Source organism: Lynx canadensis, chromosome A1 (genome assembly GCF_007474595.2).
Source record: "Lynx canadensis isolate LIC74 chromosome A1, mLynCan4.pri.v2, whole genome shotgun sequence".
Lineage (NCBI taxonomy): Eukaryota > Metazoa > Chordata > Mammalia > Carnivora > Felidae > Lynx > Lynx canadensis.
In genome coordinates this window covers 104,796,729-105,068,519 of record NC_044303.2, presented here as the reverse complement: position 1 = coordinate 105,068,519, position 271,791 = coordinate 104,796,729, and the positions used below count along the sequence as shown (strand labels likewise).

The following is a 271,791-nucleotide window of genomic DNA, read 5'->3' as shown; positions in this document are numbered from 1 at the left end:
GTAGACATATCTTTTGGGGAGGCCACTATTCAGCTCACTACATGGGCCATGACAGACAGGAATCAACCGAGTAAGATTATGACCTTGAATTGCATTTAAAACATTTTATGTTTTACTTTCTGCTTTCCAATGAAACTTCAAAAGAATGTGTGGCAGGTAAGACTACTGTTCTAATATTAGAAGACTTTGAAAATTGTGTGTAGAACTGGAATTGAAACCCAGAATTCTTTACCCCAACTGCAGGCCTGCTTTTGGGTGGTAATAAAATGTGTTCCTAGATAGAGGGCAATGAGGGGCATTGACAGAAAATTGCTGCCTAATGACAGAGCAAAGATCTGCTTAGTTTGTTTAGTTATTACTAACAGATCTCACCAAGTTTTTTCCTTCTGGGAAGTCTCTCATAAATAAAGTCCAGAGGCACCTGGGTGGCTCAGTAGGTTAAGCGTCGGACTTCAGCTCAGGTCATGATCTCACTGTTGGTGGGTTCCAGTCCCATGTCAAGCTCTGCACTGACAGCTCAGAGCCTGGAGCCTGCTTCGGATTCTGTGTCTCCCTCTCTCTCTGCCACTCCCCAACTCACACTCTGTCTCTGTCTCTTGAAAATAAATAAATGTTAAAAAAAAATTTTTTTTAAATAAGAGAGTTCATTTTTCAGCCATAATGAGAGATACCATGTTAGAGTGGAAATTTGATTTTATCACCCCCAGGCAAACAGAACTATTTCCCACACAAGTTGAAGTTTTTTAGCTCACTTCAGAGTCTACGCTTAAATATTCTTAAAACAGTCTATAAAATGTATATAATATTCATATGGGTATTAAAGCATGTAGTTTGGTTTTTTTTATCATTTATTATTTTTGAGAGACAGAGTGCAAGCAGGGGAGGGGCAGACAGAGAGAGGGAGAGAAAGTCAATGCAGGCTCCAGGCTCTGAGCTGTCAGCACAGAGCCTGACATGGGGCTCAAACCCACGAACTGTGAGATCATGACCTGAGCCAAAGTCTGATGCTTACCTGACTGAGCCACCCAGGTGCCTCTAAAGCCTGTATTTTGAGGTAGGAAGGAGAAGAGGCTGGAACTCTGGGCATCTGCAGCATGACCAGGAATAAAGGCAGAACTGAACCTGGTCAGAGATACCATGGGCTGGGCTGAGAAAATGCTCCACGAGGTCCACATACACAAAAGACACATTAGCAGATACATCAAGGCTACCAGCCAACACATAGGGACCAGGGGCCCACAGCCAGGCAAACAGGATCTAGAAGTTTCCTAGGAAGGAGAAGTATTGATCCAAACATTGCATGGGAAATGCTTGTACTGAACGATTATGCATGGTTGCTCTGGAATTCAAGTTTAGGAGTTAAGCAAGGTATGACTTAGAGTCCGCAAGGCAATGTGGTATAGATTGAGACACAGTTCTTGGTATAGACAACCTGGATGTGAATCCTTGCTCCAGAACCTGCTATGCCAACAACTAGCCCTGGGCATGTCACTTAAGCCCTGCCTGGATTTCTTCACCCATGAAATGAGAATATATTAATACCTACCTCATAGTTTTTTGCTTGAAGAAAAAACGTGTCGAGTCCTGGTGTGAACAGCACCTGGCATAACATTGTCTAGGTAAGTGTTACCTCTTACTCTTGAACTTTGAAATTGTCTAAATAGTCCTCTGATGATGACTTTTAAATCAAAAAGAAGTTTACTTAGATGAGCCTGAGTTGTAATTTCCAATTTTTTTTTGCTTGCTTGCCATCAATGAAAAATTTCCTTTAGTTATAAATAGGGTGGCCCTGCCTCTCAATTTGCCCAGGACTCTCCCAATTTAGGACTACTGTCCTGGTATAATTATGAAAAGTTCCCACCTTTTATTCTCAAAAATGTTCCAGTTTGGACAATATGTCTTATACTCATTCTAGCTACAGAGATATTAAGAAGTTACTCTTCTTTCAAAAAAAAAAGTTATTCTTCTTACACGAGTTATAGTGTGAAAATTTCAATACCTGCCTCTCAACCACACACATGTAAGAATCCATTTCCATTTGCTACAAAGAAGAAATTATCTTTTATAAATATATATATATTATGAAACATTCTTGGGCACCTGGGTGGTTCAGTCAGTTAAGGGTCTGACTTGTGATTTTGGCTCAGGTCATAGTATCACAGTTGGTGAGATCCAGCCTGGGTCAGGCTTTGTTCTGGCAGCATGGAGCCTGCTTGGGATTCTCTCTCTCCCTCTCTCTCTGCCCCTCTCCAACTCGTGTCCATCCCCTCTCTCCCTCCCTCCCTCCTTCTCTCTCTCTCTCTCTCTCTCAAAATAAGTAAATAAACTTAAAAAATCTATGATTCTCCACTGCCTGAATGATAAAATCTTAAAAATTAAATTTACCCTCACTTTCTAGATCCTTTCCTCTTCCCGAATCTTCCTTCATAATCCCTAGCCATCAGCTGCATAGATCAGCCCCCTCTAGAAACCATCTGCCTTTGCTTCTATCAGTCCCTCTACCTGAAATGCTTTTTTTCTCTTTCCATCTTCTGCTAATAGGTATGCCTCATTTTTTAAGGATGTGATCAAAGTTTACTTCCATCATAAAACATCTCACATTGCATCTTTGTTGGTTGTACATGTCTACAGTCCCTGTTTGCTTATGAGCTGCTTGACAGTAATAACTTTGCTTTTAGAATCTCAATACATTCAAATTTTCACTCTATGAACATTTTATTGAATTGATTTGAATTTCTGATGAAGACAGAGGTGTAATATACACATTGCAAGAAGTCCTCATAATCCTTTTACTCCCCTAGATATGATTTCACTAAAAATAATCTTGTAGGAAATAGAACAAATATGCCTTTCTGGCAACTTTGAAATTTTACTTTGAAAAAGAAACCATGCAACCCGAGTGAGTTCTCTGGCCAAAGAAAAACTGTTAAGATGCAATAACATATTACAAAGTATTTACATTTTTTTTCTAGAATTTCATGTTTTTGCAAAGTCAAAAGTTTGCATAACTTCAACCAGCAGCTCCCAGTGCAAAGTAACTCCTAAATATTCATATCTTGTAGTAGTGCTTCTCAAAGTCTTTGAATTCAGTTTTTGCCTCTAGGCGTTTGTATCACAGTTTAGGAAAAGAGTAGGAAACATAACACAAATGTTCTTACAAGCATCTTCATTTTCAAGGAACGTTTAAAACTCACAAGTTGCATCCATTGTGTTGGCAATTCAGCATGTCTCTAAGGCTTAGAAGTGAAATTTGAGGAAGAGAGCCTAGGAGATGAATAGATCCAAACCATATAATTCACGTATAAACCCAACTGCATGTGAACAGCCACTCAGTGTCCTCCCCGCTGTGGTCTCATAGAACCGCTTCTGAGCGGGTCATCTAGGTAAGATGGAACACACAATGGATACGGAATCTAGTGCAACACCAAGTAGCAATGCACCTCTGGGGTTATCGCTTCTGAGCTTTAATTTCCTCCCCTGACAAATGAAGGCTAGCTAAGGGATTTCTGCAGTGATGTTAATTATGGTTGGCTTCCTAATGAGACAAGAAAAGGAAATGCTAACACATTTTTACATACCAGCACAGATGGAAAATCCTAGATGAAATCTTAGAGCATGGAATTGAGGACTGAGTGGGCATGAGGATGATAATACATTATGATTAAGAGGGTATTTTTTGCCCCAGGAATAGATGGGTTGTTCCGTTTCAGAAAAATGTTTCATCTGATAGAGGGCATCTACAGAATAACATGGCAAATATCATACTTAACGACAAGATATTAGAAGCATTTCACTTAGTAGCAATGTAAAAGGAGACACAACTTTGTAACATAAAACGAAGAAAATAAAAACTACTCTTATTTGAAGTAAAAATTCATGTTGAAATGATCCAGCACTCAGTCCTTGGGTCTCTTTTCTCAAACTTTTGTGGACTCCCCCAGGCCATTGGTTTCTACATTTATATTCTAATGATTCCCACATTTATATAGCTAACCATAACATCACTTGTAAACTCTACACCTCTTCAATAGCATTACTGTGATGTCTAGTCAGGAGACTAATTAAAATTCTTAATGTTTAAAAAACAAAACAAAACAGGGGCACCTGGGTGGCTCAGTAGGTTGGGCATCTGACTTCAGCTCAGGTCATGATTTCATGGTTCGTGAGCTCAAGTCCTATGTCGGGCTCTGTGCTGACAGCTCAGAGCCTGGAGTCTGCTTCGGATTCTGTGTCTCCCTCTCTCTCTGCCCCTCCCTCGCTGATGCTCTGTCTCTCTGTCTCTCTCTCTCTCTCTCAAAAATAAACATTAAAAAAATTAAACAAAACAAAACCCTGTTCCATTTGTGTTTCCCTGGTTAACAAATGGAATCTCTGGTTTTCCAATTGCTCTGGTAAAAACAAACAAACAAAAACAACGAAAAAGCAAAAAACAAAAACAAAACAAAAAACTACCTTGGATCACAGTCAATATCCACAGTGATAAGTCACGTTGATAGACTCTGCCCTTCACAGGCTGTGAGGAAAAAGGCACTTTCCTCCCCCCAACCCCCAACCATAATCCTGGTTTAGTCCTGGGAACAAAGATGAATTCTACATATCTAACTAGTATTCCTCCAAACTGGCAATGTCATCCCAAGTAAGGAAAGTCTGAAAAACTGTTGCATCCAAGAAGAGCCTAAGGAGACGAGACTACCAAACACAATGTGGTGTGAACGCAAACACCACCCAGTAAGAGCAAGAAAAGGTTCTTTATTCAGACTTTATCTGACTTTCTCTGGCTGGTCCTAAATTGGAAGCTGTCAATTATTAATCGAACCCTGGCCACGTGGGGCTGAATGCTACAAGGTTTGCTGTCTGGCTTCCTCGACAGCTAGCTGAGGGGTCAGAAGTCTATTCTTATATATGGTCTGGCCATTCAATCTCTGTACGTTCAATCTCTCAGTGGTATCCTGGTTAAGATCCTCGACCTGAAAGGAACACGAGGTAAAAACTAAGGAAATCCGGATGCGAGTATGGGCTTTAGTTACTAATAGAGCAACAGTGGTTCATTCATCGTAACAAAGGTACCATACTAACGTAAGGTGTTAATAATAGAGGAAACAAGGTATGGGGTGTAAGGGAACTCTCTGTACTATCTTCTCAATCTTTCTGTGACTCTAGGCGTGCTTGAGTGGCTCAGTCGGTTAAGCATCCAGCTCCTGATTTCTGCTCAGGTCATGATCTCATGATTTGGGAGTTCAAGCCCGCATGGGGCACGCTCTGACAGCAAGGAGCCTGCTTGGGATCCCTCCCCCCCCCCCCCCCCTATCCTTTAAATAAATAAACTTTAAAAAAAATATTAAAAAATCTTTCTGTGGCGGCGCCTGGGTGGCTGAGTTGGTTATATGTCTAACTTCGGCTCAGGTCATGATCTCACAGTTTGTGGGTTCAGGCAGTGAGTCGGGCTCTGTGTTAGCAGCTCAGAGCCTGGAGCCTGCTTCGGATTCTGTCTCTCTCTCTTTGCTCCTCCCCTGCTCTCTCTGATTCTCTCTCTCTCAAAAATTAAAAAAAAATTAAAAATTAAAAAAAAATCTGTGAATCTAAAATTGTTGGGAAGTATAAAGTATATTTTTAAAAACACCACCACGTTAGAAAAATCCTGGACCCCTTGCTATCTTTCACCCTCCACATCCAGTCGTCTAACACGTCCTTAGACAGGACTTGACCACAGCTCGTCCACTCTGCTGCTGTCACGTTGGCCCCGACTTCATCATCTCACACTTGGAAGTCTTCACCAGCACCCTGAGGGCCCCCCTGCTCCTGCTCCTGCCTCTACAGAACTTTTCCACAGACCTCTGTGTCAGACCTGCAGGATACAGCCCCCGACACCTGTCTGCCTCGCTGTTTCCACAGGGACCTCGGTGCTGTTTCTCGAGTGCATCCACCCACTCACACCTTGGGCTGTTTGCATCTGCTGCCTCTTCCTGAACACTGGTTGACTTCCTCATGTCATTTGAGACCCAGAGAGGCCTTTGCTCAACCCTCGCTTTCTTTTTCTTCCTAACACTTAGCACGTTCTGACATTACCATATAAACGGTGATATTTCTTTGCTTCCAGTAATGTCCTGCATTATAAATGTAAATATCGGGGCACCTGGGTGGCTCAGTCAGTTAAGCATCAGACCTTAGCTCAGGTCAGGATCTCACAGTGCGTGGGTTCAAGGCCCATGTTGGGCTCTGTGCTGACAGCTCAGAGCCTGGAGCCTGCTTTGGATTCTGTGTCTCCCTCTTTCTCTGCCCCTCCCTTGCTTGTGCTCTAAATAAATACATAAATAAATAAATAAACTTAAAAAAAATTTTAAATATATATATATATATATCTATGAACTCAAGAACAACTTTCTGTTTTGTTCACTGCTGTCTCCTCAGTGCTACTCTCAAACATCTGTGAAATGAATGAATAAATAAGCGAAATGTACTAAGGGCCAGGAAGCTAATGCTGCAGAATGCTCTCATCATTCTTTTCTAAAATCTCATGATTTTGATTCCATCAAATTAAGAAAACAATTTTAATTACTTTTTTCTTTTTTTTTTTTTTGATGTTTATTTATTTTTAAGAGAGAGCAGGGTAGGGGCAGAGAGAGAGGGAGAGAGAGAATCCCAAGCAGACTCCATGCCCTCAGCACAGAGCCCAAGGCAGGGCTCAAACTCACGAAGTGTGAGATCATGACCTGAGACCCGGCTGCCTCACTGACTGAGCCACCCAGGCTCCCCAAATTAGAAATATTTTTGCAGAGATCAAGTTCTTTGTTTGCTTCATACACATAAAATACATTTTGTTTAGTGTGGGTCCATTCAATGTGGCCTCAGAAATGTGATCCGTGAAGGCAGTTCAGTAAGATTCCTGACATAATCTGTAAGCGTAGGCCTGTGACATCGCCCACAGCTTAACTTTGTAGATGTCACAATTTCTGGAAACATTTCCAAGTATTCACTCAAGCAATGTTTACTGACTGAAACACTACGCTGGAAGCCACGAGCCAGAAATAACATGAACTAATTCCTGCCGTACAAGAGATCCCGGTCAGTAGGAAAGATATGCGCCCCAAACACAAAAACACAAGGAGGAAGACTGAGGGTCTTCTAACAACTACACGCACAATGCCAGGGAGAACATAAACTTTGGGACAATAACTTCACAGCGCTGTGGAAAACACCTTACCTTGTTCATACAGCTTTTGCAGCTGGCAACGAGGAGATAGACCTTGGTGGTTTTGTTCCACAGACTTTCACACACCATTACTTTTATGGAATAGGCCATTCCTTTTTGAGACACGCTCTTCCCTTGGATCTATGATGCTGCACTAATTGTTTCCCCTACTCCCTCTGACTACTTCTGTCTTACTAAATTTATTATTTTCTTTCAGTCCTGCTGTCTTCTCATTTGAGAAATACCTATTTCACATGGAGATCCTGCACTGGAGTCATTGGACAAAGGTTTAAACTCCAGCTCAGTCACATTTTGTTCCTGCTGTCACCAGACACACACTCATGAGAGCCAAGAGAGGAACGTGTCTCACACTCCTTCTGTTGAGACGGGCAGGAAGCAACACACAGTTGACAAATCTTCACTCTCCAGCTCAAAAGAGTCACTGCGTACCACCCCCCCCCCAGGGCCCTCATTCCCTCATCTTCCTCTCCAGACGCTCCCCCATCAAAGCATCTCACTTTTCAAGACTGCCAGGCCCGTGTGTACATTCCCTACTTATAGACAAGGCGAAGAATCTACTCTGAGAGCTTTAACAGAAACCCTCAGTTCCGCATGTCTGTCTCTAATTCGTCTCTACAACGTCGAACCACCTAGAAAGCTCACCACCTTCTCACGCTCAACCAGGTAAGAGAGAAACTCGTCAGCTTATCCATGTAACTACTTAAAAATTGTGCCTTTTCAATTTCATTGAAACTGAATTGAATGATATCACTATTATCTAGTACTTAGAAATGAGGTCGCTCTCCCTCCTCCACCAACCATATTCATCAAGCCCCAGACGTGTTAAAGCTTTTTATTGCCTCATAGACCATGGTGAAGCTCTGTGGGTCCATAGGAATGTAGGGAGATTTCCAAGTGAGCCATGATGATGCTGGGGCTAAGACAGTAATAGGGGGCATGGCGAGCATGTGCTCAAATACTGACCCTGCCTAAGTCTGCAGTTTGCTCTTTCGGGACACTGGATCCCGCAAGCACAGGTCTTGCTTGTTTGGTAAGCACAAATCCAGATTTCTGTTTTACATGCTAAGCACTTTTTAAAAGTTTTATTTGATTTGGTATTTTTTTTTCAGAGACAACATATGGACACAGTGCAAAAATAAAAGATACAGAAAGGTGTGTCATGACAAGTTGCTCTCAGAAGCCTGTTGTCCAACCCCATAGTCCCACTGCTCTGTATCTCAGAGGCACATATATATGCATATGCTTTCTCTTGTATTTTTTACACAACTGGAAATATGCCAGATATACTACATTATACCTTAGTGCTCAGGGTGTGTGTGTGTATAAAATACCACTCTATGTACACACACATACACTCGCACACACATGCATATATCTTGGAGCTCAATCTCTATCACTGTATTTACAGCTACTTCATTTAAAAGAGCTACAGATGCTTCCATTAAATGGATTACATTGTCAGTAATTTCTTTAACTTGCACCAATTCCTGAACATAGTTGATTCTAATATTTTGCTGATACCAGCAAATCTGTATTGATTCTACTTAGATGCATGTCATTTTACACACATCCAAGCATAACTGTTGAATGAATTCTCATAAGTAGAATTACTTGATCAAATGACATTTCTATGTGGAATTTTGATAAATACTTCCAAATTGCTCTGCATTGAGACTGTGTTAGTTTCTACTCCCACCAGTTAAGTAGGAGCTAGCTTTTCTCCTTCTTCTCCAAATATAGTTTTTTATCAAATGTTTGCTGATTTACAAGTGGAAAATATATCCCTTTGCATTTATCTTATGAAGACTGAGGCTGAACATTGTATGTAATTAAGAGTCCTTTGTATTTCTTTTGAAGCGGTCTCTATCTTCTATTATATTGTTGATTTTTAAAAATAGTTTATAGGAGGTTTTTATGCAATAAAAAATTGTCCTATTTATGCAATACCTATTGCAAATGTTTTGCCTTCTTCGTAGTTTGGATTTTGACTTTGTGGGGTGTCTGTGTGTGTGTGTGTGTGTTGCCATATAGAAAGGACTGTAGAAAGAGTCAAAGTTATTAACTTTTAACAACCAATTCATCTATGTTAAAATAGAACTCAGATGACATTTTCATTGGAAGCCTATTACATAAATAGAGTTAGAGAAAATTGACATTTTTATAGTGCTTTGTCTTTCTATCCATCAGTCTTTTATATGTCCCAGCAGTGTTTGTTTTTTTTTTTTTTTTACAAAATACAGAACTTTAGTATTTCTTAACCTTTTATTGGGTATTTTATCATTTTTCTTGCCGTTGTCAATACGGTCTTTTCTTCTATTGCATTTTCTAATTGATTATTACTTCTGTATAGGAAGGCTATTTATTTAATAACATCAATTTTGTAACGATTCACTTTACAGAACTGGCTTACTTCCAATAGCCAATGAAGTGATTTGCTTTTATTTACTCACCCTTTATTATATTTGCACTTATTTATTTCTATCATCTAATTTTCTTAAGTGGACCAAGATTTTGCTTGTGTCCTACAAGATGGTCCATTAACTCCAATATTTTATGGGTGCGTGAAAATAATGTGAAGGCATGAAAACTTCATTCCATGCAAAGCAATTATACCTATGACTTTCATTATGTATATGTTCCACCCGACAAACATTTTTTCTTCACCAGCTATGTCATGAACTGAGATGCGGGAATTGAAATCTCCTATTTCCTCTTAGGTTTCCTGTAATTTTTGCTTTAATTATGCTGCCACAAGTTTATTTGATTCATAGGTATCCATAACAGTGAGATCATCAAAGTGGATATACCCTTTATTATCTTCTTCACATTTGCCTGACAGGCCTTCACTCATAATCCTTTGCTTTTCAGTTTTTAGGAGCTATTTTATTTTAGGTATATCTCTTGAATTGGGAAATAAAATTACATTTTGCTTTATGATTAAAACTTTTATTTCTGTCTTTCAATGAGGAGTTACTCAACCTACTTTTATTTATACGACACGTATGTTTAGTTTTTGTCTGACATGTTTTTTGTTACATTTTTTCTTTTTTATAGTATTTTGTTATGTTTTCTATAACGTACATGTGTGTGTATTGTCTGATCATTTAGAAAGTTCATGTTTTTGTTCTAATGTTTATCTTTGTAATTACTACTTTATGCAATAGATTTGACCCCCTCTAAAGTATCTATGGAAGATGAAACCAGGAAATGCCCATGGCCTTTCCTTACTGCTACCCACCCACTTTAGCTGATTACCTATTTTTGGTAGTATCTACCCTTATGTTTTTAAATCAAACACCTGTGTTACTGGATTTACTGGTTTAATACAATTCCCAAGAGTCTTCTTCATCTACCAGGCCGTATCTCCAACCTTAACCCTTACCTCATCTGAGGGGCAAAACCAGAGACTAGGACAAGCCAGAAACCCAGTCCCTGCAGCTGAAAATCTGACAGGGCATATACAAACATCAGTAGCTATTGGCAATTCTGAGATCTTACAGTTTCAGAAATCTGGAGAAAGAGGAGCAAGGAGACATTAAGGAAAGCAATACTTTCAGTTAGGTTTGGAGAAGCAAATAAAAGGAACTTTGCTTTTGAGACAATTCATGAAAGCCAAGTACTTTAGAACGTTTGTAAAGTTGGAGTCTGTGAAGGGGGTCAGTGCAGTCAAGTTCATGTTCTGTACATGGGGTTTTGGCTGCTACCATCAACAGAAGAGAGGACACCTCTTGGTATAAAGCCTAATAGTGCCCCTGAAGATTAACAGGTAAAATGGGTTTTGCTTCTTTGTAATGGCAAAGGGTGATCTTGCTAGATCAACTCCTACAACGACAACTAAACTTTTGATGGTGCATTTCTCCTGGCAAGTTCTTGCCCCATCCTGTCCTCTAACATGTACTATCAAGTTCTAATACACACAAAGAAAAGGAAGGCTAGTGGGGGCACCTGAGTGGCTCAGTTGGTTACGCTGACTTCGGCTCAGGTGATGATCTCACAGTTTGTGGGTTTGAGCCCTGCATGGGGCTGTGAGCTGAAAGAGAAGGGCCTGCTTTGGATCCTCTGTCTCACTCTCTCTCTTTGCACCGTCCCCACTCTCTCTCTCTCTCTCTCAAAAATAAATAAACATTTTTAAAAAGAAGAAGAAAAAAAGAAAAGGAAAGCTAGAAAAGTTACTAAATGTGGAGTGCCTGGGGCACCTGTGTGGCTCAGTCAGCAAGGCACAGTCGGACTTTGGCTCAGGTCATGATCTCACGATTTGTGGATTCAAGCCCTGCATCTGGCTCTGTGCTGACAGCTCAGAGCCTGGAGCTTGCTTCAGACTCTGTGTCTGCCTCTCTCTGCCCCACCTGTGCTTGTGCACGCTCTCATTCTCTCTCTCTCTCTCTCAAAAATAAAGAAACCTTAAAAAAAAAACTTTTCTAATAAAAAATAAATAAATAAATAAATGTGGAGTGCCAATGGTGTACCAGGCTTTCTCTGGAGCTTTTCCTGTGTTAGCTCAATCAAACCCCAAATAATTCTACAACGTAATGATATGATGTTCATATTCTCATGAGAAAATTTAAAAGCCGAAGCCCACACAAATGCCAAATGGGAGGATTAAAATCTGTGTCAGATTTCGAAACTCTCTCTCTTTTCCTTTTTAATTAATACTCCATATTTTAGAGCAGTTTTAAGTTTACAGTAAAATTGAGTGAAAAGTACAGTTCCCATATACTGCTCCCTAACCAAAGTTTCTCACATATTAACTAACATCCTGCATTAATGTAGTATATCCATTACAGTGATGAACCAATATTGAAGATACAGTTTCACTGCTCTGAAGTTTCCCAATATTCCACCCGTTCACCCATCACCCTGAACCCCTGGCACCACTCGTCTTTTTTTTTTTTTTAAGTTTTTAATGTTTATTTTTGAGAGAGACAGAGAGACAGAGCACGAGCAGGGGACAGACAGAGAGAGAAAGACAAAGAATCCGAAGAAGGCTCCAGGCTCTGAGCTGTCAGCACAGAGCCTGATGTGGGGCTTGAACTCTCGAACTGTGAGGTCATGACCTGAGCCAAAGTCAGACATTTAACCGACTGACCCACCCAGGCGTGCCACTACTCGTCTTTTTAATGTCTCCATAGTTTTGCCTTTTCCAAAATTTCATATAGTCATGCAGTATTTAGCCTTTTCAGATTGGTTTCTTTTACTTAGTAGTGTGCATTTCAATTCTTCCTTGTCTTTTTCTGGCTCAATGGCTCATTTCTTTTTATCACTGAACAATATCCCATTGTATGAATGTACCACAGTTTGCTTATATATTCACCTATTTTTTTTTAAGTTTATTTACGTTTATTGACAGAGAGACAGACAGAGCGAGCAAGGGAGGGGCAGAGAAAGAGAGACAGAGAGAATCCCAAGCAGGCTTCTTGCTGATAGCATGGCTTGAACTCACAAACTGTGAGATCATGACCTGAACCAAATGAACCACCCAGGCACCTCCAATTTATATTGTTTTCATTTTCATTTAGTTCAAAATATTTTAAGTATCTCTTAAGATTTCTTTGATCCTTGTGTTAGCTAGAAGTGTGCTGCTTAATCTCAAGCACTGTGAGATTTTACAGCTTTCTTTCTGTTATTGATTTCTAGTTTAATTTCACTGTGGGCCAAGAGCATACATTTTATGATTTCTAATCTTTTAAATTTGCTAAGGTGAGTTTTGTGGCCCAGAATGTGGTCAGTCTTGGTAAATGTTCCATGTAAACTTGAGAAAAATGTGTATTCCACTGTTGAAGCAGTCTATCAGTGTTAATTAAATTCAGTTGATTGATGGTGTTGTTTAATTCAGCTAGGTTCTTACTGATTTCCTGCCTACTAGATATGTGAATTACTGATAGGGAGATGTTGAAGTCACTCATTTTAATAGTGTATTCATTTATTCCTCCTTGCAGTTTTATCAGTTTTTGCCTTATGTATTTTCATGCTCACTTGTTAGTTGCATACACAGTAAAATGGTTACATCTTCTTGAAGTGACCTTTTTATCACAACAACTTCTTTATCCCTGATAACTTTTCTTGCTCTGAAATCTGCTGTCTCTGAAATTAATGTAGTTACTCCCACTTATTTTTTATTTGTATTAGCATAGCCTATTTTTTCCATCAATTTGCTTTTAATCTATATGTGCCTTTATATCTAAAGTGGGTTTCTTGTAGACAACACATAGTTGGGTCTTGTATTTTATGCACTCTGACAGTCTGCATCCTTTAAGTGGTACATGTAGACCTTTGATATTTAAAGTGATTAATGACATAGTTAAATATCTACCATATGTTTTCCACAAAATTTCTATTTATTGTCTTTTTTTTCCTTCCACTCTTTTTCTGCCTTCTGTGATTTTAACTGACCATTTTGTGATTACATTTTTCTCTTCTCCTATACTTACATTCTTTTGGTAATGACTGTCCTAAAGTTAGCAATCAACGTTTACAACTAATCCAAGTTCATGTTCGAATAACACTCTACCACTTCACAAGTGACACAAGTTCCTTTTGATGGAGGATTCTCAAATCCCCTCTCCCATCCTTTATGACGTTGTTTTTCTCATTTCATTGATTCGTAAGCTATAGTCACTGAATATGTTGTTGCTATTATTATTTTGAACAACCTATTAACTGTTAGGTCAATTAAGAATAAGAAAAATATTTTATTTTACCTTCATATATTCCTTCTGTAATGTTCTTCCCTTCTCTATGTAGCTCATGGTTTCTTGCTTTTAAAGTTTTTTTATTTTGAGAGAGAGAGAGAAAGAGAGAGGGTGAGAAACCTATGCAGGCTCCACATTCAGCGTGGAGCCCGACGTAAGGCTGGATATCACAACTGTGTAGCTCACTGTTTCTAACCTGTATCATTTTCTTTCTTTTGAAGAATTTCTTGTAACATTTCCTGCTATGCAAGCATACAGTTAACAAATTCCCTCAATTTTTGATCTTTGAAAAAACTGTTATTTCTCTTTCACTTCTGAAGGTAATACATAAATCTGTAGATACAGAAATCTACATTGTGCCATTCTCTTTCAAAGGTTTAACTATTTCATGTCAATTTCTTTTTATACATGAAATGCATGTCACTTTGAATATGTACAGCTCATATTTTTCTGTCCTGATTCCAGTCAATAGATTTTGTGTATGAACATGATCTCATGAGCACTTTGTGTGTGTGTGTGTGTATATATATATGTGTGTATATATATAAATGTTGTATATATATAAGTGTTGGTAAATGTTCCATGTGAACTTGAGAAAAATGTGTATTCCACTGTTGAAGTAGTCTATCAGTGTTAATTAAATTCAGTTGATTGATATATATATCAGTTGTATATATATAAATATACATATTTATATACATATATATACACATATATATACATTTTATATATATACACATATACATATACATATATATATACATATACATATACATATACATATATATATACACACATACAGAGACAGAGTGAGCGAGGGGGGGATAGAGAGAGGGAGAGAGAGGGAACCCCAAGCAGGCTCTGCACTCACAGCACAGACCCCAACATGGGGCTCAAACCCATGAACTGAGAGATCATGACCTAAGCCGAAGCCAAGAATTAGCAGCTTAATGGACTCAGTCACCCAGGTACCCCTCATGAGCACTGTGCTTCATAATTTGATTATAGCTACAATGTACCTTTATTTGTTTTATACTTACTCTTTCCTAGTTGCTGATCCAAGCATTTTACCAAGACTACATTCTTGTCATAATAATTCTCTGAAGTAGATATTATTATTTTCATATCTATTTTACAGCAGGGGTAACTGAGGCAGATAGAGACTAGGTTCTCCAGCACAATAAGCATGTACAGCCAGCACCCAGGCTTCACCCAAGCTCTCTGGATCCAGAGTGTGCTCTCATAATCTCTTGGTATGATCAAGTTATTGATACAGGAAGCACAGCTGATCAAAGAAACATTCACTATAAAATAGCATTTTTCATCATCCTCTCAACTTTCATGTGTTTTTTAAAAAAACAATCTCTCTCTCTACTAAACTATAAACTCCATAGGAACAGGAACTTTGCTTTATTTTTGCAACTCAGAGGTCCAGGTACTCAATAAATAGCTGATGATTTGAACTGAATGAGATCATGACGGTTTATCTATAATGACGCACCTTTTAAGAAAATTAAAAGAAAAAATTAACTCATTTATTCATGAAATGTGTGCAAATTATTAAAAAAAAAGGAACCTAGAAGAATTGAGAAACACATAAAGTGTTTAACAATAAATATTCATCAGCATATACACAAAGAGAAGATACTCTCTTCCTGTTTTAAGTTTGTTACATTTCCTCAACCACAAAATGACAGACTGGACTAAATAGTATTGAGAGCTCCATCCAGTGCTTTTTAAATCCTATGATTTAATCTCAGTTTGAAAACATTTTTGTGTCATTTTTATAAATATCCACCAGGGGGCGAGATAATGTGTCTCTCCTAAGTAACATAGGCGAAAAGTATAGGCTATTTCCACAGCACCAACAGGTGCACATCAATTCATTGCCACCACAGACGCTTCATTTGCAGTGAAGCAGCCAACCGAATTCTTAAAATTTTAAATACATCTTTATGTGAGATTGATTACTTAATTTGTCTTACTGTTTCTGGGAATATTCTCCCTGGGCCACAAGAGGGAGCTCAAAGCTTGTTTGTTTTTTTCCTCCTGCTCTTTGAGCACTTGATTACCTAGACTCCTCATCTTTAAGACCCTGAATTTTCCTAGACTGTTTACAAGATAAAATGAAGTGCAGGAAATCTGCCTTCATATAATCATATGGTTGATCACTTGGATAAAGACATTAAGTTGCTGATAAGGAATTACTTATGTAACTATACAAAAATATTATCTCAGTATACAGTAGTTAAAGAATTAATTTACTTGTTGTCATTTTAACCATGCAAAAAATAAAAAATAACTTCAGGGGCACCCGGGTGGTTCAGTCACTGGAACATGTGACTCTGGATCTCGGGGTTATGAATCCAAGCCCCACATTAGGTGGAGATTACTTAAAAATGAAAAATTAAATCTTAAAAAAAGGGAAATAACTTCAGAGAACCTCAAATATTAAAATGAAAAAATAAGACTGAATCATTTTTTTAAAAAAGCCCAGAGTGTATCTATGATCTAATATAATGAAATCTGTAAGCAACATCCTACTGGCCATTTAGTAAAGGTTAAAATTTTTATACAGGTAAATTTTTTACTAAATATTTATATATAGGAGACATATGTGTGTGTGTGTGTGTGTGTATACATACACATTTTTCTTTAGATTTTAATGCACAAATTTTGATACAGTGATTTTCTTCATAATTCTAATTATTCTGATATTCTTCTTTCACAATGACTCATTTAGAATCGTGTTTTGTATTTCTCTATACGTGAGGATTTTATTCATCTTTTTATTTATCTACCTCTAATTTTATTGTATTGAGACACAAGAACATGGACTATAGCATGACAGTCCTTTGACATTGAGTGTTGAGACTTGCATTGTGTGTGTGAGTGTTTTTTTAAGGGCTTATATTGTGGGTGCAGAGTGGTTTGTGTGAAACAAGATATGACTTTCTTTTAAGTTTTATTTATTTTTGAGCAAGAGAGAGAACAGAGGAGGGGCAGAGAGAAAGAGGGAGAGAGAGAAGCCCAAGCAGGCTCCTCACTGTCAGCGCAGAGCCCAAGGCAGGGCTTGAACTCACAAACTGTGAGATCATGATCTGAGCCAAAATCAAGATTAAGACACAACCAACTGAGCCACCCAGCCACCCCAAAGTGTGACTTCTTTTGTTGTCTCGGTGTTTCAGCAGAAGTCAGGAAGCCCGTCCCTGTACCTCCTTGTTAGGCATTCTAAGAGAAGAGGAAACTAGTTTCACTACCTATAGGTCATCACTCACTTATAGGTGGTATAGAGAGTAAACTAGGGGATTGGTTATGTGATGATGAAGGGTCAGAAAGGACCTATTTCTTTGGAGAGAGTAGGAGAGCCTCAATCTTTCTCCTCTCCATCCAGATGTGGTGCTAATGTCACTCTTCTTTTAATCAAGGTACACATTTCAAAGAACCGATCAGGCAGCTAGATAGGTGCTCCCTAGAAATTTGGGGACAGAGTAATTGGTACCTGACCCATGAATCAATATTCAAAAGGTGAGGGCCTGGCTAAAGCAGTCTGTCTGAAGATATGATGTACTTTCACAGTCTGTTAAGGTAGAAGCAGATGCATGATTCCTTCAAGATTTTATGGATGTCTGAGAGGGAGACACCCCCAAGAGCACAACTTGCAGGGGGTGAGGTGACTACAACAGAAGGGTAAACTGTTAGAAGTTAATCGCCATGCAGGGGATTTAGAAACTGCCATTAATAAGGGTGACTCAAGGGGCACCTGGGTGGCTCAGTCAGTTGAGGTCTGACTCTTGACTTCGGCTTGGGTCATGATCCCAGGGTCGTGAGATAGAGCTTCATATCAGGATCTGTGCTGGGCTTGCAGCTTGCTTGGGATTCTCATTCATTCTGTCTCTCTCCCCCTCTCCCTTGCTCATGCACTCTCTCTCTCTCTCTCTATATATATATATAAAATAAAATAAATAAGGTTGTCTTTAAAAAAAAAAATCTCATAGAAGTACCTAAAAGAAAGAGCCAGAAATTTGAGTGTGGCAGACAGGGCAAACTTCAAACCAGACTGATTCTGTTGAGCCTCCCAAGGTTGTTCTTTCCTTAATCCCATTTTTATGCACTTCCTTCTCTACCCCATTGGCAAAACAAAACAAAACAAAACAAAAAACACATCTAGGAAGCAAAGAAGGGCACGTACAAAGGAAGGAGGAGAGAAGCCAACAACCACATCCTACTTCCCCATGTAGGCTGTTGAACCCATGACTGCTAAGCTAAGGAGAATCATCTACAATTGGGTAAGACTGTGAAATTGGTAATATTGGACTAGACTAGATATTTTTTAAGGGACTGGAGGAGCTGAACTCGTCAAGATTACATCTAGAAGAAAGTCCTTAGAGGTGGAAAGATTAGCTGGTTTCTCCTTGCACATTACAACCAATTCGACAATTCAATACCTGATATATAAAGACACACACAAATATATCTGTATCTTTATCCATATCTATATTTATATCTACATAAACAATCTACACACACACACACACATGCTCATTTATGTTCACCAAAGTTTGTTAAATATGCTTTCAAAACATGTTCTACTTTTCCCAACTTTGACATTTTTCACTTTTCCTTGAAATTCTTTCAATTTTTTCTTTGTCAATTTCAGGCTCCTAGTTAGGCTCACAAGGATTCAGAATTACGGTTTCTAGCTACATTATTTTATCTGTATCTAAAACTTAGTGTCCCTAATAAATCTTTCACCTTACAGTCTATGTGATTTGACATTAATCTAATGAGGAACTTTTCTATGACATTTGTTTGCTGTATCTTTTTCCATCTTTGCAAGGTCTACTTTCCTGCATCATTATGCTCTAAGGATGTCTTTTAAATACCATAGAGCTGGATTTTATTATCTCATGTAAGACCCTTTGACTTACATGAGATATCTGACAAGTTCAATCTATTTTATTATTTTTATTTATATTTTAGATTTACCTCTATAATTTTACTTTGTACTTTTATTTTTATGATTTTTAGAGATTTTTCTTTTTTCAATTGGATTAATAAAGATTTCCATAACTTTTTTCCACTTCACTGACTGCCCCCGCCCACTGACTTTATTTCTATACTTTGTAGATACACTTAATTCAAAAAGTTAAATTTCTTAATACAAGAAACTTAATACAAAGTTTAAGGCTTATTATATAAAGGAGTAGGCTCAGCCTTCCTATTCTTAAATCCCATTCCCCAGAAGCAACCCCTTTGAATACTTTTAACTCTATTCTAACCATAGTTCTATCTCTCAATAACATTTTTCTGCTACTTTTAAATTTTAGACACTATCTATTGAGTTACTGCTATGGCTATTTTCCTAGAATTATCTCTTTACAATTATCCTGGTTTTAAATGTTTTAAATTTATTTTTACTTTTTCAGAGAGAGAGAGTGCATATGTGGGCATGCAAGCAGGGGAGGGGCAGAAAGAGAAGGAGAAAAAGAACCTTAAGCAGGTTTCATGCTGTTAGTGCAGAGCCAAAGGCAGGGCTTGAACTCATGAACCCCATGAGATCATGACCTGAGCAGAAACCAAGAGTTGGACGCTTATCCAACTGAGACACCCAGGCATCCCTCTATCCTTATATCTTTGCATTCTCTTTCCTGCCCCTAGACCCCATGATTTATTTCTTAGTTTACGCACTTGTTTTGAAAGACTACATCTTTCTGTAGATTACTTACAAAGGAGTTGCCCAGGAGGCAAATTTTTCTCTGAACCTGCATGTCTAAAATATATATATATTTTATCCCACTGTGATATTTGATTATTTGGCCAGGTATGCAGGTATGAAATTCTAAATTGAATATCACTATCCCTTGGAATCTTAAGGGCATTTTCTCATTGCATTTTATCTTCCAATATTTCTGTTGGGAAATGCAATGTCATTCTCTCTGATTCTGTGATTTCTCCTGGAAACCTTTGTCTCTTTATATAGTGTTCTGATATTTCACAGTAATGTGCTTTAATAAGAAACTATTTTTTCTGGGGTACCGGGGTGGCTCAGTCAGTGAAGCATCTGACTCTTGGTTTAGCTCCTGTCATGATCTCATGATTCGTGGGTTCGAGCCCCTCATGGGCTCTGTACTGGCAGTGTGGAGCCTACCTGGGATTCTCTCTCTCTCTCTCTCCCTTTCTCTACCCCTCCCCCACTGGCACTCTGTCTCTCTCAAATAATAAACTTTTTAAAAAAATCTTAAAAAAAAAAAATCCTTTTCCCCCCATTCATTCTACTGTGCCCTCACTGGGATGTTTCCAGTCTGGAGTCCCATGATCTTTCGTTCTCAAAGTTTCCTGTATCATGTCTTTGATGTTTTCCTTTTCTGGGTTTTCTGTTCTCTCTTTCTAAACCCCCTGTTATTTGGATATTAGAGTTCTTGAACTGTCCTTTAATTTTCTTATCCTTTCTCTCCTATTTCCAGTCTATGCTTTTTGTTCTACTTTCTGGAATATATTTTTTAATTTTGTTTTCCAACTCTTGTATTAAAATTTTTGTTTTTGTATTCCTGTTTCTCCTTTCCCAAAGTTTTTATACTCTCTAATTTTTCACTGAAAGAATGTAGTAACTTTTGTCTTTCATAGAATATTAATCAGGGTTACATTGACTTATGTTCCAAGTTCCTCTTTTTCTCTTTATTCCATTATTTTTATTTCTCCCTTTTTGTGAGGGAGAACCCTCCCTTTTGGAGGGTTCCCTTTCATGCGCAGCAATCATGAGCTGTCTATTCATATTTAAGGACAAGGCCCTTAAAAGCTGACCAGAGTTTCTGTCACTCTGTTGACCTCCCCACATGATAGAGGAGGCAGAGTTTTGTTTTGTTTTGTTTTGTTTTGTTCTTTTAGGGTTGGTTAGTTCCATCAAAGAGGAGTCTTTGTATCTTGTATCTGACAGTGTCAGCCTGAGGTACAGCATTCTGAGTGCCCAGAGGGAAGCTTACAGAACTTTACTCAACTACCTCTCATTATTTAGCACCTCACCTCTGTGCTCAGATATACCCAGCACCCACAACTCTAGAACTTGTCTAGGCCAGCTTCTTCAGAGAAAAAAACTATAGTTTCTGTTGCAGTGAGGGAAGGATAGTCCCCTTGTTTGCAGCACAGAAACGGTTTGAGGTTCAGACTCTTTTCATGCTGCTTTTCTTTTTTCTTTTTTTTTTTTTTTAATTTTTTTTTTCAACGTTTATTTATTTTTGGTTTTTTTTTTTTTTTTTTTTTTAACGTTTATTTATTTTTGGGACAGAGAGAGACAGAGCATGAACGGGGGAGGGGCAGAGAGAGAGGGAGACACAGAATCGGAAACAGGCTCCAGGCTCTGAGCCATCAGCACAGAGCCCGACGCGGGGCTCGAACTCACGGACCGCGAGATCGTGACCTGAGCCGAAGTCGGCCACTTAACCGACTGAGCCACCCAGGCGCCCCTATTTATTTTTGGGACAGAGAGAGACAGAGCATGAACGGGGGTGGGGCAGAGAGAGAGGGAGACACAGAATCGGAAACAGGCTCCAGGCTCCGAGCCATCAGCCCAGAGCCTGACGCGGGGCTCAAACTCCCCGACCGCGAGATCGTGACCTGGCTGAAGTCGGACGCTTAACCGACTGCGCCACCCAGGCGCCCCTTTTTTTCTTTTTTTTAAGGTTTATTTTGAGAGAGACAGAGCGTGAGCCAGGGAGGAGCAGAGAGAGAAGGAGACACAGAATCCGAAGCAGGCTCCAGGCTCTGAGCTGTCAGCACAGAGCCCAACGTGGGGCTTGAACTCACGAACTGCGAGATCATGACCTGAGCTGAAGTTGGACACTTAACAACTGAGCCACCCAGGAGCCCCTCGTGCTGTTTTCCAATCAGTCCTCCTAGTTTGCCCATCCTCCAACCCCAACTTCAGCAAAACCCATTGCCTCCACTGCTGTGGCCTTTCCTGATGCTGGGGCATGAGTCAGATTGTTTCTTACGCGCTTCAGAATTTTCATTTTCCCTGCTCTAATCCATTCTTCTACTTCGTAAACTTTGTCACCATTTTTCCCTCTTAAACACGGCCTATGTGTTGTCATCCCCTCTGTTTGCTTTTTTTCTTGTGGGCTTATTTCCTTCTTACTCATTTATTGCCATTTTGATGGGATTTGGGGAATAAATGGTGCTTAACACATATATACAAACTGGCATGTTTGTAAGAAAGCCTACCTTTACTTTTATAGGCCTACTTGACTTAGAAAGGATAAATTGATTCAAATAGATCTACTGTCCTCCTGAATAATAAAAGGTCCATAAAATGATTAACTGTACTTATTTGTCCATCTCCCAAGCTATTAGGATCTAGTTGTTTTTTTAAAAATCTCACTAATTATATCATTTTGTGGCTGTGTTTATATTTAATTCTACATATTAAAATATCCCCATTTTGAGGCCTCCCTGGGTGGCTCAGTCGGTTGAGCGTCTGACTTCAGCTCAGGTCATGATCTCATGGCTTGTGAGTTCAAGCCCCATATTGGGCTCTGTGCTGACAGCTCAGGGCCTGGAGCCTGCTTCAGATTCTGTGTCTCCCTCTGTCTTTGCCCACCCCCTCCACTCACACTCTGTCTCTCTCTCTCAAATATAAACAAACATTTTTAAAAATCCACATTTTATCACTATTGATTGATTCTAGGGCCCTTTGCATCCTTCTAGGTTCCTTATTTTTTATTTCTGAACTACATTAGCAAGGGCCTATGAGTAAAAGATCTTGCCCTCAGTTTCAGATGATAGTTTATATCATAGTTTTGCATTCTAGATGATTATTCTCCAATTTATATTTCAGATCTTGTTCTGCATTCGCTTGGGTCCCCTGAGAAGCAGCCATCATGATGGGATTAGAGTAGAAGACATTTACTGAAAGCCATGATGACGAAGAAAAAAGGGAGGAGCTGGAGGAGGATGTGAGCTGACTGTGGTGCAGGTATAACCCCTGGGAAGGAGGGAGGGAAGGGGACAGTGTTAGGTAAGCAGGGTCTTAAACGGCCTAAGAAAGTTTCAGTCAGACCACTGGGAAGCTTTGGCATAAATCACTTATTCATGGGAGTCTTGAGAATCTCAGGATGAGGTCTGCCTCAGTTTCCCTAGTACACTCAGGCCCTGGGTACAACCAGGCTTTTGGAAGCATGTCCTCAGCATGAACAAACATGGTGGCAGATTCAGGGCACAATAACTGGGCCACCCATGGATTATGCGCCCACCCCCCAACCAGATCTGGGTGACACAACATTATGGCTGCCACAGATTCCTTGGTCACCTGTGTATGATCAACACTTTAACCCTGACAATGTCAAGGACACTATGCTTCATTTCTAGAAATTTCATTTCAGTCTTTGTGAAATCTGCTCGTTCTTTGGTCTTGATGCCTTGGCTTTCTGTATGGATTCCATTCCTTTGTTTATCCCTCTCTTTAATAAAAGCACAATTTCTTTGCTCTCTCAGATTGCTTTATTATCTCAGATTCTTGGAGGTGTTACTCTTCTGTTTACTGTGTTTATTGATTTTCACTCAGGACGTATCATTTCCTTATGTTTTCAAATACTGATTGTGAGTTCATCTTTAGTAGGAGTTACTTTACCTTTGATAATCCTAAGGGACCTGGTTTATAGAAATGACACCCCCAAATCGTATTAATTTGTACAATATCTGATACTATAGGGTCATCACTGGGCTCCGAATGATTTAATATCAAATTTTCATCTTGATGATTGTTTTACCAGGTGAATTGTTTCCTGGAGATTTTTTTCCCGTATGGATTGCTCAGGACATTCTTTACCATCCCGAAGATGTAGGTTTTTTTTTTAGCTTCCTTTGATGGCAGGAGTGGCCCTTCCTATCTTCATGGAGAGTTCCAGCTCTTGTCTTCACGGGAGACCAACGCTTTGACTTTGGTTTCTGTGTGGACATTAAGTCTCGAGTTTCAAGGCAACTAAAACCTAACTTTGGGTCTGATATCCAACCTCATGACCACAGCAGGAACAGTTTCTACCGCTGCTTTGCCTTTCAAATTATTCTTTTGTTCTGACACGGGAGGACTGCCCTATCCCCCCTCCATTTTTTTTTTTTTTTTTTTTTTTTTTTTTTTTTGCCTTTTGCAACATCAACAATATATTTACATTAAAACAAACAAACCCTTTCCCCCAGAATCTTCAGGTGTTTGCGGCAGAAGAGATTCCACATGAGCTGAGTCTATCCTGTTTGGGAAACTAGAGAAGTCCTTCTTTGTTTATTCCTTCTACCTGGAATGATCTTTTGCATTTTTTTTTTTTAAGTCCTTGTTCTAGTCACTCTTGGGTCTGGCTTCCCAAACCCTACTCCTTCAGCCAGAAATAATCACTCTCCTCTCTGCACAACCATACTACATTATTTAATATCTGCCTTATGGCATAGCCATGCCCCATTTAATAATAGCTATTGGAACGCCTTGAATTTTGACGAAAAGGACATGTATCCACAGTCAAACCTGTAACATAGTATTATCTATAAGCACAGTGTAGTGGGGGAAAAAAGGCAACATTGAGGGCTACTTACCTAAGTGCCTTAACTTCTTTTTACTTATCTATAATATGAATTAGCACACCCACTCTACTTACTTTGCAGAATTACAGGGGAGAACATAAAAACTGTTTATATAAAAGGGCCTTCTTAATTTTAGTGAATTAGATACATCTAAAATATGTTTTATTCCACACGGCATCAGTGTTTGTTCAATCAAGAGACAGCATCTCAAAGGGTATATTTTATGATTTCATGGAAATGCAGTGAAGAACATTTGGAGAGGACGTGACGTGCATGTTCATTAAAATGAATCTTTCATTCAAAGAGAAATAAACTTAATGATGAAAATAGCAAACCTACATTGCATTTGATGTTCTGGGGGAATTATAAACTGCAAGCATGTCACATACATACAGAAGAAACATTTCCTTGGTATTTGAAGGAGCATAAAATAACTTAGAAGGTGTGTGAAAATACAGTCTCGCTGCCCCATCTGTTGAGTTACCAGATTTCACTGTTAATGCAAGTTTCCTTATCCCCTCTCCAGCATTTTGGTTCTGGAATCTGTGAAAGGACTCAACGAAATTAGGTCTGTGAAATTATTATTGCTTGAGTTATGCATAGTTTAGTGGTTAAGAACACAGGATCTGGGGGCAACCCAGTGGCTATGTCAGTTGAGCATCTGACTCTTGATTGCAGCTTGGGTCACTATCTTGAGGTTTGTGAGTTTGAGCCCCACAGTGGGTTCTGTGCTGACAGTGCAGAGCCTGCTTGGGATTCTCTCTCTCTCTGCCTCTCTCTCTGCCCCTTCCCAACTTGTGTTGTCTCTCTCTCTCTCTCTTTCTCAAGATAAATTTAAAAAAAACTTAAAAAAAAGAAAAAAAGAACACAAGATCTGGAGCCAGACTACCTGGGTATAGTTTTCTAATTCTATGACCTTGGACCATGATTTAAACTCTCGGCTGTGTTATCTGTAAAACGGAAATAATGTTTCTTACCATTAATACTCCTCGTTGTGAGTATTAAATGAGTTATTACAAGTAGGGTTTGGAACAACACCTGTCATATATGTAGCAGCTACAAGGACAAGACATGTACTACTGGCCAGGCAATGGGTTAAGTACTCGGAATATGAAGCTGAACAGGGTGCTTCCAACAAAAAGGTAGGAAACTCATCTTGAGCTAAACGTTTGTCGGAGAGCACAGATTAATGGTTGGATAGCAAGAGAAACCAAAGAAACTCGGCAACAATCTTGATGTAAACCATCAAATTACCTTTGAAGCATTGAAGGGAAGGTACATTTAGCTCTCGTTACCTGGAGTGATAGAAAGAAGCAGTGGTACCAATCATCGCAAATAAAAGATGTTCTGAAATCCATTTCCATTTGGCTTTAAAGAGCATAATGTCATCAGGAGCGGCCAGTTTGTCTTAGGCTATCTTACTGAAGTCAGCATTAAAATGATCTTTCGTTTTATGAAGACACCAGTCCATCATGGAAAAAATCAGTACATAGCTTGACAAAGGAAATCCAGTCTGTATCATTATGTGGTCATAGATAATTCACCGAATATATAATACAGATAGAGGAAAATCAGCATCAGGAAATGTTCTCACATGAAACAGGAATTCGACATCAGCGTAAAATCATTTTTTTTCTAGACAGAGGGGTTAAAAATCTCGGAATCTGTTCTATTATTGCATTAAACTAAATCCTTTTTTTTTTTAACCTTTATTCATTTTTGAGAGAAGACAGAGACACAGTGTGAGTAGGGGAGGGGAAGAGAGAGAAAGACACAGAATCCGAAGCAGGCTCCAGTCTCCAAGCTGTCAGCACAGAGCCCGACGCAGGGCTCGAACTCACTGACGTGAGATCATGACCTGAGCTCCAGGTGGACGCTTAACCAACTGAGCCACCCAGCACCCCTAAACTAAATTCTTACTGTAAATGAAGTTACCATTTTTCTTTAACAATTACATTCTTTGTACTGTTCGAGTATACCTTCTCAGAAACTTCTGGTTGTTAGAATAACTTCCTCTGTGGTGGGGTACAGAAGGAGCTATGGTTTCTCGTGGAAATAGAAGCTTCCTAATATTAGAAAAAAAAAATCAGTGACAAAACTAAATTGTGGAATAATGAATAATTCTCAGTTGTGTTTGTCATTTTTACAACCTTCATTTTAAGTGACCTTTCTTTTTGGAAATGTGGAATGTAAAGCTGGTAAAATTCTGATCTTCATTCAGAATATTTGTAAATCCTTGTTTACTTTGTTTCCCTTTCTCCTTGGGCTTCTGTTGCAAACTGGTGGTCAAATCATAATGAAACATTATGAATTGCCTGTTATATGTTTTTTCCACTTTTCCCAACCATAAGCCTAAAGGGGTCATGGGAAAATTCATTTAAAAGAAAATTATTCATTTTTACTATTCTATTCATTTTTATTAGATTCATTCATCAAATTATTTTTCTTAGTAACAACTGAGGTAAGCTGTAATATAGAAACTATATTCATTTTGAAACAGTTCTAAGAATGCAGGAAAGAAACAAAGACACATGCAGAGACAAAAACTAATTGAGCATCTTTTTGTGACGATGCAGAAGTGCAATGACTTTGGAGTTGCAAGCGCATTCAGAAATAAAGACCTCAAAGTTTAACATGACATTTCTAAAACTTTTGAGGAAAATCTATCCAATGGGGGCATACAAACACAGTACTTCAACCCTTATCATAAGCTACTATGTTTCATACATTTAAATATTCCTTTTTTTTTCTGCCACGAGCACGGAATTCTGAACTCCAGCAGACAATGAACAGAAGCCCAAAGATCAACGTGTTTGTAAAGGATTATATTGCCGCCATCGCTTCCCAGACTATTGGTTTATTGTGAGAAACTTAACTCTTTCAGACTTTTTAGTAATTCACTCCTTTTGTCTATGTCAAGATGAAGTGGTCCCTTGTTTCTAACAATGGGCCACATCATCAAAGCCCCTGGAAATGCACAAAGCAAGGGGGAATGTCACACTGTGCAAATGGCCTTCAACTTGACTGCCATGGTAGTGTCACCATTGTGTCACAAGCCGGCAAAGCCACTGCCACAGAGGATAGAGAGCCATTGGGCTGGGCCATTTCCCTGGACGGAAGAATACACTTACAATACAAATACACTCCATGACCGGACTCTTGGGACAGACTTTACTTATTGATAGCAGCAAATCATGATTCTCAACCCTGTCTGCAAGATGCCTAGAAATAAAAGCAAAGAATGGGGAATGATAATCAGAGAAGACGGTGTTGAAAAACAATCCTTCCCCATGGTGAGAATGGCATATTCTATTTAGAAATAATTCCTCTTGGGTTTTGTTTGTGTGTGCTTCCTCTGTTCATGACAATCTGGCCATCCTGGCACAACAGAATCTCATGTTTCAGACTGGCAAATGAGGACTATTTTCCACAGATGTTGGATGCAAACAATATAGGAAGAAAAATAAGGGGGGGGTTACTATTAAGCAATACTTTCTCCTACTGTTTTAAAGAAAATAACTACTGCAGTTAGGTTCTTCCTTCCATCTGCACAAACCTATTTTATCACCATTCACACTACGTTGTGATTTTATTTTTTTATTATTTTTTTTAACGTTTATTTATTTTTGGGACAGAGAGAGACAGAGCATGAATAGGGGAGGGGCAGAGAGAGAGGGAGACACAGAATCGGAAACAGGCTGCAGGCTCTGAGCCATCAGCCCAGAGCCCGACGCGGGGCTCGAACTCACGGACCGTGAGATCATGACCTGGCTGAAGTCGGACGCTTAACCGACTGCGCCACCCAGGAGCCCCTACGTTGTGATTTTAAAGCCAATGTCTCTTTCCTTCATGAGCCTATGCCCTCCTCGTGGGCACGATGATATCCCTCTTATTTTTCTACTGTTTTTAAATTTTGCAAACCTGCTATTTGGATATGGTTTAAAAAAATCAGTATAGGGGCGCCTGGGTGTCTCAGTCGGTTAAGCATCCGACTTCGGCTCAGGTCATGATTTCGCGGTCCGTGAGTTCGAGCCCCGCGTCGGACTCCGTGCTGACAGCTCAGAGCCTGGAGCCTGTTTCAGATTCTGTGTCTCCCTCTCTCTGACCCTCCCCCGTTCATGCTCTGTCTCTCTCTGTCTCAAAAATAAATAAACATTAAAAAAAATTTTTAAAATATCAGTATAGAAATACATACAATGGATAGGAACTTTCCCACCCATGATTGGTTTTCTTGCGCACGTCCTTCAAGAGATTTTCCTTGCGTGCACACGTCTGTAACAAAACAGCACTGTTATAAAACCTATTCTGAGCATTATTTATTTCTTTTTAACAGTATTTTTCACAAAGCTTTCCACATGACCCTATGATTAACTTCTTCCTTCTGAATAGCAGCAAGACATTCCTTTTTCTGGATATCACGTATTTATTTAACAGATTTCTTATGAACAGACATTTGCATCGTTTGTTTTTGTGATAAACAAAACCTCAATGAACATCCCCCTTTGTTCCTTTGAGCACCTATCTGAGAATACCTGTACATTAAATTTGTAAAATCCAAAAGCGTATGATAGTCTCTTTGCCCACATTTTAGTGCCATGTACTACTAAACATGATGACCTTTTCCAATTTGATAAATAAAACATGGCATCTTGTCTAAATAAGTGTTTTTGAAAATTATGGGTTAATTTGAACACTTAAAACTATGTCGTCTTAATTAGCCTGGGGTGCTAGAATACAAATAGCATAGACTGGGTGGCTTAGACAACTTAAATCTACTCCTCATAGTTCTGTAGGCTGAGATGTCAAAGATCAAGGTGCTGTTTGGTAGCTGGGGAGAGTCACTTTCCTGGTTTGCCTCATCAGCTGCTTGGTGTATCCTTACACAGTGGAGAGAGAAGCCACCTCTCCTGTGTCTCGCCTTAGAAGGGCGCTCATCCCATTCATGCGGGCTCCACTCTCATGACTTGGCCTCAAAGGCCCCACCTCCAAATACTATCGTTTTGGGCATTAGGGCTTCAACATACAAGTTTTGGTGGGACACGAACTTTCAGACCACAGAATATGTATATATTCCATTTATATTTTATAAGATATTTGGGAGCATAATAGTAAATAGTTTTGTAAAGTATTGCAGGAGCAGATTTTAAGGTGTGTTCTCTCCTTTTAGAGTATAGAGTTCAATGTATCAAGTTCAATATATTTTCTTATTTATTAAGTTCTTTTCTATCCTTACCTATCTGTCTGTTTGGTCTGTCACAGACCGACTTGAAGAGTAAAGTCTCCAACTACTATTGTGTTTCTCCCTTTTGCTTCTTTTATTTCTTATCATTTTGACTTATGACTTCTGATTGTGCATATGCATATAGTTTATTAAAGCACTTGTTGCTATAAATTATCTTTCTTTTTTAAGTTTATTTATTTGGAGAGACAGAGAGAGAGAGTGCACACATGTACAAGTGGGGGAGGGGCAGATATATATATATATATATATATATATATATATATATATATATATCTGCAGATACATACACACACACACACACACACACACACACACACAGAAAGAGTGACAGAGAGAATATGAATCTCAGGCAGGCTCCACGCTGTCAGTGCAGATCCCGAAGTGGGGCTCGAAATCATGAACCATGAGGTCATGACCTGAGCTGAAGTTGGATGCTTCACTGACTGAGCCACCCAAGCACCCCAATAAATTATCTTTCTTATCTCATTTAATGCTTACTATCCTAAGTTCAGCATTTTCTGATATTAACATCAAAATTCCTGATTTTTAATGTTTTTAATGTTTTTTTATTTATTTTTGAGACAGAGAGAGACAGAGCATGAGCAGGGCAGGGGCAGAGAGAGAGGGAGACACAGAATCGGAAGCAGACCCCAGGCTCTGAGCTGTCAGCAGAGAGCCCAATGCGGGGCTCGAACTCATGGACCACAAGATCATGACCTGAGCCAAAGTCGGATGCTTAACCAACTGAGCCACCCAGGTGCCCCTAAAATTCCTGATTTTTTAATTTTTCTTGGTATATTTTGCTCATCCTTTTACTTGTAACATTTTGGAGTTATTGGAGTTATTTTGGAGTCATGCCATTTTGTTTTACATGCCCTATTTTTAATAATTCTTTAGATGTTCATCTTCTGTTGCATAGAATGTGTTTTGTTTTGTGTCTTTGTTTATCTTCTAGTAATTGGGAATTTGCTTCTCCCCCCCCCACCCCCATTGAAATGTAATCTTTATAATTGGATATAATTTACTTAAATCTGTATTCCTTGATTAGTCCCTTTCAGGCAGCATCTATTAGCTGCCCACTATGAAAATGAAAAACTGACATACTACCTTTCATCCTTCACTGAGATGAGGCATTCCCCAAACTGCACCATCTAATTTTTCCTCATTATATTATTTTTAGTTCTCCTAAGTTATATCTCTAACATGTTAAAATATTCTTTTCTTGACCTATTGTCTAGAGACAGTATCTTTTAACACACACCCCGCTGTGAAAGATGTGTCAATCAACATACTTATATTTGTTATCTTTTATCTTTTCCTTCTCATGCCACCAATTTGTGTCTGTTAGTCATATCACTACTTCTATATTTTTGTGGTTTATAACATTTATATTCTATTCAGAGATGTGAATTCCAAGTATCACAAGGCCAGACATCTGAGAAACTCTTCAGACTCAACAATCTACAGACTCCATGCAATCCCTATCAAAATTCCAATGGCATTTTTTGCAGAAATACAACAATCCAAAAATTCATATGCAACTCCCAAAGACTCTGAATAGCCAAAGCAATCTTGATAAAGAAGAACAAAGCTAGAAGCAATACATGTGCTGATTTCAAATTATACTACAAAGCTATAGTCATCAAAACAATATGGTATGGGCATAAAAACAGACACAGATTAATTCAACAGAATAGAGAGGCCAGAAATAAACCACACATGTGCGGTCAATTAATTTACAACAAAGGAGACAATAATATACAACAGGGAAAAGACAGCCTCTTTAACAAATGGTGTCAGGAAAACTGGACAGGCACATGCAAAAGAATGAAACTTGACCACTTTGTTACACCATATACAAAAATTAACTCAAAATGGATTGAAGACATGAGTCTTAGACCTGATGCCATAAAACTCCTAGAAGAAAACAGTCAATAAGCTTCTCCTGACATGGGTCTTGGCAATAATTTTTTGTATTTGGTACCAAATGCCAAGGCAACAAAACCAAAAATAAACAAATGGAAGTCCATCAGACATTAGACAATACACTTCCATAAAATACAAACACCATAACAAAATGAAAAGGCAACTTACCAGAGTAAAATATTTTCAAATCATGTATTTGACAAGATGTTAATGCCCAAAATATATCAAGAACTCATATAACTCAAATGCAAAAAACAAACAAATTTGTTTAAAGAAATGGACAGAGGACCTCAATAGACATTTTCCCAAAGATGACATTTAAATGGGCAACAGGCACATGAAAACATGGTCAACATCACGAATCATCAAGAAAATGCACACCAAATCCACAATGAGATATCATCTCCCATCTGCCAGAATGGCTATTATCAATAAAGGTAAGAAATAAGTGTTGGTGAAGATATGGAGAAAAAGTAGTCCTTGTGCACTGTTAGTAGGAACAAAAATTGGTGTAGCCATTATTTTCATTCTTATGTGGATCCTGAGAAACTTAATAGAGGATCGGGGGGAATGGAAGGGGGGAAAAAAAGTTACAAAGAGGGAAGGAGGCAAACCATAAGAGACTCTTGAATACTGAGAACAAACTGAGGGTTGATGGCGGGGTGGGGGAGAGCGGAAAGTGGGTGACGGGCATTGAGGAGGGCACCTGTTGGGATGAGCACTGGGTGTTGTATGGAAACCAATTTAACAATAAATTAAATATATTAAAAAAAAAGAATATGGAACTTGCTCAAAAAATTTAAAAAAAAAGTATGTGCCCCATGTTCAATGCAGCATTACTTACCATAGCCAAAACCTGGAAACAATCTAAGTGTCAATTGATGAATAAATGGATAAAAAAAATGTGGTATATATTCAGAATGGATTGTTACTCAGCCATAAAAAAAAAGCATTCTTGTCATTGTAGAGAAGTCTCATTATACTAAGTGAAATAAGTCAGAAAGAAGAAAACAAAAACTATATGATCTCACTTATATGTAGAATCTACCCTCTCCCCCCACCAACGTTGGTAAAAAAAAAAAAACAAGCTCATAAATACAGATATCAGATTGGTGGTTGCCAGAAGTGGGTAAAAAGGTACAAACTTTATCAAGAGAGGAGATCTTAAAACTTACTGGAAAACATGTGATGGACGTCAACGAGATTTGCAGTGATCATTTCAAAACATACACAAACACTGGGTCATTATGTTGCACACCTGAAACTAATACAATGTTATATGTCAATTATACCTCAATTAAAAGAATGTGGAAGAAAAAGATTTTATCAGCATATCCATATTATTTCTTCATAGCTAAACCTGTAACATATAAAAGCCATCAAAGGTGTATCTGTGTATCCCTGATGAAACATAATGAAATTGGAAATTAGTCCCTATGTATTGTACACACAAAAAATAATGCATTATTGATTATATTAGCACTTGGGACTCTGAGAGAATAAAATATTCTTACTGACATTTTAAGTTAAAAAAAAATTGGGAACATAACAAAGCCAGACATCTAAGAAACTCTTCAGATCCAAGCATCTCTTTATAATTCATTCCAGTTCAGACGTACGTGCTTGTAGCTAAGCCAGAAATGACCTGAGCTGAGGCCCAAGGCCAAATGCTGTTTACCTGTCTCACACGTTTCTGACATGGACATCCACACACGTGAATGTTTGCTGGGTTAGAGAACACTCTTTAGATGTTCACGGGGTGCCTTTTTAAATTGGGTTGCTTATTCACGTGGAGTTTTGCCTCTGATTGAATATAAATCTATGGCAGGGGGCTTAGATGCCTCATTCCAAACTTGGAAGAATTCCTACTCCTTTCTGAACATGTACTGAGGCCAAATTCCACTTCTTGTGGAACTCATTTGGTTTCTGATGGAAGCTTTCATCTAGGAGAACTCCAAGCCCTCTATGAAAAATGTCAAGCTATCATGAACTTAGACGTGCTGCATTTTGGCTGTTGCACAGAAACTTTATGAAGAAAAAAAAAATAGCAAAGCCATGGGGTGTTATCTGTGCAGACTTGATAATGTGTCACACTCCAGTGTAAGCTCTGAGCTATGGACTGCTTGTTTTAAAGCCTAGCCCCACCTCACTGATGTGTTGAAGGACTGTGAAAAAATCCTTAGCTTTCAAAAGTGATAAATGACCATACTCCACTTCCATTTAAGCCCTGGAAATACTTAAAAAAAAAAAACAAACTTAAGATGGATCACATATGATGAGGAATCTGGGCAAAACATTCTCTGATAGCAGGAGCAGAGATGATAGCAAGTATTGAAAAGTCATGAGACCAGTGAACAAGGTATCTGAAAATAGTTGCAAAGAAATAAAAGGTTACCAGCAGTATCCAACCTCTATTTCTTTCGAGTTTGTCTTAACAATTTATGCAACTATTTGGGTGCCTTGATCAGAGATAAATGAAATCACTTGCCGCTTAAAAAAGAACGTGATTTATTGCCCAGCAATGTGTCGACAGGAAAGGATTCGGCCATTCATCCATACATGTTTGGGTGAGAAAAACAGAAGGAAAAAAAAAGAAAAAGAAAAAGCATAGAATTGAGCTGTTCAAATGAACTTTAGATTCTTTCAAGGGAAGAAGCACCAGACCCAAGCAGTGAAGAAATGCCTGCCTACATTTACTTTAATGACTATTTTTATTCTGAAGATGCATCATTGCATTTTGACATTTGAGAACTTTATGGATTCTAAGACTAGCAAGTACCAACAAAAGATATTCATACTTTTCCTCGCGGCTTTGCCATCACGTACAAAAACAGTTAAGAGTTCAGTTTGGACTGGAAGTTCTCCAAGGGCAAGGGTAATTTTTTTTTTTTTTTTACTCTACAATATTCTACACTGCACCATATATGGGAAAAAACATGATATAAAGAAAAAATTGAACTTTCAAAATGCACATGTCTTCTATTAAAGGAAATCAGCTGAGGGGTGCCTGGGTGGCTCAGTCAATTAAGCCTCTGACTTTAGCTCAGGTCATGATCTCATGGTTTGGGAGTTCAAGCCCCACATCAAGCTCTGTGTTGACAGATCAGAGCCTAGAGGCTGCTTCTGAATTCTGGGTCTCTGCCTCTCTGCCCCTCCCCCGTTCGTGCTCTGTCTCTGTCTCTGTCTCTCTCTCTCAAAAATAAATAAAAATTAAAAAAAAATTTAGAAAAAAAGAAAGAAATCAGCTGAAATGCTAATCATTGAATATTCCAGTAATATAAAGTAGGCCCTTCTGAGTGTGTATTTCTTAATTTATTTTTAAAATTTATTTATTTAAATTCAAGTTAACATACAGTGTAGTATTGGTTTCACAAGTAGAACCTATTGGTTCAAGACTTACATACAACACCCAGTGCTCATCCCAACAAGCGCCGTTCTTCATGCCCATCACCATTTTAGCCCACCCATCTCCCCTCCAGCAACCCTCAGTTTGTTCTCCGTATTTAAGAGTCTCCTATGGTTTGCCTCCCTCTGTTTTTATCCTATTTTTTCCTTCCCTTCCCCTATGTTCATCTGTTGTGTTTCTTAAATGTCACATATAAGTGAAATCCTGTAGTATTTGTCTTTCTCTGACTTGCCTTGCTTAGCATAAGACACTCCAGTTCTGCCACATTTTTGCAAACGGCATTATTTCATTCTTTTTTGATCGCCCAGTAGTATTTCATTGTATATACCTACCACCTTTTTTTTTTTTTATCTATTTATCAGTTTTGAACCAAGGAGTAAAGGTCTTTTGCTTAATGGAGAAGAAAGAATCTGATGTTTATTCTGCAATGCAGTTTCTCACTCCTAATTTTCAGAAGTCATCATCTCTTTGACATAAAAATGATAGTTCAGACCTCCAGTTTTGAGTCCAACAGGTAAGGAGCTTTGAAATCACTGCTCCACCCTAATAACCACTGGAAAGAGGAATACACTGAGAAGTCAACTCTTCTTAGATCTGTCAGAGAAGTGAGGTCACAGGGCAAACCACTGTTCCCCAAGCTGACAATACAGGTGGATAAAGAGAACCACAACTTACCAGAGCAGAAACCCTTGCAGGAACTTGTGTGGACCTGAACAGCAATGAGCAAATTGCTGGAGGCTCAGTGTCGACCAGCCTGAGGGTTAAAAACTCCAGGAGGACCCAATCATACACAGTTCCCAAGCTGTTGTGAGTTTCACCTCCAGGAGCTCCAACCCGTTTTTGTCAGGGAGCCTCAGAGAAAACCCCCTAGTACTGAGGGCAAATGAGAGCGAGTGGAACCATGTTGGAATGCACCAGAGCACTTTACTCTTAACAAGGCCAGACCCCAGAGGAAACTCGTTAACCAAAGCCTAACCTGCTGGGCTTTCTTCGGAGGCGACCTGACTTGGGAGGAGGGACATACCCACCTCTACTCCCTCTAGCCATCCTATCCTGCCTGAAAGGAGGGGCAAAAAAAAAACCCAAGAAGCACCTGTGGAGATCACAGCCCAAGGACACGTGCTCCTGAAAAGCTGAGACCAATCACTGGACCACAGAACGCTTCCCTCCCCCACACTCACCACTACATTACCCTGGTTCTTTTTTACCTAATACATCACATCCCCCTTTCAACAAAAATTTATAAGGCATAGTAGAAAGCAAAAACAAAGCTTGAAAAGATGGAGAAAGCATCAGAACTAGAGTCAGATGTGGCACAAATGTTGGAATTACCAGACCAGAACTTTAAAAAAAACCCTGTAATTAACATGCTAAGGGATTTAATGGAACAGTAGACAACATGTAAGAACAGGTGGATAATGTTAAGCAGAGAGATGGAAATTCTGAGAATAAAAAAGAAGTGGCAAAAATCACGATCACTATGCCTGGTGGGCTCATACATTGGACACAGCAAAGGAAAGAATCTCTGAGACTGAGGACAGGACGATAGAAACTCCTAAAACTGAAAAGAAAAGAGAAAAAAGACAGAAGAAAAACCACAACAAAGTATCCAAGAACCGTGGGAGAACTATAAAAGATGTAAACACATGGAATAGGAAGAGCAGAAGGAAAGGAAACAAGAAAAAGGAACAGAAACAGTTGTTAAACAATAATGACTGAGAATTTCCCCCAATTAATGTCACACATTAAACCACAGATTAAAGAGAGAAAGTTGGTGAAATAGACAAAGAAATTAATTGGAACAGAATAAAGAGCCAGAAAGACCCACATAGATGTAGTCAACTGACCTTTGAGGAAGGAACAAAGGCAATATAATGGAGCAAAGAGTCTTTTCAACAAATCTGGAAAAAACTGGACAGCCATGTAAAAAAAAATACAGACCGTGTGACCTTCTCCAAAATTAATTCAAAATGGATCATAGACCCAAACATAAAATGCAAGACTATAAAACCCCTAGAAGATAGTATAGAAAAAACCTCCACGTGACCGTGCGTATAATGAAAACTTTTTAGATACATCATCTGTGAAAGAGATCACTGATGAGAGACCCATCTGGCAAAGGACTGTCATTCAAAACATGCAAAGAACTCTTTAACCAGGAAGAAAATAAATGATTAAGAAATGGACCGAAGACCCTTAACAGATACCTCACCAAAGAAGATACTCAGATATGAAAAGATGTTCGACATCCTATGTCATTGGGGAATTGCAGATAACACCCCTACGAGAGTAGCCTAAATCTGGAACACTGACAACACCCAATACTGGTGAGAACGTGGAATAGCAGTGACTGTCATGCATTGCTGGTGACAATTCGAAATGATACAGGCACTTTCAAAGATAGGTTGTTGGTTTCTTACAGACCCAAACATACTCGCCATACGATCCAGCGATTACACTCCTTGGCATTTAGCCAAATAAATCGGAAACTTATTTCCACACAACAACCTGCTCCACAGATGTTTATTCATAACTGACAAACCTTGGAAACACCCAAGATGTTCTTCAGCAGGTGGATGGATCCACAGTGGTACACCCAGGCAATGGCATATTCTTCAGTGCTGAAAGCAAACGGCCTATCAAGCCATGAAAAGAAAACTCAAATTCATATTACTAAGTGAAAGAAGCCAATCTGAAAAAGCTACACGCTGTATGATTTCAGCTATATGATATCGTAGAAAAGGCAAAACTACGGAGACAATAAAAGGATCTGTGGTTTCCAGGGGTTAGTGGGGAGGGAAGAATGAGATAGAGCACAGGGGGTTTGGGGGCCAGCAAAACTAGTCTATATAATAATACAATCATGGATACGTGTCATTAAACATTAGCCAAACCCAGAGAATGTACATCATCAAGAGTGGACCCTAATATACACTATTGACTTTGAGTCATAATGAGGTGTGAGTGTACGTTTGTCAGTTGTGACAAATGTACCACTTTGGTGCAGGATGTCAATATTGGGGTCGTGTATGTGGAAGGGCAGGAAGTATATGGGAACTCTGTACTTTCTCCTCAATTTTGCTGTCAACCTAAAATTGCTCTAAAAAATAAAGCTCATTAATTTATTTAAAAAGGAGTATTTGACTTACAGGAGATGATGCCTATATTAAAAAAATTACTTGCCATTTTTATAGCAACATTATTCCAAAAAGGTTAGGGCTTTTCCAGAAATTATCACGTGGACATTTTTTTTCCCCTGTCATTATTTCTCTGATGTGGTCATCTGCTGGAAACCCCAGATGTTACTCATATGGGAGAAGGTAAAGGGATTTAAATAGCCCAGAAGGTTCATCAGCTGAGCAGTTTAAATCAGGATTTGAAATACTGATTTTTCCTCTTCATGGTTACATCCATGACGCCATCCTGTAAGAATCTATGGAATGACCAGTCAGCCCAGCGATGTGCTTTATGTCATTCTACTAATTGTGGAAAATCGCATCTATAGATCTCTTCCTTCTTAATCCTTCTACAATGATAATTTTGGTAAATTTGAGTTTCCACCAACTATTTCAGTAACTTTTTTTTTTTAATTTTTTTTTCAACGTTTATTTATTTTTGGGACAGAGAGAGACAGAGCATGAACGGGCGAGGGGCAGAGAGAGAAGGAGACACAGAATGGGAAACAGGCTCCAGGCTCCGAGCCATCAGCCCAGAGCCTGACGCGGGGCTCGAACTCCCGGACCGCGAGATCGTGACCTGGCTGAAGTCGGACGCTTAACCGACTGCGCCACCCAGGCGCCCCTTTCAGTAACTCTTAAAGCTATTTTTACGTTATTTTCCAATATTTGGAGTTTTCAAATATTACACATCACATGTTCTGCCAATTCTATGAGGAAGAACAGTAGCAGTATGTTCTCTTTTGGTGTGAATAAACCAGAGTCAAGTGAAACGAATTACCTTGACCATGATCACACAAGGCATCAAACCTGGAAATTTGTCACCCATCCTGCCAACTCCATATTCCCTCTTGTTTCTATCATTCTCACATGATATTGACTTAGAGTATGTATGTTCCTCTTGATCCTAGACAGAATTTGTAGTCATAAGAATAATCACTTCCACAGCACTGCCAAAATAAACAATGAAGGTAGTATGGTATGGGGCGCCTGGGTGGCTCATCGGTTACGTGTCTGACTTCAGTTCAGGTCATGATGTTGTGGTTCATGGGTTCAAGGCCCGCGGCGGGCTCTGTGCTGACAGCTCAGAGTCTGGAGCCTGCTTTGGATTCTGTGTCTTGCTCTCTGCCCCCTCCCCCCACTCATGCTCTGTGTTTCTCCATCTCTCAAAAATGAATAAACATTTTTAAAAAATTAAAAAAAAATCTTAAGATAGCATGGTATAAAGAGAGAAGGTAAACTATGCAAGTCTGGAGACAAATAATAACTGGGACTAACCATAAAACTGAGATCAGAATTCCTTAAAAATAATAGCAAAGTCTTCCTTGCATCATAGAGCTATATTACTCAGAAGACATGGTGTGGTCTGTAGGGGGAGTGATGTGGGCAAAGTGGGGGCCTTTAAGGAAGGGTGAGGTGACCCCGCAGACCAGCAGACAGACAAAAATCAAATCAACACCTTCACGTTGTATTTAGGAAAGTGACAGGCCTTCTTCCTGATCAACAAAGCAAGGGCTGTGCACAAGCAAACCTCTCCACTTCCGCGTGCTTTAAGTAACAAGATGCCGTGAACAGCTGTGAGTCAAAATATCAAGAAGAAATCCACCACGACCAGAGGATTTGGGTGCGGGTTGATCACACCCGTAAGAGCTGAAGTCACCAGCCAGTTCTGTCATTGGATAAAGGGCTGTGCCCTCACCACCTCTCGAGGCCATTGCTGGTTTCTCCAGATTCCTCCAAGGTTTTCCTGGAGAACTTGTTTTCTCTTAGCCTCTGAGCCCAATTCTAACAATCTAAGAGCTCTGACTACAAAGTGGTGAGTCTAGTTTTGAGGAAAAAAATGAATAATTCGGGATGTAAACACCCAAGCCAACGTTTTCCTTGAAGTAATCAAGATTATTTGAAAACTAGCTGCCTTGGGTTAAGTCAGACTGTCTATAGAGCTAGTAGCAGTCAAAAAGGAATCGTATTGTAGTATGTATTGTCTTGTGTCATGTAATGTGTAAAGCGACATGACAATGTTTTAGTACATTGTGCTGAGGCATTGAGTTTTTGTTTAATAGCACCGTGACTTTGTATTATGTGTGATATTTAAGACTGACTTTTGCTTTAAAAGTGTCTAAAGCCTTTAATGAAGTACATAACGCTCTTATGTTTGTTCATTCAGTCAAAATCATTTACTGGAAACCATTTTATACATGTTAGGTGCTGAGCTCATCAAAGAATCAGATGCCTTACTAAGGGAAAGGGCACTCTTTTAATAACCAAAAAGGCATTTTCTAGTAATTAATTTGGCCACATGGTTCCTCAATGCAGGCTTAACGGTATTCACTGCCAATCACCTTCTACTTTTCTCTATGAGGGAAAATAGCAATATTTTGAGCCTCTGCATCTTTTTTTCCAAGGCTTCCCCCCTTTTTTTCTCCACTCTTTAAATAATACATTCTCCTGGAGCTCAACATCTCAGGCAAGCACAAAAAAACCCTGCCTTTCATCCTGCTGTTTTAAAATCATCTTTGTCAAGCGACTCAACTCTGGTTTGTTTTCTGCCAGAAATAAAATCTACCTGCAGTACACATAAAATATTCGGGACATTTTAAAAATTTAATTTGCAGCCACAATTCAAGCATAAAGGCCACTGCTATGTATCAGTGCCTAGAGATTTAGTGAGAATTATTAAAGTGAATCTTTTGAAAACGAGTGCAATGTGAAGAAAAGAGTCAATCCAGTTCTATAACATGGTCATCCATTTCTCCTGACCTCTGTTAGTTGGCTGTGAGTCCAAAAGTGTCATGTGGGTTCCACTACCCATCTACAGGGGTAAAGAAGTCTGTCTGTGTACGGGTATAAACAATGGTGATGAATAGCTTTGTACCTCAGTGCCTTTTCCCAAAGTGGCAATTCATAAATAGATCTCATGCTAGGAGTTCGTATGTTATATGGAGCCTAGGACTCTCGAGTAAGGTCACCTTCCAATTCAGTGCTTCCCAGAAAACCTAAGATGGGGACTCCTTCACGGCTGAATAATTAGTCTAAAAATCTCCCAAGAAAGAGAGAATCCAGTTCCTATTTTTTTTTTTCTGATAAAATGAACACTGAACAGAAATATGTGCATTCGAAGAAGTCTGGCTTATGGCATTTTCAGTAAACAGTGCTTATTGAATGTACAAACTTTCTGGACTTCAGTTTTTCCAGATGTGAAATGAAAATGGGTCAGAATAATGTGCTCTGAGCTCCTCCCTTCCAGCCCATTCATTGTATGCACTAGCGTCAGGGTTTTGGCTTGGGTTTGTGGACTCCTTACTTGGACAATGGGAAATGAGGGTTGTGGTAATGATGTGCTGAAGCGGTTTGTACAGGCATGTGAGAGCCAGTTATTAAATTTTCAGGAATTCTGTGAGCCAGCTGTTAAACCCAGCCATTATTAAAACTGAAGTATATAAACCTACAATTCAATACTTTATATTTTTACAGGTAACAATACTCAAAACTCAGCAATTTTCATTATTTTACTACCTTCTACTATGAGGAATGATCTTGAGGTCATTTACATCTATCATGCTTGTATTGTGGAAATACTATGCAATTGTATGATAATGAGCATGTCTTCCTAACTCCACATCCTGTGACACCATATTGGTACTTTCAAATTGGCCATGGTGGGAGTGTTTATACCATGGAAATGGAAAAGTGCTACAAATCAATGCCTTTTAATTTTCTCAGAGAGCTGGTTTCAGAGAGCATACTGCTGGGGTCACCAGGCTGAGACCAAAGAGAGAAGGGAGCCATGAATTTTAAATAAGAGTATCAGAGTACTCCCATAAAGCAGACCATACAGATGTTTCCACAGAGCAAATTTCACAAGGCAAATTTTTATGTGGAAACCCCTGGGTCATATATTCTCTTTAGCCTGAGTCAAGTCTGGTCCTGTGAAGGAGAGAGTGAAGGAATAGTCTACAATGCAAGCAGAATTCTAAGAAAGTTTAAGTCTGGCCGGTGGGGATTCTTTGAGCCAAAACGGACTGTCAAAGGAATCCCTCATTTCACAGGCAGAAAAAGCTTTCTTTGGGTTGCCCTCCTGCACTCAGTCCCTGTGAGAGAGCAGCCTGTCAGAACCATGGCCTTAGGGAAGATGTTGTGGAGGTAGGGACGGGAACAGAGAGATAGAACACAGGAAAGTGCAGGGAAGAAGATGGTGGGACCTGGAGAGGACACCAGAGACCAGCCAACAGTATAACACGGCTGTAAAACAGGGCTCAATAGAAGCAAAATGTGGGAGATGTCAATCATCACATGTTTAGTTAAAATCCACTCTCCTGTAACATCTATTCATAAACACAACAGAAATGCTCTCAGCATCCAAAATCACTGTAGCTGGTACTCTAAGCTTTGTGGGTAAAAATATCCAAGACCTGACTTGAGCTTTGAAATAAAGTAAGAAAATATTTTGCTAGATAGTCACGGTCTTGTCCTACATCCCTTCAGATTACCAGCTTCCTGAACTTGCAGCTGTCATCGTGAACGACTGCAATCGTAGGATGGGACGACAGGAGCAACATCTCCAAGCCACCTGAGAAGAATGACAAGGAAGAGCAAAGCCAAACCCGCAGTGTCAAAGTAAGCAGGAGCCATTATTCATTCATTCCATCCATCGATCTCTATTGTACCCACATCATGAGTCAGACATTAGTGTTCTTGTAACACAGCAGTGAACCATTCAGAAAAGACCTTGCCCTCATGCAGCATACATTCTAGCTGAAAAGTCAGACAATGAAAGAATAAACAAAGAGATCAAATAGTATTTAACTTCAGAGACCAAGCCTCCATGAAGGCAATTAGCCAGGGTAATAGGATACAGGGTGATGGTTTTTTTCCCCACACAAGTGGCTAAGAAACACCTTTCTCAAGAAGTAATGATTGAGCAACAGCCAACATTAGAGCTTTCCCCGTTCCTGATGAAGACTATAAATTCGATTCCAACTATTCTAGCTCCCTCTGGCTAAGAATAATTGCATATCAACTAACACAACCTCCGTTTGATATTGACCTCATTTTCTACCACCTGCTCAAGAGTTAACAGATATTATAGATAAATACATTGAAGCAGAATAGTCTATGCTAGCTTCTTTATTCCAAGAGCAATTGTTATAAAAATTGCTGCAATGTTTTGGGGGATAATAGTAAATTATTAAAGATAATAATAACTAGAATCCCATGAATATGTAAGCAAGCCACAGGGATTTTTAAAAAGCTTTACTTTTTTTCTTTAAAAAGTTATTCTTTTAATTTTTTTCTCAAGCTATCAAAAGGGTGCAAAATAAAAAGTTCTTACACATGTAGATGTGTACAACTTAACATCATTGTCTTAAATTATTAAATTCCATCCAATTTGGGATAATAAGGATGATAAAGTAGTTCATATACAAAATATGAGGGGCCCAGAAAGAACTAAAACCCTCTTCTTGCATGTTACACACAGGATTTAGATATTTAATCTGAAGCAAAATAATTCAGCATTTTGGCTTTGATGTTTCGACTAACTTATTGTATCATATAAAAATATTATATTAACTGCCAAGCCAGGCTTACCAGTCATCTATATGAAGTAGGTAATAAGAAAGAGGATCTCTTTCCCATTAACTATAAAATCAATTTTACAGCATGACTCCAATCATCGGAACGTGATGGCAAATACTCTCTGTGCTTTCTTCATATCCTCCGTGGTGGGTCATGCTTGATAGAACTCAGGCATGAAGCCTCCAAACCCGCCTGTGATATGTAATGACTACTGTGTCAATATGCTTTGGCTTTTGCCTACAATCACTAAATTCTTTACCTTCATTTCAGTATGGCATCTAAAGCTCTATTCTAAACACTTGGGAAGCTATGTCTCGAGTCCCTGATCATGGCTGGCACTTCAGAGAAGACACTGTTCCTACCTGTTCTCCTTACTGTCCCGATGTCCAAGATGGATCTGAAATAAAAAGGCTCAAATGTTGAGCGATCTATTCTCTGTTTTGTGTTGTATTTAGTAGAGGTTACAAGAAATCTGCTCTTAGGTATTTCAAGATGGCTTGTTCCATAAGTGTCTTAATCCTATGCTAATAATCAAAAATACCATGGCAGCCTGGCCACTTTGTGGCATATGTGGATTTTTCTATTGCTTTATCGTCATTGAAGAAATCCAGGCCAACAACGTAGGAGGAAGAACAGCCCTCCATAAGCCAACAGCCATGCAAGACTTCCAATTTTCTTCCTGAACACACTTCTGATGATTCCTTGATAGTAAATTCAGTGAAGGATGATAAACTGGTGCTTTGATATGTCTAGTATATCTTGTGCCAGTCCATCACACAAGCTCCTTTTCCTCTTCCTGTTGCCCTGTCTCTTGTGGTCCATGCTAGTCGGGTCAGAGGTCTCGAGCAGAATGGAAAGTGGGCTATTTAACAATCTGCTGGGCAGTAGCCACACTGTCCTTGGGAAGATGGGCAGCTGATGCCGCGGTGGGAGAACAGCGGGCAGCTATATAACCCTTTCCCTGCCCTTTCCCACCTTGGCCTCCTCCCCATTCCTGCTCCCACCAGACACTTGATCTATCCAGCCTTATTATCTTGCCCTTATGAGCCATCTGCTATTTCTGCTTGTGCCATTATGAGTTTGTTCTTCTAGCCTCAGAGTCCGGGAATGTCACCAGGATTTCTCTCCACCCCATATATACGTATTTTTCATTAATTCTGTTTCATCAGCCCGGTAGGTCCTTTCACAACTGAAAGAAAGATCTAAAGGTCTGAAAGATTCACATTATGAACGGATATAGGTTATGGAAGTTTTCTTTGATTGTCTCTTTGATTACTATTTCTCCAGGGCGCCTCTGTTCCCCATCTGTATTAGCAACTGTTTCAATATTGGGTCTCCTGCTTGAGTTTTCCTGTTTTGCTTACCCATGATTACCATTTCTGGAATTTTCACTTGGTTGCATTTCATTCTCTGAAACACGAATTCAGCTTTAGCAGTTACTGACCTCTTTTTTTTTTTTTTTTTTTAATTGCTCTATTGAAGTTTTAAATTGGGACATCACTGTTTTCAGTTCCAGGAAACTCTCTCTGGTCCTCTAATTATATCCCTTGTAAGAGTTTAACTCCTATTTATCCAGGTTTTCCTCCATGTTTCACATTAGCTCCACCTCCATAACAGAGGTTTACTGTGGTTTTCCACGTCAGCCTCTTCCCATCAGTCTGAGCTGCAATGTTCCCATCACGTGGTTGCCTTGTTTCTCTGTCTCTTCATGTGAGAGCGTGTTGGCTTTCAACACCTCTGCATCTCTCTGGTTCTTGTTTGTGTACTGACAGCCAGGGTAGGGATTTTTCCTTCAGTGGGCTGCCAGTGATGCCCTTTGTGAAGGCATCTCAGGTCACAAGTCCAAGTAGGGATAGGCTGACCTTAGCCCAACATGCAAACCTTGCCTCCAGAGATGCCATCAGGGAAGGGACAGTTAGCCTTTCTCACGGCTGCGTCACACAAACAGCAGAGAATGTCTTTCCTTCCCCCAGGTCAGCTGGCCCTCCTCTCACACCCCCTCCTCTACAGTCCACTCCCATCACTTCCAGCAACTCCCATTTACATGTTGCCTCCCACGCCCCCTGCCCTGCCATTTGCACCTTCTTTCAAGAACTTGGTATCTCACTGTGTGGAACCTCTTCAGGTTGCCAAAATCAGTCCCTGACTTTTTCTTAATGGCTGGATTCTCCAGGATAGAAATGTGAAGCCAGGCTACCATCTTTCCAGAAACCCACATCCACACATTTTCAAAGCCTCCTCTATTTTTAGGTGCTGGCAGATGAAATCATATGATTCTTGCTCTCCTAAATTACCACTCTAGTAATAAAATACATATGGAATTTTGTGATAGTACAAAAATAGATCAGGGTAAGGTCACACAAATATGTAGCTTTTATAATATTCATTAAATGCTCACTCCTGATTTACCAGCCTCATCATTCATGTGGTTATTGCAAAATGGCTCAGGTTATTAGCTAATTTTTCATATAGTAATGATAGCTAACATTTACCAGCTGCCTACTATATGTCAGGCACTGAAGTGTTGTGTACGCACAAAGTTATTAACTTCTCACAAAACCCCTATGAAATAGGTACTTTGATTTCCAACATATTATAATATAGGAACCAAGGCCCTGAGAAGTTAAGTAACTTACCAAAGTCACGCACCTAGTAAGATGATTCATTTGCCTGATTAAATAATGAGCTACTTTAAAATAGCTCATGTATCATTGTTTTCTGCATCCCCAACTGTGCTTGGCACTCAGGACCTCAGTAAATAAACAGCAAGTGAGAGAAGGAGCAATGTTTTATTCATATTTGATCCCTAGAACACAGTGCTATAAAGCGGATACTCCAAAAATGTTTTAATTATAAAAGAAGGAATTAACAAGCTCCTGAGATTTAAGAAACAACTTCACATAAGATAACCTAAAGCTATTTACAGATAGCTGACTTTCAGCCACTAACCTGGGTTCTGGGAATCCAAATATGTACAGAATGGTGCCTCTGCCCTTAAAGAACGAGTAATCTGAAGGGGAAGCAGATACATGAGCAGTTAAATATAATGAAGTGCAATTGTTTTTACATGTCTCTATCAAGGGCTATGGTGTCACACGTGAAAAAAAAATTAATTTTTCCAGTAAGATCATAGGTTCTTTTATTCTCATTAATTAACAATAGAATCAGACATAGAAATAAACACTAAAGTTTTTTTTTTAATTAGAAAGTTTATTGCATTAATCTATAAACTCATTTGGTGATATAAATGACAACGGAAGCGAATACTGACCAAAGTTAACCATCTTTGGAAAATAGAGATATTTTCACACTGAAAGCATTTTTTTGTTTGCTACAATCAAGAAAATTCTTATGTATTTGGATTTTTTTCCTTAAAAATATATGTTGCGATTTGTTCATCTCAAAAGGAAGACTGGACTAAATACGGAATGAAAACAAGCAGACCCAATGTTAGGTCACCACTAGTAGGAAGACCCTAAAAGGGCAGTTTGCTGTACATCTTTAGTCAAGAAATAAGCACTCATCCACACCACGGGACTCACACTTGCACATCTATATACACTTCCGTGACATAAAGCCTTTAAGACCAAAGTATCTGTTAAATACTTGGTTCAAATAACAAAGACATTACCCAAAGATAGAAAATTTGTTATTTGAAAGAAAACGTAACCTTAAAATGTAATTTTTTTAGGACTTTATCTTATTTTAAGTGGTAACCGGACTTCTAATAATGACACGAATTCTAAAGAGTAGGGTAATCCTTTTGTACAACTTTTTCAATATACGTGGATTAAAAATCCCCAATAATTGTCAAGTACTGCTGTGGCTCTTTGGATGTCCACATTTTCCTAAAGTTGTTTGCGTTTCTCTCAAAACACGTTGGTTGTGCTAATGGAATTGGCTGGGAGGTTATAACTATCTTATAAAATTCCATATTGTTTTTCCTAAACTTGGTGAATGTAATTTACCATAGAGAAAATGCTAAACACATTAAGTTCTTTCTTAGCATAACTACTATAGCATGTGAGAGGAATTTATATCAAGTATTGTAAATAATTATGAAATATTCCTTATCATATAATTACCTATAAATAACATATTCTCCATATTGATGCAAGTACGTAAGCTATTAATCGGGCCAATTTTGATGTATTTATACAAAATACAAATAGTTTATAAATTTTCTGTTACATCAACCTCTAGGGAAAGAATAGTTTGGCTGACATTCCCATGTGAACGGCTTTTCCTTTGTATTGCCAAACTCATGCCCTGCTCTGACCACTGTAGGATGTAGAGAAGAAATTAATTTTATGGTCCCAAATGAATGAATTCAAAGGTCATGAGAACAGATTCACTGCGTGTGATGAATGACATCACATTAACTTACATTTGATATCTCTGGAAGAGTCCAAAGGTGGTCATTTCAGGGAAAATAAAAACGTGTTGGGTCCTTTTGTCTTTTAAATTTCATTCTGACAGAAGTATTTCTCTCTTTACCCAAATCAATATAAAATATTGAGGAAGTTTTGACTTCTTAACCAGACCTCTCAAATACAACATGTCGTTTTACCATTTCCAAAACGCTGTATGTGTTCTGTTATTTGAAATATCTGGAGTGAACCCTGGTGAGTAAGACTCACCTCTGATGCAAATGCAGTGTCAGGACAGCAGCAACCCTGAGCAACTGAGTTGCCAGAAAGAACACACAGGGACGGACGGCAGAGCCCCGTTGGAGTCGGCATCTGCTGCCCAGGCTTTCTGCTGGAGATGCTGTTGCCTTTGTACGCGAAGATTTCAGGGTTGTCTTTTTTGTTTTTGTTTTTTTGTTTTTGTTTTTTTTATGTAGTGGAATGAGAAAAAGAAAGTTGTTTTTGTTCGACTATCTCTAAGGAATAACGGGGAAACTCAATGTATCGCGGAGCACTGAAGAGATGATGCTTTAAAAAGAAGGGGGAAAAGGTTCTTTTCTTTACCAAAAAAGGCCACAAGTGTCTCAATTTGACGCCTACTCCCTACAGTCCAAGGGTCAGCCTAAGGCTAACTGTTGGAAAAAATCAATTGTTTCGAAGGTGTGCTCCAGGTAATTCTGTGTTTCCTTGAGTTAACTTTGGGGTTCTCTGTAAGAAGCAGCCAAGCCATCAAAGGAGTGAACGCTGCAGGTGTGTGTTCTGTCACCTCCCTGACCAAGTCGCCATCACAGGTGCTGGTGTGTCACGTGAAATCCCTGCAGATAAGTGGCAACTCAATAACTGGCAGGGACAGTGCCTCACGTATGCTACTGGCAGAATGGACACACAATACACATAGGTTAAGTGACTCACCGAGACAGGATACCACAGAGGGTTTCATGCCTTTAAAGATTCACAACCAATCGTTCTTTCTCATGAAGTCGCTTCCTCATGCAGCTTTTTAGCCCTTCCGCTTGCTCAGGTAGGTCAAAGAGAAACCAGCTTTCTTCCATTCTATTGGCATTCTCTTGAGACAACTCCTTTGAAGCGAAAAATATTATTGCCTGATAGGTATGCACAGGATGAGCGTCCATTCTGGGTTACCTGGGACGGTCCAGATTTAGGCCCATTGCAGGTTAATTATTAATAACGCCCTCATTTACACTCAAAAGTGTCCCAGTTTGGATGATCAATTATGTGATCACCCTAATGAAGGGCTTCGTAAGAACAGCCTGTAGTACACGCTCAATAACCAATGGTTCCTCGCTCCCCTTCTCCCTGCTTTAACCAAGACTCAGAACACACAAATCAAAAGGAGCTCCATTTTGAAATAGTAACAAGTTTCTCTATTTCAAGCATGAGCCATTCGCCTATGGTTACTTTACTATTTTAGTAATGACCAATTTTAATAGATTTGATTTTATATATTCTCATCTCCTCCCTCCAAAAGGAAAGAAAGAACAATGCATTTTTGTCAGGCAAAAAGATAAGTGGCAATAATACAAGAAACAGAGAACATATAACATAATTTTTTTCATTAACAATCCAAGCACTACAAAACGTAGACTATACAACTTAAAAATGGAAATACAAATTAATGAAAAACGGGGTACATGTCATATTAGCAATGCAAAAGACCAGCTTAAGCATAGTTTCTCTAAATCGACAATTAATAAAAGGAAAGTGCCCTTTTCTCAAATATGCACAAAAATATTTCGGTCACGTCTAGGGAAAAATTAATCAAAACTTTCTGCTAATTCTATATTACAGCATGTATCGCTAATGGTTTACAAAACCAAAACGTCTTCTTACACTTAAAATTTACACCCTTTCCCAATCATTATACACTCGTTCAATCCCGTCTGTCAAAAATAAAACAATCTATTTTCTGTATTTATGAAATAATTATTGATATGTCATGGACCTTACATGGTGAATGTGTATGATGGGGACAGGGATCAGAATGATGTCACAGATCTAAAGTGGGCCAAGGGTCAAAGAAGATTAACCTCTGCCTGCCACATCTGGACAGTGATTTCTGAAATAATGCTACTATGGCTAAAATAATTCTAATTTTTTATTTCTTCATCCTAAAAAAGTCTAAAGTTTTCATATTTAAATTTGCTAACCAGTTCTAGAGTTTATTCAAAGTCTATCCAGTATGCCACTCGACAGAACTTTTCTTCCTGGGTTCATATTATCCCTATAATTCTAAATCCAGGTGCAAAAAAAAAAAAAAAATGTAAGGACTCAATAATACTCCCCTTTTCTTCTACATGTTTAGTGATTCACACCAGATTTTATGATACACTGCACAATCCTAGGTACAGGTCTGCAATGCAAATGAGAAAGAAAATACTTAGATTTTAACGGTTTGACCAAACACCAATGTCACTGCAGCCCACAACTCCCTCCCAAGGACTTCTACAAGTTCATGCTTTTAGCCAAGATCTTATAGGAAGTCATGCTTCATGAGCGCAGTTCTAAAACTAAGAAGAATAGGAAGTCACACTGATATCTCCTTCCAGGCCACCAGTACAAGAAGGACCTACGATCAGCCAGCCTCAGCTTTGAGCTTTCTGGTTCACGTCCAACAGTTGCCTACCAGGGAGATGAACATTCCCATAAGGTGGCAAACTCGAGGATAGAGGAGAACCAACTGCAGTTCTGGAAACTTCCAGTGGCTACCAGGCGGATCTTTGGTGTCATTCGCTGCTGCTGCTGCTGCTGCTGCCGCCATCCTCTTGCTTGGGGGAGGAGGAACTGTCTCGGACGGGCAGCAGGTCGTAGTGGCAAGGGATGTGACTGTTCTTTGGGAGGTCATATGGATCCTGGGTGAGATGCCCATTGTTGCTGAATATTCCTTGGACAACACTCACTGTAGGTTCTGTGACAACCAGGGACACGTGAATTCATCAGCAGTGGAAAATTTAGACAGAAAAGAGTATGGCATTTCTTGCAAATCTCAAACATACAAGAGGGGCATTTATAAAAAGATAAATATTATTTTATGAAACAAATGATGCTTTTATAATCACTTAGGGGTGGCTACTCTGGGCTGTGAGACCAGCTGATGCACACAATGGTGTTCTGCATGCCACTGGTTTGCATGGAGACATCAAGGAATACACAGAAATCCTGGATATGAATCATTGTCTGAAAAACACCTTGGAGATGATCTAGTCCAAACCCCTGACTCCACAGGTCAGAAGATTAAGGTCCTTCTAGGCTAACTCAGTTCATGGAAATACTTAACAAGTTCATTTTATGACTCAGGACCCACGCTCTCGGTTCAGCTCTGTGTTAAAGTGGTGGGTTTACAGGACGGTCCAAAGCGGAATAGTAACTGACTTTTCAACGATAAATCTAGGTCACTACAACTTCCACTGTAAAAAATCTGCCTTAATTCTTTATGAATAGTTATTTATCTTCTCAGTGACATGTCGATGGCCTAAGTTGCTAGTGACTAGAGTTAAATCGGCCACTTCATTTACAAGTAGTAGAGAATTTTCTAAAGTTTAAATCATAAACGCTGAGAACGAGAGAGAAAAATTAAAATACATGGCCCTACTCTACCTACTCAATGATACTTCTGATTTGTTTCAACTTTCCCTGAACGGTATTTGTAAGGGGCAATCAAAACAATTCTAATTTTAAATTGAATTCTTATTAAGTTCCATCAGATTCACATCTGAGAATATTAGCAATGTATTAGACACATTTAAAAGTAAAATGTTCAATCCTGCTAAGAGCATGAATGTAATGGATGCAATCAGGAAATGGAACCACCTGCTTCATCCACCTGAACCGCTTGTTTTGGTTAATGCGACATAATAGCTGAGGTGACACATGCGCTATTCCACATGGGGGCTCAAATATTCACTATGGTTACAAGGCAAGAGATGGGTGACCAGGTGAGAGATAGGAAAATTTACTTTAAATTTTCTAGCTGGTATCTTCCCTTAAAAATTTAGGTGACAGGGGCGCCTGGGTGGCGCAGTCGGTTAAGCGTCTGACTTCAGCCAGGTCACGATCTCGCGGTCCGGGAGTTCGAGCCCCGCGTCAGGCTCTGGGCTGATGGCTCAGAGCCTGGAGCCTGTTTCCGATTCTGTGTCTCCCTCTCTCTCTGCCCCTCCCCCGTTCATGCTCTGTCTCTCTCTGTCCCAAAAATAAATAAACGTTGAAAAAAAAAATTTAGGTGACACCAATTAATATGATCACTGTAAACACAGCTTTGCACTTAAAATATGACCACTGTTTTGAATAATGTTTATATGAACTGTTATTGTACTCTCAAAGACTCCTAAAGACTTTAAAATCGTTTCAAAAAAATTCTTAGGTGAGGCTCTTCCTTTGGTTAGGGGAACTCACCAACTTCATAGACATTCTTGTTGGCTGACGTTGAGTTATTGATCTCTGCATATGGGGAATCTCTCCGTGCTGGTGACTTCATCTCCACATAGCCACACTCTGAGTTTTTGGGGATGAGTACAGGTGGGTCTTTAATAGTGGCATATGGGTTTTCAGAACTGCTTAGGGAGCAGTTACTTGAATTATATTCAGAATTCTTTCCCAAATCTGTGAAGAGAGATGGGGGAGGAAAGCATGGACAACATTGTTTTTTCTCCTGGGATGACTTACTTGGACAGATTACTTCTTTTCCTTTGTAGCTAGTTTTCTCTAATTGTATACACCAACAACAAAACCATACATTCGTCACTTACTTTGGAGAGACTCTGCTATAAAATGACTCAGCCACAGAGTAATTTCAGCTCCTCTCTAAGGTGAGTATCCACGTAAACATTGTGGATTTGATTTAATTTTGATTTTCACACTCCAAATTAATTCCATTTTAATTTACTAATTCCCAAAGGCTTCAATCAAGAAACCACCTGCTGATGGCCCCGGGAGCACAAGAAGGTTCTATCATCACGGCGAGGGAGGCATTTGTGACATGAAGATTCCTGGTAAAACCCCAGGACTGGGCACATGAAGTTATTCATGTAACCATGTGGAGCTCTTCTTATTTTCCCTGCTGTTTCCATTTTTGCATTTCTCGTTCCCCATAAGTCATATATCTTTTCAAGGAAATATGAGTGTTTCCCCAGCAAACTGAAAACCTTTGTTCCCCCAAACTTATGCCCTAACATGATCCACCTGTGGTCGTGCTTTTGATCTCAGTGAACATTTTTTGTGTTGTTTCATGGAGTAATCAACCACACTAACAACTCTACATTTTCTCTAAACTGCCACTCTTGCTTGTTTAGCAAATTATTTCAGTCTCTGAGATAAATTTAAAAAAAAATTATGATTCGGATAAATGTACTTCTTCCTTAAACTTAGACCATACCTTTCAAGGATTTTCCCATATAACTTCTGTCAAGTCCAAAAGCTCCTGTGATAAAGAAGAAAAAAAATGCCCAGTGAGATCTGGAAATGAGAAAAACCCATTTAATATTCCAAGGTCATGGAGGAAGCTCGTTTGAGCACCTACTACTTCCCTACTGCAGGAAATAACCGAGCTGCTGCTTTCCAAACCTTTGTACCCAGATCACTCATACCTGGTGTCTTCAGTGCTTAGAATTTAAAATACATATATATGTATCATTCTGATCATTCTGCTCATTTACAGTGAGTTGTGAAAGGTTAATCAGTAAAGGTAGAGAACGAGGCATGGATGGATCGGTACACTTGATTCAAGGTTGTACTATGGAAAGGACAAAGCCAGGACTAGAACTGAGACAAAGGACTTTCATTTCATCACTTGCCCACCACGTGACTTAGACAAGAGGTTCAGCTCTCTCGGTGTCAAATTTTTGGCTCTCAAATGAGGAAAACAAAACCTGCCTTGCAAACTTTACAGGGTGGGTGTGATCATCAAGTGAATTGGAGCATATGCAAAGCCTCATAAATTCTGAGGCACCGTATAAATGAGTGGTGTTTCAATGACCGTAATGTTGAATGTGTCCTGTGACCCCCAACTTCAGTCTACATGCAAGCATTTCAAGGGCTCCTCAATGATCTTTTAAAGAAATGTTATAGACTTGGATTAGAAACAGAGAATCAAGTAATGACTTGTGATGAATAAGTCACATAAGAAGGAGAATGGTAAGGAGAAGGCCCCCGGCCACTGTGCATATATTCCTTGTATGTCCTGTGGGACACACTTTTGTGGAGAAGAAGGGAGGATCCCCTAAAGGGAGAGGATGTGTGTAATATCAATCATCATGGGACGGGAAATGGGAATGTCTTCCTCTCTCAGAGACTGTTTTCCTTCCTCTTGGGTCCAGATTGTGAAGCCAAGTTCCCAGGTGGTGGGAAAGGTGCCCAGTTACACAGGGAGGCAGGACAAGGATGAAGAGTGAATTAACCTAACCAAAGTGAGCCTCTGGCTTTCACCCTAAGAACTACCTTAGAAGGTGATCTCTATACCCTTGGGATATCCCACCCAGTAAACGTGTTTTTTGTTTATCTGGGGCCTAGGGCTACACTGGATCGTCTAACGAAGTGATTTATGGAAGGGGGCTTGGCACTTGGTGTCACTTTAATCTCCAGATGGTCTGGATGAAAGGTTAACCACATGGGTGGTCAACTGTGTTGACCTGATCGAACTCTAATAAAAACTCTAGACGCCAAGGCTGAAGTAAGCTTCCCTGGCTGGGAATACTTCATGCATATAGTCATACACTGTAGCCAGGAAAAGTTAGCACTTTCCATGATTCTACTGGGAAAGGACAAGTGGAAGTTTCTGACTTTGAACTTTCCTTGATGCTGCCCACTGTGTCTCTTCCCTTGGTTGATTTTAATCTGTATCCTTTGGCTGTGATAAACTGTAACAACCATGAGTATAACAGCTTGCAGGGAGTTCTGTGAGTCTGTCTGCCAAATCGTTGATCCTGAGGGTGGTCTTGGGGATTCCCAAACTTTATAAAGGGACCGCATGAAGACGGGCAGGACCTGTGGCCTCTGAGAGCTCCCTATCAAGGAACCATGTCCTTGCTACTCTGCCAGATTCATTTAGCTGTCTCCGAATTGTAGCAAAGTCTCATGAGATGTCCATCTCGGTCTTCGCTATGCAATGGCTAGAGTCCCGCAAGGGGCTCAGGAGAGAATCAGCATGAGGCGGATAGTAAATTAGGGAACACGAGTGGCACTGTTAGACCAGCGCCCCTGCCAAGTTCTCTCTGGGTGCTGTTTTAGCAAGGGAGCAGGCGGGTGTTCTCATAAACTCCCTCATGTCTCAATTCCTGGATAGATGCTTTCAAAAGCCTACCTTAATCTAATTCATTCAAGGAGCCACAACAGGATCACTATCCCTAAGTCACAGTGAAGAGATCAGCTGCAGTGGAGTGATTAGCCCAGCGCCCTATCACAGAAGTAGGAATCAATCTCAGGGCTTTCGTGTCAAGTTCAGGCCTCTTTCACACAACATCACAACAACTCTTCCATCATTCAAATCACCTACTCAGTTTATCATCCATAGTGTGCCTTATCCTGTTCTTGGTAAGGGCAGACTTTTTCTGTGCAACAACTGTAAAGGACATAGACGGGAACACATGAAAGAGATCCAGAATTTCCAATGAAGATTTTATACTTTTAACAATCAGTTCCGTGGGCAGAGAAGTTTATCTGTGACCACTGTAGTGACTGTGTTCTAGAGTCAGGACTAGCAGGTGTAGTCATGGGTAGCAGGTGTAGGTGGAATAAGAGAACTTTTCTCTCATTAGTGCCAGGTAGTGCTTTACTAATACCAATTCATGTATTTCTTTGAGCTACATCACTCATGTAATTTAGACTTAAAAAAAAATCTCGGGGTGCCTGGGTGGCTCGTTGGTTAAATGTCTGACTTCAGCTCATGTCATGATTCACGGCTTGTGAGTTGGAGCCCCAAGTCAGGCTCTGTGCTGACAGTTCAGAACCTGAAGCCTGCTTCGGATTCTATGTCTCCCTCTCTCTCTGCCCTCCCCCACTCTCTCTCTCTCTCTCTCTCTCTCTCTCTAACATAAACATTACGAAAAATTTATAAAACAAAATCTCTCTGATGTTAAATGATTCAACCAATACATATAGTGTGAATCTGGTATATAAATAATTCAACTATGTTCACAAATACACAGCTACTTGATAATGTTCATGTAGAATATAAATAAAAGTAAAGAATTTGTACTCATTTTCCTACTTTAACATTTGCATTTCAATAGTAATAAGGGATTCCAGAGCCCTTAAAGATTGGTTCCTACATCCAGCTCAGGTGATTTGACATATAAGGGCTTCACAGAAAGAACAGTGGAGGAGTAGTTGGAAGACCAACTTTGAGACCTGGCTTTACCCCATTCCTCTATGAAATCTTGGATGATAAGAGAGTTAACCTCTCTTTGATGACCAGTGTATTGCTCTATAAAACAAGATTCATAGAAAGGACCGCCCAGGAGTGTTGTCAGATGCAGCAAATAAAAACACAGGAAGGACAGTTACATGTGAATTTCAGAGAAACAACAAATTATTTTTAGGGGAAGTATGTCTCTTACAACATTTGGGATATACTTATACCAAAAATATTTGTTGCTGCTCTGAAATTCAAATTTAACTGGGTTTTCTGGAAGCCCCACCATCAAATAAATACAAAAGAAAGGGTTCACTACCCATAAGGCAATGCACACATCCATTATGGTATCATCAAGCACCTCCTTGAAAATGAGGTGCAGGGGCGCCTGGGTGGCTCAGTCGGTTGGGCGTCCGACTTCGGCTCAGGTCATGATCTCGTGGTCCGTGAGTTCGAGCCCTGTGTCGGGCTCTGTGCTGACAGCTCAGAGCCTGGAGCCTGTTTCAGATTCTGTGTCTCCCTCTCTCTCTGACCTTCCCCCATTCATGCTCTGTCTCTCTCTCTGTCTCAAAAATGAATAAACGTTAAAAAAAAATTTTTTTAAAAAAGAAAATGAGGTGCAACAGCTTGGCAATGGCACTATTCTTTCATTGGGGAATCACAGCAGCTCTTTAAGGGTGGTCTAGGAAGCCCTACCCCCTTTTCAGCAGGGCCACGAGATCAAAACTATTCTCATAATAGCACAACGACATTATTTTCCTGTTTCTCTCTCATTCTCTCTCAAATGCATAGTGGTTTTTCAAGAGCTGCACCAAGTGTGAGATCACCGCTGACTGAATGCGGAAGCAGATACGAGAATCTATCCTCTACTGAGCCAGATGTTAAAGAGATTTATAAAAAAAAGGTAGAGCAGTGCCACTCTTCTCACTAACTTGTTTTTGTTTTAGAAAATGTAGTGATTTTTTCATAAAAATGTTTTATGTTATCATGAAATGAGGTGACATCTATTACAAGCAAATAAATAACTACTTTAAATGGTCTCAGTTTTAATTGGTAATATCAAATGTGGTGAATATGAAAAGATATAACCTATACTGACAGCAGCTCTTTGGGGTTCTTGATAACTTTTAGGAGTGTGAAGGGGTCCTATTTCAAAATGTTTGAGAAGCAATGGCTTACTGTACTCCTGTTGATAGTTTCATTTCTTCACCTAAAGGGAAGGGGTTCTCAAGTGTGGGTGGCCCATGGTAAAAGAGAGCGAAGAGGAACACATATCCTGGGACCACCCTGACAGGATTAAAATCCCAGCGCCACCATTTAATAGGCTTTGAGACTTTTCTCAAGTTACTTAACCTCTTCGTGACTCAGTTTCTCAACCGTCGCACGGACACAATGGTGACGGTAATAGAACGTACTTACCAACAGTACATACTTGTCAGAATGACGTAAGTTAACATATGTGGAGTTAGAATGGGAGCTACACGCAGCCAGGGATTCTTGTCTCTTTGTATCAATCCCCAGCACATAGCAGGACCTTAATAAATGTTTGTTGGATGAATAAAGCACCTAGGACAGCAATAAGCCCCCATACAGGCATTCGGTATAATTCTATCATTCTGCTTCTTTAGGCATGTTTCCAATAAATCGCTTTGGCAGATCATCAACCTGTGACTATCTGAGGTGACTAAAAGGTGAAGGAGCCTGCTGAGGACAGACACGGGGAGAACTTGCCAAGCTCGTTGAGGTAGCCGCCGTGTTTCCAGTCTGCCGGCAGCGTCCCCGTGCAGTCCGCCACAGGGCCCCTCTTCCCGGGATTCACATTTTTCAGATTCACAAACAGCTGGTTGTTCTTTGACTGTTAAAAACATAAACCGTAAACGGCATCAAAAGAGAATGCAGCGTGGCACAGCACCGTGTTGCCGATCTGGGGAAAGCATGTCCGGGGCAGGAATCGAGGTCTGCTTTTCCAGTGAGGACGCACAGAGGGGCAGAGGTGACCACCGGGCAGGCCGCAGAGGGCAGCAGGAGTATGTGTCTTCTTTGGCCCAACTAAACCCCCTATGGCCTCAAGTTCTTCATTTCACTTAGTCGCCCTGTTCCCATTAGACTTTACTTGGGTTAACATGCAAAGAACTTTGAAGTGAAAACACCAAACTCTGGGTTTGAGCTCTCCCGCCAAACACTGCATGATTTTGTATGAGTCACCGGTGACCCTGAGCAGTTTTCTTAGCTTAAGTACGAGGATGAGATGAGGTACTTTGCCTCCTTCTCTGAAAATGTAGGCGAACAGACGGCAAGATGCACATGGAAGTCTCCCGGGAAGGTGAAGTACTACCTACCTATCAGGCACTGTAGTTAAAAGCCAGCTGCGTTAATTTAATTGCAACTGGATTAATTTCACTACCTTGGTTTTTCTTCCAGCAGAGAGCTGGAATCAGACGATCGGGATTGGAGGAGCACCTGGGTGGCTCAGTTGGTTAAGCGTCCAGCTCTTGATTCAGGCTTGGGTCATCATCTCATGGTTCCTGAGATTGAGCCCTGCATCAGGCTCTGCAGCGTGGAGCCTGCTTGGGATTCTCTTCTTCTCTCTCTCTCTCTGCCCCTCCCTTGTTCTCTCTCTCTCTCTCAATAGATAGATAGATAGATAGATAAATAAATAAATAAATAAATAAATAAATAAATATTTTTTAAAAAAGACAATGGAGACAGGAAATATAATTTGGGGCGCTCAGAAGGAAGCAATGTTTGGGATTTCGGAGCAATCTAGAAGAGACTGGGGTGAGGTGAGTGACACAAGAGGAGAAGCCTGGGTATCCAACCTCTCTGGGCATCTATATAAAATGAGGATAAAAATCACTCTTGATTCATAGAGTTGGTATGAAGATTAAATGAATTTATATTTGTAAAATGATTAGAAATGCTTGGCACATAGTTTGTTGCTATTTGATCATTTGTGACCTACAAAAAAGAAATCTCATGTGGTTGAACCCAAATAAATGCATGTGGTTGTTGTTTTTGTTAGGAAAGTGCAGGGGGCCCCCAAAGGGCATTAGAAGAGATGTGGTCAGAAAAGACAAAAGCGAAGGCCCAGGATAGAGTCTGCTTAGGCCTGCTCTGAGACATCCTTGGAAACCTCATGCAGTATGAGAAACGTTTTTCCAAAGAGGTGCAACGGAAACAGCGCAAGTTGGAGACAAGGAGACCGGGGACCATGACTCATCCTGCAGCTGCCTCCCTCAGCAACTAGGAAGCTGTGTTTTGCAGGGACTTAAAATCCCCAAGGCTTGTGTTTTTTACCCGTAAACTTGGGATTCTAATACGCACCCGCAAGACTGTTGGGAGGAACCAACGAGATAAGAGATATCAAGCTCCTAGAACCCCATCTGGGAAACGGCAGCTCTCCCCGATATGCCCGTTCCTTTCCTCGCCCCCCTACCCACGTTCGGCGACCTGGAGCCATTTCCTCTCACCTTTGCGATGGTCATCCTGTCTCTGTTGTTGACGTGCGGAGATGTGGCGCACTGGGTAAGCGTGTGGTAGCTGGGGTTGGTGAAGTAATGACTGTTAGCATTTCCGCTGTTGCTGTGGGGAAGGGTTTCTGTAAGAAGAGAAGGAAACGGTTAAGGTGACAGGCTCTTCTAAATCCGTGCAGGTAAAAAGAAGGCAAAATAACAAGTATGAATATTGGTACCACTTCCAAATCACAGGCTGGGCAGAATCCCCTCCTGCCTAGCATACTCAGCAAAGCTTCTAGAAGCAGCAGGTGTCTGCCCTCCTACCTGCCTCCCAAAAAAGTGTGCATGGGTCCTCAGACAAGTCCTCTTTGCTTTGAGGCTTATACACCTGGAAAGCCATTGCTTTGAAATGAATCCTGTTGTAACTTTCCTCTTTTTTTTTTTTTAAGACACTTAAGCTCTTGCCATAATATTCTTTGCTAGAAATACACTATTAAGTAAATCAGCTGCTTTGTGTATTCCCCCTAGAATCAGTGTATTTATAGACATGTGACCCACCTGAAATCCTGCAATAATTGCCCAAAATAATAAATATTTAAGTGTTCAAGTTTATGTGGTTACTTCTGATGAATGAGCAGGTCACTTAAAAATCTACCTTTATGGGGACGTGTGACAGAGAGATTCTAAGGAGTTTTCTTAATGAACGGCTTTGGTTCTTGCTAATCCCACAAAACTATTTCTTATATAACTTGGTTGCTATGCAGTTAATGATGTGTATGGGCCCAGGGACAGGTTAGAAGGCACTGTGTTAAGAACCCAAGGCCAGAGACAAAAGACCTGCTCCATGACTTTGCCAAAATTATGGACACCTCCTTCTCTCCACTTCCTATCCCTGACATATGGCAAAAGCTTAGATGCCCAGGAAAGCTGCCACCAGGTTGAAATTCCCTAAGTCTAAAGCAACCTCAGGGATGCCTCGGTGGCTCAGTTGGTTAAGCAGCGGGCTTCGGCTCAGGTCATGATCTCGCGGTTTGTGAGTTCAATCCTCATACCAGGCTCTGTGCTGACAGCTTCGAATTCTGTGTCTCCCTCTCTCTCTGCCGCTCCCCTACTTGCTCTCTCTCTCTCTCTCTCTCTCTCTCTCTCTCTCTCTCTCAAAAATAAGCAAATATTAAAAAACTTTAAAGCAATCTCATAATGAATTCAATTTCAAAACCCTCCTAGAAGACAACGGTGGTCATTCTGCTCCTGTCAACATATAAAACACATCTGTAACAAGGGATGTTTTTCCAAAATACACCTTCCTCCAGGCTGATGGACAGCACAGCCAAACACCCAGTTTCAGAGAACCAGGATGAAACCTTACTTTTCAAGGAATAGGATGGCTCTAGGGACCAGTCTTACCTGAAATGGCATAGTCTGCATTCATGACCCTGAGAGCAGGGGTGTAGGTAACTGCTGGCATGCTCGATTCCTTTCCCTTCTGCTTCTGTCTATAAATAACGAACAGTGCGAGGAGGAAGAGAACAACCAGCACCAGGATGATGATGCCGACGATGGCCCCGATCTGATAGGAATCGGCAGGGAGAGCCGTGCTGGTCCTGCTCAAGCTGTTCAGATTTCCAACGATTATGACACCAGCTGGCCAAAGGAAAAAAAGAGATCTGAGCAAGGACGACAACCTGCCGGATGAATGTTTGCACTCTATTCGCAAAATTGTCTCACTGTGCCAATGACTGGGTATGTTCAGTCAGTGAAATGTTAATTCGGAAACCTTTGGAAACAGCAGGAAGGAAAAACAAACATTCTTCATTTGCAGATGCTCTTGGTTTGTCTGTGCCCAGAACAAGGCTGCTCTAAGCCTCAAAAATGAGACCAGATTTCCTGAACCCAAAGACTCCACACTAGGGTTTGGGAGCTTCCCACACACTGCAGATTAAATGCTTAGACCAGAGGCGGAATTCATTGGTGGTAACGATTTATCTAGTTTTTACCATGCTTTATTTATTATGCAGTAGTAAGCTTATGAAGGGCTAACTCCTATATGTCTCAACTGCCTAACCTTAATTTTAGGTCTATGTCTATCCTCAGCATTTTTTTTTAATGTTTATTCAGTTTTGAGAGAGAGAGAGACAGAGAAAAAGAGAGGGAGGGGCAGAGAGAGAGGGAGACACAGAATCCGATGAAGGCTCCAGGCTCTGAGCTGTTAGCATAGAGCCCAACACAGGGCTCGAACCATGAGATCATGACGTGAGCTGAAGTCACTTAATCAACTAAGCCACCCAGGAGTCCAAGCATTTCTCTTTTTTAAATTCTTTTTGAGAGCGTGTGCACAGGTGCACCCCCTGCCTCCCCCCCCTCCGCCCCACAAGAGCGTGTGCAAGCAGGGAAGAGGGGCAAAAGGAAAGGGAAAGAGAGAATCTTAAGCGGGATCCATACCCAGCATGGAGCCCAATGTGGGGCTCAATCTCATGACTGTGAGATCATGACTGGAACCAAAATCAGGAGTCAGACACTTCACCAACTGAGCCATATAGGCGCCCCTATCCTCAACATTTCTAGGAATAATTTTCCTTCCAAGGATAACTCCATCAAAAATCTAGTTCAAGATGAGGGTCTGCCTTATCCTAATTTCAATGGACTCTTTCCCCCAAGTTGTATTGTTCCATATAGTGATATTTTTTTTTTTTGTGACAGAAAGGTCTGTTCCAATAATAGCTGATGACATCACCTTAAAACCTTACTCGTTAATATTTAAACTTTAGCTTTATATAATTTCTCCTCGCGTTCCATCCAATGGGGACAGGAAAGCTCTGAAGTGGGAGTCAAGAAACCGGGCATCTAAAAAACTGATCCAGATATCCTGAACTTTCCTTTAGGCACTGAAGTCTACAGTTTCACCATCTACAAACAAGGCACCTGGCCGCCCAGAAGGTGCTTCCAGCTCAAACGTCCCTGTGACCTCATAATTCTAAGCATTAGACCTCCTTATTAGACAGCGTGCCCTGAAACATACAGCAGTGTGCATTATGAACACAATGCATGTGTCCTGATGATGTGACTGTGGAACAGAACATCTTGTTGTTACGACAGACAAATACAATTCATGAACATGCAAAAGTTACTTAATGAAAGACAATGAAACAGGAATACATACAGAATGCATGTTTTAAGATGGCTGCCCCACAACGCTGTATGAATTTTCCAAAGCCCCCTAGAGCCCATGTGGTTGTTACCCTCTGAAGCAGAGTCACACCTTTCAGGAGCTCTCTGGTGGCCACGCTTTAGAACCATCAGAAGAACTTTCTCTTTTTTTCATTTTCATTTTCATTTTTTTTTTTTGATAGAAAGAGAGAGAGAGAGAGAGAGAGAATGCATGAGCAGAGGAGGGGCAGAAGGAGAGGGAGAGAGAGAATCTTTAGCAGGCTCCACTCTTAGTGCACAGCCTGATACAGAGCTCAATCCCACGATGCTGAGATCATGACCTGAGCTGAAATCAAGAGTCGGACACTTAACTGACTGAGCCACCCAGGTACCCCAAGAACTGTCTCAAAGGCCCCATCCGTTCCAGAATCAGAATTGCCCAAGTAGGACTACATATCTGACCATTCTCAGGTTACTGTGATACACCCTTGTTAAAAACCATAGGCACAAGCTTCTTAAAAAGGTAAACATATGCCTGTCATATGTCATATGAGCCGATCATTCTACACCTATAAGTTTATCCAAGAGAAATGGAAGTATGTATCCATACAAAGGCTTGACACATTATTGTTCATAATAGCTTTATCTATAATAGCAAAAACTGGAAACAATCCAAATGTCCATCTACGGGTGGATCAGTAAACAAATGATGATACATCCATGCAGAGGAATACTGCTCGGCAATAAAAAGAACAGAAGTATGGATTCACACAGCAATGTGGTTCAACCTCAGAATAATTTTGCAGAGCAAACAAAAGCAGACAAGAAAGAGTACAGTGTGATTCTACTTACATGAAATTCTAAACAATACAATCCCATCTGTAGTTACATCAGTGGTTGCCTGGGGCCCCGGGAGCAGTGGTGGCAGAGAAGGGCATGAGGTAACATTTGGAGGGGGCTGGGGGGCAGGGGAGGGATGTATTCATGATCTTTATTGTGGTTGTGGTCTCATGGGTATATCTGTTTGTCAGATTGTATCAGGTTATATATATACTGCATGTTGTACATATATACATTGTGTATGTATGTATATATGTGTGTATATACATATATATTTATATTTATATATATATATATACATATATACACATAATATAATGGTATACATGCATTGCTTTTTATGGGTTAGTTATATCTCAATAAAGGTGAAAACATTCGTAGGCACAGCGGGAAGTTTCTGAGCTTTGGAATCAGACAAACACGGCATCTAAGCCCTGACGTACATATAGCTATGTATTCGATATTAGCTACGTCACGTTGGGCAAATGACTCAACCTCTCTGAGCCTTACCTTCCTCACCCATAGGACAGCAGCAGTGAGGCATCCATCTGGCAACTAAACAACCAGCTACACCTTGCAGTGGAGGTGCAAATACTTCATGTTGCCTGGTACATGGTGGTTACACAGTTTGAGGCAGTAGGACCCTTTACTAGTATCCTTACCTTGATCACATCGCGCCCCCTTCCAGCCTGGGCTGCAGTAACAGGTCCCAGTGATATGGTCGCAGGTGGAGTTGTTCAGGCAGTCACATATCTGGCGACAGCCATAGCCATATGTTCCTGCAGGGCACTCTGAGAAGGAGATGAAAATCCAACGTAAGCTGTCCAGCCTTGGGGATGTGGGGCAAGGCTGTCTCTTACTATATGATCCTCTGTGTCTCAAGGGCAGCCCTTCCGGGGGATCCTTACGCAGGCAGACCCACCCTGGAAGTCCTAGAGCTGGCCAGGATTCCCTGCCACATGGGATTCGGGGCCATGTGACACAAGGCCAGACACTGAGCTCCTTGCCACAGCTCCTGACTCCTGCAGCTTCTATGTACCCACTTCCCTGATGGGTAAGTTGAGAGTCTGCAGAACCCAACAGAACTGATGAAGATCGTGAGCAAGGGCAACCTGAGATGACCCTGCCGGGCAAAACTGTGAGATAAAACACTGAAGAGTATGGACAAGAGATGGCATCCTTGAGAACGTGAGCACGTTCCTGACGACTCGGGGATCTTCCAAGTGGCGCATCCCGACTCGGATTAGCTGGGAACAGGGACAAGGGAAGGGCAAGTCTTGTTAATTTTCTAGGTAAGAACTTCATTTGCCATAGAATGGCTCAAAATTTGGATGTGCAAGTTGAAGCCTGAGAGACGAAAATACTGATGTTTTTATGATGCACTCTTCATAAGAGTTGGGTGTGAATTTCAAAGAAGAGTCAAATCTAAAAATCATCACCAAATACTGATGTTTTCTGTAAAGTGAGCAGCAGGGGGCAATGTTCTATTATTATTGGAATTCTCTGTCACAGTGTTTCTGTTTACAAAAGAGCATCAGGAGAGTTCTCCAAAAATAGGGATATTTTAATTTGATGTTCAAAGTAATCACGGAAGCACTTAAGCAGCTTTTATTTAATAAGAACCATAACCGGTCTGGCATTCAAGGGAAAGTCAGTTTAGAGTCTGTTCTGATTCTAGGTATGTGCACATATGTTTAGACATTTATGCACACATACACACACACACGCACACATACACACACACACACAATATTTACATACACGAGGGGTATGCAGGAAACCGTGTGACTCAGTACGTGTTTCAGGGTGAAATGAATAGCAGTAAAAAACTAAAACTGGGACATCCGTTTCCAGGCTGATTCCTGGAGGTCACTCCTGTTATATTTACTATACAGGAAGATATGCAAAAATAACTCAAGGGTTTAGTACACAAGACTGAGACAACCTGGATATTCCAGGGGCGCTGTGAGGTGCTGCTGGGGTAGAGGGAAGGCGATGGTTTATTGCCAAAGCCCCGTCCTGCTGATCTGCCTTTCCGGCCATAATGCTCCCACAGCCCTGTAATCTTTGCTGCGTCCTTGCCAAGAGCGCCCTCTCTGGTAAGCAAGAACGCTCCTGTCCCTTTCTTGTCATCTATGATAAAAGACTGAGCCCCATTACAGCTCTAAGACCCTATTTATTCATTCTGAATATTGAATGAAAGTCACAGAGGAAAGTAACAAGAGACTACTTTGAAATACTCAATCTAAACCTAATTTTCTTATACCCTGCAGACGCATAGCTGTAGCGGCAGAAATGGCAAAAAAAGGCTGCGTAATTCCAACAGAGCATATTCTTCTGGAGTGGGATTTTTACAGCAAGAAATTTTAAGGCAATATATTGTCTTGAACGTCGTAAAGACCGAGATGCACAGTTGCTAGGGGAAACAGTAGAAAAATACTATCTAGCAAAGGTTGTCGGAAGGGGGGCAACGTTTGCATGGACCTCATTCCACACCCACTGAGGGGCTGGGAGCCCCTGCCTGCCTTTTGTGCACTCAGCCTGGCCCCAGAGAATGCATTCTCCTCCAGTGTGGAACCGGGCTCTGACTCTGACTGGCTCGTAACGCCCTTGAGCAGCCACGTTCCAAAAATAAGCAGGAGAGTTAGAGAGAGCCAGGGTGAACAGATGGAAAACCTGAATTCTGTCTTCCTCCTTGGAGCCACACCCCCTCCACCCAGAGCACTGATTACTTACCCAGAAGAAGTTTAGGGGGAAAGACAGCCAGCAAGGACCCCGAGGTGGCCAGCTCTCTGGGAGGGTTGACCATAACGGTCAACAGTGCTGTTAAGTGACCAGCCATCCATTCAAACAACTTGACAGATGCAGGTCCTGCCTTCATATTGTTCAGGCATGTAGGAAAACGGATTCTAGGGGAAAATACCAACCAGACGGGTCACCCTCCCGTACTTACTCTGTTCACAGCGCTTCCCCATGAACCCGGTCCGGCATGTACACTGTCCAGAGATGTGGTCACAGTCAGCTCCATTTTGACACTGGCATATCAACGCACAGTCCTTTCCATAAAACCCCAGAGGACATCCTGTGCAGGACGGAAGGACAGCAGAGTCAGAGGCTGCTGAGGAAAAACACAGCTCTTGCTTCCCACTGTTTGTTTTAAACCTGAAAGGTTCTTAGCCATTGGAGAGTGAATAAAGACAGTAATGCAGATCTCAGCTTGTCACAAAGGCTTCTTTGAAGTCCCAAGATGGGGCGCGTGCAAGGAGGTCATAATTCATGAGCGGGAGGCAGAATGGTTCCATACCTGGTGCTCCTGGAGACAAGACTAGTCTCTTCTGACAAAGCACGCCATCAACCCCGCAGAAGTATGGGGGCAATTCCTTGCATTCTTTCCCTGAACTACTCGACTCCTGGACTCAAATGCCATAGACTGAAATGGGTATTATATATTAAAATTACCCATATGCTTTTACTTACAGCACAGAACGTCTCTCAGTCTGCGGCTAGCCCTGTCCACCGTATCCGTCACTGACTCAGATAACATCTCCTTCACCAAAGATGTAGAGTAGAATGTTAAACTCAAAACAAAACAAAACAAAACAAAACAAACAGCACTTCATAGGTGCTTTGTAAAAAAAAAAAAAAAAATCCATAAACCTAACACTGCTGTATGATTTTCCAGACCCAGACCTCTTGGCTGAGGACACACATAAGCCCCACGGGCTGTCCTGGGCCAGCAGCTGCCCGGCAAGGGTGTGGGCTCTCTGGCATAACAAAAAGTTCAATACAGGCTGCTTGTATGGCTACTTCTAAGTATCCCATGTGGATTTTTATTTTCTCTTTTTCTAATGGAGGTTTTAACCAAAGTTCAACTTCCAAGAAACAGGCAGAGCACAGATGCCAGCATGCAATGACAACTGCCATTGCCATATATTTATTTAGCACCTAATCGATGCCAGATGCTTTGCATGCATCCTCTCACTGAATCTTCACCGCAGTGCAGACACACAGGGATGGGTATTCCTACCTATAGCAGGGAGCTCAGCCCTACATGCCCTAAGTCACACAGCCAGCAAACTCAGACAAGTCTGGCTCCAGACCCCATGTCCTTCCCACTTTCTTGTGCTATGTCCATTTAAAAAGGTCCTCTGATTAAAGTCACCAAACTCCACACCCGAAAAACAAATAACCCAGTGAAGAAATGGGCAGAAAACATGAATAGACACTTCTCTAAAGAAGACATCCAGATGGCCAACAGGCACATGAAAAGATGTTCAGCGTCGCTCCTTATCAGGGAAATACAAATCAAAACCACACTCAGGTATCACCTCACGCCAGTCAGAGTGGCCAAAATGAACAAATCAGGAGACTATAGATGCTGGAGAGGATGTGGAGAAACGGGAACCCTCTTGCACTGTTGGTGGGAATGCAAATTGGTGCAGCCGCTCTGGAAAGCAGTGTGGAGGTTCCTCAGAAAATTAAAAATAGACCTACCCTATGACCCAGCAATAGCACTGCTAGGAATCTACCCAAGGGATACAGGAGTACTGATGCATAGGGGCACTTGTACCCCAATGTTCATAGCAGCACTCTCAACAATAGCCAAATTATGGAAAGAGCCTAAATGTCCATCAACTGATGAATGGATAAAGAAATTGTGGTTTATATACACAATGGAATACTACGTGGCAATGAGAAAAAATGAAATATGGCCTTTTGTAGCAACGTGGATGGAACTGGAGAGTGTGATGCTAAGTGAAATAAGCCATACAGAGAAAGACAGATACCATATGGTTTCACTCTTATGTGGATCCTGAGAAACTTAACAGGAACCCATGGGGGAGGGGAAGGAAAAAAAAAAAAAAAAAAAAAAAAAAGGACGTTAGAGTGGGAGAGAGCCAAAGCATAAGAGACTGTTAAAAACTGAGAACAAACTGAGGGTTGATGGGGGGTGGGAGGGAGGGGCGGGTGGGTGATGGGTATTGAGGAGGGCACCTTTTGGGATGAGCACTGGGTGTTGTATGGAAACCAATTAGTCAATAAACTTCATATATAAAAAAAAAAAAAATAAAATAAAAAAAAAAAAAAATAAAAATAAGACCGGAAAAAAAAAAAAAAATAAAAAAAAAAAAAAAAAAAAAAAATAAAGTAGACCCTAATATTGGAATGATAAATAGTAATGTGTAAGTAATTTTCTCTAAGTAGCTGAAAAACTTTCTATATATACAATCTTGGCAGAATATGCCTGAGACAAGATCTCTACTTGCCAATGCTTCCTTTTGAACAATGGCTCAAGGTTTACACCCACTTCCAGGAAGTTTCAAAACACTTGCCCAGCCTATTCTCCAGTTTTCTAATTAGTGTTAAACAAGCGATGCCCAATTATTCCATTAAAATTTTTAATGTTTATTTATTGTTGAGAGAGAGAGAGATGAGCAGGGAAGGGGCAGAGAGAGAGGAAGACACAGAATCCAAAGTAGCCTCCAGGCTCTGAGTTGTCAGCACAGAGCCCGATGCAGGGCTCAAACTCAAGAACCACAAGATCATGACCTGAGCCAAAGTCGGCTGCTTAACTGACTGAGTCACTGAGTGCCCACCTAATTTTTTTTTAAAGATTTTATTTTTGAGTGACCTTTACACCCAACATTGGGCTTGAATTTAAGACTCTGAAATCAAGAGTCACATGCTTTAATGACTGAGCCAGACAGGCACCCCAAGAATTGCCTAATTTCTGACCTATTTTTCTTTCTCATCTCATTTCTGGGATTTCTGGGTGCTCATCGATTGGGAGAATAAATATTGTTGAAATTTCAGTACTACCCAAAGCAATCTGCACATTCAATGCCATCCCAATCAAAATTGCACCAGCCTTCTTCTCGAAACTAGAACAAGCAATCCTAAAATTTGTATGGAACCACAAAAGACCTCGAATAGCCAAAGTAATATTGAAAAAGAGCGAGGCATCACAATCCCAGACTTTAGCCTCTACTACAAAGCTGTAATCATCAAGACAGCATGGTATTGGCACAAAAGCAGACACACAGACCAATGGAATAGAATAGAGACTCCAGAACTGGACGCACAAATGTATGACCAACTGATCTCTGACAAAGCAGGAAAGAGTATCCAATGGAAAAAAGACAGTCTCTTTAACAAATGGTGCTGGGAGAACTGGACAGCAACATGCAGAAGGATGAAACTAGACCACTTTCTTATACCATTCACAAAAATAAACTCAAAATGGATAAAGGACCTGAATGTGAGACAGGAAACCATCAAAACCCTAGAGGAGAAAGCAGGAAAAGACCTCTCTGATCTCAGCTGCAGCAATTTCTTACTTGACACATCCCCAAAGGCAAGGGAATTAAAAGCAAAAATGAACTATTGGGACCTCATGAAGATAAAAAGTTTCTGCACAGCAAAGGAAACAATCAACAAAACTAAAAGGCAACCAACAGAATGGGAAAAGATATTTGCAAATGACATATGGGACAAAGGGCTAGTATCCAAAATCTATAAAGAACTCACCAAACTCCACACCTGAAAAACAAATAATCCAGTGAAGAAATGGGCAGAAGACATGAATAGACACTTCTCTAAAGAAGACATCCAGATGGCCAACAGGCACATGAAAAGATGCTCAACGTCGCTCCTCATCAGGGAAATACAAATCAAAACCACACTCAGATACCACGTCATGCCAGTTAGAGTGGCTAAAATGAACAAATCAGGAGACTATAGATGCTGGAGAGGATGTGGAGAAACGGGAACCCTCTTGCACTGTTGGTGGGAATGCAAACTGGTACAGCCGCTCTGGAAAACAGTGTGGAGGTTCCTCAAAAAATTAAAAATAGGTCTACCTTACGACCCAGCAATAGCACTGCTAGGAATTTACCCAAGGGATACAGGAGTGCAGATGCATAGGGGAACTTGTACCCCAATGTTTATAGCAGCACTCTTACAATAGCCAAATTATGGAAAGAGCCTAAATGTCCATCAACTGACAAATGGATAAAGAAGTTGTGGTTTATATATACAATGGAATACTACTTGTCAATGAGAAAGAATGAAATATGGCCCTTTGTAGCAACGTGGATGGAACTGGAAAGTGTTATGCTAAGTGAAATAAGTTATACAGAGAAAGACAGATACCTTATGTTTTCACTCTTATGTGGATTCTGAGAAACTTAACAGAAGACCATGGGGGAGGGGAAGGAAAAAAAAAGTCAGAGAGTGAGGGAAGCAAACCATAAGAGACTCTTAAACACTGAGAATAGAGTTGATGGGGGTAGGAGGGAAGGGAAAGTAGGTCATGGGCATTGAGGAGGGCACCTGTTGGGATGAGCATTGGGTGTTGTATGGAAACCAATTTGACAATAAATTTCATATTAAAAAAAAAAGACTCTGGGGGCGCCTGGGTGGCGCAGTCGGTTAAGCGTCCGACTTCAGCCAGGTCACGATCTCGCGGTCCGTGAGTTCGAGCCCCGCATCGGGCTCTGGGCTGATAGCTCAGAGCCTGGAGCCTGTTCCCAATTCTGTGTCTCCCTCTCTCTCTGCCCCTCCCCCGTTCATGCTCTGTCTCTCTCTGTCCCAAAAATAAATAAACGTTGAAAAAAAAAAAAAAGACTCTGAGATCAAGAGTCACATGCTTTAATGACTGAGCCATCCAGGCACCCCAAGAATTGCCTAATTTCTGACCTATTTTTCCTTCTCAGCTCCTTTCTGGGATTTAAAATTTCATATTATGATTAAAAAAAGAATAAAATGATATATTATTGGGGCACATGGTGGGCTCAATCAGTCAAGCATCTGACTCTCGATTTCCGCTCAGGTCATGATCTCATTCGTGGGATCGAGCCTTGTGTCAGGCTCAGCACGGAGCATGGAGCTGCTTGGGATTCTCTCTCTCCCTCTCTCTCTCTGCACTTTCCCTGCTTGTGCTCTCTTACTTTCTCAAAATAAATAAATAAACTGAAACCAAATGTATACTATTATTGGTAACCATCATGCGTGCTTTCCCGTGCTGTCTCCTTTATTCATTTGAAGGCAAGAAGATAGAGAATAGTCTTTTTTCTCCCTGACAGTGCTGAGCTGTGGACTACTTTGCACATTATATCCTATGATGGTAAAAACCTCACAGAAGAAGAAACGGTTGGGGCACTATGTGATATAAAATGGAAAAAAGAATGAGTGGTTCTTGAAGCATGATCCCAGACTGGCATCACCATGTGGAAAGTTGTCAGCAATGTGAATTCTCAGGTCCCACCCCAGACCCAGTGAATCAGACACTCTGGGAGTGGGGCCAGCAGTCTGTGTTTGTCATGCCACCTGGGTGACTCTGGCGCTCACTTAAGTTTGAGAACCACGGAACAGACTCTTCTCCAAGAGCACACGTTACGTCGGGGAGCAAGGCTTGTGATCTTCACTGCCTTTCTAGCCACAGTCACTTATCCCAACCTTTGTGCTGTTGGAATAAATGACAGGGTGGACATCCATGTAACCACCACCCCAGTTTGAACCATTATATAGAACATTTTCATCACCCTTCATGCACCTTCCCAGTAGATAATCCTAACAGATCAATTTGTTTGTTCTTGATCTTCATATAAAAGGAATCACAGGGATGTCTGGGTGGCTCAAGCGGTGGAGGTCTGACTTCGGCTCAGGTCATGATCTCACAGATTGTGGGTTCGAGCCCTGCATGGGGGCTCTAGGCTGTCAGCACGGAGCCGGCTTTGGATCCTCTGTCCCCCCTCTCCCTCTCTGCCCCACCCCCTTTCACACTCTCTCTAAAAATAAATAAAAACATTAAAAAAAATAAAAGGAATCACATACTACAAAAATGTGTACATATGTCTGTACAAAGATACATGTAGTGATAAATGATAGGGAGTTTGGTGCATATACATAGGTTCTGGTCAAAGGAGAGTGAGGAAAGAAACTGCACACCATCACATACAGCACTGCTCCACTTCGGTGTCCTGCAATGACATACAGACAGAAAACGTGGAACGTGACAGCTCATAACCACACAGAGGCAGTTAGACGTCTAGTGGTCACGGGGGAGATGAAACAACACTCCAACGCCAGGAACCCTGGGTGAGCTCAGCTCGTGCATGCAAAGGGCGAGGCTTGGTCCCGTCCCCCTTGGGTGTGGCTCCCTTGGTGAGTCTTGGAAGGCTTGTCACTTACTCTGAGTGCAGTACAGCCCCGTCCAGCCGGGAGTGCATTTACATTCCCCATCATAGGCGCTGCAGAAGGCCCCGTTGTGACAGTTGCACGTGTGGATGCAGTTCGGGCCCCAGTGGGCAGGCGGACAAGCTGAAACCACAGCACGCATGGAGAGTTCGGTTAGAGCCCGGAGACCAGCACCCAGCAGAGGGAACTCCGTCCTGCTGCCCATCTCCTTGCATATGGGAGGTTAGCGGTGTGCATCAGGACTAAGAAAGCACGGTGCTCCCAGACTGACTAATACCCAGATGGCAACATTGACTGCAACGGCAACCATCATTACTGCCACTGTATTCATGGACAGACTGCGGAGTGAGGCAGGCAGAACAAAAAGTATCTACAGTTCATAGATTTACTTGCCTAACAAATGCACGCTGAGCTCCTATGTGCCCAGCACTGTTCTAGACACAGAAGAGATAGCAGAGGACCAGGCAAGGTCCAGACCGCCCTTTGAAACCTTATACAGTAAAACCTTGTTTTGCAAGCATAATTCATTCCAGAAACATGCTTATAATCCAAGGCACCTGTATATCAAAGCGCATTTCAAGAACCATTGGCTCAGTTGTGATCATGTGACGTTGGGCATCATGTGCTCCTTGTATTGCAAGACATCGCTCACCAGAGCCACTCCCTCAGGGAAGGCTTCCCCAAGGAGAGAACATTTAAGCAGAGATAAAATGGACAAAATGATAGGACTAAGGAAAACTAAGGGATCTGGTGTCACGTAAGTCACACAGCAGTCGCTCTGCTCCAGAGTTGTCACTAGAGATTTGTTTAAAGTTTAAGGTGTAAATTATATGTAAGAATTGGTTTACTCATGAAAATTCTTAACTGCATGAAGCAGAAAATAATAAAAGGAAATCATTGGAGGGTCACTGTCCATTTAAGAGCAAAAAGAGCTTCAGATAAAGTATCTGTGAAATAATATCATATTATGGGGTAAAACGATTTGATTTACCAAAAACAAACAAAAAACACACAGAAAACCTTTTCATTTATACTAATGCTTTGAGAATAAACCTGCCTTGGGGCACCTGGGAGGCTCAGTCGGTTAAGCGTCCAACTTCGTCTCAGGTCATGATCCCAGGGTTGATGGGTTCGAGCCCCGCATCGGGCTCTGTGCTGACAGCTCGGAGCCTGAAGCCTGCTTTGGATTCTATGTCTCTCTCTCTCTTTCTTTTTTTTTTTTTTTTTTTTAATTTTTTTTCAACGTTTATTTATTTTTGGGACAGAGAGAGACAGAGCATGAACGGGGGAGGAGCAGAGAGAGAGGGAGACACAGAATCGGAAACAGGCTCCAGGCTCTGAGCCATCAGCCCAGAGCCCGACGCAGGGCTCGAACTCACGGACCGCGAGATCGTGACCTGGCTGAAGTCGGACGCTTAACCGACTGCGCCACCCAGGCGCCCCTCTCTCTCTCTTTCTGACCCTCCCCCGCTCACACTCTGTCTCTCTCTCTCTCTCTCAAAAATAAATAAACATTTTAAAAAAACTTTAAGGAATAAACCTGCTTAAAATGAGGACAACCATTGTATCTACGTGAGAAGATGGGTCTTAGCAGAACCAGCTGATCATTTCAAAACAAAAAGAGATCAAACCATCATGCTGCTTACCTTTAGAGTATACAGTGATGTATGTTAATTATTTCTCAATAAAATTGGAGGAAAACAAAGCAGGACCATCTATAATTTTTATTTGGTTACCCAGTAGGGAATATGGCCCAATGAAGATAGTAAGTCTGGAGTAAGTAAAAAATAGAAAAAAAATTCTCCTGAAATTGTGTGCACCATAATTTGCCCAAGAACAAGGGAAAAATGATAGGTGACGTTCAAGGTCTGAAATTAAACCTAGAATGGATTTTCTGAGTCCAATACCCTCATTTTACAGATTAAGAGTCACTGAAAAGTGAATAAGCATGCTACCCATTTAGGCTCTTTGCAAGACCTTATTTGGATTTAACATAGGAACACTGCACAGAGCTCTTAGTGGGGGAATCAGCCATTTAAAAATTAAAGTAATGTATATCATAATTATTCATATATTATTTCTTGATTATATAAACACTCTTACTTTAGTCCTAAAGAATTTGAAAACCAATGAAGATCAGTGGTTGTTCCTAAATAAGACTTACGTTGAGAGCAGTCACTGCCAATCCAACCCGGGTAACACTGACAAGATCTGTCAATGGGGTTACAGGTTCCATTGTTGGTACAGGTACAAACCCCTGCACAGTTTTTCCCAAATCTGCCGCTGGGACACACTGTGAATAAGTTTTAGGTCAGTAACGCACAATTACATCTCATCGCATGGAACTCGAGAGTCTTGGGACAGAAAACAACTTTGAAAGCCATCAGCCCAGCTGCCCATTTACTAGCTGCCTCCACTCAACAGCACCCCGTCATCTGGAATGGGCTCATTTTTAGAAACACATGAAGCCCAACATTCTCATTAAGGCATCACAAACCAGGAGACATCATCACGTTTCTGGAAATCTGACTTCATGGCTTCTTGCTCAGGGAGTCCAAACCCTCCCTGATATTGATTTTTCATGGGATGCTGTTTCCAATTAAAACCGAAGAGCAGCACAGCTCAGAGAGTAGAGAGATTCTGCCGGGGCGGCAAGCCAGCTTTTCCAAAGTCATTTCTGCAGAAGCTGCAGAAAGGGCATCCCAGAAGGCCTTGATAGCTGGTGGCTGAAAACATCCTCGGGGAAGCCCGAGAGGAAGCCTGAGGACAGATTGCACGGGGCTTGCCCGGCACCACTCACCTCCTCCCAGACACTGTGCGCCTTACTTACCTTCATTGCAGAGAGCACCTGTGAAGCCAGGCAAGCAGTCGCACAGGCCCGTGATGTGGTGACAGGGCCCACTGCTGTGCACACACTGTGGACACGTCTGGCTGCAGCGATGCCCATAAAAACCGGGGGAGCAGACTGAAAATAGAATGGAAATCAACAGTTATCTTTCCTGAGACGTATTCCTCTCAAATTCTACATCAGGATCTAGTTGAAGTTTGGGGCAAAAAAAATTTTTTTGTTTAATGATACTGAGAGTTTTCCAAGTCTAAAACAAGCACCAAAGGAAGAAGGGTAGTCCTTAATAATGAAAAGAAACCATTAAACTGAATTGCTGGAGGGCAGGCAAATGTCTCTGTCCTCTTTATTTTCTCATTTATGGTCCCAATTAACCTGGGGCCTGGCACACAACAGGGGCTTGAAGAATTTTTGTTGAACAAATAAATGAAAGGAAATAAAATTCTAAAATCTAATAAGGCCACATAAATACTCTCAAGCCATGTCTTGATCCTTTTTTCTTTAAGAGTCATTACTGGCAATAAACAGATCTATAGTCTGAATTAAAAGATTGTTCCTCCTCAACGTGGTCCAGATTAATGACTGTGATTGAGAAGTGAGCAAGCAAAATGCTACATAATTAGGTTCTCCTCAAGACATTACTTGGATTTAAACGCAAGACAAATGCATAGAGCTTTCACTGAAAAAAGAAAAAAGTCATCTAAAAATAAGGATAATGTGTCTTAGAGCCATATATTCTTTTCTTGATTACATTTACTAAAAGATTTCGTAAAATCTTATGGATCCCCTCCTCTCTTAAAAATCCCATTAACCAATGTCAACGGCCTCCATTTTTAACTCTGCAATTCTATTTCCCCCACAGCACTGGCTATGAGACTACTAGCAAGATGTATGATTCGCCGCAAGGTTTGGCTGATGTTGACTTCTGGTAATTGAGGTAAGGCCAATGCCAAAATTGCTGAATCAAATATTTACAGGTCAATGGATTTCTGGAACACCATTTGCAAGATTTAAGGCAGGATCAAGAAACGTATCCTGACGACGATGCCAATGAGGCATTGAAATCATTACTGAGAAGGAAAGGCCAAAGCCCCATCTGTTAGGCTCGTCCTGGAGGTTGGAACGAATAAAGCTCTTCAGGCAGTGCTATCAAGGACAGCTCCACAAGGGACAGAGACCTATTACAGTCTCCTCCCCACTCCACTGCAACAGAACAGCGCCACGAACTGAGGTGTGGGACAGAGATAATAATTCTGCACACAGTACCTGAGAAGGGAAGGCAGACCTTTCCACGTAATGAGACACTTACTTCTCTGACACGTGGTGCCTCGGAACCCTGGCGCGCACTCACAGATGCCATCATCTGGGGAGCACGAAGCCCCATTTTTGCAGTAGCAGGGCAGAGAGCAGTTGGGGCCCCAGCGTCCCTCAGCACACACGCTGTCACAGTGGACACCTGAAACAATGCACACGGGCAAGGCTAAGAGGCAGTGGGGGCTGGTGCCTCTGGGACACAAAGTCCCAGACGAGGAGGAGGAGGAGGACGGTCATGGTATCCAAGCTGGGTTATCTCTGCAACGATGAGCGGGATGGCATAAGGTTTAAAATTCACTTATATACGTCAGTACATCATCATACACTGTGTCATCATGTATCGTATCATCATAGCATTAAAATAATCCCAGGGTGATTTTCTACCAAGTCATAAAAGAGCAGGAATAAAACACCTTTGTTATACTGATTTTTTTATTTTTTACATATACATAATTTATTGTCACGTTAGTGATGTTTCTTTTTTAGAAGGATGAAGCAAATGGGAAGCCCAAGGGCTCTGTCTATTAAAGGCAAAATTTATCAAAAATATTTTTATCAGTGAGCCCTCAGCAACTTCCTTCTTCCCCCATCCTTTATCTTTACAGAAAAACCAAGTGTAAAAAAGATAAAAAGAAGTAAAAAGTGGTTAAATTGTCTTACATAAAGAAAACTCTCCCCCTGGAGCACACACCATCTTAAAACATTTTGGCGATAGGGGCACCTGGGTGGCTCAGTCAGGTGAGCGTCCAACTTCGGCTCAGGTCACGATATCTTGGTTCATGGGTTCAAGCCCTGCACCAGGCTCTATGCTGACAGCTTGGAGCCTGCTTTGGACGTTGTGTCTCCCTCTCTCTCTGCCCCTCCCCAGCTCATGCTCTGTCTGTCTGTCTCTCTCTCAAAAATAAATAAGCATTAAAAAATTTAAAAAATAATGAAAATTAAAGAAAAAAACACTTTGATGCTACATTGTACAGGATGGAAAGATATACTAATCTGTGCCACTAAATTCCTCTTTAAGAATTGAATCTGGGGGCGCCTGGGTGGCGCAGTCGGTTAAGCGTCCGACTTCAGCCAGGTCACGATCTCACGGTCCGTGAGTTCGAGCCCCGCGTCAGGCTCTGGGCTGATGGCTCGGAGCCTGGAGCCTGTTTCCGATTCTGTGTCTCCTTCTCTCGCTGCCCCTCCCCCGTTCATGCTCTGTCTCTCTCTGTCCCAAAAATAAACGTTGAAAAAAAAAAAAAAAAAGAATTGAATCTGGCACTGGGCAGATAAAGGCAGAATATCACAACTGATCTTATTTGCAGCTGTTGTCCAAGTTATTGATTATTAGGATACTACTCTATGTAGGTGTTTAACTCTTACCCGGAAACAGAAATTCTAGAGTTGGTCATGAATGAACAAATGCCTAAGGAAAATGCAAGGGAAAAAGCAAAGTTGCAAAAATAAAAATAAAACCAGGTTTTACGTGAGGTAAAGAGAAGTCTCTTTGGGAAGTTTGTGTTTGAAATACAACAGGGGCCTCTTTCTTGTAAGTCAGAATTCTCCCCAACTCAAAGACACGCTCTTTGCATTGAGAAGCAGTGAGTTATAATTAGTGGTGAACTGGCAACTGCTGGCTTCAGACCAAGTGCAAACACAGTAAGAACAAGCACGCACACACTTAGGGATCCAGAATGCTGTCACCACCCAGCACCAAGGAAGCTGAGAAAGCCATGTTTTGTATTACAGTTTTTGCTTCGAAATTGATTAGGAGAAAAGTTACCGTGGCCCAAACCTTACAACAGAAGCAGCCCCAAACCATAATGTGAACGTTGCTAATTGGCACAGTCATTTCTGCTGAGCCATAACTCCACTTTTGACTGTTCCTGTTTCCTCCTTCTGAAAATCTCCCACATGGTAAAGGCTGTTAAGTAGGCATGAAAGCTCACAGACCTCATTGTGTCTAGCTTGAGCCAACAAAAGACTATTATTTTAGCTCGCGCTGCTGGCTGAAGTAGGGGATCAGACCTGTTAGGAGCTGACTGGGGTTCAAGGATTCCCTGTAGAATAAAATATGGAATTTTGGCCTCCTGTGATTTTTTTTTTTCTTGAGTTCACAAACATACGATCTTTTCTTTTTCTTTTCAAATCTCTTTTGAAAAGCTGAGGTGGAATCCCAAAATGCTATGCTCACCAAATGTGATTCAGCAGCTATAGAGTTGTATCTGGTGTTTGGGCTCACACCTACACGAGGCAGGGCATTTATTAAGGAGCAAACCACTTCAAAAAGAGGCTGCAAATGGAAAAATTTTGTTTTATGAACTTAAAGGAAGTACCAACAAGGGTAATCTTGTGAAGGGTCACAGGCTTCACTCTCTTTTCAAATTCAGGTTCTGAGCGCTGACCATGAGCTAGGGCCCTATTTAATGGCACCTAAGACGGGGACTCCTGCTTGACAGATATTCGGACAACTCTGGCCATCTTGGTTTGCAGCCATCCATGCAAATCCCAGTAAGGACTTTGGAGAAGTAGAAGTTGAAAATCACCCTGAAAATTAGTCCTCATTTCTGGCACATTGTTGTGGGGTGGGAGCTTGAGGAAAGGGGAAGGGGCGGGATTTAACGATTTATGGTGATATGGTTCATCAGCTACTTGCCAAATCTCTCCACCACATTAAATAAATGCAGCTAAATCAGAATGGAATACACTTGAGGTCAAAATTATCTGCTGCTTTTTTTGCATTATAGATTATCATAATTTATATGTGACTTAGCACATTCTCAATCAGAGCATGTTAAGAAAACTGACCCCAGCACAGATTGGTAAATCTGAATAAATTGATCCTTTATTTCATATCTGATTCCTCTTCCCTAATAGGTTTGTCCAGCTGGATAGCACAGCCATCTGTCATAATCAACTTTATCGAGGTAATTTTCATAGAGTAACAAGGCCCACGATATAGCAAAGAGATCCATTACAATGATACGCTTGTTTCACATGATTTACCCATGATTTCATTTCCAGAGAATCACGGGGAATTTTAGAGATCATCTATCAAATCTTCTGTCTCCAATCATAAAAGAATATTTCAGCAGAACCAAGCCTACTTTTAAATATCTTTTATTTCAGGATTGCAAATAAGTCTCCCCTTTGAAAGTAAGTTATAGTAATTCTATGACCAACTTCCTCTAAAAATTCAACCTCTTTTCTTTTTCTCTACCATCAGTAAAATGAGTCATCACTTTTCAGATATTAATGCCTAATCTATTTGTAGACAAACATAAAGTATGCCTCAGGGGGCAATTCTAGAAAAAAGCATGAAGCTGCATTTTTTCCCCTTGCTGTCCTATTTTCTCCTACTGATACTCCTCCCCCTCAGAGCTCTGTGCCCTCCTATTATCTTTCCTTTCATCTTATAGTCAGGAAAAGGTAAGGTAAATTGATTACTGTTGAGTTGTTACCTTCTCTAGGGAATACTAATATTTTAAGAGAATACACATGTGAGGAGCCTAAGAAATAAATCTCTAATTGTGAAATATCAGACACTGAGGCTCACAGAGGGGGTCCCTGGGTAAGTGTTTCTCTAGGCCACACTAGGTATACGGCTACTGATGTGACCTCCCTGTAAGACTAACCCTTCAGTAAAACTTTTTTCAGGATAGACAATTATAAGTTTGCTTTAACCTGTGTGTGTGTGTGTGTGTGTGTGTGTGTGTGATTCCTGAATTATTTCCATTCATCTCATCCCAATCTTTGCAAACTTGCTGGAGTCCTACAAGACATTTTTATGTTTCCTTTTTTATCAAAGACAGAAAAGAGAATTCAACTTAATGAATATTCAAGGAGTCCAGTGGCTATTGGCTTCCTGGTGATAGGTTCTCTAAGAAAGAACTTCAACTCTAGAATGATAATGGCCCCAGAATAGGCACACCTAACCCTGTCTTGGGATCTCAGTCAGAAAAGGAGAGAGCCTGGGAAGGTGGAGAAGGGCTCCAAGCTAATGGAATGGTGGGTGCAAGGCCCAGAAGCCCAAAGAAGCATATGGAAATGGAGGACAGCTGAAACTGGGGTGGGGAAGAACAGGAGAGGTGTTTGGGCAGCCAGGCAGTGGTCACATACCCAAAGCCAGAATGCCATGCTGTGAAGTGTGAGCTTCCCCCTTGGGGTTGACAGGGACCAAATGGACAATGAAGCAGGAGAAGCACATAACTGAATTTGTGGTTTGTAGGAGGGCAGAAGACAGTTTGAGGATGATGGGTCTGGGAGCAAGAAGACCTGTGTCAGGGGGCTGTTTGGGGTTATTCAGGTAAAGGAAAAAAAAGACAGACATGACAAGGTCTTAAACTAAGTCAAGGGCAGTTGGGATGCAGGTGGGGAGGGATAAATTCCTCAGAAATGCACGAGACAATGGAGGTGAAAGATCTGTACTTGCACTGGCTCCTCCCACCCCCATATTCTGCACAGGGAAATGAATGAAGTTTGGAGCTCCGTCAAAGAGAGATGGTGTTTCTGTTCACCACAGTGCCCAGCACACGGAGGGTGTTAAAGATTTGTTGAGTGAATCAAGAAGCACCGTCTCTCTTTCCAACTTGATATTCAGAACTATTTCCAACTGGATGGGAGCAACCATATAATTCTTTCTTTCCCTAAAGAAGTGATGAGAGGCCCATGCAGACCAGATAACCCAGCATATGTATATTTTATATGCCTCAAATGGTGACCTTTCCGATATAAGGGGGTAGAAATGTCTGCCTTGCTGATTTTTGAGAAGATATACCTTCATGAGCTCAGGTCTGTGTTTTTTAATGCTAGCCCAGATTACAAAGCAACCGAAGAATTAGGGAGGCATCTTGAACAAATTGTTTTGGAATGTTTACCGAAGAAGAGATAAAGGCTCTAATGGGAGTTACTTCAGAAAACAATGCCCTAATGCGTTTGAAAGAGGGGACAAAATGGGAAGGGGGTATCTTTAAATTTGCAAGGATCTCTGGTTCAGTGGAAGCATTTTTTCCTGATCAACGTTCTAACGCTGATAAGGCGATCTGTGAGGGACTGTTTTTGCCAGGACTGAGGACAAAGAGCTCTTTGATAGCCTTCCCAAGTTGCTAGGCAATGGCTGAATGATCGTGATAAACTTCAGCTAAGCAGCTCTAAAGAAATGTTCGTGCATTTCATGCCTGATGCATTATGCCAGCGGCCTCAATGAGAAACCAGCATTCACTAGGCATTTGTGATTGCATGAATGCGGTAAAATAAATCATCTCGGGTGTCATTACTTCTCCCTCTCAGAGATAGAACCCAAACTCCTCGTCTTGCTAATTGTTCGTATTCCTAATGCCCGTACTGCACCCTTTGGGGGCATTAGTGAACGAAGGACATGATTTTGATTCGATGTCTGGTTCCTGAGCAACAAGCTATTAAACATCTATTAGAAGGAAGAGAGGGATTTGTTACTAATAATTGGGCTTGATGAGTATAGAAGAGAAGAGCCAGAGTAAGCGTCATAATACTTTTGCTGCTTTTCTAATCCTCTCGCTAACAAAGCAGAGGCTTACTGTTGGCGTAGAGACGTTCTTCACTGGTGTAACCACCCGTGCCCACGCTGTGTCCGCCCTGAGAGGACGTGAATTTCTGCAGGCCAGGAGCTGGCCTCGCTTCACCCTCGTGCTCCCAGCATCCAGCACTGTGGCTGCACACAATTTGGAGGCACTCAACATGTGGTTGTTAAATCAAATCTTTCTATTTGGACACTACGAATTGTAAAGATGGATTAAAAAAGGATCTGCTTTACAGAGATGACCAAGTTGGAAAGGACATGCTGATAAATCATATAAATCATCGATGTGTGCATTTGTAGCTGCAAGACAAAAACACCAGAGGGCATGACCTGCCTCAGTCTGGACCTGGATAAAAGTAAACAGAACAGACTGCTAAGCAGATGGGGGGCCCTGGGAGCTCTGGCTTTTTCTGCAGCCATTCTTTTGGGAAGGCAAGCCCCTTCCTCCACTCTCACCTCAGGGACTCCACCTTTTGCTTTTACAGGACTCCCTCCCCCACAAAACTGCATAGAGAGACATAAATGCTGCATAAATGTTGTCCACTCTTCAATACCCTGCTTGATTGGATGCATGCATGTTAATTAAAGCTCACTTCCACTTGCACTTTGATGTCACTCCATGAAGAATTAGGTTCCCCCTTATTATAACAACTCAGGCATCACTAACACCACAGGAGAGATCACTTTGGCACAGATCAGTAGCTAAAGCAGTAGTTCACTTACTCACCTGGTGAAACTTGGAGAATTTGGGGAAACACACACATTTCCTCTTTGTAATGCCCCCTGCCTCCTGGCTGGGCTCCAATAAGCACCCCACCTCTCTCCCTATTCTCTGTGCCCCTCCTTACCCTCCTACATAGTTGCCAGTCCCTCTCTCTTTCCCAAGACTTCGAGAGGTTGATTTGGTGCCTTCATCTCTTTCCTCTTAGTTTAGCATTTAACTTTTTTTTTCTGCCATGAATGCATCCCTAAGCCTTTTGCCACTGGTTATGAGGATTCTGCCACAGAAATGCTCCCTGCAACCCCCACCTCTTCAATAGTGAGAGTAAACGTGCATGACAGAGGCCAGTCTACAGACGGGTAATTGTCACTGCATGAGCCACTGGTGCAACCTTTTTTAAGCAGGATTCACACCTAAGAGCCCAACATGGGGCTTGAACTCACAACCCTGAGATCAAGACCTGAGGTGAGATCAAGAGTCAGATGCATAACCGACTGGGCCACCCAAGTGCCGATGTATAACTTGTGAAATGACAAATGAGGCCACCAAGTAAGGTTGTGCAGGCTGTACACTACACAAGAGCCTCTGGCCACAGGGCTAAGTGAGGGCAGAAATCCACCTTGCCCTCCACCTGCCAAGCAGTACAACCTGAAAGATTTCTAAACCTTCTCCAAATTTGTGCAAAAGGTGCTTTATGGGCAGGCAATAGTTCTGCCCTCTTCATGCACCCCCCAGCTCATCATTCACCAGGTGTGAGGTGGGGACAGGGAATACACAAGTTAAAAAAGTTCCCAGGTGACAGTGATCTTAGCCAGAATTTGGAACCAGGCTGAGGACGGCATATGTTCCCCCACAGCCAGAATGAAATCTTGATTAGCTATAATACTCAGTGAAGAGGTGTTTTGGCTGACTGAAGTCAGAGCAAAAAGGAAGGAAAAAGTCAGCATGTGTCTACTGTTTTTGGAAAATACTTTATAAAGCATATTACTTTACTACTGTGGAAATACACAAACATACACAAACACAACTAATTACATTTCTTTGACATCTGGGACTTCAAAATAATCATTTGAAAAGCCAATCTCACTTTACAGCAGTGTGCGTGTGTGTGTGTGTGTGTGTGTGTGTGTGTGTGTGTAGAGGTGTGGGAGAAGGAGCCCAGGACACAGCCTATATTTTGGATAGTGTTTCATTTTCCCCCATTTTTTTTTTGCTACAATCTGCCTCTTTTGGTAAAGTAATCAATGGGCTAAAAAATCCATATATTAAGGTTTTAAATAACTACATATAGTAAAAGTCCTTTTTTTTATTTTTTTTAACGTTTTTTATTTATTTTTGAGACAGAGAGAGAGACAGAGCATGAACAGGGGAGGGGCAGAGAGAGAGGGAGACACAGAATTGGAAGCAGGCTCCAGGCTCTGAGCCATCATCCCAAAGCCCGACGTGGGGCTCGAACTCACAGACCGCGAGATCGTGACCTGAACTGAAGTCGGATGCTTAACCGACTGAGCCACCCAGGTGCCCCTGTCCTTGTCTTTTTTTAATGGTACATTTCTTTCGGAAGTAGTATTTGGGATGTTAGATGTACCTTTTGCTTTGAGTAATCTGTACGGCCGTACATTTTGAAAACTTGTTTTAGAACCAGGTAAAATGGAAATATCAATGATAGAAATAGAGTCTCAGTTCCTTTAAAAGAAAAAGCCAATCAAACATTAAAATGATGGTAAAGTCATGAGGAGTGGTGGATGAACTCAACCATGAAAAAGCAAGCTGATTCTCTTAGGTTGGCATATGATTTCCTCAATTTAGACGTGTCAATTTCTTCGTAAAAAGGGATAAAGCTCTCCCTTATCTCTGGCTTTAAACCCAGAGGACTGATGAGCAACTCCCCACAGCGTGCTCAGTGACCCAGCACTGTGGGTGACTCTGTGCCTTCTTACTGATTTGGTCAGGGGAAGAACCCAGTCCCCGTGTCAGCTGCATTGAAGCCCCACTATTAATCTACACATGGCTACCTTGTCCGGTGATACTTAACATCTCAGCTAAAGCAATCTCGGCAACAGGGAGAAGAGGAGTCTGAATCATTTACTTCCCTAGGTTCATGTTATTTATCTGGCCCTGCACCTGGTATCCAAATGAAAAGCAAGGCTTTCTCTATGTTGAGAAACATTCTTACGAGGCACTTACTCAAAAGCAAGTTTGTTGATAAAAATTTCTGGGTCTCCCAGGGCTGACAATGAAACGGTATTCTATGTAAATAACACAGAGTCTACTCTTCCTTCCTTTTGGGAAAATAAACAATTCTTTGTGCAATTGGAGGGTGCTTTCTGGAGCTCCAGTAGCCTTCTTTTCCTCTATCTACATTTGCTTATACCAAGTGTGTTCTGTGAATGTGGTGGATGACTTCTCTTTAAAAAAAAAAGTCTCAGAGCAATCTTAGATCCTCACAGATCAACAGCTTACACAGAAGACCCAGAGAAATGAGACACTGGGGCCATGAAGCAAAGAGACAGTGGGGCAACCAGTCACAGATGGACAGAGCATTACGAGATTATGCTGTGTGACAAAATTGCTGCATTCCCGCAGGAGCTCCATAGGTCTAAGGCCAGATGGGATAATTTGTCTTACCCCATGACCCAGACTGTGGAATGTAACAAACACATTTTCTGGCTGGCTTCAGGCCAAATCATATCTCCTGCTTTTTTCATGTAGACTAGAGTATGCCTTTCACAGTCTGGCTCTAAATCATCAAAGCAGGTAGATACTTGAGCAGTGACTCGTGTGTTCGAGAACACCTCACACTTCCTCTAAAGTCATAAAACAAAAGTGGATTTGGTGGAGCATGGTCCCAAACGGATGACAGGTCCTCTCTGTTAGAAAAGTTCTGAACTTGCCAGGGGGTTCAACTATTTAACCCATTGCTATTTAACTTCATTGTGGTCACAGAGAACTTGGTACCAGTCATTCGATTTGAGAACTTCAAGAACCCTAGGGAAGTCACAAAACCTGGTCTATTCCCTAGAGCAATGTAGTTGTAGCACTGAGTGACAGCCCCGTAGAAACATGGGGAGGTGGAATTTCACAATGTGAAGTCAGAATTATCTAAGCTTTTGCAAGCCAAGGAGAAACTAGAGGGTGAGGGAGTCCTTGTGTTTGTGGATAACTCCTATTGACAGAAAAAGTCCATGACCCCAGCCTTGGTCTCTTTCCCAAGGTAGCTCTCAGACACTAGAAATCAAGCACATGACAGCTCATCTCAGTTTACTCCTGTCAGAAGCCAAAGCAGCTCTCAACAAATTCCAAAGGACAGAGAGACACCGCTGAAGAGGTCACTGATGACATTTCCCGTTCAAGGATGTGAAGACGTGTATTGTCAGGTTGGTAATACTCCCCACATTGATCTATAAACTCAATCCTCATTAAATCCACAGTGTTTCTTCACAGGAATTGGCCTGTTGGCCCTCAAATTCATAGAGAAGTTCAAAGGACCCAGGATAGCCCAGGCAATCTTGAAAAAGAAGACAGAAGTTGGAGGACTCACACTTCCCACATTTTAAAACTTTCTACATTGGGGTGTCTGGGTGGCGCAGTCGGTTAAGCGTCCGACTTCAGCCAGGTCACGATCTCGCGGTCCGGGAGTTCGAGCCCCGCGTCAGGCTCTGGGCTGATGGCTCAGAGCCTGGGGCCTGTTTCCGATTCTGTGTCTCCCTCTCTCTCTGCCCCTCCCCCGTTCATGCTCTGTCTCTCTCTGTCCCAAAAATAAATAAACGTTGAAAAAAAAAATAAAATAAAACTTTCTACAGAATTATAATAATCCAAACAGCATGGTGCTGACATGAGGATAGACACACATATCAATGTAATAGAAGTGAGAGTCCAGACATAAATACTCTCACATTTATGGCCACTGCTTTTTGGCAAGGGTATCAAGATGGTGAGGGTGGGGCAGGGGAAGAATGATCTTCTCAACACATGATGCTGGACCAACTGGATATCAGCATGCAAAAGAACAAAGTTGGACCCTCACCTCACACCATATATAAAAACAAACTCAAAATGGATCAAAGACCTAAATGTAAAGCTAAAACTCTGAAATGCTTAGAAGAATACACAGGCACGAATCTTTGTGACCTTGGATTAGACAATGGTTTTTTAGACTTGACACCAAAAGCACGAGGAACAAAAGAAAAAAACACAGACAAGCTGAACTTCATCACAATAAAAACTTTTCTATGGAAACAGACAGCATGAAGAAAGTGAAAAAGTAACACACAGAATGGGTATATTTGCAAATCTGATAAGGAATATCTGAAAAGGAATATATAGATAGAATATGTAAAGAAATATTACAACTTGGGGTGCCTGGGTGGCTCAGTCAGTTGAGCATCTGACTTCCAGCTCAGGTCATGATCTTGCGGTTTGTGGGTTCGAGCCCTGCGTCAGGCTCTGTGTGACAGCTCAGAGCCTGGAGCCTGCTGCAGATTCTGCGTCTCCTTCTCTCTCTGCCCCTCCCCCAATCGTTCTCTCTCTCTCTCTCTGTCTCTCTCTCTCTCTCTGTCTCTCAAAAATGAATAAATGTTAAAAAAAAATTTTAAAGAAATATTATGACTCAACTATAAAAAGACAAATGACCCAATGAAAAAATGAGCAAAGTATGTGAATAGACATTTTTACAAAGAAAATATACAGATGGCCGAAATGAAATCCAAAGATGCTTAACATCATCACCTATTAGGGAAATGCAAATCAAAAATTCAATGAAATAACATTTCACACCACTAGGATGGCTTTAATCAAAAAGACAGATAATAAAAAGTTTTGGTGAGTATACAGGAACCTCACATAACTGGTGGGAATGTAAAACAGAGCAGCTGCTTTGAAAAACAGTGTAGCAATTCCTCAAAAAGTTAAACTTAGAGTTATCACACAACCCAGCAATTCCACCCCCGAATACATACCAACTATACACACATCCAGACAAAAACTTGTACTATGTTCATAACAGCATTATCCAAAATAGCCAGAAAGTGGAAACAACCCAAATGTCCATCACAGATGAATGTGCAAATAAAATGTGGTCTGCCCATACCATGGAATATTAGCCAGCACCCAAAAGGAATGAAAGAATGATATATGCTCCAAAACGAATGAACCTTGAAAACAAGCCAAGAGAAGGAAGCTAGTCACCAAAGACCACATATTCCATGAATCCATACAGTATCGGAAGAGGCAAATCTATGGAGACAGAAAGTAGATTAGTGGTTGCCTAGGGTATGGAGAAGGGAGATAAGGTTGCCTAGTGGTGAGTTGGGGGTAAATGGAAAATGACTTTTAGTGAGTATTAATGGGGTTTCTTTATGAATTGATGAAAATCTTCTAAAAATGATAGTGATGATGGTCGTACAATTCTTTGAACATATGAAAAGCCAATGAATTATACAATTTAAATAGGTGAATTCTATGGTATATCTTTCTGTCTCTGCCTCTCTCTCTCTCTCCATATACATATATATACATGTAAACACACACACACACACAAACACACACACGAAGAGGTTGTTGCTTATCAGCACTTATCACCAGGTCCTGTCATATAATTCTCAGAAGTCCTCATCCATGCTCAGAATTAATCTCCACCTAACTGCCTCTTCCCCAGCACTTTCTGGAAGAAGTTGTGCATGGCAGAGGGTACAGTAATTAAGAGAGCTGGAGATGCAGTGGAAAAGCAATGGTGCAAATCCTGTCTCTCACATTTACTGACCCTGCAGCCTTGATCAAGCCACTCAACTCGGTGCCTCAGTTTCTTTGTCTGTAAAAAAGACAGAAAAAGGGGCGCCTGGGTGGCGCAGTCGGTTAAGCGTCCGACTTCAGCCAGGTCACGATCTCGCGGTCCGTGAGTTCGAGCCCCGCGTCGGGCTCTGTGCTGACGGCTCAGAGCCTGGAGCCTGTTTCCGATTCTGTGTCTCCCTCTCTCTCTGCCCCTCCCCCGTTCATGCTCTGTCTCTCTCTGTCCCAAAAATAAATAAACGTTGAAAAAAAAAATTTAAAAAAAAAAAAAAGACAGAAAAATATTTTCTACCTCACAGAGCTGCTGCGAGCCTGCAGTAAGCATTCAAAAAACATTACTTATTATTTCTTCGTTCTTCCTTTTATGCATTTTTGCTAAAAGGTAAGACCACCCTGACTCCATAATTTCCTAAATGTCACATCTCTGGTATGGATGCAAAAGACTCTCCTCTGAAAGGTCCACGTTCTCAAAATATGAACCATCACTAAAGGGGGCACTGGCTTGTTACTACCAATTTCTCTTTTAGAGGACAAGTTAAGAAACCATGTTGGAAGGTACTGAAGAATCACCAATACGGAGATAGTTCTGCCCCACAAGTCTCCCTCTCTTCTCTAAATATAGATACAAATATATTTAGATACAAACACAACATATACAAACATACACACACACACACACACACACACACACACACACACACACACACGACTTCGAATGAGAATTCTGAAAAGAGAGTTTTGGTTCATCTAACTACCTCTGGTCCCTAGTTTCCCAGCACTTCACTCTCAAATGGCACATTAGCAATCAACATTTTATTTTACTTTCAGAAGAAATGCTCACAAATACACCCAGTTCATTCATCCCAATGTTCAATAATTTTCTTGGTGCACTCCCATTTGTAATTTTCCTAAATAAGCTTTTAAAATTCTGCTCAAACTTTAGGATTTTGTTTTCATTTTTGTGTTTTTTTTTTAATTTTTTAACGTTTATTTATTTTTGAGACAGAGAGAGACAGAGCACGAACAGGGGAGGGGCAGAGAGAGGGAGACACACAATCTGAAACAGGCTCCAGGCTCTGAGCTGTCAGCACAGAGCCCGACGCGGGGCTCGAACTCACGGACCGTGAGATCATGATCTGAGCCGAAGTCGGACGCTTAACCGACCAACCCACCCAGGCGCCCCTCATTTTTGTTTTTAAAAATAGGCTTGACTTGATGTAAGAAACAGAAAAGCAAGATCTCTCTTTGCTTGGGCATTTAGTTCCCTCTCCCGAGTCTGTTGATCACGAGCAAAAACGTCGTTCTTTTTCCAAGTCCACTGTTAGTTTGGTAAACTTCCTGTCTGGAACCATGAAGCCATATTAAAAAGGAGAAACTTCCGCCTTTTGGTCACAAAACTGACACTCAATCTTATTAGGAAATTTATGACTTAAGAATTATTATAAGAAAAAGGAAGTTTTAAAGCTTTCGTGTCTAGCAATGAATATTTTAATACTTGCATGTTAACCATATTAATATTAATACTTAACATTCTTGCCTCACCAAGGTGAACTTAGTTATATTCTTGTGGTTTATTTCAATCGTCCTTTCCTCAAAGTTCAAAAATACCACAGAAGCCTTGATAAACCCTTCACAGCAAAAACATTTTCCCCTCTTGCTGCCCTGAATTCTAACAGTTGGATCTTCAAATGAGATTCAAGAAAATTGCCCCTATATGTTTCCACAAGAAGTCATTTGGGGTGCCTGGGTGGCTCAATCGGTTAAGTGGCCGAGTTCAGCTTAGGTCATGATCTCGTGGTTTGGGAGTTTGAGCCCCGTGTCAGGCTCTCTGCTTTCAGCACAGAGCCTGGAGCCTTCTTCAGATTGTGTCTCCCTCTCTCTCTGCCCCTCCCAGGTTCACACTCTATCTCTCTTTCTCTCTCAAAAATAAAACAAAACAAAAAAAAAAAGAAATCATTCTCAGATTACAGATTAATTTGGTCTTCTTGGGTAAAACTGTGGCAGTTGACTGGAGACTTTACCCTTTTTCCTTCTCTGAAAAGCTGACCCGTGTGCATTTCTGGAAAGTAGCAAGGGAGAGCACCAGGTGTAACTGGCATGTTTCCCGATTCAAGTAGCGGTCCTCGGCTCACCTGACCATCCAGGGAGGCAGCGGCAGTGGCCCGTGGTGGAGTGGCAGCCGTCCGCATGGCTACAGTCACAGCGCTCTGCACAGTTCAGCCCATAAGTGCCGTCCTGCGTGGGAGACAGCAATGAGGTCATGGAAATCCACAGGGAGAGACGACAGGGACCTCACTCAGCGACTTCAGATCCAGGATCTCCTTTCCTAAACACCTCTCAGCAACATGCATTATAATCACCTCTTCCCGTGTCTTCTCAGCCCCCCAAATGGAGGAGGCAGTGTTTTAAAGTCACTCAAACTGTAGTTTTTGTCCAACAAAATCATGATCGGTCTTATGAATGATGAAACCAACTATGCCACTAGGCTGATGGGCACATATGCAAATACATGTAAACATGCTAATTAATTAACAGAATCTTTTTATCTTATCCTTTTTTTTTTTTTTTAATTTTTTTTTTCAACGTTTATTTATTTTTGGGACAGAGAGAGACAGAGCATGAACGGGGGAGGGGCAGAGAGAGAGGGAGACACAGAATCGGAAACAGGCTCCAGGCTCTGAGCCATCAGCCCAGAGCCCGACGCGGGGCTCGAACTCCCGGACCGCGAGATCGTGACCTGGCTGAAGTCGGACGCTTAACCGACTGCGCCACCCAGGCGCCCCTCTTTTTATCTTATCCTAAGCCACCACCCATAAAAATATTTTCTTTTGGGGCACCTGGGTGGCTCAGTCAGCTAAATGCCTGACTTTGGCTCAGGTCATGATCTCAAGGTTCGTGGGTTTGAGCCCCGCATTGGGCTCTGTGCTGACAGCTCAGAGCCTGGAGCCTGCTTTGGCTTCTACGTCTCCCTCTCTCTCTGCCCCTCTCCCACTCATGTTCTGTCTCTCTCTCAAAAATAAAAAAAAAAATTTTTTTAATTAAAAAAATTTTTTAAATTTTTTTCTTTTGCTCCTAGAGATTTTTATACAGTAGTTCAGTGTTCCCTATAAGGCATGCTACTTGATGGTGGAAAGGGAGGACACTGACTCACATAAAGAAGCTCTAAACTTAAAAGGAAATTGGGACTCCTGGGGGGCTTAGTCAGTTAGGCATCCAACTCTTGGTCATGATCTCTTGGTCATGACTCTTGGTCATGGAGGTCATGATCTCACAGTTCATGAGTTTGAGCCCCCCATCAGGTTCTACGCTGGCTCCACAGAGCCTGCTTGGGATTCACTCTCTCCCTCTCTCCATGCCTCCCTCTCTGCCCTTCCCCTGCTTGTATGTGCACACACACCCCCTCAAAATAAATAAATGAGCATTTAAAAATAAAGAAATAAAATTAAAAGAAAATCATAGTGCTAGTTGAATTAAGTTCATTTCCATAAACTGCCAAGGTGATACCAAGAACCGTAAGGAGAAGTGAAAATCTTCTGTTACTTTTCCTAATTAATGTCCTCTTCTCTGTGAAGAAGTCTAAACAACCCGTGTATTCTGATTCCATCTAATAGAAGGCTGGAGTACTTGTTGGCAAATATTCCTCCCTGTTCTATTCCCAGGCCTTATAGTTTTCACACGCGCATCAGTTTGGGTCCAACAGAGACAAAACTCTTTGTGGACGTGACCAGTTAGCCCATGGGAGGAAAATGGACAGCTTTGCCTATACAAGCCCCGCCCTTTCAGGCCAGATCCTGATAAACGGAGGAAGGATACCATAAACCTTCAGGGGGTTCACCATTACCAAGGGCGAGGAACCTGAGAACCAGCATAAAACAGGCTGTGGGTGTCTGAACGCATAATCATTTGTCTAGGGTTTACTAAAATAAAAATTAGGCCCCACTAATGTTTGCTGGGGCTCCACGGCATTTAGATTTGCCACCATATGGGCCACTTAAACCACCATCAGCTTCCACTGAATTTTCTAATGCATCTAATATATTAAAAAAAAAAAAAAAGGACAAGATTATGCCGGGGGCTTTGCTCTCTTTGTCTATAATCAGACTGGGAACAAAAGGTACTCTCAAGCCCATCTCAGAGCACCGATAATTTGTTCACTGGTGGATGAGAGGCAGCAAAGCTAACTTCACTTTGTCCTAGGGGGTTGGAGGGCAAGGAATAGCCCAGGGTGGGATGCTCTCTAGTTGGGAAATGGGTTGTACTTGATGAGGGGGGAGCCCAGGGGGAAAGCAGCTCCCAGCGCGAGGGGCCCACTTCAGGGGTGGGGCATGGTATCATCTCGCCATCTCTCCCGGAGGCAGAGAACACACATCACTGAGAAAATGCTTAATGGCTCAGGAGGAAAAAAAAATGAGGAAGAAAGAGTAATGAAAAAGAGGGCAAAGAAACGGGCCAAGGGCTTCAGAGGAAGAAAGAGAAATCGGCCTGTTACTGCGGAACGTGTGTCCTGTTCACAGCCTCTGCCTGCCTGCGGTAGACAGAGTGCGGGATTTCTAACTATGAGTACCTCTAAAGTAGGTCAAGGGAGCAGAGTCAGCATCGAACAAGGCAAATCTTTGGAGCTGTTAGTGACTCTGGACACACTTATGTTAGCAGACGGTTGTCTCTAAACCTTTCACCATCTTGAGGAGCATTTCTGTAACGCTGGTCACCACCCCCTTTCAATCCCCTGCCGCTTTCCACCCCAGAGGCGGGAGGATTTCCATGATAATGGAAACACAATATTGGGGGAGTTGACAGGTATACGCTGGGTGTTTGACAAATGCTGTTGACTGGCTGCCACAAAAAAATGGGTAGATGAGAATGGAGAAAACCAGAAAGGGCAGTGGGGGTGGGGGTGGGAACCAGGGCAGAGATGAAGGAAAAGGAGGGAGTGATTCTCGCAGAGCCACCTAACTGATTTCCACGTCTGCCCCTTTTCCAACCGTATGGCCCATGTGAGTTCAAAGACCTCAATTCTTCTAATAGTTTCATTGGGTTCACACTCGCACATGGGAAATCAGGAAAACTGCAACCACGAGCCAACACTCTGCAGGCCTCCGAGCTGGGGCGCTGGTTCAGTCGTACCTGGCAGGGAAGTTCACATTTTTCCCCGCGCCATCCAGGTGCACACGTGCACGTCCCGTCCAGGGTGTTGCAGGCCCCGCCGTTGAGGCACTGGCAGGTTAAGTTACAGCTGAAGCCCCACGTACCGCTGGGACAGCTGATGGAGCAGTCCACCCCGTGCCAGCCTGCCACGACAAGAACGCCAGAGCATGGAGCAAACACAAGCAGCAGGGAGTGTGGACGAGCCTCTGCAAGCCACGTTTCCCTTTAGACATGTTGGAGGTGCACAGCAGGGTCCCCAGCACAGAGAGCCATGGCCCTGCCATGTACAGCCTCCTTTGGCAATGACCGTGGTACCCAGAATCCACCTTTGCTGTATGATGGGTCAAGGATGCCAACACCAAGAAGCGCCATGGGGCTACTGGGAGAAGATACGGAGTGGGGGAGCCTGTAAAGTGCAGTGATGCATAATGCACAATGCTGAGTGTTTTTCCAGTTGAGAAAGCGAAATATTTACATGGGAGGGTAAAGGAAGGTTAGCGTTTGAAAGAGCAACCTCATCTTTAAAGCAAACGCCAGTAACCAATGAACAGTGAACATCCAGGACCCTGGCTGTTGCAGCAACTACAGTTAGACACGGTTTGGCCCTCGCATAACATTGGAGCTTGGCTGCATTTCTTGTTGTGACTCTGGGCCCGTCAATTTAGGGGTGTGGATACATGTCTACTTGCTTATTTTTACCCAAAGCACAGAGACTCCCAGACTTCTGGAGCTGGCGGCAACCTCAGAGATATTATGTGAACCCCTTCTCTTGGCCCAGAGAATTAAGAGAGCCCACCCTGGACAAGGGGCTGGCTCAGTTCAGAGGCTGAATGTTGGCACAGCTGAAGCCAGAACCCGAGTCAAGGTTTCTCCCCCATGACTTTCAGAGGTACCAGGATAAGGATCAGCTAAAAGACTCATTCACCCACTTACCTGCCTTGCAAGCGCAAGACCCGTCCACAGGTGAGCAGACAGCATCATTTTTACAACCACAGGGAGAGGAACAGTTGATCCCATAGGTTCCCAGCGGGCATGGGATAGAGCAGTCAATTCCCTAGACAGGCACGGATAGGAAAATGCAATTATACTGAATGAAATATGGCCAACACAAATAAACAAAAATACCTCTTGACAATGCTAATTATAATCCCTCTCTAATTTTACCACTTGTATTTTTTAAAATTGCTAAATGCCACCAGTATGCAAATTTTAAAGCTTCAAGGGCAATGCCAGCTTGCCTGTTTAGGATACAGTTATTAAATAGGGGCTGTTATTAAATAGAAAAAAGCCTGCTGCCTTCATTAGCTTCCCTTCCTAGCAAATACAAACCCCTTTGTCCTGGCTCAGACGGGCAGATATAGCACAATAAACTACAAATTACAGTCAATAAATAAATACGCATAAATATAAATTATACACTAAATGGCATAGTGCCCTACACTTCTTTGTATAACGTGCAATATGATTAGCGGGTGAAGCAAAGCATCAGAACATACCCTCCGCCTACAGCATGATTCAATTTATTATATGACAATAAGCCTGAAACACAGAAGTGGGCTATCAAGGATGACCAGAGGTCATCTCCTCTCAAAACAGAAGAGACTTAACGCAAGGCTAATTCAGGGCTCCAGCAAAGAATACTGACATAGGTTAGAAAACCTGTAAAGATCCTCTCAACTCTGAGGCTTTATCACTTGCTCACTCCACATTATATGCTCTAGAATAATCACCAATGTCTTCATTGGTTAATACTGTCCTCTTTCAAATGGGAGAAAATACGCAAGGCCATTTTCCTTTAAAACAAAGATTCCTAACGCATAGCTAAGAAATCCTAGAAACTAGGCAAAATTCTGCTCTATTAGCACACAGGCATATGTGCAAGGTCTAGACTCTCAAAGGCACTGAAAAACTTACAAAGTGCCAACCATCACATGCAAATACACAATAAATACTAACTCGATACATTCTGTGCCTTCAAATTGCACGAGGTTAAGACAAAAGCCATTAATAATAGTATATACTCTACTTGGAAAAGTCATTTCTTTGTTGCCTATCTAACGTAGTAAAAGAATAGTGTAAGGAAACAAATAATTATGTAAGAAATAATTAAAATACAGCCTATTCCATGACATATATTAAGGAAATCATTAATATCAATGCAACATTTATAGCTTTACCTGCTCTCCCATCACTATTCTAAGGGAATGACTTATGTTTCTTATCAGTACTTCTCTCTTTACTCTTTCTTGCTAATGATGTGACCGATTTTAGCACCTTTGTTTGTACGTCAGAAAAGGTCACATACGGTATATGGTATCAGTATGCTTCACGTCGTACCCCTCGGCTCCTCCCTCCAGAGCCACTCACTTTGAATCCCGGGGCACAGGTGCACTTTCCAGTCACACTGTCACAGTCAGCCCCATTTTGGCAGCTGCAGATCTGTTGGCAAGCTTCCCCGAAGAATCCAGGGGAACATGTTTCATTACAGTAGAGTCCCGACCAGCCCGGCTTGCAGGCACACTCTCCAGACATGGGGTGACAGCTGAGAGACACGGATGAAAGGAGAAAGTCACTCCCGGGTAAACATGACACCCAAGGCCCATGCAAATGTCGCCTTAGCCATGAGCAATTCAGGGGTGGGTGATTCCATGCACAGTAATTTAAATTTCATTCCCAGGCTTGCTATGATTGAATTAATTGGCTGAAACCCAATTGGTACCGCAGAAATGTTGCGTGAAATCGGCATCACGCTCTAACAGGAAGACGATCACAACCACATCCTTTTGTCTGGAACTCACTGTGATTTTCATAAACTGAAAGCGCTAATTCGGCGAGAGGTCAACTAGATGAGAAGGCTTCAAGAATCACTCCGTCCAATGAACAATACCAAATCAGTGAGGCAGGGTGATGGCCGAGGGACTCCAAAAGCAGTGACCTGGTCGGCCTGTTTCCTCTCTCGTTTCCCTGTACCTGGTGGTGGCGCAGCTGTCCCTACCTGAAGCAGCAGCTGCTTTGACAGGCCAGGCGGCCAGCTGTCACTCCAGAGCAAATGGACACATCAGCTGCGCCGAGAGGCAGGCGTTGGTGAGGCTGACACAATAGGGCGCTCTGTGGCATGCAAAACACATGTGCTTCTCACCACAGGAGAATCTCAACCATCAAACAGGCTCCACTCACAATTGAAACACTGTTTGTTAAAGATGGTCTTCCTCCCCCCGGTGGAGATAAATCCCCTCCCATTAATGAGAGCCAACAACAGAACCCACTGTCTCATCCAGACATTTGGTAAGTGACTCTCATCTGAAGACAACCCATAGATTTTCCACTCTTAGAAAGAATGATCTGCTGGGAGAGGGGAAGGCTGAGATATAACCCCAGCTCTCCCACCACCTGGGCACCTTAGTGAAAGCACACAACCTCTCTGGCCTGACGTCCCAGTCTGTCCAGCGAGGGCCTCCACCGCACCCCTGTGGGTGGGATGCTTGCTCTTCTGCTGCAACTAAGTGTCCACAAGCAAAGGCCTAGGCATCTGTCAGAATCATGACTCAGGGAACACGCTACAAAGAAATACCCAAGGACCACTCTACATTGAACACGGGTTCTTGGGTATAGAAGGTTTGGACTTAAAAGGCAAAGGTTAGTTGGGCATCTGGGCGGCTCAGTTGGTTAAGCGTCCGACTTCGGCTCAGGTCATGATCTCACATTTTGTTGAGCTCGAGCCCCGCATTGGGCTCTGTGCTGACAGCTCAGAGCCTGGAGCCTGCTTCAGATTCTGTGCTTCCCTCTCTCTCTGACCCTCCCCTGCTCATGCTCTGTCTCTCTCAAAATAAATAAACATTAAAAAAAATTTTTTTTTTAAAAGAAAGGTTTGAGTGTCAAGTCTACTTACTTAGACCTACTCAGATCTACTTATCTGCTCCTTATCCTTGAGCAAACACTGGGCACCATCATCTCAAACTTAGCATGTCAAATAGCGAGTCTGTTCTTCCCTCTCTTCATTCCCCAGGGTTTACTCTCAATCACGTCACCGGAACAACGGCACCACCAGCCAGTCAGTTGTTTAAAACAGAAACCTCAGAGTTATTCCTGGTAACCCCTCCCTCATTCCACTTATCTACTTCATCACTAGAACCCAATACCCTGCCTCCACCATCATCTCTCCCTCCTCCCCGTCACCATGCTACCCGAAGCCACGGCCGTCTAGCTTTGAAAATCGGGACAGCCTTATGCCTTCTAACACGAGCATTCACTCATGCCTTGTCACCCAAAAAAAGTCGATGCTATCCTATCATTCTTGTTAAAACTCTTCAAAAACTCCCACTACACTTAGAATAAAATCTATGCTAACATGGCTCAAGTGACTGTGTCATTTATTGTCTAAACCAGGACATTTTCAAGAGTGAAGAGGGAATTCTTCATAATTACATTAAGAGAACAGGCCCTAATGCAAACAGTCCCTGTGACCCTAGAAATAAGATCACCCTAAATACAGCCCACAGGTCATTGTTATCTGGCCACTGCCTACTTCCCCAACCTCTTCTTTAGTCATTATTCTCTCTTTATTACTACACTTAACCGCAATGGATTTCTTTTTACTGATAAAAGCATTGAGCATCAGGGTGCCTGGGTGGCTCAGTTAGTTGAATGTCTGACTTGAGCTCAGGTCAGGATCTCATGGTTCGTGGGTTCAAGCCCCGTGTCAGGCTCTGTGCTGACAGCTCGGAGCCTGGAGCCTGCTTCAGATTCTGTGCCTAAATCCCTCTCTGCCCCTCCCTTGCTTGTTCTCTCTCTCTCTTTCAAAAATAAACACTAAAAAAATCATTAAAAAAAAAAAAAGAAAGCACTGAGCGTTGCCAATGTAAAGCTATCACATGGGCTGTTTATTCCATATGACTAGAGTACCATTTCCCCTTTCTCTGCCTGGCCCTCTCCATTCGACCCATGTCTTCCTTCCCCTCTAGACTGGGGGTTCCCTGAGGGCAAGAATCAAGCATGTTTTATTACCTGTCCCCAGCCCACAGTGGGTGCACAGCAAATACTGATTAAGGGAGTGAAAATGGCTTGGCTGAGGGGTAGTGGGATTTGACTGTGAATTCTTGCTTTCCCACATGGATCTACTTCCCCCATATCTCCAAGTCATCCAGCAGGACTGAATGATAATCTGCACACCTGCACTGAAAGGCAAGATTCACCCTAGAATTAGTTTTTAAAACATCAACGTTGTGGCTGAAAGGGAACCACCATGAATTTCAGGGAATACTCACTTACATGACATTTATGATGACACTGTAAATCAATGCATAGGCCAGCAGCTAGCATTTACCGAGCCCTGGATAGGAGTTAACATCATGCTCCACAATCCATGTGCATTATTTCGTTTAATACCTAAAGTTAATAAAACTACTCTACGTGTTGGGTAGGCACCCACTTTGTAAATAAGGCAACAAGGACCTGGAAAGAGTAATTTGTTCAAAGCCCAGCACGGGTAGAGCAGAATCAAAACCGAACCCAGTTTTATTCGTTTTTACATCAAAGAAAAAGTTGGGTAGCAACCTGCTAGGTGGGCTACTTATGGGGAAAAAAATGGCTAAAATTTAGGATTTAGCACAGATCAATAGGACAGCAGGAGCAATAAAAGCCTGTATTGTGCAAAAGCAGGGACAAATTTAAATTAAAACTTCAGAAAGTTCTGACAATTGAGAAAAGGAAAAGAAATATTTCAAGCCATGGATTGGTTGAAGTCGTTGACGTTATTTCCACATACTGTTACAAGGACATCTTTTTGTAGAAACTATTACTTTACATTGAAAAGTAGAAAGTCATATTCATGGTATAGACATAAATGTTAAATGAAATAGATTATCTGGGGACAGGGAATTGAACTAAGCTACAGGCAGACACAGAAATTGATATTCAATGCCCCCTAGTGAGTATTAGTTCAGCACACTGGTTCTCAGATTGATTGACACCGAAATTAGTATTCTGTAATTTGTAATTAGATGTAGGAAGCCAGAGCACTTTGGAGGCATTTGATGGGTTCTCAGGCAGGCAGCTTAATTGGTAATGAGATTTACGTGTTGATGTTAGTGCAGCAGACTGGAGGCTGAAGGATAATACGCTACTATCCGTTTTCTTTCTAAAGAACAGATTGCTTTGTGTATCTGAAAATAGGATTATACATGTATAGGAATACCTATCCTTTCATCACATATGTAACTAGATACAAACGCTCTGGTAAAACTTTCAGTTTCACAGCAAATTATTACAAGGGTCCAATACAATATTGGCTAAAATAGAATGAGTCCTTGAACTTCCTTTTATTCATTTCCTTAGATGTTATTAATGCTCAAATGTAATGACAATTATGTGGCATTTGCAAATAGGCACATCCTGATTGCCCACAGCTATTAAAAGTCCTTATTAATAAGACCTAATATACATATCCCGTGGGGAATCTTAATAAATTTCAAATTTTATTTTCCTGTTCAAAATCATTTCCACCATAAAAGCTAGTTTTCAGCTGAAAAGTCCAGGCCACAGCGAATGTCTTAAGGCTCTATAATAGGGCTATACCTGAAAACAGAAATGTCACTTATAAATAGATTTAAATTAGTTTCAACCCTATGATAGACTGCAAAAACAACAATGGCCACACATTCTTCGCAACTCCTCCTATCAGTTGAAACTGTAGTTGGTGTAGACCTGTTTTGACTAGAGGGACGTTAGCAAATATGAGATAACCAAAGGTTTGAAAAGTGTTTGCACGTTGGGGCCTTTTCCACCTCTTTTTGCTTTTGGAAGCCAGGCATTATGAAAGAAAGCCAAGGTTAAGGTGCTAGCTGCTGAAGACATGTGGTTCAGGCACCCATCAACCAGCCAAATGGTAGACAAGTGAGGGGGGAATTCTAGAACCAATCGACCTCTACTTGATCTGCCGGCTGAATACCAGGAGAAAAGCAGAAGGACCACCGAGATGTGCCCAGCTCAAATAGTCAAGCAAAAAATCAACTGCTGGGATGCCTGGGTGGCTCCGTCGGTTAAGCGCCCGAGTCTTGATTTCAGCTCAGGACATCATCCCAGAGTTGTGGAATCCAGCCCCACATCAGGCTCTGCACTGACAGCATGGAGCCTGCTTGGGATTCTCCCTCCCTTCCTCTGCCCCTCTCCCCCACTAGCTTGCTCTCTCTCTGTCTCTCTCTCTCTCCCTCTCTCTGTCTCTCTGTCTCTCTCTCTCTCTCTCTCTCTCTCCCTCTCTCTCTCTCTCTCTCTCTCACACACACACACACACACATTTAAATGGTAAAATGAACAAGCTAGATTTTCAATTAATACAAAGATCTATACCTCTTGGTTCAAAGGAACCTTGTGTTTCCAGGAAACACGTTTTCACTCACTAAGTGTTTACTTAACCTTGTCACGTCAAGAGTGGCAACATTTTCCAATGAAGAAAACCAAAGTTGATTAAAGCAGCTTGCAAAGTTGCTTGAGATACATTAGGAATGCACTTCTTTGATATGTCCCACTAAAATGTATTCCAAATATTCTCTCTCTCTCCCTCGTTTGCTCGCTTATAGTACAAAGTCTGCTTTTTCGTTCCTGACAATGGTTTAAAGAAGAGACCAACCGCACACTTCTATTTACATTTACCTTTTCTGCATTTGAGATTTGACGTGGCCACAAGTTACTTTTCTGGAGCATAAACGAAGTAACAGCTGTGCGAAATTCAAATAAGTAATTCTTGTAACATTTGAACTGCTATATAATGCACTACATTTTTGTCAGACCGAGCTTTTCCGGCAGTCTGCAAAGGAGACCCAGAATCTAAGTGATAAGTATGTGGTCCTTGGGGGAGGGAGAGGAAGAAATGGGGTAGAAAGATGTTTTCAGGGGTAGGCAAGGAACACTACGGTGGGTGGGATCATGGTTTCCTGTTCTTAAATTCTTCGAGAAAGTTTTGAGCTAAAAGGCCCCTGTGAGTCCTATGTCAGAGTAATCAATTCTGAAAACATATTTCACATGTGACAGCCACATGCGAAACACTTTTACGAAACTTCCACCGGTACCCTTCTTTTCTACACAGATGTGCTGTCATGTCAAAGATGCTGCAGTGAGAACCATTTTTGGGATACTCTTACGTACTACACTGGGCTTAACTCATGTCTTTCATTGCATCTTTGCTTCTAAGGGAATGTCACAGAATCCCCCTCTTAGGGAAACATTCTACGAACCTCAGCAAATTTAATTTTTGGCAATGGCCATCAATGGAGAATAGAATTTGATATCCACCCAAGAGCCTCTACCAGTTTGAGCACTTCCGGCCTGGACTGTCACCCACTAAGTAAAGAATTCTTCCACTCACTTAGCAGCTCCTCCCCAGAATGATGCAGAGGCAGGAAGGGTCTCAGGGTGGGCATCCCCCTGTCAATCTCTCCTTCCAAAGAGTGGTCACTGCAGTTCAAACTGTAATAGGACACATCCTTCCAGGGGCAGCTAACCCTCACCTATGAGTGTTATCCAGGTGGCAGGGACACCGCTTGTCACACTTGATGCCATACAGCCCTTCTGGACACAGACGCGCCTCGCAACGCTCGCCAGCAAAGCCTGCTTCGCAGAGGCACGAACCGCTCACGTGATAACATTTCCCTCCATTGACACATTGGCAGGTCTCCGCACAGCCAACTCCGTAGGTGCCAACGGGACACTCGTCCTGGCACCTGTCAAGCAGGAGGCGAGAGCAGAAGACAGATTAGTCAGTGCCGTGTAAAAATACACAGTCCATTCTGATAGGCTTTGTGATGTATAAACTGAACCTGCTTTTCGCGTTTGATACATTGTTTTCGCGACAGTCCCGTTACAGGTATAAAAGCAGTAAGCTGAATCACTCTGGCTACAGATAGTATTAACAGCAGTATGAGTCTGTTCAAAGGAATAACAAAAACGAAACCAAAATAAAATTATGAACTTGCCACAGGAAGAACGTTTTTTACCTCGTGCTTGCTAAAGATCTATAGATATAGACACAGATACAGATATATCACTTGAGGAGATACCGAAAACGGGAGAAGAGTAATTGCCCAAATTAGGAAATTAAAATATTGAAATAGATGCTTTCCCCATTTTAACGATAAAACTTTGTGGCATATTTCAAACAATGTTAATTCTCTTGGCTTTCACGGTGGCATCAATATTTAATCTCAGCCATGTGTCTGCTCTTTTCAAAGCTGAATGACAATAATTGCCCCTCATTTAGAAAGTTATGCATTTAATAAACGCAGTTGTCTTTAGATCTGGGGAAGTCAGAGCTATAGCTATCAGGTTTCCTTGATTCCACCTGGGGAACTCTTGCCAGGAGATTTAGAGACGCGGGGAGTTTCCTAGCACAAACTTTTTGGAAAGTGGGGTATCGTCCTCCGTAAGAAGGTTGACCAATAGCAAGGAAAAAATATCCGGTCCCCAAAACTGACTTTATCTTTTAAAAAATAACATTAGAGTCTGCTCCTAAAGGAAGGACAGGGTCTGGATAAGTTGGATCAGGTGGGAAGCTAAGTGGCCGCAAGGAAGTATGATGGAGAAGAGAAAATTCTCATCACGCCATAGAATGCATGACCAGTTGTCCAGCCAGCCAAGTTTCTTTGTGACCTGGCAAGGTGACTTCACGGAGCCTCCCGCAACAGAAGGAGCACTTCCTGCCAAGGGAGAGTGAGATGGGGTCTTGTCTAGCCAAGTGCCGGCCATAAGTAGGGTACACTTTGTGGATATCAGCAGACACTTCCCATGTGGCTCTCATGTCATGCCAGAACCACGGTCAAAAAGGTAGGTCAGCACTGCATTTTTTTAGACCAGTATAATGCCAACAGCAAGTTCAAAATAATGAATTCAAGGATACCTAAAGGCACTGGCAAAGGGGCTGAAAAGCAAACATTTTCCACAAGGTTTGCTTATGTTTTATGGGGCGTGATTAGTAACAATACCAAGACTGACTGGGATTCTATTTAAGAGTAGAAGATAAATCTCCAGATCCCTTTGACACTTTTCTGGTCAGGCCTGGCTCTAGCACGTATTTCATGAGACAGAGAAAAGGAAAGGAGCCTCTGGTAAACTTGGTTTCACCTGACTCTTAAGACCATCTTTAGGTATGTTTGTCAAGAGGCAAAATCTTCAGATCAACTGCTCAACAGATCATTAGCAAAGTTCTGTAGTAACTATCATTTAGCATAAAATCAGATGTGTGTCTTAAGGTTACCCAGGAGTATACCTATTTTTAGACCAGAGTATTTTTAAAGGGTACTCTATTTTTAACTTGTAAGAAGCTTTACTAAGCCAAGTCACTTAGTTTATTCCTTAAAGATGTAAACTTTAGAGAAAGAAATGCTGAAGTACAGTAATTTGGCCTCGTCATGGCTCGGCTAAAGGATGGTAAGACAACTATGCAACCTGTTCATCCAGATCTTCCTGCAATTCAGTCCCAAAAAGATAAAGATAAACAAGGTGAAATAACATTGCTTCCTCTCTCTTATATGGATTTGAAAACTAACCAAAATGTGAAGCTTTGGGATCCATGATTTTAACTTAGTAAAAAGCTTAGCTCTAAAAGTGGGTGAACTGAGTATAGATCGGAAGCCTGGAAAAAACGTCTGTCCACGGACAAATGACAGGGAAACAGTGTGTATATTTCATCCTATCTTGGCAGAGACTTCCTTTTCTTTGGGAAAACAAAATCCATAATAACTGGTCCTGGACCATATTTACCTTTCTAAGCTATAATAAAACATAGTACTAGTTTGTATTAAAAATGGCAAAAAGCCATTTGAATTTTACTTACTGAAGTAGCCATTATGTAAAGCTCACTTCATAGTCTCCTTTCTTTTTCATCAATGTTGCACTTGTAAGAGAATCCTGTGAATAACAGTTATGTCTATTTCCATCTACTAAACCAAGGTGGTAGGGTATCTTCCTAGAAGTAGACATTTTCCATCTTTGGAAATAAAAGCAATCACGAGGTAGCTTATACCTTTCAGGTTAGCAGAGTTAAAAGTCTTTGTCAACCAGACTTATCTCCCTTTTTGGCCCCTTTATCTAAAAGAAGCATCATTCTCAATGAATTTCATGCCCTTAATGTTGTTTTTGTGGTCCCAGGCAGAACAATGGGGGAAAAAAATCTATCTTAAGAATTAGTAAAAGAGGTAATAGATGTTCTTAGGAGAGACAGCAGAGAGGCTGATAAAGATATAGCAATAAATAGTGGCCACAGCAGAAATATAGAAATTTGGAGTTTATACATTCTTTCATTTTTTTAAATATTTTTTAACGTTTATTTATTTTTGAGACAGAGAGAGACAGAGGATAAATGGGGAGGGTCAGAAAGAGAGACAGACACAGAATCCAGGGCAGGCTCCATCCAGGCTCTGAGCTGTCAGCACAGAGCCCGACGCGGGGCTCGAACTCACAGACCATGAGATCATGACCTGAGCCGAAGTCGGTTGCTCAACTGACTGAGCCACCCAAGTGCCCCTTTAATTTTTTTTTAATGTTTATTTATTTTTTGACAGAGAGAGAGAGACAGAGCAGAGACAGAGGGAGATACAGAATCCAAAGCAGGCTCTAGGCTCTGAGCTGTAAACACAGAGCCTGACATGGGGCTCGAACTCACAAACCACGAGATCATGACCTGAGCCGAAGTCGGACACTTAACCGACTGAGCCATCCAGGCGCCCCTCATTTTTGTTTTTGAATAATGCTCTGGGATTGGAAAAAAATGGATAAGCTTTAAGAAGAGATAATAAAATACAACCCCAAGTCCCAAACCAATGAAGGTCACAGGCTTATTTTAATACCATTTTGATTATTATATTGCATCTTGTTACAAATGGATGGAAAAGGAAGTGAGTTAGCATATAAGGGGTGGCAGCTCCTTTCTGCCTGGTCCTTTTGAGCACGTTCCCTCCCTAGAGGGCTTGGAATAATTGGGCCAAACCATGATTTCGTGGGAAAGAATCGCATTCCTCATTAAATCTGGGATCGATGGATCAGCTGCCTGCCTTTCAAGCATCTGGAACTACTGCTCTGGGGGAAATATAAAAAGTGCTGGAAAACAGCCAAATTTTCCACAATCCTAGATACCAGAAAGTTCCCCCATTGGAGACCAAAGCCGCATCCCCCTCCCCCCCAGCCCAATTCCTGTCTGTAATTTCTGACTTTACCTCCTCTGACCCACATTCCTTCTTCACTTGCAGGTTAATAGGGAACACAGGCATGGCCAGACAATCTTGGCTTCACCTTAACAGACAGCCAAACTGAGGCACAGATCTCTCCGTGCAGCTCACTCTTAATGGAGCACCAGTTACAGGAAAGGACCCCAAAGGTCTGAGCGATTCCATGGTGGCCCACTAGCACGAAGAACACTATTTTAACCCCTTCAAAAGAATCTGCATGAGAATCTGGAAACCACCAGATGGTAGGATATCTTTCTAGAAGTAGACATGTTCTACTGGAAAATAAAAGCAATCATGACGTAGCTTATACTTTTCAGGTTAGCGGAGTTAAAAGTCTTTGTCAAACAGACTTAGCTCCATTTGGGGGATATAAGGGATATATAGATAGATAGATATAGATGATATAGATGATATAGATATAGATATAGATATAGATATAGATATAGATATAGATATAGATATAGATATACATATACATATAGATATACATATAGATATACATATAGATATACATATAGATATACATATAGATATAGATAGATATCTTCCCTCTTGCCTGGCTGTGCCACATTACAGTTCCTCACCACAATGTCCTCCTAAACTGTCCACAAGCCCCAGGGACTATTATTTGGGCATCCCATGAACCTCTCTGCCTGCCTACAAGGTGTCTGTTTTGTTTTTTCTGCTTCTACTCTGGCTGGGAGTGCGTCCCCACATCCTGGAAACACTCTGCTGACAGCTACCAGTGGTGATACCTGCTCCCCCAGGCAGCAGCCCTCTGGTCTAACCTCGGTGATCAAGTTACGCTGACTTCTTAAAACAGGGAAATGCCAAGACCCCAGGCCCTCAAAGCTGCTGTCACCACAAACTGCCCCATAGCTGCTCATTTTCCCCAATCGTGGTGACAAAAGTGCATGCTGTGTGTGTGTGTGTGTGTGTGTGTGTGTGTGTGTCTAGAACCCAGATGGGCATGGTATAATTAAAAACAGAAATCAGGGGCGCCTGCGTGGCTCAGTCGGTTAAACGGCCGACTTCGGCCCAGGTCATGATCTCGAGGTCCGTGAGTTCGAGTAGCACGTCGAGTAGCTCAGAGCCTGGAGCCTGTTTCAGATTCTGTGTCTCCCTCTCTCTGACCCTCTGCCATTCATGCTCTGTCTCTCTCTGTCTCAAAAATAAATAAACGTTAAAAAAAAATTAAAAAAAAAAAAAAAACAGAAATCATGTTGTCAAGTCACCAGAAAAACAATAGTTAGTGGAACAACAACTCAAGAAGATGTTCCCTCTTCAACTTCCTTTTCTTCCTTTGGCTCGTTGCCTTCCTTGCCTTAATCTAAAATTCACCTGGAAATTAGCTGTTATCCACCCCTCCCCTGCATTCTAAATAAGATGAGGCTAAGTCTGCAGTATACGTTCGCCTTACAAGTGTGCCTTATATGTTTGTTGTCTTTGTGTTGCCTCAGATTTGAGACTTAAACCAGTAGAGGACAAGAAAAACGATTATACAGCTGATCCTCAAATAACATGGGTTTAGAACACACAAGTCACTTATATGCTGATTTTTTTTTTATAAATACAGTCTGCTACTGTAAATATATTCTCTCTTACTTATGATTTTCTTAACATTTTCTTTTCTCTAGCTCACTTTATTCTAAGAGTATAGCAATACATATAACATAGAAAATATGTGCCAACGGACTGTTTATATTATCAGGAAGGCTCCCTAAACAGTAGGCTATTAGGTTAGGTTTTGAGGGAGTCAAAAGTTACATGCAATTTTTCGACTGAATAGGGGGTCAGTGCCCCAAACCCCTGAGTTTTTCAAGGGTCTGTATTTAATTTCTTAGTGCCCTAAAATATTAGACAAAGCTATTATCTTCATCTTTCCAAAATATAACAATAAGCCAGGATGTAGGTCACATAAACTTTTTGAGAAGCTCAGTTACATGTTACAAAAACCATGCTCTGAAAGGTGTCAGTAATTTGCAACATCAAAAAATAAAGGTAAAATACATAATTACATTAACAAAAGATGAAAAGCCTTTAATGAAGCCTTTCATTAACTTTAAAGAAGTTAAATAGATAATACTCACAAAAGTTCCTAATAAAAACAGGGATTAAAAAAAAAACACCCAAGCATGAAAAATTTTACTAAAAACCAGTAATGAGCATGAAACTACACTGAAGCCATTTTCAATGAAATTAGGAAGAAGACAGGAATTCCCAGTTTTACCTGTTTGTCAACACTGATGTAAAGGTTTCAATTAATGAAATTATTTCAAGAAAATGAAACAACCCTTATAATTATAAATAAATGAAACAACCCTTATAAATATTATAGAGACAAATATCTTTTTTTTTCTTTGGTAGGTGATAAAATAACTTTAGTGTTTGCTAAGTAACATTTGAATTAATTAAAAATTTTGGTAGAGAGGGGCGCCGGGGTGGCGCAGTCGGTTAAGCGTCCGACTTCAGCCAGGTCACGATCTTTCGGTCCGTGAGTTCGAGCCCCGCGTCAGGCTCTGGGCTGATGGCTCAGAGCCTGGAGCCTGTTTCCGATTCTGTGTCTCCCTCTCTCTCTGCCCCTCCCCCATTCATGCTCTGTCTCTCTCTGTCCCAAAAATAAATAAAAAACGTTGAAAAAAAAATTAAAAAAAAAAAAAATTTTGGTAGAGAGACTAAATAAAAACACTCAAAATCAAGCCTGCCTTTATCCTGAAATAGCCAATTAGAAACTGAAATGGGATTTTCCCAAAAATACAAAATACTTAGAAATAAATTTAATACGAAAGTGCAAATTCTAAGTTGGGAGGGGGAAGTGAGGGACCACACTATACAGCATCATATTTTTTTCTTTTTTTTTCTTCTTCAAAGTTTGTTTATTTTTATTTTTTTACTTTAAATTATACTTATTATTATATATTCATAAAAATAAAATTATAATAAAAACACATATTGATTATATAAAGTTAGAGAAATTACATAGCAAGAAAACAAATTTTCCAGTATTCCCACAATCTAGAAATAACTGTCATTTACATTTTACTGGATTTCCATTAGTGCTATAGTATCTTATTAAAAGTCAAAAACAGATCAGCCTTTTGGAAAAAAAAAAATAATGAGGGAAGAAAGTTGAAGAAATTCTTAGGTCACAGATATCATCAAAAATAATGATAGTTAATTTTTATTTGGTCCCCAGACATCACTCAAATTGACAATCACTAGTATTTGTACAGTTCAGAGAAATCACTCAACTATAATAACAGCTAATATTTGTAAGCTTCCACACTGTTCTAACCACTTTAATGTACTTATTGAATCCTGAGAGCAACCCCAAAGGAAAGTAAAATTATTTTAGCGATAAGGATGTATCTAAGGACACAGGTTCCAAAAAATCTTTGTTGTGAGCCATTATAATCTCCTACCTCTCAAGTCTTTTTTCTCTAATTGTATGCACACATCCCAAAAGCTTGGTTATCTGGTCTTTTAGGATGTAAGAGAGGAAAGAGAAAATTAGAAGGAGTAAGGTGTGCAAAGCCGTCTAGGGTAACCCTTCACTGATACAAAAAATGACAGTGGATGGAAGGGCCGGGTGAACACAGCCATTCATTTGCTCTTATAATCTTCAAAGTCCAATTGGATCTCACTTGGTCGCTACTCCACAGGGAAATGACTGGTATTCTTAATGGAATACTGAATCATAAGAAGGTAACTTTATGCCCAGCATACTTTTTAAAGCTAACCAAATACACATCCAATTTTGAAATAAATCTATCAAAAACCATTTAAAATGTAAAAAGTGGCTGTCCAGCCATTCAACTGTTGAGCACGAAACATTTATCACGGGTTCTGAATAGCTGGGATTTTATTTCTTTATTTTAATGCTGTCTGTCTTCAATTCACCATCACTGTCGATGGTTCCATTTCTACACAATGAGTTGGGAAAAAAATCTGTCGAACACATTGATACCTTATAGACGCCTCTGGATATTACAGAACAGTCACAGACACGTAGTAGCAAAGGTATTCCCTGGGCTCTGCAGCCTTTCCTTTCACACCATTATGAACAGTCAGAGAAAGATAAGACTATCCCTTACCGTTCCCCTGTGTATCCTGGGCTGCAATGACACTGGCCTGTGGCAACGTCACACGTCCCTCCATTATGGCACTGACATTCTTGTGAACAGTTCTTTCCAAAGCGACCCTGAGGGCAAGGCTGACCACACACTGTGCCCTGCATTCAAAGAGATTTGGAAAATTACATGGGCCTCCAGCCAGGGAAGGGCTAAAGGAGGAGGGAAAGAAGAGAGGAAACAAAAGGAGGAGGAGATAAGGCAACAGGGCTGCAAGATAATTAGATGAAGGGGATTTTAGAACACTCTGTTCATCATCTGAAAAATGTTAGGAAATTTAAGTGGACTTATTTACTTGGTAAGCCTAGATCTCAAGATACGTTCAAAGATGCAGAACAGGGGCACCTGGGTGGCTCAGTCAGTTAAGCGTCCAACTCTTGATTTCAGCTCAAGTCATGAGCTCATGGTTCGTGGGTTCGAGCCTCGCATGGGGCTCCATACTGACAGCAGGGAGCTTGCTTGGGGTTCTCTCTCTACCTCTTTCTGCTCCTCCCCTGCTCACGCACTCTCTCTCTCAAAATAAATAAATATTTTTTTAAGAAAAGATGGCAGAATAATCTTAATAAATATCCATATTAAAAAACTGAAGTTTAAGATAAAGTTACACAAAATTATTATGGTAACCTAAGGAATTTATAAATCCTCCTAAGCGTTCTTCCTTGTGTCATACATGTACAATAAGTCAACAATACTTACTGAACATCCATTACATGAATGGCAACATCTGGTGCAAATACAATATCCAAATGCTTTACCATATGTTCTAAGGAAAACACACATTATCATTGGCTTTATTTCTTACAAGGTATAATGTAGCATAAGACGGAAATTTTGTGTACCTGGATTAACAGTAACATTGCCTAAGAAGTAGTTCTACAAGAATGAACCTAGACATTTTATTATGAGAGAAAAACACTTTTATTTTCAGCAGGTTGAACAAACATTGGTGGGCCAAGATCAATAGGAAAGCTTATTTCCTGGGAAGAAAAATCAAGAGAGGAACTTGGACATGTTTCCTCACCCTAGAGGCTGTCCATCTTGTCAGGCACTGTCACTATATTTAACCCAATCCTCTGCTTTATATGAATAAGTACCAATAAGTCAGTGAAATACCTTCCCGTTTTCTGCTTCACTTGGCCATATAACTTGGGCTTGTAGCTTATCATCTGTTTATTGGAGTTATTGTTAGAGCAAACAACATTTCCCAAATAACAGGGATTTTTAAACTGTTTTTTTTTAACTGTTGCAAGCTGTTGCTTTGTCCTCCTTCTCTCTAAAAAAAGGCAGACTGTGGGCACTCTGAAATTGGAGGCTAGCAAACACCAGATGGTTTTGTAAATGTTTATTCTGGATAGCATAAGAAAATACATTTCCTCTAACTCCTGGCTACCCACAAAGGCAGTTGGTGTGCTAATTAAGTCTCCTCTGGTGGTTTCTAGCTATCTACAAACAGGGAAAGTTCTTCCACAGACTCTTGGAACTGAAAAAGCCTTTGAGAGATGATTCAAATCAATGCCTCACTGAGAATCATCTATGCATCAGGCATAGAGTTAAGCTCTGAGAATCAAAGTGATAAGGTCACAACCTTTAATTAGTTCACAATGTGATGAGGGGGACAGATGAAAAAATAGCTCTAATCCCTCCATTCTAGCACACCATAACAACACGACTGAAAAAACAATGTGCCAAGGGTCAATCTGCGGTAAGCAGAAATTCTGGTGAAAATTCTCATTCTCCCAGGGACTGATCCTACCCACATTTTGTAATGGTCCCCCATCAGCTTTAGAGATGTTGTTGAAATATTGTTTGTGAGTAAAGATTAACGTGAGCAAATAGCTTTAAGTAAGGCATTCTTAGGAGTTGAAATGCATGTGTGTGTACATGTAAAAGGTATATATTTCATCTTTGAAAAGCACCTAGAGTAATAGCACAAATAAAATATTGTAGAGAGAAGTATACCTTAGAAGCTCAGCTCTCAATTCACAGATTGAGAAATGACCCGAAGCATTCAGTAAGAAACTTCTACCAAGGTAGCAGCCTCAGAGTACAGACACACTGGAGAATGGGAAGATCCATCTACCCAGTAAATTGGGATTCATGGTCCAAGCCTGTGGCTGTCAGTACACCATAACCATAACCATCCCAACCAGAAGAAAGCTTCAACCTCAAGATGAGGCAACTATACAGACAACATCTATACAATAGTCCTAGAGTAGAATGCCTATAACTCTTCATCCAAAGAACACGGAGCTTTCCGGATACTCTGCTGCCCCAACAAAATCCTTCCCTTGCCAAGAACCAAGCAATGTCCAACAATGGCAAAAGACTGCTTATAAGAAATGAAGAAGAGAAGGAGTCAAAGGTAATTCAGTATTTCTACCTTGGACAATAAGAAAGAAATGCTGGTTTTAACGAAGATTTTTAAAAAGCAGAAAAGGAGTAGCCTGAAGAAAGACTTGGGTTCATGACAAGTTTTGTCTCATTAGCAATGATTTTGATGTGGCTCGAGCCAGTTCAGTACTTCTCAATAGCTCCCTTGTTCACCCCATCATCAGCCACTCAGTAAAAGGCCCCTCACTCTGACTCCACTGATTTAAGGGGTTTCTTTGGGCTCTGCCTCTAGATCCAGACCTTGTCTTGTCTGCTTACCTTTGTAACGCTCACCTTGGGTCTAATATTTCTTTCCCCCTTGTCTACATGGTCCTCACATCTTGAACTCTCCCTTACTTCCCATGATTCTCACTGGGATGTGAACTCCAGTTCTCCTTTGCTTCAGGACTACAACAAGGGTATTCGCAGACCAATTCCACTCCATGTCTGGGTCTTAAGGCTCCAGCTTGGGTGGAGCCCAAGTAGATGGTGGTTTCATGTCTACAGGTCATCTGGGTTGGGGTGTTTAATAGGACAGTGACAAATATATGTCTGGACTCCGAAGGAAGGTCAAGATTTGGGAAAAATCAGTAGATGACTGTTAAAGCCGTGGATCTGGGTGAGATTTTCAGAGATTTATAGTAGGAAAAGAGAAGAAGGATAAGACTGAAACCTAGGAAATACTGTAACAAAGAGGTGTGAAGAAGAAAGAGGTTAGGAAAAGAGATCTTCAGTAAGAGAAGTAGGAGAGGGGGTTATCAAATAAATGGAGAAAAAGATTATGAAAGGGAGGCGAATGAGCAACAGGGTTGGAAGCTTTGGTGAAGTCAAGCAGAATGAGCACAGAAAGGTCAGCACTGGATCTGATAATCAAGAAGTCTCTTATGACCCTACAAACATAGTTTTACTACAGCTGCTGGTGATAGAAGGGGATAGTGAAGTGAACCGTTCTCTTAATTTTTGTTTGTTACTGAAGGAAACAGACCTTGGTCGTTCACTCTTGTGCCTTCAAGCAGATGTACGCACAAACCAATGCCGGTAATGGCCATATCACACCCAGGTTTCAGAGAAAGCTAGTTAGCAAATCAGCTTTGATATTGAGTGTGTTGCAATGTTGCAAAACACTAAGCCCGTGAGACACGACATGAAGAAAGTGTAACATGGTCAAAGTTTGGGAAGTGGGGTGAGTGACAGCTTCCCCTTGGATTTGCATACAAAAGGCTTTGAGAAACTCTGCCATACCTGGTAATAAACCTGGTTCACCTCAATGTGCCTCCACAAATATATGACCAGATCAGTTGTTCACATAACCCTCACTCTGTTGAGAATAATGGTCTCAAAGAACAATAGTGATCCATGGAACTTAATTATAAAAACAATTACAGACATATTTCATTTACTGTGTTTTGCTTTATTGTGTTTCACAGACACATTATGTGTTTTGTTTTTTCTTTTCTTTTCTTTTCTTTTCTTTTCTTTTCTTTTCTTTTCTTTTCTTTTCTTTTTTTTTAAACATTTATCCACTTTTTGAGACACAGAGACACAGTGTGAGCAGGGCAGGAGCAGAGAGAGAGGGAGACACAGAATCCGAAACAGGCTCCAGGCTCTGAGCTGCATAGAGCCCGATGTGGGGCTCGAACTCATGAACCGTGAAATCATGACCTGAGCTGAAGTCAGACGCTTAACTGACTGAGCCACCCAGGCACCCCGCGTGTTTTGTTTTTTAAACAAAATGAAGGTTTGTGACAATCGTGCATTCAGCATGTTCAGTGATACCATTTTTCTTTTTCTTTTTCTTTTCTTTTTTTTTTTTTTTTAAGTAGGCTCTATGCCCAACGTGGGGCTTGAACTCACAACCCTGAGATCAAGAGTCGCACGCTCTACTAAGCCAGCCAGGGGCTCATTTTTTCCCCCGTGTTGGCGCCATTTTTTTCTTTTTTGTTTTTTTAATGCTTATTTATATTTGAGAGAGAGCATGTGAGAGAGAGGGGAGAAGGGCAGAGAGAAGTGGGGACAGAGGATCTGAAGCAGGCTCTGTGCTGATAGCAGAGAGCCTGATGCAGGGCTGGAACTCACAAACCATGAGATCATGACCTGAGCCGAAGTAACTGACTGAGCCACCCAGGCACCCTGACACCATTTTTCTAACAACATTTATTCCTTTCACATATCTCAGTCATATGTTAGTAATTCTAACATTGTTTCAAATTGTTTTCATTACTTTTATGTTTGTTATGGTGATCTGTGATCAGCGATCTCTGATGTTACTAATGTAATTGCTTTGTTACGTACATTGGTTTTTTAGACATAATGCCATTGCACTCTTAATAGACTACAGTATAGTATAAAATAACTTTCAAAAGCTGTAGGAAACCAAAAAAATTCATTTGACTCACTTTATTGTGGTATTCACTTTATTGCTGTGGTCTAGAACCAAACCCGAAGTATCTCCGAGGTAGGTTTATATTTAGATTCTTCCGGTGTTTAAATATTCTTCTGGTGTTTAACGGCATTGTCTGTCATACACGAGATGAAATATTTCCCTCTTTTTTTATCCTGAGGGAAAGTGCAGGACAGGTGGCCACTATGTTTTCCAATGAGGACCCTAAGTGCACTTCAAGATTTAATCACCTTCTGCCTGAAAATGGACGGAAGGCTTCCAGCTTTAAAAATGCTCAGGTCTTTCCAGTTTTGCCACCTTTAACCATCGGTGCAACTTTCCTTTGTGCTAGAGTCTCCTATGTGCCCTTTGGGGTGGGGAAGGGGAGGAAGGGAGCTTACCAGCCAGCCAGAAGGGCAAGAGCATTCTCCGGTGACGTGATGACATATTCCTCCATTTTGGCAGGGGCATCTCTGCTCACACTGTGGGCCGTGCTTGCCGGGGGGACAAAGATCCTCACAGCTGAGGAATTGAGGTGTGACAAAAGATACTATTACTGACCCAACCACACGACCCTCGGATTCAGACACAACAGCACCCAGGACCCTAAAACAGATAGCTTTCTCCGTTCGGAATTCTTCATTTCGTTAACATCAAGATATTAACCACATTGGCTGGAAAGGTCGTTGAGGGGTCACCTAGACCTTTCCTTTCTTTGGGGCTATTTTGTAATGAAACTGTTTTATCTGCTTTTGTTTGTGTGTCTGTTCAAACCTCAAAGGAGACTGAAACACTGGCACAGCCCCCGCTTTGTGTACATATTCCTCATAATTAATCTCCAACAATCTCTTCTTGAAACTGATCGTTTTCCATGACTTTAACCCCCACCCTTTTTCTATGAATGAACTTTCCTCGCTAAGGCTTTGTCTTGTCCGCTCTCCTGTAAAATTGGTCCAAGTTTTCCAAAGCCCATTGTGGCCTTGATAAAAACCCGTAAGAGCAATATTAACAATTAAGTCGTTTGAGATGATCATTCTCCCAAAAACCAGGGCTTTCTAGGCTAATGCAGTTTTTCCTTTAGCTCTACTTTATAGCTGTTAATACTGTTGGCAGGAAGTATTTACCTAATCAGCCGCATTTTTTCAAGTTTTAGCTCTGTGATTTACAAGTGTAATTTTCCCAGTAAGAGAATGATATTTTTCTATATCCTACTTTTTTTTTTTTTTTTTGGCAAATTCTGCCTCTTATTCTCTTTGCTTATACAAGCCACTGAAGAATGTCCTTCATACCAAATAAAGAAAGTAGTGGAGGTTAAGAAGATGCTCCAATTTGATCCAGAAAGAATGAAACTATCTGCACCCACATACCCTACACAGATGTGATACATTTCTTTCATGTTCACAAGGCAACATATGTATCCACAGGCATTAAATAACCCAGTTAAGCTTTTATCATGGACTATTTCCAACATCTTCCCCTTTTTCTCTTTTCTAGGGCACTAAACCCACCCCAGCTTTCTCCAGCTAATTAGTTACCACACAAAGCAGAACAGCATGGATCATTACCTATGAGCAGTGTAAAATAAATGCACTTGTCGGGGAATCGAAGCAGATCCTCAAATCTGCCCCAGCAACCCCCAAATGTTTCCACTCAATGCAACATCCCAGTCCTCTCTGTCTCTGCCCTTCCAGAAGGGCAGCGTGGAAGCCGGCCCTCCGACTTTGGCTGGGGTCTGATGTTCAAGAGTTAAACAGCAGGAACATCTAGTGGCTGTCACTGCTGATCTCCCCATCTGTGTCTGGAGCCCCGACCTCTCTGTGACTTCAGGCAGCAAGAGAAACAGAAGCACGGGAAGGCGATGGTGGCAGCAGCATGAACGGAGAAGGTGAGAGGCCTCCGCCACCTTGCCCTGTGTCACTTACAAGGCTCCAGTGTATCCCGGCGGGCAGCGGCATTCCCCCGTGACGTGGTCACAGGTGGCTCCATTCTGACACTGGCATCGCTGGCGACAGTCATTACCGTAGGTGCCCTGCTCGCAGCGGTCCTCGCAGCGCCAGCCCCGGAAACCTGCAGCACAGTGGCAAGCCCCCGTGATGGGGTTGCACAGAGCCCCGTTTTTGCACTGGCACCGGCTGCTGCAGTGGGGCCCCCAGTGATCACCATCACAGGCTGAAGAGGGGGAAAAACAATGGAGGGTGTCAGAGTATGGATGCGGGTAAGAGCAAGCTCTTCAGAACCCGCTTTCCTCTCCCCTTGACGAGACGGCTTCATGACCCCTTCGCTGCTACATCGAGGCTCTGACACCAGCCAGGCAATGCTTCATAAATGTGACCAGCACTAAGTAGGCCACTTCCAATCACTCCATTGCTCAAGCAGAGCTACGTTTTCCAGCTTCATGACTTTGCTTGGCCTGTTTCTTGCACCCAGAGTGTTGAGTTTGATGTGGCTAGAGTCAAGGGCTAGGGGAGATGTAAGTAATGGGGGGGTTGGGGGGAGAGGAGGCCGGCTACCCAGATGGGAAGGTTCAGCTCATACAAGGGCTTAAATGCACACTAAGGAACTGGATTGCATCTTGAGAATACGGTATTGGCCGTAAAGGATTTTGAACAATGAGAGACAATGCAGATTTGTGTCCTAGAAAGGTCATCTAGCTACATTCTGAGGAAGGGGCAGGAAGGAGCTCACAAGAGGCAGGGAGATGGGGCAAGAAGAATGGCAGTAGATCAGGAAGTAAGTGAGGTTCAGGGGCCTGCCTCAGGCAGTGATCCTGGAGACCAAGAGGGGTCCTGCAGGCAGAGCTACTGTGGAGTGGACCCACCCTGCTATAGGTCTAGGCTGGAATAATCCAAAAGAAAACTGATCTGCTTTCAAGGTGTCAAAGAATGTGTGGATTGGGAGGTAATCAGAAAAGAGAGAAAACTATTGATACAAATACTTAAATTCACTGGCTTACTGGGGCGCCTGGGTGGCTCAGTCAGTTGAGCATCTGACTTCAGCTCAGGTCATGATCTCCTGGTTCGTGGGTTTGAGCCCCACATCAGGCTCTATGCTGACAGTTCAGAGCCTGGAGCCTTCTGTGGATTCTGTCTCCCTCTATCTGGCCCTCCCCTGCTCATGCGCGCTCGCTCTCTCTCTCTCTCTCTCTCTCTCTCTCTCAAAAATAAATAACTGTTAAAAAAAAGTAAACTGGGGCGCCTGGGTGGCTCAGTCGGTTGGGCATCCGACTTCGCCTCAGGTCATGATCTCACCAATCCTGAGTTCGAGCCCCTCATCAGGCTCTGTGCCAACAGCTCAGGGCCTGGAGCCTACTTCAGATTCTGTGTCTCCTCCTCTCTGTGCCCCTCCCATGCTCATGCTCTGTCTCTCTGTCTCTTAATAATAGGCGTTTAAAAAATAAATAAATAAACTCAGTAAGTTTATTTAAACAGTAAGACAAACATGAAACTGAAAATGGACAGCAAAGGAAAAGACAACAGGCACACAAAACCAGGTAAGACAGTAACAGAAAAGAACATTTGAGAAATAGATTTAAAAGCATAATTCCAAAGGAAAGGAAGAATGACTGCAATTCAAGTCGATGAGCAGGAATAGGGGAGCAGGAAAGGAAAAATTTTCAATCCCGAACGTTCTACAAATTGTAAAGGGGGATGATAAGCAAAACTAACTCAATATGCATTGCCTACCCAGCTGTGCATTTATTTACTAATTAGATGCTATAAAAATCACTAGGGAAGAAGCACCCTGCCTGGAGCTCTTAGGATAAACTGCTTTTATGACTTAAGACACAGTTTCACTTCGTAAAAATTCTCTAACTTTAACAGATCTAGAATCAACCATTGGAAAACAAAACAAACTAGGCACACAGCAAATAACTTAGAGGAGATGTACAGGATTCACCTTCCAATATTAGAATCAACCTTTCATTTTATAACATCAAAAGGTTTAAATGAATAATTTTGTTTTTAATCACCATGGCTTCGTTCTCATTACCACCTTAATAAACATACTTTAACGCAATTAAAAACAATAAGAAGATTATTGAATCTAAAGCAGATCAAGAAAGCAATTACCTAAGAATTCACAATCATCTTTCACAAAGAAAGATTAGGTAGTAGTTCTGAGATTTAAGCCTCATTGTTATTCATACGGTTGTTTCCTTTATTGCCTATGGATATGGACAAAGAATTTTTTGTTCAATTATAACTCTTTCAATCTAGGACCTATACTTTAAAAAAAAATACACAGTATGTTTCTTTAAACCCCCTCGGGTATCCAAGTAGAAAAGAACATACCCTGTTTTTAAGGTAAGTTACACAGTCCTTTGTAACTTGTTCCCTGGTTCATCAATCCTAAGAGTAAGGAACAGCTTCATTCCACATAAGCCAAATCCCTTATCCTATAATCTGAACCAGTCGATTTGGTGATTTGGTTCATCACCGTTCTCTGTATTATAAATGATCTTATTCCCGAAATGTGAAGGTATCCTTGATCCCACTTCTTGCAAGATTAAATACAACCCTCAATACTTTTACTTATTTTTTAAAAGCTATTCAGTTTCACTCACTTTCTCTGCTCAACCATCTCCAAAGTTTCCATATCCCTCTCAACTTGTGGGAGCCTCATATGCTAAGTTAAATATTCATTGTTTCTTAGTGTATCCTGGGGTATTAAGTGAGCAACACAAAACACAATTTTAGTTAATAATACTACCTTGATAAGGACAACCTGACTGTGTCAGAAGCACTTAGAAAGAAAAAACCATGATGGGTTAGAGTTCTTTCTTCCCACGGTGGCAGTGGGATAAGGGTGTGCTGGCACGCATACATTTTATGGAATATGTTTTACAACATCAGGAGAGAAGTGGGAAGAAAGAAGTCAAGGTACTGAGGGGACAGAACACGTCTCTCTTCTCTCTTGTGATTCACTTCCACATCCCATCCAACAATTTCTCTCCCAGAAGAGCAGTCAGGGAGAGACCAGTCCTATTTCCTTGGGGTTAGATAAATGCAAAAAACCCCCAAAAAAACAAAACACACACACACACACACACACACACACACACACACAAAACAAAAACCCTTAAGACACCTCCTCATGATAGAAACAAGTTCATAGCAGAAATTGATAACTATCAGCATCAAAGAAAGGGTTTCAGGCTTTAAAGGAAATATTATCATGCCGACATGGTTAATTTCCTGTCTATATCTAAGCACTGTGGTATGCTTTGAAGTGACAGCTTCTCCCTTTGGGGCTGTGTTTCCCTAACAGGCCATTGATACATGGACCTCACCATGTGAATACTGGGCGCCAACATAAGCGATGCTGGGGGTGGGGGGGCATCCACATACAGAAGTATACAGACAAATAAGCAGGAAACAGAACAAGTGGGACACAGAAGCCTGGCTTGAATTTACGCATCACTGTGACTTCCTTTCCTCTCTTCATTTGTCATATTCAACTACTGCAACACTTCCATTTTTGCAGCTTATCACACAAAAGCCAGCTTTCTTACCCGATTGCTACAAATACAAGGGTACGTTGACTGTCTAGACAAGAGGCAGAACTTGCTCCTTATGAGCGTCAAGCTTGACCGGTTATCCTGAATTCAAGTACTGTGTTTGGAAAGGCAGTTTGGAGACTCTGAACTGAAATCACTTCAAGTCTTTTACTTAACACCTCACTCTAATCTCACGGGGCAAGCATTTCATGCCTAAAGAAAAAGTGACTAGGTTGGTTATTGCCACTGAAAACCTTAAAAAAAAATTGGTTACATTAAGACGGCAATAGCTAGAATATTCTAATAGGAAAAGGTAGATGAACCAACTTCTGTTTCAAATTATACTGAGAAGAACCCTGATGCTTCGAAAGGAGTGAGGACTCCTTTTCAGCTTCTGGTTTCATCTCTCTCTCTCTCTCTTTTTAATGTTTATTTATTTTTGAGAGAGAGACAGAGACAGAAACAGCACAAGCAGGGGAGGGGCAGAGAGAGAGGGAGACACAGAATCTGAAGCAGGTTCCAGGCTCTGAGCTGTCACCACAGAGCCCGACACGGGGCTCAAACTCACCAGCGGGGAGATCATGACCCGAGTCAGAGGCTTAACCGACTGAGCCACCCAGGTGCTCCTAGTTTCATCTCTTGCTGTGCTGGCCGCTAGAAATGGGCTCTAGATGCTATGTCCCCCGGTTCGTGCAGCTGTTTCGGGGAAAGCTTAATGAGGGTCTCAGGCAGCATGGACAGCATGCTCTAATAAGCTCTCACAATAAGGTGAAAATAAAAGGAAGTTTAAACTACTGTGTAATATCAGAAGTATACCGTCCATGCTACAACCCTTAATGACAGCTAGCGGAGCACGGGATCCTCGCAAGACAATGGGCTCGCCCCGGAGCCCTTATGGCGATAACTTCCAGGGCTACCAGTAACCACAGGTTACATCCATGGGCTGGGTACTGAAATTCACTCAATTTACACCTCTCAAGTACCTGCCATGTGCCAGCCATAGGGCTAGGCTTAGAATTCAAAGGAGAATGGTAGAGCGCATGCTTCTGGAAGCTTACAGGTTATCAGCAGACGCATTAAGTTATTAGACACTAAAATACCCCGCGATAAGCAGTAGGGGGAGGTACAAGGTACAACAGAAAACAGAGGAATGACCCCAAAACGGTGTGGTTGAGCTGGGAAAATAATGTCTAAGTTGAGACCTAAAGGCAGAGTGTGCCCTGTTTAGGTAAAGCGTGGAGGGTTTGTACAGAGAAAGACGGGGGACTGGAAAGGGAGGGAAGCTGTAGGAGATATTACATGTGGAGAGAATAAGGCATGCAAAAGTCACAAGGCTTTTAAATCGCCAACGTCCATGAATGCCCCCTTCTATGGCATCATGGCCGCGATCATCTTCCTGTGCCGACAAAAGAAGTAGGTATGGAAACACGTAGATGTGGAGAGGTGTTAGATACGTCCTCTCCCTCCATCAGTCCTTCCCAGGTTTCCAAGCTCAGCCTGGAAATCTCTGTCCTACAGATACATTTTTTCAGACCCAATCTGAGATGCTCTCTGAAGAAGACACCCATATATATATCTGCCATGACGCTCATCTTGCACTCAGATCACAATTTTTACATATGTTTGCCTTGTTCCCTATCAAATAAGACTTAATTAATTTCACAGGTGTTAAGACACACCGACAGCTTTTCTTGATCTCAGTAGTTGTCAACAGAAGGTCCCACACTGGCATGTCACAGCAGTTATCCGGGTGACTCTGATGGTTGGAAGCATTCTGACTTCAGGGATATTAAGCCATGAAAAACCGTGTGCACCCTCAGTCACGAGGTGGGGTCACAACAATGATGAATCTGATACGTACAGTGATGGAGATAACCTCCCCCTTTACATGAAAACAGCGCTTTTACACACTTCTGTGGGAGAGCGGATTACCACGCCTATTTTAGAAATTAATCTTGAATCGGGTACTGAGAGCTCTTCAGTCATAAATTCCTCCTTTGAGATATTTTTCCAAAAGAAATAAACATATGTGTATAATGACAGGAACAATTCACAGTAGTTGATCCATTAGTAATATTTACAGTGTGCCCATAGACACTCTCCTCGGCACTAGAGACAGATGAACTATCACAATGGCCCTATGAAGTAGGTCCTATTTGGAAGTTGTGCCCATTTTGTGGAAGAAGAAACTGAGATCCAGGTGACATGTTATAGGTACACAGGCAGGAAGCAGGGAAGTACAGACCTCTGCCTTTTGTTGGCATTCCTTTTTTTTTTTTTTTAATGTTTATTATTTTTGAGAGAGAGACAGAGAGAGAGAGAGAGAGACAGAGTATGAACAAGGGAGGGGCAGAGAGAGAGGGAGACACAGAATCAGAAGCAGGGTCCAGGCTCCAAGCTGTCAACACAGAGCCCGGCTGCAGGGCTCGAACTCACAAACCCCGAGATCATGACCTGAGCCAAAGTTGGATGCTTAACCAACTGAGCCACCCAGGCGCCCCCTTTAGTCTGCATTCTAAACCATGATACTTACTCCCTCCAAAGCTGTCATGTTTATCCTAGCACTGTTTATAGCAACAAAAAATTGAAAACAATCTAATTTTCTAGTAATGGGGGATTGGTGAAAAGAGATGGGTATAATCACATAATGGAACATTACATATCATCTAAAAGTGATATTATAGAAGAATATTTAATGAACTTGAAAAACATTAGCAATGTCTTCTTTGTAAAAAAGCAGATTAAAATGGTACCACATGATCCAATTTTAGCAATATATTCGAATGAACTAGATGAAAGTGTTGTTAATTTAGGTCACAAAAGGCCAAATATCAGCAACTATATATGGCTGAACCTAATATTGGGGGAGTCAGGGAGAAGAAAGAACATGACAAAGGCAGAAAGACAGACAGACAGACTTAGATAGATAAATAGATAGATAGACAGATAGATAGATAGATAGATAGACAGATATTGAGAGGCTCTATGATCAAATGGCACCACTGGGGATCTCTGGGTCTTAAGAATATGCTTGATATTCCCTTTGTTCATTTAGATTAACCACCTTTTCTAAACTCTCTGCAATCATTGTACATCCTTTTGGCAGTATGAGAAAAGCAAGCAAAAAATGATTTTTAAAGGGTTCGATCTGCTGAGCCTTTGTATCGTGCCAGATTCTGTGCTCCCTGCTTCAGACACCACTTTCTGGTCCTCAGAGCAATCACAACAAGGTGGGTCATCATTATCATCTTCAGCACACGGAGGATATTTAGGATGAGACTCTTTAGGTAAAGTGTCCCAAAACACCAGGCTGGTGGGGGGGGGGGCATCCGTATTCAAAGGCCAAGCATTTTTCATGAAGCCATCCTGCTCCTGAAGGAGTGAAATTATATATTTTGCTTAAACATAATATCCCACAATTTCACCAGATATGACCCATGAAGGCAGGGCAGCAAATGATAAAACCTGTCACTGAGCCAGCCCATGGGGTCAGCCAATGACTCACTATTTAGGGTCACTGGAACTAGGAAATTACCTCAGTCGTGAGAACATAGTGAAAATACGATTGAGGAGATGTCATATCTGAAGAGCTTCTGTAAGTTGATAATGATTCTATGCAAACAAAAAAACCAAAAAGCTCACTGTGAAAATGGTATTGATGTCAACTAGCTTTCGGAGCACACCAAACTGAAAACTAGGCCCACGTGGCAGATGGCCAGCGTTCGTGGTCTGTTTGGTAGAGGAATGGAATCGATCGTGAATGTAGATCCACATTCCACAAGGAGACCAACGGGTAAAACTATCTCAACACCTCTGGGAACATTCTCCTCTCCCGACCCACTTAAAAAATTTTAATGTTTATTTTCTGAGAGAGAGAGAGAGAGAGAGAGAACAAACCAGAGAGGGGCAGACAGAGAGAGGAGAGACCGAGAATCCCAAGCAGGCTGTGGGCTATCAGCGCAGAGCCCAACTCAGGGCTCGAACTCACCAACTGTGAGATCATGACCTGAGCCGAAACTAAGAGTCAGACGTTGAACCGACTGAGCCACCAAGGCGTCCTTCTCGTGACCCACGTTAAACCCTCAGTCCAATCTCCCCTTCAAAGGATGGGACGAGAAAGAAGGGGTTGTAAGATACATCGAGTTTCAAACATGCGGCAGCCTTATGCAGCTATTTTCTTCAAATATCACAATAACTCAATGCCACAGGTATAATTATTCCAACATATCATGTGCCAAATTAACTCAGATGATAATTTTCTCAGTCACTTAGCATTCACGTGGCAGTGGCAAGGACTCAGCCGAACCTGTCAATGCCTCAAAGCTGTGATCTTGCCGTACCCCATCAGGCCATCCCAGGCAACTAATGCCCCACGGTGACAAAATCTGCCATCAGCACACATTCACGGCTTCTCCCTGATTTTCAAAGGGGAACGTTCTAAGACAAAAACATCTCACAGATGTTTGAAAAATATTTTTTTGGCCTAAAAATGATATTTTCCCGGCTTTAAAGTGTTAACAGCAGTGTCATCAGAATGGTTTTGATGCAGAATATCTCAACATGTCCACAGACACCCATGTATCGGCAAAAACGTGGCATTAAGAACATTCTTCGAACAAACAGCAGATAGTTTAGTAAATCTCACGTCTTTGTGTAGAGAAAGAATGAAAGAAAGGAGCACAATGAGAGATACGCAGAAATGCCAAGTTGAGAGACGCTTTGGAGCAAAGAACAAGGGCACATTAATACAATGCCTCAGCCACAACATTCCTCAACAATGACAACAGAAAAAAGGAAAGGATGAAATCATTTTTCCCTTAGATTAAGGAGTAATGTTTACCATCAAGTTCACCTTGTTACAGACCTTCATCAATCACGAGCTGGCTCAAGGAAGGGTATAATCATTCAGCATCAGACAGACCTGGACCCTAGCTACTGTCACTTCATAACCATGGAACCTTGAGCAAGTTCCCAAACTTTGTTCTACTTAATTCTCTCTCTGTCACATGGGAATGGTGGGACATACTAATCACACAAAACGTACCTTTGGTATGTGTGACACAGCATGGATCTAGTGTAGCAGAAATTTTATTCCATGGTCAGCACATTGGAATATCCCACCCCAGGAAAAACAAAACAAACAAACAAAAAAAACCACCCTAGAGAAACATCCTCCAGCTGTACATAAAGCTAGAATAACAGGCCTGTCGTTGGTTTGTACTGTCTTTCTTGCATGAATCATTCATGACAAAGGCACAATTTGGTTCTCCCAATGTGAATTTCAAAAACAAATTGCCCACAAACTCCGCAAAGTAAAAGACGAGGTGGGGTGTCATCCCTTTTGACCATTTTCATAAAGCCAAATGGAAAAAGCTCAGGCCTGCAGTGAAACCCAGTGCTAGGTGACATCCTATTTTTACTTGCCAGATAGAAACTGGATTTAGAAACTTCCCGCTTGCGGGTGACCAATGTGCCCAGAGGGGTAGGCGGGTACCTGGAGGCCAGAAAAGTAAAAGGAGGAACCAGGAAACAACGCATGAACTCCTGAGTAATCCTCCCCTTCACATAAAGAAATAGGTGGCCATAAATAAAACCTACAGAATCTTGCCGTATTACTAGGCACCAAAACCACTGACTTGATCTTGCCTCAGCCTCTCTATGCCCACTAAGACAAGAGAAGCAGCCTTGAAACCCACACTGAACTTCAAGATGCTTTTCTAAAGCGACTGGCTCTAAATTACAGAGAACAACAGAAGTGGCCAATTCTGTGCACTTGTGTTAGGTCTAAACCAATCCCAGATGAAATGATGAGTGGTCTGCATTTTGTTGTTGTTTTATTTTGTTTTTATTTGTCTTGGATTTGACCTCTAGTATAGAAGAAGTCAAATCGTAGAACCACATGGGGTTTGAGAAGCTTGTGGATACATCTGTCCCAGACACTTCCAGCAGGATAATATATGGAATCTGGGAACTAGGCTTTATCATCGGGGAAGTGATGTCAGCTTATAATATATAACTACCTTCACCAGGGTTGCTGATTGAAGAAACTAAGACTAAGTGCCCTTAACATTTAAATGTCAAGTATCTTTTAGGATACATTAGTCAGCCATACTGACTTGAAAATGTATTTTTGTATGGTATTTTGCTGTAATGTTCACCATTGACTTTAAACACAGGGCAATCTGTGACTAGGAGAGAAATTAACAGGGAAGACGTTCAGCCCTTCACATTCTAATACATATAGACAAAGCACAAGTAAGTCACTTTCAGGAAAATCGCTCTACGGAGTTTCAGGAGCGACCAAAATAAACTTCCACTGTCTCAAAGGATAGCAAAACATGGTTCTTCTTGAAATATACACCCTTTCTTCCTAAGCTCTGGTTCCCTCAAGTTCTTTTATCTCCGTGTGATTTCATTCCCTTCCCTTCAGGCTAACAAGGCTACGGTATGTCATTCCCTTTGTTAATGCAGAAGAAAAGACCCTCATTCAAAACATCAAGTGCTTTAAAAATAAAACAACTTTGTAAAGCTTCTCCATCCATGAAGAAGAACAATAAAAATGTATTTTCCAGATCCTCTGAAAGCACTAAAACCTCACGTCCTTCACATGTCAAAAAAGCCACTGGAGAGCTGACAGAGAGCCAACGATCACTGTGGACAACCACCCAGTGCTGTTGATATTAATATTATTCAGTGGCTGAGAGAAAAACCTTTATTCTTCTTTTTTTAAAAAAAATGTTTGTTAAATGAATTTTCAAAGCATGAAATATCATTTTAGAACTGCAGCGAATGCTTATCTCAAATTATGAAGCAGAAAAAAAGGGCGTGAAATGTTTATTCTTTAATGTGTCTAAATATAAACGTTGATGTCTCTCAATGAAAGCATATTGATGACCCTGTTCACGGTGCAGGAAAATCTCAAGGCTATAAATGGTAGGCTCGGCTTAAGTGAAGGATTTGGGGGGATTACATTGATCCACTGAAGTCAAAAGAATAATAAAAACCTCAGGAACCATTACAGGGTGTCTTGCTTTACAAAGTCCTGCCGTATTTTTGTTCTTTTGCTCATGTATTTTTTTTTTTTCATGAAACATGTATTAAGTATCTTCTAAGGCCACGACGTTCTGTTTGTTGAGGAACACACACTACCTGATCCTGCCTGACATGTTCCACAGCAGGATTTCTTGATCTGCTGGAAGAGACTGGTCCCCAGTGAGACTTACCGCAAAGCAGGCGTGCTAGGTGTTACAGTTCACAGGATGCTCGAGGGACACAGAGGATCTATGTTATGTGTGTACTGAACCTTCGGGCAGAGGAAAGGAGGGATGGGGAGAAGGTTTCCAGGCGAGGTGAGGCTTCAGGGGAGCACCGGAGAGTAAGCACTCGTCACCACCACTGGGCAAGTACTAAAGCTCTCCATTCCGGACGTGAGAGTCAAAGGGCGGAAGCCTTAAATGTTTGCTTAAAATCCCACGGTGAGGAAACTAGACCCCAAGCCCTCACTGTTCCCTGGATGGTCTGGAAAATATAATACAGTTTTCTTGGGGAAAAAAAAAAAACAACACACACTTTTTTTTTTTTTTTTTTTTTTTTTTAGCTATGGGAGACTACAAGTAATACTGTAACAAAGGCCCGTGCACACACAACCTAGAATTAACAGTTGGGAATGCTACGTCCCCTTTGCTTCATCATTTGATGCGAGAAATAAAATATGAGAGATGAAGTCCCCTTTGTCTTCTCTGTGCCTGGTTCCCAGGTCTCTCCCTGCCCCTTCCTCAGAGGTAACCGCATGATTTTAACCTGCATCCTGCTAGTCTGTGTGTGTCCAGAAATAATAAACTGTATCATTTCATGTAGTTATTAGTTTTACATGAAATGTGTACATCACTGTGCATCTTGCTTTTTCTACCTTGTCTGATGGTATTGAGATCAATTAATATCACACATCTGCTAGCACAGAATACTGTATATCAATTTATAGGAATGAATGGCTACACAGCATTCCTCCATATTAACAGCCTCTAACAAACTTCTATTTTCCCTTATTCATGGCCATTATCTGTTGTTGCCAAATTTTCACTGTTACAAAGATGGAAAGAATAGATCCCCCAGTTTAAGCAAAGCAAAGGTTTCTGCAAGGTCTGTAGACAAATGACAAAGGAGTAGGAGTAAAATTCCTGGATCCTATGGTGCACACAAATTAGAATTTTACTCTGGAGACAGGAAAATTGCTCTCTAAAGTTACTCTGCCAATTTACCCTCATGGGAGCGGTATATGGAATCTTCCTTTCACATCCTTGCCAACATGCGGTGCTGACAGACTTCTTAACTTTTGCCAATCTGATGGCAAAAAATGACATCTTGTTCATTTACTATGCACTTCGCTGATTATGACAAAGAGAAGCATATTCTCATAAACTTATTAGCCGATCAGGTTTCCTGGTCTCTAAATTATCTTACTGTGCTGCCCATTCTAAAGTTGAGGGGTTTTTCTTACTGACTTGTGGGAATTCTTCATGAATTCCATATACTAATCATTTGCTTTATACATTGCAAAAATCTTTTCCCATCCCTGCTTCTATTTAACTTTGCTTAAGACATTTTCTGTCTTGAAGAAGTTTTTCACTTTGATGTGGTCTAATTATTCTGAGAACTAATGGATAACATGGATAAATCTGATTTATGTATTACTAATTTTACAACATAAGGTTTTTTTTTAAGGGGCTGCTTTTCTTCAATGTATGAACAAAACTTCACAGTTTAGATACCAATATCCAGTGCAAGCAGTTCCATTAAAATTTAAACTTTCTTTGGAAGTTACTTTCACTAGTTTTGTGGAATAATGGTGAGTAGTAAAACATTAGGCTTTCACAGAGGTTTAAGATGATCCTATCATTTATGATTCAAGAGCTAGGCTTCTCTTGCAACCTCTTCTATTTTATTCTGTTGGAATAGTCTTTATCACTTATTACTTTCTATACTTTTAAAAGAATATTTCAGGGAGAGAGTGTGGGGAAGAGGGACAGATTGAGAGAGAGAGAGAGAGAGAGAGAGAGAGAGAGAGAGAGAATCTTAAGCAGGCTCTACGCTCAGCGTGATCTCATATTCCTGGGATCATGATCTGAGATGAAATCAAGAGTCAGACACTCAAGTGACTAAGCCACCCAGGTGCCCCTACTTTCTTCGCTTTTTTAGTTTAAACATGGCAAATGTGATTAATTTCTCTAGTATACAGGTACAAATGTTCAAACTTTTAAAAATCAATGAAGTTGTCGATGAATTAAAAAGATGATTTTGACAAAAGAAAGAAAAACACAGTGACAGGCCCCTTTTCTTGTTTGCCTTGAAGAAACTTTCATGTGTTTTAAAAAAATTCTCTCATACAATCGCAAACAATAAGAAATCATGTATAATTGGTGAAAGATACCGGACTACGTAATACACCACAGCACTTAAATATTTTATCCAATTAACAACATAACTCCGTAAGATGAAATGTATGCAGTCCTACTAAACTCAAGTGTCAGCGCACCCATTTTACAGGTATGGTGACAAATAAGGCTCCGGGACCGCCTAATATATATCATTATTTCACTCTCAGCAGAACAGCCAGGAAACACATTTGTGCTGTCAGAAACTGGCTGCTGTGTGATTGCAGACAATTTGTAGTCTGAATTTCTTTGCCTAATTTCTTACTGCTCCTACTCCATTGTGGTACACATTTCACTAAGTTCCACATTGGCATACAAAATCCCCACCTTGAGACATAATACGCGGAAGTTTAGATGGCAGAACCATTCGGCGTTACCCGCTGAAATGAGGGCGGACTTTCAAACACCTTTCTTAGTCTTGAGGCCGCTGTGTCAGAAGCCTCACCAGTCTACAAGTAGTAACCTTGATGTTGGTACTATAGCTTTCCCTCTCCTGAGGCCAAGGAGCTCCCACATCCCCACTGCCTAATAGTTCATGGAAACCACATCGAGTACATGTCACCTGGCTTCTATGATTTCACTGCAGGTGACTGTTTATGGACAAGGAATCTTCTGCTAAGTCACCAAGGAAGAATGGGCCCCCTCTACACACAGCCAAGAGCCACAGGAACCCAAACTATCTTAAGGCCACTGAAGGGAAGAACCCATCATAGGGTCATACCCTTTCTCTAGAAGACTTATGATTACTTCCTTCTTAACTTCTCTGGATATTTTGCTTATATATTTGGGCACATACTTCCAATCCCTGTTAAACTGAAAGCTCCTTGAACAAAGAGTCGGAGTCTTATTCATCTCTCATGTCTCGCTTTTATATCCGTTACTATTCCTGGAACATTTATGCCTTTATTCCTTCCTCTCACAAATATATATTGAGCAGTACTGTGTGCCCAGTACTGTGCTGGACATTAAGTGAGTAAATTAGCTACAGAGCAGTGAAAACAACAGACAAAATTTTAGGGGCCCTACGTCCCAGAAGGAAAGACAGTCCCAAAACAAAAGAAAACAAAACAAAATATTTTCAGTGCCATAAAAAAAATTAAAAAGGAGATGTGATCAAGAATCATGGGGAATACTCTTTATATATAAAGGTTGGGGAAAGCTGAGACCTGATTGGCCTCAAGAAGCCAGCCACATAAAGGTCTAGGGAGAAGAGTATTCCAGGTTGAAGGAAGATCGAGGGCAAAGGGAGAAATGAAACCAGTGTGGGGACGCCTGGGTGGCTCAGTTGGTTAAGCGTCTGACTTTAACTCAGGTCACGATCTTGCAGTCTGTGGACTCAAGCCCCACGTCGGGCTCTGTGCTGACAGCTCAGCGCCTGGAGCCTGTTTTGGATTCGGTGTCTCCCTCTCTCTCTCTGCCCCTCCTCTGCTCGCACTCTCAAAAATAAATAAACGTTAAAAAAATTTTTTTTTTGAAACCAGTGTGTCCCATGAGAGGAAGGGAGAGGGCTGGGTAGTACGATACCCAGAGAGAAAGTGTGATGACAAGGGATAGATGGCATAGGGGTGGGACAGGTCAAAAAGAGCTTTGGCGATGATTCCATCTTGGGAAATACTGGGGAGTTCTGTTTTATAGAACAGTTTTGCAAGGTCACTCTGGGGTCACTACAGAGAACTGACCCCAGTTGGGCCCAATTAGGTGTAGCATCAAAGAGGCTATTGTGTGAGCACCGATTAAAAGAGGGCAGTGACGGGGCGCCTGGGTGGCGCAGTCGGTTAAGCGTCCGACTTCAGCCAGGTCACGATCTCGCGGTCCGGGAGTTCGAGCCCCGCGTCGGGCTCTGGGCTGATGGCTCAGAGCCTGGAGCCTGTTTCCGATTCTGTGTCTCCCTCTCTCTCTGCCCCTCCCCCGTTCATGCGCTGTCTCTCTCTGTCCCAAAAATAAATAAACGTTAAAAAAAAAAAAAAATTAAAAAAAAAAAATAAAAAAAAATAAAAAAAAAAAAGAGGGCAGTGACATGGATTGGAGAGGTAGCAGTCAGGTCATGATCTCACAGTCTGTGAGTTCGAACCCTGTGTCAGGCTCTGAGCTGTCAGCACAGAGCCTGGAGCCTGCTTCGGATTCTGTGGTTCCCTCTCGCTCTGCCCCTCCCCCACTTGCGCTCTGTGTCTGTCTCTCTCTCTCAAAAATAAATAAACGTTAAATTTTTTTTTAAATAAAAGCTTAGATTTTGTTATATTTTGAGGTTGAACCGAGATTTTCTGATAAGCAGATGTAGAGGGATATTGAAGAAAGCCAAAAGAGAAAAAAAAAAAAAGGAAAGAAAAGAAAAAGGAAACACATGAATACATGATACTGAATGGAGTTTAGTAACATGACAGGCAAGCCTGGTCTTTAACAGCCACCGCGTGTGGACTAGTGCAAGGAACGTAAACATCTACAGTGTTCTCAGTAAGCCAGAATGTAAACCAGACATGAATCCATCTGGTAAGGACATCCACGTTCGGAGGTTGAGAATAATGCAGGAAACTGCACTAGGGCTCTGTCTGGGGGACCTCGTGCCCAGCAACTGTGGACAGAGAGAGGCTTCTGCTAAGCAAGGGGGTGGCCCCCGGGACTAAACAAGATGTCCACAACGAGCGTCTGCATCCACTGTTCCACCCACACACTGAAGTCTAGTGGAAGCCACATCTGTCACACAAAGAACTGCAAGTAAGTACCAGGTACAATGCCGAGCAGGGAACAGCTACGGGGTCATCTAATCCTCACGGTTAGGTCGTCTCATCCTTATTTCAGCACGAGGAACGTGAGGCCCAGAAACAGCACCGAAATGACAGCAGCCAGGACTCCTGCAATTCAGCTCCAACACGGGGTTTAGAGGGAGCAGGGGGAGGAGGTTCCCTGACCCTCCAGAGAGAACCAAGAACAGCCCAGTTTTCAGCGTCCTTCGGAAAGGCCAAGTCCGCATTTTGTGCTCATGACCTCTATCGAAAGATGTGGGCAGTCCATCAGCGAAACTGCCTTCAGGCGGGTCTGATGAACCCTTCCCAGCTCCGTCCTTCCCACCTGTCATCAATGCCCTGCCCCCACGCCAGTGAGCCCAAAAGATCTCTTAGTCCTGCTGCTTCATCAACCCGATTTCTAAAGTAATTCTGACAGCGCGATTGGGCATGTTAACGACTCACTGTGAGGACTGGGTTCTGAGCGCCTTCTCTTCCCAGACACCATCGATCCGACTATTGTGTCCAGTCGATAGAGCTTTGCAGCAGACCTTGCTGGGGAATAAGCCAGCTTTTTGTGTCTCACGATTTCTGGCTTGCGCTATCCTTCAAATGGATTCCCCGATCGGAATATCCCGCAGGCAAAGTCTTATTACGTACTCCCTGCTGCACAGCACGCCTGCTTTATATAAAAGGTTATCAGTGTTCCTAATGTTGTACCTGAAAATGTTTGAGCTAGTCTTGCCTCCCAGGCATATTTTTACTGCTTCCAAGTACATTTAACCAGAAACGCTATCGGTGGCTAAATAAGCCCCAGTTTCGAATTTCTAAACCGAAATTAATTTCCATGTTTGCCTCTACTTGGTACTCATTTCGAAGCCTGCGGAACAAGCTTTGAAAGCTATTTGCAGGCTACTGGTTGATTTAGGGCTCTCCCTTGCATCCTGGAAGTGCCCCATAGCCAGAGGAGAAACACATTTCTCTACAGACGTTTAGAAAAATCATAAACAGGATTATATAGATTGAGAGAACAAATGTGTTACTGCTACTCATGCAAAAGCTTTAAAGGGTTTCCAAAACAAAGAAAGGTCTCAGGGATTGCATATATGTAAGTATTAGAGAAAACCACACATAAAATCACAGGTTGGAAAGGGATCGTAAGTATAATCTGCCCAACATTCTTAATATTATAAGTGAGGAAATTAAAAATTACAAAATGAGACCATCCAAAGGGGTGTCATTTAAAATTCATCATCTCTGAGAGTGTGCCTTTGACATCTCTCAGAGTGCTTTTCTTTTCTTTTTTTTTAAAACTATTTTTGTTTATTTTTGAGAGAAAAAAGACAGAGAGACAGAGCATGAGCAGGGGAGGGGCAGAAAGAGAGAGGAAGACCCAGAATCTGAAGCAGGCTCCAGTCTCTGAGCTGTCAGCACAGAGCCCGACGCGGGGCTCAAATCACAAACCACAAGATGATGACCCGAGCCGAAATTGAAGCTTAACCGACTGAGCCACCCAGGTGCCCCTCAGGATGCTTCTTTTCACATTTGTCTGGTGCTGTCAGCCCCTGCCTCCTGCTCTCATTCCTCTCAGGGCCACGGACCCTTGACACTTTAACCAAACCTCCTTTCCAATTTCACGAGGCACTGTACCCTTGTGGTTAAAAAGACTGGCCATAAAGGGGATGTGACTATGCCTCCACCATTTAGTAGGTGTTTAAACTGAGACAAGTCATTTAATTGTTCAGCACGTCTGCTTCTTCATCAGTAAAATAGGAACAAGAATTGTACCCATGTCACGTCTGCCACGAGTATTAAACGTGACTCCTATAAAGCCCTTGCGGTGATGCGGTGCACATGCCAAGGACGCAAGGACTATTACCGTCATCATCATCATCAATACGACCCAACTCCTGCACCCTTTCACGTCGGCAGATTGTCTCTGTTGCCAGTTTACCCAAAGAAAGGTCATCAGATACGAACCCCCTCAAGCTCTCCCCACCTTTGCCCACTAGCTCCCTGATTCCACACACCTCTTGATATCTCTGCCAGCCCTTCTTTCCTCTTCATGCCATATCCAGTTCTCACTCCAGCCACCCAGTGCCATTTTTGGCTTTCTCCAGCCACCTCTGTTCTGTGTACCTGCCTCGAAGCCGTGAGCTCTGTGAGGCCAGCGAAAGCTCCACATGCGTTTCCTTATCCCCAGCATCCAATACAGTTCCTTGCACACAGCAATCACTCAATGAAAGTTCACACCATGAACACGCGGATGACCTTCATGGAATCATACAGCTCATTCAATCTAATTAAATAGAACAACCATTCACTCTGCTCCAACCACATGCCAGGCACAATGGAGGCTAACGAGATTAATAACACACAGCGCCTGCCTTCTAGGAGTTGTTTTTCAGGGCCTGAAAGAGGAAGAGGGATAGAAGACTGATGAAGGGATGGAGAGATGGATGTTGGGGGGAGGAAAAGGGAGAGGGGGAAGAGGAGGGAAGGGAGAGATGGAGGTAGGTTAGATTGATGTCATATAGGCTAGGGTATGCATTAGAATGCCAATAAAAGTAAAATATGAGTGAGGTTTTTTTTTTTTAAATCATTTAATCAAATTTTAAAAGAAGCAATATGTCTGAGTTCAGTCAAATAAATCATGATTTTACTCCAGGGGAAGAAACTTTGTGCAGTCTTCTGACACACTTGTTGTTGCTGTTTTTTTTATACAGAGAATACATTGAGATCTGGGAAGACTGTCTGTACGTCACAGACAGGAATCCATCCGTCCATGGACAAAGTAAACAGTCAGATTAAATCTCCAAGGGAAGCCTTTGTAAACCTGCACCTGTGAAAGTACCTGCTCCTTATTCTACCACGTACATTAGTAAAGAAAAAACACACACACCCAGAGATAGCTGTGTGTGAAAGGTATTGATTTACTGCCATCTGATTATCTGGAGTGAATGATCCTGATTATCAGGCAGAAATTGGGTTGCACAGTAGGATAAAGGAGAACCACGTCTGGAAGCCAAGAGATTCTGTGGGTTCCTAAGAAGTATTTCCACGCCCAGAAGTAAAGGTCAACAGAGAAATCAACCAAAAAAAGGGGGGGGCAGGACGACTGGAGATTCAGATCCTTCAAGGGGGATAAAGGTTGAGGTCGCTCCACCAGGTAAAGAACCCCAAGCAGTTGAGGTGTGAGGGAGGAGGGGGAAAATACAGAATGAGGGGTGGAAAGAGGAAGCCGTATGTACAGTTATAGCCTTGTGACAAATGACAGCAAGGAGGCCTGCAGCAGTTTTTAATATCTTCCATTTGTTCTATGTATGTGTTTGTTTGTAGATGCTATTTTCTTTTTTCCCCTCTCTTTCCACTTTATTTTATATACAAGCGGTTCTAAGTCAATTTTAGTCCAGCAAACACAATATTCAGTGGAACCGTGACAGAATTTGAGGAAAAATTCATGTCATCCATAATGGCTATGTAACTGTTGGGTCTTGTATCTCCTCACTTTGGAAAGAGAGTGAGAATGTTTTTACTTGTAAGACGGAGAGCTGCATCTTGCTGGGTGGAAATGGAGGGTTGTTTCCTTGACGTACAAGAATTCGCATGTGTGTACACATGGGCAGAGGAGCTCAGCAACCAAAGGACTGGGTGTAACAGTAGTTATCACTTTATTGGCTCTCGGTGCTAAATTTATCCATTAACCTGTGCTCTACAAAAGACAATATAGGCCCTTTAAATAGTTTTACTTTGCCAACTGACCAAATGTTAAGCAATCTGTAGAGGGCGCTAGAGAGACACTGCAGGAGGAAAGTTTTCTTTGGTGGTTCCAGCCTGCTAGCTCAACTGACTCCTACAGGGCAGGTGGCTCCTCCAGCACCCTGCTCCTGCCAAGCAAGCACAGGGGGAGGCACTTCTGCAGCATCCGGCTCCATAGCACCTACATCTTGCACGGTGCCCAGTTTCTGCAACACGACCAGCTTCTCCAGCCCAGCTCCAGGCTCCCAGAAGCATGGGCCACTTCTCAGCACCCAGCTCCTACACTAGCAGGTGAGTTAGCTAGTGGCTAGCAGCACCTGTCAGCCAACAACTTCCGCTGGCATCCCTCTGGGCCTTTTCTGTAGCAGAGCACGTCTCCTAAGACACTTCTCCCCAAACAGCTTTCCCAAACATCCTATAGTGCAGATTTCTTGCAAATTCCAGAGGGCAGATTGCCATCAAGTTCTACCAGAATAATACAGCCTCTTGCCGCTCGGTGAGCTGTGGCGTACCTTCTCTAAGAACATCTGGATCCAAGCCCTAGTGGGGATTCCTTTTGGACATCCTGTCTCAGCCCTAGAAGTAGCGGCTGCTCCTTAAATCTGCTATTCCTGTGTTCTTTCGAGTGCTATTAATTCTACTAGCCAATTCTTCATTACTCCAGTCCCCTGTTATAGTTAAAAATGTTTCATAAACTTCCCTGTGTCAATATGTCAGTTTGACAAACTAATGGTAAGATATTAACAAGGGGGAAAACTGGATACAGGTATATGGTAACTCTCTGCCATCTTGCAACTTTTCTGTAAATCTAAAACTGTTCCAAAATAAAAAAGGTTGCTTAAAAAAAAGTTATTGTCGTTTCTGTCTCCGGATTGGACCCTGACCGATGCAAGCAACTAGTCTGATTATCAAGGCAATCATTTTATGGATCTAATATATATCATCCAGTGTGTTCATAATAATAACCAGAGAGGAGGGGACAGAGAAATAGAATCTTTGGAAAGGAGGTCACATAAACTGTGCTACTTAGTAGATTACTCCAGCGTGCGTTTTGTTTCAGGAATTATTTGGCCTAGAGTAATTAAACTATACACCTTCTAACAAGTGATATTAAAGCCACTGCTGCAGACAAAACCCAGGTAACAAGACACAGCGCTCTAGCTCGGAACAGCATTTTCTTATGTGCTTAAAAAAGGTATCAGAAACGTTTTCCTCAGAGCACCTTTGAAGACTGTCTGTGTTTATTTATGCTTTTGTTCATTTTAAAGCCAAAACGTCAGTTGTAAAGAATAGACTTAACCTTGCGTCAATAATCGTATTCTAGGACGGAAAGAAGAGGTGTCCTCAGAATTCTAGAAGCTTCATGCAAAAATCAGTGAATTCCAAAAGAAAGCAACAAGTTACGTTTTAGAAAGCCTCACCTCCAAAATAAGGCAAGAGTTTGTTTTCTAGAAGGCCTAAATCAGTTCTGGAAAGTCTGAAACTCATGTAGCCTTTTCTTCACACAAACACTCATCTGGTCTGTTCTCTCAGCTTGAGGCAGGCGTAGTTCTTGGTAAACTAACTCTGAATAACCACTGCAACATACTTGCCAGGGAATTAGTAACAAATCTCACTTTTCAAATACGTCCACTCTTTTCATTGCCACTAGTTTATATAATAAAGTTATTTTTCTTCAAAATGTGTAGGCGCAACTGATTTTTAAGCTGGAAAAGTTAATGAAAGCGACATTGCATTTGAGGTCAGTCGGCCAGAAAAATGGCTGTGAGCCAAATCCCACATCCCAAACATTTGCCTCTGCGGCATGTGAACAAAATGCCCACTTTCCTCCTGATCTCCAGCAGAAGCAAAACAAAACCCTGCAAGACAGTTATCCATTGGAATTGGAAGCCTTTCAGGGGCAGAAAGACACACACACACACACACACACACACACACACACACACGAGCGCACGCACACACACACACACACACACACACACACACACACACACATACTCCCTGTTGAAGATACAATAAAAAGGCTCTTTCACACAGAATGTTCTGTGCACAGGCAGCACAAGGGACTAGTCCTGGAAATGCTGTTTTGGGGACAGCCAAGAGATCACAAGCCTAAAACAAGTAGTTTCAACAAGATAAACAGTAATCTCCCCGATTCCAATTATAAGCAAGTAAGAATTCTTAAAACCGTTTTATCCAAATGGCTTGAAATCCCTTCAAACTAGTTTCAGAAAATAGTAATGTATGAAATGAGGCTGAATTTGTGTTGTCATCCGATCCTGCTAATTTTTAAAACTATTCTTTCCTTTCTCTAAACGTAATACTTTGGGCATTAAAATTCAGTTGCACTTTGATTCCCCCTCACGTTTTTCAAAGCAAAAGGGAGTACGAAGAGACAGGAAGTAGCCACAATTACACGCGCGGCAACGAGCTAGCCAGAAAACCAAAGTTTTAACTGTGAAATTTAGAAGAGCAACTGTATTATATGAAATTCCACTGCCTAATCCTCTTAATAAAGAATACTAGGTTTTAAGTGCAAGCTGTTCATAGTCCAAAATACCATTATGTTAGAATTATAATTCTAATTATAAAATTATAGAATTATAAAATTCTATATTATAATAATTCTAATTATAGAATTATATAGGATTATAGAATCTAATTCTAATTATAGAATTATAGGATTATAATTCTAACATAATGGACACAAATTATATACCATATTACTATTTGATTTAATACCAAAATGTTTGTGAATTTTCAGTTATGACCAATATTTCTCCCCAACGTTTTCTGAGCAAGTACTGATTATTTACATCTCAGATACCAGAGAAAAATAAACATACTAAGCATCGAAAATATCAATTTTACTTCTGATTTAAAGGCAACAAGTGGTAAATTTTAATCACCATGGAAGTAACCTTGATCAGTCAACATGTAAAAAGAACAGTTAGGACATAACAGTTATGTTACCACAACAGCTTTCCTGAACCAAGGAGCCTAAATTCTGGAACACATATTCATATTTACAGAAGTACCAGCATCGGACTATTGACACCTTCTTTCTAAGGACCTTTCTTTATCCTCAATTAACAACAGTTCTGAACATAATATATACACTGATGTACAAGAAACTGTCTTCATGAGTTGGACTGGGAACCCACACCATACTCTGCATAGGCAACTAGAGGGAAACCCATGGTTCAGGATAAGCTGCAGACAGGGGGGCCCATGCAGCAAAAACACTCCGAGATGGACAAGAACAGGTGGAAACTTACCACTAGAGCAGTTGGTCCCACCCCAGCCAGGCTCACACTGACAGGTGTTCGGAGCAATGCAGCGACCGTGGACACATTTATCAGCACAGTGGGCTGTCAGAGAGAAAATCAATCAAATAAGGAAAGTTGGCACAAGAAGAAAAAAAAAAAAAAACAACCCAACAACACAGCTGTTTCACATCCCAGTCTCAAGTATCACTTAAAAACAACATGCATGCTTGACAATTTCCTTCAATCCATTCCTTGGCCCTGTCAGGGTCCGCTGTGCAACCAAACAATTCCCCTTCTGATTTTGAGATCTCCAAATAAATTCCTTCATTTCTACGATTTCATTCTACGTCATGCTAAATTAGGAAAGGAGTTGCAAGAAAAACTGCCTCACCCACATTTTTAAAAAAATTATCAGTGACTACCGAATATATCCTCTTTGTTTCAGGAGAAGCATACATATGGGTTCAGGAAAAAAGCCCCAAAGGGAGATAGTGGGACTCCAGAGCGACAGAGTAGACCCCAGAGTAGACCCATAATACCTTCCCTGGAAAGCAAAGTCAAATTTCTTTGGGTGCACGTTACTCCCAACTATGACACAGCAGAACGAGATGCCCTTTTCCTATTAACAAAAATATTCAAAAAATGTCACTGAGGTCTTCAGGGATTAGTAAATCTCCATTTCTGTCTCATTAGTAAATGTCTTAGGTGTGGCCTGACCCGTGGAAGTAAGGGTTATCACCGCAAACATGAGCGGACAGGTAGACTGGCATTTCCAAAGCAAAGGTCTGTAGCCTGGTAGAAAGGAACATCAACTATATTCTGGGCCAAACATAAGCATTACCTCCAATCTTAGCACCGCTCACTTTGATTAAACACCCTTTAGAATGGCTGGATATACGAGTAATTGTGAGAAAAACACAGTGTAGTTTGGGGTTCAGATATTCCAAAATTTTATGTAAGGATGAGACGGAATAAGGTATCCTATGCTTTACAGATAAGTTTTATTAACTCACGTCTTATTACAAAAGTAAAACAGATTTTAAACCAATAAGCAAAGTAAACCTGCCTATGGTTCCATCAAATGGTAACATTTCTACGTATGGAGACACTCAGGAAATTTTCCCTATATATTTTTCTCCTCAAAGAAAAAAAAAGAATCTTAATATTTTCCAATTTTCCTTTCCATTAATATAAAAGTAAAAATCTTCCCACATCATTAAATATTTTTCATGTGATTTAGGCACAATTATGTGTATAGTTTACATTTGTATATATACTGTATATATACTGATATACATAGTATATATTTACATATGTATATATATGTGTATATATTTTACATACAGTTTCTGGACCAAAAAATGATAACCACTCCTATTATTTTTATCAAAAAGAATTTAGACATGCAGAGATCTAGGGGAAGGCATTTTAGATGAAGAAAAAGCAAAAAAAAAAAAAGGGGGGGTAGAAAGAAATCAAATGAAAGTGAGAAGATCTGTTTGGGTGCAATGTTCAGAGCAGTAGCTTTAGAAGATGTAGACCTTCCATGAAAAAATGCTCAACATCACTCAGCATCAGGGAAATATAAATCAAAACCACAATGAGATACCACCTTAAACCTGTCAGAATGACTAACATTAACAACTCAGGCAACAACAGATGTTGGCGAGGATGCGGGAAAAGAGGATCTCTTTTGCATTGCTGGTGGGAATGCAAACTTGTGCAGCCGCTCTGGAAAACAGTATGGAGGTTCCTCAAAAAATTAAAAATAGAACTACCCTGCAACCCAGCAATTGCACTACTAGGCATTTATCCGCGGGATACAGGTGTGCTGTTTCGAAGGGACACATGCACCCCAAGTTTAGAGCAGCACTATCAACAATAGCCAAAGTATGGAAAGAGCCCAAATGTCCATTGACAGATGAATGGATAAAGAAAATGTGGTATATACACACACACACACACACACACACACACACACACATATACACAATGGAGTATTACTTGCCAATCAAAAAGAATGAAATCTTGCCCTTTGCAACTATGCAGATGGAACTGGAGGGTATTATGCTAAGTGAAATTAGTCAGAGAAAGACAAAAATCATATGACTTCATTCATATGAGGACTTTAAGACACAAAACAGATGAGCATAAGGGAAGGGAAACAAAAATAATATAAAAACAGGGAGGGGGACAAAACAGAAGAGACTCATAAATATGGAGAACAAACTGAGGGTTGCTGGAGGGGTTGTGGGAGGGGGGATGGGCTAAATGGGTAAGGGCCACTAAGGAATCTACTGAAATCATTGCTTCACTATATACTAATTTGGATGTAAATTTTAAAAAATAAAAAATAAAGTTAAATCAAAAAAAAAATATGTAGACCTTCAAAATCAAAGTCAGTTGTTACGACTTTATTCTGAGAATTAGCTGGGAATATTGTAAGAAACATATAGAATTATCACAACAAACCATCAGGTAGAGGACACTACAAGGGAATAAAGTGACCATCAACTTGAAGAACTAAAGACTCACTTCCTTCACCAAAAGGCCATGTGGTGAGGGACGCCACGTCAAGTGAGCTTGGGACGTTGGGCCAGTGTAGAGATATTAACACTAGCATTGCAAGGAGATGCTCAGCAACTTCCCCAATACTTGATTCAGACAATCACATATTTCGCTGTAATTAAAAGCAAAACCAGCCTGTAACATATGAATACACCGGCTCTCTAATATGTTGCCTCATGCTGCCAGGTTAAGTCAGTACGTGCCAACCTCAGGGTTCAGCGTCTCCTGCCATCTCTATGCATGTGTTTGGTATTGCAGATGTGCCATTCATTGGTAAGGTCATGGCTCTGCACTGTTCTCTAAAATGTAGATTTGCACATACAAGCCAGCAAACCACCATACCTGGAGTATGCAAGGGTCGATTCAATGCCACAAAAGGCTCAGTCTAACTGCACAGGGGACATGTGCTGGATGCTGGATCACACCAGGTTATGTGGCAGCCTGCGCACACAGCCACAGGACACTCCCACCTCACCCAGAGCGCTGGCACCCACCGTAATACGTAAATATGACAGTGCCTTATCTCACTCGTCTTACACACTCAGGACATCTCTGTCTGCGGCATGTTCCAAACCTAAGTCTTCCTACCCCGATTTACCAGTTTCTCCTTACTCAAGATAGTAAAACTATTCAAAATGCCATTCGCACATCTAAGAAGTTGTAAAGATCAGATCCTAGTCGCCTTTCGTATGAAAGAAGAGCTACCCGAGAACACAGAAATTGGATATGGCGGCTGCTGAAAACAAGGGTTGCCCATATCCTCAAATTTCACATTTTTGAGATCGCTGAGTAATGAATATGAATGCTCTCATGTTTGATTCCTGATGGGATACACTTTGTGTTTTATGAAATGAACGCCAAGCAGTCCAGTCAGCTACAACAGATAAAAACAATAATCCTGTGATAGTAATGTCAAAATCCAGATTATTTTTATAAATGCCTTGAACTAACATTTGGCCAAAGTCTGGAGCAAAATGTCAATAGATAGTTAGTAGCAAACAAATTCATCTGTAAATTAATGAGAAACTGGAAGGGGGATTCTGCTTCCCTAATGATTTTTTTTTTAATTAAAGCTAAAGCCAATGAAATTGCCCCTGAGCAGTGAAGCCTCAAGTCAAGTAATTATCTAAGTAATGCGGAGTATTGTTGGTATGGATTCCAGAAGGAAAGAACACAAATTCTACTGCCACAGTGCAGAATCCTCACACAGCATTAGATTCTGTCACACAAGTGCCATCTGTGTTCCAAGCTCTTATCCCAACAGCTCTGGACTCTCCACATCTAATAATAACCTTCACCAAGAAACAGCTGGACCAGCAGGAGCAAAAGGAGACATCAGAAGGGAAGACAGTAAACTATAAAACTCTGTGCTTTCAAACATCCCAATTTGCCACGTTGCAGGGACACTCACTGTGGTGTATATGTTGACAGTGACCCTTGCCCAAGGACATCAGCTGAGCTCGATCCCTACCCCTGTCCCATCTTCCCTCAGTTAGCTTCGGATGCCACCCACTCTGGGGGCTATGCTTCCATAACTAAAGCACTGCATGTGAGAAATAAAGTAGAATAAAGATGTCGATTTGTCCTGTAGAAAATCCCAAAGTAGGCACCTGGGTGGCTCAGTCGGTTAAGCGTCCCACTTCGGCTCAGGTCATGATCTCATGGTTTGTGGGTTCGAGCCCCGCGTCGGGCTCTGTGTTGACAGCTCAGAGCTTGGAGCCTGCTTCGGATTCTGTGTCTCCCTCTCTCTGACCCTCCCCTGTTCATGCTCTGTCTCTCTCTGTCTCTCAAAAATAAATAAACACAAATAAATAAATAAATAAATAAATAAATAAATAAATAAATAAATAAAAGAAAATCCCAAAGTGCCCTAGAAAGAGAAAAGGAACAGAGGTTCCCCTTAACAAATGTTTAATCACTTATATTTCAAGATAGTTACCTAAAAAAAAAAAAAAAATAATAATAATAATAATAATAAGTACTAAAGACCCATCATAAGTGTGGCTCTCCTATCCGTGGAAAATAGGCTTCTTATTCCCTCTTCGTGTCCTTTCTTCTTATTTTTCAAATCAGGAAAATGCTAGCAAAGACGAACTATCCCATATGATTTAATTTCCCCATCTCCCTTGAAGAAGATCATCAGATTTCATATTCTGAGATTTTAGTAGTCTTTTTTAGATACCAGATGTAAGTAGCAGCTCTGGGCCCACACTAAACACTGCTGTAGACGCATCAGTGTCTTGAGGGTAGCCAACGCATCTTCTCCCTCAAGAACTGGGGCAAGAGACACTGATGAGAAGTGAAAGCTGTGGACAGTCTGTCTGCCTGATGGACAGGTGAGGACTGACATGATGACCTTAAGATCTTCTCTAATTAGGCTCCTATTTCAGCCTTAGATCCTAAATCCACTTAAATCCCATTACCAGTGCCACGGACCTCATTTCTTTCACGTGTAAATACTTGGCTTTAATACCAAGAGCCACTAACGATACTCAATAGTTTTCTCTTCTGTCATGTACATTTCACTTTGGATTTACACGTAAAAAAAAAAACAAAACAGAGGGAAGACTAAAGATTCCTTTATAAACCAATTATATCTCTAAATACAGTGCTTACTGTTGTTCTAATGGATATAATATCAATTCGTGTAAGTTAATTTGAAAAATGTTTCCATGATCAAAGTATCTTTTGAAAATAACTGTCCAATGGGAATGCAAGCCTTCCAGACAACTCATCTTTCCACAGAAATTCCTTTTATTCTGGTATTCTGAATTAATAACACGGGTCAAAATCTTGCCCGCACTCATTTATTCTGAGTTGCTATAAAAGAACACATATTATTAGAGTTAAAGGTCCCTTTCCCAAACATAATTGCCACATTTTTTTCAAACAAAGAAGCCAAGACTAGAAATATGGAATGGGTTTTCTCAACATTCATAGCTGGTGGTAAAGGTAGAAGGAAGAATTAAACTCTTGTACCTGGCTCGCAGTAAACCAAAACTTATGATGGATTTTAAGTGGGGGGAAGGGGGGGAGCAGAAGTGAAAACAATGGTAGATGTTTTATGCTGGGTCAGATACTAGGGCAGGTGAACTGGGTGGCTAGGAGTCATATCCAGCCATTCAAAAATCCGACTGATACTATAGTGTTCAGGTATAGACAGGAATAATCTTGTTTCCATATTTCCAAATTTACGCTGCAGCCTCTCCTATTGTGTTTGTTTATAAAAAGGAAAGGACGTCTCTTTCCTCCCATTTAGTATTTACTGATGTAACAGGCACATTGCTAGCACTACTATAGACACAGAGATAGCAGACGAGGGACTCCTACTCTGCAGAGGAAGGTCAAATACAAGCTCCGCAAACTCCATAGACACAGAGCAGAATGCCGCTGTATCAGCAAAATACTGCGAGAGCATACTCAAGAATTCCATTTCTATGACACGTCCAAGGGACAAATCTACAAAGACAGAGTGCATTAGTGGTCTAGGATTGGGAGGGATTGGTGACAATGTGGGGAGATGAAGATGTTCTAAAATTGATTGTGTGATAGTCGCACAACTCTGTGAATATACCAAGGGTCACTGAATTGTATACTTTAAAGAATACTATAAGAATTATACCTCAATAAAGCAGTCACAAAACATACTGCGGGAAATGCAGGAGGGGAGCATTTAATTGCAACTGGAGTGAAATCAAGGAGGTTCTCATGAAAGAACATCTGAAAAGAGGAAGTGAACACCTTTATAATACACTTGCAGGAAAGAGTGGCCAACAACAGCTGTTGCCTTTTCCCTTCTCCTTCCATCCCATCCCCAAAGTTGCCACACCCACTGCTTGGGGTCAGAGCTCTTGCTCCCCAGCCACCAGTGGTGCATATATGACCTGCGGTGATGGCTGATCAGTCATGGAAAGGGAGAGAACACGGGGAACTTAGAAATCTGCATTGAGTCAATGTAATAAAAAATACTTAGCTCAAATTCCTTTCCCTCCATTCCTAAATAGGGCTTTCATGGCCCTTAGGCACAGGCACAAAGAGCATTTGCTAGCAGCATCGTTGGCAAACGTTGCTAACTGTATACCTAATGTCCATCCTTCTTTCCATCCTTATTAACAGAATCCCACTCTCACCAGGGACAATAAGGTACCCAGCAATAAACTACATTTCCCAGCCCTCTTTCTGGATTGAAGTGTGCAGGAAGAAAACAGTGTGGGGGACAGACTTAATTGGGAAGTGTAATTCCCCTTCTCTTTCTCCATTCTGATGCCTAGTGTGTGGACAAAATGGTTGAATCTGCAAATACCATCAAGAACTTGAAGGAAGGACCCAGAGAATTGTGGAAACCTTTGCTCTGAATTCATTGTGTGCATGAATGTATGCCACAAAGCAACAACTTCTGGACTTCTCATTACATAAAGATAATAAACCCTTAGTATGTACCTGTTTCTATTTTTCAGGCATCTATTTATTGTGGCCAAACACGATTCCTAACTAATACATCGCCCTTTTGGGGGATCTTTCAGGTGAGTGAGTTCCTCAATTAAAAAAAATACTAATAATAGCAGAAAATTATTATCTCAAAAAAAGGCTGAAAAAGCATTTGGCAAAATCCAGTATCCATTTCTGATAAGAATGTTCTGTGAACCAGGAACAAAAAGGAGATTTTCATTTTCCTTTTCCTTTTCCTGATAAAGGGCAAATATGAAAAGCCTACTACTAATGTAATAAAATAATGAATGTTCCCACCCATACATGCATGATTAAGAACAAGACGAGGAAGTTTGCTCTTGTAATTTCTATTCGGCATTGCACTGGAAGTTCTAGCAAGTATAATAAGGCAGTAAAAAGGAAATAAAAGATATCCAGACTGGGAAGAAAGAAGCAAAACTCCCTTTATTTACAGATTATATAAATATATCTCTATATGTAAAATATCTGATGGAATCTACGAAAAAAGCCACTAAAAATAATGAGTTTAGGGAAGTTACATATACAAAATTGTACAAAAAATATACTTCTATACACTAGCAATGAACAATCAGAAATTGAAGTTTTAAAAGCCATCTACAATAGCATCGAAAAGGGCAAGTCTAACCAAAAATGTGAAAGACGTGTACGCTAAGAATTAACAACACTGCTGAGAGAAAGTAGAGAATTGAATTAGTCAATTTGACCTATTTGACACTTAGAGAATTCACAGCAGCAGAACATACATGCCGTCTCCAAACAGAGACAGACCTTGTTTATAACTCTGGTGATTCAATATTGTTAACATATCAATTCTCCCCAAAGAGATCTATACATAGACATAGATTCAATACAATACTAATCAATATCCCAGCAGCTTTTCTTGTAAATATTGACAAGCTGCCTTTAAGATTTATGTTCATGTGAAGTGCCTAGAAGGGCCAAAACAACTTTAAAAAGAAATACAAATACTACTTAACTTAAAGACTTATAATGCTTATAAATACATGTGACATTGGTGTGAATATAGACAAACAGATCAGTGGAAAGGAAAAGACAGTCCAGAAATTAATTTACACATATATGCACAATTATCTTTTTACAGAGCCACAAAGGCAATTCAGTGAAGAAAGAAACAGTGATGGAAAATTGGAATATCCATATGCACATCAGCAAATGTGGGTAATTGCACACCAAATACAAAAATTAACTCAAAATGAATCCTAGACCTAAATGTAAAACCTTAAAGTTTAAAATCTGTAGAAGAAAACAGAAGATAAAACCTTTGTGATCTTGAGGTGGGCAAAGATTCCTTAGATACAGCACCAAAAACACAAAATGGAAAAGAGTAAATGAATCACTTTGTCCAACAAAATTAAAAATTTTTGCTCTTCAAAAAAACAAGGAGAATGAAAAGACAAGTCACAGAATGAAACTAATATTTTTTTAAATATTATCTGATAAGTTAAATCCAGAATATATAAAGAGTAGTAAGAAAACAATCAGTGTAATTACAAATAAATAAATAAATAGGCAAAAGATATGAACACTTTAGCAAAGATGTACTAATGGCAAATAAGTTCATGAAAAGATGCTCATTATCGTTAATCACCAGAACAGTGCAAATTAAAATAACAAGATAATACCGCATAACTGTTCAAATGACTGAAATGAGGAAGACTCTACGAAGTGATGGCATAGATGTGGAGACGCTACAACTCTCCTACAGTGCTAGTAAGAATATAAAATGGACAACCACTTTGGCAAAGTCTGGCAATTTCCTAATGTGTTCATGGGTGTTTGGATTGTTTGCAGGGTTCAGCTATTACAAATAAAGCATCTCTGAACGTAGTGTATGAGGAAGAACTTGTACATGAGTTCTCAGAGCAGCTTGATTGGTAATTGCCCAAAATGGTCCACAAACACATGAAAGGATAAATAATAAATGGTGGTATATCCATGTAATAGAACACTACTCAGTAAAATGGAATGAGTTAATGGTACAACAATATGGATGAATGCCAATATGATTACGTTGAGTGAAAGAGATTAGGCATAAAACAGAACATACTATATGATTCCATTTATATAAATGTCTAGAAAATACAAACTAATCAAGAGGGACAGAAAGCAGATCAGTGGGTACCTGAATAAGTGGGGAGCAGGTAGGAGTGGTTGGAAGGAATACAAAGGCATGTGAGGAAATGTTTGTATGTGATGAGGAAGTTCACTATCAGGACTGACATGGATGGTTTCATGGTTATATACATGAAATGCATACCAATAACTATCAAATGGTACACTTAAATTTGTACAGTTATTTTTTGTTAATTTTACCTCAGTAAAGCTGTTAAAAAACAATCCAGAGTGTGAGGAGAACTTCCAAAGAAGGACAAAGAGACTTATCTCTAGTCAGGAGGGAAGATTTAAAAACTCTCAAGTAACGTTAAAATGCTGTGCACACATTACAATTTCAGTAAGAATCTATGGTCATTGATGGATGGGCTCTGTAAATACTTAAGAAGGTACTGGCTTTAGGGGCGCCTGGGTGGCGCAGTTGGTTGAGCGTCCGACTTCAGCCAGGTCACGATCTCGCGGTCCGGGAGTTCGAGCCCCGCAACAGGCTCTGGGCTCAGAGCCTGGAGCCTGTTTCCGATTCTGTGTCTCCCTCTCTCTCTGCCCCTCCCCCGTTCATGCTCTGTCTCTCTCTGTCCCAAAAATAAATAAACGTTGAGGAAAAAAAAAAAAAAAAAGAAGGTACTGGCTTTAGAAGCTTCCAAGAAATATTTATTTGGGGAAATGCTCATATTAAAATCTCACATGCAATGTTCTACTAAAATTTTCCTCTACAATGTGAATTACTTAGAAAAAAAAAAGTTTGTGTAGAAATGGACTCCTGTAATGAATCCTACACAAGGGACTGAAATACCATCTGTAGAGCGCATAATCCTATTCATTTATTTGAAAATGGGAAGAGTTTTTAGCTTAATTCCACACATATACAGGCATTATCTATTTTGGCCATGATTCTGCCATTGTCTCTTTAGGTTAAATTAGATTTAAGTCACATAAGTAACATGATCCTAACGGACCATAGTTTCAAAAAGTTCATAAGCGCTGGAATAAACTCTAATTTTCCAAAGCACGAATCTGTAACAACTCAGCCTACAACCAGGGTGATGAGACAACTCTAAACTGATTCCATTTGAGGAGGATTTCAAAATCACCAGCACACAGTGTAGAGAAGAAACCAGAAGGAAGGCACCTTCGTGTGTGATAAATCATCTCCCTCCTGGTCTTGTCATGTTTATGTCTGTGAGGAAAGTATGATGATTCTACAGGAAGTGCCATACCAGGCTCCCCTGTTTTTAGAAAGGCATTCCTCGTGGTTCGACCACTCTCTATGGAGCCCTGGAATTCTTTCACAAATACTCTTTCCCAAAGCATGTTTTCCACCACATGGCATTTCCCCCGGTCCACCCTATTTCATCTCAATGACACTTGTTCCCAGACACTTTGCTTCTGGTTAACCAATACATCTGAATCACGTGTTAATAACAAAGGCCAGCTCTAGGGAAAGTTGAGAGGGTAATGGGTGTCAGAGCTATGCTTTTCCCATTCAGTGTCCTCACCCCTGCTTCCTCCTCGCTGGTCCCTGGACACTTCCTTTTGGACTCTGGTGCCTTTATGTTCTTTCTACAGGCCTGTCTCCATTAGCTTGACGATGAATGGAGTCCTCATAGTGAAAGGTCAATGACTAATAATAGCAGCTAAGATTATTTCCTCATCAGAGTTATTTGCCTTTCAGTATTGAAGACTTAAGCCCAATATACAAATTAAGTGGTAGAATGTCTTCAAAGAGAGGAGGATCAAGGGTCTGAGAGAAAACGGGCAGCTGGACTTTTGCTAATAGAATGCCCCATGGAAACCAGGGAACACAAGCTAAAACGCCTCTAGGAACCAAGTGGGATCGATGAGCAGAGTGAGAAGTTCAGGTTAGGCCCAAGAAAACTCAGGGAGCACTTACTCATCTAAAAGGGGCAGCTCTAGGGGCATCTGGGTGACTCAGTTGGTTAAGCGTCAGACTTCGGCTCAGGCCATGATCTCATGGTTCATGGGTACAAGCCCCACGTCGGGCTCTGTGCTGACAGCTCGGAGCCTGGAGCCTGCTTCGGATTCTGTGTCTCCCTCTCTCTCTGCCCCTCCCCCATTCACACTCTCTCTTACTGTCTCTCAAAAATAAATAAACATTAAAAAAAAATTAAAAGGGGCAGCTCCAGGGAGTCAAAAGGAACAAACTTCCTATTATAGAATAATTAAGTGGCTATATTAATAATACTGTATTGCCTATTTGAAAGTTGGTAAGAGTAGATCTTAGAAGTTCTCATCCCAAGAAAAAAAATATTTTACAACTATGTGTGATGATGGATGTTTTAGTATATGTGCTGTTGAAACAAGCACGTGTGGTGATGGATGTTAACTAGACTTACTTTGGTGATCATTTCGCAACACATACATATGTTGAATCATGGTGTTGTACACCATGAACTAATATAGTGTTATTTGTTAATTATATCCCTATTAAAAATAAATAAAGGGGTAATTCCCCTTCAGTGTCTCTAGCCTTCTGCCACCAAGCCAATGCTATCAATTGCCTGGTTTCTCCATGGAAGAGGAAAGTCCCAAGTTTTATGTTCAGTTTTTTTTTTTTTTTTTTTAAATGTAAGACACTCAGGGCGCCTGGATGGCTCAGTTAAGCATCTGGCTTTTGTTTTCAGCTCAGGTCATGATCTCACAGCCATGAGATGGAACCAGCTCTGTCAGTGTGGAGCCTGCTTGGGATTCTCTCTCTTCCTCTCTCTCTGCCCCTCCCCAACTCACGCTCATGCTCACATGCCAGTGCTCTTTCTTTCTCTCAAAATAAATAAGTAATCTTAAAACAAACAAACAAAAAAAGGAAAACATTCTGTGTACCAAACAAAACATGATTACACACCAAATCATCCAGCCCGCTAGTCTGCCACCTCTGGCCTAGACTATTGGACTGCAGATCAGTGATGGACTGCAGCTGTTCAGAATAAACAGTTTTTAAGTTCTTTAACAGATGGCATTTTAAACTTAACTGTCCCTTTTTCTTAGTTTTCGTTTTTTGCCCTTGAATCAAATCTATCATGTATATAGCTGTTTTGAATTTAATATCAAGATCAGCTTCATAGGCATACTCACTGATGCCTCTATGTTTGGTGAACAACTGTGGACCATGAAATACCTCTGTCAATATGGTTCAAAGCTTGGAGGGGAGGCCCCACCAATGCTGGCCCAGTTGATGAAGCCAGGAAATAGGTACATTTTCTATGCCATTGTGAAGGGAAGAATGTCTGCTATATCCCATCATGACTCGACTAAATATTGCCCTTTCTGGAGTTGTTAAAACAGATATCATCCTTACCCTTAAAGGAAATTAAAGAGGAGTGACATTAGCAATATTCCTGAAAAAGACATCCATCACAGCACTGCCCCTCAGCAACAATTTGGCATCCATCCATGGACAAAAGTGCCTTCATGGGAGCTGTGGAATTCAGCACCATACTTCAAAGGCCTCGAAAGGAGTCTTGCCTACCCAAGCATCAGATAATAAAACATACAGACCTCAGCCCTAGCTATGGACCCTGAAGTGGCCCATTAACTGTCTCCAGTCCATCTTGGCCATGGTCCAGGAGTCCCTGGAGAACACTGTCTTAAACAATCACCCATGGATGATAGAGCCTTTGTGGAAGATCAGATTTCCAATAAGGAAGCTCCAGAACACCACTGGAGCAAATAAATAAATAAACAAACAAACAAACAAACAACTGTGGACACAATGGAGAGGATAAGAGGAAAAGTTAGACTTTACTCATCACCCCTCCCCCAGGGCAGTGCACCTCAGTACCAACAGAGCCCTTCTTAGCCTGTGATTTCTCATGCCAGGAAAAGTGAGAGTGTGTGAATGAGCACATAGCTCCCCCAACTGTGTAGAACTTTGTCAGAGAGCTCTGTTTCTCTCCTTGACACATCGAGAATATAGAGTTGTGAACCACATGACTAGGGAGAGGGAAGAGGTTGGGAGAGCAGCAGATAAATATCTTGGAGGGCATTAAAGGAACGTGGATCCTACTATCTGTGTTTCAGAGTCCAACAAGAAGCCCACCCATGAGCCACTGGGAATTCCCAGCCTGTGGATTCACCCCACTGGCCCAAGAACGCTCCCAACACTCCATGCACCTCAAACTACCCCCCCACAAACTCTGTGTTCACCTCTCTGTGCATGTTGCCAACAGTGGTAAGAATGAGCCTTGCGAGATGGCTAGTGAAAATGTGCATAAAGCCAGCCCGAATCTGTGGACCAAGAAGAGACTATAAACTTGAGCTTTTGCTCTGCCCTTGGGAGAGCAAAGGAGAGGCTGTCAGCTCCTGACCTGGTGTGTTCCAGATTAGAAGGCATACAAGTTTCACAATTCTGCCACAAGAGGGAGCAAGAAGAGAGAAGCAGCCCAAATCGTTACAGGTTCTGAGAAAGCCTCAGAATCCCTAGCAGAGCTAAAAGAACATGTTGCTCTTCTAAAGCAGTTAGTAAAGACTGGAGAAGATGAGTGCCAATACAAATGTGAAGATAACAGGAACAAAAGACTTCAAGGAACATTAAATACCAGAAATACATGACACCACCAAAGGAACACATGAATATTCCAATAACCAACCTCAAAGACATGGAAAGCTGTGATTTACTCAATAAAGAATTCAAAATATCTGTTAAGGAAGCCCAGTCCACTACAAGAAAAAAGAGGAACAATTCAATAAGATTAGGAAAACAATACACAAAGAAAATTAGAAGTTTAACAAAAAATAACTAAAAAGAAACCAATAGAAATTCTCAGTCTGAAGAAAACAAAGAATCGAATAAAAAATGCAAGAGGGCATCAAGAGAAGAATAGATCAGGCAGAAGAAAATAATCTGTGAAATAGAAAACAGATATTTTTTACATTTTCAAGCCAGAGGAGAACAAAGACAAAGAATGAAAAAAAAAAAAGGTGAAGAAAGACTACCTGTTCTATAGGATACCATTAAAGAAGCAATTTGCTAATTATTGGAATCCCTAAAAGAAAAGAGAGGGAGAAAGAGGCAGAAAGCTTACTTAAAGAAATAATGGCTGAGAATATCCCAAATCTGAGGAGAGATTTGGATACTGGAGATCATAAGCCTCATTAGTCATCAAACAAAATCAAAGGTATCTTCTCCAAGACACATTATCATAAAAATGTCAAAAGTCAAAAACAAAGAGAGAAGCTTAAAAGCAATGAGAAAGAAGAAGCTTGAAATTTACAAGGAAACCTTCATAAGACTATCAGTGGATTTCTCATCTGAAACCTTATGGGTCAGGAGAGATTGGAATGATCTATCCAAAGTTCTGAAAGAAAAATAATCTGCCAGCCAAGAATACTCTCTCCAGCAGAGTTGTCCTTCAAAATGAAGGAGACTTAAAGACTTTTCCAGACAAACAAAAGATGAGGGAGCATTTAGAAATGCTAAAAGGAGATCTTTAAGCTGGAGTAAAACGATGCTATTTAGTAGCTTGAAAAATATGAAAATGTACAACACACTGGTAAATGTAAGTATACAGTCACATTTAGAATAATATAAGCAAGATTTTGATAAAATATACGCACTCCCACATTTAATGCGGCATTATTCACAACAGACGAGATATGGAAACAAACCAAATGCCCATCAACATTTGGATGAATGAATAAAACAGACGTGGTACATATACACAATGGAATGTTATTTAGCCACAAAGAAGGAAGATATTCTCCCATTTGCAACAACACAGATGGACCTTGAGCACATTATGTTAAGTAAGTCAGAAAGACAAAGACAAGTACTGTATGATATCACTCATATGTAGAATCTATTAAAGCTAAACCATAAAAAAAATAGAACTGAATGGTAGTTACCAGGGAACAGGAGTGACTGTGTTTAAGGGTACAAATTTGCAGGGTGCCTGGGTGGCTCAGTCGGTTAAGTATATGACTTTTACTCTGACAGCGCAGGCCTGCTTAGGATTCTCTCTCTCTCTCTGCCCCTACCCAACTTACACTCTCTCTCTCTCTCTCACTCTCTCAAAATAAAGAAATAAACTTAAAAAAATGGTACAAACTTGCAATAAGTAATAAATAAGTCCTTGAGATCTAATGAACAAACATTATCATGAATACAGAAAATAATATTGTACTATAATTATATAATGTGATAAATATTGTTACATTGGTAATCTATTACAATATATAAATGTATCAAAATAACAAGCTATACACTTTACACTTACACAATTTTACTCTAATAATGTAATATGGTGGTGAGTGTGTTAACCTCTTTAATATAAAGGTTAAAAGACACGAGTGTTAAAAAATATATAGCTACAATAATTTGTTAATGAATACATAACATAAAAAGAGGTAATAAAGTGTGAAATAAAAACATAAAAGAAGGAGAGGTGCCTGGGTGACTCAGTTAAGTGTCCAACTCTTGATTGCAGCTAAGGTCATGATCTTGTGGTTCTTGAATTTGAGCCCCACATTGGGCTCTGTGCTGACAGTGCAGACCCTGCTTGGGATTCTCTCTCTCTCTCTCTCTCTCTCTGCCCCTCCCCTGCTCATACATGCTCGCTCGCTTGCTCTTTCCCTCTCTCTCTCTTTCTCTCTCTCTCCCAGTAAATAAATAAACTTTAACCAAAAACATAAAAGAAGGGGAAAGAGAGAGTAGAGTTTTGTTAAGTCTCTATCAACATAAAATAGATTATTATATCTATCTTTATATAGGCCTCATGGCAATCACAAAGCAAAAACCCACAGTAGATACACAAAAGAGAAGGGAATCAAATGACCACCATAGAAAAGCATCAATTCACAAAGGAATGCAGAAATAGAGGGAGAAAGGGAGAAGGGAACTACCAATCAGAAAACAATAAGACAGCATTATTAAGTCCTTACCTACCGAAAAGTACTCTAAATGTAAATGGATAAATTCTCCAATCAAAAGGTACAGCGTAGCTGGATTGATGAAGAAGAAGAAGAAGAAGAAGAAGAAGAAGAAGAAGAAGAAGCAGCAGCAGAAGGAGGAGGAGGTGGAGGAGGAGGAGGAGGAGGGAGATCAAACTCTATGCTGCTCAGAACAGACTCACTTCAGCTTTAAGCATACATAGAAACTCAAAGTGAAAGGATGAAAAAAGATATTCTTGCCAAGCGGAAACCAAAAGAAAACAGGGATACCTACCCATACTTGTATCTGAGAAAATAGACTGTAAGCCAAAAATGGTAATAAGAGAGAAATAAGATCACCATATAATGTAAAGGGGTCAATTCATCAAGATGATATAACAACTTGGAGCACTTAAATATATTAATCATATACCAACAGATCTGAAGGGAAAAATAGACAATAATATATTAATAGTAGAGGACTTCAAAACCCTACTTTAAACAATGGATAAATCATTCACACTCTGAAAACCAATAAGGAAATGTTGGACTTGAACTTTACTTTAGACATATAAGAAATATTTGACCCAAAAGCAGCAGAATACTTGTTCTTCTCAACTGCATAAGGAACATTCCTCAGGATATCACATGATAGGTTACAAAACAAGTCTTAGCAAAGTTAAGAAGACTGGAATCATATCAAGCATCTTTTCCAACCACCATTGGTTGAAACTAGAAATCACTAACAGGAGGAAAAGTAGAAAATTCACAGTTATGTGGAAATATAACAACGTACTTCTAAACGACCAATGGGTCAATGAAATAAAAAAACTAAAAATTTATTGAAACGAACAAAAAAGGAAACACAACATACCAAAACTTATGGGATACAGCAAAAGGTGTTCTAATAGGGAAGTTCATAGTAATATTCTTCATTAATAGAAGATCTCAGAAAACAAGAGGAAGGTTCCTACATATCAAGGAATCAGAAAAGAAAAAAAAAAGAGCCAACTAAGCCCAAAGTTAACACAAGGAAGGAAATGACAAATATCAAAACATAAATAAAAGAAATAGAGATCAAAAACAATAGACTGAGAGCTGCTTTTTTGAAAAGATTATCAAAATTGACAAATCTTTAGCTAGACTACCTATTGAAAAGTAAATAAAATTAGAAATGAAAGAGGAGATGTTACAACTGGTAACACTGAAATAAAAAAAGATTTTAAGACAATACTATGAACAATTATAGATCAACCAATTGGAGAACTTAGAAGAAATGTATACATAAAACCTACCAAGAGTGAATCATAAAAAAACAGAAAATCTCAACAAACCAATTATGGTAAGGCAACAGAAAACTTTACCATGAAGAAAAGTCCAGGACCAGAAGGTTGCCCTGGTGAATGTACCAGACATTTAAAGAATAATTCATGCCAATTTTTCCCAAACTCTTCTCCAAAACTGAAGAAAACACTCCCAAAACTCATTTTACAAAGCCAGCGTTATCCTGATATCAAAACCAGATAAGGACACTATAAGATAAGTAAATTATAGGTCAATATCCTTGATGAATACAGAAGCAAAAGTTCTCAGCAAAATATTAGCAAAGAAGACTCAGCAACACATTAAAAGGATCATACACACTGTGCAAGGGGGATTTATCCTTGAGATGCAAAGATGGTTAAACATAAAAATACGTAATACATTACATTAGTCCAATGAAAGGCAAGCTGAGTGATTATCTCAGTAGATGTAGAGAGAGCATTTGACAAAATACGCATCCTTTCATGATATAAACTCTCAACAAATTGGGTATGTAAGGAATGTAGGTCAATGTAATAAAGGCATATATGACATGCCTACAGCTAACATCATACTCAGCGGTAAAAAGTGAAAGCTCTTCCTCTAAGATCAGGAACAAGACAACAATGTCCACTTTCACTACTTTCATTCAACTTAGTCCTGGAAGTCCCATCCAGAGCAATCTGGTAAGGAAAGGAAATAAAAGCATTGGTACTGGAAGGGAAGAAATAAAATTGTCTCTGTTTGTCGATAATATTATCTTATAGAGAGAAAATTCTAAAGACTCCACCAAAACCAGTTAGAAATAATCAACAAATTTGGTAAAGTTACAGGATACAAAATCAACATAAAGAAATCGGTTTCAGTTATACATGGTAATGATGAAATATCTGAAAAAGAAATAAATAAAACAGTTCTATTCACAATAGCATCAAAAACAATAGAATACTTAAGAATAAATTTAACCAAGGAAGTGAAACTTTTGTACACCGAATATAAAACTTTGATGAAGAAAATTTAAGAAGACACCAGTAAATGGAAAGATGGAAGTACTAATATTGGTAGAATGTTCATAGTACCCAAAGCCTATTCAATCCTATCCCTACAGCATTCCAATAGCATTTTTCACAGAAATAGAAACAACAATCCTAAATTATTTATAAAACCATAAAACAGGGCACCTGGTTGGCTCAGTCAGTTAAGCGACCGACTCTTGATCTCAGCTCAGATCTTACGCTCAGGGTCATGACTTCAAGCCCCATATTGGGCTGTGCACTGTGTGTGACATCTACTTAAAAACAAACAAAACAGCCAAACAAAAACCCACAAAACACTGAATAGCCAATGCCATCTTAAGAGAAAAAAACAAACCTGGAGGCATCGTGCTTCTTGATTTCAAACTATATTACACAGCTACCATAACCAAACAGCCTGGCACTGGCACAGGGACCATAGGAACAGAATTGAAAGCTCATAAGTAAGTCCTGGCATAGATGGCCAACAATATTTGATGAGAGAACCAAGAATTCTCAATGGGGAAAGGATAGTCTCTTCAATAAATGGTACTAAGGAAACTAGATAATCACATACAGAAGAATGAAATTGGACCCCTATCTTACACTAAAAAAAATAACCTCGAAATGGATTAAAGACTTAAATATAAAACCTGGGGTGCCTGGGTGGCTCAGGTGGTTGAGCATCTGACTTGGTTCAGGTCATGATCTCACAGTTCATGGGTTCAAGCCCCATGTCGGGCTTTGTGCTGACAGCACAAAGCCTGCTTCAGATTTTCTGTTTTCATCTCTCTCTGCCCCTCATCCGCTCACTTGCTCTCTCTCAAAAATAAATAACATTAAAAACATTTTAAAATATAAAACCTGAAACCATAAAACTCCTAGAAGAAAGCATAGGGGGAAAGTGCTTTACATTGGTCTTGGCCATGAATTTTTTTTTTTTTTTTGATAGGACACGGAAAGCACGAGCAATGACTGACAGTAAAAATAAGTAAGTGGGGTTACATCAAACTAAAAAGCCTCTGCACAGCAAAAGAAACAATTGACAGAGTGAAAAGTCAACCTACAGGATGGAAGAAAATATTTGCAAATTTTATGTCTGATAAGGAGCTAATATCCAAAATATATAAGCACTCATACAACTCAATAGTAAAAACCAAACAATCCAATTAAAAAGAGAACCTGAATAGACATTTTTTTCCAAAAGAATCATATACATATCCCCTCACACCTGCTAGGATGGCACTCATCAGAAAGACAAGGGAGAAGTGTTGGTGAGGACACAGAGAAGTGCCCAACCCTTGGGCACTGTTGGTGGGACTGTATGTTGATACAGACACTATGGAAAACAGTATGGAAGCTCCTCAAAAGATCAAAAATAGAACTTCCATATGATCCAGCAATCCCACTTCTGGGTACATATCCAAACGAAATGAAATCAGGTCTCAAAGGAATATCTTCCCTCCCATGTTCACTGCAGCAATATTCATAATAGCTAAGATAGGGAAACAACATACATGTCCTTTGGCTGATGAATGGACAAAGAAAATGTGGTATATACAGACAGAGGAATGTTATCCATCCACAATAAAGAAGGAAATCTTGCCATCTGTGACAACATAGATGGTCCTGAGGGCATTATCCTAAGTGATGAGTCAGAAAGAGAAATACCATATGATGTTATTCTTTGCAGAATCTGAAATAGCTGAACTCATAGAAACAGAGTGGAACAGTGGTTCCAGGGCTGGAAAGGTAGAGGAAATGGGGAGAAGTTTGTCAAAGGGTACAAGCTTGTAGTAACAAGATGAATAAGTTCTGGGACTCTAATGTACAGCATGTCAACTATAGTTAATAATACTGTATTATATACAAATATTTACTAAGAAGAGTACGTCTTCAGTGTTCTCACCCCAAACAAGAAACAGTAGTCATGAAAGATGACGGAAATGTTAACTAACCTTCTTGTAATCATTTTGCAATATATGTAAGTGTGTCAAATTATCATGTTGTACACCTTACATGTTATATGTCAATTATATCCAAATAAACCTGGGTAGAAAACTCAAGAAATTAAAGCTCCAAAGAGTCTCTGATAAAGTTAGACAATTACAGTTACCAGTCTAGAGTTATAGAAAAGAAAACTGAATCCCTTAAAGCATTATTCCTCAAATAAGTACAGTCTGAGTATTACCAGTTCTATCATGTTCTTGGGGTTGAAAAGGGTGGGGGTGGGGGTGGAATTTCATGGCCAAATAAACTTTAGACACACCTTTACCCAACCATTTCCAGACTACTACTTCACCAGACTACCATAAATATTTGAGAAAGGGGATCAAACATAAGGCATTTCCCAATCTTCCTGGATGATGCAACAGTGAATTCTACAGGATGGATATTCAGTAGCCCACACTAGAGACGTAAAACTACAGATAATGCACAGGGTCCAAGTTTCTGGAAACCTAGTCTCCTTGGATAAACACACTGATTTCATTTGAGGTGGCATATTTCCTTTTGTTCCCTCAATGACATGCCAAGTACAATAGATTAACCTAGTTATTATTGAGCTTAAACATCAGTGGGGGCGCCATATTTTTAGACTTGTCATAACAGCTTTGCCCCTCCAATGTGCCTCGATGGTCAGGGAGGCCCACCTTCAAATCATGCTACCCTCTGTGGTCTGAGTAAGAAGATTGCTTTTCTTCTTTTTTTAATGTTTATTTATTTTTTTGAGAGGCAGAGAGAGAGAGCTTGATTCGGATTTTCTGCTTCCATGAGCTGGGGAAGGGCAGAAAGAGAGAAAATCCCAAGCAGGCTCCATGCTGTCAGCACAGAGCTTGATGTGGGGCTTGATCCCACAAACCATGAGTCATGACCTGAGCAGAAATCAATAGCCTGATGCTCAAATGACTGAGCCACCCAGGCACCCCAGAGGACTGTTTTTCTACAGAGTGGTTCTCTTGGAGGCCTAGCTGGTTTCTTTCAACCCTTTTAGAATTATTCTTCAAGAAAAAACTTGGGATATTGCTGCAGCTTAAAGACAGAATAGTGTCCATGCAACACTGCTTGTATCAGTGCCTGTCTCCCTCTCCTTTAGCAGCTCCGTGTGTGGCCCAGAGGGATGGAATAGGTTTACCACTGGATTATCTGTAAAAGTACTGACAGTCACCATCCTGGACTAAAAAATGCAAGTTCTGCGACCACCTGGCCAGATCAATGTTTTGTGGTTGGACATTTAAGTCAAAATGTGCTTTTTTCCCATTATTTTAAAATTACTTTGCTGTAAAAAGATTTAAACCATAGTACAATAAAAATTGCTTCTCCATTCTGAGCTTTCCTATTAGCTATTATCTATCTCTGTAAGGAGGCTGTGTAAATTATTAGACCTGTAAGAATTCCACCTGTCTTGTAAAGGGTAAAATTGCAGGAACTCATTATCTAGAGATAAGGCAAGGATTTTTCATTGCCTTCCTTTGGCCTGCTTCCATGGGACTCTAAAGTCAGGCTTTCTTAAGCAAAAAAAAAAAAAAAGAAAGAAAAAAGAAAAAGGCAGCAGACATGATTTCCATCTGTTTAAACTCAAGGTATCTTCAATTTACTATTATATTCATAGTTTCTATTTGTGAAATCCTAACTAGTGAGCAAAAACTGACCATCGAGAAATCAACAAAGATCGTCTGCATTGTTTATCAGATTTCCTATTTTCAGTAGTAGCTGAGACCAAAGACCAAAACTGGAGACCTGAAGTTTAGGTTCCAATAGATGTGTGGGAAAATTGGAATTTCTGCTGGTGAAACATGTGGACAAAGGGCCTTTCCCAGTATTTACTGATAGGTTCCTCCAAACCAAGTCGGGCTCCATAGCAACAGAATACAGGGTCCCTATGGAAACATGAAAAAATCCACTGCCGTGGCAGAAAGGGCATCATGAGTAGGTATACTTAGAAACATACCATCTGATTGCTGTCAGCTCAGGGTCTCTTCGGCTAGCCCAATAGGATTGTCTCACTTTAATCCGGCCTCAAAAGAGTCTGTTCAAGAGTCGACCCACCACAGTTGTTGGGAAATACTTGACAAGATCACAACTCTATTATTAATCAAGCTTGTGAGAGTCAAGCAAATCCAGAGCAGAAGGCTCAGACTGCCTTCAGCTTCAGAGAGGTGTTGCCCACTCCTTAAACTCTTACCATGCTCCCCTCACTCCCCCAGAGATGCACAGCTCATCAATAAACAGCCCTCTGCCAAAGGTGGAAATTTCTCAGCCCAAACAAGGCACCTTGCCCTGGACCCTAGCACTTGCCATCTTGAAAAATCTGAGCCCCAATCTTTTCAGCAGCAAAAGACCAATAAAGAATTTAATGTGTTCTTCTATAATCTCCGGGTGAGGGAAATGAGTCCTTGCAGTGCTGCTATTCCTAAAACCCTTGCCCATCAGGACGCTTTGCCTGCAATGCCCTTCCTACCAGACCCTCCTATGCCTACATGGAGGCAAAATGTGGCTGTTGAGTATCTGTTTCCATTCCGTAAATAAAATTGTTGACAATATAATCCTGAATATTCCAGCTCACAAAGAGAAAGCTCATTTCTCTGGGGGACAATAGGAGAAACAAGTACATACGACTTCAGAGTTAAATGGAAAAGCTAAGTATAACAGGAGTCTATGGCCAGCTGTATGATTCAGGAACCTCAACTGATACCTCCACGATTCAAGAGGTCCAAAATGCCACAGGATGTCATACAGAGTCTACCAGAGGGATGGCGAATGTGAGGCACTAGGGCCACCTAATGATAATGACAGAAAGCACTAATGAGTCACTCCATTCTTTCTCTTAGCACAAACATGGCCTCAGAATCCTTCTAAACACAATGTTCCAGGTAGCTACTTCTAAGAGATGGTGCCCTCTCTCCCAAAAGGGAAGCTTTTATTAATTCCAGTTTAACATAATATTCCAGGACAAAAAAAAAAAAAAAAAAAAAAAAAAAAAAAAAAAAAATATATATATATATATATATATATATATATATATATATGGGGAAATGTGTGGGTTCTATGGCCCTTTAAAGCATCACCTATGTGGCCTATATGCCTCCTGGAAGAAAAATAGTCCTGGGTAAGTGAGCTACAGATGTCTCTAAGCCCTTAACCCAAAATTTGGACTTACAACCCATTGCTTACTGAAGCATGACATTCAAACAAGAGTAAGTTCATTTGCAAGAATTATTTTTTGTGTAAACAGCCACCCCAGTTCTAGCTCCCTATTTGCCTATAACCAGGTCTGTTTTTCATAAAATTGGCCAAGTTAAAAATCAGCTGTGAATATTCATTCACTGCTATGGTAATCAATTGTCACACTCGTCTCTGCTAAGAACAGGAAATCATATACAGTTCAGTGTGTGGGAGTTAAGGCTTCTTGTTTACAGTTCCAGAGTTCTCTTAATGAATGCCAAAGACAGGCAGGGCACATCCATGGGAACCGATCTTCCACCATCAGGGCTGGCCTACAAGGCAATAGAGTGGATGACCCAGTCCGCAAATGTCTTCCACTGTGTTGCTCGCAAGCAGCACTGCCTGTAATGCCCCCATGGCAGCTTGAATTTGAAGTTAGCATTTGACCTTCCCTATCTAACAAAAATAGGAAAACAGAGTTAAGTCTACCCCCAAAGAAACATTTGTCAGAATGGTCTTTTCCTTTGCAGCAGCATCCAGTAGAAGACTGGGCATGTGGGGCAAAAAGATGGGAGCCAGGGGTGCCTGGGTGGCTCAGCCGGTTAAGCGTCCAGCTCTGGATTTCAGCTCAAGTCATGATCTCACGATTCGTGAGATCGAGCCCCCAGTCGGACTCTGTGCTGACAGTGCAGAGCCTGCTTGGGATCCTCTCTCCCTTTCTCTCTGCCCCTCCCACTTCTCAAAAATAAATAAACAAACTTAAAAAAAAAAAGAACACTAAAAAGAAACAAACAGGGGCGCCTGGGTAGCTCAGCCGCTTAAGCGTCCGACTTCGGCTCAGGTCATGATTTCACGGTTCATGAGTTCGAGCCCCGCAACAGGCTCTGTGCTGACAGCTCAGAGCCTGGAGCTGCTCCAGATTCTGTGTCTCTCTCTCTCTCTGCCCCTCCCTGCTCATGCTCTGTCTCTGTCTCTGTCTCTCTCTCTCTCTCAAAAATAAATAATAAAAACAAAAAAACAAACAAAAGGTTGAGAGCTAGACAGGAGAAGGGACCCCTGGTCATGTCGTGTGTCCATTCACGATTCTGCCACATGCAACCCTGCTTACACCTGCCTTCTCTGCCACCAGCCAAGGTGAGACCCAGGACACCAGAATGAGAATGGATGGCCAGCCTTGTTTCATGATTAAGCAATCCCACAGAAGGAGAGGTGCCAACTTCCCACTCTGCTGCTGCTTTTCCTACGAGCTTTTCCTAGTCCCGTGAAACCAAATCAATAAGAGATTCCTACTTGCTAGGGGGTCAGGTTTCAACTATGTGTTTGGAAATCAGTTGTGTGTATCGCAAAGGCACCTGCCTGAAGTTCTATTGTTGTAAATAATGGTGAGGCACTTAGGGCTGCCTCCAACATTCATTTACTCCAAAACTGCAGTTCCACGAAGATCATGAGTCTGGATCTTGGCTCCTCTCCATGGACAGTGCACGTTCACTGCTTCAAGCTGTCCTCACTGCCATGGGAGCAGAGAGTATTCCTCTTTCCTCAGGGCTCATGGTGGGGAGCCATGGGAGAAGATAAGAGGCCACCAGGCCCTATGACATCCCCAGAGCTTCAAAGAGTTGAGGTCATGGGGGAGAGGGACCTGGGGAACATTGGGGTGAGGAGGGAAAGGACACCAGCAACACTGATGATGATAAGAAGCTCTGAAGGGCCTGAGTCTTCTGCTGGTTTGACCTTGGCATTTATTATTCAAGCTGCAGTCTCACACTGTCTCCCTTTTTTCTCTACTGCCCCTTCTTGCTTCTCATCAGCATTTCTGTGACTCTCTGAAGAGCAAAGCAGTTTCACTGTATCCTCCAGACTGTTCTCATCCTTGAAGCCAAAATACAAATGGCTGATGAATATATGTTTTTGAAGAGAACGCCATCACTAGTAATCAAGGGAATGCAAAGTAAAGCAAGCAAGTTACCATTCCCACCCCCCCCCATAGGTTGGAAGCAATAGTAATACCTAGTGTTGGTAAAGATATGGAGAAGTGGGCACGCTCACACCCTTCTTGTGGGCAAGCAAGTTGGTACAACCTGCTCGACAGCAATTTGGCAATCTGTATCAAAAAGTCTTAAAATGTGGCTCAGATGGCTCCTGTCCCCTAATATTCATTATTACCATCCCATAAAAATAGATTTTTACCAGGCAGGTTCCTGATCATCCAGAATTAAGAGGCTCTTACAGGTTAGTAAGGCCGGCGACTATATTAGGGTCAAAGTGGAAACAGAATGCAATCACTTCCAAGAACTTTCCTTAAAAGACAGCTGCCTTTGACATTTGCCTCTTACTCTTGCCTCCTCCATCCACTGCTTGGGAACAAGATTGATACATAGAGATCAGTAATGGTACATGAAGATGAAGGCTGTACCTCAGAGATGGTAGGGCAGAAAGGTGGAAATTGCCTGCGCCCCTCCTGGTTTACCCAAATCTGGGCTCATAGGTAAGAAAGAAGGAAACTTGTATCTCAGAACTGAACCTAATCCTTACTGATACAATATTCATGCCCTTTGTCCCAGAAGTCCCATGTAATTTATCTTACGAATCACTCACATGTGCAAAGAGAGATATAAAATGATGCTCACTGCATCCACTAAACTGTTTAAGTGTCCAATAATTGAATGAGTGAATAGGTAAGTACGTAGGGAGGGAGAGAGGAAAGGAGGAAGGGAGGAGGGGAGGGAGGAAGGAAGAAAAGAAGGAAGGAAAAGTGAGGGAGACAAAACAATGAGGAAGACATAGATGTTAATTTATAATCTTTGAACACACTACATTAAGGCTAGTTTGTGTTGTGCATCTTTTCATTTCAGGAATAAGAGAAAAATTCTAAATGAGAAACCTATACGGATTATATACAGGGGTGGGGGTTTGACAAGATGGAAGATGGGAAGTATCTGGAGACTGCTCATCTTACAGAGGAAATTAATACCTTGAAGGAAGAGCCACACAACTGTCACTCTTGTAACTTTAGACTATACATGGGACCTGCATCAAAGCAAGGTGAAAGAGAGTGAGTAAGATGACCTTAGAGGTTATGATTTCACATTCCAACCATGAGATATGCAAAATGCAATGAGATATCATTTTCATATTTACAAGAGATATGAGTCATAAAATATGACTTACATGAAAAGAATACTTAATTATAGTAATTACCACAGTAAAGTTAGGCAAAAAAAATACATTTACATATTTTAATGACTAAAAGATATGTCACATTCAATCAAATGGGGTCACCAACTGGGTTGATAGTTCGAACCTAACCTGAAAAACAAGACTAAGACAGAATGGGTCTCAGATTTCAGGGATACAGAAGGCAACGTCTGGAATAGACAAGGGACTCAGTATGTTCCATCAAGGTAACAATAAAGAACCAGGTTCCCTGATATTTTAAAAACTTCAAAAAACAATACAAAGGAATATTATGTAGACTTAAAAAAATAATTTCTAGCAAAAGTTATAACATGGATGAAACTCGAGGACATTGTACCAAGTAAAATAAGTCTGTCATAAAAGGACAAAAATTGTATGATTCCACTCATATAAAGTCTCTAAAGTAGTCAAAACCCCAGAAACAGGAAGTGGAAATTAAAAGGTGATGGCCAAGGGCTGGAGTAAAGGAAGAGGGGGGAATTAAGATTTAAAAAGTACAGAGTTTCAATTTAAAAAATGAAAAAGTTCTAGGGATCCGTTACACAACAAAGTAAATACACTCAACACCACTAAATAGTACACTTAAAAATTATTAAGATGGTATTTAATGTTACGTATTTTTTACTACAATTGAAACAAACTAATTAATTAACCAAAAACTTCAGCAAACTGGGGGTGTCTGGGTGGTTCCGTCAGTTAAACATCTGACTCTTGATTTCAGCTGAGATCATGATCTCACATTTCGTGAGTCTGAGCCTCACATAGTCCACACTGTTAGCAAGAAGCCCACTTGGGATTCTCTCTCTATCCCTAGCTCTCTGTCCTTCTCCCGCTTGTGCACACATGCTCTGTCTCTCCCTCTCTCAATAAATAAATCAACTTAAAAAAAAAAAAAAACACTTCAGCAAACTGAAAAGAGACCACCAAATTTTTTTTTTACAGTAAAGCAAAAACATGAGATGATATAATTATTTTCTTAGAGGGTAACTATTTTTCAGCCTTGTGAATATTTTGAATTTAATGTGGAAATGTGTAAGATCATCAAAATCTATAGTGTTTATTCCATTTTAAAAGCATAAATTCCATTTTAAAAATTTGACGGTGTTTAAATTTGTAAAACATGAGTTAGAGGCCCTTCAGTGTGTTTATTAGAGTTAGACTGATGAATAAAACATCTCTAAGCTGAATTTAGCATATCAAACACTAGGTTTTTAGATTTATAAACTCAATATATCAGTTATTCCAAACAATGGATTCGAAAAATTAGTAATGTTAAAATGTCCATACTACCCCAAGCCACCTACGATTCGTTACAATCTCTATCAAAATTACAATGATGTTGTTCACAGAAATAGACCAAAGAAACCTAGAATTTGTGTGAAATCACAAAAGAGCCCGAAAAGCCAAAACAATCTTGAGAAATAAGAACAAAGCTAGAGGCATCACACTTCCTGATTTCAAACTACAGGAATCAAAGCAGTTTGGTATTGACATAAAAACAGACACAGGGTTCAATGGAGCAGAACAGACAGGCCAGAAATAAACTGACTCATACATGGGCAATTAATTTATGGTAAAGGAGCCACAAATATACAATGGAGAAAAGACAGTCTCTTCAATAAACGGTACTAGGAACACTGGACAGCCACATGCAGAAGAATGCAAAAAAACCTGGACAACTGTCTTTCATGACACACAAAAATAAGTTCAATTTGGATCAAAGACTCGAACGTAAGACCTGAAAGCATAAAACTCCTAGAAGAAAACATAGGCAATAAGCTTCTTAACATCAATCTTAGAGATAAGTTTTTGGATATGACACCAAAAGCAAAGGCGGCAAAAATTAAAATCAACAAGTAGGACTCCATCCAACTAAAGATCCTTTGCACCTCAAAGGAAATCATCAAGAAAATGAAGAGCAACCTACCAATAAAAAAAAAAAACTTGCAAATCACATATCTGATAATATATCTGATAAGGAGTTAATATCCCAAATATATTTTAAAAAATTCACACAACTCAAGAGGAAGAAAAAATATCCATTAAAAAAATGGGCAGAGGATCTGAACAGACATTTTTCCAAAGAAGACATATAGATGGCCAACAGGTATATGAAAAAGGGCTCATCATCACTATTCATTGGGGAAATACAAATCAAAATCACAATGAGATATCATCTCCACCTGTTAAAACGTCTATTACAAAAAAGACAAGAAATAACAAGTGTTGTGAGGATGTGGAGAAAAGGGAGCCCTTGTGCACTGTTGGTAGGCATGTAAATTGGTACAGCCACTATGAAAAACAGCATGGAGGTTCCTCAAAAAATTAAAAATAGAACTACCAAGGGGCACCTGGGTGGCTTAGTCGGTTAAGCATCCGGCTTCAGCTCAGGTCATGATCTCACGGTTTGTGGGTTCTAGCCCCACATTAGCTCAGAGCCTGGAGCCTGTTTCAGATTCTGCGTCTCCTTCTCTCTCTGCACCTCCCCCGGTGACACTCTGTCTCTCTCTCTCAAAAATAAACATGAAAGAAAGAAAGAAAGAAAGAAAGAAAGAAAGAAAGAAAGAAAGAAAGAAAGAAAGAAAGAAAGAAAGGTAGGAAGGAAGAAAGAAAAACTTCCAAATGACCCAACAATTCTACTTATGGGTATTTATCTGAAGGCAACAGAAACACTAACTCAAAAAGGTATCTATACCCCTATGTATATAGCAGCATTATTTACAATAGCTGAGAGAGAAACAACATTAGGGTCTATTGATGGATAAATAGATAAAGAAAATGTGTTATATATACACAATGGAATATTACTCAGCCATGAAAAGAATGAAATCTTGGGGTGCCTGGGCAGTTCAGTTGGTTGAGCATCCTCCAACTCTTGATTTCAGCTCTGGTTGTGATCTCATAATTGGTGGAATTGAGCCCCACAATAGGCTCTGTGCTGACAGCACAGGGCCTACTTGGGATTCTCTTCTCTTTCTCTTTCCCTTTCCCTCTCTCTCTCTTTGTCCCTTCCCCATTAACACATACTCTCTCTAAATAAATAAATAAATAGCCTTAAAAAAAGAATGACATATTAAAAAAAGATGAGTGGATAAAGATGTGATGTGCACGCACACACACACACACACACACACACTGGAGTATCATACAAAGAAAAGGGTGAGATTTTGTCATTTATGACAACATGGATGGACCTAATGAATACTATGCTAAATAAGTCAGACAGAGAAAGACAAATACCATATGATTCACTCATCTGTGGAATCTAAAAAACAGAACAAATGAATAAATTAGAAAAGCAAAATCAGACTTACAAATACAGAGAACAAATTGATGGTGGCCAGAGGGAAGAGGGTGGAAGGGTGGGCAAAAAAGGTGAAGGGGAGTGCAAAATGTAGGCTTCCCATTATGGAATGAATGAGTCACAGGAATAAAAGCCACAGCATAGGGAATGTAGTCAATGACACTGTAATTGCATTTTAGCTATTATACGGAGCCACACTTGTGGTGAGCATAGCGTGACATATAGAGAAGCTGAAGTATACAAGAATCACACCAGAAACTAACATAACAGTGTGTGTCAACTATACTTAAAAAAAACACTTTTAGGGGCGCCTGGGTGGCGCAGTCGGTTAAGCGTCCGACTTCAGCCAGGTCACGATCTCGCGGTCCGTGAGTTCGAGCCCCGCGTCGGGCTCTGGGCTGATGGCTCAGAGCCTGGAGCCTGTTTCCGATTCTGTGTCTCCCTCTCTCTCTGCCCCTCCCCCGTTCATGCTCTGTCTCCCTCTGTCCCCAAAATAAATAAATGTTGAAAAAAAAAATTAAAAAAAAAAAAACACTTTTAAAAATAAATAACAAAAAAACATATATATACACATACACACTGACATACAGGTACACATACTACACACATATATACACAGATAAATGTGCGCGCGCGCGCACACACACACACACACACACACACACACACTGAACCCATTTCATTCCCCTGTGCTTTTCTTCATTACTATTTGAATTTCTCCACATCAAAAGTAATTAAACACAACATTGGGCAAGAAATAGTAACCCTGAAAGATGAATACACTTAAAAGTTTAATTATTGTTAGGAAAGATGTCAAGAAATCATGGACATTTTCAGGTCTAGTAATATTTTCTTTATGGAAAATTTTCCAAACATTCCTTTTCCCACCCAGATTCCAATGCTATTCCCTACGTTCTCCGTCTTGATTCTTCCTGCCTGATGACACAATCTGTCTTCTGGACTGAGACCCTGGTAACTCAGAATGTGCTCTGTGGACTAGCAGCCTCTACACAACCTGTCTAGAAGAAATGCATCATCTTTAGCAGGATGAAGCAGAGGTAATAAAAATAGAGCTTGCTCTCCCGAAGGATCTAGTCCAGCTAATTAAAGGATACTTGTTTCAAATATGGGTATGTATTTGCATGAAACCATCCTCTTTGCCTTCTAGGAAAACTTACTACCAAAAATTAAACTAAAATTATAACCAATTCTTGTGTTTCAATTCTGTCGGGTAACTAGAAACAGTTAACAATGATGACTATTCTGTGTACCTGACAGCAAAAACTAATTGAAAAGGAGAGCAGAACCAAGAGTCCTGTCTTCTCTCTCCCTTCTCTATCCACTAGGGTGCCTCACTGCAGCCAGCTGTTGAGAGGAGAGAAGACTGACTGGAGGCATCCCCAAGAACAAGGAAGCAAGGGAAGCTTGACCATTCTCTGGGGTAAAGCTATGAAATCAAGACATCAGAGTGGACAGATGCAAAATACCTTTAAAGAGACCAAATAGCTCCCAGGCCTCTGAGAGGAGACAGTAAGCTGATCAAATATATTAACATATCTAAGGGAAAAATGTTTCAGTCTCCAGGGGCAGTTGGTCAGGCAGGAAGGCTTAGAAAAAGAAGAACTTTAGAGGCAAATGCTAAAGCCATCAGGAGGACACCTTGAGACCCACCTAGTGTGAGATAAAGGAAAAGTCATTTCTATCATTATAATATCGACGTGTGATGATGCCAGAGCTGGGCAGCAGCGATGCAGGAAATGACAGAGGTGTTGGGTTCTGGAAGGCTGGGACCATGAAGCACCAAAACCCTAACAGACCTTGCTTGGATCCATGCTCCTCCCACCAGCTTGCCAGTAAAATCAAGCTTCCTTAGCGCAAGGCCTTCAAGGAAAGAAGGTACGACAGAAGACTGCCCAAACACCTCTCCAGTCTCTACCTAACTTAATGCAAGAGCATCCTGACTTTATATAACATTTCTGTGACCTGGGTGATAGAAAAGAATCCTGGGAGACACAACCACTCTCTTATTCTATTGACGATTGTTCTTGTACGTTAGAGCCCCGGCAAGGGCACCAAGATAACGTCACCCCGAAGCCCCTGGGAAGTGGCCAGCCCAGACAGCCAGGGTCCACGCCCGTTCTGCCTGGGCGCATGCTCAGGGCTTTGCTTTGAAAACTCCCATCAGCCTGGGCCACAGAGATCAGTTCATGATTATTCGCTAAGATATTGATTATAAACATGTAATTTTTCTTATTCGACATTATTAATCAGAGGCATGCAAACTAAGAAAAAAAATTAGCAAAGGGAAAATTGGCACACAGTTTAAGCAAAAAGCATTCCCAAATACTGTAAGTAGCAGCAGAAAGCAGAAAGACACCAAACATTTTAAAAATAGGTATATACCTCTGACCCAGGAATTTTACTTCTAGGAAGGTATCCTTACCTACTAACAAAGGGTACGAACACAGATTTAACCATGATGATGTCTTCTAGAGCAGGTCATAATAGGTAAAACATGGAAACGGCACAAATATTCAACAGCTGAAACTGGTTAAGTATCTACAACACAATCGCACAATGACATTTGCAATATGCTACAAAAGTACATTTACTGACCAGGGAACATACTCTCAATGTAGTCTCCTTCTCTTTTTTTTTTTCATTTTTTTTAATGTTTATTTATTTTTGACAGAGAGAGAGAGAGACAGAGTGTGAGTGGGGAGGGGCAGAGAGAGACAGAGACACAAAATCTGAAGCAGGCTCCAGGCTCTGAGCCATCAGCACAGAGCCCAATGCAGGGCTCGAACTCACGGACTGTGAGATCATGACCTGAACCAGACGCTTAACTGACTGAACCACCCAGGCACCCCTCCTTTTCTTTTATTTCGTTCTATTTTCTAAGTTTTTCAGTGAACATTTATTATCACAAAAAGCCCTGGTTCTAAATCAAAGTTGAGGAACTGCTGCTGTTCATTTAAAGAATAGAATCCAGTCACTGGAAAGAAGAGGGCACACACACATATCCATTTAACTCCTCTCTCCACTAGAGAGCAAAGGAGTCTCAAAGAGGTATAAAGGGCTTATCTGAGGCCACCCAGGGCTATTACCCAGCGCTGCAGATACTCATGCTAAGAGGTGTTCAATTGATCCTAATGCCATCCAGTTAGAGCAGAACCTTGTCTCTCTATGCAACTCAACACCAGTGACTCAGCTCAGAAAACAAAGTGGCCCCTCTAGCTACGTGTTGAGCCAAAATATTTGAATAAAACCCTTTCTAATGATCTCTTCTCTATGTCCTAAACCCAGTAGTAAGAAACCTCAGTTTGCAAACTTCATCCCACATGATATTCTAGGATTTTTCTGAAGTCATAAAATATCAAGCTTGCCTTGAGACATTCCAGAGTGAACCGGTGAGCTGGGGAAGGGAGAGAGAAAATGACAAAGAAGAAGGTCTACTTTGTGACTCAGACTTAGTGTCGGTGCTTAGTGTGAAAACTCTTCTACTTTGTGAAAGCCTTCATCTTTCTGTGCACCAGAAAAGAACACACCCACCTCTCAGAAGCTGACTTGGGACTCCAGTCCGCTGCTGCGGGAAAGTCATGCCTCTCTTCCCTTCTGTGACCTAAGTCGAGTGACAACTTGACCCATTTCCAAAGAGACACTTATTGCAAAACTGTAATGAACACTGCCACATCCAGCCTTCAATAATCCTTCTATAACATCTGTTTTCTCCTCAGGCAACATTCATTTGGAGATTTTTTATAACACAGAGGAACAGAGCAATGCTTCCCTCACTCCACAGACCAGGAAAGCAGCCATCAAAAGGGAAAGGGAATAGTCCAAGCTTCCCCATCTCCCCAGGCCTCCATCTTGGCTGCCATTAACAGATGCACACCAGCACCGGGAAAAATAAGTGACCCACAAAGGGATAAAGGTCTTACTTACGGACACACATTTCCCGGCTTTCATAAAATCCAGGACAACACTGAGATTTGCGCCTATACATAGTTTTCTCTCCATGTCGATAGGCCGTCCGATAACTGATTCTACACAGAGGGAGAAATCACACTGTTACTTCTTTTGACCGACAATTTGATTAGAAATCAAGAATTTTTATTTTAATACCAAAGGGCTATTACATATATATATAATAAAGGTATGAAGAGCAAAGTATTCTAAAACAGTTAAGAAGAAACAGGGAGGGGCACCTCGGTGACTCAGTCGGTTAAGATTCCAACCTCGGCTCAGGTCATGATCTCACAGTTCGTGAGTTCGAGCCCACAGTTAGGCTCTGTGCCGACAGCTGGGAGCCTGGAGCCTGCTTCGGATTCTGTCTCCCTCTCTCTCCGCCCCTCACTGGCTCCCCCTCTGTCTCTCTCTCTCTCAATAATAAATAAACATTTTAAAAACTTTTAAAAGAAGAAGAAACATGGAATAAATGTCTTGATGAATAGTATGCTAACTCTTAATCAGTTTGCTAAGAATATATTAAAATTGCCCATTTAAGTCAAGTTATACTTTATTTCAAGGGATCAGAAGTTTTATGACTTTCCTATTTCACTTATCTTGAGATAGCTCAGAGAGTATAATTAATTTCAGCTATGACACTGATCTAATTACCATTCACATATGTTTTAAAGGAAGAATTCAGAGAATTCCTTGAAAAATGAGACAACACAGTCTCATCCCACTATAAAATAGAAGTATACAGGGCGCCTGGGTGGCTCAGTCGGTTGAGCGTCCAGCTTCATCTCGGTTCATGATCTCACAGTCTGTGAGTTCGAGCCCCGTGTTGGGCTCTGTGCTGACAGCTCAGAGCCCGGGGCCTGTTTCAGATTCTGTGTCTCCCTCTCTCTCTAACCCTCCCCCATTCATGCTCTGTCTCTCTCTGTCTCAAAAAGAAATAAACGTTAAAAAAATTAAAAACAAAAATAGAAGTATACAAAGGACTCTCACATTTAACTAAAGCTTCATTCATTCACTGATTCATTTATGCAACACACGCTCACTGAGTGCTTAATATATTCCAGGCACTGCTCTAGACACTGGGGAAGTAGCTCAGAGTGAGCAAAACAATATAAAGCCTTGCCCTCAAAGAACTTACACTCTACTGGGGAAGACAGACATATAGAATTTAAGTGCAGATACATATTAAACAAATAAATCGGTCATATCATGACTAGTAATGATTATATAGTGTGATGAAAAATAAGGCCTGACTAAGGAAAGAGAGTGTGACAGGAAGGGAATACTTGTTTAGATGGAGTGGTGGAGGAAAGCCTGTCTGAAGAAATAACATTGAGCATAACATTTAGTGCAGTATAAATCAACAGGTGTTACATTAGACCCATGACTCACACCATGGTAGGCATTTTACCAATAAAAGTAAGGCATCTCTGGTCCCTTCCATATTAACATTCATATTTAAGATGTTTTTCTTCTCTGTTTTCACATTTATAGGGGAAAAAATGTGGCTTAAGTTGAGTTCAAGTTTAAATTAGTCCAAATTGAGTCAGATATTCAAGTAGAAACGTATGCTGGAATATGAGTTTCTTGAAGTCCATAATTAAGAGTGTCTCCCCCGTTTACGCATCACACAAAAGCTGCATGAATTCTTGCTAACCAAACTATGGTAACCAGGAGACACTTCCCCTGTAAGCTCATCAAGGGCATGGACAGGCTTTTTTTTTTTGCATGTCTGTATCTCCTATGGTTTGGAACAAGGCTAGGACAGTAACAAGCACTCAATAACTATTGACTAGATGAACAGATGCATCTTCTCATACATGTAACGTCTCTGTAGTAAAGTACTTCCCAGTTAGCCAAACTCCATAAATAGACCTGAGCTTTGATTACCTGTGCCGTGTACATTTAAACCAGTTCAGAATGTCAGTGCAGCTGGTGTAGTAAATTTGATCGAAGGGATGCGGGTATGACTCTTGCACAGTCACTGAGTAGCTGAAAAGAAGAAGAAAGGTAAGGAATCAGTAGTTCCTACTCTTACATTAATGATGTACTGTGTACATACAAACATCATAGACTAAATTGTCTCCATTTGCTGACTTTCAAAAGAGAATCTCCACGTGTTTACAGGTTTTTATTTGACTGAGAACACCAAAAGGACCAATATTAATAATACATTTAAAAGATAAGAATTCATGTTCTAAATTCATAAAAAAATTCTCTTTACTACTCACCATTAACTCTGATAACCCTAAACTTGAAAACGTTACCACCATGTACGTTTCTGTACTTAATGGCATCCCCTCATCCCAGGTGTCCAGGCTTAACCCAGAACTTACACAAGGAAGTTTTCAACCGAAATGTGCATGCAAATAATAAGCTAAGAGACAATGTGAATATTATTACTAGTACATTTTGGTACTGATTCTGGAAAATCAAAAAGAACACACTTCTCAGGTTGGAACTTGAATTAATTTGGTTTTGGGTTCCTGCCCTACTTTTCAGGCAGTGGAAGAATATATACAACCTCTGAATAAAAACTACAAAGTCTCTAAGCTAGGTTCTAAACACACAGCAGAAACAACTAGCCTGAAATATACATACCCACAGCCTGCTGCTACTTAGCCTGGGTTTTCAATACATTTCACTAACAGCTTCTTGTTAAAGTAAAGGCATGCCATCCTAAGAGCCTAAGAATGCAGGTGGAAAACATCCACGAAACACAAAAGCATTCAATGTTCAATGTCATATTTCTTCATTTTAAAGCAGTCTATTACATGACTCAAGAGCTTAGAGCTCCTGCCTATAGGAGAACCCGAAGCATCCTCTTGTCCAAACAAGTTAATCCTCTTCTCTTTAACAGTCTCAAAGATTTTCACTAAAATCGTTAATTCACCCTAGCAAACAAAACAGGCCACAATTATGGACTCACTTGCAGCAAATCAATGGACCAACTTCATTATTAGGTACAGATGAGACTTCTCTAGTCTAGGTATTGACTAGAGAAGCCACAGAAGGAATCAGTTTGAAATGTTGGCATAAAGAATTCAGGTTAGGGGTGCCTGGGTGACTCAGTCGGTTAAACATCTGACTCTTGACTTCAGCTCAGGTCATGATCTCACGGTTTGTGGGGTTGAGCCCCACATCAGGCTCTGTGCTGACATTGCCAAGCTTGCTTGGGATTCTCTCTCTCCCTCTCTCTCTCTCTGCTCCACCCCCTGCTCACCCTCTCTCCATCAAAAATAAATATTTCAGGTTAGATATAGGGCAGAACCTTCTCATCTGAAAAGCTATGCGGTGCTGGCCTCCCCACCAATGGGATTTCTTTCTCTAGCCAGTCTCTGTTAGCCATAACATACTTAGGCTTCAATAGGAAGTCTATAAAATAACCTAACTATTCACCCTTTTGTGTATTTCATTCTTTGGGCCATTGCACCTTGATTTCTAGGTAAATTTAGGGATCCTCTACAAATCTTAGGCAGATGCAACAGGTCTTACTGAACAGATCATTGGATTAACAGAAGACAGGGTTATCCTGATCAACAGTAAGAAACTAGATGGCAATCAGCAAATAACCTTCTTTTCCTGTTTTTATTTTTTTTAATGTTTTTATTTATCTTTGAGACAGACAGAGACAGAGCATGAGCAGGGGAGGGACAGAGAGAGAGGCAGACACAGAATCGAAGCAGGCTTCAGGCTCTGAGCTGTCAGCACAGAGCCCGACGCAGGGCTCCAACTCACCGACTGTGAGATCATGACCTGAACCAAAGTCAAACGTTTAACTGACTGAGCCACCTAGGTGCCCCTTTCCTGGGTTTTGATAACCACATCTTAAAACCAGGGGGTCAGAGGTAGTCTTGAAGATCCCTTCCACTTGGCATTCTGAATTTCTAACGTACATTTTAGGTGACTATTTTCTTCTCTACCATACGCAACCTGAGGCTACCGGCAAGAACAGGTTCAGATGATCGCACAGTATGCAAATGCCAACATCTGTGATATTACTCCTTTAGGGGAAAAGAGGCCTCTGTTAAAATACAAAGGTTCTTAGGGTGGGTGCCTGGGCAGCTCAGTCACTCAAGCATCTGACTCTTGATTTCGGCTCAGGTCATGATCTCACGTTTTGTGAGATTAGAGCCCCATATCCTGTTCTGTGCAGACGGCACAGAGCCTGCTTGAGATTTTCTCTCTCTCCCTTGCCCTCTTGCCCTCCCCCCACTCATGCTCTCTCTCAAAATAAATAAATAAGTGTTTTAAAAAATATATAAAGTTTCTTGGAACGAAATATCACAGTAAGCTATTAATGTCTTCTGACTTCAGCACTGCTCTGAGGTTCACGTTAATGCAAATTAGAAGACCTCGCCAACTTTTTTCCTGCCTCTCCAGCTGCTTGTAAATAACTGAACCTTGAGGTCTGTAGCATTATTTGTCCACTCCATTTTCAGTGGACAGCAAAGCAGATGAACATCCTCTGTATATGAAACTACCATACAGGTGCGGTCTTATATTACCTGTGAACAAAACACAGCTGCTTTCCTCCACTAGAGGAGTTAAAAAGAAGCCACTCTGAATCAATGCCAGTTGGGTGACAACAATATTCTACCAGGCCCTACAGCACTAATACAAGTGAACTACATTGGTTTGTTGGAACTACACTTAATGCTTTATTCCCATAAAATTTCAAAGGTTATGTTATGACATTAAACGTCTGTATGCCTTCAAGAGCAGAAGTGATCATAGACAAATGGGTCCCGGGCAAACGCAGCCCATTTGATGTGGATGGCAGCACGGATTCCATAGGCAATCATGAGAAGTATGTTCACTAATTTCTAGCAGCCTGTAAGGTTGTTTCAAATGAGAAGAAATACTGAAGAAGAGGAATTTGCTCTCTGGCCTCTTGCCCCTCACCAACAGCACACACTTGCAGGATGCTTCCGTGGTTTTAGAAGATACAAAAGCTCTTCTCCATGAAAGGGTCATCGAACCATTTAGGATTCCAATTCAACGAAAAGGTATTGAACATCTTCTCTGCAGCTCCCACCCCCTAAGAGCTCTCAGCAGAGGCTAGCTCTCAAGGCTAAAAACAACACAATATGGCTTTAACAGAGAAATATGTACAGTTTGGGGAATAACCAAAGACAAAATTGACGATGCTTTGAGCCTTTCTCTTCCACCTCGACTCCTCTTCTTAAAATTATTGGGAAGCTAGGGGAGCCTGGGTGGCTCAGTCGGTTGAGCATCTGACTTCAGCTCAGGTCACGATCTCACAGTTTGTGGGTTTGAGCCCCGCGTCAGGGTCTGTGCTGACAACTTGCTCAGAGCCTGCAGGCTGCTTCAGATTCTGTCTCCTTCTCTCTGCCCCTCCCCCGCTCATGCTCTGTACCTCTCTCTCAAAAATAAATAAATGTTAAAAAAATTTTTTTTTAAATTATCGGGAAGCTCAAACTCAGTTCAGAACTGACTGAAAACAAATTACTTGGCACGATGATCAGAAACAGGCTTCTAGTCAAGTCTGTGGGAGAAAGGCTCTAAGCCTTTTCACACCAAATTTCCTTTCTGTTGCATTTTATACATTCTTCCTCTTTTCTAGACAATCTTTCTCTCTTTTCTTACCCATTTTTAATGGCATTACAATCACACTACAAATTTTGGAAAACAACATTTTAAGGAGAGAATTCTGTAACTCATATGTAACCACCAATAGCATATAGCAGATTTTTTTTACAGTCTCCAGGGGTTTTTCATTTTTTGTTTTAGTTAGCTTTTTAGTTTTTATATTATTACAACCATACAATGCACATACTTTTGAAAATTACTGTTAAACTCGAGTATATTATAAGCATGGACTAGTAAATAATTTTCAAATTGTGACTGCCAAATACTCCGTAAATTTGCTCAATACCCACCCAACTAGTTGAACAACTAACTTGTCACTTTTCAAGGGGCCACTTTGTGGAAGCTGTGTGCTCGTAATCTGAGGGGAAAGGTCTCTGAACAGGCTAGCCTCCTCTGGGTCTTTATCACAGCTTCCGGGCTGCTGTTTGAACTTCATCAGCGCCTCTGCTAACAGTCCACACTTCCATGTTCATCAGCGGCTGCTCTTTTTTTTTTTTTTTTAATTCTTGAGAGAGAGGGAGAGAAAGAGAGCACCTGCAAGTGGGGAAGAAGGGCAGAGGGAAGGAGAGAGAGAAACCCAAGCAGGTGCCATACTCAGCGTGGAGCCCAATGAGGGGATTTATCCCACGGCCCTGGGATCGTGACCTGAGCCGAATTCAGGAGTTAGACGCTCAAACGACTGAGCCACCCAGGCGCCTCAGCAGCTGCTCTTATGTACTCACTTCAGCAGCATATATACCAGTGGCTGCTCTTAAAGTCAGTGTGGGAAGGAACTTTCTTGACTGTCTACTTCAATCGTGTGTTTTTCTTTCAATGTTTATTCATTTTTTTGAGAAAGACAGACACAGTGGGGTAGGGGCAGAGAGAGAGAGAGAGGGAGACACAGAATCCGAAGCAGGCTCCAGGCTCTGAGCTGTCAGCACAGAGTCCGACACGGGACTCAAACCCAGGAACAGTAAGATCATGACCTGGCCGAAGTCGTACGCTTAACCGACTGAGCCACCCAGGTGACCCCAAACGTGTTTTTATCACAAATGATCAGCACGGAGCTCCCTGTGCTAGGAGTCACTCTACAGCCAGCACTAACACCACGGCCCCGAGACACCACCCTGTCCCATGCTACCTCTCGGATGTCATTAGAACATCTAAAGCTTCTAAAGTAGACAATAAGCGCCAAACTGCGGTATCAATGGAATCTGACCTCAATTCTACGCTACTTTCCCCACAGCAATGCAGAACTCTTCATCTCCTGCTTGTTTGCTTAATCTTCTCAAATACACTGAAAACATATCACCACCGTAATTTTAACCTATTAAATATCATCCGGGGAGAAACCCCAGCAAGATTTAATGTAAGGTCAAAGAACAGGGGGCGGGGGGGGGGGGGGAAGCCATCATCACTTGGATGCATTCCAAAGTGGTTAGTGACATTTTATCTGCCAAAATGATCTTGTTACTTTCATCAGACATGGTAGGAATTATCATTTCTTATCTCTGCTCGCTTCAGGACTAGCTGCAATCAGTACCACTTCTGTGCTCCACCCCCAAGGCGACGGACAAAGAAGGGCTCCTCTTCACTTGTGTCTTCCTGGGAGGAAACCCTAATAGATGCAAACACTTCAACTCCCAGAACAGGGAAAGGGATGCGGAGAAGAAACAGAAAGTTCACGGAATCATCAGTCTCCCCCAGGACGCTGCGCAGGCTGCCTTTAACAACAAGTACCCCCTGTATATTCTAAATGATTTAACTTTCGTTAATTTCATTTCATGTACACCTTCTGAGAACCGCTGCATTAAAAGGAGGCCTGCTTTTGTCTGAAAATAAACGATTCGGCAGGCCTGGGGCAGGGCCTGACGGTCTGCATTTCTGACAGGCAATGCTCATTAAGCACACTGTGGAAAGCAAGGCTCCAGCCGAATCCACTTGGGACAGGTGGGGTTTAGATAAGGCACAGCTACAGCGAGCCCCGCTCGGACCTACTACCAAGAATTTTGTCCTTGAAACTCATCTTCCTCTCCCCATTTCAATTCAAGCCCTATTTTACTTTTTTTAATGTTTATTTATGTATTTTTGAGAGAGAGACAGAGAAACAGAGAAAAACCCAAGCAGGCTCCACGCCATCAAGATAGAGCCAGGCGCTTAACCGACTGAGCCACCCAGGCGCCCCTACCCGAGTGTTTTTGAAAATACAGGACAAGGCGTCACCCGCACTTTCATTTGACCATTTTAATTTACATTCCTTCCTTCATCCTTGTCAAACAATCCCACTTTCTTCTACCTTTCTTCAAAGAATCATCATCTAGCCTTAAAACGGGAAATGTATCAATAAGAAGATTACGGTTGTCCATCCTTTTTTCTAGCAGGTCATGGAAAAAAAAATACAGTCGGGGGAAAAAAAAAAACCCTCCATCATTTCCCTACTCTTTCACCCTCATTTGCCGTCCCCATTAGTTAGTGTTTTAGAGGTTACTCTAATCACTTCTTCAACAGTGGGATTGCATTAGGTTTAGAGACCAATGTGCCCCCTGTTGTCTGTCTCTCCTCTCTCCCCATTGCCCCACTGATTTCCATATGAAGTCCTTTCATTCCTTGTCAGAAGGTACTCAAGCAACAGTTATTTCTTGAGCACGTGCCCTAAGCAAGGCAGTGTTTTAGACACCGGGAATTATCAACGGCAAACAGAACATGCAATTATGTGTTGCCAAGTTTCGTCAAACCGTTGAACGAGGAATCGGGGCAAAATGTGCGTGTATGAGAGGGTGCTGGATTAACTCAAGTCTTGGTTGTTTTTTCTTTATAGCCTTTCCCTCAGAGAGCCCACCTGTTCGATCTCATCATGCTGGGGACTCCCAATCCTGTACTCCGAAACACAGCCAGGCCCACCTCTCACACCGATCTTAAGAACACAACATGGCAGAACCACACTCACCTCTTCCCTCTCAAATCAACTCTCTTCCTTTAATTTTTTTCATATGTGCAATGACACCTCCACTCTTTCACCGGGCAGGCTGTAAATCCCCCCCTTTCCTGCCTCCTTCACATCCTACAATCAACGTATGACCAAGATTCTGACTGATTCTTATTTCAGAGCATCTTACGAACTTGATTTTTTCCTTCTATTCCAAAGCTTGCATCCTCCCACAAATTCAACCGTCAATGGCCCTCCCTTTTTTAAATGGGAAATGTACCCCTTCTTATATTCACGGACTCATTTTTATGCATTTATGGGTGTTCATTATGCACTTCGTAAGTGAAATACTTATGGGAGGTGCGGTAACGATTATGAGGATAATTAATAGGAGGTCCTTCCCCTTCAATTCTATGTAATACAGTTAATACCGCAAACACATAGAACTTTATTACATACACGTATTTCCTCTACAGCTTAAAGATTCATAATGGAACTATGTGTGTAGGAACCAGTGCGCCCGTCCAATACCCCAGCTGCTGTGCTGGGAAGCCTCTGACCTGTGCTCGTTTGTTTGGTTTTTTTCCATTTATTTATTTATTTTTCATTTATTTATTTAAAGTCAAGTTAGTTGACATACAGTGTGGTATTGGCTTTTACCTGGTGACTGGAATGTGTACCCTGTGGTGTGCTACTCATGGCACTGGGGGTAATGGGGACAAGCGATGGAGAGGTGGATGCAATGGCATACACAGCTATCAAACATACCTATTACTCTTGAGCACTGGGGCATACTAGAAGGATGCCACCTCCTCTTTGAAAAACTGACATGTACAATGTTACTTTTGGATAAAGATGTTTTCTTAGGAATGCAACTAGCACAGGAGAGGGGCGTAGACGACATTTGACTGTACTGTAATGGCACTGGATGGTCTGTGCTATCTGTGTGTTCCCAAAAGGACTAGGGGATCTCTGACAATGACCTGTTGTGTCGTACGCCCTCTGTATTTCCCACTGCAAAGTGCCCTGATCTGCACACTACATCGTCTGCTTTGCTGTAATCTATTCAACCACGCCCTCCTGCGGTCCTGTACTAACACTAGTCTTTTGCTCAAGGCCCTCAGCGGTCTGGGTAGCCCTGGTTTCAAGCTCCCTTCCATTCCCAGAACCGCACATCATCACTGCCATCCACTTGTCTTATTCAAGTCTTTGAGAACATCTCAGCCTTTGCCCCGTTCCTCCTGAAACCTTGTCTCCCTTTTCAGGCCACATAAAGCCCAGTTTTCTTACACCATACATTCCAGCACTTCAGGACAGTATCTCATGCTGTCTTTCACTGCTCATGCATCGGTTCCTCATGCATAAGTCTAGCTCCCTGAGCTTACTGCAAATAGACCGAGAGCAAGGAGAAGATGCCTGGGAGATCATTTTGAGGGAGCTAGTAATATTTTCCCTGCATCATACAATTGCTCCTGTGTTGGAATCAACAGATCAAGTTTTCTTTCACTTTATATTCCAGAAGACCAAGGTGAATAACACCGTCTAGTTTATTAATATAACCACTGCTTTTTACATAAATGAGTCATTTCATCGTCTCTTCTCAAATTCTAATTTCATAGATCAGACTGCTAATGATAGTACATTAAAAAATAACTTATCCGAAATCATTTCTCAGAGTACTTTCAAAACTATTACCTTTCCCAGTGACTGCACACATTAGGGTCTTCAAGATTCAGCGAGGATGCTGTCCTGCTCCAGAGACATAACAATAAACCAATGAAGCTCAGGCATGAGTTCGAAGAAATAACCATTTTTTTTTTACTGAAGAACAACCTATAAGAAAAAAAAAAAACACTCCAAATTAGAGATGCATTAAAGTGACCCAAACATAATTCTTTTCAGTACAGCAACCATTCGGTACCAGTTGTCACTAGGGCCGAACGAGGCATAACAAGCCATGTGTTTAAATAGACAGGTCACCAGATTTCATGGTCCAAGAGAGAGGTATTCCTTGTGCTGTGCAGGGGGGACACCACTTTGTAAATTACAAAAATGTGCAAATCATCATTAATTGCCACCACAACAAAAGCCCTTCTCATCCATGCCAGCCAACATTAAAGGAATCTACCCGAACAACACAGAGCAACACAGGCTTCCAGATTCTCTCACCAGGCACATTTCCCTTCTGGAAGAAGAGGGCTCACAGAGGAATCTGGCCTCATTTGTCCCAGAGGATAAATGATGAAACAGAAGCTCCATTGACTCAAGAGAGAGGCACCTCAGCTCAAAGTGAGATTCATTCAATAATTCATTCAATGTGCACTGAACGCCTGCTCTATCCTAGGCACCATGCAAAAACTGGACATAAAATACAGATGTGGTTTCAGTCCTTGGCCAGTGAGACATTGATAATTTAATCATCATGATGTACAATTGTTATACGTAGTGCTTCACTTTTCCCATTTGCTCAACAGAAACAAAACCAGCTATCTTATGGACGGTTCTTCATAGGTGTACAGAAATAGGTATAAAGCTGTTTAGAGGTGGGTGTTGGAGAAAACCATCCTGGTATTATTGAGAGGAAGAAAGAACACAACAGAGAAGCAAATAATAACATATCTGCAAAACAGGCTGGGCAAAGGAGATACCAAGAGGAAGGAGAATGGTCCACACAGAGAAAACCGGAAGTAAGGGATGGTCAGGCACATTTTAGGACGCTCAAATTCATTCAGCCAAGAAAGAGACAGAGGCATATCACAATGGGTTTTATACACCATTGCAAAGTACATGAACTTCACTGGGGATAACACAGAACTTGCAGGGAACTGAGTGAAACTGAGAGGCTTTTAGGACTTGGAATCCATTGAACTTGGTGACTGAAGGTGGGAATGAAAGAGAAGAGCGCTCCCTGGGATAGCCCCATGGGTCGAGGGCATGCTCTTCACTAAGATGGGAGGCACAGACACCCTCCCCTTTTGGAAGGAAGAAGCTGAAGTTCAGTTTCAGATACGTCAAGTATGAGGTTCCCATGAGATACTCAAATGAAGTCATCTGCAAGCATCTATTGAACACCTACTATGTGCCAGACACTCATCAGCTCGGATGTTGTAACAGCAAGCATGGCCTGCACCTGGAACCCATGCCCAACTCCTAACCTCTAGGAACTTATCACTTAGTAAGAAGGAAATGTCTAATTGCCACATGTATATAAAATGATTTTATATAATTATTATAAAAACGAACATGGATGGTTCAGTCAGTTGGGTGTCCGACAAGATTTTGGCTCAGGTCATGGTCTCACAGTTCCTGAGATCGAGTCCCACATCGGGCTCTGCACCGACAGTGCAGAGTCTGCTTGAGATTCTCTCTCCCTCTCTCTCTGCCTCTCTCTCTCTCTCTCTCTCTCCCTCTGTCTCAAAATAATAAATAAACATTAGAAAAATGGGACAGGGAACTATAAATAGCTGAACCTATTACTAATTAAAAAGAGAATAAATATCAACTGGCCTGTTGGTAAACTAGAGAAACTAGTAACAATAGGCCAGATTATGTGACTAAAACAGTTACTTTCGGGGTGAAAGCTGGCATTTTGAGAAGCTATACTAACTTTCCACACAAGTGTGGAACAACCTTGCAGTTTAAAAAGGTAAGCTTATCAGGGCACCTGGCTGGCTCAGTTGGTAGAACATGTGACTCTTGATCTCGGGGTTGTGAGTTCAAGCCCCACTTTGGGTGTAGAGATTACTTTTATTTATTTTTTTAATATGAAATTTATTGTCAAATTGGTTTCCATACAACACCCAGTGCTCATCCCAACAAGTGCCCCCCTCAATACCCATCACCCACCCTCCCCACCCTCCCACCCGCCATCAACCCTTAGTTTGTTCTCAGTTTTTAAGAGTCTCTTATGCTTTGGCTCTCTCCATCTCTAACCTCTTTTTTTTTTCTTCCCCTCCCCCATGGACTTTCTGTTAAGTTTCTCAGGATCCACAGAAGAGTGAAAACATAGGGTATCTGTCTTTCTCTGTATGACTTATTTCGCTTACCATAACACTCTCCAGTTCCAAAAAAGAGTAAGATTATCTTCAAAAAAACATCGACAATAATACCAGCAAAAACCTCACTGTAGGAAATAGTTTATCCTTCAAATTCAAGAGAACCGATCAAGTGAGGAAGTGCTCAGTCTTTCAAAATCAAGACTGATTATAAGGATAGTAAGTCTCTCGTGATAAGTCATCTATCTCTAAGTGGACAAAAGCTAACACTAAAGAAAACATTGATTTGGAATAAGGAAAAAAGATTACGAATTTGTAGGAAAATTAAAAGATACTATAAGCCACTATGAGAGGTCGTGAAATCTTCAAAAGGGGGAGTTTCAGTCATCACAAAATGTATTCTAACATAAAAAGCATAAGTGGGTAGCCAAAATAGGGCTTATAAATTAATTCAGATTATTGGTGTTTGTCTCGAAGTTGTAGGATCTGAAGCTTAACATGACGCATCTAAAGAAGCCACTCTGCTTAACAGGAATGAATATAAGTGATAACGAAAGGCAGTAACAGCTTACATTTCCTGACCCTTTGATGTGTGTTTCCATCCAACCCCCCACAGCCATTTACCTAAGAAGTGGTGTTTTTATTATCCCATCTCACAGTTGAAGACGCAAAATAGACTGCCAATGTTTCCCTCACTCCTCAAAAAAACAAAACCTTTAATATATTTAGTGGTAACAGATAAGCATGGCAAGTATCTGTCTCATTGCTTTATCTATGTTAGGATAAGCGTTTGTTTCAATGAAGTGTGAAATATGTATATTAACTTTCATTCTTTCCTCAAAGATAAAAACGCGTACTAGTCAGCAGTAATGGGCCATCTACTTACCAACAATTACCCCAAATTGGAAAGCTTATTATATCGTGAGTCACCCACATCTTTGACTCAAACCATCCATTTCCCAATTAGAAATGTTTAGTCTGTAAAGTTAGAAATTGCTGCAAGCAGTGACTCAAACTGCCAAGAAAAAGAAAAAGGCTGTGTGTTTTCTTTTAATGTAAAAATGTTAACGCTAATCTTTCAGTAGCCCTTCCTGCTCTGCACTTGATGTGTGGCTCTGCAAAGGCTTTAACCTCTCTATAGGAATGGCAGAGAAAAAGGAAAAAAAAAAAAAGCAAAATTTGGTCACCTCCCCTTTGCTTTTGAAATTTGGCATAGAGAAAACTCTGTGTTGCAAAGCTACTGGAGGTGTTCATAGAAGGGAAAATATAAGTACATTTTAAAAATGTATATATACGTCAGCTTGTCTCATTCCCAAAGGATTTTCTGCATTCTAGAAAATTAAGTGAATTCTAGAATAATCTACGTTAAAATATAAAACATCAAAAGCAAAAATAATTGCTAGATCAAGATTCAGGGAACATGCAAACACATATACAGGTTAAAACCATTTAAGAAAATGATTCAAAAGTTTCATACGGTGAGGGGAGAGGACATTGCAGAAATATGCCAATGAGCTGTAAAAAACTACAGAAATACAGCATTTCACTATATTCAGAAACAGATGTTCCTTCGTTTTGTTCTGTCTTGTTGAATAAAGGTACTGAAAAGCAGAGGTGCCTGGGTGGCTCTTGACTCCTGCCCAGGTCAGGATCTCATGGTTCCTGAGTTCAAGCCCCACTTTGGGCTTTGCACTGACAGAGTGGAGCCTCCTTGAGATTCTCTCCTTCCTCTCGCTCTGCCCCTCCCCTGCTCCCTCTCTTTCAAAAATAAATACACATTTAAAAATAAAATAAAATAAAATAAAATAAAATAAAATAAAATAAAATAGTAATGAGAGGCCATCCAAGTCATTGGATAGGGCATTACATACACCCTTTCCCTATTTCATGTTTTCTTCTATAGGTTTTGATGAGCAAATGTGGGTACCTTTTTTTCCTTTATATCTACCCTGAAGGAAGAAAGTTCAATACATTTTTTCCCCCTCATGTCTCTGTTTTAAGCTATGCCATCTTGCCTTACACTCTAATCTTCCACTTTGAAAACAAAATGCAATGTTTAAAAAAAATAGCATTATTTCAATTGAAAAAGAAAGGTAACAAGGTGATTTGTTTCATTAAAATAGACATTTGGAAAATATTCAAAATTCTAAATAAAGAGTTATGCTACCCCCACCCACTCAGTCTTCCTCTTCCAACAACTTTCCTTATGATTCCATTTAACAAAATGTAAAATGTAAAAAAAAAAAGAAAGAAAGATAGAGAGTCATTTGCATGAACCCCCTAGTGCCAAACTTGATTGCATTCCATATCATTCACTTAATTATTATGGAAAAATCAAAACAGAAAATCAGTACAACTGATTAGCATTGCTAAAGTGCTCCTATTAGAAAAAAAGAAACACAGCAGGCAGAATTAACTCTTGCTGCCTACTAGGAAGGTAGGCTTTGCTTATTCTCACAGAAACCTCAATAAATAATCAGGTTGAACCCAGTCCTTACAATGGATGAATCAGGGTTCTGATGAGAGGGAGCAGTTTCTTTCTCAGTGTATTAGAGAGACATAAATAACAGGGCGTTGATTTACTAATTTATTTTTGCAACAACAGAGGAATAAATGATTCCAGACAATCCTTCCTGGTTCTAAAATCTATTTCCTTCCTAGAATCATTAAGGGCACACATAGAAATAACTTTGATGCCCTCACTCAGTTTTTTTTTCTTTTTAAGCACATTTCCCTAAAATCATCTCACAATTTTCTAAGTGAAAAGACATTTCTATTTATTTATTTATTTATTTATTTATTTATTTATTTATGTTTATTTATTTATTTATTTTGAGAGAGAGAGAGACAGAGAGACAGAGAGCACAAGGAGGGAGGGGCAGAGAGAAAAGGAAAAACAGAGAATCCCAAGCAGGCTCCACTCTGTCAACCCAGAACCCGATGCGGAACTGAAACTCACCAACTGTGAGATCATGACCTGAGCTGAAACCAAAAGTCAGAAGCTTAAACTGACTGAGCCACCCAGGTGCCCATGAAAATAAGTTTCTCGATTAAGAATAGCCACACTTCCGGGGCTCCTGGGTGGCTGAATAGGTTAAGTCTCTAACTCTTGGTCTCGGCTCAGGTCGTGACCTCATAGTTTGTGGGTTCAACCCCCGCATTGGGCTCCAAGCAGGCAGTGCAGAGCCTGCTTGTGATTCTCTCTGTCTCTCCCCTCCTTTCTCTGCCCTTCCCCTGCTCACACACTCTCTCTCAAAGTAAATAAATGAACTTTAAAAAAGAGAGAGGGAGAGGGAGGATAGCCACATTTCCACAATCCCCACCCACTCTCTGGGTACCAAAAGCCACCGATTTTAATCACTCCATAATGTTATCTATAGAGAACATACTACCTTTTCTTCAGAACGGCCACCCGGGTGGGGCAGAAGGTAGCCTCCTGTGCTCTTCCTGGAGCTTCATGCCTATGAATCGAGTATTAGAGCTCTAGCTCTGGTGTATCTCTTGATTCATGTAACTCTTGACCTCAGGTTGTGAGTTCAAGCCCCACCTTGGGCACAGAGCTTACTTAAAAAAAAAAAAAAAATTAACATAACTTGTGCTGGTTGTCCTGAGAAAAATCCCAGATAAAAATTTCCACAGAAATACTACTTTGCAAATAAAAAGAATCCAGGAGGCACTGTTGTGATTTCCATTTTCACAGTCCAAAGCTAGTTATTCTAGCAGTGTATTACTTTAACCAAGCATAACTCTTCATCTGAAGCAATACAAGAACTATATGCATTTTGTGTGTGCAGAGCCTCACATCACGTTGCTTACATCAAACAGCACAACAGAGATATTCTTCTGAGTCAAATTAAATCATCTCATGTTGGCGGTCACACAGCATTCTGTGGAAGACTCTGAGACTACAAGTTAAACGAACGTGGCTATTGACATCAAAGAAGTTCATCAGTTCCTATGTTATAAACTTGCGATGGTCTCATAACCAAAAAAATATCCCTAAACCTTAGCATGAAGTGAGTGTTTAATACCAGTTCTGGCTTTCACTGGATACTTCACATCAAACAAAAACTGGGCAAAGCACTGAGGATGCCAGGCACTGGGCTACCCTGAGGGAGCTCACCAGCCACAGGGAGAATGGCCACAAACGGACCATTTCAATACAGCACCATGCAGCCATGGTTAAGACCAGAGAGACTATTGTGGGAACACAGAGGTACAGTCTCATCTACTTAACCAGCCAACCCCATAGGTGTTGTCTAGGTGGCATTAACAGGGAGTTCGTGGGAGACCCTGGTCACCCACATGTCCTCAACTCTGGGAGGTACTCCACACCATCTCTAGGAATCCCAACCCCGTATGGAGAAAACTCACAAACAATACTCACTAAGGATCTAAGTTCAAACAACTGAGGGGACCACTATGACTTACAGGGCATGGTCTCTGCCCTCAACAGGTCAAATTCTAAATAAAATATCATTATTTGCCAAATGAGGCAACACAGAAATAAACTGCCAGAGTTTTAACAGGAGGGAAAAATCAATCTGAGCAATACAGTTTCACAAAAGGGGTCAAACTTGAACAGGAGCATTCAAAAGAAAATGAACTAGAAGTCACTGAGCATCTATCTCATGCCTTGCACTTCACATACGTAATCTCATTGGCTGAGATTACACGCTTCACTGGAAATCAGACAATGAAAACAGCAGAGACGTGAACCAATCTGGCTTATGACCTACAGCATCGGCAATCGGTTGACAGCTCATATCTGGGTAAAAGGGAACCCTGAGTAAATGAAAACCATGGCAACAGGTCATGAGGCAAAGGGAGAAGTGGGAGCCAAGCCTTGAGGGTGGAGAGAAGGAGGTCTTACAAGGAATCATGAGAAGCAGTCTAGACAGGTAGGTAGCACTCGATAACAAAGGCTCTTGAGCACCAGGCTACGGAGTTCATATGGTTTTACCCTGTCTGCAGTGGGATGTAGTTAAGTCTTTGAGCAGAGTGCATTATTTAATGAAAGAGGTGTTTGGGAGATTAACGCAGAGGGGCGAGCAAAATTCAATAAGGGAACAGATACTGGAGGCAAAGAAAATGGGCAGAAGTTAGTGCATTCAGGTAGGGGGCAGAACTGCCCATGGAGGGGTAGGAAGTATGGGAAAAACCAGTAAAAGAATTGGCAGGACTGAGAGAAATAATAGTAAATAAGGTCGATATTAAGGACAGCTGTTGTGGTTTTAAACCATTATGAATCACAGTTTTATTTTCTTGGTTCGGTCTACTTATCTCCTATTGGGGAAACAATACCTCTCTTTTTTTATTGGAAAAAGAAACTTCAAACACTCCTTCTCATTCAAGGCTTCAGTGAATAAAATCATCTTGATTTTTCCTAAACTTCTCACGATTTAACATTCTTCATTAACATTCCCACTCATTCTTCTCGATCTGGAGTCCTCATTTTTTGGCCCGTCCACAAAAAAAAAAAAAAAAAAAAAAAAAAAGCCCTATCATCCCTTTTGTAAAATTTACCTTTGTTTCCTTTTTCAACAACTATGCCCTGGCAGCCCTAATCATGCCCTAGCGTCGTAGCCGACCTCCAGGATGACGTCCAATGATCCCTGCCTTGTGTAAGCCCATCTCAGTGAATAGACTGTGTAACCAAAAGGATATTGCAAAAATGACAAAGTATAACTTCTAAACCTAGGTCACCCGGGGGTTTGCGGTCTCCATCTTGCTTTTTGGATCACCATTCTGCAGGAAGCCAGCTGCCCATGTCGTTCAGACACCCAACCAGCAAAGGGAAGAACGCCAACAGCCATGCAAGTGGACCCCCCAGCCCCAGGCAAGCCTTCAAGTGACTGTAGCCCCTGCAGACATACGGACCACAACCTCATGAGACCCTGAGCCAGAGCCACCAGCTAAGCTTCTCCCAAATTCCTGATGCACGGAAACTGAAGTAATGAACGTTTGCTGTTCTAAGCCACTAAATTTTGAGGTAATTTGTTACAAAGCAATAGATAGCCCATAAGTCTGTATTTTAATATACCAAACATATTTCGTTGGACTTCCAAAATGCTCTCAATGACGCTCACGATTTTGCTGACATCTTCAGTAGTCACGCACAGCAGAAACCACCTGTGATGATTCTGAAATCTTTTCCCCGCATTCTAACTCCCAGCAGGGGACCATCATCTTCTAATTACAGCTCCAGTTATTTTGTTCCAAGAGGCATGACCTCACAATGCCTGGGTTTGGAGGTGTATCTGCTGCTTTTCCACACAAAGCATTGTCCTATATTATCCTGCCACTTATCCTTGATCATTCACATTTGAATATCCAGGAGAACCGACCTGCGCCACGATAACCTGGAGAGTTCATCATGTGCTCTGTACCTTATAAAATATAACAGATACTTTTTCCTCTACAAATGAATGTTCCTTTTACTTTCCTGCATCTGAAGTCGTTTTTTTTTTATCTCTGATAATATATCTGAATAAAATATATATACAAAAATTAAAGTTTAATTATTGTTTTTTAACTCTCTATTTTGAAATAATTTCAAATTTATCTGAAAGCTACAAAAATAAAGAATGCCCTTCACCCAGACTCACCAGCTGCTAACATTTTGCCACATTTACTTTATAACTATCTACTTACACACACACACACACACACACACACACATATACATATAACCATTTGAGAGTAATTTGTACGTAATCATGCCTCTATACCTCTAAATACATCAATGTACATTTCCAGAACAAGGACATTTACATATATAATTACAATTATCTAAATGAAAAAAAAAATTAGCCTTGATGCAATGCTACTATCTAATCTAGAGACTGGATTCAATTTTCATCAACTGTCCTAATCATGTAATTATTTTAACCATCTGTCACATAGAAATTTTTCAAAATTTCAAACAAACAATTGTTCTTTCGATCAGCAAACACCAGAGAAGACTGTCTTTGCCCTCAAAGAGTTTACAGTTGAACACGAGAGTGGTATCATGTGTATGGTAATGACAAGGCAACGTAAAATGTGATTAGAGTCAAAGGGGTTATGAAATAAGTCTGAACATTCAGAAAGTATTCCCAACTGGTGAGTGGGCATAGGAGTTAGCACTGTTGAAGACTGTGCTGGGTAGATCGAGCAGGGGAGGTTGTCCCCAGAGGAACCACCATGGGCAAAGGCAGAGAAAGAAACTTTCCAGAGGGAAAGGCAAATGGGCAAGACTGTGCGGAACACAGAGTGGAAAAGTGAGGGAGTGAAGAGGAATGTTAGACCCATGTCAAGAATGGCACTTCATATCGTGGTTCAAGATTGACCCAAGGTAAAATAGCTGAACACCTAATAAGACCTCAGGCAAAGAATGAATGGGTTTGAGAAAAATGAACTAGAAAATAGAACTTGATCAGCCCAGGAAGAAAGGGAGGCCTAGGGGTGCCTGGGTGGCGCAGTCGGTTAAGCGTCCGACTTCAGCCAGGTCACGATCTCGCGGTCCGTGAGTTCGAGCCCCGCGTCGGGCTCTGGGCTGATGGCTCAGAGCCTGGAGCCTGTTTCCGATTCTGTATCTCCCTCTCTCTCTGCCCCTCCCCCGTTCATGCTCTGTCTCTCTCTGTCCCAAAAATAAATAAGTGTTGAAAAAAAAAATTTAAAAAAAAAAAGAAAGGGAGGCCTACTGCCATTTTTTTTTTCTTTGAACCAACAATACAGATCGCGGAAGCTGATTGGACAGACCAATCAATATACCAGTGGGAAATTCTCTGACATGCAGCATGATACTTGAGAATCATCAAAATCTTAGGTCTTTCCTTGCATATGGGGATTGGGGGAGGACAGGGGCAGTAATTGGGAGCCTAAGTGTTTGCATGGTCCCTCTCTCAGGAAGGTCCTTTTCATTGGTGCATACTGCTATCTGCTATCACAGGAAGGATGACCACCCTCATTCTGCCCACATCATTCACATGACAAGGGTCACCTCTATGTCACATGGTCTCCTAACTCTGGGTCATTATGTTAACCCTCAATTTCTGAGATACTTACTATTAGGGCAGAGCTGAGCAATCCAGGTCAAGCCTTCATTTCCCCAAAGGTTACTTCTTTTAAATTAAATTAAATTAAATTAAATTAAATTAATTTTACTTTATTTTAGAGAGAGAAGACATGCCAGTGGGGGGAGAGGGGCAGAGAGAGAGAGAGAAAGAAAGAGGGAGAGAATCTCAAGCAGACTCCATGCTCAGCACAGAGTCTGATGTGGGGCTCAGCCCCACGACCCTGGGATCATGACCAGAGTCAAAAGCAAGAGTCGGACCCAACCAACTGAGCCACATAGGCGCCTCAAAGGTTGTTTCTTAAAGAAGAAAATCCAGAGGAACAAAGACCCTTTGAGGGAAAGAATTTCCGTGGAACCAAGATTTTAGAAAATTTTCGTATCAACTGTATCTGTCCAGATTCTATTAACGCAAACACACACACACATACACACACACAGCACTCCTCTATTTTTTAATACTTCATAACAGGCTTGTAACATTCATTTGGCTCCCAAAAGTTTCCAGGGCCCTACACATATCTTGGGGTCCACAGAGCTTTTATACTAAAAAACAGAACAGAAAGTTAGAGTTTACGGCCTTATGGGATCCAGTCAAAATCATTTCATTTTTTTAATTTTTTTTTTTTTTGAGAGAGAGAGAGACAGGCAGAATGTGAGTGGGGGAGAGGCAGGGAGAGAAGAAGACACAGAATCCAAAGCAGGCTCCAGGCTCTGAGCTGTCAGCACTGAGACCTATGCGAGGCTCAAACTCATGAACCTGGAGATCGTGACCTGAGCTGAAGTCGGACGCTTAACTGACCAAGCCACCCAGGCACCCCCAAATCCTTTCATTTTTGTGAAAAAAATAATTGGAGCCCCCAAGTCATGGTGACTCAGTTACATCACGGAGCTAGTTTGTGGGTAGTCTAACACTGGAACCTAGTAGACTCAGGGCTCCTACTTTCAGTCAAATCTTCACCCAGTGAACAAGCTAGGGTCTTTCTAAAATAACACTCCATCTGTATAACAAAACAAGAAATGCTTCTTGAAATGCAAATTCATTAAAAGCTAGATTCTCCAAGTGACTAAGCTATTTCCTGGTCAAAACTGAGAACCTGAATTGGAAAGTACGAAAGGTATTTCCATATTTACAGCATACAGATGTTTCAAATAATCAGTGACATCGGGATTCAACTGCCATTCTTCCCAGGGTTACTCACTTCGGAACCACTAATCCAGACCAGGATGCAGAGTGACCACAGACATCTCTTGCAGCAGGCACGGCCACAAAGGAGTCTGGACACTTTCATCCTTATGGTTTTCAACCCACATGGTCAAAAGCTTTGAAGATTTCAGGCAAAATGTGAGGAAACTGCTGAAGAAATGTAAGTAGGCGGAAGGACATAATTATTCAGAGTTGCGTTTGGCCAGCACATTAAGGAGAAAATCCTTGGGCAGCCTTCCCTCCCACCTCCGCTTCCTTACCAATTGCATATATATGCAAATATGAGAAGCCACAACCCAAACCCCAACTTTACGACTCCTAAAATAGGGCTTTGTTTGAGGAGATAAAGTACCACATGTTGAAGTAGCAACACCACTTCCTGTAGTATCTAGACAGATCTTTTATTCAACAAGTGACCCTGTCTGACCCTGTATAATGGTTCGAGAACAATCTCATATTGATAGGAAATGAAGGGCCATTCTCCATATTACTTCCTTTATTCACATGATCCATAATTCTCTCGTCTGATTTCCGTGCGTCTCTGTACTTGTTCTTCTCGGCCATTTTTAGGGTAATTCAGTATCTGCAAGTCATGGGACAGGAAAGTATAGCAACTGAGGTAAATTCTAGTCTGGCTTGGCATCAGACTTTGATCACTGCCGCGTCGTTCATTCTTTCTCTGCTTTATTTCCCTTTCACAAATATCAGCCAGGAAAGCAACTTGCATGGCAAGCAAACTTACAAAAAGAGAGTTGTATTTTTCATTTGTCTTTCTTATAAACTTCCAGAATGCCTAAGAGTCATTGGCTTTTGTGTGAACATAGCCTTTAGCAGGAAGCTGGTCCAATACTTTCAATTTTACAAATGGTGATGCCGTGGTCCAGAGAAATTCGGTGTATGCCCAAGGTCACAGAGCTATTTCATAAACAGCTTCTCCTTAGGCTAATATTGGCCCCAAATTTAAGATCCTGTCAGTTTTTCTTGCACAATATTATGAATTGCTGCACAGCAAGATAATCAAGATGCAATTTCATTTTTTTCCTGTGGCTAATGCCAGTCTTAATAGAATATAAATATACAAATTATTAGTCCTAGAGTTCTTACAAAAGCTTAACATAAATATTGATGGAATGTCCAAGGCAACTTGTGAATGATCCTTTTCATTTCAAGGAGGAGGAGTTCACAGTGAATTAGGTCTACTTAATCTGTGCATCGAAGGAGCAAATTAGACACAGGCCTCCTCAAAGTTTTGCTAATGGCTGCTGCAAGGAAATTGAAGAAACATAAATATACAACTCCCAATTTCTTCAGTGCAATGACGCTTTTTGGTTTTCTCTGGCATCCTTGGCCCCTAGAACAGCACCTAGCAGAGAGGAGGGCAAATGAATGGATGAATAAATGATGAATGAGTGAATGAATTTAAAGAATAAAGTATAGTTAGGCGTTAAGTATGTATATTTGAACAAAGAATTAAAAACAAAAAACTTTTTTTTTCAGGCATCAGTCAATGTTCCAATGGCAAAATTGTTGTAAGAGGTGCCAACTCTTTTTTTATTTTATTTATTTATTTATTTATTTATTTTTCAATATATGAAATTTATTGTCAAAATGGTTTCCATACAACACCCAGTGCTCATCCCAACAAGTGCCCCCCTCAATACCCATCACCCACCCTCCCCACCCTCCCACCCCCCATCAACCCTCAGTTTGTTCTCAGTTTTTAAGAGTCTCTCATGCTTTGGCTCTCTCCCACTCTAACCTCTGTTTTTTGTTCCTTCCCCTCCCCCATGGGTTTCTGTCAAGTTTCTCAGGATCCACATAAGAGTGAAAACATATGGTATCTGTCTTTCTCTGTATGGCTTCTTTCACTTAGCATCACACTCTCCAGTTCCATCCACGTTGCTACAAAAGGCCATATTTCATTCTTTCTCATTGCCACGTAGTATTCCATTGTGTATATAAACCACAATTTCTTTATCCATTCATCAGTTAATGGACATTTAGGCTCTTTCCATAATTTGGCTATTGTTGAGAGTGCTGCTATAAACATTGGGGTACAAGTGCCCCTATGCATCAGTACTCCTGTATCCCTTGGGTAAATTCCTAGCAGTGCTATTGCTGGGTCATAGGGTAGGTCTATTTTTTTTTTTTAATTTTTTTTTTCAACGTTTATTTATTTTTGGGACAGAGAGAGACAGAGCATGAACGGGGGAGGGACAGAGAGAGAGGGAGACACAGAATCGGAAACAGGCTCCAGGCTCTGAGCCATCAGCCCAGAGCCTGACGCGGGGCTCGAACTCCCGGACCGCGAGATCGTGACCTGGCTGAAGTCAGACGCTTAACCGACTGCGCCACCCAGGCGCCCCAGGGTAGGTCTATTTTTAATTTTCTGAGGAACCTTCACACTGTTTTCCAGAATGGCTGCACCAATTTGCATTCCCACCAACAGTGCAAGAGGGTTCCCGTTTCTCCACATCCTCGCCAGCATCTATAGTCTCCTGATTTGTGCATTTTGGCCACTCTGACTGGCATGAGGTGATATCTGAGTGTGGTTTTGATTTGTATTTCCCTGATGAGGAGCGATGTTGAGCATCTTTTCATGTGCCTTTTGGCCATCCGGATGTCTTCTTTAGAGAAGTGTCTATTCATGTTTTCTGCCCATTTCTTCACTGGGTTATTTGTTTTTCAGGTGTGGAGTTTGGTGAGCTCTTTATAGATTTTGGATACTAGCCCTTTGTCCGATATGTCATTTGCAAATATCTTTTCCCATTCCGTTGGTTGCCTTTTAGTTTTGTTGGTTGTTTCCTTTGCACTGCAGAAGCTTTTTATCTTCATAAGGTCCCAGTAATTCATTTTTGCATTTAATTCCCTTGCCTTTGGGGATGTGTCGAATAAGAGATTGCTACGGCTGAGGTCAGAGAGGTCTTTTCCTGCTTTCTCTTCTAGGGTTTGGATGGTTTCCTGTCTCACATTCAGGTCCTTTATCCATTTTGAGTTTATTTTTGTGAATGGTGTGAGAAAGTGGTCTAGTTTCAACCTTCTGCATGTTGCTGTCCAGTTTTCCCAGCACCATTTGTTAAAGAGACTGTCTTTTTTCCATTGGATGTTCTTTCCTGCTTTGTCAAAGATGAGTTGGCCATACGTTTGTGGGTCTAGTTCTGGGGTTCTATTCTATTCCATTGGTCTATGTGTCTGTTTTTGTGCCAATACCATGCTGTCTTGATGATGACAGCTTTGTAGTAGAGGCTAAAGTCTGGGATTGTGATGCCTCCTGCTTTGGTCTTCTTCAAAATTCCTTTGGCTATTCGGGGCCTTTTGTGGTTCCATATGAATTTTAGAATTGCTTGTTCTAGTTTCGAGAAGAATGCTGGTGCAATTTTGATTGGGATTGCATTGAATGTGTAGATAGCTTTGGGTAGTATTGACATTTTGACAATATTTATTCTTCCAATCCATGAGCAGGGAATGTCTTTCCATTTCTTTATATCTTCTTCAATTACCTTCCTAAGCTTTCTATAGTTTTCAGCATACAGATCTTTTACATCTTTGGTTAGATTTATTCCTAGGTATTTTATGCTTCTTGGTGCAATTGTGAATGGGATCAGTTTCTTTATTTGTCTTTCTGTTGCTTCATTGTTAGTGTATAAGAATGCAACTGATTTCTGTACATTGATTTTGTGTCCTGCAACTTTGCTGAATTCATGTATCAGTTCTAGCAGACTTTTGGTGGAGTCTATCAGATTTTCCATGTATAGTATCATGTCATCTGCAAAAAGTGAAAGCTTGACTTCATCTTTGCCAATTTTGATGCCTTTGATTTCCTTTTGTTGTCTGGTTGCTGATGCTAGAACGTCCAACACTATGTTAAACAACAGCGGTGAGAGTGAGCATCCCTGTTGTGTTCCTGATCTCAGGGAAAAAGCTCTCAGTTTTTCCCCATTGAGGATGATGTTAGCTGTGGGCTTTTCATAAATGGCTTTTATGATGTTTAAGTATGTTCCTTCTATCCCGACTTTCTCAAGGGTTTTTATTAGGAGGTGCCAACTCTTAACTCATGCGTTTATTGTATATTCTAGGATGATTTTACTTTTTTTGACATAACATTTGACCACTTTATCTGCTTTCCAAAGTACTTTTAAATTCATTTTCAGCCAGTGATGCCAACTGTACCTACTTAGCATGATCCATTTCTTTTAAATTATCACTTTTATATATTAGCAAAAACTTCGATCAGAAATGAAGAAATGGCCACTTTTTGGTTGGCTATTCCTGAAAGGGTTATTAAGTTTTAAATTTCATTTTAATATCTAAATACAAAATAAAGGGTTGAGAAATATATGCCTCTATCTTTTATCATTTATATACTATTATTTCTTATTCTATAGCAATAAGCAAGTAGCTAGTATTGGTCCTTTCATTTGACTTTTTATTGTAAAGATGAAGTAGGTTTTACTAAGAGCAAGTTTAAAACCAAAGTGTAGAAACACTAACTTTTGAACAGCTTTTCAGTTTGATTGATTTATCCTTTTTACCAATCAACTTCCAATTGGTCCTCCATGCTCCCACCAATTCTTTCAAAACACAAGTAACAGGGGCACCTGGGTGGCTCAGCTGGTTAAGCGTCTGACTCTTGATTTTGGCTCAGGTCATGCTCTCAAGGTCATGAGGTCAGGTGCTGGGCGTTGAGCCTACTTAAGATTCTGTCTCTCTCTCTCTCTCTTTCTCTCTCTCTCTCTGCCCTTTACCTGCATGCACGTGTGTGCACACACACTCTTCTCTCTTTCTCAAAAACAAAAAGAATGAAAAAAACTCACAAATCAGAATATCACACTTCTATACTTCAAAGTTTTTGAGAGCTTTCCTTTTCAGTCAAGTCCAAACTGCCACTCCTTCATTCAAGATGATGTGAATATGTATCATCTGTATCTATCACTTAAGCAGTGACTGCTACTTGAATTTCACAATTCTTCTTTTTTTTTTTAAGTTTATTTATTTTGAGAGAGAGCAAGCACGTGCAAGCGGGGTAGGGGCAGAGAGAGAGGGACAGGGAGAGAGTCCCAACAGGTACAGAGCCCGATGCGGGGCTGGAACCCACAAACCATGAGATCATGACCTGAGTCAGAGTCAGACATGTAACCGACTGAGCCACCTAAGCGCCTCCCCCCCCCCCAATTATTTTTTAAGAATCAAATGTTACTTCCTCTTAGGAGCACTCCCAAGCCAACCCAGACATCCTTCCTCTTTGTTCCCATACTCCTGATGCATCCTGGGAGTAGAAGATGTGGACATTGTCAGAGTGGTAACACATGCTATTTTATTCACCATTTTCCTATTCATGTCTTTACTAGCTCTCTTCATGTCAAAACAATACACTGTTCATCTCTACATGTTCTTGCTACATATGGGGGTGGGGCTCAATAATATTTATTGACTACTGATCGGCTGACTGAATGGATGACCCATGGGAAGAATAAAGCTCAGAATATGTAAATCAGCTGTTCGGGAGTTTGAAATATTTTTCTCATTATATAAAGGAAGAAATGGAAAATAAAGGTTTTCCCATTTAATTGCTAAACTATACAAGTGCAAAGGAAAATCCCAGAGTTGAAACTAGATAATTACAATACTGGTGATTGTAAATGTACAAAAACAATGAAAGCTTTGCTGGAAAACTGTTTGGCTCAATTAGAGAAAAAACTGTTTTTTTCTTAAGAGAATTCTATGGACACTTTCAAGGGCTAAATTAGCAGTTATTCTGTAAATTCTTTTAAAAAGTTAAGGCCTTCTTTAACAGATGGAAGAAACAGGGCACTAGCTAGCACTGTTAAGAATACATAGTTAGAAATATCTCTTCCAAAAGTTACCATGTATTTCTTTTAAATCCAAAAATGTCCCCATCAAACACCATGGCTGGTGGATAAGAAAGTAAAAGTGGATCAACCTTTATCATTTTGTCATATAGATTTGTTTTAAATAATAAAAAACCGTATCTTATTGTTCAGCTGATTTTCCTAAGCTTGAAATATGAGAATTCTGAGCAAACATATATACCCTCTCTTTTAAATTTGCATGTGTGTATGTGTTTGTGCACCTAAAATTTATTGTATGACAGTAGTTTAAACAAATAATAAAAATGGATTATCCAATAAAAAAAAATAAATAAAATAAAATAAAATAAAATAAAAAGTTAAGGCTTGGGGCACCTAAGTAGCTCGGTTAAGCATCCGACTTTGGCTCAGATCACAATCTCATGGATCATGAGTTTGAGTTCCCCGTTGAACTCTGTGCTTGACAGCTCAGAGTCTGGAGCCTGCTTCGGATTCTGTGTCTCCCTCTCTCTCTGCCCCTTCCCTGATCACACTCTGTCCCCCTCTCTCTCAAAAATAAATAAACTTTAAAAAAAAAAAAAGGGCACCTGGGTGGCTCAGTCGGTTAAGCATCCGACTTCAGTCCAGGGTCACTCTCTCATAGTGAGTTCGAGTCCCGCATTGGGCTCTGAGCTGACAGCTCAGAGCCTGGAGCCTGCTTCGGATTCTGTGTCTCCCTCTCTCTCCCTGCCCCTCCCTCACTCACACTCTGTCTCTCTCTCAAAAATAAATAAACTTTAATTTAAAAAAAAATAAAAAATAAAAAGTTAAGGCTTTTGGGGCACCTGGGTGGCTCAGTCAGGTGAGTGTCCAATTCTTGATTTTGGCTCAGGTCATGATCTCAGAGTGGTGGGATTGAACTTTATACGGGGTTCTGCACTGCATGGAGCCTGCTTAAGATTCTCTCCCTCTCTGTCTCTGCCCCTCCCCAGCTGATGCTCTCTCTTTCTCTCCCTCTCTCTCTCAAAAAAAAAAAAAAAAAAAAAAGGTTAAGGCTTTATTTTCATTGGTGTTCCTTTATTCTCAGTAAGTGGCTCTGCTCAAGAATTAGCAGATTATTACAGCCTACAGTAACTAAAGGACTTCCCTGTTTCAATGTGTTCATGAAGTGTAATATAAATATAATCCAGAAGAGGGAAATAATATACTCTAAAGTGATTTAAAATATATGCTTGAAATACACACAAAAAGGAAAAGAAAGGGGTTCATGTAATTTTAAGGCTTAATTTTGAGAAGTGACTAAGGTCTTTGGTAAAGATCACAATGCAACTACACCTAAAATAACATTTTAATGGACCCCAAATGTACATTAGTGTTTGTATGTTACCTAAATAAGGCAAGAAAATTGATGCCACAGATGGGCATAAATGTACAAGTATAATGTTAAGAATAAATAAATTACATTAACATTAAATAGTAAACATTAATATTAAATAGTACATATTAATATTAAAATAATATTAATTATTTATAACATTAACATTAAAAAATTACAGATTTCACGGTGAATCACACCTTCACTCTTAAGCAGATTCTGATAACTCTTTAAGGGCATTTGAACTGAAGAGACTAAAGGTATCTGAACTGAAGCCATGAGCTCTGAACTCTGGAGGGCCACAGGCCCAATTTATGACATTTTGTTTAATGTCTTCCCTTCTTCCATTCTTGCTTAAAAAAAAGGTCATTTCTCTAAGGGTGCCTGGGTGGCACAGCCGGTTAAGCATTTGACTTTGGCTGAGGTCATGATCTCACATTTCATGGGTTCAAGCCCTGCATTGGGCTGTCTGTGCTGACGGCTCAGAGCCTGGAGCCTACTTCAGATTCTGTGTCTCCCTCTCTCTCTGCCCCTCCCCAGCTCATGTTCTGTTTCTCTCTGCCTCTCAAAAATGAATAAACGTTAAAAAAAATAAAAAGGTCATTTCCCTTTTGCTTTTATTATAAATCCTCTTCCTTGACTCTTTTTTCTTTTAATTTCTAAATCTCTAATGGCAATATCTTCACTTTGTCATAAATAATAGAAACTACAGGTAGCAGAAAGCATTCAAGTTTAAGTTGACCCCATCACACTGAATGCATCCATTTCCTTCTTATGAAGAATCAGTTCGTATAAACTGTATCACTGTCATTTGTTCAAGGTTTTAAACATTCTAATCATTTCATCTAAAATGGAAAAATAAAATCGAATGGATTTAAACTATCCATGAAGACCGTCTGAATTGGAGAATCTGTGGAGGGTGGAAATGGTTTCCTGCACAGATTATATTTTTTCCTGCCCCACTAATTTTCAAGGGTCTGTGATTCAGGTCTATAATTCCCTTGGGTCAACATCTAAGCCTCACTAAGTGCCTGAAATTCACACCATTACATAAGCTTCCTGTCAACTTACTTCTCTCTCTGCAATAATTTATTCTCTCATTAAATATCTAGTTAATGATGTGTTAGGACCTCAGTAAAAATATTCTTTAGTCTTTTCACTAAAAACTGCATAGAAACCTCTGATGCAACCAACTCAGCACATCCTTCATGTGATAATGTGTATGTTACCTGAGACTGCAGTTCATCTTGGGACTTCAATCATGCCTTCTCAACTAGACTACAAACCCCTTGAAAGCAGAGCCCGTGTCTTGCTCTTGTCTTCCGCTGCCCTTCTCCCTGATTATCGCTTCTCTCCACATCTGGAAGACTATAACAGAGGCTCCAGAAATGGTTGTTACTACTGAGCTAGAACAAAACTCGAAGCTACGGGGCACAAGACATTCACATCATACCGGGCAGTGATCTGAGAGGTCAAAGGGCAATCAGCGGATCACACCCTGTGAATCATAAGTAGTTGACATGAGTCCAAAGGCTTGAGGTGAGAGATTAATAACTGAGGAGGAGATCCATATTGGGGAAAACAGATGCATCACTTGGGAGCCCAAGTAACTTTGAGAAAGCATTCCTGATGTGATCTATTCCACCAGGAGATGATACTTTCACCCAGGGCCACTCTTGCTTGGCCAAGTTTCCACTTCATAACTAATTTATAGAAATATTTCTCCAACAATAGAATTAGAACTGAGACGCCTGGGTGGCTCAATCAGTTAAGTGTCCAACTTCAGCTCAACTCAGGATCTCACGGTTCATGAGTACAAGCCCCACGTCAGGCTCTGTGCTGACAGCTCAGAGCCTGGAGCCTGCTTTGGACTCTGTGTCTCCCTCTCTCTCTGCCCCACCCCCGCTCATGCTCTGTCTCTCTCTCCCAAAAATAAGTAAACATTAAAATTTTTTTAAAAAAAGAACTAGAATTAAACATAAGCTGTATTATCCCAGAATATCTTGCTGTTCTTAGAAAAAATATTAGCAAACTAATCCGAATCTTATTTAAAGAAAAGCTTTGCTGACTACAGGGTCTCTGCTTGAACCATGGGTCTTTCCCACTATATCTTTGTTTGTTTTTTTTTTTTATTTTTTTAAATATTTATTTATTTTTGAGAGCGAGAAAGCAAGAGAGACAGAGCATGAGCACGGGAGGGGCAGAGAGAGAGGGAGACACCGAAGCCAAAGCAGGCTCCAGGCTCTGAGCTGTCAGCACAAAGCCCAACCTGGGGCTTGAACTCACGAATTGGAAGATCATGATCTGAGCAGGAATCAGATACTTAACTGACTGAGCCACCCAGGATCCCCATTTGTTTCTTAAATTTCTACGTGGTAAAAATCTGAGCCTAAGCATGCCTGCTTTCATATTTGGCAAGAAACCTGTTTGACGTGAATGATGGAAAATGTTGCCTAAATGGATAAAGGTGCTTAAAAGTGAATTACAAACACTGGGTGTCAGAGGAGTCAACAAATGCGGAGTAACATTAAGGTTGCTAAGGCCTTTACACAAACGTATATACAAATGTTAAATACATTCAAATTACTTGTTCAGGGCTAATCGGACAAGTAGGTCAAGTTTATGCTTCACTAATATAAGAATTGAGATTACATCTTGATTATGCTCTATGAGTCACCTGCTTCATGTGGGTCAGATTAAAAGCTAAGTTTAAGAATACAGCCATCTAGAAATCCTCATGGAAATATCTTGGAAAACTCAAAACCATGCATCACGAGACAAGGAAATGAATCAAGAATTTTATAAAATGGGATCCAGAGCCCTTTCAAACATTTAAAACAAAATGTCTACACAAATGTCTACGCCTAAAGCCACCAATGGACTAGAAACAAAAAAATTATCTCCGTGATAGAAATGCAGCTTCCAAATCTACACTATCCAACAGAGCCATGTCAGATATGGGAGGCGCCCTTGGCTCCTTCCCAAGAGCAACACAATTGCACAGAAGCAGCTCTGAACTCTTCAGCGGAGCTGAAGAGGAAGTTCCGAGCTGCGTTCTCTTACTGTTAAGGACATCTACTTTTTCTACCTGTCCCAAGTCATTAAATTCTTAGATTCACTTTCTGTAATGATGAGCCAGACTCACGTTCATCCTTAAAAAAGAAGAAAGAAACAACCTTAATGAAGACATTTGCTTTAGAAACTGCCACAATCAAAGACAGACCTTTTCAGATGTAATTAAATTTTTTTCCAAGATCATTTATCCTATTAAAATATGGTAATTTACCATGGTTTCAGGTTCTCTGAAACCTCTCTAAGATTGAAAACCGAAGTGACTTTCTTGCTCTACGCAGTATAATTTGAGCCTAAGAGAATCAGGGAGCATTTTATATTCACACAAGCATGTAGAAGCTAAAACTGTTCATATGGAAGGTACTTAAAGGAATCTGATTGTACCCCTGGAATCTTCATATGCTTTGCTACTGGAGTCCAGAGGGCGCTATAGACAGAGCGGAACTGTCCTCCCCCACAGTGATCCAACCTCTCCCTGGCAGCACGCTGGGCCGATAAGGACCTAGGAAGAAAGCCCTTGCAGAGATGACATTTTGGACAATATCGGTGCGCCCAATTCAAAAATCAGCACGATTGGAGGTTTAATGAGGCACTTTGTTGTTCCCTGCAATAAAAACGAGAAAATAGAGACAGAGTTCTTCAGGCTCAATTACCACATCTGTTATTAGGCACTTTACCGTGATTGACTGGAGTGCATGTTGGACACAGTGCCAAAAAAGCCTCCCCATACAAGCAGCTTCCCGCTCGCTGCCTGAATGGCATCGGTCTCTGTTCCAACTAGGATTTCCATGGCAAACAAGCAAAGCTCGGGGCACACAAGCGCCCGTGCCAGCTGAAGCCACTTTCCCCCGATGCCAGTTAAGATGGTCGCAGGGCCCAGTTGGCTTGCTCTGACTTCTGCTTGTCCCCCTCCTCCGGGCTCCCCCACACTTCCCCGCAGCAGGTGACACACAGGGATGGCAGAGGAACTAGGCGGCGGGGGAGACCAGGGTCCGAGCTGGGGTTTTCTTGGGATGCCTGCTTGCAGACATCGAAATGAGGAATTCCGACGCTGCAGGGTTACGCCATTTTCCAGCTTCTGCGGTAATTATGACATTAAAAAGTACGGCTAACATGCAACCCCAAGAAGCTGCTTTCTCAGGATCCCGGACCCTATGAACTCACCACCAAATTTGATTTTAGGAATGTAGCCCTCATTCTGTAACATGCATATTAGAGAAACTTCCTGCCACCATTCCTTGTCCCCAGCAAAGCGAATCACTGAGACCCTCAAGCACAGAGACAAGTGTGGACATGCTAATCAAAGTGCAATTCATTTGACAAGTCCTGCTTTTATAAAGTTTGCCACCAACTTTCTCAAGGTGCAAAAATCCCCACACGCACAGCTCAAGTTACTGTGTAGGCAACAGCAACATACTGACAATTATTGGCACAGAAAACCACTCTTCAGACTGGACCTAGGACCTACGTTATGGCCAGGAAAGTCACAGCAATCTCATACCTGAACACACGCCAGGGAGGGAAACACAAATATCACCTAACACTGGTTGTCTCAAGTAAACAATAGCCCAATGCTACAGAAGCTGGGACACACGGTTGCAACATACGTCATGAGAAAATACTAAAACGTATATACCTGTGACTACGTTCTTCTGGAACAATCAAGAGAAAAGAAGAAAGGCCTGGAGGCATTCTCTGTCTGTAATGTGCTCCTCGAGGATGAGAATGTATAAACTTACGAGGTGTTCATCAATTGTTCTTTTATACCAAGCGATATCCATGGCATTTTGGGGGTGTGGCTACTGTTAATGGTGATTTCTGCACAGAATACAATCCAGAAAAAATAACGAGCGAAGTATGGAAAACTAGCTAGCAGGGAAAGGATTTTCTGAGCTCTTAGAAGAGTCTTACCAGCATTTAATAAAAATAAAAGTAGCATATGGTGTTTTCTAAAAAGGAATGAACTTTTATAAAAACCATTATCCAGGGGCGCCTGGGTGGCTCGGTCGGTTAAGCATCCGACTTCGGCTCGGGTCATGATCTCACGGTCCATGGGTTCGAGCCCCGCGTCGGGCTCTGTGCTGACCGCTCAGAGCCTGGAGCCTGTTTCAGATTCTGTGTCTCCCTCTCTCTGACCCTCCCCCATTCATGCTCTGTCTCTCTCTGTCTCAAACATAAATAAACGTTAAAATTTAATTAAAAAAAAAAAAAAAAACCATTATCCATACACTTCAGGAAAAGTATATGGAACAACTCTTTCGGTGCTTGGAATAGAGATTGGAAGTCAACTCCCTAGAGGTTCGCCCCTAGGGTCTGCCCACTTTTCAACAATCTTTCCAGCCTGAGGAGGGAAAAAAGAGCTTCAGGAAATAGATTCCAGCCTTCTAGACAAATGGCAGTCAAGTTTGGTGTCACATACTTCCTGTCAGTCATGATCACCAAAGGACCCTCTCATATTCCCTAGACTTCTGAAATCTGGCCTTTCTCTTCTCAGCCTGTGTAATATACATGATTGAGGCCCTCTTCAAACTAAGCCTTTCCCTCATTCTTTTTTTTTCTTTAGCCACAAATGAGCCTTTGTGATCCCTTGAGAGGAGAAGAGAGATGGGCAGAGCATGGCAAAAGTGAAGTCAACCAATTCTGAAATTATACAAGGAATGGGTTTTGTGATATTAAAGAGAAAGGAGCTATATGTTGAAATATTTAAAAGTAAATTGGCAATGATCTCTTGATATGATACCAAAAGCATAAGCAACAAAAGAAAAAAACACACATCAGGCTTCATAACAATAAAAACCACTGTGCATCATTGTGCATCAAAGGACACCATCAACAGAGTGGAGAGGCAACCCCCACAGATTGGGGGAAAATATCTGTAAATCATAAATCTGAGAAAAATCCAGAAAATTAAAAAGAAACCTACACTCAACAGCAATAAAATAAACAGCCTAATCAAAAGATGGGTAAAGGACACGAACAGATAATTCTTTAAAGAAGACATAGTAATGGCCAGTACGCCCAGGAAAAGATATTCCACGTCACTAATCGTTAGGGACACGCAAATCAAAACCACAATGAGATAGCCCGATGCTCCCATCAATATGGCTGTTATCAAAACCCAAAACAAACAAAACCCCCAAAATGGCAACTGTTGGTGAGGATGTGGAGAATTCGGAATCCTGTGCTTTGCTGGGGAAGTGTAAAATGTTGCTGCTTCCGTGGAAACCAGTATGGTGGTTTCCCAAAAAGTTAAAACCTGGAATTCTCACATGATGCAGCAATTCTATTTCTGGGTATATATTCAGAAAGAACTGAAGCAAGGACTTGAACAGATTTGCACACTAAGGTTCACAGCAGCATTATTCCTACTACCCCAAAAGTGGGAAGGACACAAATGTCTATTAATGGCTACAGAAATGACACGAATGTCTATTAATGGCTACATGGATAAACAACATGGGATATACACACAGAATGCAATATTATCGAGCCTTTTAAAAAGGAAGGAAATTCTGACACGTGCTGCAACATGGATCGACCTTGAAGACATTAAGCTAAGTGAACTAGGTCAGTCAGTCAAGACGACAAATACTGTATGATTCTACTTCTATGAGGTATCTAAAGTGGTCAGATTCATAGAGTCAGAAAATAGAAGGGTGGTTGCCAGGGGCAGGCGGCAAAGGAGAATGGAGAGTTGCTGTTTAATGGATACAGAGTTTCAGTTTGGGAACCTGAAAAAGTTCTGGAGACCGAGGTCGGGGTGATGGCTGCCTAACGGTGTGAATGTACCTAATGCCGCAGAACCCCCGCACTTAAACCCCACACTTAAAAATAGTTAAATGTTACTCTGCCATAATAAAAAAAGAAAGAAATATCTAGAGTAAGCCAACTTCTGAGGAGTAACAGATGTCTGCCCAAGAGGTAGGGGACTCCTGTTTGCTTCTTTTTATGGCCCATCAGCATGATTAAAACAAACATTCACACATTCTTCCAGGGCTCACCATGGACCTGTAATCTGGTCTCTAGAACCGGAGGCAAATGTCAGCAAGTGTAATAACAACAGTGTGATCCTTTGTCGGCCCCAGATCATCACAGCCTCCTCCCAGGCCAGAATGTCACCTCTCTCCTCTCCTAGAGAGCTATAAAACAGATGACAATTCCTCACAGAGCCACCCGACTGTCTCTCAATGTTAAGCAAATGGAAAGCAAAGGGCATCAAACATTTCGAAGCCACCAGGCCAGGTCGGGATTCCCGCTCTCTGCTGCTTGTTGGCCTGAACTCTGACTCGACTGTTTAACTTGGAACGAAGGCACTTCGAGATCTGGACTTGGGTGTGTTCCTTCCTTTCGCAGAGAAGTTCTAAGGCGTTTGAGGTTTGGGAAGGACTGACCTTCCTCGATTTCAGGTCTCAATTCCTCACCTTGGATCTTCCGGGTCATACCAAAATCCCTTTGCTTTGGGGTTTTATTCTCCCGCCCCCTCTACTTGCCAGTGAAGTTAAGATTACACAAAACAAGGCCTTCTCGAGTACAGAGCGCAGATCACAATCCCTCCTGGCAGGTACTTCTGCGGACCAGTTGTTATTTATAATACCTATAGGGAGAGGAGAGATTAAGAGCTCAAGTGACACGCTGCACTTCCCCACAAAGCAGGCCACAGGGCTACCACGGCTTCTGAGCAGCTGCTCTGCGAGGAGACAGCAAGACCTCTGTTGTCCTGCAGGGTCCGTTCAGGTCACCGCATGTGGCACGGATTAGAGAGTCCTGGTCCTCTATTCCCCGGGGGGGGGGGGGGGGGGGCAGAACCGGGGGTTTACACGCCGCCCTCCCAAACCAAGGCTCTGTGCCATCACGTGACACTCTTCAGGGTCTCTTGGGGAACAGGAGCAGACATCAGACTTCACAAAATGTTTCAAAGCGAACCAGTTCTTTTCTTTCTTGTTTTACGTTGGTGTGTAAGTTTTAAAAGGAGATAGAGAACAATTCGTTTTTACGTGTTTTCCCAAAGTTCTGTCATAATGGCACGGAAGACAACGTATCCATCTTGGAGAGGAGAAGCTTTGGACTTGGTCTGAAGTTAGCTAAATTTGGACACTTAACAAAAGTTAGGCCTCAGGAGGAAGGAGTCCCACATGTCGGCCGGAGGCTGTGTCCTAAGCATGAGCCAGCACAGAAAAAGAGCCCCCAGGAAAACAGCTGTCCCAAAACTCACACTCAGCTTCCGAGACCATAGAAGGGAGCAGAAAGGGTAAAGCTCTTTCTGTCACGCAGTTGTGTTTCCCCCATTTGCTGTCTAGCTCCCGGTCGTGCCAGACAGCCGCTCAGGCAGAGCTGTGCCTCTGCTCTGGGGACCGTGGGCGGGAGGGAAACTAGAGGGACTCCATTTAAAAAAAAATTTTTTTTTTAATGTTCATTTATTTTTGGGCAGAGAGAGAAAGAGCATGAACGGGGGAGGGCCAGAGAGAGAGGGAGACACAGAATCTGAAACGGGCTCCAGGCTCTGAGCTGTCAGTACAGAGCCCGACGCGGGGCTCGAACTCACAAACGGCGAGATCATGACCTGAGCCGAAGTCGGACGCCCAACCGACTGAGCCACCCAGGCACCCCTGGGGACTCCATTTTAGAAAGGCTCCATCTCCACTGGTTTTCTGCGAGGCCGCATTCACTCATGACCCGCATTTTGCCTTCGAATAAGCCAAAGAAGCCATGCTCCCATTTCAAGGGTGAAGCGAGCCAGTTAATCATTCTCTGTGTTCTGTCCTAGGCCCCAAACACCCGATAACACCTAAAAGCCAGGTCCCAAACATGTCCCAGGGCACGAGCTTCAAACAAACCTGGGCGGACGTTGGCATCAATTCCCGACTCTTGGTAACTTACGGAATCGCTCCTGTTGTTCACCTGACACCTCCAACTGGGCCCTACTGCGGACTCCTGGAGTATCCTAGAGTCTTTTCTAGTATAAACCCCTAATCCCAAGCAATGATGAGACTCGTTCTCCTTTCCTTTCTGAGTCTCTCAGACATTCCATCTGCTGTTCTGTCACTCACACTAGTCATCAACTCCGTTTCCATTTTCTCTGGCTCTCATCTGATTTCCATGCTGCATGAAGCCAAGAACCCTCTCCTGGGTTCTTGGACCCAGTCTACCTGCATCACTCACCTACCCTACTCTGACCTGCCCACTCTGTGGCCCCAGAGGCTTCCTAGCCAAGCTCATGCAGTTGGAACAGGCCTTTCTAACCTCCTCATCTTATAAATAAGGACATCCTCCCAAAAGAGTTTTTTTAGCTGCCGAAGATCAAACCAAGGGAGCTAGATCTCAAGACAAGACCTTTTTAGTCACTAGACACGATACTCTTTCCACCATTCAGGGCTCCCTAATAGAGTTCTAGGGGCAGAAAGCAGGCTCCTTCACTCAAGAAACATTTATTTCTTTCACTGAAGGGCATGCCAAAAGAATTAAAAATTTAATGGATTAGCGACACTGACCTTAACATCGGCATCACAGTTAATGCTTTTCATTGTCACTTAGGATTAGAAAACACCAGAAATTACCTCGAATTGATACAGTTCTAAAAGTGAACAGTTACACTCATGAGTCGTGCTGGAATTTTGACATTGGGTGATCCCACTGCCTCCCACGACTGAGCCTAAAGCCTAAAGCCTAAACTTGAACTGAATCAATGGAGTGAAATTTCCCAAAAGTCAATCTCTCCTTAAGGCATTTTGCTTCATCTGGACTTCTTGTCTCTAACCATGGGTTCACCACTGAGCCTTCAGCGATGACTTTTTTTTTTTTTTTATTCTGAGAAGTCACATTTTATTTTTTTTCTTCCGAATTTTTATTTAAATTCTAATTAGTTAGGGGCGCCTGGGTGGCTCAGTCAGTTAAGCCTCTGACTTCGGCTCAGGTCATGATCTCACAGTTCGTGAGTTTGGGCCCTGTGTCAGGCTCTGTGCTGACAGCTGGGAGCCTGGAACCTGCTTCGGATTCTGTGTCTCCCTCTCTCTCTGCCCCTCCCATGCTCATGTTCTGTCTCTCTCTCTCTCTTTCTCAAAAATAAATAAACATTAAAAGTAATTTTTTTAATAAATAATTTCTAGTTAGTTAACCTACAGCGTAATATTGGTTTCAGGAATAGAATTCATTGATTCAACACTTATATACAACACCCAGTGCTTACCCCAACGAGTGCCCTCCTCAATGACCATCGCCCATTTAGCCCGACCCCCACACACCTCCATCAACCCTCAGTCTACTCTCTATCGTTAAGAGTCTCTTATGGCTTGCTTTCCTCTCCCTCTCTTTTTTTTTTTTTCCCTTCCCTACGTTCTTCAGTGATGATTCTGAAGCCTGACACTGACCTCTCAGAAGCATCTTCACTTTCCCTAACTGCACAGCTGCCAACAACTGATGGGCCAAAAAGAACGGGTGGGACAGCCACTACACATGGCTCCTTCTTTGCGGTCCCAGTGGCCAGAGCCAGGCAGAAGCCTGATCGTCTCCCCACGTCTCAGGGACTACACCGTGGAAGAAACGGCACCATGGTTCCCAGCATACCCTGACGGGGGTTTGCTCTGCCTGGGGTCTTACTTGTGATGGATCCAACCGCTAGACAGACATCGGGACGCTGCTTTTGTGTCAAGAACTAGTTCTCAGAAGTCAATGACAAAACTTGCACGGCTTCCACAGTCCTTTTAGTAGCTGACACTTTGTTCTGAAAGTCTGCCTGTCAGGCCTTGGGTGTCACCCTGCTCAGCAGTGGGGCTTGACACATTCACCATCAAAGGGAAGAGAGAGGACACATCAGCCCCTAACACACAAAAACACTGTGGTCTCCCTTATGTGCCAGTAAATGAATCTATGTGCCATTGGACCCTAATTTCATGGTTGCATTTTTACAAACAGCTACGATCTGGCCAAGAAATGAAAAATGCTCTTCCAAACTCTCTGGCTAGACAGGACTTCCCTTAGGTCAGGCTACAAGCCATCCTCCTTGGACAGAGAATTAAGAGCTCTCTGTATGCCACACCTGAACTTTGGACAGATCCAGAAAGATCAGACGTCGGTCCTCTAGGGAGAGGGCTACTCATAAGCACATGTTAGTTTGAAATTCTAAAAGCAAATTTACGGTATCACTTTTAGAAGATCCCTTGGTTGCATCACAATTCAACATCCTCAACCAAAGACACGTATGCTGGGAGGTGACAATGGGACCCCCAATGGCTTACGGGATGATCACCATCATAAACATTAAACTCTACAGAAGCAACAGAAGGCTATGGGGAGGCCCTCTGAATGGTCCCCAGGGGCTGCACAAACAAAACTACAAAGCATCATTTACATACTGCCTTGAAAGAAACACAGGATTTTTTTTTCCCCCAGCACCAGCTTGGCAGAGCTCCACATCGTAAGCTTTTTCGTCTCTGCTTTTGAACAGCGGAAGAAAAGTGCCTTTGCTCCAGGCTGGTCTTCACCAAAATAAAAGTAGACCATCTGGCCAGCTCTGCTGAGGAAGCCTCTGCACCTGAATCCATCCGTGGCTGGGCTCAGATGTAATCACTGCCCTTCCTGGAGGAGGACCTCTCCTCCTTGGTGTGAGGAACCACCTGGCCTCTTCTGGCTGAGGTGAGATGCAGCCTTAAGGGTGTGGCCGCCATTACTTATCCTCCCTCACATTCTGTCCACTTCAGTCCTGCTGCGTCCCCAGAAAGAACACCTAGGGAGTCAAGGGTTTAAAACCTGAAAATCTAAAGAGAAACTGCGCAAGGCCTTCCCTTACCTTCCGCCCTCCCAACAGCTGTGTGCACTTCCTGTTGGCTATTTCCCCACTCATACGTGCCTCCACTAGAGGAAAGATAGGATGTCCTGGGGAAATTTGAATCAAGCAGTGACGCTACCTTGCAGCCTCTGCTGGTTTGTGGCAGGTGACGAAGGCAAGATTATCCATTTGAGTGAAGATGAGGACTGTGAGTCAGGTTCACGTTTTCATGTGATTCTTACATCCCTGTAGTTCTGAATAATCTTGAAATTAGTCCAGTCCATAAAGATTTAAGTTCTTAGTCTATTTTTTTTTAAGTTTAATTTTGAGAGAGAGAGAGAGAGAGAGCATGAAGAGGGGAGGGTCAGAGAAAGAAGAACACATAGGATCTGAAGCAAAGACCCCGATGCAGGGCCCTGACAGCAAAGACCCTGATGCAGGGCTCGAACTCATGAACCATGAGATCATGATGTGAGCTGAAGCTGAATGCTTAACCAACTGAGCCCTGCAGGTCCTCCTATTTTGTTTTTTTTAAAGAAGAAAGTAGGGGCGCCTGGGTGGCGCAGTCGGTTGGGCGTCCGACTTCAGCCAGGTCACAATCTTGCGGTCCGTGAGTTCGAGCCCCGCGTCAGGCTCTGGGCTGATGGCTCAGAGCCTGGAGCCTGTTTCTGATTCTGTGTCTCCCTCTCTCTCTGCCCCTCCCCCCGTTCATGCTCTGTCTCTCTCTGTCTCAAAAATAAATAAACGTTAAAAAAAATTTTTTTTAAAGAAGAAAGTAGAAAAAGTGAACATGTCCTGTTCTACTCAGACTGTCATAACAAAATATCACAGAATGGGTGACTTAACAAAAATTCATTTCTCATAGTTGTGCAGGCTGGGAAATCCAAGAACAAGGTGCTGGCCAATTCAGTTTCTGGTGAGAGCCCCCCCTCCCCCCGCCCCGACTCGCCATTGGCCTCCTCACTGTGTTTGTACAGGATGGAAAGAGAGAGCTCTGGTGTCTCTTCCTCTTCTTATAAAGTCATCAGCTCTATTGGATTAGGGCCCAACATTATGACCCCACTTAACCTTTATCACTTCCTCATGGGCCCTTATCTCCAAATATGGTCACATTGAAGGATAAGGCTTCCACATATGAATTATGGGAGATACAATTCAGTCCGGAGCACTATGCTTGGCCATTGGTGGGGGGGGGGGGGGGGGGGAAAGGTAAATAACATAGGTCCTATGTGCTCAAGGACCTTAAGTTCTAGAATCCATTTATTTTAGAAATAGAAGGGCCCACAGAGTTTATACAGTCTCTTCTCACTAGCTCCAGGGATTCCTTCCAGACACGCTCCAAAAATGTGCCTCTGTGAGGTCTTTGGCTATTTCACTCTGCTTCAAGAAAGAGACACAGAGGCACAGAGATGTGAGGTGGCCTGGGGCATTGATGAGGTAACACAAATTAAATTCAAAGTGCGGCTGTGTCTCCAAAAGGAGACTCGAGATGCTAAGGTCTGGAGGATCAAACATATTCCTTGTCTCTAGACTCCTAACACTGACAGGGCAGTACCTCCCTAGGTGTTTATAAAGACTTTTTGATTCATAATGTAGGAGGAGCATTAGATGGAAGCTTGTGCCCAAGACAAGACCAGGACTGTAGTTTGGTAGAGAGAGCGACTTTGTTGTTTTCCTGAAGTATGAAAGCAGAGTTTTGATGCTAATGAACTCGACAAGTTCAACATCCAAGACAGTATGGCATATTAAAGACCTTAGACCCAAGACACCCCTTACCACACCGGGTTCCTGCAAGAGCCTCACTGAGCTGAAAAGAGAAATGACCGTAACAAATCCTCAAGTAGAACTTGATCAGATGCAAATAAACAAACAAAACTTACTGAGCCTTTGCCATATGCCAGATAGTGTCCTTTTCATCTATTATCTCATTTAATCTGCATAATAGGTCTATGAGAGATCCACCATTATTACCCACACTTAACTGACACAGAATCTGAAGTCTGATGAAAATACACTTCTCCAAAGAAGACATCCAGATGGCTAACAGACACATGAAAAGATGCTCAACATCACTCATCATCAGTGAAATGCAAATCAAAACCATGATGAGATACCACCTCATACCTGTCAGAGTGGCTAAAACTGGCAACACAAGAAAAAAAAGGTGTCGGTGTGGAGAAAGGGGACACCTCTTGTACTGTTGGTGGGAATGCAAACAGGTGTAGCCACTCTGGAGAAGAGTACGGAAGTTTCTCAAAAAACTAAAAATATGGAACACCTGGGTGGCTCAGTCCATTAAGAGTCCTACTTCAGCTCAGGTCATGATCTCATGGCTTGTGAGTTTGAGCCCCGCGTTGGGGTCCTTGCTGACAGCTCAGAGCCTGGAGCCTGCTTCGGAATCTGTGTCTCCCTCTCTCTCTGCCCCTCCCCCCACTCATGCTCTGATTCTCTCTCTCAAAAATAAATAAACATTAGGGGCGCCTGGATGGCTCAGTCAGTTAAGCATCAGACTTCAGCTCAGGTCATGATCTCACGGTTTGTGGGTTCAAGCCCCATGTCGGGCTTTGTGTGACAGCTCAGAGCCTGGAGCCTGTTTCAGATTCTGTGTCTCCCTCTCTCTCTGTCCCTCCCCCGCTTGCACGCACACGATCTCTCTCTCTCTCAAAAATAAATAAATATTAAATAAACATTAAATTAAAAAAAAAACTAAAAATAGAACTACCCTATAATCCAGCAATTGCACTATTAGGTATTTACCAAAAGGATACAGAAATACAGATCCAAAGGGGCACATGTACCCCAACGTTTGTAGAAGCACTACCAAAAACAGCCAAACTGTGGAGAGAACCCAAATGTCCACTGATTGATGAATGGATAAAGAAGATGTGGTATATATACACAATGAAATATTACTCAGCAATCAAAAAAGAATGAAATCATGCCATTTGCAATGATGTTGATGGAGCTAGAAGGTATTATGCAAAGCGAAATAAGTCAGTCAGGAAAAGACAGTTACCATATGATTTCACTCATATGTGGAATTTAAGAAACAAAACAGATGAGCATACGGGAACACAGGGGTGGAGAAGACAAGAGAGGGAAACAAACCACAAGAGATTCTTAACGACAGAGAACAAACTGGGTTGATGGAGGGAGATGGGTGGGGATGGGCTAGATAGGTGAAGGGTATTAAGGAGGGTACTTGTGCGGTGCACTGGCTGTTGTATGTAAGTGATGAATCAATGAATTCTACTCCTGAAACCAATATTGCATTGTAGGCTAACTAACTAAAATTTAAATTAAAAAAAAAAAAAGAAACTGAAGTCTGGAGTAACTGGCTTGGGGTCATACGTTCGGTAAACATTGGGACAAACTAGGATTTAAATCCAGGAACCCACACTCGGAGCATATATTACAGCATACTTGGGGCTTCACTTTTCAAACACATTTGTCCACTGGGCTAGCAGTCAGTGCTTGAAGTGTATACTAGAATGCAAATCTAAAAGGGCAGGGACCTCGTTTATCTTAGGTGTCATCCCATCGCTACCACAGAAAATCACATGGAACGTAACAGGTGCTCAGTAAATATTTACTGAATGAATAAATAACAGATTATGTCTGATTCAGTGAAATCACTGCCATAGTCTCCTCATCATCTTCCCCATTTTTATCCGATGTTCTACTTCTATCGTCAATGGCCATCTTTTGCTACCCACTGCCTGGTGACTTTAAACAGCTTTCAAAGATTTTCCAACCTGGCTCCAACCTACACGTCCAGCCTCACGTGCTGACAGTCCATTATAAAATACTCCACTCTGGTCACCGCTGCCCTGCCCTGCCCCTGCCCAGCTGCCTCTCGCCCAGGCCATGTGCCATTCTACCAACTGAGGTATCCTCTCCCTCTTCTCGGATTATATGGAGCTCACTCACCTTTCAAAGTCCAATCTCTTCCAAAAAGCCTTCTCTCATCATCAAGTGCACAGTGCTATTTTTCTCTCCTGAATATGGATTCACCTGGAACGTATCACCCACTCCCTCATCCTTTCCCATCTCCACAAAGAGACAGAAGGCCAAGGCCATGCCGTGTCATTTTTGATATTCTCCCCAACATACAGTAAAGGCTTGGCTTACAGCAGACACATCAAGAATAGAGACTGACTGAGTGATGCAGAATATGTCTCATCTAAATGCAAAACATCGGGGCGCCTGGGTGGCGCAGTCGGTTAAGCGTCCGACTTCAGCCAGGTCATGATCTCGCGGTCCGGGAGTTCGAGCCCCGCGTCAGGCTCTGGGCTGATGGCTCAGAGCCTGGAGCCTGTTTCCGATTCTGTGTCTCCCTCTCTCTCTGCCCCTCCCCCGTTCATGCTCTGTCTCTCTCTGTCCCAAAAATAAATAAACGTTGAAAAAAAAAATTTAAAAAAATAAATAAATAAATAAATAAATGCAAAACATCTATTGATACATTTTTTTTAAATAAAGGTTAAAAAAATTTCATTGAGATAAAATTCACATGACATAAAATGTTATCATTTTAACCACACCTTGCAACCATCACCATTACCTAGTTCCAGAACTTTTTCATCGCCCCAAAAGGAAACCCCATTCCTGTGACACAATCACTCCCCGCTTCTTCCTCTCCTGGCCCCTGGCAACCACTACTTTCTGTCTCTACGGGTTTGCCAATTCTGGACATTTCACATAAATGGGATTATATGTGTGACACGTGGTCATTGGTGTCTGGTGTCTTTCCCTTAGCATTATGTTTTCAAGGTTCATCCATGTCCTTGACGACATGTATCATATTTCATTCCTCTTAATGATTGAGTAATATTCCATTGTGTGGATATATGACATCTTGTTCATCCACTCTCCAGTCAATAGCCAGTGGAAATTCGGGTGGTTTTCACCTTGCGGTTATTGTGAATAATGCTGCTATAAACAGTTGCGGGCAAGCTTTTGTTGGAACACTTCCATTCTGCTGATATCTTACTAGGAAAGAACAAATTAACTAAAAGCCTCATCCTGATTCTATAGCAGATATAAAACTTTTCTTTTAGTACATTATTATCTTCATTAAAAAACATTCATGCTCATGAGTAAATTTAACTGTTATTGTATTCCAGAATATTTTAAATTTCTGATAGCTTATGTTTTGTCTCTGAGACTATTTTCTAACTTCTACATTCAATTAACAGGATCTTATGTAAACACTTGGATGATTCTTTTACAAAAGGCATACACAAATCTTATTCCTGGTAATTATTCTTCACTATTTTAACATTATTTGGTGTTCAGTAATGGTAACTAATATTGGCTGAGAGCTTACTATGTACCTACCACTACGCTAAATGTAACAACACTCTTGGAAGCACATACTGTTAGCATTTGCCGGGTGATGGAAAGAGGTCTGGAGAGCTGAAACAGCCTGCCCAAGGTCATAAAGGTCCAAGGGGTAGAGATGGGATCCTGAGCCAGGTTGCCATATTTTATACAGTAAATGAGAAGGCCAGCCCGGAATAGACCCAGACCATCAAAATCTTGTCTCTTAATTCACGATTTTAATCACATGTGTTTGTGTAAGTCAACAGTTAACCTTTAAGTCCAATACCTAAAGGAGGTATACAGAATGGGTATGGAGATGCCCCACAGATATGCTAGAACCATTCCAAAGCCAAGAACTCCACATTCTCCTTCAAAAAACCTACGAAAAACAAAACACTCCTGTTTTCTCTGTTTCAGTCTACTAGCTCTAGATTGTAACAGCAAGTTAGAATGTTCTACAGGTAAGATGCCCCACACTGCTGATGACTGATGTCTTCTCGACAGAAATAGGACCACAGGCCACTCTTGTGCCAGAAGCATCCTTTTGCTTATGGGGAAGCTTCATATTCAGAGGTACTGCTCGTGGAGTTCAGGAAATGATGGCTGAAATAAGTGAGAGAGAGGAACCCAAGACACCATACCTCCTATCGCTTTGTCCCCATTAGCAAAATGTGAGGAAAAAAATGAAAGCATTCCAATATTAGACTTGAGGAAAGATGTCATCTAAAACTAAGGAAAAAAATACATAGTCTATAGTCTTGGTCTGATTTTCCTGACAGATTACAATGAAGGCGGAGGGTGGAAAATGGGACTGAGATTTGCTAGTTGGCCAATTTGGAGGGCTGCTTGTGTTTTAGTTTCTAAAGAGTGGGGCTCTGCTAATGCTGTTGACTTCCTAGTCACTGGATTTGCTGCCTAGAAAAGTCAGTCAACTATGTTGGTGCTGGCCCATTGCTTTCTGACACAGAGCTCTACCAACCACAGAAAGAGGGGCAAATTAATGGATATAGAAAGCTCCAGACCCTCGTAGCTACACCAGGTTCCAAATCATATGACAGTTGGGGTTCCCAAAGTTGGCTGTTTTCTATCACTGTATAACTTTAATTCTATATTAAACACTACCCTTCAAATGTTTTTGAACTTTTTGTTTAAGTATAAAATACATACCAAGAAAGGATACAAACAGAATTGAACAGCTCAACACATTTTCACAAAATGAACACACTCACACAACCAACACCCAGATTAAACAGACCAAAAGCCCTCCTCGGCCAGGGTTTTAATTCTGACACAACATGAAGGGCCAGCAAGCATCCCATGCCTAAAAAAGCATTTAGTACGGAACATGCCATGTGGCACATAAACCACAATAAAAGACAACATATCACTTCTCTATTTGTTCAACGAAAGCTGCATCAACACAGAACTTCACGTGGAGCACGGTCATGCCTCATGGCACCCAGGAGTCAGCCTCTCCAAATCACAGGAGTGGAGCCAAAGGAACAGGCCTAATGACAATGAGGTAAAAATTAATTAACTAATCAGAAGCGTGGTCAACACAGTCTTTTCGCCACCTGCAAAGAACAGTTTTCCCTTCCCCTTCTCCACTTCAAAAGTACCTACATCACTGGTAAAACCAAATATCCACTTAGTAGAGTATAAACAAACTGCAAGAGGAGGGAGAATGGAAATATAATGAAGAAAATAAAGCCACTTGCCTCTCTGCAATCCACTTGCTTCTCCTTCTTTAATGGATTTACAGTAATAGTCTATCATCAAGGTACAATGACAGACTTAATTACAAGAAGCTCTAAGAGATCTAAAGAAAATCGTATATTGCCATCTCCTGGGTACGAACCTCCTTAAGCCTAATCTTCCCAGTCAGGAAACCTCTTATCTCAAAGACAAAAGGATTCCTACTGGCCAATGAATACCAGCTGTCTGAATACTCTTTGTAAAAGGGCTCTCCACAGCCCACTACGTCCAGAAAAGACTTTCCACATTCTACCTCACTCAGGGCTGTATTCTGTGCTGAAGGAGGGGAGGGGAGGGGAGGGGAGGGGAGGGGAGGGGGAGGGGAGGGGGAGGGAGGGGAGGGGAGGGAAGGGAAGGGAAGGGAAGGGAAGGGAAGGGAAGGGGAGAAAGAAGAAAGAAAGAAAGAAAGAAAGAAAGAAAGAAAGAAAGAAGAAAGAAAGAAGAAGGAAGCCTTCTACAAATATCCACAGGAACTAGGGACTAAGTTTCCCTTTGAAGGAAACTCAGAGGCAAAGGCTGAATGAATGACATACTTTTTCATAAAGGGAGTAATGAGGCTAAAAGAACAATCCTGTGCGAAAAGTCTGTGACCTATGCTGAGGCTATGACCTTGAATTTGAATCTTCGGACACAAAGAATGTAGCCAATTGTTGAGCTCTGAATTAGATCTTTACAGGAAGTTTGCAAGCCTTTCCCTCTGGGGCTAGAATCCAGTTTGGAAGTTGAGGGTGAGGGGTGGTATCTAAATGATAGGGAAGCACCCAACATCATAACTGTCCATACACATCAACTTTCTAACGGATTTAACTGTATCTCAATCGCAGAAAAACCTTCTTGGCTTCGAAATTTATTATCTGAATCTAGATTTGGAAGGATTATGAACATATCATCATATACACAGGAACCATACCCCTGAACAGAGTATCATTCTTGGAGTTTATAGGCCTTGATTTAAGTGGACTTTCAGATCAAACACCTGTCTTTGATGAGCCCACGGGAAGGAGGTGGAAAAATGTGCTTGCACCTCTCATGGATAGAGAGAGGTCTTTTTAAGGTTTTAAATCAATAATAAAACCCTGCAATAAGGTGAGTCAGTGGAACATATTCAGAAACAGTTCTTCATTGGCCAAAGATCAACTGGGAGTTCTAACGGACCTGTGTCTCCCTAACGCCACATCTCATGCTCCCAAACCAGATTAACGATGCTTCTACAGAATTACTTTCTTCCTTCCCAAATCCTACCTCTGACACATTGCTGCAAGTAGTTTAACTGTGAAAGGCCTTGACCTCCTTTCTTTGTCTCTCCAATTCAAGTGTGTCTGTTTCCTTGGGGCTACCAAGCTCAGTTGGATGGCTGGCCGGAGCAGAATGTAGCATCAGCCAACCCCGGAACAATGGGCCCCTTTCTCTGGCTGTCACATGAACAGCGTAGTGTTACAGCCATTGTCCCTCTAAGCGGAGAGGGAGAGGCACGGGTTCTCACAGACTAGCTATTCTCCCTGACCCCCTCTGACCAAGTCACTAAAATGTTTTATTTTTTTAAAAAAAAAAAAAAAAAAAAAAAAAAAAAACAAGAAGAAGAAAGAAAAAGGAAAAAAGTTGTGCCTTCTGAATGGAGCAAAAGAGCCCTAACAAGGATTGCAGTGCATCCAGGGACCACCTGGATCAGAAGACCTTGCCAAAAATAAACATCCCTGGGCCCCACAACACACCAATGGGGTCCAAATCATTAGAACGGGGGCCAGTGTCTGCCGGTGATTCTCAGGCCTCTGTTTGAAAACAGGCTGCACAGAGGTCTCAAGTCTTGCTAACCTCTCTAACGAGCAGAGTATGCACGCCCCTCTGTTCAAGGGAGGCCCGGGAGATGGGGGTATACTGAAAGGCAGATGCTGTCTATTACAGGTACCAAATCTCAGTGCTGGGGGGGAAACACCAAGAGAAGGCAGGTGAGAATGACCGGGTCACCGAGGAATGTGGAGAGGAAGACTGGACATGAAAAGAAAACAGCTGGTCTGAAGGTAATAAGAATTTGGGGGTAGGGTCAGCAATGAGGACAAGGGGGAGGAGCAGAAAAGTTAAAAGAAAGCACAGAAGCCATCTAAAAGAGGCTGGAGCCTTCAGCAAAAGATGGACGGGAAGAAAATTCCAGGGATGGTGGGAACAAACAGCTTTTATTTAAAAATTTTTTTTTTCAACGTTTATTTATTTTTGGGACAGAGAGAGACAGAGCATGAACGGGGCAGGGGCAGAGAGAGAGGGAGACACAGAATCGGAAACAGGCTCCAGGCTCCGAGCCATCAGCCCAGAGCCCGACGCGGGGCTCGAACTCACGGACCGCGAGATCGTGACCTGGCTGAAGTCGGACGCTTAACCGACTGCGCCACCCAGGCGCCCCACAAACAGCTTTTAAAAAAACGGGTTTCATGTCCAGTTTCAAATAATTTAATAATTAATAGTAACCAATAATAACGTATGAAATGATTATAATTAATATATGATAGTTAATAATAATGAATGGTTTGATAATTTCAGAATAGCAACCAATAAAAATATATGAAAGGATTATAATTAATACATAACCATTAACTATACTAATAAATTTTTTTAATGTTTATTTATTTTTGAGAGAGACAGAGAAAGAACTCAAGTGGGTTGGGGCAGAGAGAAAGGAAGACACAGAATCCGAAGCAGTCTCCGGGCTCCGAGCTGTCAGCACAGAGCCCGACGTGGGGCTCGAACCCATGGACTGTGAGATCATGACCTTCGGTGAAGTCGGACGCTCAACCGACTGGGCCACCCAGGCGCCCCAACAATAACAAATAAATTAATGGTTTAATGGCTTTAAGTCTTAAGATGTGAACTTCCTCCACAGTCCCAAGCCTTAAAGGTCAGCTACTCAGAGCTACACGTTGGGTGACGCTTTGTAAAATTAAAGAAAGAGGAAGTGACATCCGTGGTTCGGTGGACAACTTCACGTGAGAAGACACGGCACAGCAGTGTGGCAAGATAATCCCTAAACTGAGGATCTGAAGGGAAAATACGAATTCAGATCCAGATGATGCCCCTGACCCTACCCCCACCCCCAGTAAGACCCGTAGTTGTTGAATGAGTTAAGTTTCCTCATTTCACGCCTTCTCATGGAACGGGGGCTCCATTTTTATGTGAATCCCAATAGGTGTCCCAAACCACATCTGGTTTAGATAATGAAAGAGCAGTGTCCTACGAGGGGCTCCTCTAATGTCCATAGTGCTGTGGGAGCAGGCAGAATCCAGTCCTGGGGTCCCCTGTATGTTAACTCACCACTCCCGTGGAACGCTTGAGCCACCGTTCTTTGAAACATCTAGCAAACGTCTGCAGCCGTGTGTTGGCTGAGCTCGTTTCCTTATCTAAAACGTGCCGTGCACACTCGAGTCCTCTCTCTTCAAAGCCCCACAGTGCCAGGAAAATTTTGGCAACATACCGAACCCTCTCTCTAGAAGGATCTCTTGGAGAAGTTCTCAGAACGGCCTACTGGCCCTTAAAACACCCAGCCTTACCCACTCAGTTGTATTTTTTTTTAATCTTTATTTTTCTTAAGGCAAGTATCTCAGTAATTCCACATAATAATCATCCCCTTGCCCTATACACCTGATAAATATCTGATTGGGCAAAAATAAAACTCAAACCAACTTCTTTCTTAAAGAATGCAAACGTCACATCTTGTCCTCAATTCCTTGTCCAAAAAAATAAATAAATAAAGTAGTGTTCTAAACATATCAATGGAGGTAGGTATTTAAAATTTTTCATTTTGGTGGCAAAATTAATCCCCTGGGCCCCAAACAAAGATTTTATACTTCTGTTTTGCTCCTGGAGGAACAAGTTAAGTCTGTGTTTTGATTTTCAGTTTACCATTAAAAAAATATTTTCAAAGAAGACAAACATGATTCTTTTTCAGAAGGTATTTATATGGTATATAGTGAGATGATCACCTATGGCGAGGTTTGAGAACTAAGCAAATCTGTGTAGCTCATCCGGATCGGCCAGGATGTTCGTGACACGGCACTCAGTCACCCACCCTCTAGGATAGGGCCTCCTTGCTCTCAAAGATAAGATGTTTTTAACAGATGTTAATATCCTGCACATGTACCCATTAGGACGAGGTTCCCATGCTGAAATACTGTTTTCTTTGTCTTAGAAGGGGGGAAGGGTACAATTTATTGCCTTCTGAGTAGGAAACTGAGGTGGTTAAAATGCTTTACATAGTTTCTTTATCTAATAGCATAAATCACTACAAATGAAACAAGAGAGGAAATCACTGGAAATGAACCTCCATCATAAGAGGATAGATGATCACATTCACGCTTTCCAGACTGGCTAATGGCAGAGTATGCATTATCAAATGACATCCACATGCCAACCTGTAGTTTCGCAAATAAAATTGTATAAAGTAAAACAACACTGGTTTGTGCTTTCTTTTTTCCCTCATCACATGAGAAATCTTTGCATCAAGTGTGATAAATTAATCTTCTGCAATAACTGTCTTTAAAAGACAGTGATCACTGTGAAAAATAATCTTAAATTGTGAGGAAAAGAGAGTAGAGATAAATACAAAATCTTGGGAAATTCATATAGAATGAATGAATGAATGAGTGAGTGAATGAAGGAAGGAATGAATGAAGAGACGAGCTAAGACACTCACAGAAGTACACACAGATGCAAGCTTAAACTAAGGTAGAAAAAGTTCATTTTGGAAATAGCACTGAAAAGGAAGACAAATCAACAAAACCCAATGAATTGTAGTTGATTCTTAAAACTGAGCTCATTTTTAACACAGAACACTGGGCGCACATCCTTGAGAAATGGAGACCACAGGCAACTCTTAATATTGTTTGTGTGAAGTCCAAACAATCAGGACGTTTGTACTCTGTGTGCTGATACTGCTCCCTCCCTGCCCTATGCCACCGGAACTTTCATGCATCAGCCTATGAATGAACACTTTTCGTGGTTCATCCTTTGGTGAAGCTGCCCATGAGCTAAAATTTCCATCTTTGTCATTACCCCGCAACGTTTGTTCACTCGTTTGCATGTTATTGCCTATTTCAATAATTACAAAAAATGGGTGAGATGGGGTGCCTGGGTGGCTCAGTTGGTTGAGCGTCCGACTTTGGCTCAGGTCATGATCTCACGGTTCATGAGTTCGAGCCCTGCATCGGGCTCTGTGCTGACAGCTCGGAGCCTGGAGCCTGCTTCAGATTCTGTGTCTCCCTCTCTCTCTGCCCCTCCCCCTCTCATGCTCTGTCTCTCTCTCTTTCTCAAAAATGAATCATAAAACATTTTAAAAATGTTAAAAACAAAAAAGGAGTGAGAAATGAAACAATTAAAAACCTAAAGTAATAAGAAGTTTTTGTCTCATGAAACTTAACACAAGTGACCAAAAATGGGAGTTATTAGACACGCAAAATAATGGCCAATCTTAAGCCTGAATCAAGACGTTTGTTGAACTTAAACAGATCAACTGGTGTTCAAGTGAGAAGGAAAGCACCAAAAGTATAGAATGTTTAAAGCGAGAAAAATTAAAGAAAGGAGTAAACACCAAATGTAGTGTGTAAATGGCTAACTATAATTAAACATTTTGTAATTCACGTGGCTCCCGGGGCCAGCATCCCTTATACAAGGTAGGCTTTTGCACCATCGATCTTTGGACCTTTTTTTAGGAATGCATCCTGTACTAAAGTAGGAAAAAAGAGTACTAAACTGGTCACCATATTTATGATTGAATATAAAAACAAATACAAAGGGATGTATAAATTGACAAGCACGGGGCAAAAGTGCTTTGTTTTTACTGGCACTGGCACTTCCAGGGCCCCGATACTGTCATTCATAACGAAAACCATCCCACAGGTATCATACGCTCAGCTCTTGTACCATAGCTCTGCCACGGTGTTGAACATGCAACATCCATGCGATGGCATCTAGTGTTTCATAAGTCTCAGGATAGTCTATCTTGCCCATTTACCACTCCGGGTTACTAACTGTGTATACTATGCCTAGCCAAATTGTAAGTTCTTGACTGGCTTCTCCACAGCCCTTGGTACGTACGTAGTGCCTATCCCGAACGCTCTGTGTGCTAAGGAATGTCACCTAGCATTTATTCATTCCATCTTCCCCCACCTTCCTTAGGCATTTATTATGTAACTCCTATGTGCCAGCCACGCAGATAAAGGCTTAAAATAAGGAATGGTAAACTCACCAATCAGCTGGACAAACATCCAGGGAACAAACACGTTTGACACAATATCATAGATGCCACAGTAAAGCTACCCACACAGTAGACTGGGAATCATAAGAGATATCGCTGAGTTTCTGACACACAATTAGGAAATTAGGGTGAGTCTTAACTTGAACTGTATCTTGTAGGATGAATGAGTAACATGGGGATTGGACGAAAAAGAGGAATAAAGACATTTCGGGCAGAGAAAACAGCATACACGGCTAGGTTGGGGAGAAGTAAGAGCAGACAATGTATCTTCTAAGGAAGAAGAACAAGGTCAAGATTAGTGGGGCAGGAGGCCCGCAGAAGAGGCGAGCAGAAAACCTGCTATTTTGCTCCTACGTATCGGGTTAAAGACGTTAGGCGTTATGCTCTCCACCGGTGTTACTCCAATTGTGATCTTAGGTCACCTCCACCAGATTCATTTAGGGATCTGCTCAAATGCAGATGTCTGGCCCTTGCATCTAGAGTGAAGCCCTGCAATCTGCATTTTCAACAAGCACCTGGGTGACACTGATGCTTACCACCTGGAGAGCTGCCAAAGATTTTTAAACAAGGTAATGACATGATCGGATTGGTGTTTAAAATGTTTTTTTAACGTTTATTCACTTTTGAGAGACATAGTGCATGAGCGGGGAAGGGGCAGAGAGAGGGAGACACAGAATCCGAGGCAGGCTCCAGGCTCTGAGCCGTCAGCACAGAGCCCGACGTGGGGCTCGAACTCTCAAACTGCAAGTTCGGTCGCTCAACCGGCTGAGCCACCCAGGTGCTCCCGGATTTGTTTTTAAAACTATGCTACTAGACTGAGCAGACAACCACGAGGAAGGTACACTCACGGCTGCTACACGAGCATGTCACTTGGGTTTGCCATAGGGAACTTGTAAAACTGCGGACTTTTCACCTATCTCCCAAGACTTACTGCACGTGGATCAAAGTGGACGGGGCTGGGATTTTTTTAAATTATTTTTTAATTATTTTTTAATGTTTTTATTTATTTTTGAGACAGAGAGAGACAGGGCATGAGTGGGGGAGGGGCGGAGTGCAAGGGAGACACAGAATGGGAAGCAGGCTCCAGGCTCTGAGCTGTCAGCACAGAGCCTGGCACAGGGCTCGAACTCATGAACCGTGAGATCATGACGTGGGCTGAAGTCAGACGCCTAACCGACTGAGACATCCAGGCACCCGGGGGGGCTAGGATTTATACTAGGTTGAACAGTACGAAATTGCCATTTTATATAGGTCAAAAATGGGCAAATTGTGGCCATTTCTCATAACCCAGTCTAACTAAAGCTCAGAGTAACTGAGGATGTGCACACAGAGCTGAATACTTTTCCTCTTCTATTAATTATCGATCCCATTACTCACTTGGCCTGCAATGATGGAAGTGACATAATTTACAAACCTAAGACAAACAGGAGGTTCAAAAGCAACAACCAATGAAGCAAAGCAGCAATGAAGCAAAGCAGCAGAGACAGAAGGGACCCTGGAGATTCGCCTGCTCTTTCCCCACCTCCCAACACAAATTTACATAGGAGGAAGCTGATGGGAGAAGTAACCTGCTGGAGGTTATCCTGAATATTTTGTTCAATTCCTCAGTGATACGTTCTCTTCATTTTAACAGATCTTGAAATCGTTATAGCTAAAAAGTATTTGGGATTTAATTTGTGGAGAGCTAGTGTCACAGGAGGCCCTCAAATGCATAACATGGGGGGAAGGGGAGACACGAGGCCAATACTCACGCGTTTTTAAAATGAAGCCAACAAACTTAAATGATATGGAACATAGACCAGCACTTGAAATGTAATAGATACTCAATAAATATTCATCGAACGAATGAACGACCTCCAAGAAATAGGTTAACGGAGGTATATTCACGCAAGGAGTTTCTAAGGCAGTGTGCGGGGTGTAAAAGACTGTAGATCTCCCACTGGCCAGTCTGTCCCAAGCACCCTTTGGCCCCCAACCATGACCTCTCCTCTAAAATCCCAGCCCTGCCACATGCACCTTTCTTTCCTCTGAAAGGGTCCCAGCAGACAGCAATACAAAGATCATGTGTGAGTTAAATTTGGCATTACATCTCATCCTAGGTGATTGTGACGCACACATGAGCGCAGCCTTCACAGCTCATCCCAGTACAAATAATAGCTTACACTTCGCTATATTATGGTGATACAATGGTTAACGTTAGCTGTATGGTCATCACCATCACCATAACTAATTATCTGCCAGGCTTTTAGCACTCCACGGGCGCTGACTCCAGTGACTCATTGAATCCTTTTAACAATCCTCTGGTGTAAGGATTTTCATTACCATTCAGAGTTTATAGATGAAGATAAACGAGATTAAGTCACTTGCCCCAAACGCCACAACTGGAAAGGGGAAGGGCTGAGAGTTGACCTCAGGTGGCCCGGTCCCCAAACTCACCCTCTACTTAACTCTTTGATCTCAGAGCAGCAAAACTAAAAGTACCCTGCAAGTCAAGCCCCCAGAGCAGTCACGTCAGGAAGATGACGCTTCTGGACAAAAAGATTGGATCCTTGCCTTTTCATCCATAAGGAATGAAGTATCTTCAGTTGAGAAGACCATACACAACGTGAGATCCAGGCTATGAAGGAGAAAGTCAAGAAGAACCAGCGAGAAAGTCATTCTCCTCTGTCTAGCGCGGATTTTACTGTCTGAGAACTTTTTGGCTAATAAAAATCCCAAGCTTTAACTCTTCCCCCTAAAGAGTTTGGGTCTTCCTATGAGGATATTATCTAAAGAAACATCAAATAAATCACTACACCTCATTTACTCCATGGTACCATCCCCAATTCCAGGAAGAACTATAAAGACAAAATATTTCCCTTAAAGCAGGGCTCAAAGTCCAAGTTCTTTAAAGGACTGCCACAAGATAGATCTTTCTGCGGTCTGAAGAACCGCCCCTCCTAACATTCCCTGTGAAGCCAGGCACACCAACAAGGAAGAGACCCCTCTGGTCTAAGTCACCAGGCTGTGATCCTCACACCCCTAAAGGACTCCGAGAACGCAGGAAGAGGGAGCATCCCAAGCCAGTCTGCACAATGCGAATTATCAAGTCCTGGAGAAAGAAAAGTTTGGAAAATAAGGAAAGGTCCCAGAGAAGGCAAGCTGGTGTGGAAGAAAGGGTCCTGCTTAAACTGTTTGTCCTTCCCAGTCTGATTCCACGCTCAGAACCTCCCTACATCCAGCTAGGACACCCGTCAACAGAGAATAAACACAGAAAAGGCAATGCAAGGGCAGAAATTATGCACAACAAAATGCGTAATGGAGGTGTCTCTCCAGGAAAAATACTCCAGGAAGTTCCTATATAGCCCCCCAAAACAGGACCAAATGTAAACAGTAACAATGAACCCTTGAGACAAAGTAAACAACCCAGACTGAGCCCATCCCGCCCCGGCTCACACGGCACCCGGGTCTCCAGACTAAAGGAAAATATGTCCCCAACCCATAACAAACCAGCCAGCGTCGGGCCAAGGTCCAGGAGGTGCCAGAAGTGAGTTTGCCCAACTCTTACCCAGGTCCCGAGATCCTGAGATTTGCAGCACAACCCTTTCTGCCCGGTTTTCACCCAACGCCGGCCGAGAAACAAAATCTCTTCCAACAGCGCAGTTAGCCTCCAAGTAGCGTCCCTGAAGAGAGCGATACCTGGGGGGGGTCAGGCTCCAAGGTGGACACGCGGGAAAGGAGGCTGGTCTCCGCGCGTTTCCAGACCCCTAGTTTTGCGCACCGGGGAAGTGCTCGTCGCAAACTTCAACCAGGCTTTCCCCGTCTGGCCCGAGATGCTGGAGGAGGAGGGGAGTAACCCGAGCCGGGGCTGGGATGCGAGCAGTTGCCGCTGCTGCAGCTGCCGCCGCCGGGGCAGTGACCACTGGGGGGTGTCACTTGGCGCCTCTCACTCCCTAGAGCACCCGGCAGGATCCTACCGGCCAGACTGTGAGTCCCGACCGCGGGTCTCTCCTGCCCGGAGCGGCTTCCACCCCCTGGGAGTGACCCCAGCAGAGAGACCGGTCACGAAGTTGGCAAAAAGGGTGGGGGCAGGGGAGTCACCGCAAGAAATGAACCAAGGGGTGGTGGAGAGGGTGCCTGTCTGCGTTGAGCGCGCGCGCCCTAGTCAAAGTCCCTGGCAGGTGTTCTAGACCCTGTAGCAGGACTTGAGGTACTGGGGACAGCGCCCGAGCGGCCAGCTGGATGGACGGTTCGTCCCCACTGGTGCCAGGGAAGGAGCGCGAATGGGGGACGGAGAAGGGATAGGTGACCTAGGCGTGCCAGAGCGTGCGCTGCGGCCACAAAGTGGTTGGAAGGTGGAACGAGGAATTCGCGGGGAGAGGGGGGCAATGAGGGAGTCTGCTTTATAGAGGCGGGGCAAAGAGAACTCCCGGGACCCGCAGGAGAATCCATCCAGGCCCTCCGCCCGACGTCGCCCAGAGATTTCTTGGGGAATGGCTCCCTCTGCCGACTAGCCAAGGAGGCCCCAGGAGACAAATCACAGAACGTGAGAAGGAAGAAAAGGTTTTCCTCCGTTTGAGGGTTGGCCTAGACGCAAATTCTGCAATCTGTTTCTCTAACTGTCCGTCTTCTTCTTCCCTCCCAAAGAACTTGCCCGCGTCCAGACGATGCAGGCGGACACAAACCTTTAACTGATGGAGAGTTTATATAAAGCTGCATTCTCTCATGACCCCTCACACACCCCTCCACCACCCCTCCAAAAAAAGGCTTGCGCTCCATGCCCAGGCCAGACGATCCTCTCCTACCAGATTTCTCTTCCTTACATTAACATGAACTCTTTCTTTTTGGAGACCTCTCAAACGCATATGCGCCTCCAGTCAGTAAAAGCATCGGCACTAGTCCATACTCAAAATTATGCTTGAATGAATAAGCATGTATCACCATCTTCCTAGGTCACACCCCTGGAAATACACAAGGGAAGAATGCGTTTGTTTGGTCCATTGTTCGTTTACCAGGCATCATTTCCCCTTCTTCTGGTTAATGGCAGTTCCATTTTTTTTTTTTTTTTTTTTTTTTTTTTTTTTTTTTTTGAGGCCACTCCTGCCACACTTAGCGCAGTCTGGATCGGAAGGTCTCTCAAAATGGTCCAGCTTTTCCAGGTCCGAGAGTGGGCACCTGCCCTAAGCTAGTCCCTTCAGACCTTCTCTGCCAGGAGTGTAAGCTTTGATCAGAACCACAAATCTAGAGCTGATTGACCATATGACTGTGTTCTGAAGTTCGGCCAGGAGCTCGTGTCACTTAATCCCCAAAGCTATCCCCGCTGTAAGTTTTATGAACTTGGTTGCTCCACTGCCTCTGATTTTTCTAATCAACTATATTGAGACATGATTTACATTCAATGAGTTGCACTCATATTAAGTATACAGCTTGATGAGTTTTCAGCAAATGTGTACATGCATGTAGCCACTACCACAATCAAGAAAATGCATACCTCCATTGCTCTAGAAAGTTCCTTTGCACCCTGTTGAAGTGTTTCCACACCATGTCATCACCACCGAGCTGCTTTCTGTAACTACAGATTGAATTCGTCTTCTCTCGAGTTTCTAGAATGGAATCACATAATATGTATTTCTTTGTGTCTGGCTTCCTTCACTGAGCCTAATGTTTCTGAGATGCATTGATGTTGTTTGTATCAGCAGCCTGTTTCTTTTTATTGCTGAGTACCATTCCACTGGATGGCTATGCCACAATTTGTTTCCCCATTCACCAAATATTGATAGACATTTGGGTTGTTTTGAGCTTAGGTTCATTATGAAGAAAGCTGCTAGGAACATGGTTGCACAAGTCCCTTTGTGGACAGGTGATGTTATTTTTCTTCTTTCAAAGCACTGGAATTACTGATTTATACAGTAAGTGTATAATTATATAATAGTTTTCCAAAGTGAATGTATCACCCTTACGTTCATACCAGCAACGTTGGAGAGTTCCTCCACATCAACAGTTGGTACTGCCATTCTTTTTATTTTCGTGACTCCACTGGATATACAGAGGTATCTCACGGCTTTTTTTTTTTATTTTTTTTTCAACGTTTTTATTTATTTTTGGGACAGAGAGAGACAGAGCATGAACGGGGGAGGGGCAGAGAGAGAGGGAGACACAGAACCGGAAACAGGCTCCAGGCTCCGAGCCATCAGCCCAGAGCCTGACGCGGGGCTCGAACTCCCGGACCGCGAGATCGTGACCTGGCTGAAGTCGGACGCTTAACCGACTGCGCCACCCAGGCGCCCCGTCACGGGTTTTTTTAAACGTCTTATTTACTTTTGAGAAGGTCTGTGTGAGTGGGGGAGGGGCAGAGCGAGAAGGAGACAGAGGATCTGAAGCAGGATCTGTGCAGCGCAGAGTCCGACACAGGGCTCGAACCAACCAACCGTGACAGCATGACCTGAGCCCAAGTCAGACGCTTACTCCATTGAGGTGCCCCTCTCATTGTGGCTTTAATTGCATATCCCTAATGACTAATGACGGTGACCATCAAAGGTGTTTACCATCTTTTCGTGTGCTTGCGTGCCATTTGTCCTTCAAGGAAGTGTCCAAATCTTTTGCACATTTTTTAATGAGGTCATTTGCATTCTTGTTACTGTGTTGTAGGAGTTCTTTATATATTTTGAATACCAGGCCTTTGTCAGATATGCGTGTAGTACATATACCCTTATGATCTGTTTCTTGCCTTTCAACTTCTTGACGTTGTGTTTCAAACAACATAGGTTTTTTAGTTTGATGAATTCAAACTTACGAATTTCTTATTTGATCGTTGGGTTTTTATGTTTTGTCTAAGAAAATGCTTACCCCCAAGGTCATTAAGATACTCTCCTATGGCTTCTTCCAGAAGTTTAGTTTTAGCTGTTACGCTTAGGTGTGTGATCCATTTAGAGTTAATTTTTGTACATGGCATGAAGCAAGCCCATTATTTTTCATGGAGGTATCCAGTTGTTTCGGTACCATTTGTCAGAAGATTGTCTTTTCCCAGTTGAATAACCTTGGCACTTTCACGAAAATCAACTGGCCATATGAAAATGAGTCTGTTCCTGGACTCACCATTCCTTTCATTTGATGTATATTTCAATTCTACGCTAGTACAATGCTGTCTTGATTACTAAAGCTTCATACTAAGACTTCAACTTAGGTGTAATAAATTTTCCAGTTTTGTTCCTTTTCCTAAATTTGTTTAACCCTTCAAGACTGTGTTTCTAAAACTTCATTATGAAGTTTGGAATTAGCTTGTGAATGTTTTAAGTTTTTATTTTATTTTATGTTGAGAGAGAGGCGGGAGAAGGAAGGGAGGGGCAGAGAGGGCGGAGAGCGAATCCCAAGCAGGCTCCATGTTTAGCAAAGAGCCCAACGTCGGTTTCCGTCTCAACGACCATGAGATCATGACCTGAGTGGAAATCAAGAGTTGGACATTTAAACGACTGAGCCACCCAGGTGCCCCACCTTGTCAATGATTGAAAAATTCACTTTGGAATTTTGATTGAAAGTGCCTGGTATATATCGATAGCCTCAAGGAAAATTGATACATGAATAGTATTGAATCCTCCAATCTACAAACATGTTGTATCTCTCCATTAATTTAGGTCTTCTTTAATGTCTCTCAGTAATATTTCTTACTTTTCAGCATACTAGTTTTTCACATATTTAAAAAATGTATCCCTAAGTTCCTTTTTATTTTTGATGCTACTATAAGCTGAATTATTTTTCAATTTCAGTTTCTGATTATTACTAGTATGGAGAAGTGAACTTGGAATTTTGTGTGGTAGCCTCGTATATTTTACAGCCTAAATTTACTTACTAGCTCTAGCAGTTTTTTTTTTTAAGTTATTTAGGATCTTCTACCTACAAATAGGGTTTTGCTTCTTTTATTTCTTTTTCTTGACTTATTGCTCTGGATAGGATACCCAGGACAAGGTTGAATAAAATTTGTAAAAATGAATATATTTGCCTTATTCCCCATCTTAGAGCAAAACCAGTCTTTTACCAGTAAATAGGATGTTAGCTGTGGACTTCGCATATTTTGTTAGGATGAAAAAGTCCCACCATTACAAGTTTTTTCACCATAATGACTGCTGTGTTTGCTCAAATATTTTTCTGCCCCAGTTGAAGTGACTGCATAGTTTTTCTCCTTTATTTTGTTAATTGGTTGAATTGTGAAGATTCTTTTGCATTCCTGCATTAAAGCCTACTTTGCCTATGTGTATTATAGATTTTATGTACTATTAGATTTGCTCAATCAGGAGGAATATTGGTCTGTATCATTGTTTTCTCATGATCTCTTGGTCAGGCAGAAGGGTCATCAGTCTTTATCTATTTGAGGACTTTGCAGTCCTCTCCACAAAGAAACCAGTGCCCTGAAGATCTTCTGCGTACATCATCTCTCCAACGCCTCCTGCCCACACTGGCATTCCAGTGTCCTCTTTACTACCACAGTCATAGCTTATCTGCATCCTGGAGGTTTCCCAGTGAGTCCCTGCACTGTTGCCTGTGAACTGGAGGGTGTCTACTGACATTCTGCTCCCTCTCCAGGCCCCTATGTGGCTCACATGCAGCCCAGAGGATTCCCACAGAGCTACTACTCTCTCTGCATGTTCACACTATTCACACTACTCAGTTACTCATCACCAGTGGTTTGCTTGCACACCAGAAGGTTGCTTCCTGATGGCTTAGGGACTTCAGAGCAGCTCTAGCCTGGGCACACCAACGAACTTCTTTGCTCTCCAGTATCCTGAACTATACCTTCTCCAGGGAGGTCTAAACCTTTTCCAATTTTATCCTTCCTTAAGCACTTTCTTGGCACTAGAGTATCATGTAGAATGGCCATATCATCATTTTTCATTAACATTAATAATCCTTTATATTAAAATGCCTCTGCTTAACCAACAGTGTGGCTTCTATCTCCTGAGTGGACCCAGACTGCCACACTGCAATAAGGCACGACCTTTCTGGGGTCTCTATTCAAAGACCCCAGATATTCAGTGAAAACTATGCACTCTTCACTCTGCTTATCAGCCCCACAAGGGTTTTCAGTTTCCTGATTGGTATGTGCCTAATCTTATACAGTTTTACCCGATTTAACATGGCTTATGATTCAGCAATACAAGGACTCTATGAAAATTTCTGGAAGTTTCTCCTCCTATAAATCTTTCTTCTTTGGTACACCACCCTCTGAAATCCAGCCACCTCAGCCTCTCAGCATCTCATTGTCTCCCCTATGCTCCTCTACTCGGTGGTCCAGGAAGTAGCTCTAGTCAGAAAGCTGGAGAGATTCTGGGGTTCACCACATATGCTCAGGGATCACAGTCCTCTTGCCCAAGGTCTGGAAAGAGTTGTTTTGGGTTTTTTTTCATGTATCTTGTCCAATTTGTGGTTGTTTAAAGCTGGAGTATAAGTCCAGTCTAGTTATTCTTGTATAGCCAGAAGAGGAGTTCTTTTCCTTTATTTTGAAAGAATACTTTGAAAAAATTCCTCCACATGGTTTCGATGTTTTTATTCCTTTTCTTTGTTGTTACTTATTTTGCTTGAGATGAAAAGAATTGCATTTTGTCACTTTCATCCAAAGACCTTGGAAAGATACACATGCGGTACCCAGAATGAACACATGAAGCGTTTCATTCAGATAAAACCTTGAACAACCTGGATTACAGTGAGGGTTTTTTTTTTTTTTTTTTACTACCTCTGTTCTGAACACTATAGTATTATTAACATAAGATTTTATGGGCTTTTGGTGGTGATGGTGGTGACCATACTATTCTGTTAACAGAGAATTATTATCTACTAAAACTCCAATTAGTTTTCCTATTTGCTATTAAGCCTGACTTTTAAAAATATTATTTACACAATTAGTTGGGACTTTCATAGTAATTTTACAGGACTATTCATTTAGTCCTTTGAAATTCCATTTTTCTGTATGCTGTCAATCTTTAAAATTTGAGATCTTGGTGGAACGAATGACTGTCCTAGTATATTAGCTAGCCAGCTCAAAATCATGATATATGAAATTTGATCGGCAAGCCACAATACTCTTCAGCAAATACTTGTTCAACAAATGGAAGCAGGTAAAATTCAGAGACACATTCTAACAGAGAGACATTATTCTCTGTTTATATCTATTCTCATCCTGCAGTATGGCTATTCAACCACGTATAAATGCTACAACTCCACCATATCCAGCCTCCTTTCTTCATCTGAGTCACAAGGACTTCATAGGATTTTTTTCCCCGAGTACCTTATACATGCAGATGTGTTCTCATCCCTTTAATTTATATGTCTGGTAATATTTCCAATAAAGGAAATCAAGTCAGCCTAGTAATTCTACTTCTTAGCAAATAAGATTAGCTTCTTACACCCATGACTTCCTCTCTGTACTGCTCTCAATCCTGTCTTTAAATCTATGATTTAAAAGCTTGCTTAGTTACAGCAACAGACTAAAGTTCACAGAATTTACTTCCTTCCCATCACCAAAGGAAAGAAAAAAAGGAGGGCGCGTTGCAGAGTGTTAATTTATAAATACGGCACAAAGTTCACATTTTTCACTTCATTCAATCCTAACAACAGAAAGTTTTATTGCTGTTTCACAGAAAACGAAGGCTCAGAAAGATCAATTAACTTTCCCATGATCTCATAGGTAGTAAGAGACACAGGTCTGACTCCAAAGACCTTGCTCTCTCCACTGTTTCACCTGCCTGAGAACTACATTTACCTATTCTAGTCTCCTGACAGCCCACTGTGGCTCTTTAAATTTCACCAAATGTGCTAGGTTTACTCACTTTTTCCCCCATTGACCTTGAAAACCTGCTTTGTAGGATTCGATTTTCCCTAGAGTCTCTGCTCAGGAGTCTTAGAAGCTTTTGGGTGTAAACAGCTTCATCTTTCCCCCTAGTATGAATACAGGCCAGATTGAAACAGGTTGTTTCTTTAATCATAAGACTCAGCCAAAGGATCAGGAGAATTAGCAAGGTGGAGTTCAGGTCCCTTGAGTGTCCCCTCTGACTCCCTCCTTTCAGTCTCTCCCTGAGACTGACCTAGATTTGCTTTATACTTCCTTCGCAAGGATGACTCTTTCTACCTTTTTAAAAAGATTACTCTCTTTTCAAGATATTGGTGGGAAGAAAGGAAGAGACAGGACAATGAACAAGAAAATTGTATCTGCAGCACTTGACCATGAATTAGAAGTTAGGAGCATTTTTCTGTCTTCCCTTATGTAAGATGTCTCCACAGATATGAAGGATCTTGTTATTCTTGGGGAGACGGGCAACATCCACCTGTATATTCCCCTTAGTGTAGTGTCTTTCAATTTTTTTGGTTTCATTTTTGTTGTTTTTTGTTAAATTTACCTGTTACCTCTGAAAGATGATTTTTCAGCTTTATTGAGCTCTAGGGACCTATAAGATTGTCTAAAGTTAAGGTCTATAATCTGATTATTTGAGACACTTTTACATTGTGATAGGATTACCGCAAAGTAAGGTTATTTAACACCTCCATCATGTCACATAATCACCATTGCTTTTTCATGGTGAGAACATTTAAGATTTGCTCTTTGCAACTTTTTTTATTATACAATACAGTAGTGTTAACTACACTTACCATGCTGTACATTGGTTCCCCAGAATTTATTCACATTCTAACTGGAAGTTTATCCCCTTTGACCACATATCTCCATTTCTTCTATCTCCCAGTCCCAGGCAACCACCATTCTATTGTATGTTACTATCCATTCACCTTAATTAGAATCCACATATAAGTGATATTCTACAGTATTTGTATTTCTCTGATTTATTTCGTTAGCATAATGCCCTCAAGGTCCATCCACGTTGTGGCAAGTGCCAGGATTTCCTTCTTGTTTGTGATGAAAATAATATTCCATTTTATAGATATATACCACAGGTTCCTTATCTATTCATCTCTGAAAGGGCATTGAGGCTGTTCCACATTTTTTTTCATTTTTAAAATTTGCATTTTTAATAAAATGGTTTTAATTGTGGTAAAATACACAAACCTGAAATTTACTGTTTAATTATTTTAAGTGTACAGTTAATAGTAATAAGTATGGGGCATCTGAGTGGCTCAGTCAGTTAAGCGTCCCAACTCTTGATTTTGACTCAGATCATAATCTCCCAGTTCGTGAGATCAAGCCCTGTGTCAGACTCTGCACTAACAGCACAAAGCCTGCTTGCGATTCTCTCTCTCCATCTCTCTCTGCCCCCAGCCCCCTCTCTCCCTCTCAAAAAATATTTTAAAAAATAGTAATAAGTAAATACATATTGTCATGCAACCATCACCACAATCCGAACTTTTCACCTTGAAAAAAATATTTGCCTCTCACATATATGAAACTCTATACCATTAAGTGATAAATCCCTTTTCTCCACTTTTTCCCAATGCCTGTCAACTACCATTTTAATTTCTGTCTCTATAAATTTGACCTCTCTACATAACTTATAAAAGTAGAACCACACAGTATCTGTCTTTTTGTAATGGCTTTAATTTACTTAACATAATATCCTCACGGTTCATCTATGTTGTACCCTATGTCAGAATTTCTTTCCCTCCCAAGGCTAAATAATATTCTATTGTATGTGTGTGTCATATATTGTTTATCTATTTATCCAACAGACACTTGAGTCACTTCCATGTTTTACTTGCTGTGGATAACGCCAATATAAATACAGGTGTACAAGCAACTCTTGAGTTAATCTTGCTCTCAGTTCTTCTGAGTATATATCCAGAAGCGGAATTGCTAGATCATAGGGTGATGTCATTTTTTTTTTTTTGAGTTTCCACCATCCTGTGTTCCACAGTGGATATACCATTTTAAATTCTCAACAGCAGTGCACAAGGGTCCCAATTTCTCCACATCTTTACCAGCACTTATTATTCTCTATTTTCTCTCAATAGTAGCCATCCTAATGGATTTAAAATGGTATCTCATTGCGGTTTGACTCGCATTCCTAGAGATATTTTTAATTAGGCTTAACGCCCAGCGCAGAGCTTGAACTCATGACCCTAAGATCAAGACCTGAGCTGAGATCAAGAGTCAGATGTGTAACCAAGTGAGCCACCAGGTGCCCCTTGACTTGCATTTCTGTAGTGATTACTGATGTTGAGCATCTTCTCATGTGCTTATTGGTTGTTAACCTTCTTCAGAGAAATGTCTATTCAAGTTCTTTGTCCATTTTGGAATTGGATTGTTTTGTACTGTTGCAGAGTATAGGTATTCTCTATATAATTTTCATATTAATCCCTTGTGAGGCTGGTTCCATACCTTGACTGTTGTGACTAAGGCTGCATTGAACATGGTGGGGGGGGCGGGTGCAGATATGTCTTCAAGATCCTAATTTCACTTCCTCTGGATATATACCCAGAAGTGAGATTGATGGATCATATGTTAGTTATACTTTTAATCTTTTGAGGAAACTCCTCACTGTTTTCATAATGGCTGAACCAATTTACAGTCCCACCAACAGTGCACATGGGTTGCCTTTCCTCCACATCTTCACCAACACGTGTCATCTCTTGTGTTATAAGAACAGCCATTCTAACAGGTGTGAAGTGACAGTTCATAGTGGTTTTGAAATGTGTTTGCAGTTTCCTGATGCTTAGTGATATGGAACACCTTTCCATGTACCTGTTGGCCATATGTATGTCTTCTTTGGGGGAAAAAATGTCTATTCAGGTCCTCTACTAATTTGTAATGGAATTATTTGGTTGTTTTTGTTTTTTGCTATTAAGCTGTATAGGTTCCTTATACAGCTTGGATATTAACCCTTTAGGAGATACAAGTTGGCAAATGTTTTCTCACATTCTATAGGTTGCCTTTTCATTTTGTTGATTGTTTCTTTTGCTGTGCAGATTTTTAGTTTGATGCGGTCCCACTTATTTATTTTTGTTGTTGTTGTTACTTGTGACTTTGGTGTCGTATCAAAAAAAAAATCATTGCCAAGACCAACGCCGAGGAGACTTTTCCCTGTTTTAGTTTACAACTTTTATAATTTCAGGTCTATGTTCAAGCCTTTAATCCATTTTGAGTTAATTTTTGTGAACAGTCTGTGATGGGGGTCCAATCTCATTCTTTTGTGTGTGATTATCCAGTTTTCCCAACACTATCTGTTGAAGAGATTGCTCTTTCCCCATTGAGTATTCTTGGCTCCTTTGTCAAATATTACTTGAAAATTATTCATGGATTTCTGGTCTCTGCTGGTCCACTGGCTTATGTGTCTATGTTTATGCCAATACTCTACTGTTTTGATGAACATCATTTTGTATTGTAATGATGTTACAATATAGACTGAAATCAGGAAGTGTGATTTCTCCAATTCTTCCTCAGGAGTGCTTGGACTACTTATGGTCTTTTATGGTTCCATATAAATTTTAGGACTATTTTTCCTATTTCTTTGAAAAATTCCACAGGAATTTTGATAGGGATTGCATTGCGTCTAGCCGGTTTGGGTGGTGTGGACATTTTAATAATATTAATTCTTCCTGTCCACAAACATATCTTTCCATTTATTTGTATCTTCTTTCATTTCCTTCATTAAAGTCTTAGAGTTTTCAGTGTAGTGATCTTTCACCTCTTTGGTTAAATTTATTCTAAGTACTTTATTGTTTCTATTGCTATTATAAAGGAAATTATTTTTGTCATTTCATTTTCTAACTATTTCATTGTTAGTGAACAGAGACAACTGATTTCTGTATGTTGATTTTGTATCCCACAACTTTACTGATTTGTTAATTAATTCTAACAGGTTTTTGTGTGTGTGTGTGTGGAGTCTTTAGGACTTTCAATATAAAATTATACTATCTGCCAACAGAGACAATTTAGTTCTTTTATTTCTTTGTCTAGCACACCTGCTCTGGCTAAAACTTCCAGTGTTGTGTTGAATAAGAGTGGTGAGAGTAACCAACTTTTTCTCATTTCTGATCTTGGAGGAAAAGCTTTTAAACTTTCACCACTGAGTATGATTTTAGCTGCAGGCTTATCATATATGGTCTTTAGGTTAAAGTACACTCTGTCTAGATCAAGTTTGTTGAGAATTTTTATCATAAAATGATGTCATACATTGTCAAATGCTTTTTCTGCTTCTATTGACATGATTATATGATTTTTACCTTCCATTCACTTAAAGTGAGATATCACATTTGTTAACTGAATATGTTGTAACTATCCTTGTATCCTAGGGATAAATCCCACTTGCTCACGGTGTATGATCCCTTTAATGTGCAGCTGAATTCAGTTTCATTATATTTTATTGTGTATGCTTGCGTTTATATTCATCAGGGATAATGCTGTATAGTTTTCTTGTCCTGATCTAGCTTTGGTATCAGGGTAATGCTGGCTTTGTAAAATGACTTTGTGATTGTTCACCCTCTTCAATTTTTTGGAAAAGTTTGAGAAGAATTAAAATTAATTCTTCTTGAAATGTTTCTTTTAAATGTTGAGAAGAACTCACCAGATAGTCCTGGGCTTTCCTTTGTTGCAAAGTTCTGATTACTGAATCAATCTCCTTACAGGGTACTGAGCTGTTCAGGCTTATTTCTTCATGATTCAATCCAGGTAGGTAGGTTGCACATTTCAGGAATTTATCCATTTTTTTTTCCTAGGTAATCCAATTGTTGGCATGTAATTGTTTATAGTACCCTCTTATGATCGTCTATATTTTTGTGGTTTTCAGTTAAAATGTCTACTCTTTTATTTCTAATTTTATTTGAGTCTTCTTTTTTCCACAGTATGCTAACTAAAAGTTTGTCAATTTTATGTTTTTGCAAACCTAGCTCCTAGTTTGATTGATCTTCTCTACTGTTTTCTGGTCTCTATTTCTGCTCTGCTATTTGTCAGTTCCTTTCTTCCATTAACTTTGGACTCAGATTGTTCTTTTTTTCAGTTCCTTGAAATGAAAAGTTAAATTGAGATTTTTCTTTTTTCTTAATGTAAGCGTCTATTACTATACATTTCCTGCTTAGAACTGCTTTTGCTGCATTCCATAAGGTTTAGTATGATGTGATTCCATTTTTGTGTTTCAAGATATTTCCCTTTTGATTGATTCTTTGACCCATTGTTTGTTCATGAGTATGTTGTTTGATTTCCACATGTATATGAATTTTCTAATGTTCCTCCTGTTATTGATTTCTAGTTTTGAACCACTGTGACAGAAAAAGACATTTGCTATAATTTCAATCTTCTTAGATTTCCCAAGACTTGCTTTGTGACCTATCATATGATCTATCCATGTTCACTTGAGAAAAATATGTATTCACTGCTATTGGATAGTATGTTCTATACCTATGTCTTTCCGGTCTATTTGGTCTAAAGTATAGCTCAAGTCCAATGTTTCCTTATGATTTTCTGTCTGGGTGATCTATTGTTGAATGTGGGTTATTAAAGTACCCAACTATTATTGTGTTATTAGTTCTCCTTTCAGATCTGTATTTAATATATGTAGATGCTCCAGTGTTGGGTACACACACATTTGCAACTATTTTAGCCTTTTGATGAATTGACCCATTTATTATTTATAATGACCTTGTCTCTTGTAGTTTTTGGCTTAATGTCTATTTCATCTGCTGTAAGTGTAACTACACTTGCTTTCTTTTGGTTTCCACTTGCATTGAATATCTTTCTCCATACACTCACTTTCAGCCTATGTGTGTATTAAAACTGAACTGAGTCAAAACAAAACAAAACAAAACAAAACAAAACTGAGTCTCCGGGCACCTGGGTGGCTCAGTCACTTTAGGGGCCAACTTCAGCTCAGGTCATGATCTCACTATTCGTGGGTTTAAGCCCGTGTCAGGCTCTGCACTTACAGACAGCTCAGAGCCTGGAGCCTGCTTCGTGGATTCTGTGTCTCCCTCTCTCTCTCTGCCCCTCCTGCATTTGTGCTCTTTCTCTCAAAAATGAAATAAACATTTTAAAAACATTTTTAAATGGAGTCTCTTGTAGGCAATATATAGTTGAGTCTTTTTTTAAAACCCATTCAGCCACTTTATGCCTTTTCAAAAATGGCTTTTTTTTGGCAGTATCCCACATAGCTGGCGAAACTGGGTACTCACTCATATGCTTGCATTTTCCCTGAGGGAGAAACCATGGTCTGAGAAAGTCTCTCTTGGCACTGAATTGGGCTGCCCTAAGGGAGGGGTGACCTGGATAAAGTCAAACTGTTCCTCTATCTCTAAAACATCTCTATTACAACTGCCCCAGTGGAGTCCTGGACCTGTCCAAGGACTTTCTGTCAGTGACTGCCTAGGTCAGTGTTCTCCAGAGGATCCTGGACCAAGGCTGAGTGGCGCTTTATCAGTTCATGTGTTATCTGAGGGTCCACGTTCAGGGCCAAGGTCTCCTATTACCTGAGGCACAGGTGGGTGAGACTTCTCCTGGGTCCTTTGTCAGATGGTGCTGGACCCCACGGCTCCTACAAATTCACTCTTTTCCATGGATTGAGGTCAAATTTTTCTTGTTGGAGGGCCACATGTTGACAAGGGTCATATTTGGCCATCTTGCTGACATCCCTCTCTCCAATTTTTTTTATTGTGACTCACAGTACGAAATACATTTTTCATTAGGACCAAATTCATATTTTAAATATAATTGGACACGTTTCATGAAACAACACTGACTCTTACTGTATGTAAGGTCCTCTGATATTTTCTATTCTACTGCTTCTCAAATTTTAACACGGTTAATCAGCTAGAGATTTTATTAATATATGATTGTGATTCAATATTTTGGGAGAGGCTACATTTTAACTAACTCCGACATGGATGTTTCTGTTACTCAGACACACCTTGAGTAGCAGAATTCTATTTAATTTTATTTAAATGTGAAATTACTTTTAAGACTCTTGGGTGTATCCGGACTGTTTTTAAAAGCACTGCTGGCACACTTCCTGGTGTAATACTATGTTTGCAGAAGCTCCTGAAAGAAAAACAGATATATTTGGGATATTCTTGTAAAAGTAGACTTCCTGCGGAATGGGATCATGCTTGGGAGCAGTTCAACAGGAAACCAGCTCGTCTTTCATATACCACGATCAGAAAATGATAGAAGTAAAGACAGGGATACCTTTCTGACATTACTTTTTAAATTCTCACGTTTGGCCCAATAAACACATCCATTCCAGGTTGGAATAAATCAATGCCATCTGCGCAATGAGGACTCTCATCACTGTGTACAAAGGCAAAGTTACAGAAGATGATCACAAGTGACTGTGGCAATGATATATTTTTTCTTTAACCCAGCATCTCCTGTGGTGTGGTCTCCTTTTGTCTGCAATATGAATGCCTGCTGTGTCAGTCAAGGTTCTTGTCCTCAAGCAGTAAGAGTCAACTCTGACTAACCTAATAAAACGAAACTGGGGGAGACCATTAAGGGATTCCAAAACAGATGGGAAACTGTGAGACCAAATGTCAGAGGCCTGTGCAACTAAAGCCCCGGCAGGGCCTCTTGAAGAGCCCAGCCTTGCATTGCATGTCAGCAGCATCCAGATATCCCCTCTTCAGCCAGGATTGGCCGCCCGATGCAGAACACCACAGCAGCAGCTAAGTAGAGTATGTCGGTCCTTCTCATTCCTCCTCTGGGACCCCAACACTCTAGAAGAGATAGAAAGATGGACCCTAAAGATGAAGGAAGGGGAAGCAGAGGAGGGAAAACAAAGCACACCCAACTCCCCAAGGCAGAGCCATGTGCACTACTGGTCAAATCTGGGCATGGTGAGGGGAAGAGCATCACAATGGATGTGGTATTCAAAATTTAAACTGGAATGCTTTAGCCTCAACATTTTAAAACCTGAAAATTTTCTGGGATGCTGCAAGAGCTACCCAAGATGTTGTGTAGGGGCAGAAAACACTTCTTCATCAAAACATACCTGAAAACGGGGGCACCTGGGTAGCTCAGTCGGTTAAGTGTCAGACTTCGGCTCAGGTCATGATCTCCCAGATCATGGGTTCAAGCCCCACATCAGGCTCTGTCCTGACATCTCAGAGACTGGAGCCTGCTTCACATTCTGCGTCTCCCTCTCTCTCTCTCTCTCTGCCCCTCCCGTGGCTGTACTATCCCTCCCTTCCTCCCTCCCTCTCTCTCTCTCAAAAACAAACATTAAAAAATAGAAAATTACTGCAAACGACGTTGGAAAAATACAAGGGTTTCATGTTCCCTTTTAGTGTCCCACTGAGTCTAGAACCTCCAATAAACTGGTTGCACAGCAAAAGAAATGGACGTTGAGGAGTTTAAGTGGAAAGGAAATTCACTGAGAAGCCACTGGGTGCTCAGTGAAACACTAGGAAGGCTGGAGGGAAAAGTCGGGAGGGGATGCAGGCACAGAGTGAAAAATCACACTGGGGAACTGGTCTAGGGACGCCCTGCCCCACCAGTGGATAGCAGATGCTGGAGAACTCATCACCAACACCTCCAGCCCTAGATCCTGACTGAGGCAACGACCACTCCCCAGAATGGGATATGGCTGCCTCCCCTGTGCTACAGAAAGAATTCTCCATTGTCCCACTTCCCAAATCCAAGTTCAGGGCCCATGCACCTCATTGGCTGAGCCTAAGTCACATGTCCAAGGCCCAGGTGCAAAAGAGTCTGAAAAAGTAAGTGTTCCTTTGTGTTTCTATCCTGAAGGGAAATGTCTTCCCCTAATCAAGTCTCCTAAGCAGAATTGCTGTTAGCGGCTATGGTGCTTTGTGGCCATTGTCGAGCTTTGGGGGCAGAACATGGTGGAGTTTTCACTCCATTTGACCACTCTGCTGGAGTATTCCTGCAGAGTACACATTGCACAGGTGTATTCAGTAGTCCTGCTGTTAAGGTAAATGTTTAATCAAATTCAGAAAGGGGATGCGGCAGAGATGACAGACACATACTAAAGAAAGATATCCAGCTTAGAGAGAAATATGTTCACAGATGACATCCACGTAGCTTGGTGGAGAACAGTGGAGAAATGCTCTCATGAATCCAAGGCAAGTGAACAAAAGCTAGGCAACAAGGGGACTTCGCGGAGTCATTACTTACCGTGAACCTGAATCACCATCACTAGGAGAGTCTCTCTTCACCATGTATGGAATTTGGCTTCCAATGATTGGAAACACAAAGTGATACTGACCCAGGGTGGGCATATCTGAATCACCATGCAGAGTTATTGGGATCCATTTAAAATTAAAATCAGTATAGCATGTTTAGATTCACATCAACTCCCCTCCCGGTTCATGAAATAACCGCATGCTTAACAAACAAGAAGACGTATGGAAAAAAAGTGATATATTTTCATGTTAAAACAAATAATCATTTGTTCACAATTATAATAATTTAATTATTTGTGAAAGAAAAGGTATGTATTATTTCAATATTGTATAATAATCTATATAAAAACTTTTTTGCCCAATACACATTATGAAATTAAAAGTAAACACTTGTAAGTTATTTCCTGTTTTTATTCTGAAAATAGTAGAAATAGTAAAGGCAAGCAAACTGAGCAGATCATTCCATATTGATTAATCAGGGAACAGGGGAGTAGATTTGATTCGATAAAACCCTCTTGCATCAGATCAATTCCATGTGCACATATTACACAGTGAGTGCTTCTGGGTTTGTAGATTTTACAGCTACTACATCTGGACTGTATTTCTACAGTGGAGTCATGGATTGAAAGTCTATTTGGAGACACTTGAAGACAGAATACAAAGAGAGGTATTTGACAGAGTATTGATAGCTTTTTCAAATTTGTTCCACATTGCAACAGAAAAAATGAGACAGTAATTATTTTTTGTTTTAAGTTTTTAAAGTAATCTCTGCACCCAGTGTGGGGTTTGAACTCACAACCCTGAGATCAAGAGTCACATATTCCACCAACTCAGCCAGCCAAGCCCCCGTGAGACGATAATTACTAAGTGATGTAGGATCAAAGAAGGGTTTTCATAGGCAAACGGTAATACTGGTTTTGTATCTTGTTGGGAATGACCCAGTGGAGAGCCAGTGTGGGTGAGAAAGTGGCTTCCTGTCACTTAAACACTGCCTCTGGGAGTTCCTGGCTATTTTAGCCACCATCCATCCTCAGAACTCTTCATCTCGCAAAAGTGAGACTCTGTACCCATTAAACATTAACTCCCAATTTCCCTTTCCCATAGCCTCTGGCAACCATCATTCTATTTTTTGTCTCTATGAATGTAACCACTCTAGATACATAAGTGGAATCATACAGTATTTGCCTTTTTGTGACTGATGTATTTCGCTTAGCATAATGTCCTCAAGGTTCATCCATATTGCAATATATGTCAGAATTTCCTTCCTTTTTAAGGCTGAATGGTATATAAATATATATACCACACTTCATTAACCATTCATCTGTGGATGGAAACTTGGGTTGCTTCCACATTGCAGCTCTTGTAAGTAAGGCTACTATGAGCATAGGTTTATGCATATTTTTTAGAGACTCTGCTTCCAATTATTCGGGATAAACACTCAAAGTGGCATTGCTGGATCACACGGTAATTCTATCTTTAATTTTCCTAAGAATCGCCACACTGTTTTCCATGTGACTGCGCCATTTTACAGTCCCACCAAGAGTCCAGAAGGGTTCCAACATCTCCACATCCTGCTGACACTTGCTACTCCCCCACCACCACCTATTTATTTTTCTGAGAGTAGCTATTCTATAGGAGTGAGGTGGTATGGCATTGTGGTATTGGTTTGGATTTTTTGATGTCGGACATCTCTTCATGTGCTGTTGGTAATTCCTTTCCTCTTTGGAGAAATGTCCACTCAAGTTCTTCACCCTTTTTTAAAAAATTGGGTTATTCTTGTCAAGTTGTAGAAAGGAGTTCTTTACTTACTCTGCTGTCCTCTTGTTCGCTCCACTCCAGACAGATTGGTCTCTTGGTATTATTCCCCCCTTAGGTCCCTCCCTGGAATGTGTGGCTGGCTGTTTCGTTTCCTTCTTTTCCAACTCCACGTATGACTTCTCAGTGTAGCTTCCTAGCAAACATCGCACCACATCCCTGCTCCCCCAGCACAACCAATCCCCTTTAAAAAGCTCCACATGTTTTCATATTGCTTTCCACCTTCTAATGTGCTAATTTACTTACTCATTATGTTCACTGTTTGGTATCTGTCTTCTCCCCACTACAATATGAGCATTCCAAGTAAAGGGCTATCCGTTTTATTAATGTATCTCAAGCACCAATTGACATCCTTGCGCCTACTAAATGCCTCAAAAATAGTGGATACAGTTTAAACGTAAGTCTTACAAGTCACGGGATTTTTATTTTCCACTAGGAACTTATCTTTTTTAAGTGGAAAATTATTTTTTAAGGCCAGTGAATTCTCAATGTGCATTTATTTGTATTGTATTTTTATTTGAGACATACAGACAGCACATGGGTGGGGGACATGGGGGACATGGGGGACAGGAAGAGATAGAATCTCAAGCAGGCTCCACACTCAGCGTGGAGCCCCACAGGGCACTCGATCCCACGACCGTGAAAACATGACCTGAGCTGAGATCAAGAGTCAGACTTGCAGCTGACTGAGCCACCCAAGACACCCCAGAGTGTGAATTTCTTTCATTCGCTTAACACATTTGCCCAAACCACAGAGACACACAAATATGGCTCTCAGTAGATTCTGTCTTATCTCTCAGGTTATAATAACTATCTCACTTTTGCAATAAAAGGGGGAGGAGATGAATATAAAGAATTAATTAATCAAAGCCTTAACTTTTCTGAAAACCCAGGGAATTTTTATCAGCCTCCTTTGTTACTTATCTAACATTCCTCTCTAGAATATTAATATCATAGCCTGAGATTTACAGCTTTCCATGGCCATGACGTATTCACACGGCAGAAGAGCAAACGCCCCCCAAAAGAGTCTTTCCTTAAACTTCGTGTGTGTGAATTCACATTCAGGAATATCATTCACATTCAATCAGCAGAAGACTGTTTTATTAAAATGCACCATCTCACGGCCTTTTTCATACTACATTAAGAGGATAGTTATGTTTATACAACATATTGGGATAAACAAGGGAACTGGAGCCCTTTGCAAGGCTTCTCTGGTTCTGCAGCCTGCTCGGCCACTGCGAGCCACCCCAAGGGCTGGGGTTCTTGCACCAGTGGAGAAGCTACTAGGTTACATGATGTCATAGGAAGTGAGCTCTTACCAACCGTGGGTGAAGCCAATCCTCTATGACAAACATAGGTTACAACTGCAAATTGTTTCCTTCAAAAAACACTCTAACGGTCTACTGCAGAATAGAAGGCTGAGAAGTCGATTTCTCGGATACCCTAACCAGCAAAGTTCTGAATACATTTTTAGGTTCCTTCTTACAGAGAAACATACATAATACCTCAAAGACAGGTATTAGGAAACAAATGTAGAAACTCCCATTTCTTTGATATAAAACATTTGACAAACATACAGCTGTCAGTTTCGTTTTATGGTAATAGATATGTTAATATTCTCTAATATTCTTTACATGCTTCTTTACATTGCCTGTGCCATTACCAGAAGGACCGTGGTTTCTGCCGCAGGTGCTGTTAGTCAAGAGTAAATTAAAGAATATCAGGCTCTTAATGTCCTATTTCTGCACTACCCAAAACACATGAACAGAAAAATAAAAGGGATGTGGATCTATAAATGAAAATCAGGGGCTCTTTGTAGAAAAAAAATTGTGAATGAATTTAGAGAAGCAAATAGCAACTATTCACTACCATTTCACTACCTAAAAATACAAGTCATCTTTATTTTGTACATTACAACAAAACAAAATTCAAACAGATAAAAGACTTAAGTGTTCAGAGAAAAAGTCCATTAAGATAATAGATTATCTCAGTGACTATTTTTAAAAGTCTTGTTTAATAAAACATTTTCTGAGTGTGACTTCAAAGGCAAAAACCATTAACTAAAAGTTAGGTTTTTGGGGGTGACTGGGTGGCTCAGTTGGTTAAGCGTCCAACTTTGGCTCAGGTCACGATCTCGCGGTTCGTGAGTTTAAGCCCCCCATCAGGCTCTGTGCTAATATCTCAGAGCCTGGAGCCTGCTTCAGATTCTATGTCTCCCTCTCTCTTTGCCCCTCCCCTGCTCATGCTCTGTCTCTCTCTGTGTCTCAAAAATAAACATTTTTTAAAAATTAAAAAATAAGTAAATAAACAAACATTTAGAAAAATTTTTAAGGAAGCCCTTGAGAGATAGGGAACATTTTGATTTATTAATACTTTGAAGTTTTATCCTGCCACCTATGGTCATGCTCCTGATAGGATGGATACAGGGATGAGGTGGGTGTGGGGTGGGGTGAAATCTTATAGTATTGACTGAAAATAACAATTGGCTGCCATGCTAAGACAAAGAACACAACCAAAAATTGCTTTAAGAAAGATATGTGGTCCTAGGAGTTGCCTACCTTTAAAGATACATTGCATTACTTTTCATAATTTTGAAACAATTGGCAACATACTATGATAAGTTTTTTAAAATAATGAACAAAATCTTAAAGGTACAAGAGCTTATTTTAGATAGGCTATTAGACCACCGAAAGCAGCATTTGCCTGACAGATTGGGAATATGGTTTCACAAATGCGATACGGAGCTCCAGAGACAGGGGTGAGACTCTGGGGACAGCAGACAGATTCTCAAGAAGGAGATGAGTAATTACAGATAAGGAGCTAAAATTAATAGGTAAGCAGGACATTGATGCCTTTGCTAGAGATTCCCAGTTATGATTATGCAGGTATTAGGGGCAACTTGGCAATGATTTTACAACTGTATTCTATAATAAACCGTAGCATACTAATATAGACTGAACTGTTTAAACATCTTGCAGACTTTAATTTATTCAGCTTAAGAGCTTAGTTGAAAGGGAAAAAAAAAATAATGGAAAGTAAGCTGTAGGATTGCTTTTCCTGAATTCTAAATTTAGCTTAAATATATTTCTAATCCTCTATGCCAGGGATATTTTCTTGAAAATTCATTTGAATTGTATAATCTGATCACCTTTATTAATGCAAGGATTTAGACGGGCATAAACATGCTTACTGTATTTTACTGTGTCGATTTTTAGCCTGGGTAATCCTGTAAATGATTAGCTAATTATATTCCGTCTGATTATCAAGCTACTTAACTTAAATCCACTATGATGATAAAAGGCAAGTAAATCTTCAGAACCAATAGAGACGCTTCTACACATGGCCACATTTAAGAAGGCAAAAGAAACTGCACCATATGAGCAAAGCCAGAGCAAGATTAAATCCCCATTATATGGATGGCAGCATCCGGAAAGGAATAGACTGAAGGGCAACACAAATTCACAGCCATCAATTTGGGTCTGTATTGCCTTCAAAAACAAATCTGACTGCTCCCTAAACCGATTGTCTTATAAAACCAGAGAGGGAACATTCATTCCATCACCCATTGTAGGAAATGCCCCTCTCAACTTTTAACATAGGTCCAGGCGACTTCACATGACATCTGGGTATAAATGGAAAACTTTTAAGGGAGCAATAGAAAAGGAAAACACTGTGTGAGGACTCAAGGGTCTGGTGTCATTTCAGCTCCCAGGGGAAGTGTAAAAAGGGAACTAGCATATTCAGAGTATCTCTCACATGCACATCATCCTATCTCATCTAGTCCTCACAACAGGCCTAAGAGGAAGGTGTGATTATCTCAGTATCTGTAGATGCTCACAGACCCTGGATCACCGGCTCATTAGAATCCAGTCTGCCTGATTCCAAATTCTCTGCCCCCTTGGTTGTTAAATTTTGACAGCACTCTTTCAGGTACAAAAGACAGAAGCACCCTTCTAATTGGCTTAGGAAGAAACAAGGACTTTATCAGCTCATAAAAGTGACACCTATAGACCTGATCCTCTTTATTCCACATTGTCGGCTGCAGGCACAGTTGGATCCAGGGGCCAAGAAGAAGTCTTCCCCTCTAAGTCTCACTTCTACTTTCCTCCAGGTTATGTTTGCCATCAGGCAGGCTCTCAGGAGCTCCAGCTTCAATCTTTCAAGTGTCAATCTCATGGAAAAAAAGATCCTTTTTCTGAATTGGAATAAGAGATCCAGTATTGAATCTCACTGTCCTTGCTTGGTCTAAGTAATTTCAACCACACACTATAAACAATTTAAATGGAAAGTGAATGTGCAGGGTCATCTATATCAGGAAATGTGCACTGTAACGCTTAAGCCTTATGTATATATGTTAAAGATGCAGATATAGGGCGCCCGGGTGGCTCAGTCGGTTAAGCATCTGACTTTGCCTCAGGTAGGTCATGATTTCATGGGAATTCAAACCCAGTGACAGCTCAGAGCCTGGAGCCTGTTTCGGACTCTGGGTCTCCCTCTCTCTCTGCCCTTCCCCCACTCACCCTCTCTCCCTTTCTTCCTTTGTTTCTGTTTCTCTCAAAGAAAAGTATGTATTTGAAAGAGAGGAAAGTCAGCATTCATCAAACCCCTGCCATGTACAGGCAGAACATAGGTACATTATTTCCACTTTTTTGTTAGACAAATGATTCAGTGGGCACTAGCCACACATGGCTACTTAAATTTAAGACTTCAAGTAATTAAATTAAAATTTAGTTCCTCAGTTGTAAGAGCTGTACTTATAGTGCTGAATACCCATGTAATAGTGGCTTCCACGATGAATGGCATAGTTATAGAACATTTCCATCATTGGAGAAAGTTCTATGGGACAACTCTGGATGTGTGTCTCAAATTTTCCCTTTCTTTTCAGAATAGAATCTGGCAACCTTAAGTCATGTTAGGCAAGACTACAAAGAAATAATCAGCCCAGAATGTGTACTTTCTATAAGAAAACCACTCTGAACTCTTAGAAAAATCAGTGTCATGGGCAAAAACATACAGGTAGAGATATTAGATAGCAGATATTAAGTGATTATATGAAATTATTGTCAATTTTGTTAGCTGTGATAAAAGTATTGTGGTTTTGATGGAGTATACTCCACCTCTTTGTAGGTCTGTGCTGGAGCATTTAGGACTAAAATTGTGATGTTTTTCATTGACTATGGGATGATAGAATAAAAACCAGAGAGATGAAGTGACTATGGCACAATGTAAAGAATAGTTAAATCTAGCTCATCAGTACCATGGTTTCTAATTTTGATGTATTTTAAAACTTAACAAATGAAAAGATTTTTGAAAAACCTGACTTCTTTAAGAAAAATTTTAATGTTTATTTATTTTTGAGAGAGAGGGAGAGGGGGAGAGAGAGATGGAGACACAGAAACTAAAGCAGGCTTGAGGCTCTGAGCTGTCAGCACAGAGTCCAACGCAGGGCTCAAACTCATAAACCATGACATCATGACCTGAGCTGAGGTCAGAAGCTTAACTGACTGAACCACCCAGGCGCCCCAAGAAAGTATTCCTGATATGATCTATTCAACCGGGAAATGGTGCTTTCACTCAGGGCCACTCTTGGTTGGCCAATTTTCTACTTCATCATTAATTTATAGAAATAGTTCCCTAACAACAGAACTAGAACTGAGGTGCCTAGGTGGCTCAGTCAATTAAGCAACCAACTTCAGCTCAGGTCATGATGTCATGGTTCATGAGTTCAAGCCCCACATCAGGCTCTGTGCTGACAGATTCTGTGTCTTCCTCTCTCTCTGTCCCTTACCCGCTTGCTCACACTCACTTGCTCTCTTTCTCTCTCTCTCTCAAAAGTAAATAAACATTAAAAAAAATTAGAAGGGGCAGGTGCAGGGGGTCAAAAGGAACAAACCTCCCGTTATAAACTAAGTAAGTGGCTATATTCATAGCCATATACCTAATGAGGGACTTGTATGTAGAATATATTGAAAACTGCTATAGCTCAGTAATAAAAAGACAAATAGTCTAATTAAAAATGGACAAAGGCTCTGAGGAATATTTCTCCAAAAAGAAACACAAATGGCCAACAAGTACAAGAAAAGATATTCATCATTTACCACCAGGGAAATGCAAGTGAAAAGCATAACAGGATACCATTTCATATTCAGTAGGAAAGCTATAATCAAAAAGACAGATGGGGAGCCTGGGTGGCTCAGTCGGTTAAGCATCCAACTTCAGCTCAAGTCATGATCTCAGGGTTCATGAGTTCGAGTCCTGTGTTGGGCTCTGTGCTGACAGCTCAGAGCCTGGAGCCTGCTTCGGATTCTGTGTCTCCCTCTCTCGCTGCCCTCCCCCACTCATCCTCATGCACTCTCTCGCTCTCTCTCTTAAAAATAAGTAAACATTAAAAAATTAAAAAATAAAAAGACAGATAACAACAAGTGTTGTTGAGGAGGTGGAGGAATTTTGGAACCCTCATACACTGCTGGTAGGAATGTGAAATGGTTCATCTGCTTTGGAAAACAGCTTAGCAGTCCTTCATGGCAGTCCTCGTGATTTCACTCCTAAGTCTATGCCCAACATGTATGCATCCATATAAAAACTTGTGCATGAATGTTCATGGCAGCATAATTAACAGCTAAAAAGTGGAAACAACTCAAAGGTCCGTTAACTGATGAATGGATAAATAAGATGTAGTATATTCATACCACTGGAAGAGTATTCAGCAATAAAAACAAATGAATACTGACACATGCTACAACGTGAATGAACCTTGAAAATGTTACGCTAAGTGAAAGAATCCAATCACAAAAGACCGCATATTATGAAAATCGATTTGTATGAAATGTCCAAAGTAGGCAAATCTACAGACACAAAAAGGAGATTCATTTCTGTCTAGGGTGGGGGGTAGGGAGGTGGGGGGCAGGATGAGTAAGGGGATTGAAAGTGGGGTCACGTCTGAGGAGAAAGGGTTTCTCTAGGGGTAATGAAAATGTTCTGACATGGATTGTGGCGACAGATACAAGCTCTGTGAATATGCTAAAGCCAGTGAATTACAGTAAAGCCTTGAATTGTTCCATGAACGTTCCCCAAGACGAGCAAACATCTAATAAATTTTAACTTGATAAACGAGCGACAATTTGCAATACGAGTAGTACATGATGCCGAATGTCACGTGACCACCACTGAGCCAACGGTTCTTGAAGTTCGCTTGGATGTATGAGTGCTTTGGATTGCAAGCATGTTTCCAGAAGGAATTATGCTCACAAACCAAGGTTTCACTGTGTACCCTTTGCATGATTAAAATCGTTCCAGGGCATGGCATGTGAATTATATCTCAATAAATCTGTTTTCCAAAAAAAAAGAGTGAAGGGAAGAAGGAAGAAAGAGCCACACTTGACTTTGGCTGTGGTAGCAGTGTGCCCCTGGTAAGGACTGCCCTGGGTCTGCAGGGGCATAAGAACATGGGCTCAGAGGCATTCAGGGCTAGAAAGATGTGGTCTCCCACAGGGCCAGGAACAGCTTCCTGGATCTCCTGAACACCGAGTCATACTACCTTACCCCCTCCTTTTTCTCTCATCCACCCTTTCCAGTGATTTTGTGGCTTCCTTCCCTATGTCAAATCTTGCTCAGCTTCAAGTTCCCAGAGGGGTCTGTTTTCCTAACCAACTCCTGATTGATCTTATTGCCTAGAGAATATCCATTCTCCTCATTCTCTTCCTAAAAAATTCCAAACTTTCTTCAGGTACTCAGCCCTGCTCCACATAGACAAGTGCCTCAGGAGACGGCGATTCCACTCTTGGCTTCTGGGTTCAACCAGAAACCAGTTGATTCAGCGGCGCCTGGGTGACTCAGTCAGCTAAGCATCTGACTTATGGTTCGTGAGTTCGAGCCCCACGTCAGGCTCTGTGCTGATAGCTCAGAACCCAGAGCCTGCTTCAGATTCTGTGTCTCCCGCTCTCTCTGCCCCTCCCCTTGCTCTCTCTCTCTCAAAAATAAACATTAAAAGTAAAATAAAATAATAAAATAAAATAAATTGATTCAGAAATAAGCATGTGATTTTAACACTGGATGTTAACTAACTGGAATTCAAATGAAAAACTTCAAGTAAAAACAACAAAAGGAAATAAGCATGTGACCCAGCCATACCAACAAGAGATAAAGAGGGCTCTACCAGAGGCTTCTGGGCAGGTCCTACTTCATTTTGAAAAAGAAGCTCGAGAAGCCAACTAGATACAAAAGACAAAGCCATCATGTCCGCAGGCAGCTATCATACAACCAAGACATGAATCCACTTTGGAGTAAAGATGACAGGCAGTGGGCAGGCGGAGAGACAGAGAGAACCCAGTTCTGTGACTGCATTTTTAAACTGTTGGATCAACACACCTTGAAGTTCGCTTCACCTCTTAATGTCTTATATGAGCTAATAACTTACCTGGAGGCAGTTTGAGGTAAGTTTCCTACTACAGCTGGAAATTTACGCACTGAGACACTTCAAAACGGCAGCGCCTCTATGCAGACAGAGCCGGAGGTAACTCCCCAGTTTCCCACAGTCTCAGAGTGGCATGAGGTATCATCCAAAAGTCATCTCCACAACCTGAGACATTAGGGGAGAGGGGGCTGCTGGAGCTTGCAGCCAGGAAAGGAGACACAGCAGCATGAAGCGTATAAAACCAGGGACGCTGTAGGAATGTGAACGTCATGGCAGCAGGGTGAGGCCAGAGAGGATCCAGGTGGATTTCTACATCACGGCAAACGCCAGACGGGCTAGATAATAACCTGCGGTTACACCCTCCCCACTTGACACCCCAGTGCAACGTAGAGCCTCTCCCCCTATACCCTCAAATCTCAGGAGAAGGATAAGGAATTGGCTGGGTTGAGTTTCCACCACCAAACAGAATGGAAGCTCAAAATAGAGACGGCTGCATCACAGAAAAGTGAAAGAAGCGATGGGTTGGGAAAAATCCTAACCTTAAATGTGTGCCTTCCAGTTATGCGGAACTCATTCTTTGGCCAGTGGGTGGCAGACGAAGCATGATCATCTTGATCCCCATCCCCATCCCGTATTTACCAACCTCACCATCCCGGAGGGTCACGCTCAGCCTTTTCCAAGTCCTCTTTCCACTGCCTCTTCTCATCTGCAGTTGTTCAGAATGCAAGCTCAGATCCTCCCGCAAATGAAATTTCTCTTGCAACGGGCTCTTGGATGCAAACCTAATCAGAAGGCTTATTATGGAACTGTGACCCTCAGTCACTCTCCAGCAGCCCTCCCCCCAGCATCTTTTTAATCAAAAAACTGATATATAATTAGGTCAGAGAAACTCAGAGAAATGGCCATAAAAGCTGTCCTGCAACCCTACACCTTTTTCCTTACGTGTCTTTTGAAGTCATATTGCTCCAAATCTGAAGCAAAGGATAAATTTTTAATAACTCCTGATGGATAATATTCAACTCGAAGTTTGTCTAAGTTGGAACAGGAACATACTTACAACTCTTCTCTGATTCATTTTGTGAATTTAAATAGCACAAGGCTTGTAAGGAGCTGTTATCATTTCCTTCCCTATTTCTTAACTTTCTTCTCCCTCATTTGTGTTCCAATCCCTTAAAACAAATGTCATTTCCTTCACATTGTCAAAGATTACCCCCAAGGAGAGATGACTGATGTTAACACAAATGTCCTTTGGTCCCTATGCTGAGATTAAGAAGATTTTCCCAGTTTTCAATGGAGAGAAAAGAAAATTTGCTGTGCAAAGCAAGAATACTAAACACAAGTAGAAAATAAGGTTAAATATCAGATCAATGGTCTCTGGTTCCTGTTATTAACCTTCTATTAAAAACACATTTAAACCCATGGACTTGCAGAAAATAATTTCATCTTCATATTTCACCAGGTTAATGATATTCTTAAGCATTTGAGAGAAAATGTTACTGGAGGGGAACCTGGGTGGCTCAGTCAGTTAAATGTCTGACTTCAGCTCAGGTGACAATGTCATGGTTCGTGGGTTCCAGCCCCATGGTGGGCTCTGTGCTGACAGCTCAGAGCCTGGAAGCTGCTTGGGACTCTGTCCCCCGCCATCTGCCCCTCCCCCGCTCATGCTCTGTCTGTCTCTCTCTCCCACTCAAAAACTAAAAAATAAAAAGTTACTGGAATAACAGAAACAGATCTTATTTTTTCAAAGGATTTTTAAAAAGTCTTTTTCCTTTTTGCTCTGGCTATTAGAACTTTAAAAATTGGTAAGTAATATTTAGCAATTATGTACCTACCTGTTACCAAGAAATTTAAATGAAAACTATAGTTATTCTGTATTCTGTCACCAAAAAAGTTGAGTTCCTGCCTAAGTCTGTTAAATACAAAGCTGTCATGTAATATTTGAAGGTTTATTTTTAATATTTCCGCCGAACGTTGGCTTACAATCTTTCAATTAGACCATGTGTTACGGATAACTATGCTTGCTGAAATGTTTGCTATAAAAAACCATGTATGTTTACTTAAAATTGTAAACCAGATTTGTCAAACAGACTGGTTTTACCTACCTAACCGATGAGCACGAACCTTCTGGGGCACTACCTGATGTAGCCTGAATTATTCCAACCTGCATAGAAGGAATGGAGGAGATTTTCTTAGGATTAATGTTTCTTAACATTTAGAAATGTGGCTTGGAAAGGTATATTGAGGAAAAGGGTCTGAGAGATGAATTCAAAAGACAATAGCAGAGCTGCTAACTGGCAGAAGCGGACGGCCACAGGGGCTTCTGGGCATCACTGTGGGAGAGGGATGGCAGCACAGGGAGCCCAGAGGGTGCCCCTGGTTGGTCTGATCTGGAATGGCAAAGCCAACAGCAGTTTTCTCTAGTGCCTCATGGACAGTGGCAGTGGTATCTCCTCCCTAGGTGAGTTTCACAGCACAGTTCCCTGCAATCTACTAGAGGAAGCATTACCCCCCCCCCCCAAACAAAGGTATAAACCATGAAAGAGGAAGATATGGTCGCCAGCATGTGGGAGCTCCAACATCAGCAAAAGGAAAAGGAATGTTCCGGGGATCGAGATAAAGGGAAGATCCTGACAAAGCCGAACAGCGAGTCTAGACAGTAACCAGTCCACCGGGAAGTAGAAGGCTCATCCAGTACATACACTTTGAAGCAAAAGTCAAAGTCTCAGGCTTTTCTCAAGTGTTCGACTGAGTTGAGAAGTTCTTTTCTCCTTTTGTTTTTTCCTTCTCTCTCACACTTCTCTCCCTCGCTCTCTTAGCTCTGTCAATTGTCTCAATAACAAAGCAAATTTAAAAGTCGACAATTACTGGGGCGCCTGGCTGGCTCAGTTGGTAGAGCATACAACTCTTGATCTCAGGGTTTTGAATTCAAGCCCCACGTTGAGTACAGAATTTTCTTAAAATAATAACAACAACAACGACATTAACAACAACAATGAAAGGAGAAAATTGTTAACTTCCAGAAAAGCTAATTATACGTGAAGGGAAAGCATAGAATACTGTGAGACTCAGCTATGTTTAATAATATCTACCTAGACATACTGATTTTAACATTGAACACCGATAGAACCAAAAATATTGTCAGAGTGAAGAGAAAGTGAAATAGATACACATTTGTGAGATGTGTAGGTTGAGGATGGCGGAGGGAGTATGGTTGAGGTTTGAAAAGTGGATCAGAGAATTCAGCATTCCCTTTCACAGTAAGAAGTGAAGTGATAATCTCCAAAACTGCAAAGGGAAAACAAAACTTAATTAGCAGAAAAATCCTCTTGCTGGAAAATAAAGATGTAAACACCAGTAAAAGCTGCTCAAAATGTTGGGTACTATCCACTCTGGAAGTGTGAATCAAAAGCTGGAAAGAGGAAAGCTGAGGATTACTGTTACAAGCTAGCAGAACTCATCATACTTAAAGTCAATATGTATCTTGGACAAAAATAAAGATTCAAATTTCAACTAAGAACACTCTCTAAATTCCCCTCCCCTCAAATTACATTACTATTTCCACTAAAATTCCATTGACTTTATAAATGATTTAGGGAGAAATGACATCTTTATATAAATTCTGAGTATTTCTTTCTAAGAAGATGGTTAGGACTTCTTTTTTCATCCTCAGAGTTTTACCATTTTCTTATTATGGGTCTTGGGTGTTTTCTGTGCTTTGTATCAAGGCATGTTACATTATCTTTTGCTGTGATGATGACATTTTTTTCCCCACTAAACAATTGTTGCTAATATATTTTAAAAAGCACTCCCTATATTTTGTAACTTGCCACCGGACTGCATGCACACTTCTAGAATTTTTGTGACTGGATATCTTCAGTAATTATCATCGTTATGTGACAATTTTCCATCCCATGCATAGGACTCTTGTTTCCCCGATGCTATTGCATTGGTTACAACTTGTTGAATACAGCTTTAATGATGGAATGAGTAGTTATATATTGCTCTCGACTGGAATAAAAATACTTCTGGTTTCCCCCAACATGAATATTATTTTCTACTGATTTCAGATAGAAATCTGATCATCTGTTTATTCTCTGTTTTCCCTATCTAAGTACTCTCTCATACCTCAGCATTAACATTTTTTTAGTTGTTTGTTTTCCTCCCTACAACGCATGTTTCTAATGGTACAGGATCAGTGTCTGATTTTATCCCAGAACTGAGAATAAGGCCTGGCTCTAAAAATTTGTCGAATGAATGACTCAGTCAGTGATGGGCAGGGTGCTAGAAAATCAGGTGCTTCTTTGTCTCTTTTAGCGTATGAAAGGCATTAATACTTGTCATACTGTTAAACCACTCTTGCATTTATGGACTACACATTAATTACTTCATTGTGGTGTACTAACTGGATTTCCTCATATTTTATTTTATTTTTAAGTGGTTCTTTATTTCTGAGAGAGAGAGAGAGAGAGAGAGCGCGCGTGTGAGGGTGAGGAGGGAAGGGGCAGAGAGAGGGACACAGAATCCAAAGCACGCTCCAGGCTCTGAGCTGTCAGCACAGAGCCTGACGCAGGGCTCAAACTCACAGACCGTGAGATCATGACCTGAGCTGAAGTCAGACACTTAACCAACTGAGCCACCCAAGGTGCCCCTCCTAGTATTTTATTTTAAATGTCTGCATCTGTGCCTCTGAGTATGAACTGTAGCTTTGTTGGAGTTACAGCTTATCTTTGTCGGCTTTGGTTTCAGGATGTTAGCCATATTAAAATAATTAAAATATTTCATGTGTTTGCTCTCTAACAGTTTTTTTTTTTTAATTTTTTTTCAACGTTTTTATTTATTTTTGGGACAGAGAGAGACAGAGCATGAACGGGGGAGGGGCAGAGAGAGAGGGAGACACAGAATCGGAAACAGGTTCCAGGCTCCGAGCCATCAGCCCAGAGCCTGACACAGGGCTCAAACTCACGGACCGCGAGATCGTGACCTGGCTGAAGTCGGACGCTTAACCGACTGCGCCACCCAGGCGCCCCTGCTCTCTAACAGTTTTAAAATAATGTGGATTAGCTAAGTTAAGACCATTTGCCAGGAAAATAGTCCGCCTCTTGATGCTTCTTCAACGTCTGCAATCATTAGTGGTCTATTGTGTTTCATTGTTCTTTGTTATACAGGATGTATAGGAGCATGCTTTCATTATAATGAGTTTAAGGTGTACCTAAGGGTAAAGACTAAACATGTGAGGTTGTATCTCCTCCACCACAATCCAGAGTTAGCCAGGGTTCACAGTTAAGTACTATTGTTTCCATATTTTTCCTACGCCCTTCCATGTTTACCAGCATGTGTGTGCACGGGTGAAATAATACAGGGAGGAACTGTCTTGAAACGTTTTTTTTTTTAACCTTCCTTGGAGAGTTACCACCTATCTATAATTTCAAATATGAAATACACAAGGACATCTGGCTGGCTCTAGCGCTGGAGCATGCAATTCTTGATCTCAGGGTTTTAAGTTCGAGCCCCACATTAGGTATAGAGTTTGCTTAAAAATAAAATCTTCTAGGGGTGCCTGGGTGGCTCAGTCGGTTGAGCGTCCGACTTCAGCTCAGGTCATGATCTCGTGGTCCATGAGTTCGAGCCCCAAGTCAGGCTCTGGGCTGATGGCTCGGAGCCTGGAGCCTGCTTCCGATTCTGTGTCTCCCTCTCTCTCTGCCCCTCCCCCATTCATGCTCTGTCTCTCTCTGTCTCAAAAATAAATAAACGTTAAAAAAATTAAAAATAAAATAAAATAAAATCTTCTAAAAAAATAGGAAATACATATACTTCATCCTTTTCATTCCTTGTATAGTATTCAACATTATGGGTTTACCAGAATTTATTTAACTGCTCTTCCAATGATCAGTATTTGGCTTGCCCCTTTTTCACTACTATATACAATCCTGCTGGGATCATTTTCACACACAGACCTTTAGTCCATGTGCACATGAAATATTCTTTAGAATAAACTCCTCAACATGGAATTGCAAAGTCAACAAAGATAGACAGTTTGTATGTTAATAGATACTGGAAAAGTTGCCCTCCAAAGAATATTTTGTCATCCTACCCTCCTACCAGCAAAGTGTCATCTACCACATCCTTACTAAACCTGGGTATTATCAAGCTGTTAGATTTTTGCTAAATTGATGAGTTAAAATCCCTTAAAATGTACCACCTTAATTTATATTTCTCTACCAATGAGGTTGAACACTTTTATAGAGCATATTGAATACCTGTGTTACTTTACATATCCATTGTTTTTTAATTTTTTTAAAGCTTATTTATTTGAGAAAGGGGGGGCAAGAAAGTGGGGGAGGAGCAGAGACAGGGAAAGAGAGACTCCCAAGCAGGTCCACACTGTCAGCACAGAGCCTGATGTGCGGCTCAAACCCACGAACCCATGAGATCATGACCTGAGTCGAAACCAACAGTGAAATGCCCAGCCAACTGAGCCACCCAGGCAGGCACCTCCCACCCCACTGTTCTTTTTTTTTTTTTTTTTTTTAAGTAAACTCTTTGTCCCATGTGGGGCTTGAACTCAAAACCCCAAGATCAAGAGTTGTGTGCTCTACCGACTGAGCCAGCCAGGCACCCCCAGTGTTCATTTTTCTATCAGAGTGTTTATTTTTTTCCTATTGATTCATAATGATATTAATCCTCTGTTAATATCATGCAGACATTCTCAGGCTGTATGTTGTCCGTTAATGTTGTTATTCTTTTTAATTTTTATGTATTTAAATATGTCATTATTTTTTTATGACTCTCATGTTTTCTATCTTGCTTAAACAGCATTTCTTCATTCCACATTTATTTCTTTTCTATACTTTCATCTAATACCTTAATGTTGAGTTTTTTGAGTATTATGCAAGGTATGTGTACATTTCTCTCAGAATGAACAACTCATCACCCCAGGTGTATTTCTTTCAAAATTGATAACCCACCAGTCTTTGCCCTGATTTAAGAAGTAATCTATATTCTTCCTACTGATTTGTTTATTATCTTTATGATTCATAGCAGCTAACACTTACATAGTTCTGACCATATTCCAAGCCCTCTTCTAAGGGCTCTTTGTATATTAAGTTCTTTAATCTTCCCAACAACCCTCATATAAGGGTGGTAAATGGTCACTATTTTACACAGAAGCCAACTAAGACAGAGAGTTGAAGTAACTTGCCCAAGAATGCACAGCGACTTCAGCCTGGCTTGAGATTCAATGCTCCCAACAAGGCCAAATCCCAGTGTACAGACTCATGTTTCTAAATTCTATACAGTCTTCCTCGTGACTATCTCTGCCTACACCTGCACCAATCCTACACTACCACAATTCTATTTTCAAATGTGTTTTAATTTCTGCAGGAGAAGTTACTACAATTTTTTTCCTCTCAGAGATTTACAGGCTATTACTTGCTATTTTCTTCTATCATGTGACCTATAGAATCAGCTTAAGTTCCATATATAATGATAAGGATTGCACTACAGTTCTATATCAACTTGGGAAGATTTCTATCTCAAAAATAGTGTCTTTCCATTTAGGAAGGGACTACCTGCATTTACTGGGTTGTTTATTTTTTTTTTCCTACACCTTCATTTAAAAAAAAAAAAGTAGGTTTATTTATTTATTTTGAGAGAGAGTGAGAGAGAGCAAGCAGGAGAGGGGCAAAAAGAGAGGGAGAGAGAGAATTCCAAGGAGGTTGCGCACTGTCAACACAGAGTGAGATGCTGGGCTCAAACTCACGAAGTGTGAGATCATGACCTGAGCTGAAACCAAGGGCCAGAAGCTTAACCAAGGGAGCCACCCACGCACCCTTTCCCCACAGCTTTATAGTTTTTCTTTTGGTGAGAGTAAGTTCCTTTTTCTCTGTTTCATTTTTTTAATGTATTGTTGATAATATATAAGAAACCACTGATTTTGCTTTTGATTTACCTAAACCTCATATTCAATATTGTACTGATTCTAGTAAATTTTTTTCTTGGATTTCTAAGACAATCTCTTGTTTGCAAATAATTTTATCTGTGTCTTTTCTTTATAGTATATACATATATATATATATATATATATATATATATATATATATACATACGTATATATGTATATATATTATTCTTTTCTGTCTTACTGCATTAGTTAGACTCTCCATTACAAGATTAAATACCAACAATGCTGGGAGCAAATTTATCTTAGGAACATTAGTAGGAACGATTGTAATGTTTTACATCAAATATTTGCTCTTGGTTTATGCTAACGTTTATCAGCTTAAGAAAGTTTCCTTCTATTGCAAGCTTGCTGAGAGTTATTGTTTACTTGTTTTTAATCAAGAGTGATGATTGAATTTTAGCAAATGCATTTTCTCCCATATTGAAATGTCATGAGTTTTACCTCCTTTGATCTATTTATATAGTGAATTACATTAATGGATTTCCTTGTGTTGAGTCATCCTTGCATTAAAAATAGTTATATGTGCCAGGAGCTATGTCAAACACAGTAATTAGATGGATACACATTTCAAACTGTTGTGTCTTCTTAATGAACTGACCTTTTTTATTATGAAAGTTATTATTAACTGGAATATTTAGTGCATTCTCAGTCAATATAAGTATTAATATGGTTGTGGTGAATTCTATCATCTTGCAATTTGCTTTTTATTTGTCCCATATCATGTGTGTTTCTTTATTCTTTCTGGCCTTCTTGATCCAATAAAATATTTTTTAGTACTCCATTTTATTTGCTTTTTGGTTTGTGTGTGTGTGTGCGTGTGTGTGTGTATGTGTGTGTATTAGTGATTGCTCTAGGAATTCGAGTATATATCCTGAGCTTGAGTCTACTTGTAATTACTATTATAACATTTCATGTAGAATATCCGAATCTTTTAAGGGTAGAATTCCACTTAACCCCCCTGCAATTCTTAATGCTATGGACATGTGTTATCATTACATATGCTAAAAATATCACAATGCATTGTTCTTACTTTTGCTTGAACCAATCGAGTATGTTAAGGAAACTTAAAGGTAGGAAAATAAAATTCTTATTTACCACATATTTACCATTCCCAATTATGTTCATTCCTTAGTATCATCCTAAATTTTATCTTCAGCCCAATGAACTTTCTTCACCATTTCTTAATTTTTTTTTTTCAACGTTTATTTATTTTTGGGACAGAGAGAGACAGAGCATGAACGGGCGAGGGGCAGAGAGAGAGGGAGACACAGAATCGGAAACAGGCTCCAGGCTCTGAGCCATCAGCCCAGAGTCTGACGCGGGGCTCGAACTCACGGACCGCGAGATCGTGACCTGGCTGAAGTCGGACGCTTAACCAACTGCGCCACCCAGGCGCCCCTCTTCACCATTTCTTTTAGCTCCATGACTACTGGAGCTAAATTGTATTAAGTAAAATTGCATTAAGGTATAGTCCTTTCAAGATATTTTTTAACCTCTAATCTTAAAGATTATTTTGAGAGATATATTGCTTTTGGTTTTGTGACTTTCTTACATCTGTAGATTGATTTTTTTTCCAATTTTGAATATTTAAGGTTATCATTTCTTCAAATAGTTCTGACCCATTCTTTTTTTTTCCTTGTCTTCAGAGATTTCAATTACATATAAGACAAGTGAGATCATTCTACAAGATACAGAGGCTCTGTTCATTTTAGAAAATAGAAAATAAAATTCATTCTGTTGTTCAGTTTTGATATTTTCTAATTGATCTATTTTCAGGTTCTCATACTTTTTATTCTGCAGTATCCAATCTCCTCTTAAGCCACTGAGGGAAATTGTAATTTCTAGTATTTTTAATTGATAGTTTTGTACAGCTTGTATTTCTGAGATTTCCCAACCTGTTCATTATGTCCATTTTTTGTCTTTAAATCCTTGAACATGCTTACAATCACCATTTTTAAACTGTGTTCTAGCTCCAAAATCTGAGCCGTTTTCAGGATCTCTTTTGGTTGTCTGTTTTTTAATCTTGATTATGAATACCATTTTCCTGCTTCTTTGCATATGTATTAATTTTTATTGCATGCTGCATGTTACAAATGATATACTGCACAGCATCTGGATTATCTTGTCCCTCATTTAAAGGTGTTATGTTTGGGGGCGCCTGGGTGGCTCAGTAGGTTAAAGGTCTGACTGTTGATTTTGGCTCAGGTCATGATATCCTGGTTCCTCAGTTTGAGCCCTGAGTGGGCCTTGGTGCTGACAATGCAGAGCCTGCTTGGGATTCCAGGAATGCTCCTCTCCTCTGTGTACTCTCTCTCTCTCAAAAATAAAAAAAAAAAAAACAAAACTTTTTTTTTAAGGTGTAATGTTTGGTTCTGGCCAGCAACTACACAACAGGTTCATTCTTTTAATCCTTCAGGCTTCATTTTATGCTTTCTTTGAGCAAATCTATATTGATTTTGACCTCAATTCTAGGATATGCTCCTACTCCTTATTCCAAAAGAGTGGCCTTCCTGGGGTCTCAGTCGAATGCCCCGTGTGCTCAATGAAGTCTTTCCGCCATCGTTGGGTCAAAACTCCAATATATTTTAGCACTACGTGACTTTTGGCATTTCCATTCATTTCTTAGTGCCACAGCAGCTGTGGTCTTGCAGAATCAAGAAGTCTTACAGAATCTTACCCTGTACAGGCAAAGCCCAGAGCAGCTCTTAGCCAGAGGTAAGAAGAATCTCCACACAGACTTCTGATGTTTCCCTTCTGCAGAGCTCATTTGCCTCTGGAATTCTATCCTGTGAATCCCAACTGCCTCTTCATGCCCTCTACTGCCATTTCTGTCTCCTCGGCTCAGTACGACTTGATGTTCTTCACTTGGGCTCTTCACTTAGTGCCAGTTCAGCAAAGCGCCCCCAGACATAAAATCAGGTTGGATGTGGTGCTCACCTCATTTATTTCCTGTCTTGCTGAGACTGGAGTCCTGCACTATTTTCCAGTGCCTAAAAGTAGTCACCTCACATGTTTTGTTCAGTTTTAGAGAAAGGTAAATCCGTTCTTCCATCATGGCCTTGAAGTTGTAATAGAGAAACGTAATTGGTATTTCTCTAAATCTCAGTCTCATGCTCTCATTCTCTCTCTCTCTCTCTCTCTCTCTCTCTCTCTCTCTCTCTCTCTCTCTCACACACACATACACACTTTGCCATCCTTTGAAATAATAATGCTTCCCTTTTTTTCTTTCTTTTCCAATGGCCTCAGTTTAAATTGGTTTTGTTTAATGTTTTTAAATGTGTTTTAATTTATTCTCCATTAATGTCAAGAATGAAGTTACCGATACAGACCCTCCTGGTTCGACAAGAAAAACTTCATCACACTTTACTCTCTCCTTCTCCACCTCTCTCTCTTTCTCCCCCTCCCCCATCTTTAGGAGGTTTTTAAAATTATATACATTTTTCTGTTTAAAATTCTTTGTTATAAACTGTACATAATTTCACAACCACATTACAAGCGATTCTCTAGATTTTCATCTACATTTTTCTTGCTCACTGCTCTTTTTTTCCTAAAACATGTCTGTGTCTTTATTAAATTCTTTATTTTGATTAATTTTTGCTTGAAGGTCTACTTTAAGTTCTGTTTTTCCAAAAGCATACACAGGTCATCTAATTTCTGAATTCTTTTAAATCTGAGCCAGGCTTTCATTTGCCTTTGCATTTAGACAAGAGCTTGGCTTGGAATATAATTCTTGAAACATAACACTTTTTTTTCCCAGAAATCTATACATTTTCTCTAAGGTTTTCTAACGTTAATGTTGCAAGTAAGAAGTCTAATGTCATTCAAACTCCCCCCCCCCACCCCTGCTTTGGTGACTTTTTTCTCCCAGCTGACTGCTTCCACCTGACTCTGTTCATACCCCCTAAGTCTACGCTAACCCTGCTCCATATAAAAGGCTGACTGTTTCAATTCAGAGAAGCTGCCTTCTTTTGTTTACTTGATTATTACTTCTCATTCAGCCACTATTTTCTCCTTCCGGAACCCACAAAATCATGGTACTACTTCTCATACTTCAACATTTCCTGCCTCTTGAATTTTCTTTCTTGAATTCCCCAATCTTAAAGGTTATGCTCTGCGTATTCTGGAAGAGTGTCCTGTACCTACTCTTCTTTTTATTTCCAAGATTGGTTTTTTGTGTCTCAACATGTATGTTTTTGTGGAAGTTTGCACTTAAGAAGCTCAAAAAAGGATCCTTGTGAATCTAATTAAGAAAATGACCTCCCCCAACCCCAAAGTTCTTCCCTTTATTCTACAGGAGGTCTGTTTTACTAGAGATTATTGTATCTGAATGCTCATGTCTGACCCTCCCCATTTGAACTACTGAATTCCTTAATGTATCTGGAAATTTTTCTCTCATCCTTACAGAAGAAGAATTAGTTTTGTGTGTGTGTGTGTGTAGGTCGGTTTGTTTGTTTGTTTGTTTGTTTGTTTTGAGAGGGTGGAGAACCTGAGATCATGACCTGAAATTAGAGTAGAACCCTGAGATCATGACCTGAGCTGAAATCAAGAGTCGGACACTTAACTGATTCAGCCACCCAGGCACCCCAAGAGTTAGTTGTTCCAGAACAGACAGTCGAAACGTGAACAGTGGCTCATCAGTGTCCCCTTTATTCACTCCTACCTGTTCCAATGCCGGTTACACTCCTCAGCTTCATAGATGCGGTGACAAGTTTCCAACAATAATACACAAATGATATTTTTATACTCCTTTTACACTCCTTGGGACTGTTCCTTTCTGAAATGGGAAAAAGGAAGGGATCAAACAGGTGCAAAGGATATCATCTTTGTCACACAAGTTTCTCTTTCTTTTCCTTAGACTATTATAAGAGAAATTTTGTTTGTACTATATTAAGAAAAAATAAAATTCTTTAGGAGAAAAAAAATGGCTATACTACAAGTTCTTTCCTTAAGGAGAAGCAGGGAAGTTACTTTGATGTCTCATTCTTACTATGCAGTGGGGTGGGGAGGCAGGGTATGAGATCTTAAGTTACTTTCCCACCACTAAAAGCCTTCTGAAATACTTTCCTTGGAACAACCTCTCACAATCTTGAATTTGCTGTGGACTTGTGTGTCCAACTGCCTAAACAAGGACAGGGAAATATGCCC

At 41.2% G+C, this 271,791-nt stretch overlaps 1 protein-coding gene across 1 annotated transcript; it reads right to left on the bottom strand.

The window, feature by feature from the left end:
* Positions 1–49,758: 49,758 nt before the first annotated feature.
* MEGF10 (multiple EGF like domains 10) lies at positions 49,759–184,662 on the bottom strand. Its single transcript, XM_032592755.1, has 24 exons — positions 184,529–184,662; positions 176,203–176,304; positions 174,292–174,392; positions 140,326–140,418; positions 117,563–117,809; positions 116,042–116,162; positions 110,855–110,991; positions 103,050–103,262; positions 96,916–97,090; positions 95,482–95,602; positions 94,528–94,691; positions 91,536–91,638; positions 77,355–77,501; positions 76,031–76,165; positions 75,365–75,493; positions 73,195–73,323; positions 66,956–67,084; positions 64,665–64,793; positions 61,423–61,659; positions 60,034–60,161; positions 58,295–58,418; positions 53,591–53,635; positions 52,612–52,818; positions 49,759–51,127 (listed from the first exon to the last, which is right to left on the bottom strand). Exons 1-24 carry the CDS (start codon positions 184,642–184,644, stop codon positions 50,946–50,948), a joined length of 3,414 nt encoding a protein of 1,137 aa, XP_032448646.1. The 5' UTR covers positions 184,645–184,662; the 3' UTR covers positions 49,759–50,945.
* Positions 184,663–271,791: the final 87,129 nt, after the last annotated feature.

Bases quoted from the DNA above. Each gene is read 5' to 3' on its own strand.
- MEGF10 (XM_032592755.1), bottom strand. From the start codon at position 184,644: ATGGTTATTTCTTCGAACTCATGCCTGAGCTTCATTGGTTTATTGTTA. The intron at 95,603-96,915 runs GTGAGTGGCTCT...GTGCCTGTCTAG, and splicing joins CCTGTGCCCCGGGATTCAAA to GGAATTGACTGCTCTATCCC. The intron at 58,419-60,033 runs GTGAGAGGAAAT...TGTTTTTAACAG, and splicing joins ACAGGATGACCATCGCAAAG to TCAAAGAACAACCAGCTGTT.